Genomic DNA, 248,250 nt, shown 5'->3' with positions numbered 1-248,250 from the left:
AAAACTAGATACCATTAGTAACTTGCTACCGCACCTGTACTACACACACAAACTGCTGCTTTTCATTCTGCTGGATCCACCACCGCGGAAGCAGACCCCGCCATGCTGAACATTCAAATCATTTACCGCATTTAGCCACTTAAGCAAAGAAAGAAACACACCACCATTACGTTTGATACTTTCTAACATATTCTGAAGTGAAGTGTGTACTTTGACTCTTAACATGAGTTCCTCCCTGTTTGCTATGGTCTTGGACCCTGCAGTGTCCACTAACACTCCTCTTGTCTTTCCGTGTCTGATTCCCTCAGTCTTTCCTGTGGTGAGTGAGCGGTGTCCCGAACCAAACAGCCCCGCTAGGATACACTTGGGGAAATTCTCGTTAGGAAAAAGACGGTTCTCTCTCCTCTGTGACCCGGAAACCGCTAAGTGGTCGAAGAGTGTTTCATTTCGTCAGTATCCAAACGGAGGGGTCCCCACCTCGACAGCCACCTTTCATCGAGCATACTCCTGTGTGTCCTACAGCGGAAATGTTTTGAAATCTGCCACACCCCCTTTGAATCAGCTTTTGTTTTGTCAGAGGAGGAAAAACATGCACACGTTAAAAACAATATGCAACTTATTGTTTTATCTATCAAATGTATTGCACAACTAACTTTGTTTTGAGCACTTTACACTATTTGGGATCCACCCATGTAAACGTAATTTGCCTAATGACGCTTGAGTGGAGAAGGACCTTCTCATTTCAAGCAAGCGCATTTCCATACACGTTCACTCTCCTCGCTGACTGAGAGGACGAGGAGAGATGACGGAGGTGAACAATGTATTTGATAAAAGGCCCATGTGGCTATATACACTATATATACAAAAGTATGTTAACATCCATTCAAATTAGTCGATTTGGCTATTTCAGCCACACCCGTTGCTGACAGTGTATACAATTTAACACACATCCATGCAATCTCCATAGACAAGCATTTGCAGTAGAATGGAGAGCTGTAATGAAGAGCTCAGTGACTTTCAACGTGTCACCGTCATAAGACGCCACCTTTCCAGCAAGTCAGTTCGTCAAATTTCTGCCCCGCTTGAGCTGCCTAGGTCAACTGTAAGTGCTGTTATTGTGAAGTGGAAACTTCTAGGAGCAACAACAGCTCAGCTGAGAAGTGGTTGGCCACACAAGCTCACAGAACGGGACAGCCGAGTGCTGAAGCGTGTAAAACGTAAAAAACATCTTGCAACACTCGCTACTGAGTTCCAAAATACCTTTGAAAGCAACGTCAGCACAACTGTTTGTCGGGAGCTTCATGAAATGTGTTTCCATGGCTGAGCAGTTGCACACAAGCCCAAGATCACCATGCTCAATGCCAAGCATCGGCTGAAGTGGTGTAAAGCTCACCGCCATTGGACTCTGGAGCAGTGGAAACACGTTCTCTGGAGTGATGAATCACGCCTCACCATCTGGCATTCCGACAGACAAATCTCGCTTTGGCGGATGTCAGGAGAACGCTACCTGCCCCAATGCTGTAGGGATGGTCCCAGGATTCCCCCAGATGTGACGCTTGACATTCAGGCCAAAGAGTTCAATCTTGGTTTCATCAGACCAGAGAATCTTTTAGGTGCCTTTTGGCAAACTCCAAGCGGGCTGTCGTGCCTTTTACTGAGGATCTGGCCACTACCATAAAGGCCTGATTGGTGTAGTGCTGCAGAGATGGTTGTCTTTCTGGAAAATTCTCACATCTCCACAGAGGAACTCTAGAGAGCTGTCAGAGTGACCATTGGGTTCTTGGTCACCTCCCTGACCAAGACCCTTCTCCCCCGATTGCTCAGTTTGGCCGAGAGGCCAGCTCTAGGACATGCACTGTGATCTGTGGGACCTTACATAGACAGGTGTGTGCCTTTCCAAATCATATCCAGGCTGTATCACATCTGGCCGTGATTGGGTGTCCCATAGGGCGGCGAACAATTTGACCCAGCATCATCCGGGTTTGGCCGGGGTAGGCCGTCATTGTAAATAAGAATTTGTCCTTAACTGGCTTGTCTAGTTAAATTTTAAAAAAGTCCAGTAAATTGAATTTACCACAGGTGGGCTGCAATCAAGTTGTAGGAACATCTCAAGGATGATCAATGGAAACAGGATGCACCTGAGCTCAATTTCGAGTCTCATAGCAAAGGGTCTGAATACTTATGTAAATAAGGTATTTCTGTTTTTAATTTTTAATACATTTGCAAATAAATATATAACTGTTTTCACTTCGTCATTATGGGGTATTCTTTGTAGATTGATGAGGAATTGTTTTTATTTAATCCGTTTTAGAATAAGGCTGTAATGTAACAAAATTTGGAAAAAGTCAAGTGGTCTGAATACTTTGCGAATGCATCGTATGCATCCTAGCCTCAGCTCGTGATTTAATACTGTAGGAACATGTCCAAATTTCCACTTATTCTTCATCTTCATTGAGATAACATCTATTTGGGATTTTTGAGTATAATGATAGTGTTTTTCAGGAATGCTTGAAGCTAACATAATCTATATTAAACAAAACATGATGAATGGAGAACACTCATAGTACATTACACTAAAACCCATGCGTGAATACATTGAAGTGCAGAATGTCTTTAGGCTTGACACGATTCTAATTCCCACTTTTGAGTCTTGGCATGGGGAGACGTAGGGGGGTGGAGGGAGAGAGACAGTCAACATTTTACTTCCGAGTATTTCAATCTGTCTGTCAAGCTTGGACGCTAAAAACTCTGTCCTATTCCGAAAACTTGTTTTCCTTAACAATGGCCATCAGTGTCTGTTGGAAGAAGCTATACGGGGATAGGTGGTTTTGGAGATTTGCACTTTTGGCAACAAAAATATATTGTATGAGACCACTACAAATCCATATAATTTAAAGTCTAAACCATATAATTCCATTTGTTTCAGTTTTTGTTCTGTTTTCTTTTTTTAATATATATATATCCCAAAATGTCTGGCGTCTTGGTTTAAAGAAAATACGATATTTCTAATATCTAAATTTAGTCTAAATCTGCTTCACTTTAAAATCATCCCACTGAAAATACAGAATCATCCAACATGTTTGTGAATTTTAAATAATTCAGATTATTATAAATTACACATGTACCTAATCTCTTAATGTAGTATCATCGAAATTATTACTATATTTTATTCTGGTGTGAAGAGCTCTCACCTCAACTAGTTTCCAAATGCAGTACGCGGGGCATCAGTCCCGCCACAAGATGGCAGTATACTTTCTATAATGACACACATGAGTACCAAAACTATCTCTAGATCCCAGTACTTGCTACTGCATACACAAACATGCTGCTTTTCATTCTGCTGGATCCACCAAAACGGAAGGAGGTCCAGCCATGCTGAACATTCAAATACAGTACTGTATTTTTACCCACTTAAGCAAATAAATAAACACACTACCATTATGTTTTTGGATGCTTTGTATTGTTACATTCTGAAGTGTGTGCACTTTGACTCTTGTTTAACATTCATTCCTCCCTGTTTGCTAATGTCTCGGACTCCGCCATGTCCGATTACACATTCCTTCTGTCTGTCTGTCCTGTCTGTCTGTCTGTCTGTCTGTCTGTGATTCCCTCAGGCTGTGGTGTGAGCGGGTTACGTGACAGCTCATTAACCCCACCCTAACAGCCCCAATCCAGTCCCCAGGCCCAGCTAAGCCCGGCCCCTCCCACACACACACACACACACACACACTAACACACATCTAATATTCCATTAATGACAGTTAAGCAGACTAAAGCCTTGTTCACACTTCAGGCCTTACTGCTCAAATCAGTTTTGTTTTTCAAATCCGTTTTGGAATACTGACTGTCCAAACTGCAAGTTACAAGTGACCAAATCAGATTTGTGTGTGTTCAGACAGCAGTCATTTGCTGGCATGGCTTCACAAGTTGTCGTAGCTACGAAGGGTGTGTGCACAGTGGTGTAGGCTGATTGGTGGTGATGCTCATGGTTCCTACCACTCCGAAGTTATGCAGCAAGCTAAGGTGACAACAATACCTGCCATGGATGTTTCCCAGTTGCTTTGAATGTTCAAAATCATAGTGTCAGAACACCTTTTAAAGCCTTCAAGGATAAGGTGAGTTTCAAATTGAGTCATTTTTGGCTAGCCTCAGCAATCAACTGGGTACGTAGCTGTTCAGCTTTCTAGCACATTCACTCATTTGTTTGTAAACAATTATCAAGCTAGTTAGCTACCACATGTTCTTGTCAAACTGTCAACAGAGTAGCAAGCAACAAGATATGCCAAGTAACAGTCTTAAAACCACTTCAGGGCAAATAAATCAGATTTGACCGTTCAGACACAAGTTGCACGGCCAGAAATCAGATTTGTATCAGAAATCAAACCACCTTCGAAGGTGGTTTGAAATGTAGCTTCAAATATCCGATTCCATGTGCTTTTTGGCTGTTCAGACTGCAGGAAAAAGAACATACTCCCCAAAAATTGGATTGGAATCATTCAAACCAATGTGAACATGGCTTAAGAGCCCACTGTGCGAATGTGTGAGTGTGAGTGTGTTTGCATTCTCTTGTGTTATTCATGTGGATATACAGTATATGCTTCCTAGCTTTAGCCCATGATGTCATACACTATGTAGGAAATCAAATAAAAATGTATTGGTCGTGTACACAGAATTGTAGACGTTAGCAGGTAGCCTAGTGGTTAGGGCATTGGGCCAGTAACTGAAAGGTTGCTGGATCGAATCCCTGAGCTGACAAGGTAAAAATCTGTCGTTCTGCCCCTGAGCAAGGCAGTTAACCCACTGTTCCCTGGGTGCCGAAAACGAGGATGTCGATTATGGCAGCCCCCGCACCTCTCTGATGCCCTTTTCCCTATCACACGTGCAGCATAATTCTTGTGTTTTCTAGCTCCAACAGTGCAGTAATATCTAGCATTACAAAACAATACACACTTCATCCAAAAAGTAACAAAATATAAGTTAAGAAATATCAGAACGAGCAATATCAGAATGAGCAATGTCAGAGTATGTTATATAAATGTATATATGGGGTGTATGGACAGTTTAAAAGTAGAAAAGGTATGTGCAGCAGTAGTTATATTGGATGAGCCAAGACTAGAATACAATATAAACATATTATGTTGGCAAAACAGTATGTAAACATTTTATTAAAGTGACCAGTGTTCAATGACTATGTACATAGAGCAGCAGTCTCTAAAGTGCTGGCTAGTGACAGTGTCTAAGTTTCAGGGCACGGTACTGTGCGGAGGCCGGCTAGTGATGACTGTTTACCAGTCTGATGGCCTGGAGATTGAAGCTGTTTAACAGTCGATAAGTGCATCGACGACGTCGTCCCCTCAGTGACCGTATGTACATATCCCAACCAGAAACCATGGATTACAGGCAACATCCGCACCAAGCTAAAGGCTAGAGCTGCCGCTTTCAAGGCAGTGGGACACTAATCCAGACACTATGCCCTCAGACAAACCATCAAACAGGCAAAGCGTCAATACAGAGCTAAGATTGAATCCTACCACACCGGCACTGACGCTCGTCGGATGTGGCAGGGCTTGCAAACTGTTCCGCAGTACAAAGGGAAACTCAGCCGCGAGCTGCCCAGTGACGCAAGCCTACCAGATGGGCTAAATGCCTTTTATGCTCACTTCGAGGGAAGCAACACTGAGGCATGCATGAGAGCTCTAGCTGTTCCAGATGACTGTGTGACCGTGCTCTCTGTTGCCGATGTAAGCAAGACCTTTAAACAGGTCAACATTCACAAGGCCGCAGGGCCAGACGGATTACCATGACATGTACTCAGAGCATGCAAGGACCAACTGGCAAGTGTCTTCACTGACATTTTCAACCTCTCCCTAAGAGTCTGTAATACCTACATGTTTCAAGCAGACCACCATAGTCCCTGTGCCCAAGAAAGCAAAGGTAACCTGCCTAAATGACTACCGATCCGTAGCACTCACGTCAGTAGCCATGAAGTGCATTGAAAGGCTGGTCATGGCTTACATCAACACCATCATCCCGGGAAAACCCTAAACCCACTCCAATTTGCATACCGCCCCAACAGATCCACAGGTGACGCAATCTCAATCGCACTCAACACTGCCCTTTCCCACCTGGACAAAAGGAACACCTATGTGAGAATGCTATTCATTGGCTACAGCTCAGTGTTCAACACCAAGGTGCCAACAAAGCTTATCACTAAGCTAAAAACCCTGGGACTAAACACCTCCCTCTGCAACTGGATCCCCATGAGGGGCCCCCAGGTAAGGGTAGGCAACAACACACCTGCCACGCTGATCCTCAACATGGGGGCCCCTCATGGGTGCGTGCTTAGTTCCCACCTGTATTCCCTGTTCACCCACGACTGCGTGGCCAACACCATCATTAAGTTTGCTGATGACACAACGGTGGTAGGCCTGATCACCGACAACGGTGAGACAGCCTATAGGGAGGAGGTCAGAGACCTGGCAGTGTGGTGCCAGGACAACAATCGCTCCCTCAACGTAAGCAAGACAAAGGTGATGATCATGGACTACAGGAAAAGGAGGGCTGAGTTCCACATCACCAACAAACTATCATGGTCCAAACACACCAGGAAAGTTGTGAAGAGGGCACGACAACGCCTTTTCCCCCTCAGGAGACTGAGAAGATTTGGCTTGGTTCCCCAGATCCTTGAAAAGTTATACAGCTGCACCATCGAGAGTATCCTGATCAGTTGCATCACCGCCTGGTATGGCAACTGCTCGGCATCCAACCGAAAGGCGCTACAGAGGGTAGTGCGTACGGCCCAGTACATCACTGGGGCCAAGTTTCCTGACATCCAGGACCTATATACTAGGTGGTGTCAGAGGAAGGCCCAAAAAATGGTCAAAGACTCCAGTCATCCAAGTCATAGACTGTTCTCTCTGCTACCGCACAGGAAGCGTTACTGGAGCGCTAAGTCTAGGTCCAAAAGGCTCCATAACAGCTTCTACCCCCAAGCCAAAAGACTGTTTAACAATTAATCAAATGGCCACCCGGACTATTTGCATTGACACACCCCCCTCCTTTGCATTTACACTGCTGCTACTCACTGTTTATTATCTATGCATAGAAACTTTACCCCTACCTACATGTACAAATTACCTTGACTATCCTGTACTCCCGCACATTGACTCGGTACCAACTTTATATAGCCTAATTAATGTTATTTTATTGTGTTGCTTTATATTATACTTTTTTTATTACATTTTTGACTTTAGTTAATTTAATAAACATTTTCTTAACTCTATTTTCTTAACTGCATTACTGGTTAAGGGCTTGTAATTAAGCATTTCACAGTAAGTTCTACACCTGTTTTATTCGGCGCATGTGATCAAGTGCACGGTCTGGATGCTCTATATTATTGACATTAGACCAACAAATATTTTTTGTATCTTCAACATAACAATTTGTACCAAAAGTTTTGTATTATCTCTTAAACTCTATTTTAGGCCCAGCCTTTGGAACTATATTATGGTTAGTACATCCAATTGGTATGGATACAGCTTCAGAGCAGAGTTCTGCAGCATTGGTAAAATTGTGATCAATACATGTGGATGATATATTTCCTGTACTGTTTGTAAACACCCTGATAGGTTGATTAATAACCTGAACCAGAATACAGGCACTGGTTACAGTGAGCAGCTTCCTCTTGAGCGGATAGCTTGAGGAAAACCAGCAACCTAGCATATAGACCTCTCTGTTAACATCACACACATTATCAAGCATTGCATACATATTATCCAGATAATGAATGTTAGCACTTGGTGGCCTATAACAGCACCCCCAAAGAAGAGGCTTTAGATGAGGTAGGTGAACCTGCAACCATAACACTTCAATAGCATTAGACATGAGATCCTCTCTAAGCTTTACAGGAACATGGCTCTGAACATGTACAGCAACACCCCCACCTTAGGCATTCCTGTTTCTTCTGTAGATTTTATATATAGTGTTGGTCCCCCCCCTTTGCTGCTACAACAGCCTCCACTCTTCTGGGAAGGCTTTCCACTAGATGTTAGAACATTGCTGCCGGGACTTGCTTTCATTCAGCCATAAGAGCATTAGTGAGGTCGGGCGCTGAGGTTGGGCGATTAGGCCTGGTTCGCAGTCGGTGTTCCAATTCATCCCAAAGGTGTTCGATAGGGTTGAGGTCAGGGCTCTGTGCTGGCCAGTCAAGTTCTTCCACACCAATCTCAACAAACCATTTCTGTACGGACCTCGCTTTGTGCACAAGGGCATTGTCATGCTGAAACAGGAAAGGGCCTTCCCCAAACTGTTGCCACAAAGTTGGAAGCACAGAATCGTTTAGAATGTCATTGGATGCTGTAGCATTGAGATTTCCCTTCACTGGAACTAAGGAGCCTAGCCCAAACTATGGAAAACAGCCCCAGACCATTATTCCTCCTCCACCAAACATTACAGTTGGCACTATGCATTTTGGCAGGTAGCGTTCTTCTGGCATCCGCCAAACCCAGATTCGTCCGTCAAGCCGACGCTTGGCATTGCGCATGGTGATCTTAGGCTTGTTTGCGGCTGCTCAGCCATGGAAACCCATTTCATGAAGCTCCCTACGAGCAATTATTGTGTTGACGTTGCTTCCAGAGGCAGCTTGGAACTCGGTAGTGAGTGTTGAAACCGAGGACAGACGATTTTTACGCACTACACGCTTCAGCACTCAGCTGTCCTGTTATGTGAGGTTGTGTGGCCTACCACTTCGCGGCTGAGCTGTTGTTGCTCCTAGACTTTTCCCCTCACAATAACACCCCTTACAGTTGACCGGGATAGCTCTAGCAGGGCAGAAATGTGACGAACTGACTTCTTGGAAAGGTGGCATCCTATGACGGTACCATGTTGAAAGTCACTGAGCTCTTCATTACAGGTCATTCTACTGTGAATATTTGTTTATGGAGATTGCATGGCTGTGTTCTCAATTTTATACACCTGTCAGCAACAGGTGTGGCTGAAATATCCGAATCCACTTATTTGAAGGGATGTCCACATAATGTTGGCCATGTCCCCACTCTCTCTGGCAATCTAAGTGAGTCTCAGAGATGGCAAATATATTGTTATCTAATGTTAGGAAGTTATTGATTTCTTAAACCTAATTTCTGAGGTTACATATATTACTATGGGCTATTTTTCCTGGGTAACTTATTGGAGATAGACATAATATGAAGAAAAATAAAAAAAAAACACACAAAGCATGACAAGAACATTTTCCAGGTAATAGTCAGTCAATCAGGCACTTGTGAGTGTCAGTTGGTGTATGTCTGTGTGTGTGATGTGGGGCTGAAGCTACTGACCCGGAAGCTAGGCTCTTTCACTCCTCCCTGTCTTTTGTGAGGGAGGGTGGACAATGAGCCTGTCTTACTGGATGTAAGCAATGTCCCCACTCTCTCTGGCAGCCTTTATGGCTGGGATAAGTTATTTCCGCTTCTGGCTCACAGAAGTCTTCTTTAATAAGGAAGATGGTTCCTCTGAAGTTCTTGGCTCTCTCCAGAACAGCCATCTTGTCCTTAAACTTTTGGAACTTGACCCCTATCAGCCTGAGTCTGTCACCGTTTCAGTGATCCTTTTTTAAATTTTATCCTCAGACTTGCTCAGTTCTCATGTGAGGACTCTGGTATGCCATCCACAATGATGTTATTCCTCCTGCATTGCCCCTCTAGATAGTCTATTTTCCAAGTAATCTGTAATAATAATTCACAGATAGTGCTGATGTCATCTCGCGTGGACTTATAGTTTCTTGTCATCTTGCTGAAGGTCTCTTTCAGGACATCCACCTCCCTCTGGGAGAATTGCAAACTGTTCTTAACAACCTCTTAAGGATCCGCCCCTTTTTTTTCAATTATCGCCTAAAATGACATATCCAAATCTAAATGCCTGTAGCTCAGGTCCTGAAGCAAGGATATGTATATTCTTGATACCATTTGAAAGGAAACACTGAAGTTTGTGTAAATGTGAAATGAATGTAGGAGAATATAGCACATTAGATCTGGTCAGATTGTCCGTTCTTTTATTAGTTTAGTCCATCAGTATTTGGACAAAGCTCTTGAAGCTATTTAGCTGTTGTTGTAACAACTGGTTGTGGAACCCTTTTTGTTCATTTAAAAGATCCTTCACCTGTGATAGAGAAACACTTTACTCCCACCGGCTTTGACTTTGGATTACATGGTAGCAACGTAGGCTAACACTGGTTAGTCCAGACCTGTTGTTTATGAAGCATGTGACGAATACCATTTTATTTCATTCTACTCCATGCAGTTCCAGACAGGGCAGGTCACAGCCCAGATGGAAACAGCAACAAACAGCAGGGATTTAAACAGCCACAAGCACGGGACAAGGGCTAATTGCGTTGTGGGCTGTGTTCAAGCTTTCAAGAAAACCTTGCTAGCTTGATAACTAGTTAGCAGCTAGGCTAGCTGCAATGCCAAGCAGATCTTCAGACTTTTGGTTGGCAGGATCCCTGGACAGATCGTAGCGATCCCAGCAACTGATGCTAACCGTGTCATGGGATCCAAATTTAAAAGCTAATAAGCTAGCTAGTAACTAAACTTTGTCAATGGAACACTTTTAGAGTGTTCTATTGAGACTTTCAATAGAGACTTTCAATACTTTCCAAAACAACAAACTGAGCTCTCCCTCACATCTGTGGAGAGCCCTGTGGTTGTGTGCGGTGCAATTGCCGTACCAAGTAGTGATACAGCCCGACAGAATGCGCTCAATGGTGCATTTGTAGAAGTTTGTGGTCTTAGGGGACAAGGACAATTTCTTCCGATTTAGAAAAGATTACATCGACAGTATCTGGGATTTTTTAGGTATAGTTTTTTATTTTACCTTTATTTAGCTAGGCAAGTCAGTTAAGAACAAATGATTATTTTCAATGATGGCCTAGGAACAGTGGGTTAACTACCTTGTCCAGGGGCAGAACGACAGATTTTTTTACCTTGTCAGCTCGGGGATTCAATCTTGCAACCTTCCAGTAACTAGTCCAACGCTCTAACCACTAGGCTACCTGCCAGCCCATAATGAATCTAGTATTTTTCAGGAATACTTGAAGCTTACATAATCTATATTAAAATAACAAAACATGAATGCAGTACACTATACTAAATCCAATTCATGACTACAACGAAGTGCAGAATGTCTTTAGGCTTGACACGATTAAGAAATGAGCAAGGTATCTCTGACACAGTAGGATATGGTGTTATTTTCCATGTTCAGGCCTGTGTGTTATAGTCTAAACATATTGGATAAGAAGCACAGCAACACTGGGGGGTAAGAAATGCCTGGGAGCTGTTGTCTAGCGTCTCTGGTGACACCACTTTGAGTGTGCGCATGTGTACATGCATATGTGTGTGTGCGCTGGTGTGCGTTTGTGTTTCGTCTTCGTTATGACCCGAGGTAGTTGGGCTCCCTGGTGTTTTTACAATGAACACTTAGAAATGTTGTTCATTTACAGAGAAACAGGGAAACCTGCTATCTTCATTTTCCTCATAGACACTTTGTTCTGTGGGCATACAAATTCCCCGTCCTTTACATGTGGTTGAACATGATACATTCAGGACTGTTCTAAGTCCTTTCAGATATGTATCTCTGTGATATACATGCCCAGACAGTTTTCCTCTCAGGGTATACTTTTTTCAGATCAGGTGCCTAACTCCTCAATATAACAATAATTAGGCGCTGCAGAAGACATATGTTCTTTCTTATGTTGATCAGGGACATTGATCCTTAACCCCTGCACCCTGCCGCCCAGCTCCACGTCCACCCCCACTCTGCCCAACTCCCACCAGGAAGCATTCTGGGGGACGGGAGAGGCTTGGAGCCTCGCCTCTGGCCATTCCCTTCCCTAGAGGAGAGGACTGAGGTGCCTTTAAACCACTGCGGCAAAAACCCCACCAAAACTCTGCAGTCATTAATATGCAAAAATGCAAATGAGGAGGTAATTAAGAGCCTGAGCTCTCTGGAGGCTCTTTGATTGCTAATTAATTCTAATCTGCAAAGAAAGGGGGGAGGGGATACAAAAAGTATGAACTAATATAGAGAACCAACGAAAAGAGGGCCCAATACCTGAATTACTTACATTCATTTAACTTTATAAATCAGTTATTACCTGGGGTCATACACTTGAGAATTATTTCAGATATTTTATCCAATAACACAATGGTACATAGAGGTTACAACATTTTTGGGAGAATAGCAAAATGTACTTGATCAAAGAAAGATAAGACTAAGGGCTCTATTCAATCCATATCGCAGAAGTTCAGCATTACAGAGTGATTGAAATTTAAAGGCAATGTTCCCATGTTAGCGGAGACTGGATTCACAGTAAATGCTGAATGTGTTGGCTCGATCGAAAATTACCTTTACATTTCTATTGCGCAATCTGTAATGCTTCAGTGATAGACTAAACATAGCCCTAAGCATTTTTGTTATATTTTGCTGATGTCATTTTAACCTAAACAAAGGTCATGTTTTGAACTGAAACGGTTGTGTTCAACAATAGAGTATCAGTATGGTGTGTTTGTAATGGGAGAACATTAGACATAGTTAAGTGGATCCGAATACACTGGCAAACACAGTTATGACCTGACGTGTGTCAGGGAGAAAAGAAAAAAAGGTCAGGTATCTTGTCAGAATGTGTTCTACTGCTGCAGCAGCTGTGTTGTGGAGTAGAGGAGATGTCATTTCATCACTTTTGTGAGAAACAATACCCCCCACTTCCACTCTCTCGCTTTAATACACACACACACACACACACACACACACACACACACACACACACACACACACTGCTGTTATTGTTGTCCCTGTGCTCCCACGACACCAACAATCTCTGTCTCCCTCCCCCACTCGCTCCCACCCATCTCTCCTTCTTTTCCTCCTCCTGTCCTCTCCCTGACATGCCTGTTCCAATTGATTTTAAGTCAATTCAAACCTTGATCTGATTGTAATTATATGACTTTGCCTTCCTACACCTCCTACTCAGTATCTGACTATTTATTACATTATATTTACAAAATGTCAAGAGACCAAAGATTGGGCAGTGTTGATATTGCCAGGGACCTCTCTTTCTCTCTCAACCTAGTTATATTTATCCCTCTTTCATTACACTGCCACATTTTTGCTCTCCTTCTTGCTCTTGCTCATGCGACTGCAAGTCTGCTCCGTGGTGGGGTTCTGATGTGCCTGCCTGGTTTTGTAAACAGGAAGCCAGTGTTCTGTTAACTGTACCTGAAGGCGTGGGTGGCAGAACAGGGGCTACCCTAGGAACTACTGCGCAATAATGGGATTCCAAGATGGCAGAAGGGGTGACATAAATCACAAGAGAAATACAGTGGTCAGGAAACCACCTCATCTGAAAACGGGGAGGGCAATGGGGTTTGTGTTTTTTGCAAATACACTGTTGATTTGTTTTTGTCTGTGACATTCAACATTGTGTTCAATTTAGCTCTGGGATGTCTGTGAGATACATTTTAAGGTCAATCCACAAAACAAATGTTCTGCTCTATGGAGCTCTGCCCCAGTATTTTATTAGAAATATAATATATAACACATTTGTGTTCACATGAGGGTTCTTTGTGAACCATGAGGTTACATTATGTCCCAACTATTTTAATTTGAGGTGTCTTCACATCACATTCAATGTTAACCTTGTGTGTTTCCCCATAGCTAGCTGACCTTGTAGCTTTTTAAACACTTGCGCTTCTCTGTGCACCTTGCTGGTATTACACAGGTGGGAGTCTGAGTTTGGACAGTTTCGGCTCTGTGGGGTTCTGTTTGCCATGAGCACAGAGAGCACAACAGATAGGTCCCTCTCTCCTCCCCCTCCTTCTGCAGAGATAGACTCAGAACACGGGCACCCAGCCAACGCTATCAATCTATATAACCTGCTACCATCCGCCCTTTCATTGGAGCATGGGGTACCAAATTATGAATCATCCCTAAAATAGGTACGGTTTATTCTCTAAACACACGTGTTGTGGATCAAATACTTTTTTATGTCTGGTTAATTACATTTTTGCAAGTGATTGTCATGAGACTGTAATAAGTTGCAGTGATGGGAGGAGCTAGAGTTTGAGGGATTGTCGCCCTTGGCCTAGTTTCTTGTGTGATCAGAACCCTATGCACCTCTGCCCTTCCCCCACACCCAAACCAAAGCCTCTACCATTACGCAGCCATTGGCTGTGAGGCACTCCGTGTGTAAGGTAGTGAGCAGCTTGTCTCACTGCTGTGTGATATAACCTGGTGATGTGGTTTGCATGAGTGGCTTCCTATAGACTGAACAGAGAGGATGCTGGGGAAGAGGGCTGGATGTGACAAAAGATGTAAGAGACTGTTGAGACAGGTAGCACCAAACCACAGAACATAAAAAGGAAAGGTAAATGCTACCATTTGTTCAGTGTAAAATGGAACAAAGAACAGTGGCATCCTAATATTTATATATTTCTTAATTCCATTATTTTACTTTTAGATATGTGTGTATTATTGTGAATGGTTAGATATTACTCCACTGCTGGTGCTAGGAACACAAGCATTTCACTACACCCGCAATAACATCTGCTAAATATGTGTATGTGACCAATAAAATTTGATTTGATACAGTGCTTCATTCCATGTTGTCCCAGGAGGGGATAGTTCCCCTTTCTTTATTTGTTTCTGTACTGTAATACATCTAAAATTGCATAATTAGTACACTTAGTACACACTTATTACTTACATGAATTGATCAATATTCAAAGATTCATACACGTATTAATATTTGATACATGTGCACAAATATATGACCGATTAGCACCAATGTGCTAGACATATGCAAATGTTCCATGTGCATCTGTCGTTAATTACAGAGAGGAGGCGGGGAATGGCTTGAAGGAAGTTATGGGGGCAGATATGGCAGTCTCCCTCTCCAAATACATTCTATGTGGTTGTACTATTAATGTATTTTAAAATGGTATATTATATAGTGGATATTTTGGTATCCATTTTTTCGTACAGTGACAATGATATAATGATGATAATCTGGGACTGTCGTGATACCATTATATAACCTATTACTAATAAACAACTCACTGCAATATGAGTGATGGTTAAATTATGTGATTTAAAATCATGCTGCTCTATTTCTCTGCAACACACAGTATTGATAAAACATTTATAGGTACTCGACAAAAATGTCTACTCCATTTACAATTCTATGCAATGCCCCTTCCATTCCACCTATAATTCTTGGAGTTCACTATCCACTCTCAATATTATATGAATTCACGTATATTATCCGTTAGTTAACGGTTCTCAGATATGATTTTTTTTATTCCACCCCTCCCTCTTCACTCTGGCTGCCCTTGTACATGCTCTCCGTGTCAGGCCCAGCTGTTACTACAAACTACTTGGAGGGCTTACAAATCTCATTGTTAACACTGACAACAGCACTATTCTTACCCAGGGCCCAATACTGGAAAAATATATTTTTTTCTGGCAATTCATTTTCAAACAGATGTTTCCATCTGTTAGAATTTTTCTTTTTGATTAATAGATACCTTAAGACAGGATTGTTCAAGTGGTTGTCAGATAAGTGAGTCAGATGTTCTTTGACAGCGGGATTTAAAAAAATTCCTGTCTTCTGTCAATGTGTTCAGTGTGTTAGTAAAGGTATTTATGACCCATATGTGCATTTTTTCTAGGCAATAACCCTACTACATTCCACAGACTGTCTCTGGGACTAATTAATGCAGACTGTGCTGCCGAGGCTCTCCTACCCAGGGGACACACATGATTATTTACCTATATCTCCTATTGGCAGCCCATCCCTCTTTCTCTGAATGGAGAGTTAGATATTTGGTTAACGCCTTTAATAATTTCCATACAAACTCTTTGCTTTCTAACTGTCCTGTTTGGTCACAACTTATACCATAAACACAGATAGTCATCATCAGTTATGGCCATCCATATGATACCCAGCCTGAATTCATTAATACAAGTGCTATGCCAAGGTTTAAGGCAGAGGCTCTCACATATACTGAACAAAAATATGAATTCAACAATTTCAACGATTTTACTGAGTTACAGTTCATATAAGGAAATCAGTCAATTGAAATAAATGTATTAGGCCCTAATCTATGGATTTCACATGACTGGGCAGGGGCACAGCCGTGGGTGGGCCTGGGAGGGCATAGGCCCACACACTTGGGAGCCAGGCCCAGCCAATCAGAATGAGTTTTTCCACACAAAAGGGCTTTATTACAGACAGAAATATTCCTCAGTTTCATCAGCTGTCCGGGTGGCTGGTTTCAAACGATCCCGCAGGTGAAGAAGCCGGATGTGAAGGTCCTGGGCAGGCGTGACTACACGTGGTCTGCGGTTGTGAGGCAGGTTGGATGTACTGCCAAATTTTCTAAAATGACGTTGGAAGCAGCTTATGGTAGAGAAATTAACATTCAATTCTCTGGCAACAACTCTGGCGGACATTCCTGCAGTCAGCATGCCAATTGCACGCTCCCTCAAAACTTGATACATCTGTGGCATTGTGTTGTGTGACAAAACTGCACATTTTAGAGTGTCCTTGTGTGCACAAAATTGGAGAGAAATAAGCTTTTTGTACGTACAGAACATTTCTGGGATCTTTTATTTCAGCTCATGAAACATGGGACCAACACTTTACATGTTGTGTTTTATGTATTTGTTCAGTAGAAATTATAAAACGGACATTAGAATAACCTAAAACCTGCCTCCCAAGTGGTACAATGGTCTAAGGCACTGCATCATAGTGCTATCTGTGCCACTAGAGATCCTGGTTTGAGTCCAGGCTCTGTTGCAGCCGGCCGCGACCAGGAGACCAATGGGGCGGTGCACAATTGGCCTAGCATCATCCGGGTTAGGGGAGGGTTTGGCCGGCCGGGATGTTCTTGTCCCATTGCGCTCTAGCGACTCCTGTGATGGGCTGGGTGCAATGCACGCTGACACGGTCACCAGGTGTACGGTGTTTCCTCCGACACATTGGTGCGGCTGGCTTCCGGGTTAAGCGGGCATTGTGTTAAGAAGCAGTGCAGCTTGGTTGGTTTGTGTTTCGACCTGCGCCTCTCCCGAGTCCGTACGGGAATTGCAGTGATAAGACAAGACTGTAACTACCAATTGGATACCACGAAAAAGGGGTAAAAGTAAAAAAACGAATAACAGAAGACCAGCTGTCAGAAAGACATACTATATGAAGAATATAAGCTGTCTATAACATATGTGCGGTCCACTTAGTTTGCAAATATTTTTCCCTTTGTCAGGTGAAGATTATTAAAACCACTGAATTAATCATTCCAAGGATGTGTATCTTCATGGTAATTTATGGAAAATACAAACTATCAAGCTATTACCTCATATAGTTTTTCTTAAGATCTTAATCAGTCAATTGAATGGGACCACTATGTCCCACTATGTCCCCCGACCCACCCCTGACTCAGTCTCCAGTATCTATGCTGCATTAGTCTATGTGCCGGGAGGCTAGGGTCAGTCTGTTATTTCTGGTGTAATTCTCCTGTCTTATCTGGTGTTCTGTGTGAATTTAAGTATGCTTCCTCTAATACTCTCTCCCTTCCCTCCCGGAGGACATGAGCCTTAGGATCATGCCTCAGGACTACCTGGCCTGATGACTCCTGGATGTAACCAGTCCACCTGGTCGTGCTGCTGCTCCATTTTCAACTGTTCTGCCTGCGGCTAGGGAACCCTGACCTGTTCACCGGACGTGCTACCTTGTCCAGGACCTGCTGTTTTCGGCTCTCTCTCTCTACCGCACCTGCTGTCTCAACCTCTGAATGCTTGACTATGAAAAGCCAACTGACATTTACTCCTGAGGTACTGACCTGTTGCACTCTCTACAACCACTGTGATCATCTTGAAGAACAATCTGACCTTAAATGGCCATGTACTTTTATCATCTCCACCCGGCACAGCCAGAAGATAACTGGCTACCCCTCAGAGCCTGGTTCCTCTCTAGGTTTCTTCCTAGGTTCCTGCCTTTATAGGGAGTTTTTCCTAGCCACCGTGCTTTTACATCTGCGTTGCTTGCTGTTTGGGGTTTTAGGCTGGGTTTCTGTACAGCACTTTATGTCATCTGCTGATGTAAAAAGGGCTTTATAAATACATTTGATTGATTGATTGATTAATCACTATGGATATCGTCATCAAACAAACTTAGACCTCGCTATGCGCTCTCTCTCAACACATGTTCTCTCTCTCTCTCTCTCTCTCTCTCTCTGCAGCCAGACCTCTCCCCTCCCCCCACATTCATGCTCTGTTATGATCCCATACTATACTCTTTCCTTTCCCTTCTCTCTCCACCCCAGGTCTATGTATCAGGCGCAGAAAGACAGAGGACGCTTTAGTTTTATGTCCAAGTGAAAATAGCATTGAACATAACCAATCAACCTAGCCTCGAGGTTTCCCTGGTCATATCACCTGGTCTAAAAAACTCAGGCCCCGAATAATAAAATAGTTATTGATTATCTATTATCTATTTCTTAGAAAATATTTTTGCCAAAATGAGATACACTCAACGGTGTGACCAGTTTTAAGGTGAACATTTTGATTATCAAGAAATTGTAAAAGTCTAACTGGCAAAAACAGCCTATTCCTAGGCTAGATCTTATGGCTAGTCTGAATTAACAATTTAGTGATGCCCACTCTGTTGGCACTACAGTACACATAGTTGTAGCCAAGCCTTGTACAACTAGTAGTGTGATATAGTTAGGCAATGAATGTTATTTATTTGACAATTTCACCCTTCTGCTTGGAGTAGCCTAGGCTACGCTTACAAAATGTAGACCGAGCAAAATGTTAACCACAGCATTAAAATGATGTCAGAGGCTACACTGTAGCCCCCTCACAGCCTCCCTGAGCACACAGCAAACCAGGCGTCAAGAAGAGGGAGGTTCAAATATGTATTTGCGGTCGGCTATTGGCTTCCGTGTCTGCTTGTCACTCATATATGTTTTTCTATTGGCTAAGCTTTTACGGATTTATCATTCCATCTCGTGAAGCTGCTGTGTAATCGCAGCTAACTTTCCTACTATAACCTTCCGCTAAAAGGCGTAGTCCTTTAGATCTCCTTTATTTTGAAGAGTACACATTAACTGTTGACCAACGATTTAACATATGCGGCGGTTACATCAATTTAAGTCGTTACAACTTATAGTTGTTCTTTTCCGAGGAGCAAATAGGTTGTCTCTATATAGGCGTTTGAAATTGGACACCGCTGCTTTGAGGCCCTCTTTTTATGCGGAAGGATACGTTGTTGCTTTTGACAATGTGGACGGAGGTGGTTAAGATGTCTTCTAGAAGAATGAAATCATCTCAATTGTAACAACAAAAAGGAAGACGTGAGATTAATAACTAGATATTGATTGGATACAAACTGGTTACATTGTACTAATGACGTGGACAGTGTAACGAAGCAAGGTTCAGGAGGAATAAGGAAGACCTACAGCGATCCAATGCGTTTCACGCGCTGAGGTTGAAATTCTCTTGAAGTTTTATGTTTTTTCCCCCTGCGAGAGACAGCCTTTCTTTTTACTGTTGGATGCCAGACATTTGAAGATTAAAGGTAAAAAATGCTTCTGTTTCAGACTGACATATAGTCGGGGAAATTGCACGAATTCATTAGGTGTGATGTGGCCAATTGTAGAACGTCTGACTTCTACAATTATCAAAAGTTTTGGGAATGTGTGGTTGGAGCGGGGGGATGCAAGTTTTTGTCTGGTTTCTAGTAAGGTGGCGAGTTCAGCCCTCAAGTCTGTGATGGTCTCCGCACCAACCGTGTAGTGGGGGAAATTAGTCCTTTGTTCACCATAAAGATATAGGTTATTCTGAATTTGACTCACTTTGATGTGTTTACTAGTCTCAATTTTCCCATAAAGAAGCCTATGTTTGATCAGTGGGAATGACGACTAAATCTAATTGGCTATATAGCCTAAGTAATGTTGAGGGGCATTATAAACTTGTACTTTCATTGGTTCACCCTGCCACTGCAAGAGTTCATCAGAAATGTAAAGCAACTAACGCAGACGTTTCTATAACCACTAATACACAAACAACGACCCCTTTATGAAAGTGGTTAAGCGGCTAGTCACAGGCTAGACTTACATTTATTTTATTCCACATTTGGCAGGAAATTCCTTATTCCCCCCCACCCCCCACCATCTCCTTTTTGGACTAACTGAAATGCAAACTTCAACCTTGAGTTTGTTGTCATATTTCAAAAGAAATAACGTATGTATAACCTTATTTCAATTACTTTCACAGTTATTCAAAGAGGACACATAATTTGTTTTCAGTGTCTTTTAGATGTTTTTTTCTTTTCCTCAAGGTTAATGGAATTATTTTACATTTTGTGTGGAGAGAGATCCCATTCTTAATTCCACAATATAGAGCCCTTGGAAACTGACAATATCTTCCGGCTGGAAAGCATCCCTTTTCAGTAGGCTATAGGACCTAGACGTGGCCTATTATCTTTGGAAACGGCTAGAGAGCGGAGTAGAATGAATTTGCAACCAGGAATAAATATTTACGTTGTTTCAGTTAGGGAAACTACGGGAAACGATATGGAAACATTTCATTGGAACGAAAATATCGTTGAACCCAGCAGATTTCTGAGTACATTTGATCATGGACATATTCCCGACAATAATGTAAAGTTTTAGTTGGATTCATTGTAGCCAGACACATTATATTCCCTTGCTGAGAAGCAACAGTTGTATTTTAGTTTTTTCAACTCAAAACATATATTTACATTTTCTGTTCATGTCTATTCAAAGTAAAAACACAATTGTCCAAAGCTCACATTCTACTATTAGTTTTTTTGGTGGTGGTTGAATATGTTCGAAGGTTTTGGGAAGTTCATGATCACAATGGATTTTGTATTGATGTCAGCTATCAGAAACAGAGGTCTGTATATGCAAGGTGTGGGTAGAGTAGCCCACTTGTCAAAATGTGTTTTGTTTAATTAAAATAACATAAAAATTGTGTTAAAAATATGTTCCTTTTAGGAATACAGGCTATAGTTTTGCACATGCAGGACGTCATGCCTTGTCTGGCTCACGTGCACAAGGCGACCATAGCCCTAATCTATTGCTTCCGAATATTGTTCTAACTGGGTAGCAAAATATACAATTCTGTACAATAAAATGTGTGTATCCACAGTGCCAGCGTCTTTTGAAATATCCAGATGTACCCACAACATTTTGGAACAGTAATTGTTTTTGTGGTTTATGTTTGGCAAGGTTTGTGTATCCTTGGCCTACCACCTTATCCAAAAGTGTGGCAAGACAACATAGGCATATTTACAATTGGGCCTATTGTTATATTGGGGGGTGGGAGTATTGTTTCAAGGTTAGGTCATGTAGGCCTAACCTGCCTTCACTTTCAATACCAAGGCCTGATCCTGATGGCTCCTTTGCATGGTTTATAGGCATTTTTTAAAGTATTTAAAAAAAAAATGTACACGTCTTCTCCAAGGAATTTATTAAACGTTGAAGATACTAAAGCGTAAATTGTAAAAAAAAGAAAATAATTAAAAGACCTCAATTCCTTGATTCCACTCTAGGCTCAAAGGAACTACTAGCCCTATGTGTGTGTGTGTGTGTGACAAATATGAAGACAGTAAGAATAGCTTAAATTTTGCAATTGATGTATTGTTACAAATTTGGTGTTTACATTTACACCTGACAAGTTGCATTTAGTTTGTGGTTCAAACCTTCAAATGGTTGTTTACAACAAATTGCACAAGAAATGGACTACAAAGGAGGTTGTAAAAGTACACCACCTGTTGGCGCCCTAGTGCTTCTTCTCTGTTGCACTGGCAGTTTATTCTGAGGCATGTAGTGCTGCTGAGCATCCGAGCTCTGCCTCTTTGCCTCGGGCTCCCGTTGGAATGCAAAACACAGGGTAAATCCAGTATTCATGCCTTTTGTGCCATTTGACAAGGTTCCTCTGTGCTGACATATGGTAATTTCGTAATGACATGTTTGCATACGTCCATTAGCTCTGCCTTTCACCCCTATTGCCTTGGTCTAACAATAGCTCCAATTATGTCTAATTGTAAACCTAATATACTTTACTTTCATGTAGAAATGGATGATCAACGTGCATGTGATTTGTTGTGGAAGACATGGCCTGAGAGAAGTGATTAGCCTTGGTAAAGGTTGAATAAGGGATACATTAACTAGGTAGGCCTATATTCTTCACATGGAGTGTCCGATTCCCTTCCTTGCAGCCTGTGTAGTGATGCCTCACTATTAGTAACCTATGTGGTCATGCCCAAAGGAGTTAATGACCATCTCTGGTCTTTCTTTATGTTGTATTTGCTCATATGTGATTATTCCCAATGAATTATTGCAATGGCCTATATGTGACAAGGGAAATGGTGCTACCCATTTTAACTCGGTTACAACAAAATAGTGTTGCCCATTTTTTTTCCCGGTATATTGTTTGAATATCCATGTCCCATATGCCAAAATACCCATGTCTGGCAACTATTATTACCATGAAGAAGTCCTAGGTGGGCAGGCGGCAGTGTTAAGGTTGTAGGGCCTCTGGGAAATCATCTAGACAACAATAAGAGGGGAAGGATCTTGAACTTTTAGTCTGGGTACTCAACTTTCGCCAACTTTCTACGCATCCGTGTCCATAGTGAGTGGTAGGTAAGGGTGAATTACATGGCCAGAAAAAAGCAGTATGTTCATTCATTTTCTCAAGTGATAGAACTCAGAAATTCCTCAGGCATATCAGCCAGTAATATCTAGCCTGATTTTTTTATTTATTTATTTTTTTCAGTCACATTCAATGTGTTTGTGCTCTAGTCTGGTTCCACTAAAAGTCAGTCTATCTTATTTGCGAATCTCTCTCGTAGGGTTGTTAGTGACTGAGGGGCATGAACGAGCAGCAGCAGCAGAGAATGACTGCAGTGGGAACACAAGACAAGGAACTCAACGACCTCCTGGATTTCAGTGCGGTAAGAGAGAGTGGGCTAGGGGTCTGGGACCAGGACATAGACTGCTGGACCGGGAGGGTGGGAGAGAGAGAGAGAGCGGCTGAATGGGGAGGGACGGGCCCGTTACATATCCAATATAATGACAGCAAAACCGTTAAACTGTTCTCGTTGTTCTCGATTCATTAGCAGGTTATAATTTTTCCACATTGCTTACCCCATGTTCTTTTCCATCCTTGAACTCCAGCATGGCAGAAGTAGCTTCATCCCTCCCAGAAGTTATTTGATTTGAATATTTTTGTTTTGTTTTACCCCATCTTCAATAAGTCTAAGCAAGGTCACCTGAATGTACCACAGGTCCTAGGTGTTTATTCATTGGTTTTAAACCAGTGTTTGAACATGAAAAAAATCAGTAAGGTTGATTTATGGTTTGGGCTCACCTGAATCGTGAAGATTTATTCAAGCGAGATGTATTTGATTCCTATTTTGCCGTAGTGTTTATTTTTGCTCTGAGTTTGTTTTTTCTTATTTTGTGCACAACCTTTCAATATTTCAATGGCTGCTGATAACTTATGGGAAGCGTTTGAAGGGACGCTCCATACTTTTGAGTGGTTCTGGCGCTGAAACACCCCAGATCGTATATTCAACTCAATACATGCTGTGTGTAATGGGGTAACCCTGTCATTTATGTCTCTTGAATAGCAGGTCTTTATGAATGGTCAGATTAATAGATTTTGGGTTTGATTTTCATCTACTTGCTGGCATCAGCCTGTGTGTTCATACATTTTTACTGTATGATTTCTGTTGGGCTTTTAAGTTGACATTCATGTCTGTTTTTTTTTTCTCTGGATAAATTGAATAGCTGAGCCTGTGTAAATTGATTGTTATGGATAATTACTATACGTGGAAAAATATCTTTGAATTCAAGACCAGGAACCCTAATTAAGTAAACGCTTGTCATCGGACTTGATGTCCCACACATCGATATTCCTCCACTAACCACAGCTTACTAATATAAGATCTGCCCAGGTATTTGATTTCCTCTCTGTGTTATTGAAGCCTTATGTGTAGGGAAATTCCATTGGTTTTATTCCCTCTCTTACTTAATGGGCCACTAGTGTGTGTGGAGCATCAAATATCATGCCCTCAATCAAGACTTAGGTTTGCTATGCACATCCATTTGTGTAGCCACCCACTCAAATCAGAAATGTGTCCATGGTCCTGTAAGCAGTAGCTATGTATGGAATATAAACCCATTGGACACAAAGGTGTGTGTGTGTGTGTGTGTGTGTGTGTGTGTGTGTGTGTGTGTGTGTGTGTGTGTGTGTGTGTGTGTGTGTGTTTTTTGTGCCAGGATTGGCTGATAATGTTACAGTATGGCTGTTGCTGGCCCAGATGCCAAGAGGCAGAAGCACACACAGTGGCTCATGAGGGTGGCATGTTAAGCAAGCACCTGTGACCAGGGATTAGGCTAGATCACTCCTAACATCCGTGTCCAGCCCACATTTCACATCACAGACGATGATCTAGCTTCACTGTATGTTCAGTGAAGGTGTGGCCTATGTGAATATTCACGTCAGTATTTATTTCCCACCTCTTCTCTATTCTAGATGTTTGCACCACCTGTGGCTAATGGAAAGAACAGACCGACGACACTCGCTAGCAGTCAGTTTGGCGGATCAGGTAAGATTCTGTTCTGAATGCAGAATACTGTAAAACTGTCTTTCTGAGCCTTAAATACCCTGCAGGGCAGTACCTAAATTCTATTGTATCGACTTTTAGTAAGGTCAGTAAGTAATGGATAATGGCTGTTTATATGTAGCTGCAACATTGCTAATTGTCCTTATATAATACGTTTAAAGTACTAGAGCAGTGGTGCAGTAGTGGTGTTGTTCTATTGCATTATGCCTTCACCCATTCACTTGGCAATAGAATTTAAAGATACTGTATATATTTTTGATTGACCTCCTACTTCCGCTGTGTGGGACGGTATTTCATCACCTTTTATTGCTGGTAGTAAGTTGTCCAGAGCTGGTTAGTTTGATCCTAGTTCTCCTGTGGAAATATTCAAGCCTGCTCTGTGTGCACATTTCCCCCTTTTAACCCCCGCTCTTTTTATCTAACCAAGATGATTCATCTGTGCTAAAGCTTCAGAACGTTGTTGGTGCCTTTGAACGCTGTGTGTTGGATGACAAAATCTCTCTAATTCAGAAGAATGTCTTCTTTATTTTTGGTTGTTGAATGAGACCCAACGTGTTTTTTGGTGGGGTGATGAAGAAAACTATCTTGGTGACCATTTAGATTTACAATATGTCTCTATTTAGCGAATTCAAATAAATATTTTTTTTAACTTCCAAAGCATCTTTTTCTACCACCATCATGGCTTGTATTTTCCCACCTCGGAACACCTGAAACCCCTGTGTGCGAGTAGCTTTTGCTGAATGTTATTAGTAAGTCATGTTCCTTCCCTCTGTCACCCTGCCAACCTGCAGTGTGAAATGGAGTCACACTCTGTGCGGCCCCCAGAGTAAGAACTCAGCCGCAGAGGAACAAAGGCAGAAAAGGGCTTATGGACTTGAAACGACTCCCCCACCCTGAAGTATAAAACACTCCTCCCCCAACTCGGCACAAGGCTCTTCCCCCCACTTGGTTCACAGGAAATGGCTTCAGCCGGAGACAATGCCCCTCACCCCGAGCTCTGGAACACTTAACTGGCCCAGCATGGAGTGTTGGCCAGAGTGGGAACCCTCTGAATGGGGATCAGTGGCAGGACTCAGTTTGTTTCTATTACAGCAGGCAATTACTTAGCAGTGAGAAGTTAATTCCTGCCCCTGTCCTAAGTGTGCCCCTTGGTCATTGACACCATTCGAATGTGATACTTCAAGATGTCACATTTAACTTTCAGAGAACTCCAGGTAGCTCGTAATAGCACGAGTGCCACACCGCCAACCTCTAGAGATTCTGTTCGAGGTTATGACACAAGCCTATCAATCCAGTGAGAGATTAGGGCATCCGTAAGCTACAATTCAGGCTTGTTGGATACGTTTCTTCCTGTTTTCCACTCTGAAGCTGCACCAAATCCCTTGTTATAACTAGATATACAATCAACAGGGAGTAGCATCGGCACAGGTCTAAATTACACACTTTAGCAGTTTTACGTCAGTTTTTCACCTGAGGAGAATGGACTTCTATTGAAGTAGGCAATGTATGTGAAAAATGTGTGTTTCGTACCTCTTCCACTTTTTCCTGAAATGACAACTTGACTTCAGTCCTCCATTATAAGATCGCATGGCCATAACAAAGAGCAGCCTGTTTGTTCTGTATTGTTCTCCTGCAAACAGGTCAACTTCCTGTTTGACTGGCCCAACTGTAGCCTGTGACATCACCGCTTCTGTTCTACTAGTAGGTGACTCAGCGCGGGAAAGGCAGCGGTGGAGTTGTGGCCTACCAGTCCGCCTCTATTCACCAACACAAAAGTACTCAGAGGGGTGCTAATTGCATTGGGCGTCCTCCCCTCCTCGTCAGAGCCCATAGCCCAGAGCGTGTGGAGAGGGGAGCTGGAGCTGGAGCTGGGGCTGTGGGAGCAGTAACACCCGCAGGGCTCCACCAGGCATCGCCTCACTCACCTCTGCAGCTGCTGGCCCCGTCACCCACCCACCCAGGACAGGCCACATTTCCCCCCAACAACAACAAACAACCCTCTCTCACAGGCAGAGACACATGCTTGTGCACACACACTCCCACACAAATATTATTTCAGATGATTGTCATAGGATGTTTGTCACCTTATGATCTGAACAGCCAACTTCTATCTAATATGTCCTATACTGGTGGCACTAGAAAATGGCTGGTCTACTAGACCTAGCCTATAGCTTGTGGTTTTAAGACGTACGCAAAAAATGATCCAGGCTGCCTTTTCAGAGGCATATTCGATTTTGCCCAGTGAGACGATTTTGTGCCTCAAAATCAGATTATTTGTTCAGCGGCCGGCTGCCCTGTACAGTGTTAATATTGCCCTCATGGCCTTCACTAGATTCTCATCTACTGAATCAGGTTAGACGTTGGAGCGCAACGTTTCAACAGGTAGAAAGTGGGAGAAGAGAATGGAACCACACTTATAACATCATTACACGAAAACAATGAAATTGAAGATCTTCTGTAAAAGCATGAAGAATGAACATGAAACAATTATTGCAGCATGAAGTCTGTCTCCTTTAGTCCCCCAGACCTGTCCTTCTCCAGTCCCTCAGCCCTGTCCTTCTCCAGTCCCTCAGCCCTGTCCTTCTCCAGTCCCTCAGCCCTGTCCTTCTCCAGTCCCTCAGCCCTGTCCTTCTCCAGTCCCTCAGCCCTGTCCTTCTCCAGTCCCTCAGCCCTGTCCTTCTCCAGTCCCTCAGCCCTGTCCTTCTCCAGTCCCTCAGCCCTGTCCTTCTCCAGTCCCTCAGCCCTGTCCTTCTCCCCTCTTATCGCCCATGCCTTTTCCTCTTTCCTTCAGTCCTTCACCCCTGTCCTCCCATCCTCCCTCTCTCCTCCCCTCTTCCATTGTGGCAGTAGGCTCCTCAGTGTTTGGCTCTCACTTCTCAATATAGCTGGCTGTGCGTCGGTGTCACCTCAGCAGCTCCCCACCTTGTTTAATTGCCTCCAAGTTAATTACTCCACAAAGTGTGAAACAATGTTGTCAGAGTTTCTCTGCAAGGCGATGCTCTCTCTATCTCATGTAGTACCCGCTCGCCAAATGGAGGCCTTTTATTAAGTGCCGTAGGTCTATGTGGGCACCAAATACTACTATTGACTGGCTGTTGGAACAAAGCCATGGTAGACACTGGATAATGGAGAAGGTTTTTAAAAAGCCTTATTTTATGGCCCTGGGGTGCCACTTATGTGGATTTGATCGTGTCTCCGTATTGAGTGGACGAACTCTGCCAGCAGGGCTGTTGAAGTGGTGTCCATGCAAAGCCTGTCGCTCATATTTAGTTGTGTCCATCAGTCCTTGTGACTAAATGTGACTGTCTTAGCAGTGTGACCTTTCAGCTCACTGACAGTGACTGAGTAAGGCTGATATTTGGAGGTGCCTCTCTCTCTGCTCCCCTGCTTCTCCATGCCAGTGGCATCAGCTCCATAGATCATAGCTGTCATGGCGTGTGTAGGTGCTTGCACCGCTCTGTTAGCCTCATCACTCATTCTGAGTCGTCAGCCGCTCATCTCGCCCAGACCCTCACTCCCCCCCTCACTCTCTCTCACACATTTTTTTAATTAGGCAGAATTCAAAGGAGAAATATGAATATTCATAAGGAAACTGCATTAATATGCACAATTATGCAAATCAGTATGCAATTAAGCCCTGTGTCTCCAGAGAGGCTTGGTAGCATTAACGGATAAGACAAGGAGAAAGGGGTGATGGGGGTATTTTGGAATTTCTGCTCCACCAATCTTTAGAATGCTTGTTTTTCCTCAGCCACACAGCCGCCACTCGTGAAATGATTTAACATATTCATATATGATTTGTGTATTGAATATGTATGTTATTTGGCAATTTATGGCTTACCATATTATGGCATCTGCACAACTGCTGTGAAAAAAATGGCAATGAGAAGCTGGACAATGACACATATTCTGTTATCGTCTGGTTTCTTAGTCAACTACGACAGGATCATTGCCCACTGTAGAATCAGTGAAATGCCCTGTTTCAGACTGGTGATTTAAAACAGCAGTTCCCGTCACTGCTTCTTCAGTTTTAGGTTTTCACATGGACATATGGAACGGTCCCTCCTTAATGCGACATTGACAGATTCTCTTAAAGGTGCTGTGTTGTCCCAATGGTGTTGCCATTTAAGACCTGTGAATGACATGCATTGGCTCAGGGACCCTGCAGTGCTGACAAGTTCAGCTGAGTGATGGGTGCTAGCATTATGGCTACATTCCTACACATATACCCCTACATATTTATTTGGACAGTGAAGCTAAAACAGAATTTTGCTCTATACTCCACCATTTGGGATTTGAGATCAAATGTTTCATATGAGGTGACAGTATGTGACAGTACCTTTTATTTGACTGTATTTTCATACGTATATGTTTTACCATTTTAGAAATGAAAGCACTTGATGTATCTAGTCCCCTCATTTGAAGGTGTCCATAGGTATTTGGACAAATTCACTTGTATATTAAAGTAGTCAAATTTGTAGTATTTGGTTTTATATTCCTAGCAAATGGGGGCCTAAATGCAGAAAGTGCTTTCATTTCTAAAAGGTAAAACAGATAAGTATAAAATAGCCTACCCTCATATAAATGGTGACGTTCTGTACTTTCGCCAGTCAGTGCGAGTCTAACCCTTTCATGTCTCTCTCTTCCAGCTTTGGATGAGCGCAATGGCTCTGGATCCTGGGGCCCAGGAGAACAAAACAGCCCCCCCTTCAACCAGGGAAGGGTAAGCACTACCAGGGGCTCATCACAGGCTCACATACACTACACACTCACTTCACAACAGCTCAGTGCATTGGCAAACTATGCATTTGATTCAGACTGGTAGTTTTACTTTGTACCTAATAGCCTGGCTCAGAGTCGGGCGTTGGCAGGCTCTGCGCTAGTCTTTACCTCTGTGGAAGCCCAACGGTAATTTGCGGCTTCACATCCACGGTAACTGTCTTGGCTCGTCTCATTGTAAATATAAGGAACGGTGTACAGGGGGTGAAGATTGGCTGCAGCAAACTGTTATTACCACAACTTGATGATTAAGAAATTGCTAGAGACTGGATCCCGTACACATTTCCTGAGCTCACATGGTAGTTTACAGACAGGGATGAACCAGTGCGCTGGCCATGGCATGGAAGGACTCATTACTGATCAGTGAACTCTGCTCACTAACTCTTTACCATGTTGTCTTCCCCTCTGTTTTTCCCCACAGGGCTACGGAGATGGCTCCCACTACAATGAGCACGAGGGCCTGTCATCCCCCTTCCTCAGCTCAGGAATCGGAGGTAGGCTACGCTCAGGTCTCTGCTGGCTTGTCTCTGTGTCTTTCAGTGTTGTAATTGGGATAGGTTGTAAATAAGTAGTGGAGTTACTGTTGGTGTGCACGTGTTTTGTTATAACCATGAAATGATCTGAGTGACATAGTGCCAGGAAGCGTGTGTGCGTTGGGCATGTTAAGAGCACTGGAGCAGAAATGCTCCCTTGGGTTTTGTCTGGCCAGCAGCTGAGCGCTCTGAAAGGGGGTGGGGGGGGGGGGGCACTTTTATCACTACTTTGTATTTTAAACAGCTACTGATTTTGACTTTGTCATTGTTAAAGTATACTCCAAATACCCGATGTTTAACTACCATTCCATAAGGAAACCGCTAATTGTCAATTTCTTCTTACAGGTAAAAATGAAAGGATACCATACTCTTCCTTTGGTGGCCAGGTAAGAGTGCTTCTGACCCCTTTGCTTATTAAACCTAGTTAAGATCATAGTTTAGGTTTCCTATGTCACCAATTCTAACTTGATTTGAGCTAAAGTCTGGCTTCAGTATAAAGACGACCCAGTTTTCTCACTTCTCCTTTCATCCGAAACGCATTGAATTAGAGCATTCTGGATTTCCCAGAACTGTGCATTCATGTGTGCTTTGTATGCATTCCTGCATGTGTTGTTTGTTAACCCCTTGTTCTTTGTGTTGTTCTGCCAGCCTGGCTTCCTACCCAGTGACATCGCCATGCCCAGTCCAGATGCCATGTCCCCCTCTGGGCTAAAGTCTACCTCTCAGTTCTACTCCGGATCGTACCCCAACAACCCCAGGAGGAGGCCTCCCGATGGCCAGCTAGGTACGGTGGTTCGGGGAGAAGCCCACTTTAGTTCTTTAATGTTTTCCAGGCTTTTGCCTTCTCTGTCGGATGATTTGAGCAAGAGTATTAGTAATAGGCGTAGCATGATTCTCTAACTGTGAAAACGCTAGCAATACACAGTCATTAGGATGTTATTTTCAAACTAGACACAACAGTCGACCTTGATGAAGCGAGCCATGTGATTTACCTTCTCTCTGTCTCCCTGTAGACACCCAACCCAAGAAGATCCGCAAGCCCCCTGGCCTGCCGTCCTCAGTGAGTGTTCATTCTGCTCCCTTTCACAGCCCACAGACAGACACAGTCTCCCCACGCTAATGCTCACACACTCACCACCCTGTCTGTCTGCTCCAGCAGCTCTCTGACTGACTGACTGACTGACTGACTGACTGACTGACTGACTGACAGACAGACACAAAGGGCCTCTGCTCACACAGGCAAACTGACAGCCCAGGCTAGTGAGAGAGCCTCCAAACAAGCAACTATAGTCTCTAGTCTACAACACTGCTCGGGCTACTGATAATACTTCCAAATAACCAACAGTGGTAAATAACACTAGACTTGTTTGTGTTGAACTACTGCTTGAGAATGCATGCCGGGGGTATTTCCTTGCCTTGTAAGATGTTCCAGATATTTCTGGTGTGTTCAGGCTGCCTGATGCCTTATTAGTGGAAGACTGGAAGGCCCTCTGCCAAGGATCATAAAAAATAAATATTGCCATTAGACAAAAAATGTTCTGTAACTGAAACCATTGCCACATGCACTCTCCAATATGACAGTCATATTGAAACCTCTGTGGTCATCATCTATGAAACATAGATGATGTTAAACACCGGTTTTAGTGTAAATTCATTTCAACTCCCAGCTGCCCCCCCGCTTCTCTCCCCCTCCCTCCGTCTGCCTACGCTTCGCCACATGATGGTCTGGGTGGCCTCCCCCTGTGAGTGACCCAGTTGTGAGGCGCGCTGCTCGCGAGGCCTCTTAGCCCGTGTCTGAGCCCAGATTAATGACTGCTGATGATCCTGTGTCCCTCTCCCCTCCCTTCGCACCCTCAGCTCTGTGTTGTAACCTAGTCCGGCAAAGCTCTCAAGTCCTCCCACTCGTCCAACCCAACCGACAGACCCCTCCACTAATCCTCCAATACCTGTACACTAGGGTCCAGCCCTGACCCCTAACCTAAATGTCACATACAACACATCCTATTTCCCTTATTGTGGCCCCTTGTTACTGAGACATCTACACTGGTTGTATTATTTATGTAGACACTTGTCTCTCTAAATTGATATGAATCTGTTTTCTATTCTATCATATTACATCGCTTGTTTTGCCATTGACTATAGGACCTCACACACGGTCATAACCTGAATTACATGAAACCCCCATTAGTGAGGATTTTCACCAGAAATCCTCTTTCTTTCCTTCTTAAGAACAGAATTATCCACCCGCAATCGTTGTTTCATTCCCCCACATCTATCTAGAGCAGAGGATTCGCTCAACATTGCTTTCCCGTGAAAGACAAAGCCTAATGTTCAATGAAGTCATCTCTGGCTTGTTCTCTCGAATTATCTGTGATGGTAGTAAATCCCCTATTACCTCACACTCCCCTCGCCATATCATGCTTTAAGTCATTCAGATTTCCTTATTCTGTCCCCCCAGCCTTATCTCTCTGCCTATTTCATAAATCATCAGCGCCTTAATACCCTCCCTCGCTCCCTCTCCATTGCAACCTCTCTCTCTCTCTCTCTCTCTCTCTCCCCATGCCTCCCTCTCTCGCTGACTGGCTCCCAGCCCCCACCTCTCTCAGCCCAGCTGCCTGTGGAGTTGGACCGGGTCCAGGAACAGGCAGATGGCTCTGTAATTAGAAGTGCATCTCTCCATTCCCTTTCCACTTCTCCCTGTTAAATCAAATTACAGAAAAAAAAAACAGTTTTCTGGATTAGCATTCTTTGCAGCATATCCTCTCCCCCCTCTTCTCTCTCTCATCCCTCTTTCTCCTCATACATGCCAGAAAGCGTGAGTGATGGGTTATGGTGTCAGAAAGCTGGGATCTTTGTGTCCGTATGAATTTTATGGGAGTGATTCGACGTTCTCGACACATGCGGCAAGAAGGCTCGGGAATGGCATGGCATTTTGAATGTAGCATTCATTGTGGTTCGGAATAACTTGAATGGCCCATTGAAGCATTGAAGGGCCATTTAACAAAAATGTCTATTTGAGTATTCAAACCCATGGTTGGGACACACTCATATCACCCCCTCCCCCCAATTAAATGTTAAAAATGTCAATACAATACATTTATATGATCAAATATATAGTAATAATATATGCCAAAACCCACGGTCTGGGTACTATAGAAATCAGAGAAACCATTAAATGTGATCCTCTTGCTTATTTGAGGTCATGGACTCAACAATTGTGCGTGTGTGTGTTTGTGTGTGTGTGAGCTACCGGTGAGAGGTGAGCTTCAGGCGGTAACCCTGCTATGTCACTAGGCTCCTGGGAAAGAGGAAGCGCTGGCTGGGCTGTGGGATTGGATCTGTCGCCGTGACCAGCATGGCATGACCACTGTGCTGCTCTCTCACACAGCACAAGCAGGGGTAGCATGCCAGCTTCACCCTCGCCACCTCCTGGCTGCTTAGTGCAACAACCGTTACACATTAACACCATTTATTATTGGCAGTTACATTATGCATTTGTCGTCGTCTTGGCAATAGTGATACCTGCCAGTTTAGATGTAAGGAGCAGACGACTTTATTCTAGGGCGGGCTAAATGTAGGCATATGACGTGTGTGTGTGTTTGAAATGGCGCTTAACGTGAACTGTGGTTGACCCTTTAGGTGTATGCCTCTTCCTCTGGGGATGAATATGCACGTGACAATGGAGGATATCCTGGCACCAAACCTGGCTCTGTCTACCCAGGCTCTTTCTACATGCAAGGTAACTACTTGCAAGGTAACCATTTTAAGCACTTTCATAAACTGTCGTTGGAGTGAGTACACTGTCTAACTTTTCTTTGTTATTTTAACTTTATGTTAAAGGTACCGTAAAACTTCAATTAAACTCGGTCTCAAATAGCCACCTGTCTCTTTTTTAATAGCCAGGCAACGGCACACATTTCAGCACATAAACGCCTGTTTCAAATAAACGCTGGGTATAATCTAATTGTTTTACGAGGTTACCGTGAATTACCATTCATTCTTTACAAGGTTTAATGTTTGACTTGTTACGTTAAATAATTCAGTAATGACTCAAAACAAGGATGGCAATCATCCATTTTTCTTGCCAGTAAGAGACTGCTAGCCATTGGCTGCTAACAACAGAGAACTGCTAGCCATTGGCTGCTAACAACAGAGAACTGCTAGCCATTGGCTGCTAACAACAGAGAACTGCTAGCCATTGGCTGCTAACAACAGAGAACTGCTAGCCATTGGCTGCTAACAACAGAGAACTGCTAGCCATTGGCTGCTAACAACAGAGAACTGCTAGCCATTGGCTGCTAACAACAGAGAACTGCTAGCCATTGGCTGCTAACAACAGAGAACTGCTAGCCATTGGCTGCTAACAACAGAGAACTGCTAGCCATTGGCTGCTAACAACAGAGAACTGCTAGCCATTGGCTGCTAACAACAGAGAACTGCTAGCCATTGGCTGCTAACAACAGAGAACTGCTAGCCATTGGCTGCTAACAACAGAGAACTGCTAGCCATTGGCTGCTAACAGAGAACTGCTAGCTAAGCACAAAAACAGTCAACAACTTTGCGAGTACAATACCCAAGAAACTGTCCAACCGCCCTCTAGTAGCAAAAGTAAGAACTGACAAATGCACAGTCAAAGAAGTATTTCAATTTTTGTATGTATTTTGTATCAAGGCATGCTAAGACAAAAGAAACGTGACACAGTGTGTAGGTAACACATTAGTGCAGGAAATTAAGAAATGTATTAAAATGCTGGAAGTCAGCAATTAGCTATGCAAATTAGCAAAAGCTATGTGCTTTAAGGAAATACACGCCTCTCTTAAATAGAAACCTGTCTCTCTAATAAGCACCTGTTGTGGTCAGAGATTTTAAGCAAATAAACACAGTAAATGAAAATGTGTTGAGTTAAAATGCCCTGGAGTTGGTCATGTTTCAGTGAGTAATAAGTCCATTTCCTAACCCTCGTTGTTGTTGTTGACAGAGGGCCTCCACCCCTCCTCTGACCCCTGGGCCTCCTCAGGACCTCTGGGTCAGTCTGGCTACTCTGCCATGCTGGGGAACTCCCCCCACATTGGCCAGCCAGGCTCCTTCTCTGCCATCAACCCACAGGACAGGATGGTGAGGACAGCCCCTCAATATGTAATATTTCATATCGTTTATATTCAAATTCCTAATTGTTTTACTTTTTAAGTAACTGTTGTATTGAATTGGTACATGCAACAAGATTTTTTTTGTAATCTGTATTCTGTTTATGCCATTTCTCCTCTATGACGAATCCAACTTCCATGCAAGTGGCTCTAACCCAAGCTGTTCTGTCCTCCCTCCAGAAGCGTCAACCCCTACCTCTGTCCCCACAGAACTACCCTCTCCATGGCAGTGAGGTGAACGGCAGCCTCCCACCCGGCTTCCACTCTGGCTCTGGGAGCTACAACCACACGCCCTCCATTAATGGAGCAGACGGCATCATGGGTACAACTAACGCTCACATGACAACCGCTCGCTTTTTTTTTAACCAATTACCTTGTCTTTCTCCTGTGAAACATGTTGCGCTGCCCCTCGGTTTAACAGTGTCTTTAAAGCGGTCTCACTAGCTTACTGGAGACCTTTTTATAGTAGTCTCTGCCTTGTAATAATGTGAGATCAATAAGCTGTTTTTTCTCCACAGCCAACAGAGGCGCCACTGCAGGGAGCTCAGGGGATGAGATTGGGAAGGCTCTCGCATCGGTGAGTAATCCTCTCCAAAGAAATCCTACTGTCTTTTTGTTTGTACCGTCTTCTTTGTGTGTGTGCTGTTGTTCAGTGGCTGAAGGTACTCTTTCCTGAGGGTTGTAGATCTACCCCTCGGACCACAACAGTAACAACTTCTCCTCCACACCCTCCACCCCAGTGGGCTCGCCCCAGGGAATTGCAGGTATACATACTGGATTGTTATATCTGCTGCATTTGGTAGCTTATATTAGTTAAGAGTTTTAAGGGCAGACAATTGGATGAAATAGTGATGAAAAGCTGTAATGGAAATGATCTCCTATTAGCACACGGGCTTGACTGGAGCTCTGGATCGCCATCTACTGGTAGAAATCAGAGCTGTCATTTTGTCGGTCACGCTTTTCCGTGTAAATGTGGCATCTTATCTAATCTCTCTGCAGGAGCTGCATCTCAATGGCCAAGACCTTCAGGGCAGTCTGCCCTGTCACCCAACTACGAAGGGCAACTGCACGCCCTGGTACGCACTTCACTCTTTACTACAAATAATAATGAGGGAGAAAAAAAAACTATTCTTTTATGTGATCGTATTATAATCAATGTAGTGACTGAGATTTGCCCTGTGTCTCCTTGCAGCAGAACAAAATGGAGGACCGTCTGGAAGAGGCCATACACGTGCTGCGTAGCCACGCTGTCCAGGGCCCGCCCAGCTTGGGGGGAGGAGCCCACTCTGACATGCACAGCCTGCTGAGCGCTGTGTCGTCTGCGCACAACGGTGGCCTGGGAGGCCTCTCTCAGGCCTTCTCCAACGCTGGCCTGGCTCTCAGCAACAGACACCCTGCCATGGTGAGCACGCCCTCTGACCTCTGGTTCCAACACTAACCCCCTGTTGTCTTACATCACTGACATTGTGATGATGCTTTTGTTGTGTTTTATCTCATGCTTTGTTCCCATTCTCCAGGGAGGAAACCATCACGAGGAGCCCACAGGCCTTCCTCCCAGCAGTACCCTGCTGCACGGTCACCACGCCTCCGGACCCCCTCAGTCCACTGGACAACCAGATGGCTTCACCAGTGAGTCACACGCACCTCTCACACACACTCATTTGCTACTCTCATCCTCCACATGATCTGTGAGCTGTGCTCCTTTTCCCTAATGTAATGTGTCAACCATGCCAAACAGATAAGATAATAGGCTACTTAATTGTTCTTTAAATCGGAAATACTGACGGGGAGGTTCCGTTCTCCTCCACAGGTCTGCCAGGAAGCGTGGCCCGCTCCACACACTCGTCCAGCGGCTCGGACATCAAGAGAGAGGACAAGGAGGACGAAGAGAACTCCTCCATCGCTGACAAGTCTGAGGACGAGAAGAAGGAAACCAAACGCATCAGAGCAAGGTAGGTGATCACCAACCATCTCATCCTGACTATTGATACTGGTAACTGTGATACAGAATGTATGCCTGTGTGTAGGGATGGGCCGTTGGTATTCGATTGACTTTTTTGAGAGAACAAATAATCTAGGCCTATTGTAATGAAAAGGTTTTGTCAAATGGTCTATGTGACATTGATACATACAAGAATAGACCATGATATTAGAAATGTGAATAAAGCAACAGTTTATATGTGTACCCCTTAAAAAGATGTACCGGCAGCCTAAACTTTTCACGCATGTAACTTATTGTCGGTCATTCAAAGCAGCACTACAGTCAGAGGCTCCACGTGTAGCAAGTGAAGTGGGAGATTTGTAGTCAATGCAAAATGGAATAACAGTTACAGGATTCAGTTGGCTAAATGAGAAGGAATAGGCTACAATAATCAACCAATAGGTTGGCTGTTGTTTCATATGAATGGAGTTGTTGTGGAGAAGGATGCGGGGAGAGCAGCGAAAGAGCCAGCTAGCAAGGCTAATTGAGGCTAACTAACTTGGTGGCTAGTGTAGCTAGCTTCTTTACATCGATTTGATGCAGTAAAGACAGACACTACCAGATGAGATGATAGACCCATTTGTTGCTGCGGTAGATTATCTATTTTGCGCAAGTTGGTTTGGCTACTTTCTCTCTCTCCCTCTGTATCGGACACAGCGGTCCGTGCTCCTCTCACGCCACTCCCCCTGTCTGTGCTTAAACAACAAGCCGAGTGCACCGCACAATCAAGTCCCCATTTGAAGTTGACATTTTTTCTTTAAAACACATGTATTTCAACTATCTGGATATCCACTTTTTCATTTATATTTATTAGTGGAAGGCAAGTCAGAGGTAACGCAGTGTTATGGCCATATTTCTTTGTGTGCTGTAGACTATTTTATCCCACATAGGTGGAAATTTTGTTAAATTCTGTTACGCAAACAAATACAAGGATAAACACATGACATTAGCCCCCATTTTATATGCTCAATTACCACTGTTAGTTAGCTGTATTCGTTGAGTTGGTCACTTCATTTCCAGCTAGTTGTGTAATGCCCTCCCCTCATGTCCCATTGTTTTCAGAAAGGAGGCGCTGACCCTCCAGATCCTCTCTGGCCTCTCAGGCCTGTCAGACCCGGGAGATGAGTAAGTCTCGCCATCCATAGACTGTAAAGCTTTGTGTGCTGAAGCCACACAATTGGGGAGCCAACATTGTATAGCGACGTCCACTGTTCTGCAAAGCTCCCCACATACATTTTAATTTGGTTTGATGGTATAGACGTAGTGGTTGACAAAGTGACATTGAATAGCATAATGGTAAAAGTTAACATTTCCAATCTATGTGGGATAAAAGTCATTATTGTTTATCTATTTACCAAATGGAATAGTCCTTATTATCCATTACACTGAAACTGTTAACTTATTTTTCTAGTCTTGAGTGAATTAATGTTTTCTATTCGGATCAATTGTATGCCTATTAACCTGTTTAATAATATATCTGGAGCTTCCTTTTTAATACATTTACTTTCAGAACTACATAACTTCCTGGTGCTACCCAGGATTCTTTTAGAATGACAGCTAAATGCTTAGGCATCTATGCTTTGCATGTTTTGCTGAGGTGCAGCTGGCACATGCGGCCCAACTCTTTGAAAGTCTAGTTGCTTGGTTTGTGAGTGTCGCCCTCCCGTGGCTTCATTCCTCTCCGTGTCTTCCGCCTTCTAGTCCAGAGGATGAGGATGACGAGGACCTTCCTCCTGAGGTAAAGGTAGAGCGTGAGAAAGAGCGGCGAGTGGCCAACAACGCCCGCGAGCGGCTGCGAGTGCGAGACATCAACGAGGCTTTCAAGGAGCTGGGCCGCATGTGCCAGCTGCACCTCAGCAACGACAAACCTCAGACCAAACTGCTCATCCTGCATCAAGCCGTCAACGTCATTCTCAACCTGGAGCAGCAAGTCAGAGGTAACGCGGTGTGACCATATTTGTTTGTGCATTTGTTTTAATGCGTTGACCTCGGTATTACTTTGTCCCCTGTCTTTCCTCAGGGACCGAAGGACCCAACAGAATATTTCATCCAGCTGTTTTTCAGACCAGAAAAATCCGTTTTATGCATATTTTTTAAAGGATTAAATAGGTTTGGAGCACAATGGAAAGTTGGATAACTAACTTGTATGCAATGTAAACTCATCTTCTCTCCTTTCACCTCTTCAGAACGCAACCTGAACCCTAAAGCAGCGTGTCTGAAGCGGCGGGAGGAGGAGAAGGTGTCTGGGGGGGTGGGGGACTCCCCCATGCAGCTCTCAGGAGGCCACCCCGGCATGGGGGGAGACGGCCATAACCCAGTCAGTCATATGTAATACCAGGTAGGTACCTCTTCATCCGTCAATAATTGTAGTACTTTTGAGTTGATCACTTCACCAAAATTCAAGTTTGGAAGACTAACACTGTTGTATTTTCTTTTGCAGATCTATTGGAATTCCCTTGGCTCTCGGAAGATGTGGTCTTAATCTCTTCTTCCACCCATTCTTCTCAGTGTGTGTGTGTGTGTGTGTGTGTGTGTGTGTGTGTGTGTGTGTGTGTGTGTGTGTGTGTGTACACACGTATACTGATGTTTTTGTGTATTGTCAAATTCAGTTTCAAGACGCACATTCACATACCCTTATCCACACATGCATACTGCCAAAACTGACACAGCCAATTTGCCGCACTCATGACCATGACTACCAGCGCAAATGTGAACTTTTTTTTTTAGACATATTTTTTGCTTCTATAACATGATGGAACACCAGAGTAATAGTGTCCTGCCACTAATGGGACTCAACACACTGCCGAGAGGTGCTCTGTGAACGATAGAAGCCTAACAAATGACAAATTTAATCAAGGATTTGTGCCTAATTGTTACATGTTTTATGAGACATTTAAGCAAACTGCTTACAGTTGCGGAACATTTTGTTTAGGGGTTTCTTATATGTATGAGCGCACTTTTTTTCAGGTGTAGTTTTGTCATTCCCAACTTAATGGTACAGTCTTACATATGTTATGTAACCACACCCATGCAATAGAGAGGGGACATGACCTGCATGGGGGGGGGGGGCAGCAGAGTTGCAGGCCCCACCCCAGCTCTGTGGGCCCTGGGCCCGGCATGAGATGAGGGAGAAGGGAGAGGCACCTCCGCTGCCCAGTTGTCATGTTCTCAGAGTTGTAGAAAATTATTCTCCAAGGCTGTTCTTTCCATCCATAAAGAAAATAATGGTATTTCAGACTCCAGTATTGTTCCCCTCAGTGTAGGTTATTATGGAGATGCCGGTTTAACTGGCCAGGGGTAGAGGAGGGCAAAGTGCAGTTTTACAGCACAAAAAGAAGAGTAGGTTTCATCCTGCATCTCACCCCCACTCATAGGCTACTATTGAGTCCATCAAAAACTACAGAAAAGGCTTGTGGAGCTAACCAGTCACTCTGTCACATTTTCTCATGAGACTGGAGGCTTGGTTTGATGGGCAACTTATGGCTGTATTGTGTAGTGCCACCCTTTTGAGTTTTTCAAATCAATTGACCCAGTACCAACACACACCACCTATGCCCCCTAAGACACCAAACTAAATGTGGTGCTTCACCCCCTGCATTGTCATTGTTAAAAGGCTAATACTAGGTGCACATTTGCAGATGCAGGACCAACCATTGATGCCCATAATTAAATACAATCTTAATATTTGTTATAAGTTAAGTTGTCTATTCTTAAAATTGAAGCTTTGAGCATTCCCAATGAACTATCAAGCCCTCACCCTTCTGCTGTGAAGTCCTGACTATATTATTAAGATGGCTACTTAATGAGGCAAAATCTCATTTGTAAATCCACCTCATTCATTCAAAAATCCAAGGATATTATTTCAAGTGGGGCAAAATGAAATATATATATATATATATAAATAAATATATATTTTTTGTTAGTCTATACATTGTAGATTTTTTTTATAAATGACAATGTTAGTTTGAAGTTTAGAGTGTATCGTAGTTGAGCAGAAGGAAGAGATGATATTAAATGTATTTTCAAAATGAACTCCAATTGCACCGTCAACTTGCCATTGGAGAGGAAAGTTGAACAAAAACACAGGCTCAGAATATAAACAAAGACAGATGGGGTCAGTTGTAGGCTTAATTATCATGATGTATTTAGTGACTATTAAGCTGTCAGTCTTTGGTGCATACCTTTTTGATGCGATTGCTAAATTTGATAAAGGTACAGTGGCCTAAGATATTGTTCCTGTGTAAAAAAAAAAAAAAATTGTGTAAGGAAGTGTGTTTTGTCTGTTACCCAGATGAATTATTTATTTTCAAATGGGAATGTGTGGATGGAGTTGACGCCTCTTGACTGTCCTATTGAAGTGTTCTTACTGAATGGTAGTGTCACTTCACAAGTAAACATCTACGGAGACAGGCTCTGTCTCGAACAGTAATTATGCAACTGGTTTTGAATGTACCATTCAAATGTGGATTGCCTTCATTTTCAAGTATGTATCCAGGTTTTGTCAGTCGGTTCAATGTTATTTTATCTTCATTTCAAACGTTCCGTTCTACTCTCTGCACTCATCCATGTGGTCATCAATGTGCAGCTATGCTAGAGTGACCTGACATGTTATTTTGGAGGCAGGAGTTTGTGTTTGTGTGTAAGATGTAGGATGGTCTGAAAATACAACAGTGTTAATTCCTGTGATAAGTTATTATCATGGCCTCAGACATGGTATAGCAGCACCATCTAACCACAGGGGCAGAAATGTGCATTGTTACCTGTTGGTCATAGTATTGAGAAGGATTTAAGTTTACTTTGTAAAAAAAGAGGGGAAAAGAAAAATACAGTTTCAAATCAATAGTGTGGCCTTTTCATTCTCAAGACTAAAGATGTCATTATTGGAGAGTGATGCCTTATCAGTGCCTGAACTTGTATTTTCATAACTATAAAGACAGTTTTCTCTTTTTAACCATAACATTTCATGTATCGCCAGGAGTAGAGGTACATCGGATGACCCCCGCCCCCCCTTCAATTTTCAGGAAGAAGTTGGGAATGGGAGAAGAAAAAAAATATGGGCGCTTTTTCAGTGTATCTAGTTAAATAAACATTAAAACGTTATGTATATCGCTTAGTTACTTTTTATATTTTTTTACTGATTTGACCATCTGTCCAAACTACTGTTAAGTTGTGGCCGTGGGGTCAGGTTCCTGGTTTTGTTTGTTTCTGTTTGCCCCCCCCCCCAATATTGATAAACCACTCAACACTACTGGGTTCTAAGATGCTGGTTTCTGCCCTTGTGATTTGCTTTTTGAAGCACCTCAATGTCAATATATGGCTTCAGCTTTGAAGTGGGGGGGATGTGTTATTTTGAGCCTTGATAACTGGAGCTTCTTGTCATATTACAACTTACAAAATTTGTCTGTGTAAAAAAAGGGGCGCGCAGCAGTGATGCTATATTTAGTCATTTATGACCATTTCCTTTGCTTTGAGACTTCTTTCTTATTTCTGATTGCCAGCTCATTATTGACTTTGACAGAGACTTCTTGTAAGAGGTATTTATGTACCTCTTCAAAGAGTTGATTTGAAGACTTGTTTCTCTACTATTACAAGGTTAAATGTGTACTAAATATACAAGATTTGTTCTGAGGGGGAAAAAATGGACTGATCTGATTTGTCATTGCTTATTCTGTGAACATCCCAAAATGACAATTCACAACCTGTATTCTGAGTTGTTGGATGGGGGGGGAAAGATGGAGGGTCTATTTTCTGTGTCTCTTGACCTGAATATTGACACTGGCCCTGTTTGAATACTTATAAGTGCATCCACCCCTCCTTGCTCAATGACATGACTGGATAGTGTGAAGTGTATTGTCAACCTGTTAAAATGTGCTATATGAATAACTTTTTGATTTCATTTGGTATATGACAGCAAACCTTTCTTTTCCTAACCACTTCTTTCAGATCAAATCAAATGTATTTATAAAGCCCTTTTTATTATTTTTTTTATTTTTTTTACATCCGATCATAGATCAATTCAAGGAGGAGGGAAATACTTTTTATGTATTCAAATGGGGCTACTCACTCACTGCTACAGAGCCTGGCATCTTACACTTGCAGTGAGGACACAATCAAGATTGAGCAGTGTCTTCAGAGTGCCTCCAGTCCGTCTCCTTTATTATTTTTTATATATATAAAGTAGTTATTGAGAACTGTCCTGTATATAACAGTAATGTAGCAATAAATGTGCCATTTTTAATAACAGAATTATACCTTTTTCAATGTCTGGCTTTTGAATCTTGTATACATAAAAAAGAAAATAAAGGAAAACATTGTAATAAAGGGTTGATTTATAGCTTGGAAAATGAATGGTTTCTATCAATCTCCCATTGGTGCAGAAAGGTCTGAGAAAGTATAGCCCACAATCCCTTACTAAAGTTTTCCAAATGGTTGAATTTTGATCTTTTTGACCTCTGAAAGTAAACCTTTGATAATGATTTGGTTTACTTACCATTGGAAAGGTAGCTAAATGATGCCATCATAATAAAAACTGATGGCATTGTCAGTTTGAACCACAAATAGACAGACATAGGCCTATGATTTATAATTTATAGCCTTATCTGTAAACCAATTAAGTTAATAATAAAATACACGATTTGATGTTTAAATAATCAGGGGGGAACTAAATTGTGGTGTAACTAGCTGATGATAGAGGATTGTACAGGTAAACTCAGGCAGGTTTAGCTCTCAAACCGTGTAAGCTTGTAAATAAGATGGCCTTGATGCATAGACAAACAATATTCTGCATCCTTTTCTGCTATGAGAACATTATTTTATCCTATTTGGAAATAGTGATTTTCAGTTTTGTAGCTTTTTTAAAAAACCGGCATTACAACGGACAGTCCTGAGGAGGTCCTGAGACTTTCTGGGGGGTTCCACTAGTTACTACAGCCACAAAGTCAAAATTGGCGTTATCGTAAAAGTTCATGAAAACAAACGTTTGCTTTTTGGTCTTAATTTAATGTTAGCAGTGTAGTCAAGGTTAGGATCAGGTTTAGGATTAAAATCAGATTTTAAGAAAATACATTTTAGCAATGTTCGGGGTTTACAACTTTTGTGGCTGTGGTAATTAGTGACGACCGTGCTTGAGGGGGAAGGTCAGAATCTTCTTATAGCTCAATCAGTGTTCAGAATGGTGCAAGTGCTAAACAAGTTGATTGGGGCTAAGTACATTGCCATCGCCAGGACGTGGTAAGTTCAAGTCTGTTTATCGTTTTGTGAAAATGTATTTTGACTTTTCTAAATAAATGCTGACAGGTCCATCGTGTTTTTCCACGACCCATCACTCCGTTAGCTAGCTAACAAGGCAGTGAGCTAGCAAGCTAACGTTAGCTACTGTTCTTTGCCGATCTATGATCCAAAATAGTTAGCTAACAATATCAGGCCTTTGTGTTAATTATGGCCTTATATTTACAAAATCCACCTTGTTGGAGTGTGTTTACTTTACCCCCATCCAAATCTTTGGTTTGTGTTCGTGTTGCCAGTTGTTTACAACTTGAGCCATACGTCTTATCTAGCTGGCTTACCCTTAGGGCCCAATCTCCACTTCCTTCACCATGGAGTGGAATTTAGTTAGCTACCTTACCCTTGGCCTTGATGTGTGACCGTGTGAGACTGACCCCTTTTTTCGATTTGGTAGGAATTTAGATACATTGTTGTATTGATATGCCAACCAAAATAGCCTACACCATCTCAAGTGATCTCTAGGTTGAGTGGTCAACGGGTTAAATACTGAGGGGTGGGGGGGGACTGACTTGACAGCTGTAGTGCAAACTCCTGTAGTAGATACTGGACTTCAAATATTTATCTCCCCCCCCCATGTTATCATTTGTCCAGGGTTCCCACAATGGCTGGTTGGGGGTCGGTGGGCGGAGTTGCCCTTGTCTACTTTACAGACTGGAGGCTGATCCTGGACTGGGTGCCCTATATCAACGGCAAGTTCAAGGACGACTAGAGTCAACTCTATTGCTCAGAATGGTAAGTGAACATAAAGTGAGAAAATAATTCTGGGGTGCTGTGTGTTTATTTCCAAAGCAATTTAACAATCCTTTCAAGCCTGTAGTTGTAGGCTATTGAGTGGCCAACAGATGGCACTGTCCTTAAAACTACAACTGCCATGTCCATTGGCAATCTTACAACAAAGTTACTACAAAGAACACCGTTCCCCCCCCCCCCCCCCCCCTCGGACATCACTGCATGCTTGATAGAACATCATTAATGTGGTGCACTTTTTTTTGTGGATGTGCGACGCTCCCCACCTCATTCGTCAAGAAAACAAAGGACAAATCAACGTTTATTGGTTGCGTAGACAAGTTATAAGATGTTTTTTTTTAAATGTTTTTATTCATCCTTAATTTTAACAGGGAAGACATTGAGACCTCGGTTTCTTTTACAAATGTGCCCTATACAACATTTAAAAAAATATATGTATACAGTTGAAGTCGGCAGTTTACATACACTTAGGTTGGAGTAATTAAAACTCGTTTTTCAACCACTCCACAAATTTCTTGTTAAACAAACTATAGTTTTGGCAAGTCGGTTAGGACATCTACTTTGTCCATGACACAAGTAATTTTTCCAACAATTGTTTACAGACAGATTATTTCACTTATAATTCACTGTATCACAATTCCAGTGGGTAAGAAGTTTACATGCACTAAGTTGACTGTGCCTTTAAACAGATTACCTGTAGTTCTATATCAAGGCCTGCCTTCAAACTCAGTGTCTCTTTGCTTGACATGGGAAAATCAAAAGAAATCAGCCAAGACCGCACAAAAAATATTGTAGACCTCCACAAGTTTGGTACATCCTTGGGAGCAATTCCCAAAAGCCTGAAGGTACCACGTTCATCTGTACAAACAATAGTACGCAAGTATAAACACCATGGGACCACGCAGCCATCATACTGCTCAGGAAGGAGACGCATTCTGTCTCCTAGAGATGAACGTACCTTGATGCAAAAAGTGCAAATCAATCCCAGAACAAAAGCAAAGGACCTTGTGAAGATGCTGGAGGAAACGGGTACAAAAGTATCTATATCCACAGGAAAACAAGTCCTATATCTACATAACCTGAAAGGCCGCTCAGCAAGGAAGAAGCCACTGCTCCAAAACCGCCATAAAAAAGCCAGACTATGGTTTGCAACTGCACATGGGGGCAAATATCATACTTTTTGGAGCAATGTCCTTTGGTCTGATGAAACAAAAATAGAACTGTTTGGCCATAATGACCATCGTTATGTTTGGAGGAAAAGGGGGGTGGCTTGCAAGCCGAAGAACACCATCCCAACTGTGAAGCACGGGGATGGCAGCATCATGTTGTGGGGGTGCTTTGCTGCAGGAGGGACTGGTGCACTTCACAAAATAGATGGCATCATGAGGGAGGAAAATGATGTGTATATATTGAAGCAACATCTCAAGACATCAGTCAGGAAGTTAAAGCTTGGTCACAAATGGGTCTTCCAAATGGACAATGACACCAAGCATACTTCCAAAGGTGTGGCAAAATGGCTTAAGGACAACAAAATCAAGGTATTGGAGTGGCCATCACAAAGCCCTGACCTCAATCCTATAGAAAATGAGTGGGCAGAACTGAAAAAGCTTGTGCGGCGAGCAAGGAGGCCTACAAACCTGACTCAGTTACACCAGCTCTGTCAGGAGGAATGGGCCAAAATTCACCCAACTTATTGTGGGACGCTTGTGGAAGGCTACCCAAAACGTTTGACCCAAGTTAAACAATTTAAAGGCAATGCTACCAAATATTAATTGAGTGTATGTAAACTTCTGACCCATTAGCAATGTGATGAAAGAAATAAAAGCTGAAATAAATCTCTCTACTATTATTCTGACATTTCACATTCATAAAATAAAGTGGTGATCCTAACTGACCTAAGACGGGGCATTTTTACTAGGATTAAATGTCAGGAATTGTGAAAAACTGAGTTTAAATGTATTTGGCTAAGGTGTATGTAAACTTCCCACTTCAACTGTATATACATACAGTACCAGTCAAAAGTTGACATACCTACTCATTCCATTTTTAATTTTACTATTTTCTACATTGTACAATAATAGTGAAGACATCAAAACTTTGAAATAACACGCATGGAATCATATTTTATATTTGAGATTCTTCAAAGTAGGCACCCTTTGCCTTGACAGCTTTGCACACTCTTGGCATTCTCTCAACCAGCTTCATGAGGTAGTCCCCTGGAATGCAATTCAATTAACAGCTGTGCCTTGTTAATTTGTGGAATTTCTTTCCTAATTGCATTTGAGCCAAGCAGTTAACCCACTGTTCCTAGGCTGTCATTGAAAATAAGAATTTGTTCTTAACTGACTTGCCTAGTTAAATAAAGATAAAATAAAACAATATTAACCTAATTGACACAGAGTAAAAAGGGAGCCGGTGCAGAATAAAAACATTCATCCCGTTTGCAACAAGGCACTAAAGTAATACTGCAAAAAATGTGGTAAAGCAATTCACTTTTTGTCCTAAATACAAGGTGCTATGTTTGGGACAAATCCAATACAACACATTACTGAGTACCACTCTCCATATTTTCAAGCAAAGTGGTGTCTGCATTATGTTATGAGTACGCTTGTAATTGTTAAGAACTGGGGAGTTTTTCAGAATGGGAAAGAAACAGAATGAAGCTAAGCACAGGCAAAGTCTTTGAACCTTTCAGCAGGACAACAACCTAAAACACAAGGCCAAACCTACACTGGAGTTGCTTACCAAGAAGACAGTGAATGTTCTTGAGTGGCCGAGTTAGTTTTGACTTACAGTGCATTCGGAAAGTATTCAGACCCCTTTTTCCACATTTTGTTACATTTACAGCCTTATTCTAAAATTGATGAGGAAAAAAATAATTTAATCCATCTGCACACAATACCTCATAATGATGGGGTGAAAACAACAGGTTTTTAGAAATGTTTGCTAATTTATTAAAAATAAAAACCAGTTACCTTATTTACATCAGTATTCAGATCCTTTGCTATAAGACTCAAAATTGAGCTCCGGTGCATCCTGTTTCCATTGATCATCCTTGAGATGTTTCTACAACTTGATTGGAGTCTACGTGTGGTACATTTAAATTGATTGGACATCATTTGGAAAGGCACACACCTGTCTACAGTGCATTCGGAAAGTATTCAGACCCCTTGATATTTTCCACATTACAGGTCCCACAGTTGACCAGTACAGGAATTGTCCGTAGAGCTCCGAAACAGGATTGTGTCGAGGCACAGATCTGGGGAAGGGTACCAAAACATTTCTGCAGCATTGAAGGTCCCCAAGAACACAGTGGCCTCCATCAATCAAATGTATTTATAAAGCCCTTTTTACATCAGCTGATGTCAGTGCTATACAGAAACCCAGCCTAAAACCCCAAACAGCAATCAATGCAGATGCACAGTGGCTAGGAAAAATTCCCTAGAAAAGGCAGGAACCTAGGATGAAACATAGAGAGGAACCAGGCTCTTAGGGGTGGTCAGTCCTCTTCTGGCTGTGCTAGGTGGAGATTATAAGAGTACATGGCCATTAAGGCCAGATTGTTCTTCAAGATGTTCAAACGTTCATAGATGACCAGCAGGGTTGTAGAGGGTGCAACTGGTCAGTACCTCGAGTAAATGTCAGTTGGCTTTTTATAGCCAAGCATTCAGAGGTCAAGACAGCAGGTGCGGTAGAGAGTCGAAAACAGCAGGTCCGGGACAAGGTAGCACGTCCGGTGAACAGGTCAGGGTTCCATAGGCAGAACAGTTGAAACTGGAGCAGCAGCACGACCAGGTGTTCTGGGGACAGCCAGGAGTCCTCAGGCCAGGTAGTTGTGCTAGGGCTCAGGTCCTCTGGGAGGGTGAGAGGGAAGAAGTTTGGAACCACTAAGACTTTTCCTAGAGCTGGCCGCCTGGGCCAAACTGAGCAATCGGGGGAGAAAGGCCTTGGTCAGGGAGGTGACCAAGAACCCGATGGGCACTCTGACACAGCTCCAGAGTTCCTCTGTGGAGATGGGAGAACATTCAGGAAAGAAAATCATCTCTGCAGCACTCCACCAATCAGGGCTTTATGGTATAGTGGCCAAACGGAAGCCACTCCTCAGTAAAAGCCACATGACAGCCCACTTGGTGTTTGGGAAAAAAGGCACCTAAAGACTCTGACCATGAGAAACAAGGTTCTCTGGTCTCATGAAACCAAGATTGAACTATTTGGCCTGAATGCCAAGTGTCACATCTGGAGGAAACCTGGCAGAATCCTTACGGTGAAGCATGGTGGTGGCAGCATCATGCTATGGGGATGTTTTTCAGTGGCAGGGACTAGGAGACTTGTCAGGATCGAGGGAAAGATGAATGGATCGAAGTACAGAAAGATCCCTGATGAAAACCTGCTCCAGCCAAGACAATGCAGGAGTGGCTTCGGGCCAAGTCTTTGAATGTCCTTGAGTGGCCCAGCCAGAGCCCGGACTTGAACCCGATCGAACATCTCTGGAGAGACCTGAAAATAGCTGTGCAGCGATGCTCCTCATCCAACCTGACAGAGTTTAAGAGGATCTGCAGAGAAGAATGGGAGAAACTCTCCAAATACAGATGTGCCAAGCTTGTAGTGTCATACCCAAGAAGACTCGAGGCTGTAATCGCTGCCAAAGGTGCTTCAACAAAGTACTGAGTAAAGGGTCTGAATACTTGTGATATTTCAGTTTTTTTTAAAATACATTTTGCAAAAAATAAAATTGTTTTTGCTTTGTCTTTATCGGGTATTGTGTGTAGATAGATGAGGGGGGGGAATTATTTAATCCATTTTAGATTAAGGCTGTAATGTAATTTTTTTTAAGTCAAGGGGTCAGACTACTTTCCAATTGCAAAGTAAATCTACTTGAAAATGTATGGCAAGACCTGAAAATGGTGCAATGGTCAACAACCAATTTGACAGAGCTTGAAGAATTTTGGAAAGAATACTGGGCAAATGTTGCACAATCCTGGTGTGGACAATTCTTAGACTTACCCAGAAGAGTCACAGTTGTAATCACTGACAAATGCATTTCTACAAAGTATTGACTCACGGGTGTCATTTTCAATAAATTGTGCTAAATTTTCAAAAAATATGTTTTCACTTTGTCATTATAGGGTAATGTGTGTGTAGATGGGTGAGGGGGGGGAAAAATATATATAATTCATCCATAAAAATATTTAATCCATTTTGAATTCAGGTTGTAACACAACAAGATGTGGAATATGTCAATGAGTATGCATACTTGCTGAATGCACTTTATATACACAAGATGGATTTACACAAGCTGTACTAGGAATGGTATGTACAGTGGTATATAAATAAATATACGTTGTGTAACTAAAATGCAATGTACAGTAGTAGAAATATTAGAATGAGCTGTTTACAATACAGTATTTAAATACATAGTATAAAACCCCAGTAACAATGCCCATGGGGCAACAGTAGCGCGGTTTCTGCTGTGGATTCCAACTTTAACAACAACTTACAATTTTCAGTCGTCCCCTAAGGATATGCTAGCGAATGAATGAATAAAGAATTATATTTGTGTAATATTACTGCTAATGACTGAGTGTTTGTCTGTCTGCAGGACTACGACTTGGAGATGGGCATGGGTGGAGTGCTTGCGCTTTCTGCGTTGGCTAAAGTGGGATGACCCGACACAGGGCTTGTAGGGGTTTGCACAAAAGGATGTCATCTTAGCTTGAATGCTGTTTTGTTATTTAATGTGAATAAATGTCATTTACTTACTGTCTTTGTCATTATTCTACACATTGACAATCATTCAAAATATGTTAATGCAGCGTTTGAGTGGCTAACTCGTTGATACGATTGTGTGAAAGTTATTTTGAGAACTTCCCAAAATATTTATTAATGCGTAAAGTATTTTACCAATAGATTCAATTGGTTGAAAAATGCTTGTAAATATGTTTTTATTTTGTTTAACATTACTGAAGTGAAGTTAACATTCATACCGCATCAAATAAGAGTAGGCATTATATCCTCCAAATAAGGACATGCTACAACCATTTCAATGGAATTGCAAATAATTGGTTAGCCAGTCACTGAGAGAAACTGGTCATTTGTAAAATATTGTCTATAAAAATGTATTTGACACTCTACGTTGTCCAACTGAAATACAAAGTGGTATTAATTAACAACCACTAGCAACCACTGTTACAGTTTAATGACTCATTTTACGCTTCCTTGCTACATAATACACATGTGGGCTGGTCTGAAGAGTCAGAAATATAGTAACTGAAATGTCACATGCAACTATCATAAAGGATACATTGTCTTGCGTTTCTTGTTGGATACATTGACTATTTGAAACACACAGGGCGACTTTGTTTCAAACCCCCATTGATATCCATTATTAACAATCAGGTTTAATCTGGGGGCGATTCTGTTTTTGCGCGGATGTCTTTCATTTTTCTCATTGAAGGGGGAGGGGAGTGAAAGGAGGGGAGAAGGGATTTAACACAGACCGAAAGGGAGAAACCTAGATATTATGCGAGATGGACAAAAACGAGTAAGTACCCTACACAAAGTAATACCCATCTATATTTCTGATATTGCTGTCTTTGGCATTAAATGTGTTGTTTTAGGAATGCATTGTTGCAAAATACTATTTTGTCATCGATGAAAGGTTTCGTGTGGGAGGCGTTTCGGTGGTCTCGAGTGTATCCGCAAACCATTGAACTGTAGGTAGTGTTCAGGGATTCCAAATGTAGTTACACACTTCTTATTGGTGTTGCAGTTTAACTTTTCTTAATAGCGATGCATTTCTTTTTTCAAAATAGGACGAGCAATTCGTTTGGTAAGGAATTCGTGAGATAGATTAGTAATTAGTTCTCTAAATAGAGAATTGTTTTATACCGAATATTTCAAACAAGTAATGTAATTAATGTAGCCATCTCAACCTATGAAGCGCCTGCCTACTTTGTCCATTCATAGAAAGCATTATGTAAACGACTGAATGACAAGTGAGTTTTGCCGTGATAAAAAGGACTCACGGCGTTCTCGAATTTCACCTATGTGAAACTTTGCCTGAATAATCTCCTTTGTTGATGTTGATTGGTAATCTATACATATTTTGGGGATAGGCTATATTATAATGCACTACTTTTGGAGCGTTCGCGTCGGCTACCGCGCGCGTCAAACCAATGATTTATCGGATCAGGATTCAATAATGCGATGTTGGCGACGGTCCAATGTGTTGCGGATGCAGCCCTCATTGCCCTGTTGAGGTAGGCAGTGATATGGCTAAAGGTTACGGCGGAGCGATATGCTGCCGTCTACGACAAAGAGCTGCGATACATCGGGAGGGAGATCCCATGAGTAGTGTTGGAGCCCTCTGTCACTAATGGACGGAGTCATTGTATAAAACACGAAATGTTACCCCAAATATAAAAACGCCAGCTAAGAGAATCACTGAACACTTCACAGGAGAACATGGAGAAGAAAAGGTGGGAATGCTTGGCTCTCCCCAAGGGCTGGCAGATCGAAGAAGTGACCAGAAAGTCGGGTTTGTCTGCGGGAAAAAGCGATGTCTATTATTTTAGGTAACGTTACTGAGAAAGAGGAGGGTGTGCTCAGGCGAATGTGGTCTACGGGCGGTATTACAAGGGGGTTGGGGCTCTGGGTTTACTTGGAGGGGGGTGACCTGGAGACAGAAAGTCGGGGAGGGGAGTAGCCGATATTACTCTTCTATTTGTGGCATCAGGGTAACTAGGCCACCTCTCAGCGTAGTTCTACATAATTGTTGGATAAGGATCTCGGTAACCAATGTTTAGCGGATGTAGGCCTAAGAACCTGTCAACCTAATTATGGTTAGTTACAAATAGCCTAGCCTCATTGAAAGTCCTTACAATAGCTTTATCATTTTTATTTGACCAGAGGAACTAACTATTAAATAGTCGACTAGCCGATTGTTTAATAGCCACAGAGGAAGAAACATCAAACCACAATTTGTTATTTTTTAGGCTAGGTGAGGGGAAGCGGGTCGGTTGTATAGTTTGTGGCAGGCTACCATATACCGCATTTTGATTCTGTGGTGTGATGCACGCACCGTATTTTCAAGTGAATTGTGTCAATTTATGATGTTGAAAGCAAGTGCAAGATTTTTTTTGTTGCATTAATTATCAGAAAGCACGGATGTTTCCATAGTTTGGTCAATCATACAAAGTTTGAAATGTTTTAGAAAATCCTAATTCATCACAAATAAACAGTGCATCAATAGGCTACGTATCTGAGATATAACTGGTTATTATAGCAGAGTATGCATTTCTATTGCTGATTTATCAACGCCTTTGTCCACGGATTAAGATCTAGGTGAAATGGGCCCTGCCGTTATGCTGACAACTAACTAGGCAGTAGAAGGCGACCAGCCGCTACAATTCATTCTGAAACAATGTTTCCAATCGAACGTTCGAAATGTTGCAACATTTATTGCTCTTGATTGCCCATGTTATATTGTATCCCAGTAGTTTATCCCTACACTACCACTTCGGGAACATGTTAGTAAGGTCATTTATCTGAAACTATTGTATACGTTTAATGGCGAATTGGTTATACATTTGGGAATATACAATACATTAACATGTATTCTACTGCTTAAATAGTTTATTATACAATTGGTAAATTGTTTTGTTGTTAAATAAATAAAATGCTTATGCAAAGACTCATTGTTTACACATGAATTCCATATGAATAGTAAATCCTTGGCTGTGTTGGTTCTTGCATGATATCTTGTTTAACATCTACTCTGTCACCGTTTTTTTTTCCAGCTTAAAACTTGTTTGTTGCAGAGTTTGCCTGTCTGTCTCTGTCTGTTTGCAGCTTTCCTGATCTACAGAAAACTGCCAAAATAAAGGAAACCGGAACATAAATTGTCGTAATAGGGCGTAGGGCCACCATGAGCCAGAACCACTTCGATGCACTATGGCACAGATTCTAAGTGTCTGGAAGTCTATTGGAGGGACGTGACACCATTCTTCCACAATAAATAACACATTTGGTGTTTTGTTGACGGTGGTGGAAAATGCTGTCTCAGGTGTTGCTCTAGAATCTCCCATAAGTGTTCAATTGGGTTCAGTTCTGGTGACTGAGACAGCCATAGCATATGGCTTAAATCGTTTTTATGCTCATCAAACCATTGAGTGACCACTCGTGCCCTGTGGATGGGGGCATTGTCATCCTATGGGGGCATAACCATGGTAGTCGAAATAATGGCCTGTCCAACCTTTTTACACATGACCCTAAGCATTATGGGATGTTAATTGCTTAATTAACTCAGGAACCACACCTGTGTAGAAGCACCCGCTTTCAATATACTTTGTATCCCTAATTTACTCAAGTATTTCCATTATTTTGTCAGTTACCTTACCTGTATCTATCTCTCTACTTTTCCCTTCTTGCTATCCCCTGGTCAGTTGTCCATAGCCTAACACTGTGGTCTGTTGTCGTCCCCCCACACCTAGTCCAACCGGGAAAAAGTTTCGGAGCAAGCCTCAGCTGGCTCGTTACCTTGGCAACCAGATGGACCTCAGCTCCTTCGACTTCCGCACGGGGAAGATGCTCATGAGTAAACTGAACAAGAACAGGCAGAGACTGCGCTATGACAACAACAATCAGACCAAGGTGAGAGGGTTGTCTTCTGAAGTAATATTTCTAGACACTTTGGACAAACTCTTCTCAATGACTGCACCCTTATTTGCTGTCAAACCAGCCGTTAGAAGAAAAAAGAATGCAGAATAACGTGTTTGAAGACTTTTCTCCCAGGTGCTAAGGATAACCCACATATCTAATATTATCTAGTATTTCAGGAACAGCACTGTGGCAACATAATGTTGGTTGTCACTGTCGGCTGTTTCTTTGTGCGTCTTCAAGGGCAAGCCAGACCTGAACACATCGCTCCCCGTCAGACAGACTGCTTCCATCTTTAAGCAACCTGTCACCAAGGTTACCAACCACCCTAGCAACAAAGTCAAGACAGATCCACAGAAAGCCGTCGACCAGCCGAGACAGGTGAACACAGCCATTAGCCTGTCTGCTGTGTAATGTAAACTACAGTTACATTGAGTTATATGCTTTTATTCCTGAAGCTAATTTTGACTAATGAGACCAAATCTAAATGAATTTGTATTTGTTTTTTGTTTTGTCCACAGCTTTTCTGGGAGAAGAAGCTTGGTGGTCTCGATGCCTTTGACATCGCAGAGGAGCTAGTGAAGACAATGGACCTGCCTAAAGGTCTTCAAGGTAAGAGTCCCGTGTGGCTATGCTCTACCAACTGGGGTCCCGTGTGGCTCAGTTGGTAGAGCAAGGCACTTGATACCCCAGGTTTGTGGGTTTGATTCCCACAGGGCACCAGTACGGGGGGAAAAAGTATGAAAATGTATGCACTCTCTACTGTAAGTCGGATAAGAGCGTCTGCTAAATGAATGAAATATAAGAGAGAGAGAGACAAGTATGATCCCCATTTCCTGTTATTTTTTAATGTCTTCTCACTACTGGGATTGTGAACACCTGTCTGTCTTCCAGGTGTTGGACCTGGATGTACAGACAAGACTCTACTGTCAGCGATAGCCAGCGCCCTGCACACCAGTGCAGCCCCCATCACCGGTCAGCTGTCTGCAGCCGTGGAGAAGAACCCAGGGGTGTGGCTCAACACATCGCAGCCCCTTTGCAAGGCCTTCATTGTCACTGACGAGGACATCAGGTAGGCTACACACAGGAGTGTACACTAGATCTGTGGAGTCCTATCAGTGCCGAAAGTATTGACATCTGTGAATTTCTGACGTCATTTAATGAATATATAAATTGAATAACTGAATACATTAATGGAATTGTATTTTGAACATTATGACACAATGCTGATTTTTCCCTTGCTATTTTCATCTCAGTCCATATCTCTAAATGTTTTGGTGTGTTATCGGCTCATGGTGAGTGCAGGAAGCAGGAGGAGCTGGTGTACAGTGTGAGGAAGAAGCTGGAGGAGGCTCTAATGGCAGACATGTTGGCTCATGTGGAGGAAGCAGCCAGCGAGGGCGACTCACTCGAGGAGGACAACGACGACATGGAGACTGTATAGCAGAGGTAGGCTACTGTTCAAAGGTGTCAGTATTGTTGGGAGAGATGGAGACCCGCACACTGTCAAAAGAGGAATAAATCCAAAACTGAGGATTCAATATAGATGTTTGTCACTGATGATGGCTTGATGCCGAAACGTTTTAATTTCTGCACTTTTCTGCACAATGAACAATCATGATGCCCAATAAAACCTCTGTATTTAAGCCTCCGTTTTGGATGTATTCCTCTTTTTATTTTGTTTTACAGTGTCTGTCTCTTCCAGTATTCTCGTTTTGATACCTACGCCCCTGGAACAGACACTGTTTGGTTTAAAGGACCTTTAAAGAGTGCTGACGGCCTCCTTTTGTTGAAAATAAAATTGTTCAGGCTTGTGCAGCATTTATGGATTTCCCACAGTTTCTCAATAGATGTCAGTATTTTAATTTCAGAGCTGCAAAGCATGCCACCCAAGGGATGACACATTTTTAATATGATTTACTGTCTCCATTTGTTTTGCCATATCAACAAATCTCTTCCTCTCTCTCCTCTCTTCCAGGGTGATGGGGAGTTAGAGTAGTCTGGATGGGTTTTTCAACACCTTATCACAGGACCATGAAACCAGGGGAACCCTGTACCAATCCAACCAAAGAACTGCCCACTTTCCTCCTCCTACCCCTCTGAAGCTTTACGTACCTACCTACTGCCCAACTCGCCCGCTGGTTGGGCTCTTCTGGCTCCAGCACTAAGAAAGGACTTGGACTGAGCCATTCTGAATCAAATCATTTAGCTAATAATCAATCTTTCTTTTGAAAAAGAGAGCATCAAATAACTTTGACAGCACAGAGTGAAAGGAGAGCGATTTACATACAGTATGACAAATTCAGTGTTCAATGATGTAGTTTTATTTTTTACAAGACATTGTATGGATTTTCTGAATGTGAGTTATGTTGTGACAATCATGTCAACCCCCCCCCCCCAAAAAACCAACTACTTTTTAAATCTATTTGGAGATTTTCAATTAGTAGTGAATGCTGTTTTTCTTTCTGGGTTTCTAATGCACTCCATGGGGATCGATGGACCATAGTGTAAGGGTACTTTGGTTCAGTTTACAGGGCTATGTGAGAGAGGCTTTGATGAGCGGGAACAATATACTTGCCCAAATGATGCACTCCAAAGCATGTGTTATAGTCACAGGACGGAGTATTAGTGAAAAATGATTGAATCGTTTCTCAAGGAAATGTTCTTGTCATTGTAATGTAGTCCATTCAAACCCCTTACCAAGTATTGACCAAAGATGGTTCATGTGATTTTGGAAAGTCTTGCAGTATTCTACTGTAGTTCTTTTGTTATAGCCTCATATCCAGCTTCTCAATAGCTAGTGATGTTTCCACATGACACTGAGTTATGAGTGAAGTCATACTGAACATGGTTAAAATGGGTACAATGGTGTAGAAGTGACTTCGACCCTTCTCTCCTGCATTGTGTAGATTTTATTCATTTTAACACTCATTGTGATCACTGAAGTTGTTGGCTAGAAACAGCAACGCTATACCAATGCATGTTTGTCCCCATGGCCATGCTTCAGTCAACATGTTTTTAAAATGTTTCCAATAATGGGTCAAAGCCATCACAACACTTGCTGCCTCCATGTTATCTAGTGCACTGGGTGCCAGACAGAGTAAACTAAGCAGATTTTGTTTTAATAAAAATTAAGTGCTGGACTCAATCCGCATCGTGGAAGATCTGTGTTGAATTTAAAGGTAATTTTTTTGACATTCCGTCGACATATGCAGCGTTTACCATGAATGCAGTCTTTTAAATGCCTTTTTGGGGCAGCAGGTAGCCTAGTGGTTAGAGCGTTGGGCCAGTAACCGAAAGGTTGCTGGATCGAATCCCCGAGCTGACAAGGTAAAAATCTGTCGTTCTGCCCCTGAACAAGGCAGTTAACCCACCGTTCCCCAGTAGGCCTTGCCTACTTAAATAAAGATTCCTTTTTTTTTAAGTCAAAAGAAATTATCGAGCTATAGTGCGGATTTTCCACGATGTAGATTAAATCCAGCCCAATGATTCTCAGTGTTGAGAAAACGAATTGCGCTTTCTACATATACCCACATTTCTCAAAGTTTGTATGAATTGTCAAGCTCAATAAGATCCCTATCCCACATCAGCAGGCTGAACTGAATTTTATGTTACTGAATAAAATGTATCGGTATATCAACAGTAATGCGGTTTCATTTTTCCTTTGTCAGTTTTTGTCTCTTTTGATGAGCCATACTTGATACTGCCATGTCTTGTATCTTCTGACTACTACAGGTGTTCAACAGTGCTGAGAAGGCCACCACAGCTTGGGGTTAACTGCTGCTGTGAATGAGACCGTAGAAGAGAAGTGCTTGTAAATCCTTCCATCTCAATCACCTCGAGATTAACAGTTAACCTGACTGCTGCCTCTCAGGGGTTTTCATGTCAGCCTGTCAAGCAGAACAAAGTGCAAAGGGACAGAGCGGTGCTTGAACACTCATAGGGGAAGAGGACACCAACTATCTCGGAGAGGATACCCTTGTTGCCTTTTTGAGTAATTTAGGAGACCCCTTCTGAAATTGGTCAGGGTTTTTGCAGGCAGAGGGTTCATATCTGGAAAATATTATGATTGGAACTATGGAGTTGTACGCCAAGGTAAGTGAATGAGCCAGTATGTCTGAATAGCTGAGTAGACTTCCTTATTTTTTGACAGTTTATTTTCAATGAAGTCATCTTTTATCCAGAGGGTTAAGTACCTTGCTCAAAGGCACATTGACAGATTTTTCTAGTTGGCTCTGGGATTTTGTCTTCTAGTTGGCTCTGGGATTCAAACAGCAACCTTTCAGTTACTGGCCTAACGCTCTGAACCGCTAGGCTACCTGCTGGCTACCTTATGTATGTATCATGAGGGCATAATCTAGTAATAGAGATGTATTAATTGGAAATGCTTTAAATGCCCATGCTCAAGGAACTAGACTCTTCTAGCAATGACACACACATATCATATTGCACAGGAAGTATTGTGTGTTGAGCCAAGAGGTTGCCATTACTGGGATAGATCTGTGAGAACATAATGAGTAATCCAAGATGAGACAGAGAGGGATGACGGACGTTAATTCTTAACGACATTTAGGGTGTTTTATGCTGATGGACGACAAATGTCTTGCTTGGGTGGGACCTGGCAGTGTAACAGGAAAAGGCACACAGAGTAATAACAGACTGTAGAACAGATCGTGTCCTGTGTGATGTAATACTATCCTCTACAGCTGTGTTTTGGGCAACTGGCAGTTGGGCCTGTCCACCTGGTGTGACAGTGATACAGCAAAGGGTGTTGGTCATTAGTACAGGAAATCCCCTTCAATGCATGCTCACTTTTTCACTGGGTTTCTTCAATAAGCTCAACTTTTGTGATAACGTTTATTTCTGTAACAGGGTGCCAGTGTGTGGGTACCTGACCCAGAGGCAGTGTGGGTATCAGCCAAGCTCCTCAAGGACTACAACCTTGGTGATGAGAATGTGGTGCTGCAGATCAGCGATGGCAGGGTGAGACACAGTCAACAGCTGGCATACCGCAGATGTATCGTTAGTCGCTCTGGATAAGCATTTGATAATGACAAATATTTAATGTGCCACCCCTCTAGGAGGTGCAGTACCCAGTGGTGCCACCCTCTGGCCTCCCCCCTCTGGCGAACCCTGATATTCTGGAGGGGGAGAATGACCTCACTGCTCTCAGCTTCCTACACGAGCCTGCTGTTCTACACAACCTGAGAGTCCGATTCCTGGACTACAGCAGCATCTACACCTACTGTGGTAAGGAGCAGAGAGAGGGGGAGAGAGAGGAATAGGTTGAGGGAGAGAATGAGAGAGATGGAGAGAGAGACAGAAAGAGATCGGGGGTGGAGGTCTTTCTTCAGATGCTGTTTTGCCAGTGGACAGATATATGCAGCTCCTGTGTGCTCCTGCTTTTATGATTATGGCCTCATGGCCACAATCTTTACTAGGTGTAAAGTTCACAGGGACATGGCCTCCTCTCTTTGGCTTCATACAAATTGGTTCTCCATAAGATGCTAAATAAACATTAACCTAAGAACACATGCATCTTATGTGATTGCTGTGATATGTTGCAGACATAAACAATAATCGAAACAGTTTTGATATACACTGCTCAAAAAAATAAAAGGAACACTTAAACAACACAATGTAACTCCAAGTCAATCACACTTCTGTGAAATCAAACTGTCCACTTAGGAAGCAACACTGATTGACAATACATTTCACATGCTGTTGTGCAAATGGAATAGACAACAGGTGGAAATTCTAGGCAATTACCAAGACACCCCCAATAAAGGAGTGGTTCTGCAGGTGGTGACCACAGACCACTTCTCAGTTTCTATGCTTCCTGGCTGATGTTTTGGTTACTTTTGAATGCTGGCGGTGCCTTCACTCTTGTGGTAGCATGAGACGGAGTCTACAACCCACACAAGTGGCTCAGGTAGTGCAGCTCATCCAGGATGGCACATCAATGCGAGCTGTGGCAAGAAGGTTTGCTGTGTCTGTCAGCGTAGTGTCCAGAGCATGGAGGCGCTACCAGGAGACAGGCCAGTACCTCAGGAGACGTGGAGGAGGCCGTAGGAGGGCAACAACCCAGCAGCAGGACCGTTACCTCCGCCTTTGTGCAAGGAGGAGCAGGAGGAGCATAGCCAGAGCCCTGCAAAATGACCTCCAGCAGGCCACAAATGTGCATGTGTCTGCTCAAACGGTCAGAAACAGACTCCATGAGGGTGGTATGAGGGCCCGACGTCCACAGGTGGGGGTTGTGCTTACAGCCCAACACCGTGCAGGACGTTTGGCATTTGCCAGAGAACACCAAGATTGGCAAATTCGCCACTGGCGCCCTGTGCTCTTCACAGATGAAAGCAGGTTCACACTGAGCACGTGACAGAGTCTGGAGACGCCGTGGAGAACGCTCTGCTGCCTGCAACATCCTCCAGCATGACCGGTTTGGCGGTGGGTCAGTCATGGTGTGGGGTGGCATTTCTTTGGGGGGCCGCACAGACCTCCATGTGCTCGCCAGAGGTAGCCTGACTGCCATTAGGTACCGAGATGAGATCCTCAGACCCCTTGTGAGACCATATGCTGGTGCGGTTGGCCCTGGGTTCCTCCTAATGCAAGACAATGCTAGACCTCATGTGGCTGGAGTGTGTCAGCAGTTCCTGCAAGAGGAAGGCATTGATGCTATGGACTGGCCCGCCCGTTCCCCAGACCTGAATCCAATTGAGCACATCTGGGACATCATGTCTCGCTCCATCCACCAACGCCACGTTGCGTCACAGACTGTCCAGGAGTTGGCGGATGCTTTAGTCCAGGTTTGGGAGGAGATCCCTCAGGAGACCATCCGCCACCTCATCATGAGCATGCCCAGGCGTTGTAGGGAGGTCATACAGGCACGTGGAGGCCACACACACTACTAAGCCTCATTTTGACTTGTTTTAAGGACATTACATCAAAGTTGGATCAGCCTGTAGTGTGGTTTTCCACTTTAATTTTAAGTGTGACTCCAAATCCAGACCTCCATGGGTTGATAAATTGGATTTCCATTGATTTTTGTGTGATTTTGTTGTCAGCACATTCAACTATGTAAAGAAAAAAGTATTTAATAAGATTATTTCTTTCATTCAGATCTAGAATGTGTTGTTTAAGTGTTCCCTTTATTTTTTTGAGCAGTATATAAAAAGTCACAGGAAAAAAAAGAATAAGCCAGTAGGGATGACCAGGGATGTTCTCTTGATAAGTGTGTGAATTGGACAATTTTCCTGTTCTGCTAAGCATTCACAATGTAATGAGTACTTTTGGTTGTCAGGGAAATGTCTGGAGTTAAAATTACATTATACAATGTAGTGGACTAAATGTAAAAGTTGTCAGAAATATAGATAGTAAAGTCCAGATACCCCGAAAAACTACTTAAATAATACTTTAATGTATTTTTACTTAAGTACTTGGCCATTGGTCATTCACACCAACTGCTCATTCCAGGGATTGTGTTGGTGGCCCTCAACCCGTATGACCAGCTGCCCATCTATGGAGAGGAAGTGATTGATGCCTACAGTGGGCAGGACATGGCTGACATGGAGCCTCACATCTTCTCTGTGGCAGAAGAGGCCTACCGCACCATGACCAGGTCAGGGGTTAAAGGTTAAGGGCCAGGGGTCACCCTACTCTTTGGTCTCCATTTTATATGCCCTTTGTTACCTCAAAACACTGTCATTTTGCCTGCTCCTTGGGGGGTTGGGCCAGGGTTGCTGTTCTTTGTAAAGAGCTCTATACAGATAAAATAGCAGTGACACGAGAGAGCCTTTGATCAGATCTCTTTAGTTGCCCTGTGTGACAAATAGCTCTGTAAATGACAAGATTATTCAGAGGGTAGTTGTCTATGTATGCAGGGAGGAGAAGAACCAGTCCATTATAATCAGTGGGGAATCTGGAGCAGGGAAAACAGTCTCTGCTAAGTTCACCATGCGCTACTTTGCTGTGGTGGGGGGAGCATCCCAGCAGACCAGTGTGGAGGAGAGAGTACTGGCCTCCAACCCCATCATGGAGGTACTGACATGTGGGTGAATGAGTTCCCTTAACCTGCAATGCGGTTCACACACATTTTTTTTGTTGAAGAGTGTGATTTTGGAAAAAGCATGTATTTTGCATATAAAAAATGAGTACTGTATTATATCAGTATCAGTTGTAAAGGTAATAGCTAAAACAGTGTAATGTATCGTATTTATAATTCTTTCCTTTAGTCCATTGGGAATGCTAAGACTACACGCAATGACAACAGTAGCCGGTTTGGGAAGTACATTGAGATCGGCTTCGGACGGAAGGGGGATATCATTGGGGCCAACATGAGGACGTACCTGCTGGAGAAGTCTCGAGTCGTCTTCCAGGCGTCACAGGAGAGAAACTACCACATCTTCTACCAGCTGTGTGCTTCTAGAGACCTGCCAGAGATGAGAGTCCTCAAACTCGGTGAGACTGGACCACATTCAGGAACTTATTACAACGTCAACAGCAGGGAACAAATTAATGTCAATGGTTCTAGCAGTGTATTTCAGAACGTGTTCATTATGTGTTCTGATGTGTGTTTCTGTAGGTGGTGCTGAAACGTTCCGCTACACCAACCAAGGAGGGGAAGATTCCATTCAGATCCCAGGCACTGATGATGTAGTAGATCTGGAGCGCACTCGCAATGCTTTCACCATTCTGGGTATACAGCTTCTATATTAAACACGTCTATGCTAACATGTTTACTCTGACTGTAGTGGTATGCAGTTTGAACATGCTGGTGTTGTGTGTACTCTTCCAGGTGTGCCTCCTGACCAGCAGATGGAGCTCTTCAGGATCCTTGCAGCTGTTCTGCACCTGGGCAATGTCAACATCCAGGCCAGTGGGAGAGGTGGTGATCGAAGTTACATTGATGTAAGATTTTTAGTTTTTTCTTACATTTTTGTCCAGTATTTCCCTAAAACTCTCTCACATAATTCGTTAAAATATTCCATAACCAGGGGGAGGAGCGTTCCCTGTCGGTGTTCTCCAAGCTACTGGGGGTGGAGCGGACCCAGATGGCCCATTGGCTGTGCCACCGCAGGCTGGCAGTAGGGGGAGAGATGCTGGTCAAGCCCATGCCTGGTCAGCAGTCCCTAGAGGCCCGGGATGCCCTGGCCAAGCATGTGTACGGTCAGCTGTTCACCTGGACAGTGACCCGGCTCAACTCAGCCCTCCGAGCCCAGAGCGAGCAGCCCAAGTCATTTATTGGGGTGCTGGACATCTATGGGTGAGTAGAAAGGGCAGGGGGTCACACTTTAGATGAAGTTGTTGTTATACCTGTAATAACGGTAATGACTGTAGTAACAATGTATTACTAACAGGTTCATTTCCCTTTTTGTCCATTTCTCTTTGGCAGGTTTGAGACGTTTGAAAGGAACAGTTTTGAACAGTTCTGTATAAATTATGCCAATGAGAAATTGCAGCAGCAATTCAACAGGGTGAGTCACCAAGTGTGTGTGTGGGGTTGGACATCGATATGAATGTGGGTCTGTGTCCTATGAACCTGTTATCCTCATGTCCCCTCGGTAACCCTTGGTCTCCCTCTCCTCCCCTCACCCATGCAGCACGTGTTCCAGTTGGAGCAAGAGGAGTATGTCCGTGAGGAGCTGCCGTGGAGCAGGATAGAGTTCAGTGATAACCAGCCGTGCATCGCTCTCATCGAGGGACAGCTGGGCCTGCTCGACCTGCTGGATGAGGAGTGCAGGGTCAGTCAGTCACAGCGCTGGTTTCTATCAACTCCACATTGTGTTGTGTCTGGTTTGTGTTCATGTGTCCAAACCGGTTTGAAATACAATAAGTACATGTACTCAGGATATGCTGTGCATCTAAATCATCACTGCGCGCACTGACAAGCCATGAGCGCCTTGTGATGGATTTGATCCCCCACAAGTTCAAAAAAGATGTATATATAAAACAAAAGCAAGTCCTGCCAGAAAAATAATTATCCTATTAAAACTTCAAAGTATTTCTATAAAAAAACAGAAGATTTATCATTGATCCAGAAAAACCTTACCTCCCATGGTGTCTGTTTCCTTGATCAGATGCCCAAAGGTTCAGAGGAGAGCTGGGCTAGGAAGCTGTATGATCAGCATCAGAGTAACAACCCCAGTCCACACTTCCGCAAACCTCGAATGTCCAACACTGCCTTCATCATCCTGCACTTTGCTGACATGGTGAGCTAGTTATATTAACCAGAGTATATTAGATGCCTCAGTTTGACCTGTTTACATAATGTGCTGGTTGCGGCAAAGTATTTGACTTAAACTTTCTTCTTTTGTTTGTCAGGTCCAATATGAATGTGATGGGTTTTTAGACAAGAACCGGGACACAGTCTTTGAGGAACCCATCAACATCCTAAGAGCCAGTCAGGTATCGCCTGTCAATGTTTTAAATTACAACTATGATGCATTCTATTCTATCTGCGTTCACACAGTGATGATCTGCAGCTTCCCCTGTCAGAAGTCTTGGCTCACTTTTCTTACCTCCCTGTCAGTTTTGAGTGCATCTGAAGAGTAGAGGAATTTGAGGGAGGGTCACTGAGGAACCAGATTTCAGCTGTCCACTTTTGTCGGACTGGGGTGAATTCTAGGCTGAGATCAAGATCCTAGGGTGAAATGGAGGACAGTAGAGGGAGAGATGAAGTCTTTTTAACCTACTGTAACCCGGTCTGTCTGTCCCTCCGTCAGTCTGAGCTGGTGTCTGAGCTGTTCCAGCAGAAGCCAGTAGGGGGCAGTCTGTCCCTCTCAGGGGGGAAGTCCTCTCTGCCCAATGGCAGTCTGCGCTCTGGCCCTGGGAAGAGAGCTCAGCGGGAACACAAACTCACTGTGGGATTCCAGGTACTATATGTCTCCCCCTGCTGTGGCCAAGCAACACCATTCATTTCCAGCTTTTAACAGTTGACAGAATGTATTTGTTTTCTTGCTGCCATATATTGTCTGTATTACTTCATCCATGGCTTGTTGTATGTTGTTGTATCTTCTATGGACTGTAGGACAGGAGTGTGAGTTTGTGTGTTCCTCCATGTTTCTTCAAACAGTTCCGTCAGTCTCTGCAGCTGCTGATGGACACTCTGAACAGCACCACCCCCCACTACATCCGCTGTATTAAGCCCAATGACCTCAAAGAGCCTTTTGTGTGAGTCAGACCCCTGTGCTCCAGCCGTGTGTGTGTGTGTGTGTGTGTGTGTTTGTGGTGGGGGAGGTGTGTGTGTGCTACAGGGCTCAGTTGGTAGAGCATGGTGTTTGCAACGCCAGGGTTGTGGGTTCGATTCCCACGGGGGGCCAGCACAGGAAAAAAAATGTATGAAATGTATGCATTCACTACTGTAAGTCGCTCTGGATAAGAGCGTCTGCTAAATGACTAAAATGTAAATGTAAATGTAAATGTAAATGTTAAACAGTGTGTATTATGTGGAGAGAGGTGTGTGTGTAGTATGATAAACAGTATGCTATCTGTGTTTGTTGGGTGCGCAGTGTGTATTATGTGTTGCGGTGTGTATAATTTCAATATTGTCAGTAGGGGTGTGTGTGTGTCCAGCGTGTTAAGCAGATTTCCCCTCTCAGGTTCGACCCTAAAAGGGCCGTCCAGCAGCTGCGCGCCTGTGGGGTGCTAGAGACCATACGCATCAGTGCTGCAGGCTACCCATCCAGGTACACAGCACATTTAACATCAGCTTCACCTTTGGAATATTCACAGATAAACTTATCACATACACAGAAAACTGATACATAGTTGCATAGTTATTTCACCGATGCAGAACACTGTACACCAACATTTATGAAAAACGCACAATTAAAGATCTCAAGAGTATTTGTACTCACTCTGTGAAAATGTGTCCCTCTCTTCCTTCCACCATCTTGGTCCCAGGTGGACCTATGCAGAGTTCTTCAGCCGGTACCGGGTGCTGCTGCGCGGGGGTGGGGTTCAGACCAAGGAACAGATCCAGGCGTTGTGCCAGAGGGCCCTGGCGGAGCTCATTCCAGACCCGGAGCAGTATTGCTTTGGGAAGACCAAGGTGTTCTTCCGTGCTGGGCAGGTGGCTCTGCTGGAGAGGCTGAGGGCAGAGAGACTGAGGGCGGCCGGGGTGATCATCCAGAGCTGGGTCAGAGGCTGGCTGGGCCGCAGGCGATACATCAAGACGCGCTGGGCAACACTCACCATCCAGAGATACACAAGAGGAGCCCTGGCTAGGCGGTGAGAGCAGAATGACTGACTATGTGGCACGTCAATCTGCTTTACACTTTATACTGTCATATAGTACAGTGTGTCTCAGCAGTAGGCTACCTACGTTTGTCCAACGATTTAAACGACTGTTCTGTTCTGTGTGATCCAGGCTGGCAGACGTTCTGCGCTACACCAAGGCAGCACTGGTCATCCAGAAGACATATCGTATGGTGGCGATAAGACAGATGTTTCTGATGATCCGCGAGGCCACCGTCACCATCCAGGCTTTCACCAGGGGCTCGCTGGCACGACGCCAATACAGACTGGTGAGGAAACACTGGCACAAAGGCCCCAGAATCTTTTTATCAATGAATCTAATGTTATTAATTTACAGCTTAAATATAAAATGCATTTCATACATGTAATAACTTAAACCTCCAGAGATAAGTCAAGGCAGGGCTCCAGCCCCAGGAACTATTCCTCAGTAATATCAGATCCGGATTCTAGACTATCCTGATACACTGAGTGTGCAGGAACACCTTCCTAATATTGAGTTGCGTCCCCTTTTGCCCTCAGAACAGCCTCAATTCGTCAGGGCATGGAGTCTACAAGGTGTCGAAAGCATTCCACAGGGATGCTGGCCCATGTTGACTCCAGTGCTTCCCACATTTGTGACAAGTTGGCTGGATGTCCTTTAGGTGGTGGACCATTCTTGATACACACGGGAAACTGTTGAGCATGAAAAACCCATCAGCATTGCAGTTCTTGACACACCTACTACCTACCTCTTGCCTGGCACCGACTACCATACCCTCTGAATGGCACACACACAATCCTTGTCTCAAGGCAAACAAATCCTTCTTTAACCTGTCTCCTCCCCTTCATCTACACTGATTGAAGTGGATTTAACAAGTGACATCAATAAGGGATCATAGTTTTCACCTGGAATCACCTGGTCAGTCTATGTCATGGAAAGAGCAGGTGTTCCTAATGTTTTGTACACTCAGTGTCTGTAATCATAACTGTAATCATAACTGTAATCATAACTGTGTGCAATAATATAATGCATCTCTTCTATCCTCTCCCTCCCAAGGTGGTGGCGGAGCGGGCTGCGGTGTTGCTCCAGTCTGCAGTGCGTGGCTGGCTGGCCCGACGGGCTTACAGGAGGGTGAGGGCAGCCATAGTGTTGATGCAGTGTTGTGTGAGGCGGCGGGCAGCCAGGAGGGAGCTGGTGAAGCTGAAGGCAGAGGCTCGCTCGGTGGAGAAGTTCCGAGAACTCAACAAGGGCATGGAGGTCAAACTGATGCAGCTGCAGCTCAGGGCCGACCAGAAGGTGAGATGCTGGGGTCATGGAAGGTGGTGAGAAAGGGATGGGTGGAGGTGTAGAAGGGTGGAGAAGCCTGAGAAGGGGATGGTGAGGGGGCTTAGAAGAAGATGGGTGGTTTTGGATGGGTAGATGAGACCAGGTGTTTCTAGGGGGCTGGTGAATTTTGATGAGCTGTTTAGAGGTTTTGGTACATCCAGAGTGGAAAAAAGAAATGTGCAAAATTAATAATACAGAAGTGAACATTTATGTGTGTGTTTATGTATGTGTGTGTTAATGTGTGTGTGTTTGTGTATGTTTATGTGTGTATGTGTGTTTTTATGTGTGTGTGTGTGTGTGTGTGTGTGTGTGTGTGTGTGTGTGTGTGTGTGTGTGTGTGTGTGTGTGTGTGTGTGTGTGTGTGTGTGTGTTTATGTGTGTGTGTCCAGGCCAGGGAGAGCAGTGCTCTGAGAGAGACCCTCCAGGTTGAGCGTAAGGCCCATAACACTGAGCTGGACTCCCTGCGGGGGGCGCTAGTTAAACTGGAGAACCAGTTAGAGACCCAGCTCCAGGCCCAGCAGTCTCAGCCCAGCACCGCCATCACAGAGGAGGAGACGGAGGAGAGGAGGAGGGCAGAAGAAAAAGCAGCCCAGGAGATCCTACGACTCACACAGGTAGGTCTTGTTGGTCCTAATGGATCTGAAACAGCTCTTGTGCTTTTCTGCAGAATAGTGGTATTTAAGGTCACTCCTCTTTCTCTGTTTACAGGAGGTGCAGGCCCTGCGGGTTGAGAGGGACTGTTTGGGGAAAGAGAAGGAGGATCTGACCACTCGATTACTGGAGCAGGAGACAGCTCAGGAGGGTAGGTCTATTCATAACAGGTATCTGTTTTCAGTGCATCTCTCTCAATTTTCTTTGTAATCCGATGTGTTATGTCTGTACATCCAGAGTGTGTAGTGCAGGCTGTGGCCCAGGAAGGTAAAGCTCTGACAGCAGAGCTGGATGAGGAGAGGAGGAAGTACCAGGGTCTGCTCAGAGAGTTCACCAGGCTGGAGCAGAGATACGAAAACCTACGGGAAATGAGCATGCTCACGGAGGTACTCACACATTATATTCAACTCCATATTCCACTAGCCTGGGTGCCGGCCTTTCTGTTTTGCCTATGTGACGTATCAATGTAGCATTGTTGAGAGGTACCCCCAGGTTATAATATTCAACCTCGCTGAAAAACATGATATTTCTCTGTGTTACCGCTGCAGCACTCTAAGGGCTACAGACGGACAGATTCAAACCAAAGCCTGATCATGGAGCCCCCATCTCCGTCCCTGATGTCGCCGCCCTTTTCCGGGCCCCCTACCTTCCCAGCCACACCTTCCTTCTTCGGCCTCCCTGCCTTCCCCTCGCCGGAGGAGGTGAGGACGGTTAGTGTGACGTCCCCCACCGCAGAGAGGAGAGCCTGGCTTAGCTCTGACACACCCATGGTGAGATGCCCTCCCTCTGGATGGCTCCCCAACGGGGAATCAGTAGGAAATGTGTGGTTCAGATCTACTTGTCAATCAATCAATATGGCTCCTGTGGCTGAGACTGTGCTCTGTTCTTTACCCAGGACACTTTGATGGAGAATATGGGTGTGGCTAAAGACTCAGCTGGGAAGATGAGCGGAGAAGACCTGTGGCACGCCTATGATGCTGTACGAGTGGCCAACAAGTCAGTCCCTATTCCTTGATCAATACGTTCACAGCAATATCATTATATTTTATCATTAAAAGAATACAGATATATTCTACCCCCTGTCTGTGTGCAACTGTCAGGTTCCTGGAGAACCAACTGCGTAGCCAGCGCTCTCAGGAGGAGGCGGAGCTGGAGGCTGTCCGGCTGCAGGCTAAACGGACGTGCTCTGATCCCTCCCCCTCTGCAGACCAGCAGGTAGGGTCTCGTATGAGCGGTCTGGCAGTGTCAGGTGGACTACAGTGCAGATTCTGTTACTTTGAGTATCATCGCTCTAAACGTGTCATAATGGCCCTGCATGTGTGCTCGCTGTTCAGTACCTGGTGGAACTGGTGGAAGCCAGGGAGCAGGAGGTCTGCAGACTGAGGAGAGAACTGAAGGAGCTGAGACACACAGTCACACTCAGAAGACTACTGGCACAGATAGGTCTGAACAACACACAACTACATACTTGAAAAATGTCTTGACTGAAATGTCTACAAAATAAATGTGTGGAGGGACACATCGATATCTATCATACTTGTTTGCTCGTCCCCCTAGGCCCAGTGCTGGCCCAGTCCACAGAGGATTCCTCTGCCCCCCATGCCAAGGCTGGGACTGTCACAGGGCTGCTGGAGTGTAGGAAGAGGGACGAGGCCAAGCTTATGAAGACCCTCATCACAGGTAGGACCCCTAACCCTAACTCCATCTGTACAATTAGTGAATGTGCCCTCTAACCTGTATGTTCCAGACATGAGGGTGGACAGTGCCCTCTCCCTGCCCCCTGGCCTGGCTGCCAGTGTGCTGTTCCTGTGTGTACGCCAGGCAGACTGCAGTGGAGACGAAACCCGTGCCCGCTCTCTCTGCACTGCTGCTGTCACTGCTATGAAGGGGGCTCTGAAGGTGCGCATACACACACACACACACACACACACACACACACACACACACACACACACACACACACACACACACACACACACACACACACACACACACACTTACCTTCTCTGCTTTTCAATCATGGTTCTCTTACAGGTTTGTTCTTATTCATTTGTTGTGCCTTTGTTTTCCCCTCCTACCAGAAACACTGTAATGATGTGGACATGACAGCACTGTGGCTGAAAAATGCCTGCCTTCTCACCGACCTACTGACCCAGCACTCCAAACAGGCAAGGCATCGACATCTCTCATCAAAATGTCACCAATGTCATATGTTATTATCACTAAATAATGTCAGGAGTTATTATCACTAAATAATGTCAGGAGTTATTATCACTAAATAATGTCAGGAGTTATTATCACTAAATCATGTCAGGAGTTATTATCACTAAATAATGTCAGGAGTTATTATCGCTAAATAATGTCAGGAGTTATTATCACTAAATAATGTCAGGAGTTATTATCACTAAATAATGTCAGGAGTTATTATCACTAAATAATGTCAGGAGTTATTATCGCTAAATAATGTCAGGATGTTATTATCGCTAAATAATGTCAGGAGTTATTATCACTAAATAATGTCAGGAGTTATTATCACTAAATAATGTCAGGAGTTATTATCGCTAAATAATGTTAGTATGTTATTATCGCTAAATAATGTCTGGATGTTATTATCGCTAAATAATGTCAGGAGTTATTATCACTAAATAATGTCAGGAGTTATTATCGCTAAATAATGTCAGGAGTTATTATCGCTAAATAATGTCAGGAGTTATTATCACTAAATAATGTCAGGAGTTATTATCGCTAAATAATGTCAGGAGTTATTATCGCTAAATAATGTCAGGAGTTATTATCGCTAAATAATGTCAGGAGTTATTATCGCTAAATAATGTCAGGAGTTATTATCGCTAAATAATGTCAGGAGTTATTATCACTAAATAATGTCAGGAGTTATTATCGCTAAATAATGTCAGGAGTTATTATCGCTAAATAATGTCAGGAGTTATTATCGCTAAATAATGTCAGGAGTTATTATCACTAAATAATGTCAGGAGTTATTATCGCTAAATAATGTCAGGAGTTATTATCGCTAAATAATGTCAGGAGTTATTATCGCTAAATAATGTCAGGAGTTATTATCGCTAAATAATGTCAGGAGTTATTATCGCTAAATAATGTCAGGAGTTATTATCGCTAAATAATGTCAGGAGTTATTATCGCTAAATAATGTCAGGAGTTATTCATAGCCATGTAAGCTGACCGGGGAAATACACCCCTAGTTATTGAGTTCATGGCAATAAAACCCATTACATGCATACTTCAACATGTGACTGACAGACAGTATTTGTGCTTGGTCTCTAGGATGAGGATTTGGTTCCGTTAACCTCTGACCTGAGTGAGTTAATCCGTGCTCTGAGTGACCTCTGTATCCAGGCCTATCAGCAGCTCCTGTCCATCTCAGAATCCCGCCTGCAGCCCATCATTGGTAGGTCTGACCAACTCCAGAACAATATCAAAACCAACCCACCCAGTCGACTAAACGTTTTATCATAGTTTGCTTTCATTCCACTACATAATCCTTCAACAGTAGCGCCTGTTCTCCTGACCCATTCAATTCCTCCACAGTTCCTGCCACGCTGGAGAGTGAGATGATCCCAGGACTGTCTGGGTCTGGGGTGAAGCTGGGGAACTTTAGGAAGCGTGCGGGGTCTGACCCCAGGGCCGTAGAGAGGAATGCAGGGGAGACCCCTAGTATGGCTGCAGTGCTGAGGGAGCTGGGTGCCCTCCACACGGCCCTGTCCCGCCAGGCCCTGCCACCCACCCTGATGGAGCAGGCCTTCCGTCAGCTCACCCACCTCCTCTCTGCCTCTGCCCTCAACAGCCTGCTGCTACGCAAGGACATGTGTAGCTGGAGCCGCGGCTTGCAGATACGGTCAGAGGACAGAAACACATATACACACACACACACACACACACACACACACACACACACACAATTATACACATACAGGGCCTGCGCAGGAACACGTTTCAGAGCCACTAAAGTTGGTTTATAAAGGGGACAGTTTGCATGTACAGTCGTGGCCAAAAGTTTTGAGAATGACACAAATATTAATTTCCACAAAGTCTGCTGCTTCAGTGTCTTTAGATATTTTTTGTCAGATGTTACTATGGAATACTGAAGTATAATTACAAGCATTTCATAAGTGTCAAAGGCTTTTATTGACAATTACATGAAGTTGATGCAAAGAGTCAATATTTGCAGTGTTGACCCTTCTTGTTCAAGACCTCTGCCATCTGCCCTGGCATGCTGTCAATTAACTTCTGGGCCACATCCTGACTGATGGCAGCCCATTCTTACATAATCAATGCTTGGAGTTTGTCAGAATTTGTCTGTTTTTGTTTTTCCACCCGCCTCTTGAGGATTGACCACAATTTCTCAATGGGATTAAGGTCTGGGGAGTTTCCTGGCCATGGACCCAAAATATCGATGTTTTGTTCCCTGAGCCACTTAGTTATCACTTTTGCCTTATGGCAAGGTGCTCCATCATGCTGGAAAAGGCATTGTTCGTCACCAAACTGTTCCTGGATGGTTGGGAGAAATTGCTCTCGGAGGATGTGTTGGTACCATTCTTTATTCATGGCTGTGTTCTTAGGCAAAATTGTGAGTGAGCCCACTCCCTTGGCTGAGAAGCAACCCCACACATGAATGGTCTCAGGATGCTTTACTGTTGGCATGACACAGGACTGATGGTAGCGCTCACCTTGTCTTCTCCGGACAAGCTTTTTTCCGGATGCCCCAAACAATCGGAAAGGGGATTCGTCAGAGAAAATGACTTTATCCCAGTCCTCAGCAGTCCAATCTCTGTACGTTTTGCAGAATATCAGTCTGTCCCTGATGTTTTTCCTGGAGAGAAGTGGCTTCTTTGCTGCCCTTCTTGACACCAGGCCATCCTCCAGAAGTCTTTGCCTCACTGTGCGTGCAGATGCACTCACACCTGCATGTTGCCATTCCTGAGCAAGCTCTGTACTGGTGTTGCCCCGATCCCGCAGCTGAATCAACTTTAGGAGACGGTCCTGGCGCTTGCTGGACTTTCTTGGGCACCCTGAAGCCTTCTTCACAACAATTGAACCGCTCTTCTTGTAGTTCTTGATGATCCAATAAATGGTTGATTTAGGTGCAATCTTACTGGCAGCAATATCCTTGCCGGTGAAGCCCTTTTTGTGCAAAGCAATGATGATGGCACGTGTTTCCGTGCAGGTAACCATGGTTGACAGAGGAAGAACAATGATTCCAAGCACCACCCTCCTTTTGAAGCTTCCAGTCTGTTATTCAAACTCAATCAGCATGACAGAGTGATCTCCAGCCTTGTCCTCATCAACACTCACACCTGTGTTAACGACAGAATCACTGACATGATGTCAGCTGGTACTTTTGTGGCAGGGCTGAAATGCAGTGGAAATTATTTTTGGGGGATTCAGTTAATTTGCATGGCAAAGAGGGACTTTGCAATTAATTGCAATTCATCTGATCACTCTTCAAAACATTCTGGATTATATGCAAATTGCCATCATACAAACTGAGGCAGCAGACTTTGTGAAAATTAATATTTGTGTCAGTCTCAAAACTTTTGGCCACAACTGTAGAGTACCAGGTGACTATTGGACCTGACTCCATTCTTTTTGTTCTGCTGGGTTCTGCCAGGTATAATGTGAGTCTGCTGGAGGAGTGGCTGCGAAGCCGTGGGCTGCAGGCAGGGGGAGCTGTGGCCCTGTTGGAGCCTCTCATCCAGGCCGCTCAGCTCCTGCAAGTGGGCAAGAAGACAGACGCTGACGCACAGGCCCTCGTTCACACCTGTACTGCCCTGTCTACCCAGCAGGTGGCGCCCTTATCACTATTACAACACTATTGCAACGGGTGGTTTTTAAGCTGGTATTGGCAGGGTGAAATGTTCAAAGTGTTGCAGTTATTATTTAAATAGAATAAACCCAATATGATTCTGTGAACATTATTCCCTTCACTAGAGAACCATGTTCTTTTTATACAGTATATGTCTATGTACAACCACACATCCTTGCAGGGCTAAGCTAACTGTCTCTGTTCCAGATTGTGAAGATTCTGACCCTGTACACCCCTCACAGTGACCTAGAGGAGAGGGTGACACTCAATTTTATCCGCACAGTGCAGGTACAGTACCTAATAATAATACACACAACAGTAATGTAAACTTCTCATAACATGGCATGTTAAATTTTCAACTGAATGAATGAATAAAATTTTATTTCCCTGTCAAATCGCCAGTTGGCAACCCATCCCTTATGGGATTAATTGACACATAAACAAACATTACAATCTGTGACAATTCAGTGATAATTATTGTGTGGCCGTTGTGACAGTCCTCTTTACACCCTCACAGGCTGTCTGAAGTCTATATACTGACTGTCTTCACTAGGGTTGTGGTGTGGTCTGGTTACCAGTAGTGTGGTCTGGTTACCAGTAGTGTGGTCTGGTTACCAGTAGTGTGGTCTGGTTACCAGTAGTGCGGTTGTGTTACCAGTAGTGTGGTCTGGTTACCAGTAGTGCGGTTGTGTTACCAGTAGTGTGGTCTGGTTACCAGTAGTGCGGTTGTGTTACCAGTAGTGTGGTCTGGTTACCAGTAGTGTGGTCTGGTTACCAGTAGTGTGGTCTGGTTACCAGTAGTGTGGTCTGGTTACCAGTAGTGCGGTTGTGTTACCAGTAGTGTGGTCTGGTTACCAGTAGTGCGGTTGTGTTACCAGTAGTGTGGTCTGGTTACCAGTAGTGCGGTTGTGTTACCAGTAGTGTGGTCTGGTTACCAGTAGTGTGGTCTGGTTACCAGTAGTGCGGTTGTGTTACCAGTAGTGTGGTCTGGTTACCAGTAGTGCGGTTGTGTTACCAGTAGTGTGGTCTGGTTACCAGTAGTGTGGTCTGGTTACCAGTAGTGTGGTCTGGTTACCAGTAGTGTGGTCTGGTTACCAGTAGTGCGGTTGTGTTACCAGTAGTGTGGTCTGGTTACCAGTAGTGTGGCCTGGTTACCAGTAGTGTGGTCTGGTTACCAGTAGTGTGTTCTGGTTACCAGTAGTGCGGTTGTGTTACCAGTAGTGTGGTCTGGTTACCAGTAGTGTGGTCTGGTTACCAGTAGTGCGGTTGTGTTACCAGTAGTGTGGTCTGGTTACCAGTAGTGCGGTCTGGTTACCAGTAGTGCGGTTGTGTTACCACTAGTGTGGTCTGGTTACCAGTAGTGTGGTCTGGTTACCAGTAGTGCGGTTGTGTTACCAGTAGTGTGGTCTGGTTACCAGTAGTGCGGTTGTGTTACCAGTAGTGTGGTCTGGTTACCAGTAGTGTGGTCTGGTTACCAGTAGTGTGGTCTGGTTACCAGTAGTGTGGTCTGGTTACCAGTAGTGCGGTTGTGTTACCAGTAGTGTGGTCTGGTTACCAGTAGTGTGGTCTGGTTACCAGTAGTGTGGTCTGGTTACCAGTAGTGTGGTCTGGTTACCAGTAGTGCGGTTGTGTTACCAGTAGTGTGGTCTGGTTACCAGTAGTGTGGTCTGGTTACCAGTAGTGTGGTCTGGTTACCAGTAGTGTGGTCTGGTTACCAGTAGTGTGGTTGTGTTACCAGTAGTGTGGTCTGGTTACCAGTAGTGCGGTTGTGTTACCAGTAGTGTGGTCTGGTTACCAGTAGTGCGGTTGTGTTACCAGTAGTGCGGTTGTGTTACCAGTAGTGTGGTCTGGTTACCAGTAGTGTGGTCTGGTTACCAGTAGTGTGGTCTGGTTACCAGTAGTGCGGTTTGGTTACCAGTAGTGTGGTCTGGTTACCAGTAGTGCGGTTGTGTTACCAGTAGTGTGGTCTGGTTACCAGTAGTGTGGTCTGGTTACCAGTAGTGCGGTTGTGTTACCAGTAGTGTGGTCTGGTTACCAGTAGTGTGGTCTGGTTACCAGTAGTGCGGTTGTGTTACCAGTAGTGTGGTCTGGTTACCAGTAGTGTGGTCTGGTTACCAGTAGTGTGGTCTGGTTACCAGTAGTGCGGTTGTGTTACCAGTAGTGTGGTCTGGTTACCAGTAGTGTGGTCTGGTTACCAGTAGTGCGGTTGTGTTACCAGTAGTGTGGTCTGGTTACCAGTAGTGTGGTCTGGTTACCAGTAGTGTGGTCTGGTTACCAGGTAGTGTGGTCTGGTTACCAGTAGTGTGGTCTGGTTACCAGTAGTGCGGTTGTGTTACCAGTAGTGTGGTCTGGTTACCAGTAGTGTGGTCTGGTTACCAGTAGTGTGGTCTGGTTACCAGTAGTGTGGTCTGGTTACCAGTAGTGCGGTTGTGTTACCAGTAGTGTGGTCTGGTTACCAGTAGTGCGGTTGTGTTACCAGTAGTGTGGTCTGGTTACCAGTAGTGTGGTCTGGTTACCAGTAGTGTGGTCTGGTTACCAGTAGTGCGGTTGTGTTACCAGTAGTGTGGTCTGGTTACCAGTAGTGCGGTTGTGTTACCAGTAGTGTGGTCTGGTTACCAGTAGTGTGGTCTGGTTACCAGTAGTGTGGTCTGGTTACCAGTAGTGCGGTTGTGTTACCAGTAGTGTGGTCTGGTTACCAGTAGTGTGGTCTGGTTACCAGTAGTGTGGTCTGGTTACCAGTAGTGCGGTTGTGTTACCAGTAGTGTGGTCTGGTTACCAGTAGTGCGGTTGTGTTACCAGTAGTGTGGTCTGGTTACCAGTAGTGTGGTCTGGTTACCAGTAGTGTGGTCTGGTTACCAGTAGTGTGGTCTGGTTACCAGTAGTGTGGTCTGGTTACCAGTAGTGCGGTTGTGTTACCAGTAGTGTGGTCTGGTTACCAGTAGTGCGGTTGTGTTACCAGTAGTGCGGTTGTGTTACCAGTAGTGTGGTCTGGTTACCAGTAGTGTGGTCTGGTTACCAGTAGTGTGGTCTGGTTACCAGTAGTGTGGTCTGGTTACCAGTAGTGTGGTCTGGTTACCAGTAGTGTGGTCTGGTTACCAGTAGTGTGGTCTGGTTACCAGTAGTGCGGTTGTGTTACCAGTAGTGTGGTCTGGTTACCAGTAGTGTGGTCTGGTTACCAGTAGTGCGGTTGTGTTACCAGTAGTGTGGTCTGGTTACCAGTAGTGTGGTCTGGTTACCAGTAGTGCGGTTGTGTTACCAGTAGTGTGGTCTGGTTACCAGTAGTGTGGTCTGGTTACCAGTAGTGTGGTCTGGTTACCAGTAGTGTGGTCTGGTTACCAGGTAGTGTGGTCTGGTTACCAGTAGTGTGGTCTGGTTACCAGTAGTGCGGTTGTGTTACCAGTAGTGTGGTCTGGTTACCAGTAGTGCGGTTGTGTTACCAGTAGTGTGGTCTGGTTACCAGTAGTGTGGTCTGGTTACCAGTAGTGCGGTTGTGTTACCAGTAGTGTGGTCTGGTTACCAGTAGTGCGGTTGTGTTACCAGTAGTGTGGTCTGGTTACCAGTAGTGTGGTCTGGTTACCAGTAGTGCAGTTGTGTTACCAGTAGTGCGGTCTGGTTACCAGTAGTGCGGTTGTGTTACCAGTAGTGTGGTCTGGTTACCAGTAGTGCGGTTGTGTTACGGTCGTTATTTCCTCTCTGTTCCATCAGGGTCTGCTGAAGGAGCGTTCAGGCGGTCAGCCTCCACAGCTGCTGATGGATGTACGGCGTGTGTTCCCCGTCACCTTCCCCTACCTGCCGCCCCCGCCTGTCCGCGCTGACCAGCTAGACATCCCAGATTCCCTCAAGATCTCCTTCCTACGACGGCCTTAGAGGAAGCAGTAGTTATTCACTGTGGATTACACTCTTTTTTTGAAGTTTTGGTATTGCTACCTCGGGTCTTTTTCCTGCAGGCTATACAGTATATCAAAGTAATTGTAAGTGAATAATACATGTCATTTTTGATTAGGCATTAGTATTCTGTATCAGGCATTCTTTCAGTAGAACAAGTATAGGACTCTTACTGCTACTCTTCCTGTGAGGGTTATTGTGCTGTTAGAATGGCCGTATGGATTCTTTCTCATCTGTTCCAGAGTATGGATTTTGGACACAAAGATTTCCTTATTTGTACTAAGATTACAGTATTGCCTGTCTGCTGATTGACATTTCCCTATTTGATGCATCCCACATACTTCAATCCCTACCCATGTGTAGTCTTCCACTGGGAAATGTTGTGCGTTGGAAGTGTGTGCTTAATATATTTTTTTAATTGGTAATAAGTTCCAGATATCAGAATTTATAATTGCATAATGGTAACTTAACATGTTTTTCACTCTGATCCATAATGAACACTATGAAAAAGAGTTCAGATTTTCTCTAACATTTTATTGGAAGCAGAAACACAGCAACGCTGCAGTCCCCCACCTCAACCCTCAATAAGAACAACCAGAATTAAAAAAAATTAGAAACATCTTCAGTATAAAAAAATTATCTCATGCGAGTACTTTGTACCACTACACATCATCAGTAATACATATTTATATATTCACAAACCTCTGAAAAATAGAAAATAATACTAAAATATCAAAATAAATGAAGACAACAATTGGAAAATATAACGTCAAATAAACGCGTGCTGGCACAAGAAATACTTTTTTTCCCATCATGCACTGCTTCCTATGTACAGGCTGGCATCACGGTGGGCTCGTGTTCAAGATTGACTACACTGCAGTCGGTGACTGCAGACTGACTGATCTACAAATCACCTCATCCTAATGAACTATTCATTATTACTTGTAGATCAATCGTTGCTCTTGAACACGACCGATGTGTTCTGCCTGTGTGGGCGTCAGTGACAGTACATGCGTGCCTGTCTGGTTGTCATTGTGCTTCTTCTATATCTCTGTATCATGCCTCTGTGCCTGTCTGTACTACATACATGCCAACCTGAAAGGGTGAGGTTTCCTTTTTACCTCAACGCACAGACACCAAACGTCTGTCTGAAAGAAAATGGCCTCGGTGACCGAATGTACTCAGTATCATTGTCAACAGCAATAAATAAGATATTGTGCCATTCGCATTCCTTGCTACAGCTGCTATACCTGTATGTTAACGTAGTGACAATACAATAGTCTGTGAGGCTGTGTATTCGAAGCCTATAGACTCCTATCCCATCTCCCATTGGAGTTCAAAGTTCAAATGGATGTCCATCCACTACCCAGCCACAGCAGGATTCAAGTTGACTAAGTAGCAGCAGCTTCACTTCATTCAGTGTATGTATTTCTATAGATATTGAACCATATATGTTTGGTACAGAAGTACTATTTACAATGACAATATACAGAGTCTGTTGTTGATCCTCTCTATGCTGAGTCTGTTGACACTGCTCTGCATGTTGTTTAGCCACTACTAGCTACTGGCCCAGAACCTGGCCCGTTTCAAAACAACATTTACACGTCTCGACAAAAACACTTTGTGCTGACAACTCACAATGTAAACATTATAGGACTGCTCTACATAGAAACGGTACTGATTAGATGCATAGAGTCAAGTTGTACACACGTTTAAATATGGGAGCCACATATAAAAATTGGTGATACTATATGCAGTGCTTTCTGGAGCTGGACCACCACAGTAAGGTGTAACTGGCAAGTGTAGCTACTTACACAGGTTCTGAGCAGAGTCACTGTCTGATACCTGGGGCAGATGGACCAGAACCCAGGGGAGGGGAGGCAGTGTAGTGGGCTGTAGAGGAGAGGCAGTGTAGTGGGCTGTAGAGGGGAGGCAGTGTAGTGGGCTGTAGAGGGGAGGCAGTGTAGTGGGCTGTGGAGGGGAGAGACGGGAGGCAGTGTAGTGGGCTGTGGAGGGGAGAGAGGGAAGGTAGTGCTGTGGAGGGGAGAGACGGGAGGCAGTGTAGTGGGCTGTGGAGGGGAGAGAGGGAAGGCAGTGCTGTGGAGGGGAGAGACGGGAGGCAGTGTAGTTGGCTTTAGAGGGGAGGGAGTGTAGAGGGCTGAACAGGGGAGGGAGGGGGGATCAGATGAGAGACCTGTCATTCCATTGACAGTCTTAATATAATCCAGTTTTGACATCGAAATACATACGATCCTACCCTGCAGGCTCAACCTCCTCCAGGAACTTTAATCAATGATAAAGGAGTGAAAGTCGGGACCTTTGGTCCTGGAATGGCACTAGATACAGTATGGTTACAGTCTGGGTACCATGCATGCACTATGAGCTACAACACCACCAATACCCTGTAAGTACCCTGTGCTTACTACCCTTCCCTGTGCTTACTATGTGCTTCTTCTATGTGAGAGCCTTGACATGGATGTTATGAGATTTTCCCCCCACATAGCTATCTCAGTCACATATCTATGGCAAGTTTCACTATTGAAGAGGGCAGGCAGGAGCAGTTCTGGTACTATAGCCCTTGTGGACAGACCCTGTGTGCTCAGAACCAGGACCAGACAGCCTGGCCATTCTAGGTAAAAGGTTATAGGTCATGTGTGCTTCCCCCAGCAGAGGGGAAGAAAGACAAAAAAGAGACCGTGGGGGTCACCCGTGGCCTGACATCTTCATTTGACAAGAGGTTGCTATGGCAACACACGCAGTAAGAAATGTCTCAGTGTTTTGTCTCTAAACTGCTCTCTTCCACGCTGACACATGTTGATCAGAGAGGTTAAAGGAGAGGAGGTGGCTGTTTTCCAAGGCAAACTAATGAAGCTCTGTTTACACTCTGTACTGTACAGCCCACTAAATGTTTCTGATCAAACAAGCAATAAACCTTCACCCCAAAAAATGTACTTGCATTCCCCCAAGTAAAAGACACTTAGGAAATTCTCAAAGAATCTAAATATACTATAGACTATGTGTTCTTCCACTAAATTGTGTTCTATGTTCTTGATGGCTTTCTGTGATTTACACATTTACACAAACAGGCAACACTGGTGTCTACACAAGGTCAACATTGTAACAATATAACACACGAACAGTATACAGATGTACTGTCTTAATTTGATCAATCTGTTGTCGCAGATTTTTTTTCCGGCGCTGCAGCAAATGCAAATTGTAATATATTCAAGGTTTAAAAATGCTTCTAAAGTTTGTAATTTCCACTTTAAAATGTCAGACTTGAATTATCCTAACTAAACATTTAGAAACCCCTACAAAAATGTCCATTAATTATAATCCACATAGTAATTCACATTTCCTGAGAAACTGTTCAAATTAAGATAGCACACCTGTATACACACTCACTCATCTCCTTCTCTTGAACATACACCCACACGCGTGCTGATGAACCACAGCGCTCCGAGGCTCGTCTTCATCAGGTTGCTCTCACTATGTACTGAAGACAGACAACAGGTTTGACAGGACAAGGCATCAGGCAGCAGGCTCTTTAACAGGGTAGACAAACAGCAAGACAGACAGGGATACTCTCAAGTGCAAAGTCTTCATATAGTCTTTAAATATACCATAAATCCACTGATAATATCTCTAATACTTATAAACATTTACATTTATCATTTGTCCAGACTGCTCTGCTATAGATACTTCATGTCGGAATGAGAGAAGATCCAGAATTCAGCCTACGGTGGACAACCCATGGGAATAGTATCATAAACCAGTGTGTGTAAACCTGACTCTTTGGAATGTATGAGGCCTAAAAGCCTGATGGTCTGCTGTTCACAGTTGGTCCTGTTAACTTGTGCTTAGGGCTTGACTTGGCATAACATTATGGATTGATCCATTGGCACTAGTCTAGTCTAGACAAAGGAAGGGAACGTGGAGTTAATGTAATAGAAGAGAGATCAAGACTTTCAAGACTACAAGTACTTCATCTCCCGGAGCTTTTAAATACCTATGCATGAAACTAGTCGAGATTGGCAGATTCTAGTTCAAATGTGTGATTGGGGAGCACTAAGACATGGCCTATGCTATGGGAAATAGGGAGAGGGAGAGAACAAGGAAGAAAATATACTCTATGACTTAAACTCTCTGTGTGTGTGTGTGTGTGTGTGTGGATGTGTTGTAGAATGTTGGTCAGTGTTGTGGGGTTTGCTGTGTTTACAATTATATCTATGCATTTTTACAAGATAATTAGTCATATTCATAATAAAGACATCGGTGCTTTCAAGACAATCAGGGCAATGCCTGTAGATGGTATCACGTCTTCTTCAATGAAATGTATGTACAGCACTGTAGTAAAGAACTGTTTCTCTGTGCTTGTCCAACATTACAACATCAGGGTAGTGGTTTAGCTTGCAGTCAGACCGCAGAAGGACTTCCTAGCCTGTAGGTGGCGCTGAGCGAATAAAGACTTCACCCTCTCAGCCTCGGCCTTCCTCGGGAGAACGCTGGTCTGACTTGAGCTTGACGAACTCCTTTGCCACGTCGTCGTTGTTGCGCTGGGACAGGATGCGGAGGACGGTGAGGCCCGTCTCGTCCATGTGCACGCGTTTCCCCAGGGGGAGCCAGCACGCCACGCTGCCCCTAGAGGACATGTCCTTCAACTGCATCACGGCCATGCCCACCGTACGGTCCTCCCGGGCGAAGCAATAGTCCTTCACACACACCTGCAGCTCATAACACTCTGTGCCCACCTCGTTACTGAGGGTGCTGCAAGGAGACGAGACAGAGGCACACCATTCAAATCAATACATCTACACTGATCCACCACTTGTATAATGGAGGTGGTCCTCTTTAGTTCAGCTGGTAGAGCATCGCTCTTACAATGCCAGGAGAGTGGGTTTTATTTCCGGGACCACCCATACACATGATAAAAGCATATGGGTGGTCTGCTAAATACAATATAATAATAATATTCATAATAACTGTAAATAGATGAAAAAATGACAGGATTCCCTATCCATATTCAACATGATAACTTCCACTATGACGCCACCACAATCGGCAGACGCTTTGTACCACTGAGGCTAGACTGTAGTACTCACTATGTGAACGTTTCATTGTATTTGGGGGCGTAGCTGTTGTTCTTGGACTTGGTGGCGTACTTCCTCTTCTTGTCAGCCAGGTGAGGACCGATGATGTAGATCTCCACGAAGGGACGGAACACCCCTGTGGTCTGCCACCTCAGGTCATTGGCTGCCACCACTGAGACAGAGAGGGAAAAAGAAAAGGGAGGGCATTTATAAACAATGTTTTAACACCCCGTCCATAGACATTTTTTGTGTCTATGGACGGTGTGTTACAACTTCTATTTAGACAGTGAAATGAAATCTCTTACAGAATTCAGTGGACACTGACCTTTGACGGTGACCTTGTGCTCTCCAGTGTTGGGGTGGGTGAAGATCTCCACGTGGATAGACACCTCTCCCACGGCGTCGTCCACTCCAGAGCCTGGCACAACGGGGGGGGGGGGGGGGGGGGGGGGGGGGCACAAGTCACTCCTCTTATCTCGTTTACTGCTACTGCAGACAGGCCAACACTATAGCCAGAATACTTTCCCTTCAGCTCATACTCCCTCAATGAAAGTACAATACAGACATTATAGGCTGTATGCTTAAGTATGGCAGATGTAATTGTGCCTGAGAGTTGTAAAACAAACAACATACACTACATGACCAAAAGTATGTGGACACCTGCTTGTCGAACATCTCATTCCAAAATCATGGGCATTAATAAGGAGTTGGTCCCTCTTTGCTACTATAATAGCCTCCACTCTTCTGGGAAGGCTTTCCACTAGATGTTGGAACATTTCTGCTGGAACTTGCTTCCATTCAGCCACAAGAGCATTAGTGAGGTCGGGCACTGATGTTGGGCGATTAGCTTTGGTTCGCAGTCGGTGTTCAATTCATCCCAAAGGTGTCCGATTGGGTTGAGGTCAGGGCTCTGTGCAGGCCAGTCAAGTTCTTCCACACCGATCTTGACAAACCATTTCTGTATGGACCTCGCTTTGTGCACGGGGGCATTGTCATGCTGAAACAGGAAAGGTCCTTTCCCAAACTGTTGCCACAAAGTTGGAAGCACAGAATCGTCTAGACTGTCATTGTATGATATAGCGTTAAGATTTCCCTTCACTGGAACTAAGGGGCCTAGCCCGAAGCATGAAAAACAGACCCAGACAATCATTCCTCCTCCACCAAACTTTACAAATGGCACTATGCATTGGGGCAGGTAGAGTTCTCCTGGCATCCGCCAAACACAGATTCGTCCGTCGGACTACCAGATGGTGAAGTGTGATTCATCACTCCAGATAACGTGTTTCCACTGCTCCAGAGTCCAATGGCGGTGAGCTTTACAGTACTCCAGCCGATGCTTGGTATTGCGCATGGTGATCTTAGGCTTGTTTGCGGCTGCTCAGCCATGGAAACCCATTTCATGAAGCTGCCGACGAACAGTTCTTGTGCTGACGTTGCTTCCAGAGGCAGTTTGGAACTTGGTAGTGAGTGTTGCAACTGAGGACAGATGATTTTTACACGCTTCAGCACTCTGCGGTCCCGTTCTGTGAGCTTGTGTGGCCTACCACTTCGCAGCTGAGCCGTGCTGTTTCCACTTCACAATAACAACACTTACAGTTGACCTGGTCAGCTCTAGCAGGGCAGAAATTTGACGAACTGACTTGTTGGAAAGGTGGCATCCTATGACGGTGCCACGTTGAAAGTCACTGAGCTCTTCAGTAAGACCATTCTACTGCCAATGTTTGTCTATGGAGATTGTGTGTTCGATTTTATACACCTGTCAGCAATGGGTGCGGCTGAAATAGCCAAATCTACAAATTTGAAGGGGTGTCCACATACTTTTGTATATATAGTGTACAGGAGGGTTTGAGAAATGCCTCTGGTGCTGAAGTGGGCCGTATGAGACAATCATGCAGCTAGGAGTGGTTTTGGGTTGTCAATGTTTTTTCACTCAACAGTTCCAGGCAAAATAAATACGAGAACCATCTGATGATATTTCAAGATCTTAGGGCGATCTTATGTAGCCACTCATAGCTGTCCTGTGACTCTGCCTGCCCGGCCCCGGGGGTAGGAGCCTGTCAGTCAGGATGCAGGGGGATGACAGTGGGATAGAGGAGACTGGTGGTAAGAGAGGAGAGGGTTATCTTGGTTCTCCTCTCCTGCTGCTGGGCAGAGCAGGCAAGTAACATGCTGAGATGGATCCAGTCAGACGGAGAGACCCATTCCTTGCTAAACCCTTTACCCAGAGCAAGCATGGCGACTAGAGGGACCTTGCGGTGAGAGCAGCCCATCGGCCCCAGCCCAGTCACAGGTTATCCTGAGGCAGGGTGCACACATGCCTATAGAGGGCTTGTTATCTGGTGACTTCTGGTGGGATTATGCCCAGAAAGCCAACAGGATTTGAGCTGCACACGACCAGGGTATGTGTATACCCCGCCACACAACACAGGATAACTCATACTTGGGTTTGGGGTCTTGGCCTGGGGGTCCTTCGATCCATGCTGCTAGGCCTGGGGGTGCGGAGGGGGTTAGGGAGATACATGCAGGACCCTGTAGAGGGCTCCCAGTCAGTTACAGACAGCTTGTCTGGGAGGGAAGAGGGGTGATGGGGAGTGGGTAGGTTGATTGACTTCCTTTGCCTAAAATGTGATCTCAGTTTGTAATGATTTACGTCTCTGTATGTTTTAATCAGTGGTGACTGAAAGCAGCCTGAGTGTCAGTGAGTGACAGGCTAGTGAAGCCAGAGTTCTATAGGAGGGAGACAACAGAGTTCTGGCAGCTCTGTCTGTTTCTCTCCAGGGGCATGATGTGACTGTCAGTCCTCCAGTCACTCAGAGAATGCAGCACTCAGCCATCTGGCCTCCCTTTCTGTTGAGGCTCACAAAAACAGGCTAAAGATACACTCTTCTGTGTGGAATAAGAGCAAGCTAAACTGCTATAATTAAAAGTCTGCACGATACAGCATGAATTAATACATAATACAGTAGGTATGAAGCCTGGCACTTCATCAAGGTTAAAAGTTCCCCTTTTGGAAACCGTCCTGCATTATCATAAATTATAAAGGGCGAGCTGTGTGTGTGTGTGTGTGTGGAGAAGACTCTTCCTTCCTCTTCTACTGCTGTAATCAACCTAATATCTCAAATCTCATTATTTGACCATAATGCACATCCTCCACTACTCAGCCTACATCCGGCTGCTGACAGGAACTAGCAGAATGGCATATTACAGAGTATTTCAGTGAGCTTCTGACGTAGACATGTGAGTCACGGTGAGTGATTGTAAGTCATGCTGGTGAAGAGAGCATGAACAAGTGTGACTCCCTGTGAGAGCAGTGAGGAGAGCAAATATTGGCTGTAGCCGATGTTATGCTCTGCATGTACCTGTGTCTCCTGGGCTCCCCGGTGTGTGTGTGTGTGTGTGTGTGTGTGTGTGTGTGTGTGTGTGTGTGTGTGTGTGTGTGTGTGTGTGTGTGTGTGTGTGTGTGTGTGTGTGTGTGTGTGTGTGTGTGTGTGTGTGTGTGTGTGTGCGTGTGCGTGTGCGTGTGTGTGTGTGTGTGTGTGTGTGTATACAGGCAGTGGGGAGCTATGTTTAGCAGTTTAGTGACTAAACCTCTGAAGAGGAGACGTGGAGTCAGCTCCCTCAGCTCTGATGCATACTGACAGAGAGCACATCACCTGACCCCAGGGACCACTGCTGATTGGACGATTCGGTGTTACGCCCAGGGGGAGGAGGGAACTTTCACCTCCTGTCACTGCTGGAGGGACCTGCCCTGGGGAGGGACGACTGGCCACTCTGTACATTTGAGGGACGATGGAGTGGGTGTGTTTAGATAAGGGTATGGGAGGGTGCTAACAAGGACAGGGAGCCCTTCCAGACAAACCGAGCCACACGTCATCATTCAGGAAGGAGGAGAAAAATACCTTGCAGGAGACAGACGATGCTCTCGCTCTCTCTCTCTCTCTCTCGCTCTCTCTCTCTCTCTCTCTCTCTCTCTCTCAGACAGAGCATGAGTCCTCACAGTCTTATAACGTGGTTCCCTTTGTCTGATGGCTACCATGCCTTAGTAGTTTCTGGTCATACATACTGGGTATGTATATGTAGTACATACATCATATGTGTGTACTGTATGTCATCATACACATGCATGTCGCTATGCACGTGTTAGGATGTTGTGCATGCTATTGGGCTGTCAGAGTGTGTGTGTTTGTGTGTGGGGATGAGATTAAGGTTAAGCAGGCAGGAGGGTAGTCTGAGGATGCGTATGTAAATGGAGGTCTGGTTCTTGGCAGCCTGGTGTTTCAGGCCCTTAGTGTCCACATACCCTTCTCTGGGTACACATCCTCACTAGCCGTGAACCTCACCCCCTTCCCGCCGAAAACTAGCGGATAGAGGGGGACGAGGAGGAGGAAGAAGGTGAGAGGAAGTAGAAGATACATGGAGAGTTATAAAGAGTGCAGAGATAGAGTCAGAGAGTCAAAAGGGGACTCAAATAGATTCAGACGTAGAACTGATGTTGTCCTTGATTAATATACTGTTATCAGTGACATCTATTGAAGTTACATCATTAACCATCCAACGTAACTCGATGCAGTCTATGGTGGTCCTCATTCAAGCCACATACACACACAGCTTCCTTCCCATTGTGCCGTCGCTATGAAGTGTGGTTTAACATTCTCCAAAAGCACCAAAGTCATTTGTTCTAATTACATTTCAAATGATCATTCATTAAGTGGGGTTTCCAGCCAGGGGCGTTCAGAGACAAAGTGTGTCAGTGTTTCCACCGTGTAACACACCATCACTGTTATATCATGATTGAGGGATGAGGAAAAGGGAGAAGGACAGGAGAATCTCTCATTCATTTTTCATCTGAAAATGCCTGTCCGATCACATTAGGCGTTTCTCTTTCTGCCCCCGGAGAGCCTGACTGGAGACCTGAATGTTTCATACCGCAGAGAGAGGAAGCACTCCTCCAAAGTGTTTGGTTCTGCTCTATAAAACCACAGAAATATTGAACAGGAAATAAAAACAATGGGTGTCTGGGAAACCCTGGAGTAAACACAACACAGGGATATGTTATAGAATGTCTCTGGAGCATACAAAGGGCAAACAAGGATACAGTTTCATGGCATCATACTACAATCAATAACTGGCCATATTATACACATCAATGTCCATAAAGATAAACGGACTGTACAGAGGTAGGTAAAGGAGAGAGGAAGGAAGTAAAGAAAGGGAAGACTTGAGAGTGAGAAAGAGAGAGAGAGAGAGAGAGAAACTGGGGGAAGAGATGGGGTGGATAGGCACCCTACCTTGTGCGTTCTGAGATGAAACAAAGGTCTTGATGAGTTTGTCTGTGGCCTGGGTGTAGAGGGACAGGGCGTAGTGTAGAGACAACAGGTCAGGACTCTTCTCCAGGAAGGTCTTTTTCAGCCCCACCCCTCCAGCATGGAAGTATTGCTACAGAACGGCAGAGAGAAGACAGAGTCAGACTATTGCTGTTTCCAAACTAGGCTGAAGTGTGTTGAGTATGCATCACAAGACCCACACCCGTATGTCACAGAAATAAACTACATGCAGACCAGTGGCGGTCAGTGCCGTTTATGATGAGGGAGGATATATTTTTCATGAGCATGGCCTTATTTCTATTAGCCCATGTTGGATGACATAAATAGTTTCAGGCTACTACATGATACTCAAATTTTCCCTATACCCATCATGAGGTTGCTACAACCAAGCCTATGAATGAACGTTTACAATGTAGGTGCACACAGGTCGATAGAAAATGTTTAGGTTACAGACAGTGACACATTCTATACTGCCTTGCACTCTTGCCTGCATCTAGCTGATCTAGGGTGTAATCAATAGTCCAACAGTTGCAAACAAGAGTTTCTATTGGACAAATTCAGGTATTTTTATCCCCGTTTCGTTTGCTTCCGTTTAAGAAACGTTTTTCAACAGAATCGACGGAATGAATACACCCATGATCACGCATAAACACAGTTCACTTTCATAGCAGCCACACTGTATTCATTCTAGCCTCTATGCACTCTCCTCTCACCTTTACTCTTTGTTTGTGGACTTCAATGAACAACACATCAGCTGTATGTGACCAGGTGAAAAAACCTTTCCAAGCCAAACCATTTCATAACCGCTACACAGAGCCTACATCATTGTCCCCATATTAGCTAAAGTAACGTCCTAGTCAACATAGCTAATAGAATGAATGCGTTAATAAACCTGCTACAATCATGCAGTAACTTTACAGTGTACAGTCAGTAAGAAGTTAGAATGGCGGACCCCGTTAGCAATAAATTAATAAAAGCAAAAGCTTACCTTGACTTGGAAGAGTTCCAGTGTTGTGTTGGATAGTCATAGCCAGCTAGCTAACATAGCATCCCTCTGTTTGAGCTGGGTTTTTTCGTTACTACAAACTAGCCAGCTGCATTTGCTACCTAAGTAAGTGAAACTGAAAGTGAAAAAAAATGACTAAATCTCTAACTCTCTCTTCATTTTTGAAGAAATTAATTTGTTGAAAACTGTCCAACTATTGTTTTTCTCTTTCTTTGAGTCAACTACTCACCACATTTTATGAACTGCAGTGCTAGCTAGCTGTACCTTATGTTTCAGTAGTAGATTCATTCTCTGATTCTTTAATTGGCTGGACAACATGTCAGTTCATGCTGCAAGAGCTCTGACAGGTTGGAGGACGTCCCCTGGAAGTTGTCATAATTACTGTGTAAGTCTATGGAAGGGGGTGAGAACTATGAGCCTCCTAGGTTTTGTATTGAAGTCAATGTACTCAGAGGAGGACGGAAGCTAGCTGTCCTCCGGCTACACCATGGTGCTACCCTACAGACTGCTGCTGAAGCTACTGTAGACCTTCAATGCAAAACAGTGTGTGTTTTAATCAATGATTTGGTGATGTGAATATATTTAGTATAGTTTTATTTAAAAAGGATAACTTTGTTTTCCAATTTAAATGTTATTAAATTCACTGAGGAGGATGGTCCTCCCCTTCCTCCTCTGAGGAGCCTCCACTGATGCATACCCATTTCAGACATTATACAGACATTCCATTCGTACTACTTCGTTTTTTTCTGGGATAATGACACATTGATGTTTCCTGAGGATGCACTACTCTGGTAACACACAGTGGTTTAGTATTCTACAACTATAGCACTCTTGGCATGAGGAAGAGCAGTAGTTGCCATTTGGCTCACTGACAAGTCCTTATTTAAATGACTATTACAAATTAGCCTCATTTACCTCAGCTTAATCTGCCTTAAATCAAACTACACAGGCTACGGAGGAATTCCTGCATCTTTAAAAGAGCCTTTCTAGATTAGGGTTGTTGAACTGCACTAGCCTGAGGCGTACACATTTACTGACCTTCAACAGAAGGCCTAAAATGTGCTGCTCTCTGTTCATAATATAATATGCTGTGCATTTTAAACAATGATCAAGTCAAAGTGTGTGTGTGTGTGTGTGTGTGTGTGTGTGTGTGTGTGTGTGTGTGTGTGTGTGTGTGTGTGTGTGTGTGTGTGTGTGTGTGTGTGTGTGTGTGTGTGTGTGTGTGTGTGTGTGTGTGTATGGGCACACGTGCGTGCACGACTGTAGCTGAGGTCCTGGGGAGAGAGAGGGGTGTTGGGTTGTACCTTGATGGTGTCCAGGGCCAGTTCTATCACAGCACACTGTTTAGGGGACAGTGCCTTGGCCTCCTCACGACCCATGTGCTCCTGAGAAACACACACATACAGATTAACAACACAAACAAATAACTCATTATCTGAAATACAGACAGTGCCAACGTGGCACGAGATACGATGTGTGGTACCTTTATCTTGGAGAGCTGTCCCAGCTGCTTGGCAGCGTTGGAGATGAGCTGAGTGCCCTAGAGGTGAGCAGAGGTATAAACAGAGGGGGAGAGAGAGAGAACAGAGAACAAGGGAAGAGGGCGTTATTATCGTCACGCCACAGGGTAGCTGTCACACAGACTAACGTCACATCACAAAGGACAGACACAGTTCTGAGTCATTCATATTCACACTCCAAAACTCACTTAACACATCAAAGGACTGACAGAAATATGATCATACTTGTCATTATCTCGCTCACGAACACGAGCACGCACACAAAGCAAGACAATGCAGTACAGGAAGAGAAGACAGGAGCATCAGCTTATTGCAAGAGCACACACACACACACACACACACACACACACACACACACACACACACACACACACACACACACACACACACACACACACACACACACACACACACACACACACACACACACACACACACCACACACACACACACACAGACACACACACAGACAGACAGACAGACAGACAATGCAGAGGTTCAACCAAGCCAGAACCCTACAGCCTGTGCAGTAGCACTGTGGTGATATATCCCGTATCTATGACGACTCTGTGATACTCTGTTAGCAGAATATATCACTAAGTGCTCCACACAGTACCCATCACCATGGTTACACCTTATCTGTAAGATAACACTCTTCAAATTAGAGCAAAAACAACAGAAAAACAGACAAAACAAACAAAAAGACCTGTACAAAGACTCAGAATCATTATCATCCTACAAAAGGATTATAACAAGAAGGGTTCCACTCTCATCTCATAAATGTGGCTGATCAAATCATTTATGCCATCATGGACGTTCAATGCCAGTCTGTTGAACAACAGTAAGACTGCAGCAGGGACATGGTCATGCAGCGGGCCAACAACAGTCCGGCCCTAAAGGCTGTTTGTTAGTGTGCTAATGTTGTGTAATGTTAACCCTCCATGTGTCCAGCACTACTGTGGGGGCTGGGGGGCAGGTAGCTACAGATAAGTTTACAGGGGGTGGCCCACAACAGACAGGACGGTAAACCGGCAAAGAGGAACGCCGTTTTAAAAACAAAGGTGAGAAACGATCGCTTCCACCACTTTGTTTCGGACGGAGAGGCGAGAAAACACAGAGAAAGAGACATAGAGAGGAGAGAAGACAGGACACATTGAGCTAAAGTGATTTTAGTCCTTACATCACTGTGACAAGCAAGCTTCACCCTCCCCTGTAAAGAGAGGACATTGGTTAATACTTCAGGAAGGATCCTGTCCCCACAGTCTGATTGGCTGACTGACTAATTGCGTGGACATCTCAGTAATTGTCCGTCTGATAGGCTAATAGATATGGTTCAAAGCCAATCCGTTCTATCTCTCATTTGTAAATGGGTCCGACAAGTAAAATCTACAGATCAAATTCTACAGATCAACATAAGGTATATTTGTGCCTTTATCATTGACCTTAAGAGTTTAACCTACAGCTGGCCAGTCAGGTCTAAATCAGTATGAGCAGTAGATCCAGCACGGTAATGAACCCATACTAGATGCCTATAAGGGGACAGGCCACTGACGACCAATAATACAATACAGTTGAAGTCGGAAGTTTACATACACCTTAGCCAAATACATTTAAACTCAGTTTTTCACAATTCCTGACATTTAATCCTAGTAAACCGTAGTCTGGCTTTTTTATTGCGGTTTTGGAGTAGTGGCTTCTTCCTTGCTGAGCGGCCTTTCAGGTTCTGTGGATATAGTACTTGTTTTACTGTGGATATAGATACTTTTGTACCCGTTTCCTCCAACATCTACACAAGGTCCTTTGCTGTTGTTCTGGGATTGATTTGCACTTTTCGCACCAAAGTACGTTCATCTCTAGGAGACAGAATGTGTCTCCTTCCTGAGCGGTATGACAGTTGCGTGGTCCCATGGTGTTTATACCTGCGTACTATTGTTTGTACAGATGAACGTGGTACCTTCAGGCGTTTGGAAATTGCTCTCAAGGATGAACCAGACTTGTGGAGGTCTACAATTCTTTTCTGAGGTCTTGGCTGATTTCTTTTGATTTTCCCATGATGTCAAGCAAAGAGGCACTGAGTTTGAAGGTAGGCCTTGACATACATCCACAGGTACACCTCCAATTGACCTATTAGAAGCTTCTAAAGCCATGACATCATTTTCTGGAATGTTCCAAGCTGTTTAAAGACACAGTCAACTTAGTGTATGTAAACTTCTGACCCACTGGAATTGTGATACAGTGAATTATAAGTGAAATAATTTGTCTGTAAACAATTGTTGGAAAAATTACTTGTGTCATGCACAAAGTAGATGTCCTAACCGACTTGCCAAAACTATAGTTTGTTAACAAGACATTTGTGGAGTTGTTGAAAAAACAAGTTTTAATAACTCCAACCTAAGTATATGTAAACTTCTGACTTTAACTGTACCTCCACCAGTCCGCAGATAGAGTCCATTCACACATCTCACAATGAAAAGCTATGTCTAACAGATAGTAAACCATTTCAAAATAAAACATTTTTCAAACAATATTAGAAAAATGACAAATATTCTACAAATATAAATAAATAAAAGTAAATCAACAGAAACCTTGATTTTCCAGACCAGGTACGATAACATTTCGGAAAAAGCTTAAAGGCAGAAAATTGCTTTTCTTTAAGCATTGAGAGTGTTTTTTGTGCGGTAAAGCAGAAGTGTGTTCTTAGACATAATGTCTACTGCGTGTGTATGTCACCAATCCTGAACTCCACAAGCGTTGAATACTACTTCTGGTATAGACCAGCCTTGGTGAAAGTATATACCTTAGAGTATCACTATGTTATTGTGACTATCATTCTACAACAACAGGACATGGAACCAAACCAGGACAGATCAACACAGCAGGCCTGCAGAGACATACTAGGAGACTTACTACAGTGGAGTTGGAGAAGATCAGACGCAAGCAACAGACCCACATAGGGCAGGGTGACACACTTCAAACAGGGAACACGTGGGGGGAGTGGGAGAGATAGGAGAGGGGGGGCAGAGAAGAGAGGGTGGGGGGGGGGGGGGGGCACCAGATATTAAACCATCACAACAACAGTCACCCATAGAAGGAGTAGAGTCCTGGAACACGATGCAAGAAGAACAAGGCAACAGCTAGAGAAGTGTCACTTCCTAAGGACAGGAGAGTGTGAAGGAGAGAGAGAGAGCACAGAGAGGGGGCAGGGCAGGGGTCAGTGGGAGGCAGGGGGTTTCCCGATTGGAGGGTTCGTAGGGGGGAGGGCGGCGCCCGCTCTGAGTCAGTCAGGAATGCACCATGCTGCTGTCACCTCAGAGAGAAAAGGACAGAGGTGGACAGGAGAAGAGAGGAGGACAGAGAGAGGAGGAGAGGAACAACAGAGCAGGTAGAAGACAGAGAGACAAATAGGAGGAGTGAGGATGTGGGGGGGGGATAGTTTGCAGCCACATATAGCAGAGGACCGACCACCTTGCACTAACGGACTGTGGGACAGACAGACACACTGACACGCAGGAGTGCCGTACTTACAATCATCTGTGGAGGAAGAGCAGTGGGAGCAGGATGTAATAACCAGAAAGAAGGGTCAGTGACGCTGCAAAGAGCCCCAGATCAATCCTCCAAGCAGCAGCAACACGCATATCAGATGGAAGGGCAGAGGGCCAGAGGGACCTACAGTACTGACTGAGACTAGTGCTGTGATGATACCATGTTCCATGGCAAAAATGAAAACACAAAGCAGCCCAAACTCTTTGGTCCTTTAAAACCCTGCTGTATGTAAATTATTGTGTGCTGTAGCTTTGAAAATAAGTAAATGTGACTCTGGATGACAACATAATGATGTTTGTTTCCAACATCAGGGCTGTTTTCCTAAAGAAGTTAAATCCGCTTTGTGTTTTGCTTCCTTGCCACGATACTAACGAGTATCGCGATACTGGTATCATCCTGGCCCTAACCTAGACTGGTACTGGTACTGTAACCCCCCCTCTGGACCCTGTCTCTGCACCCGTGGGAGAGCTGAGAGAGTGGCCGGGGACAACCCACCATACACTACTATAGAATGATGTGAGGCTCTTTTGTTACCAAATAAAAATGAGAACAGATATATCAAAAACAAAATAAATACCGGCTGCTTTCCAACATGAAAGGCTCAGAACTGAGGGCAAATCCTGGGTCCAAATTGCACTTTTTTTGTGTGTCTATTTTACTTTTGAGTTTGAAGTAGTTTAGATGTTAGTTTGTGACTAGGAGCACTATCCTGGAGAGCAGCCGTGAGCTGGGGTTAGAATGATATGATGCACTCCTTCCCACTTTTGAGTTTCACTTAAATCCATCGAGTGAATGGAAGAGTTGGGGTCTTTTTGTATGTGGACATGGGGGCTGGGGAGAGGGGCGTATCAGGATAATCTTAATCACTAATCGGATCTATTTATCCTTATAGTGTAAGCAGAGGAGCCATCTTATAATGTAGACAAAATGTCTGCCATCTCAACCCTACTCCTCATCCTGTCTAATAGCTGTCCAGGCAGCTCACTGTGGGAGAGTGTTCACTGTACCAAATGCTGAAGTCCTCCTCGGAACAGATCAAATATTCACATAGCACATATCAGAGCAGTGCCTTGACTAAAAATAACTCTGATCTGTCTTGGTTCCCATCCCATACTGAGAGGTGGCTTGTGCCTGTGTAGCAGTTGGCATTGTGGGTAGTGTTGGCAGTGTGGGCTGTGTGTGTGTGCATTGAAGTATGTGAGACGATGTGCATGTCAGTGTGTGTGTATGTGTAAGTGTGTGCATGTTAGTGTGTATGTGTGTGTGCATGTCAGTGTGTGTGTCTGTGTGAGTGTGTGCATGTTAGTGTGTGTGCATGTTAGTGTGTGTGTGTGTGTGTGTGTCTGTGTGTGTGTGTGTGTGTGTGTGTGTGTGTGTGTGTGTGTGTGTGTGTGTGTGTGTGTGTGTGTGTGTGTGTGTGTGTGTGTGTGTGTGTGTGTGTGTGTGTGTGTGTAGTGCATCGGTATGTGTGTGCTCAGAGGGGTGGGTGTTCGTACCGTCTGGTCGGTGAGAGGGGGCAGGACGATAGTCTTCTCCATGGTGTTCATCACCAGTTTCCACAGCTCCTTCAGAACACGCTTCAGCACCGTCTTCTCACAGATCTTAGCAAACAGCGTCAGGCTGACAGGAGAGAGAGAGAGAGAGAGAGAGAGAGAGGAGAGAGAGAGAGGAGGGAGGGAGAGAGAGAGAGAGGAGGGAGGGGGAGAGAGAGAGACAGAGAGAGAGGAGGGAGCGAGAGAGAGAGAGAGAGAGAGAGAGAGGAGGGAGGGAGAGAGAGAGAGAGAGGAGGGAGCGAGAGAGAGAGAGAGAGGAGGGAGGGAGAGAGAGAGAGAGAGGAGGGAGCGAGAGAGAGAGGGAGGGAGAGAGAGAGAGAGAGAGAGAGAGAGAGAGAGAGAGAGAGAGAGAGAGAGGAGGGAGCGTGGAGTAATGAACGACAGAAGGGAGTCCAACATAGAGCTCCACCCAAGATTTACAAGAACTGGAGCGAAAAATACAGAAACCGAAAGATCAGAGAGACAGCGAGAGAGATGAGACAGAGAGAGAGACTGAGATGGAGAGAGCGAGAAAAAGAGAGAACAAGATGCGAAGAGGAGAGATGAGTTGAAAGAGAGAGCGACAGACATAGGAAGAGAGAAAATAAGACAGACGGCAAAATAGAAAGAGACTGGAAAAAGAAAGACAACGGCAGAACGAGAGACTGCTGCCAAAAAGTGATTGGCAACATCTCTCTCACTCTCTCACTCACTTGCTGTCCAGGAAGTCCATGATGGGCTGCAGCACATTGTCAGCGTCCTGGGCCACGCTACTGCAGTTGTTAGCCCCCACGTTGGTCCCCTTCACCTGGCCAAGGATGTCTCCCATCTGTTTCACGTTGTCCTCAATCTGCGGCTGGAAACTACACACAAACAGACACACAGGAGACGTAACGTGGTTAAACGTAACCATTTTGACATATTCAGATGAGACCAAACATTTTCCCAGGAGAGAAAGGCACTGTGATATTAATGAAAGACATATTGGAGTAGGCATGTATGGGTAGTTGGCATGGCTGTCTGTTACCTGGCAGTGCCCAGCAGTGTGCCCAGCTCACCTGACAGAAAATATCCTGCTGAGATCATCCATCACAGTATTCAACTTCACCTGCAGGTCTTTCAGGAAGTCACTGGCCTCTTTACACAGCTGAAACACCACACACACACACACACACACACCGCACGCACGCACGCACGCACGCACGCACGCACGCACACGCACGCACGCGCACGCGCACGCGCACACGCACACGCACACACACACACACACACACACACACACACTAGGGAGAGGGAAAAAGTGACAGTGAGACTGGCAGAGCACCGAGGCTCTCACACAGAGCTCTCAGTGGGCACACGGAAACATTCCCCAACAAACAGACGGTCTAGGAGAATAGATGCCCTGAACAGAGAAACCTGGTCAGTGAGACAGGCTCCCCGCCCCCCCGCCTCTCAACACATACACAGTCAGATACAGCCTGGGCTGGGGGAAAACAGGGAAAAGAGAGCCACTCACATCCTTTCCTCCCATGGCCTCAAACATCCTCTCCAGTTGAACTCTGAGCTGCTGGATGTTGTTGATCAGGATGCATGGCTGCAAACAACACAAAGTCATTATCCACTACACTATCCAAATATCGCACATTTTCACTGCAATGCACAAGCACTGTGCTGTAGTGCATCCCCATACAACACGTGTCATGTCGAGTCATTGGCCACTCACCACTTTCTCCATGTTGACGTAGTTAGCAAAGCACTTGGAGATGATGTCAGCGTAGGACAGGAGAACGTTACCGATGGTCTGAGAGAGAAGGCGATAGGAGCATGTCAACTACTGTCTCTGTGACTGAGCATGCTGGCTCAGCTTATCACCATGCAGCCATTAAGGAAGTGGATATAGTGTGTAGAATACGGTAGTGTACCTTGGCAAATCGTTTCATATAGTTGCCTACGATCTGGGGGTCGGGACACTCCAGCTTGCGGATGATCTCGAAGCTCTGGTTGAGCTGAGAGAAGACGTCCACCACGGAGCAGGAGAACAGAGCATGTTCTGACGTTACCTGGAACTGTAGGGGGAGAGAGGACAGGAGAGACAGCATTAAGAGTGGAGAGAAGAGAGGAGAGAGAGACTGGGGAGGGAGGAGAGAGAGACTGGGGAGAGAGGGGAAGGAAGAGAGGAAGAGAAGAGAGTGGTCCTTAGAAGAGAAGGGGAGAGGAGTAGAGAGACATTTACGACTGAGGGACAGAGGCCACAGACTGTTAACATCAGGGGAGAGAGAGAGAGAGAGGGAGGCATAAAGGGAGAGGTTTGAGAGATGGAGTATATGAGAGAGGGAGGAGAAGAGAGATGTTGTGAGGGCTGCAGGATCACTGAGCTCTGAGAGCATAAATAAGCATGATTGTTGTGCTCTGGTTTGAGGATCTCTAGGGTTGTTTGAAGTCGGACAGCAGACCAGACAGGGTAGACAGCCGGGTCAACTGGGTCTGTCTGTCTGCCTCTAATTGGCCAGAGGTGAGTCTGTGGCGGTTCCCCAGGGGTTGCTGGGTAATGAGAACATGGCTCATTAATCCACAGGTTGGTACAGTCAAACGCTATCTCCCTACCTGAGAGCAGTCTGAGCAAATCTCTTTATAGTCTCTCTCTACACTATCTCAACTTTTTGTGCTTTGGATTCCATTGTCTCAGGGAAGTCTTTGATGAGTGCCGACAAGGCAGAGGATGAGAAGTCTGCCGGATAACTAGGATGGTAAATGAGTAAGCTACAAAGGAAGAGATTACTTTAATTCTGCCACAACCAATGTGACTCAGCATTTGCATTTGAGGAGATGAGGAGAAGAAGTGGAAAAGTTTACCCCGTCCTTTTTGTCCCTCTCCAGCGCACCGTGCAGGAAGTCTCGAGACACTTCCTCATTCTCGTCCAACCACTGGATGACAAACGGCTCAAACCACCTAGGAGACATCACACAGGTGGTTTGATATGAGTCGACCCCACTGGGAATTTTTATTTCAAACAACTTCTGTGGCTGTAGAGTCCATCTGGACTTGCTTATGGGCTGTGCTGTACAGTACCAGAGAGGTAGTGTGTGTGTGTATATGTGTGTGTGTGAGAGTGTGTGCGTGCATGTGTATGCCTGCATGCATGCATACGTGTGTGTTAATGTGAGTGTGTGTGTCATCATGGCACAGGGTGGCACTTACGCCGGGTACTCGGGCACACGGCTCTTGAAGAAGGGCAGGTCTTTACAGTACTCGTTGTAAAGCCACTTGACTTTAAAATGCAGGTTCATGTAATCCGCACTCTTACACAGCCGCTTCTTCTCATGCTCTGAGAGTTGAGAGAGAGAAGAACGAGAGAGAGAACGAGAGAGGGGAGAGAGAAAATGAGAGAAGGAGAGAGAGAGGAAAGACAAAGCTCTTAATTAAAGAGCAAATGAGCCCAGAGGGGTGATCTATTCTCCGCCACGTAGCGCTAACAGGCTAATCGAGAAAAGCCCTTATGCTCTGACGGACTGCCTCAGTGCCAATAGAGTGCCAATCTGCTTGTAAACGCACTATGACAGCCCCATAAAAACAGAAGAAGAGACTAACACTGCTAGGACAGAGCTAAACCACTGGTGAGGATGGTGCGACTTTATTCAGTGCTCACCCTCCATGGCGTACTTCATATCCTGAGCAAACAGGTTCCACATCACCTCGGCACTGATTTTACCCACGTTGAGCTCCTGAGGAAACCTACACGTCGCAGACGGTGAGAAACAGTTATGAATTGATGTAGAGGAGAGAGACAGAAAGCGAGAGAGACAGTGAGACAAAGAGACTCAGCGAAAGAGAGGGACAGACTCAGTGGTTGAGGCAGAGAGAGAGAGAGAGAGAAAGACAATGAAGTAGACAGCTAGAGCAAGAGAGTCACAGGCTCACTGGTTGAGGCAGGGTGTGTAGGAGTTCTTGTCCTCTTCTATGATGGACACAATGAGGGTGATGAGTTTGGACCAGAAGTCCAGGTTCTTGATGCTGGGACCCTGCTCCTCTGGGTGTTCCACTCCTGGCTTGGCCTGGACAAAACAAAAACACACTGAGTCACTGGGATACGTTCACATTGGCTACTATCGTAGGACATGCAGACATAACTCCGAGTTTCAAGTTAATCAAGAGTTTGAATTGTGCAGATATCAAGTCAGGATTCAACCCGATTCTGACTCTCCTCTATTTTGCTCAATAGTTTGTCCATTATCTCTCTCATCGCTACCGCTCAACTCTAATGAGCTGACAAACCCATCGAACCACATGTAGACAGTTTAGTCCTTTGAAAAGAGCTGACAGTCAGAAAGAAGTATTCCTACCACCGCAGGGGTTCAAACTGAAGAATAATCTAGCAAAGATTTCAACAAAATATGGGCCCCTCAGGATGGAAGGTTTTATTCAAAGGAAAAATGTGCTTTTGAAATTCATGAAGGGAGTCTGAATGAATCGCGCCACTTTAATGAGGCAAAAACAAGGCTTGTAAATCCCTATCTAAATCCTGTACAGGCTTGATGGAAACCAGCCTGAGGTGTTAACGACACGGACACACACCTTCACAGAGCACATATACACACACACACACACACACACACACCGTACACACACACACTCGCACACACAGCCTACCGGATCTGTCTGGTACTCCCGGCTGTAGAGCTCGTGACAGTTATTGAAGATGTATTCATAGGTGGAGTTGAGACAGGCCTTGACACAGTCCTTCACCACCTGACTGGCTCTGGGGGGACTCTGTAGCTCCTGGACCTGAGGACAGACACAGACAGAGAGAGGATCCTCAGACTAGGAAAGCCCCATACAACCACACAGTCAAAGGAACTCAGTGAAGATGGATGTCTGATAAGAGCACGTAGTGTAGCGATACTGTGCAGTGTAAACAAGAATAGAGACATGTGGTACCAACAGAGTAAAGAATACGAGTAGAGGAACATGTATTGACCAGAGCAAAGCAGAGGCGATCCAAGGTGAGGAAGATGTAAAGATAGAGTTACCTTCATCCTGAAGAAGGTGATGCTGGTGAGCAGGTCCACTGTAGACTTGAGGTCCTGCAGCCTCTCAGAACTGCTGGCTGGGAAGTTATTCTGTTACACACAGAGAAAAGAGCAAATCAGATCAAAAATCACATTTTATTAGTCACATGCGCCGAATACAACAGGTGTAGACCTTACAGTGAGATGCTTATTTACGAGCCCCTAACCAACAATGCAGTTCAAAAAAATACGGATAAGAATAAGAAATAAAAGTAACAAGTAATTAAAGAGCAGCAGTAAAATAACAATTGCGAGACTATATACAGGGGGGTACCGGTACAGAGTCAATGTGCGGGGGCACCGGTTAGTTGAGGTAATATGTACATGAAGGTAGAGTTATTAAAGTGACTATGCATAGATGATAACAACAGAGAGTAGCAGCGGTGTAAAAGAGGGGGGCAATGCAAATAGTCTGGGTAGACATTTGATTAGCTGTTCAGGAGTCTTATGGCTTGGGAGTAGAAGCTGTTTAGAAGCCTCTTGGACCTAGACTTGGCGCTCCAGTACCGCTTGCCGTGCGGTGGCAGAGAGAACAGTCTATGACTAGGGTGGCTGGAGTCTTTGACAATTTTTAGGGCCTTCCTCTGACACCGCCTGGTATAGAGGTCCTGGATGGCAGGAAGCTTGGCCCCAGTGATGTACTGGGCCGTTCGCACTACCCTCTGTAGTGCCTTGCGGTCGGAGGCCGAGCAGTTGCCATACCAGGCAGTGATGCAACCAGTCAGGATGCTCTCGATGGTGCAGCTGTAGAACCTTTTGAGGATCTGAGGGCCCATGCCAAATCTTTTAAGTCTCCTGAGGGGGAATAGGTTTTGTCGTGCCCTCTTCACAACTGTCTTGGTGTGCTTGGACCATGTTAGTTTGTTGGTTATGTGGACACCAAGGAACTTGAAGCTCTCAACCTGCTCAACTACAGCCCCGTCAATGAGAATGGGAGCGTGCTCGGTCCTCTTTTTCCTGCAGTCCACAATCATCTCCTTTGTCTTGATCACGTTGAGGGAGAGGTTGTTGTCCTGGTACCACACGGCCAGGTCTCTGACCTCCTCCCTATAGACTGTTTCGTTGTTGTCGGTGATTAGGCGCAGGCGTTGTGCCTGGCCGTGCAGTCATGAGTAAACAGGGAGTACAGGAGGGTCCTGAGCAAGCACCCCTGAGGGGCCCCTGAGTTGATGATCAGAGTGGCGGATGTGTTGTTACCTACCCTTACCACCTGGGGGCAGCCCATCAGGAAGTCCAAGATCCAGCTGCAGAGGGAGGTGTTTAGTCCCAGGGTCCTTAGCTTAGTGATGAGCTTTGAGGGCACTATGGTGTTGAACACTGAGCTGTAGTCAATGAATAGCATTCCCAAATAGGTGTTGCTTTTGTCCAGGTGGGAAAGGGCAGTGTGGAGTGCAATAGAGATTGCATCATCTGTGGATCTGTTGGGGCGGTATGCAAATTGGAGTGGGTCTAGGGTTTCTGGGATAATGGTGTTGATGTGAGCCATGACCAGCCTTTCAAAGCACTTCATGGCTACAGATGTGAGTGCTACGGGTCGGTAGTCATTTAGGCAGGTTACCTTAGTGTTCTTGGGAACAGGCACTATGTTGGTCTGCTTAAAACATGTTGGTATTACAGACTCGGACAGGGAGAGGTTGAAAATGTCAGTGAAGACACACACACACACACACACATACATACATACATACAGTTGAAATCGGAAGTTTACATACACCTTAGCCAAATACATTTAAACTCCGTTTTTCACAATTCCTGACATTTAATCCTAGTAAAAATTCCCTGTCTTAGGTCAGTTAGGATCACCACTTTATTTTAAGAATGTGAAATGTCAGAATAATAGTAGAGCGAATGATTTACTTCAGCTTTTATTTATTTCATCACATTCCCAGTGGGTCAGAAGTTCACATACACTCAATTAGTATTTGGTAGCATTGCCTTTAAATTGTTTAACTTGGGTCAAACATTTCGAGTAGCCTTCCACGAGCTTCCCACAATAAGTTGGGTGAATTTTGGCCCATTCCTCCTGACAGAGCTGGTGTAACTGAGTCAGGTTTGTAGGCCTCCTTGCTCCCACACGCTTTTTCAGTTCTGCCCACAAATTTTCTATGGGATTGAGGTCAGGGCTTTGTGATGGCCACTCCAATACCTTGACTTTGTTGTCCTTAAGCCATTTTGCCACAACTTTGGAAGTAGGCTTGGGGTCATTGTCCATTTGGAAGACCCATTTGCGACCAAGCTTTAACTTCCTGACTGATGTCTTGAGATGTTGCTTCAATATATCTACATAATTTTCCTCCCTCAAGATGCCATCTATTTTGTGAAGTGCACCAGTCCCTCCTGCAGCAAAGCATCCCCAGAACATGATGCTGCCACCCCCGTGCTTCACGGTTGAGATGGTGTTCTTCGGCTTGCAAGCATCCCCATTTTTCCTCCAAACATAACAATGGTCATTATGGCCAAACAGTTCTATTTTTGTTTCATCAGACCAGAGGACATTTCTCCAAAAAGTACGATCTTTGTCCTCATGTGCAGTTGCAAACCGTAGTCTGGCTTTTTTATGGCGGTTTTGGAGCAGTGGCTTCTTCCTTGCTAAGCGGCCTTTCAGGGTATGTCGATATAGGACTCGTTTTACTGTGGATATAAATACTTATGTTCCTGTTTCCTCCAGCATCTTCACAATGTCCTTTGCTGTTGTTCTGGGATTGATTTGCACTTTTCGCACCAAAGTACGTTCATCTCTAGGAGACAGAATGCGTCTCCTTCCTGAGCGGTATGACAGCTGCGTGGTCCCATGGTGTTTATACCTGCGTACTATTGTTTGTACAGATGAATGTGGTACCTTCAGGCGTTTGGAAATTGCTCCCAAGGATGAACCAGACTTGTGGAGGTCTACAATTCTTTTCTGAGGACTTGGCTGATTTCTTTTGATTTTCCCATGATGTCAAGCAAAGAGGCACTGAGTTTGAATGTAGGCCTTGACATACATCCACAGGTACACCTCCAATTGACTCAAATTATGTCAATTAGCCTATCAGAAGCTTCTAAAGCCATGACATCATTTTCTGGAATTTTCCAAGCTGTTTAAAGGCACAGTCAACTTAGTGTATGTAAACTTCTGAGCCACTGGAATTGTGATACAGTGAATTATAAGTGAAATAATCTGTCTGTAAACAATTGATGGAAAAATGACTTGTGTCATGCAGAAAGTAGATGCCCTAACTGACTTGCCAAAACTATAGTTTGTTAACAAGACATTTGTGGAGTGGTTGAAAAACGAGTTTCAATGACTCAACCTAAGTGTATGTAAACTTCCGACTTCAACTGTAGATCCACAGTGAGGTGTGTGTGTGTGGTGTGTGTGTGTGTATATGTGTGTGTGTGTGCAGACAATGTTGTATAAACTGGCCAACGCTGTAGTGCAGAAGCAGCAGTCTCAGTCTCTTCCACTGACTGCAGACTAGATTAAAACCCTCAGCTCTTCACCTCACTGACCCTGTGTGTACGAGGAGCTGCCAGCCCAATTAACACATCAGCCTCCTTTCTCACATCACACACAGAGATAGAGAGAGAGAGAGAGAGAGAGAGAGAGAGAGAGAGAGAGAGAGAGAGAGAGAGCGCAAGAGAGAGAGAGAGAGAGAGAGAGAGAGAGAGAGAGAGAGAGAGAGAGAGAGAGAGAGCGAGAGAGAGAGAGAGAGGAGGGAGAGAGAGAGAGAGAGAGAGAGAGAGAGAGAGAGGAGGGAGCGAGGAGAGAGAGAGAGAGAGAGAGAGAGAGAGAGGAGGGAGAGAGAGAGAGAGAGAGAGAGAGAGAGAGATAGATTGAATGAGAAAGAGGGAAATAAAGGTAGGTAAGGACACAGATAGAAAACCAGACAGAGTCCAATAGAAGAGTGAAAGTCAACAGTTGTACCCGGTACATGGACAGGTCAATCCTCAGAGAGTTGTGGAGTTGGTCCAGGAGCTTCACAAATCGTTCTTTCTGTAAAAAAGAAAAAAAGGTTAAAAACACACCACAACACATTAGCCTAACAGCTAGCATATCCATTGGCTCACCTTTAACACTGATTTGAGGCCTTGCATTATATTTTTTGTCTCCATCCACCCCTCATTAATTTGGGGCGACTCACCCCGAAGTTGGATGCGGCGAAGCGGTCGGAGGCCGACACGTTGTTGGTGGCCTGGGTGGTGTGGGCGTAGTAGGCATTGATGTTGGCCAGCAGGGTACTCATCACAGCGGGAACCCCCGGGCACATGTACTTAGACGACAGGCAGGCAAAGTGACTGTGGGAGAACACACACGGCATAAACATGATCACTGTGGTATATATGAAGCTGACTCCTATAAGGCCCGTGCATTCCCTTGTCATGTTATTCCACAATATCATCCTAAACACAACCGTACACCATGTGTCCTCTCAACACATTACAATCTGCCAACGTGTATGCTATTGCTAAGTGACAGGGTGGGTACATTTGAGCTCACGTCATAGCCTGGTAGATGGATTCCACTCCGTAGCGCATGGCAAACTCATCCACTATCTCCTGAGGAGTCTCATCAAAGTACACCTTCCACGCATCATCCCCTTTAGCATCAGGAATCTTCACAACGCCAGAGCTCTGCACATCTGTGACAAAGTGGAAGAGGTTCTGGGGAGAGGGAGAGAGGGAGAGAGAGCGAGGAAGAGAAATGCATGGGTTATTCAACCAGACTATGATTTCAAAGAGTTGAAGTGGCTGAGGTTGAATACAGGGAGATGTCATTACGATCTCAGTGTGAGTATGTCTGAGCAGGAGAGCAGAGAAGGGCACGTCACACTCTATAACTGACTGACTGCTCAGTGATCAGAGGGTTGTTCAATGAATTATTCATTCAGGCCTGGGCCGCCATTCATCACACGACTTTCATTAGAAATGGATCAGTTGATTTCATGTTCAAATTCTTAATGCAATTTAGACAAATTAAAAAGTCCTAGTCAACTGCTGCCTTTCAAAATTGCAGTTCATTTGCTCAAATGGTGTTTGTCCATTTTTGCTTAGAGAGTACAGAAGTTTCAGAATCATGCAGTGTGACAACTCACCATTACAATGTGTGTTAAGCCACTGTGTAGATTAAGATAATTAGCTACAGATCATCTATTTACAGTGCAATTCAATATTACTTGAAGCTATGTTTAGGTTCAGTTGTTTGCAAACTATGTCCTGAGTAATGGACCTAGTAATGACTCGATATAGGACAGGGATCATCCTCTAGATTCAGCCGTGGGACGATTTTTTCTTGAGCGGATGGTCAGGGGGCCAGAACATAATTGCAAATAATTTGCATACTGCAAATTGACCGCAAGAATCCCAAACATATATAATATTTGACTAAAACATAATAATTTCAAACCTTGTATACGATCACACATATCTCTATATTATGTGTGGGAATACTTTGGAACAGATTTCCAAAATTAAAATCACTTGCAGCTGATTTGCTGGTTTATTTTACAGTCTTTTATGTCCAACAATAACATACAAATAAAATGAAGTGGAAAAAACTATTGGGCTCACAAAACTTGGAGAACTCTGATACAGGGCAATGCTCATTTAGAATAACTACAGTGGGGGGAAAAGTATTTGATCCCCTGCTGATTTTGTACGTTTGCCCACTGACAAAGAAAGGATCAGTCTATAATTTTAATGGTAGGTTTATTTGAACAGTGAGAGACAGAATAACAACAAAAATATCCAGAAAAACGCATGTCAGAAATGTTATAAATTGATTTGCATTTTAATGAGGGAAATAAGTATTTGACCCCCTCTCAATCAGAAAGATTTCTGGCTCCCAGGTGTCTTTTATACAGGTAATGAGCTGAGATTAGGAGCACACTCTTAAAGGGAGCTTGTTACCTGTAAAAAAAGACACCTGTCCACAGAAACAATCAATCAATCAGATTCCAAACTCTCCACCATGGCCAAGACCAAAGAGCTCTCCAAGGATGTCAGGGACAAGATTGTAGACCTACACAAGGCTGGAATGGGCTACAAGACCATCGCCAAGCAGCTTGGTGAGAAGGTGACAACATTTGGTGCGATTATTCGCAAATGGAAGAAACACAAAAGAACTGTCAATATCCCTCGGCCTGGGGCTCCATGCAAGATCTCACCTCGTGGAGTTGCAATGATCATGAGAACGGTGAGGAATCAGCCCAGAACTACACGCGAGGATCTTGTCAATGATCTCAAGGCAGCTGGGACCATAGTCACCAAGAAAACAATTGTTAACACACTATGCCGTGAATCTGAAATCCTGCAGCGCCCGCAAGGTCCCCCTGCTCAAGAATACATTTACATGCCCGTCTGAAGTTTGCCAATGAACATCTGAATGACTCAGAGGACAACTGGTGAAAGTGTTGTGGTCAGATGAGACCAAAATGGAGCTCTTTGACATCAACTCAACTCGCCGTGTTTGGAGGAGGAGGAATGCTGCCTATGAACCCAAGAACACCATCTCCACTGTCAAACATGGAGGTGGAAACATTATGCTTTGGGGTGTTTTTCTGCTAAGGGGACAGGACAACTTCACCGCATCATTTGACGGGGCCATGTAATGTCAAATCTTGGGTGAGAACCTCCTTCCCTCAGCCAGGGCATTGAAAATGGGTCGTGGATGGGTATTCCAGCATGACAATGACCCAAAACACACGGCCAAGGCAACAAAGGAGTGGCTCAAGAAGAAGCACATTAAGGTCCTGGAGTGGCCTAGCCAGCCTCCAGACCTTAATCCCATAGAAAATCTGTAGAGGGAGCTGAAGGTTCGAGTTGCCAAACGTCAGCCTCGAAACCTTAATGACTTGGAGAAGATCTGCAAAGAGGAGTGAGATGTGTGCAAACCTGGTGGCCAACTACAAGAAACGTCTGACCTCTGTGATTGCCAACAAGGGTTTTGCCACCAAGTACTAAGTAATGTTTTGCAGAGGGGTCAAATACTTATTTCCCTCATTAAAATGCAAATCCTTTTATAACATTTTTTACATGCATTTTTCTGGATTTCTTTGTTGTTATTATGTCTCTCACTGTTCAAATAAACCTACCATTAAAATTATAGACTGATCATTTCTTTGTAAGTGGTCAAACGTACAAAATCAGCAGGGGATCAAATACTTTTTTCCCCCACTGTATAGTAGATAATTCCATATTTGAAGAAGGTCAGAGGGAGAAATAATATCTGTGGTATTTTATATCTGATGTGGTATTTATCTTGATTGAGCAATGCAGACGGTGACACTTTTATGGGATATTAACTTCTGATTCATCTGTAACGGCCACTTCAATGAACGACTGCTACATCAGTCAGCTAAATGAACCAAGATGACTGGGCTCATTAATCTCACTTGCCCCCTGAAAGCATGAGCACGCACACACACGCACACGCACACACAGACACAGACACACAGACACACACACACAGACACACACACAGAGCTTACCTCGTGCAGACAGGTGTATTGGACATGATATGGAGCGACTGTTTCCTCTCCTTTGATCTCTACATTGATGTGCATCCTGATGGCACCAGACACGGCTGATTTGTCTGTACGCTTGTCTGCAGAGAGGGACAAAAGACAAGAGTCTCAGTCAACACATATTACAGTCAACATAACAACAACTATCTTTAATAAAGACCTCAACCTTTCACCCAAATTAGTTCACCAAATGTGCCTCATCTAATGGATACCTAGAAAGTCATTTTATGGACTCAATGATTTGGTTTATTAGCTTAGAATGAATTCATTAATTAATTACATTTTATTTTCATGTTAAATCGCCAGTTGGCAACCGATCCCTTATGGGATTAACTGACACATAGTATTAGAATTACAAGTAGAACTTCAACAAAATGTATGTTTCCCCAGATCTTTCCCCTACCGACCCAGGTCATTCCCCTACTGACCCAGGTCTTTCCCCTACTGACCCAGGTCTTTCCCCTACTGACCCAGGTCTTTCCCCTACTGACCCAGGTCTTTCCCCTACTGACCCAGGTCTTTCCCCTACTGACCCAGGTCTTTCCCCTACCGACCCAGGTCTTTCCCCTACCGACCCAGGTCTTTCCCCTACTGACCCAGGTCTTTCCCCTACTGACCCAGGTCTTTCCCCTACTGACCCAGGTCTTTCCCCTACTGACCCAGGTCTTTCCCCTACCGACCCAGGTCTTTCCCCTACTGACCCAGGTCTTTCCCCTACTGACCCAGGTCTTTCCCCTACCGACCCAGGTCTTTCCCCTACAGACCCAGGTCTTTCCCCTACCGACCCAGGTCTTTCCCCTACCGACCCAGGTCTTTCCCCTACCGACCCAGGTCTTTCCCCTACTGACCCAGATCTTTCCCCTACTGACCCAGGTCTTTCCCCTACCGACCCAGGTCTTTCCCCTACTGACCCAGGTCTTTCCCCTACCGACCCAGGTCTTTCCCCTACTGACCCAGGTCTTTCCCCTACTGACCCAGGTCTTTCCCCTACTGACCCAGGTCTTTCCCCTACTGACCCAGGTCTTTCCCCTACTGACCCAGGTCTTTCCCTACTGACCCAGGTCTTTCCCCTACCGACCCAGGTCTTTCCCCTACTGACCCAGGTCTTTCCCCTACTGACCCAGATTGTACCAGACGTCCATCTCTCCGCTCAGTGTGCGGACCTCAATGATGGTCTGACCCAGGAAGTCATCTGACTCCCTCTTGAACTTCTGTTTCACCCGAGACTTGATGTCATCATCCTCGTCCCACACCCGCACCTTGATCCGGTCCGAGGAGTTGTGGCACTCACTACAGGGACAACGAGAGAGAGAAACAGGAAGACGCCACTATGTCATTTCCTGTTTGAGGGACCCACCAATCCCATCTATTCACATGGGTTCAGAGTTGGACATATGCATTAACTGTGACCCATTCATAACCTGTGAATACACAACCGTCAATGTTATTTCAGTCCAGTACTTTCTCTCTCTTATAGTACTCACAAGTGGAAGTTCTCCTCCCAGACAGGGTTGAGGTTGCCGTAGATAGTCTTGGTCCTCTTCTTGGTCTTGCCCACCTGGACAGTGACATAAGGGTCACTCGTGCCGGTTTTATCCTTGGCCTGAAGGCCCTGGGCACACAGCACTGTGGAGGGGACAGGGGGAGGGGACAGGCGACAGCATGGTCAGTCTGGCTGGAGCATAGCTTGTTTAAATAGACTGACCACTGCACAGTGGTCAGTCTAGTTTACGAGGCTAAGTGGAGAGAGTTCGCCATCCCACATACTCCCATTGACCTATTCAGATTTTTTGCCTTTCCTATCTACAGACGGATATCTCTAATCCCTCCTCATAATGCCGTTCAAGGGATTTATCTAATCTGTCTCCTTTGTGTCAGACAGTGGCTCAACGGTCTACAGCACAGTGTGACCTTTACAACCAATAGAACTGGAACGCAAACAAACAAGAGGAGACAGAGGCGGATGATGTGTGTCGGGACTCGTGATGGAGTCAGACTCCCAATGGCATCTGCCAGAGCTTTACAAATGGATGGTTCTGGACTCATACTATTCACAAAGTGTCTCAGAATAGGACTCTGCTTGTTTATCTTTTTACATCATAATGAATAAGATCATTTTTGTGATTCTGATTCAGACAGCGCGGACCTGATCCTAGATCAGCACTCCAACTCCGAAGCCCTGGTATCTTCCCCCTCTCTCTCTCACCTGTGATGCTGATCTTGGCCGACCACTTGGAGGTGCCGTCCAGTACGCTCTGCTTGATCTGCTTCATGTAGGTGACGTGAGTGGCTTTGACCATGGCAAACACCTCCTGGATCAGCTCAAAGATCTCCGGCTTGTTCCTCTCCCGGATCTTCATCCTGTCCTTCAGAACCATGATGATGTTCTGGGTTCTGTCCTCCGCCCCATGCTTAGAACTCTTCTCCGCTGCCCCTGAGGTAGACAAGAGCGATGAAGGTCCGATTTTATTTATTGAGTTACATTAGAAATTAGAAGGTTTTTGTGATGCTGCATGGAGGTCATGAAGCGTTTTCATTGGGTTGAATGGGATAAACATTGGATGAATGTATACAAAGGACGCATAACATAAACCGTGGTATCTATAAAAACAGATTTTACTGTTATTTTTGTTTTATTGTGCTTTCATTCATCTCTTTTATTGCCTTCTGTCGGTTTTTTACTTCTTCTGCATTTTTTTATTGTTTTTCTGTAAAGTACGTTGCAATTTTAAACGCAGTTCAAATAAATCTTGATTTAATCTATAAGAGCAAATGTGCCCCATCATCAGAACACTGTGAGACAGAGTATGCAGTGTGATTTATGGATGAGTACTCTGGCAGTATCTGCAGACCTGTGAAACGCCCATGAAGAGTTGGAAAGGTGGAGAGGATGTCAAGGAAAGACAAATGGCTTTTCATTTCCTTTCCAGAAAAACCAAACAAGATAGAGAGTGTCTGAGACAGCAGAGTGGGATGAGAGAATAAGAGGGAGGAGGACAAGCAGAGTGGGATGAGAGAACAAGAGGGAGGAACAAGCAGAGTGGGATGAGAGAACAAGAGGGAGGAACAAGCAGAGTGGGATGAGAGAACAAGAGGGTGGAGGACAAGCAGAGTGGGATGAGAGAACAAGAGGGTGGAGGACAAGCAGACTGGGATGAGAGAACAAGAGGGTGGAGGACAAGCAGAGTGGGATGAGAGAACAAGAGGGAGGAACAAGCAGAGTGGGATGAGAGAACAAGAGGGAGGAACAAGCAGAGTGGGACGAGAGAACAAGAGGGAGGAGGACAAGCAGAGTGGGATGAGAGAACAAGAGGGTGGAGGACAAGCAGAGTGGGATGAGAGAACAAGAGGGTGGAGGACAAGCAGAGTGGGATGAGAGAACAAGAGGGAGGAACAAGCAGAGTGGGATGAGAGAACAAGAGGGAGGAACAAGCAGAGTGGGACGAGAGAACAAGAGGGAGGAGGACAAGCAGAGTGGGATGAGAGAACAAGAGGGTGGAGGACAAGCAGAGTGGGATGAGAGAACAAGAGGGAGGAGGACAAGCAGAGTGGGATGAGAGAACAAGAGGGAGGAGGACAAGCAGAGTGGGATGAGAGAACAAGAGGGAGGAGGACAAGCAGAGTGGGATGAGAGAACAAGAGGGAGGAGGACAAGCAGAGTGGGATGAGAGAACAAGAGGGAGGAGGACAAGCAGAGTGGGATGAGAGAACAAGAGGGTGGAGGACAAGCAGAGTGGGATGAGAGAACAAGAGGGTGGAGGACAAGCAGAGTGGGATGAGAGAACAAGAGGGAGGAACAAGCAGAGTGGGATGAGAGAACAAGAGGGTGGAGGACAAGCAGACTGGGATGAGAGAACAAGAGGGAGGAACAAGCAGAGTGGGATGAGAGAACAAGAGGGTGGAGGACAAGCAGACTGGGATGAGAGAACAAGAGGGAGGAGGACAAGCAGAGTGGGATGAGAGAACAAGAGGGAGGAACAAGCAGAGTGGGATGAGAGAACAAGAGGGAGGAGGACAAGCAGAGTGGGATGAGAGAACAAGAGGGAGGAGGACAAGCAGAGTGGGATGAGAGAACAAGAGGGAGGAGGACAAGCAGAGTGGGATGAGAGAACAAGAGGGAGGAACAAGCAGAGTGGGATGAGAGAACAAGAGGGAGGAGGACAAGCAGAGTGGGATGAGAGAACAAGAGGGTGGAGGACAAGCAGAGTGGGATGAGAGAACAAGAGGGAGGAGGACAAGCAGAGTGGGATGAGAGAACAAGAGGGTGGAGGACAAGCAGAGTGGGATGAGAGAATAAGAGGGAGGAGGACAAGCAGAGTGGGATGAGAGAACAAGAGGGAGGAGGACAAGCAGAGTGGGATGAGAGAACAAGAGGGAGGAGGACAAGCAGAGTGGGATGAGAGAACAAGAGGGAGGAACAAGCAGAGTGGGATGAGAGAACAAGAGGGTGGAGGACAAGCAGAGTGGGATGAGAGAACAAGAGGGTGGAGGACAAGCAGAGTGGGATGAGAGAATAAGAGGGAGGAGGACAAGCAGAGTGGGATGAGAGAACAAGAGGGAGGAGGACAAGCAGAGTGGGATGAGAGAACAAGAGGGTGGAGGACAAGCAGAGTGGGATGAGAGAATAAGAGGGAGGAGGACAAGCAGAGTGGGATGAGAGAACAAGAGGGTGGAGGACAAGCAGAGTGGGATGAGAGAACAAGAGGGTGGAGGACAAGCAGAGTGGGATGAGAGAACAAGAGGGAGGAGGACAAGCAGAGTGGGATGAGAGAACAAGAGGGAGGAACAAGCAGAGTGGGATGAGAGAAGAGGGAGGAGGACAAGCAGAGTGGGATGAGAGAATAAGAGGGAGGAGGACAAGCAGAGTGGGATGAGAGAACAAGAGGGTGGAGGACAAGCAGAGTGGGATGAGAGAAGAGGGAGGAGGACAAGCAGAGTGGGATGAGAGAATAAGAGGGAGGAGGACAAGCAGACTGGGATGAGAGAACAAGAGGGAGGAGGACAGGCAGAGTGGGATGAGAGAACAAGAGGGAGGAGGACAAGCAGAGTGGGATGAGAGAACAAGAGGGTGGAGGACAAGCAGAGTGGGATGAGAGAACAAGAGGGAGGAGGACAAGCAGAGTGGGATGAGAGAATAAGAGGGAGGAGGACAAGCAGAGTGGGATGAGAGAACAAGAGGGTGGAGGACAAGCAGAGTGGGATGAGAGAAGAGGGAGGAGGACAAGCAGAGTGGGATGAGAGAATAAGAGGGAGGAGGACAAGCAGACTGGGATGAGAGAACAAGAGGGAGGAGGACAGGCAGAGTGGGATGAGAGAACAAGAGGGAGGAGGACAAGCAGAGTGGGATGAGAGAACAAGAGGGAGGAACAAGCAGAGTGGGATGAGAGAACAAGAGGGAGGAACAAGCAGAGTGGGATGAGAGAACAAGAGGGAGGAGGACAAGCAGAGTGGGATGAGAGAACAAGAGGGTGGAGGACAAGCAGAGTGGGATGAGAGAACAAGAGGGAGGAGGACAAGCAGAGTGGGATGAGAGAACAAGAAGGAGGAACAAGCAGAGTGGGATGAGAGAACAAGAGGGAGGAGGACAAGCAGAGTGGGATGAGAGAACAAGAAGGAGGAGGACAAGCAGAGTGGGATGAGAGAACAAGAGGGAGGAACAAGCAGAGTGGGATGAGAGAACAAGAGGGAGGAGGACAAGCAGAGTGGGATGAGAGAACAAGAGGGAGGAACAAGCAGAGTGGGATGAGAGAACAAGAGGGAGGAGGACAAGCAGAGTGGGATGAGAGAACAAGAGGGAGGAGGACAAGCAGAGTGGGATGAGAGAACAAGAGGGAGGAGGACAAGCAGAGTGGGATGAGAGAACAAGAGGGAGGAGGACAAGCAGAGTGGGATGAGAGAACAAGAGGGAGGAACAAGCAGAGTGGGATGAGAGAACAAGAGGGAGGAGGACAAGCAGAGTGGGATGAGAGAAGAGGGAGGAACAAGCAGAGTGGGATGAGAGAACAAGAGGGAGGAGGACAAGCAGAGTGGGATGAGAGAACAAGAGGGAGGAGGACAAGCAGAGTGGGATGAGAGAACAAGAGGGTGGAGGACAAGCAGAGTGGGATGAGAGAAGAGGGAGGAGGACAAGCAGAGTGGGATGAGAGAATAAGAGGGAGGAGGACAAGCAGAGTGGGATGAGAGAACAAGAGGGTGGAGGACAAGCAGAGTGGGATGAGAGAACAAGAGGGAGGAGGACAAGCAGAGTGGGATGAGAGAACAAGAGGGAGGAGGACAAGCAGACTGGGATGAGAGAACAAGAGGGAGGAACAAGCAGAGTGGGATGAGAGATGTAGGAGAACGGAGGGCAGAGCCTGAAGTATAACAGTCAAATGAGCCTTTTAGTTAATAACACTCTTATCCAAAGCAGCAGTCGGTAAGGTCCATTACAGAAGTAACCTCACACGTTTGGTGTTGCTAGTTACTACAAACCTCTAAACAATTTTTCCCCAACTTTATTTTTCATGTTTCACCGCTATATTATGTTTTAGCAGCAACTGAAGAAAACTTTACAGCTCACTGAGCAACATCAACATGATTCTACTTACTTTGCAGGCAGTCAGCATTGAGCAGGTCCTGGCACTTGTCGTGACATTTGACCCCACACTCGGTGCACCTCATGCCCTGGCGGGCGATGCCCCACAGCAGCCCCTCACACTCGTAGCAGTAGGTGGGCGTGGTGGCCGTCCACACCTCAAAGTTATGGGGCGTGGTGCAGGAGATGGGGTAGATCAGAGCCTGGAGGGTCTTCTTGTACACATGACTCTTCTACAAGAGAAGGAAACAGAAGAAGGGAGAGGAGTTATAGTCAGAGAGTTAGTGGAATCTATGAGTACATGGAGAGAGAGAGAAAACCGATCTGCATACAGTGTGAATAGAGAAAAGAAAGAGTCAGAGACGCACCAGTTCCTCGTTATTGAGAGTGCTGGAGGCCATGGCTGATGTAATCCCTGCCTTCCTGGAGTTCTGAGCCAGGGACTAAGGTAGGCCAGGAAGGGGAGTAAAATAAAGAATGGAGTGGATGACAATGAAAGAAGAGATATGTTTTAAATATAGTAGTTCAGTACATACCGTGATTGAAATACATTCAATAAGGGCTTTTAAAACAAAGTGACAACTTCGATTTCTCTTGATACATACTTTAATATCTTTCAACATAGTTTGGAACAGAATACATCTCAGTACAGAATCTAAGCCAATAGGGCATAATGCAATCCAGCTGTAATCTCCCCAAGTGTTTATATAAGAAACAAGGGGTCATTGTTATCTGAAAGTGCTTCAACATTCCCTTTTCATTTGGAACCCAGTGTTACTCACCATAGCCTGTAACAGTGCATGTGAATGAAGGAGGAAGCAGAACGAGAAACAAGTGTTAAAAGGGGCATGTCAAACAACTTTAGCTACAGTCACAAACATGGCCACAGTGGCATAGGGGTGATTTCAAAACAGATACAGGGTGATGGTGATAAATTAGCCAAGGGAAAGAAAAATAACTAGATTGGGGAGAGTTATTGATTTTGTTGATGAAATACTGGGTGGGAGGAAAGATCTAGACCTATAAATCACACAAGATGAAAACATGGCATGTAAACAACCTTGTACACGGGTAGGACAAAGGCCCTTAGGGACAGAGTGGAAAATGAATGTACTTCCTTAACAATGTTGAAGGATAGACACCAATAAAACACAGAGAGTTAGGACACTGTCTGAGAAAGAGAGAGGTAGTCAGCATTAGGAGAGAGAGCCATCGTCCTGCACATACTTCTGTGTCTGGGAACACTGGCTGAATATTAGTCTGGCTTTGTTGCACATTCAGATTCAGTTCCACTCAGCACATTACCTGGTCTGGATGAATCAGACTCAGGCAGTTAGTGTGTGTATGTGTGTGTGTGTGTGTGTGTGTGTGTGTGTGTGTGTGTGTGTGTGTGTGTGTGTGGGTGGGTGGGTGGGGGGGGGGGGGGGGGGGGGTACAGTTTGACAGTAAGCTGGATTCATAGAGACAAAGTGCTGAGCTATTTTGTCCGGTATGGTAATTGTTCATTACAGCTCACGTTGGAGCCGAGCCACCTGAGCGCTGAGCTGGCAGTATAGTCTGGCAAGCCTTCAGCTTATCAGAGCTATTCAACTCAAAACTTGGAAATCAGATCAATTGGCAAGGATGGATAGAACAAGGACTAGGCCATCTATTTGGTGTGAGTTTAATAGTCTAGTAAGCACCTGCTTTGACAGCTACTTACACACTCTGCTCTGGCATTACCCCAGCTGGAGCCCAATAATGGTACTATTCCTCTGTATGCTTCTCCAATTAAAAGAATCTACCCTATTCAATCTTTATTGGGACAGATAAAGAAGGCTACACTCTTAGAAAAAAGGTGCTATCTAGAACCTAAAATGGTTATTTGGCTGTTCCATAAGATAACCCTTTGAAGAACCCTTTTTGGCTCCAGGTAGAACCCTTTAAGTTCCAGGTTGAACCCTTCTGGGCTCCATGTATTACCCTTTCCACAGAGGGTTCTACCTGGAACCAAAAAGGGTTCTACCTGGAACCAAAAAGGATTCTACTTGGAACCAAAAAGGGTTCTCCTAGGGGACGGCCAAAGAACACTTTTTTTCTAAGAGTATATGAGTGTTCACGTACAGTACAGCAGGATATAGCTATCCAGGATGATTTTCTCCACTATCCTCTAGCATCCCATTGGTTAACATACCACACCCCCAGGGTGAGCAGTCAGAGAGAGGAGAGGACAGAGTGACGTTCCCTGGGAAGTGTGGAGGGCTAGAGTCTGACAGCCTCTCCAAGGCAGGCCTCAGTGGCCATCTGAGACCCCTGACTCTGGGTTCCTCATGCAGAGACAGAAGGGCAGGGTCATCCCCCTCAGGGCACAACAAGGAAAGAAGGGGCGGAAGAAAGAAAGAGAGTAGAGAGAGAGAGAGAGAGAGAGAGAGAGAGAGAGAGAGAGAGAGAGAGAGAGAGAGAAGGGATGAATGTCGAGTGACTATATTTAGTAAGTGGTCAGAACTTACACTGACCAGGTCCCTGACCAGAGGCATGGCTTTCCTCTTGCGGAGGTCCGGCATGCTGTCGATGCTATACAGCGCCCCACCCACCCTGCATGGGGAGAAACCACACAAACACAACACTCTTATTATCCCAACATCCACTTCCACCACTAACACATAAACACACTGTAAATTACAGGAACAAATACTTTAACCTGGTCCCAGATCTGTTTGTGCTATATAGCCATGTTTGTATGACAATGGCCATTTGCAACACAAACAGATCTGGGACCAACTACACTCCAATTATTTGCTCAAAATGTCATGCAGTTTTGCTATTATTTCATGTTGTGAAGCTTTATTAGCATACTTGTGGGTGTGATAGGGACAAACACTTACCCTGCTGATAGCAACAGGGAGCAAATCCCAACCGACTCCCCTCGAGCCTGTGGAGAGAGGGGGGAGAGATGGCTGAGACAGGGTGAGGAGTGATTGGCACATAGTATGCCTGGAAATGGTTTTATTAAGTCTTAGTACATCACATATCTGCCCCTAGCTGTCTGTCTCGCCACTATAACAAAGATGGAGTCTCTCCCAGTTTATTACTATAAAATCAAGAATGATGTGTTTAATTGGGCAGAAAACAGTCCATAATGTCAGCCATAAAACATGGAAGAGAGACAGGAGGGCGTTGCCTCGGGTGATTTCACTGTCCATTGACGTAAGTCGGGAGGCCTTTGTGTTTGAAGGCCATGGTTGAAAGTGGATTTGTGACAGATCCTTATCTGCAGTACCATTGCAGTAATTCTATCTGTGCTCTAACAGGAAGACGTGCTCCTTATCTCTCTGTGTGTTCAGAGCACGACACAACAACACTGACATTCACGTTATTGTCACCAGCAGCGCTCACAAGCAACCACGGACACACCCACCTGGCAGTCGGCTCCGGCCCTGGCCCATCAGAACGGACAACATGCATATCGCTATGGGGTGGCAAAAAAACTGAAAAGAAAACAAATGAAATGGCGCACAAACAGGGCTAAACAAATACAAATTATCTTAACAAAATAAAGCCTGGCTAAAACAACCACTGGATCACAACTTAAAGGGTCAAATAAACTGGAATGAATGATTAAGAAGTGAATGAAACAAAACTGAAGTGGGAACAGATTTCAGAAGATACATTTCAGGGCAGGGACATATGAAAGAGTGACAGCATTATGGTGAGAAACATAGCAGGTAGCCACATAGCAAGTCCATCCATACACACCCACCTGCACCAGCCTGGTCTCATAGACTAGACGTAACATAGTAAATGGAAATCTGGGGAACTAAAATGCGTATGATATGTTACGTTTGGTATGGTGACATAAGACAGAAGGTTAAAATGAAAGGAAGGCGGTTGGTCGGGGAGGATGGGTGAGCGCATAACGCAAATGTCTAGCAACCAAAAGGTTGCGTGTTTGAATCACATCACGGACAACTTTAGTATTTTGGCTAATTAGCAACCTTGCAACTATTTACTACTTTTTAGCTACTTTGCAACTACTTAGCATGTTAGCTAACCCTTCTCCTAACCTTAACCCTTAGCCTAGCTAACGTTAGCCACCTAGCCAATGTTAACACAATAAAGTGGAATTTGTAACATATCATACATATTGCAATTCGCAACATATAATACAAAATATAATTCATAACATATCATACAAAATGGATGACGGACATTCACAAATTAATATTATACGAAACATAACATATCATACTAAACGGAGGGAGAAAGATTTATGTTAACTGTTACTTACGTCTAACTCTGAACCATGTCGCCCGAGCACGCACACGCGCACGCACACACCCCACGCACACACATACACAGACTGTCTCACCTGCTGCAGCTGTAGTCGGACCTTGCTGCAGAGACGTTGCCAGTTGGCCCTGGCCCTGTCTGGCCCAGGCTCCATGATGGGCCTTTGATAGCTGGGAGAGAAATGTACAGGGGTATTCAGACTGGTGCGCATTAATTGTGAAGATACTTAGACGGTAGAAAATAATCGAACTTCACTCTGTTTTAAAGGCAGTAGTGGATAGTAATAAAAGTCTATTGTAGTACAACGTAACGTGTAGAGGGGAAAGTTGTAGTAAATAGTTGTGGTAATAGCGTAGCAGACAATGGTGTTCTGGCCAGCATTACTATATAACTACAGAAGTGGATGGTTGAGGGTTCACCTGACAACAGGAGTCTCGCTCTTCTCTGCTGGGACTTCTGCTGGGGGACTCTCCACCACAGGGACCTCCTGCTCTAAAGACAGAGGCTCTTCCTCTTGGAGGTCTAGGAGGATATCGTCCAGGGCATCAGACACTGGAGGCTGGGTCTCTGGAGCAGGGGGCTGGGCTGTGGGCACCGGGGGCTGGATGAGGGATGGATGGATCATGGGGGTAAATGGAGGCTTGGTGGAGGCTGTGGTGACAGGGGGCTGGACAGGGGGCATGGTCTGGGCCTGGGTGGTGGGGGCCAGGGTGGGGGGCTCGGGCTGCTGCTCTCTCAGAGAGGCTTGTTTCTCCAGAGGGGGCCTGGTGATGGAGGCCTCGGGGGCCAGCGTGGGGGCCGTGCTGGTGGGGGTGGGGGTGTAGGGTGGCTCCTGGTCCTCGCTGAGCGTGCCGTCCAGAGGGTAGAGATCTTCATCTTCGTAAATCATCTCCTCCTCTCCCTCATAGTTGTACTCCCCCTCTCCCTCCTCGGGCTCGTAGAGCTCGCCCTCCTCCTCAACGTAAATAGCCCCCTCCTCTCCGCCATCTTTGACATAGCCCCCTTCGTCACTGTACACCACCTCGGGCTCATCGGGGTCCCAGCCAGCCGATTCCTTGTCGTAGCTGACAGAGGAGTGGCAGGAGTGGTAAGAGTCGTTCTCATCGTAGAGCTCCACAGAGCCTCTCAGACTCCCCTCGTTCTCAGGGCCAAACTCCTCACTGAGCTGGGAGCTGCCTCGACTCAGCTCCCCAGAGGAGGCATAGCGACTGCTGCCTGTAGGACTGTAGACAGACAGACAAATGGACCACAGTCAGATACACAGACACATGGAGCAGACTGGGGACGAAAAACGAAGAAATGAACAACCAAATGGGCCCAGAGTGCATGTTAAGGGGACGTATTGGGGACTAAAGTGAGGGAGAACAGTTAACCTAGGATAAAGAGGAGAGGAACAAACCCAGGCATCCTGGACCAAGGGATAGGCTAGTAGTGTGTTCAGATGCATGAGTGTGGGGGTTATGTGATGTAGTAACAGGGAAGTCTTCATTTTTAGTATAGAGAGAGATTATTGGTGGATGCTCTGATCACACGCCACATACAAATCTGCATATTCAACAGAGCAGAGATTCACAAACACCCAGAGCCAACACAATAAACGGCGAAACAAGACGCGAGGTAAACAGCCTTGACAAGTAATGGCACCCACTCAGGTGAGGTGATGAGAGAGAGAGAGAGAGAGAGAGAGAGAGAGAGAGAGAGAGAGAGGGAGAGAAAGAGAGTGTGCGAGTGTAATATTTACTGTTCACTTTTTATTGTTTATTTCACATTTTGTTTATCCATTTCACTTGCTTTGGCAATGTAAATATATGTTTCCCATGCCAATAAAGCCCCTAGAATTGAATTGAATGTAACTGAGAGAGAGAAAGAGAGAGAGAGAGAGAGAAAAGAAGAGAGAGAGGGAGAAAGAGGGAGAGAGAGAGCAAGCAGATAGAGTGAAAGAGAGCAGAGGGAGAGGGGTGGAGAAAGAAAGTACGAGTGGAAAGAGAGAGAGGCAGGGGCCTACACTGGGCTGAAACAGACTCTTTTTAGCAGACAAATAAAAGAGCGGAACATTTATCGACTTTGATGAATGAGGCTATTAGTGAGAAGAGAAAGCGAATGAGACACCTCATGAGTCAGAGAGAGAGAGAGCAGACTGGAACAACACACATCCCAACACACAGACACAAGTCCACTCGCTTACACACAATCGATTAAAGCAGTGAAGGTTCAATAATGCATGAGGCGGTACTGGGGGACTAAAGAAAGAAGGAAGAGTTAAACAGCCCTGGGCTGAATGTGTGAGAGCTAGGAGACAGGGACCTGGGCTGAATGTGTCTGTGTGAGAGCTAGGAGACAGGGACCTGGGCTGTGTGTGTCTGTGTGAGAGCTAGGAGACAGGAACCTGGGCTGAATGTGTCTGTGAGAGAGCTAGGAGACAGGGACCTGGGCTGTGTGTGTCTGTGTGAGAGCTAGGAGACAGGAACCTGGGCTGTGTGTGTCTGTGTGAGAGCTAGGAGACAGGAACCTGGGCTGTGTGTGTCTGTGTGAGAGCTAGGAGACAGGGACCTGGGCTGTGTGTGTCTGTGTGAGAGCTAGGAGACAGGAACCTGGGCTGTGTGTGTCTGTGTGAGAGCTAGGAGACATGAACCTGGGCTGAATGTGTCTGTGTGAGAGCTAGGAGACAGGGACCTGGGCTGAATGTGTCTGTGTGAGAGCTAGGAGACAGGGACCTGGGCTGTGTGTGTCTGTGTGAGAGCTAGGAGACAGGAACCTGGGCTGTGTGTGTCTGTGTGAGAGCTAGGAGACAGGAACCTGGGCTGTGTGTGTCTGTGTGAGAGCTAGGAGACAGGGACCTGGGCTGTGTGTGTCTGTGTGAGAGCTAGGAGACAGGAACCTGGGCTGTGTGTGTCTGTGTGAGAGCTAGGAGACAGGAACCTGGGCTGAATGTGTCTGTGTGAGAGCTAGGAGACAGGGACCTGGGCTGTGTGTGTCTGTGTGAGAGCTAGGAGACAGGGACCTGGGCTGTGTGTGTCTGTGTGAGAGCTAGGAGACAGGAACCTGGGCTGTGTGTGTCTGTGTGAGAGCTAGGAGACAGGAACCTGGGCTGTGTGTGTCTGTGTGAGAGCTAGGAGACAGGAACCTGGGCTGTGTGTGTCTGTGTGAGAGCTAGGAGACAGGAACCTGGGCTGTGTGTGTCTGTGTGAGAGCTAGGAGACAGGAACCTGGGCTGTGTGTGTCTGTGTGAGAGCTAGGAGACAGGAACCTGGGCTGTGTGTGTCTGTGTGAGAGCTAGGAGACAGGAACCTGGGCTGTGTGTGTCTGTGTGAGAGCTAGGAGACAGGAACCTGGGCTGTGTGTGTCTGTGTGAGAGCTAGGAGACAGGAACCTGGGCTGTGTGTGTCTGTGTGAGAGCTAGGAGACAGGAACCTGGGCTGAATGTGTCTGTGTGAGAGCTAGGAGACAGGAACCTGGGCTGTGTGTGTCTGTGTGAGAGCTAGGAGACAGGAACCTGGGCTGTGTGTGTCTGTGTGAGAGCTAGGAGACAGGAACCTGGGCTGTGTGTGTCTGTGTGAGAGCTAGGAGACAGGAACCTGGGCTGTGTGTGTCTGTGTGAGAGCTAGGAGACAGGAACCTGGGCTGTGTGTCTGTGTGAAAGCTAGGAGACAGGAACCTGGGCTGAATGAAAACAGGAAAACAGAACACCTGAGGAAACCAACACACACATAGAAATACACACACGGCATACGTACAAAACCACATCCAGAATCCTGCTACTCAATCAAGAAGCGCACACGCATGCAAACTCTCTCTCTTTAGTACACCCACGAGGACACACACAGCTCTTTCACTGAGCTGTCTCACAGAAACCTGCATTTTCCTTCTCAAACACCAAACACAGCAGGAGAGAGGTACAGTGGCACATACAGGAGGACATGTGTCTTCCCCTCTCTGATAGGCTACTATTAATTCTGAACAGGCATGCCTCCTGCCACCCAAGAGCCGGGGCCGGGGTCCTCGGCCAACAGTATGGCTGGCTCTGGCTGGGGGAAGCCTGAGCTGCATAGTTAATCACAGAGAGGACTTGTCACTGAGGCACCATAGGAGGAGGAGGTAATAACAGGCTGCCACTGAGAGACCGAGGAGGCAGAGGAACCACACAGAACCCACTAACACTTCATCACTGCAACTCACATCAACTTAGCCAAACTGCTCCCCTATGGCTTCAACGTCTTACATAACAACACAAACACAACATAGGAACTCATTCACATTTCACCACAGACGTACGACAGAGAGAGGGGAGATCATGTGTGTGTGATACCGGTGTGTATACAGTAGTTATTATCAGGTAGATACAGGATCGGAACGTAGATAAGAAGTAGAGAGAGGGAGTTGAACAGCACATGCATGCAAGCACAGCGAGCGAGGAGGACAGGACTATTCCACCACTGACGTCACAGCGAGACCACGGACGGAGTCACAGGCTGGAGCAGGAGGAAGAGGAAGAGGAGGAAGAGGAGGTGCAGAGACCCACCTATCGGAGAGCGAGTGCCTACTGTCTAGAGAGTACTGGCGGCTGGTGTGCCGGCTCGAACCTGAGGCTGAATCGAGATCGCTGCGCCCGTTGGTGGCCGAGTCTAAACTATCATAGCGTCTGGCAGGAAGGAGGGAGAGGCAGTAGAGGAGGAGCATCAGTACAGTCTAGCCTGGGGGTTTTCAAAGACACACAGCAACATCCACAACACCAAACTGAACCACACACTGCCTGGCAAACCTACAGCATAAAGACCACTGGCACTGACCAGGGAGCCAGACAGAGCCAGTCAGACAGAGAAGAGAGTGATTGGTTTTAGCTATAGCGGACCTTGCAGGTCCATATGGCTAAAAACAGAATCACTGTCGAGAGAAGCCTTTATGCAATAATGTGGCTGCCCCAAGCAAGGCATGAGTTTGAGTGAACTTGTGCCTTTGAACAATAGATGTAAAGACAAAGAAACAACTTGATTTTTTTTTTTTGGGGGGGGGGGCAAAACAAGTTGCTAAATGATCACAGGGGGCTGTTTCAGCCACACACGCATGCACACTCACACACATGTACACACCCACACACACACACACACACACACACACACAGTGATGGTGCCGGTGAGGCTCTTCCCACACGGCCTGTAAAAAGGTAGGCATGGCTGCTCCTTTGGGCTTGTATAGTGAGGCCGCACCGCAGTATGCTCTGGAGAGTGAAGTCACAGTGGGACAACAGGTTACCATGTAACAACAGTGTGAACCAAAACAAGCTCACGGGGCTCTGTGGGCTCTGTATCAGTCTGATTTACTCTGTGGTGAATAGAGTGTTGATCTCTAGAGGAGACAAAGTCCATATGGATCCCTTGACTAAGAAGAGGTGTTGCGAGTGAGATCCATGCTGTGTCAATAGTCTAATGTAGGTTCCTTTCCTCGTCTCCTTTCCTTCACCCACACATATCTCAAAGAACTGGACAGGGAAAAGCTGCGACTTCCACCTACCCTGCATGTTTTTAGATTAGAACAACTGTAGGATAGCAGCTTGTGATAAAATAACTTAAAGGTAAGTTGCAAATGAAAGAGAGGAGACAACGAAAGGAAGCTTATTGGGACGAACCCCCTATTGAGACCCCGAGTAGTGAACCAGGTAATGAAGCAGGTAAGGATGACAGAACAGGACAGGAGAGAGGTTCGGTTACCTCATGGGTCTCTGGTTGTCGTAGTCCAGCTCTTGGATGGAGCCGTTGTAGGAGGTGTGCGAGGAGTAGCGCTGGTCTCTCTGGATGGGGTACTGGTGCATGGAGGCGTTGGGCTGAGATGTGGTGTAGAAGGGTGGAGGAATGCTGTTACTAGTCTCACTGCGGTAGTCACTGTCTCTATCGTCCACCGCACTGTCTGGGTCTTCATCTACACAGGAAATGGTTGAAATATGATGATGATGATAATCATGATGTGAGGCTGGGTTCATCTTTACCCATGATGCTAGTATGTGCTTGGTGACATACTTAAACCTAGCAATATAGGCCTGCAGTACAAGGTTCCATTTGAGTCAGCATACATTGTTTGCTAAACTGTGTGAAAAAAGCAAGAAAAACTTACTTTGCTGGTCTCCCCAAAGACTCCAGTTACCTACAAGGACAGAGGGTAAGTAGGTAATAACTTATCACAGAGAAATTTGATTTGGGCCTGAGCCATAAACTCCAATGCTAAAAAATGTGCACAGAGCAGTGGGTAGTCAGCCATAACTCTCAACCCAGCATCCCATAACTCAAAGCGCATTCGCAGACCCCATCCGTAAACACTCACTGAAACACAGCATGCAGACACGCATGCATGCGGACAAGCACTCACACACATATTGACCAACCTTTACGGCTGATCTCTCACAAATCGTCTCTCACAAATACCCACTGGCAGACTGAAACACCCACCGCAGCCCAGACTCATCCACAGTCGTTTCCACCCACCCACATGGGCCGTCATCATCAGACAGACAGGGCTGTGTCTGACAGGGCAGTGTTAGTATGCCAGCACACATCCATCACACGGCTAGCAGCCATAAATCACTGTGTGTGGAGCTGACTATGAGGCAGGCCTGCTGGCTCGATTCGTCATGTCAGCTTTCCTCCCTCCCTCCCTCCCTCCCTCCCCTCCCTCCCTCCCTCCCTCCCTCCCTCCCTCCCTCCCCCCTCCCTCCCTCCCTCCCTCCCTCCCTCCATCCATCCATCCGCCTGCCTGCCTGCCTTTCTGCCTGCTGCTTCCCCTCTAATCTGCATCCCAAAGACTCGGGAGGAGAGTGAAGAAGAGGGGGAGGAAGAGGAAGAAGAGGAGGAGGAGGAATAAAGTGAATATGAGGAGGATGAAAGGGAGGATAGTAAAGAGGGAGAAAAGGAGAGTGAAGAAGAGGAGGAGGAAGAGGAGACGGGGAAGACAAGGAGGAAGTGGGGGGGAGGGGCCAGGAACTAAGTGAAAAGGAGGAGGAAAGGGATGAGGGTATTAAAGAGGGTGTGAAGAGGCTACAGCCAGTATCAAGTGTCTACTACTCACAGCACTGTGTTGATGGCGCTTGCAGTGGTCTCTCCTCCTCCTCCTGGTATGTGTACTGCAACACACACACACAATAGATACAGCTGACTGACACGGTACATTGCACTGCAGCTAATCCAACATGGGGTAATCACCATCTTGGAGAGTTTTGGGTGTACCGAAAGGTCTACATCATATTTAATGCATAGAGTAAGTGATGACTTGTGTAATTACTGATAGCCCTGCCTTGTGGCGGGCGGGTAAGATGTAAACACAGAGGGAGGAGAGGAGGAGATGCCTTACGTCCTGGTCCCTCATGGCATTGAGTTGCTCCAGTTTCTTGGCCCAGTATCGAGCCTCATCCTCTGGAATGTCTGAAGCAGAAAGACCCATTCACTGGTCAGTCACTAATGACACATTCATGCACGCACGCACGCACGCACGCACACACACACTAACCTAATGGCAGTTCAAAGCGGGTGTCCAGCAGCACGCGGTGGAAGGTGGGGTCTTTGGTGCCGGTGATCTCATTCTCAGCCATGATGACCTGGGAGTCCAGGGTCAGCCACTGCCCCGGCCCGTCCTAGCACGAGCACACACACACGCAGAGACACACACACGCGTACTGTTACTGTACACGGTAACACTTTCCCTCTTACAGTCAAACAATTGGGAGGATGCTAAAAAGAGTCCTAGTTACAGTGTTTCGAAGCAGAGGAATTCACTCTCTGTAGGTTATCTTTACCATCCAAGAACACTCCCCTTAAACTCCTTTCATCCCTGATATGAAGTGTATTCCACCTTAAACACTTTGATGTAGCTTGACAACAAACAGTATCAGTCTATTGTTGTGATGAACTAGTGTCTGAGCCTCGGATGTGCTGCTGGTAAACCGCCTTGTGCTCTCAGGAGGGTGGAGTGTGGTGGGGAAGGAGAGGGCGCACCGTACCTCATTAGACTGGCGGATGTTTTGCAGGGGGATCCACAAGGTCCCCACCATGGTGTCCCAGATTAACCCTTTGTTCCACACCTCCACCGTCAGCCCCAGGTCCAGCCTGTTGATCTCACTGCACAGAGAGAGAGAGAGAGAGAGAGAGAGAGAGAGAGAGAGAGAGAGAAGGGGGGGTGAGAAGGTGTATAAAAAAGAGGGAGACAAGAAGATGAGGAGGGATAGAGAGGAGGTGAGAGAGAGAGAGAGAGAGAGAGAGAGAGAGAGAGAGAGAAAGAAAGAAGTGATGAGATGAGGAAATAAACTAAACAGATTGGGAGACCGAAATGACATAAACCCTGATTGAGCAACAGGGCCTGGAAATATAGAACCCATCTTATTGAGAGGTGAAATATATATACCATCAGATACCCATTGCTAATCTAATAGAACAAAGAGCCAATGTGATTCACCCTGTGGTGGATGTGAGTCACTGAGCCACAGAGAGCTGTCTGAGGGGGAGAGGTGAGGTCAATAAGGCAGAGTGAAGGAGACCAGTATTATTTCCATCAGGGAAAACAGGAGTGAATTCTAGCAGGAAAAAAAGCGTATAGAGCTGACTGTCCAGGACTGATTTGGTCAATAACATATATACACTGGGCACCTCCATTATCTCAAGTATCCACACAGCTATACTCAGGTTGCATCCCCATGGTACCTGACCCCTGACCCCTGGTCAAATGTAGTGCTGTATAGGGACAGCCAGGAATCCCCTTGTGACAGGGGGAATGGAAGATTGTTGTGTGCAAGCTTCACAAATGTTTTTAAATTGTTCAAACATTTCTACCCTGTCTATTTATGGGTAACAGGGTTGACGTGTTATGCTCGACCCGCTCAGTTTTGGACCACAAAACACCAGAAAATGTCCAAAAAGTATAGAACCAGATCACCTGCTTTTACACTATGATTTGACTATTAGATGTTCAATGTCTCTCTTGAAAAAAATATTTTAAAAGTAATAGTTTCACCAAATTAAAATGAGATCTCAGTTCACGTAACAGCCCCCCCCCCCCCCTTAAAATGAATCACTAATAACATGAAAGAAATTATAATCTTCAGAAATGACCGTGTCAAAGCAACAAAATAGCGAGGGCTTTACAGTGATGGTGAAAACTTCGAGAAATGTTGCTGAATTTTGAATGTGGTCTATATTAAAAGTGCACTTCATTTAATATAACAGGCTTTTAAAATGCAATATTTGTGCACAGATTCTACTTAAAATAAGAGGGGACGCAAAAGGTGCTCATTTCGTGGCAACTTCCTGTTCCTATTGTCAGTTCTGAAATCATTTTGACTCTGTGACAAGTGCCCTATCCAAGGCTTCATCTGAACTCCTGCCCAGTGAGTAGCACTCCAAACAATGAGAGTGTTGTTGGGCACCTTAAACGTCACTTGTTAAAACATTTATTCAGGAGTCCCTGCAGTCCGTGTTACACAACATGTGTACATTCTGGTGTTAACACATTAGTGTCACTGCCTGCCTGGCTGCATGGACGGCTGGCTGGCTGCCTGGCTGCATGGACGGCTGGCTGCCTGCCTGGCTGCATGGACGGCTGGCTGGCTGCCTGGCTGCATGGACGGCTGGCTGGCTGCCTGGCTGCATGGACGGCTGGCTGGCTGCCTGGACGGCTGGCTGGCTGCCCGGCTACATGGACGGCTGGCTGGCTGCCTGGACGGCTGGCTGGCTGCATGGACGGCTGGCTGGCTGCATGGACGGCTGGCTGGCTGCCCGGCTACATGGACGGCTGGCTGGCTGCCTGGACGGCTGGCTGCCTGCCTGGCTGCCTAGCTCAACAGTTGCATATCTCGTATCTGAGATCAGGCATCCAGAGCCTTGTAGTCTCATCACTGACAGAGCACTTAGGACCCAGGGCAGCTCAACGTGTGGAGAGAGAAACTAGTAAGTCTTTCCTATAGAGGGAGAGACGGAGGAGGAGGAAGAAGAAGAGTGGGATGGGAGAGAGGAAGAGGCGAACAAATGAGGGAGAGGAGGAGAGGGGGAAGAGGTCTTACAACATGAAGTCCTGCTCCCAGCATGGCTGGGCGCCCCGCACAGCGATGGTGGTGCTCTTGACATTCTGCACCTTCAGCGTCACGTAGGTGTTAAATTTCTCTGTGGAACAATGAGGAATATCAGTGTTACTATCAAACAAACCAGTGTTTAAGACTTTTTAAGACTAAGTCAAACGTGTCTCAACTCACCTTGGGGTCCATCGAGTTTGGCTTTCCTCACTGCAAAACAGACAGAAGACGAAAACACATGAGCCATACTGTAATAGGCTAAACAAAATGGGGTCAATCAATCTAGAGATTCAGGTTTCTAACAACAAAGCTATTAACAACCCACACCTTCCTGAGCTGAAAAGGTTTGCTGCGTAAGACAACGTCAAAACATATGTTCATTTTGCAATTTAGATCAGAAATCTTAGATATTCTTTTCATATCCCAATATGCATATCAGCCCATGTGGGGATCGTGGGTGATGACAAGACCCTGGCATTTCGTAGGAGGAGGAAGGAAGGACCTAATTCAGTCAGCCTGGGCACACTTCCTCTGATGGCAGAATGCCTGGGTCTTAATATCAAAGCCTGTATTCACTAACAGATGTCAAGAGCTCTATTTGAGTGGAAGGCTCTCAGCGGTATGCTCAGGTGAAAGGGGTTCAGAGAGAAGAGGAGCACACAGGATTCAGTGTGTGTGTGTGTGTGTGTGTGTGCGTGTCTGTACACTCGTAGTCTCACATATGATGACCAGTAAGGGTGACACAATGAAAGCAGGTTTGTTAAGGTAAAGGTACCACTGTCACCTTCTATAAATTGGGGATCACTTTAGGTAACCAATCCTTTTTTTTCTGACCCATTCATTATTCATTAATCCCGCACCTGCCCGCCCGCCCTGCCGATGCCAAGTAACCCCATGTTCAGGGCTTTAATATTCAAAGGCTTCCTTCTAATCCACAGCGAATGCCTCCCCTCATTTCATCTCTAAAAGCTGCAGTTAAGAAAAGGGACTTAGGGAAAAAGGCCTATTTGGAATCACAGAGTTGGATAAAATAACCTCCAATGCTTTTCTCTGAAGGCACAGTGGAATGTGGCACTGGGCTGCCACCCAGATGCCCGCATGGCTGGCACGACCAGTCCTAATGACCTACTGGCACGTTCTCTATCATTACGGGTCCAGCTGGAGCACTCCCACCTGTATGAATAATCCATATCATAACAACCATCACAAGAATGGCTTTTTTTATGAAGCCACTCAAGATTTCAGCTAAAGGAAAAGAAATGAAATAAAATGAAATTGTGTCTCCTGCTGTCTGACTTGACACGATAAGGTTAATATGTCAGAGTCAGTTAACGATGAAGCAGCGTGACAATAGTGGATGTATTTGTTTTCCTAAAATAGCTCATCCCCAACAGACCCTGAGGAGGATGTTTGTTTTATCTGAATATCAATCTGATTTTGCTAGTCTGCAGGGCAGGAGGAGGAGTTAGAGGATGCACTTAACCAACTTCAGCGCTAAGCCTTTCATGATTCACCATTACTCAATATAACAGACTACTTTATCCCCTGTAGGGTGATTCCATGGAACACTGTGAAATACAAAGAACAAAAGAGATGTCCAGCTCCATTACCACCGCCTCCCTTTGCAGAGCTGAAGCTAACAGGATTCTACCCAGTCATTCAGCCAGCCTCTTCAGCTGTCTATTCCTCAACACCTCCGCCATGTCTCTCTCACTTACCATCCCTCCCCTCCCCTCCAACGCAGTGCTTTCCCCATCAACAGCCTCAATCCACTGCCTACATTTTTTCTCTCTCCCCATCATCAACCTCAATTCACTGTCTGGTCTCTCGCTCTCTCTTCCCCTCTCTTCCCCTCGTTCCCTCTCTCTCTTCCTTTCGTTCTCTCTCTCCCTCTCTCCTCCTGCCATGTGGCGTGTGTGCTCCCTCTCTATCTCTTTGTCTCGGGCTCCATTAATCTCTCTGTTCAGCCAAGCGCAGGCAGAGCAGAACCCCCACTACTAAAAATAACCACTTCAGCGGGACAGTAGTGGATATGGGGTTAGGGGTGAGGGGTGGAGGGTAGAGGGGGACTCACACAGCTCAAACGCACAATGCTAAACCGGTTTAGCTATGATGGCAGGAGGGTTACAAAAAAAGGCCACATTTTAAAAAAGCCCACAAACTAGTGTCTCTTCGCTCTTTGCAGGAAATATAGTCACTCTCGCCCTACGGAAGATCTCCAGGGTTTTATTGACTGAGATTTTCCAGTCGAAAGCTTACAAGCACCTCATACTTCAGATCAGTTGTACTTGTACAAAGAGCAAGAAACAGCAATATAATTCAAACATGTAGCCTGCAGGAATTCTATAATGTCAGAGGAGTTGTCAGTTATGAAGAAACAGAGAAAGAAGCTACAAAATGAAACTTTCTGATTGGCAGGAATGAGACTACATAATTGCTTTCTTCTGTCATATTGTCTTATTCAATCTAATAGAGGGGAAATTAAGTTACTAGCACACAGTGAAACGAATCTTTCTTATCATTTGTAATAATTAACTATATCATGGAGGTCAATTATATTGTATTTTTAAGGATACATTGTAATGTGCCCTAATGAAGAACATAACTGTCTCCATGAAAAAAACAATGAATCCACAGAATATAAAACACAAAAATGAAATTAAAGCCAAGGGCTCGCTCTCTTTCAGGGAGCAGCCTGTCGAGAAACAGGCATCATGTATCCTGAACCTGAACAGAACATGAGATATTGTTATAGAGTGTCTGATTATATGGAACTGAACGGCCCTCGGCTGGCGCAAGCTAATTATCCTTCCGTTGGATTACAACATTATTCATGCTTGCTAGTTGAGCCACTGAACGCATGACATGCTGGGGAATACACGGAGAGCTTCAGTGGACATTCATGTGGGAAGAAGAAATGACTGGGGATTTGTCAACTAAAAACAAGCCCGGTCATTACTGCAAGGAAGTGTGTGTGTGTACTGTTTGATATTGTAATGTGACGCTAGAAATCTGCTCTCTTGCTGAACACTGGGCATTACTCTTCCTTATCACTAATGATCTGAAGATATGCAAATAGACCTATAGTTAGAATCATGCGTTTGTAAGAAACGGTAACAGTGGGGACACTTCTTCTCCACTGGGTTGCTGTCAATGCCATGTTCTCTCTGCCATTTCTACATGAAGGCCTAACAAAAAGTAGTCATATCCCCATTCTTCCTCCAGTCTCTCCATAGTGGGTGAAAATAGTGCCATATGTAAGAAAAGTCTCAGTCTCTCAATCTCACCTTGGCTATGGGATTTTATATAACCACTAATTTAGCTGTGCATTCATTACTAATGGGAAATTAAAGGAAAAGTCCCAAATGCCAGGGAAGAGGGTTGCTATGCCAACAAAATGTGAAGATCTCGCTGGTCCCTCTGGCAGTCTGTCTCAATCCTGACATCTGTGCAATCAGTTTGTTTATCCAACTATTGTGCCAAGACAATATCCTGTCTCCACTTTGGGGTTGCTGGCATTTTACTCTACCATTTTCATAGAAAAATCGTGACAGGCCAACGTTTTAGGGAAGTGACTGTGGGTGTGAATCGATGTGACAATAGCATAAAACCCGAAAGCAGCCCACTGTATGCCTAAATAATCTATAACAGGCAGGCAGCTAACAAATTAACTGGAAAACAAGTTACTGAGGGAGCAAAATAGGTCAACACAGCTAATATTCAAACAACCCGACCAAAAACGTGACTATTTTGCTGTTTTGATCTTAGGGCTACAAGACATCTGCTATTAGGTGTTTTTGTTGGGAGAGTAAATTGACTAAAGGACTCGCGCCAATGCCCCATTGCCCAGGGTAAAATCTCTTGGACCAACTGTTCTTATCCTCGGAGAAAATGCATTTCACACAAACAATCATTCTAGAAAGGGTATGGTCAACAACACTGATTCAACATATAGTAGGCTAGTGCTAGAGGCAATCTACTGTAGTCACGGCATAGAAAGGCTGCATTCAGGATATTTCCTTGGATATGTCACGATTTCTTAAGAGAAAGGCTGTCATAAGGAATGCAATCATCATTATGATAGACAACCAAAAGCGACAGTACACAAACTAAATGAACAATATTTGCTGTGCGAACCACCCCTACATCTTTAAAAATCTGAATAGAAACCAAAGATAACATGGATTTACAGTACACGCCTTTTTAGTGAGCTACTACACACAGAGACATAATCCAATACTGGACTCAGTTTCGGACAATCATATTCCATACACTCATATTTACTCTGTGTAGCCTGCTTTATGATAATATTCAAACATATTCTGAGCGTGATTTGTTGCGGTTAATAGACTAGAATAATGACAGTTCAGCTACCATTTTATGAACAAGACATCAAAGTGTTTATGATGACTGACAGTGTTCATTACGCTTCTCCATCATAAGGAGACAGTCATATAATAAAACAAGATTTAGACCAATTTAATAAATGCTGCAGGCTGTCTGGCCACCTAAAGAATACAAAAGAGTTTTCTGGTCAAAGGAATTTGACTACAGCCAATTTAAAACAAATGTAGTATTCAGCGCGTCGTTTAGGCCTATACGCCAACAATTAAGACATTTTAGAGCAGAATTAGCTGCAAATGAGATGAATTGAAGAAAACCGCCCGCGGAGCAACTGGTTACCCGTGTAAATAAGAGCATTTCTCTCGACAGTTAACAGTAGTTTGTTTGTCACTTACCGCCAACGCACAGCAATGACATCTCTTAGCTCTGGCTATGATCGCTCCCAGATGTCTTCCACCGGCACCAATATTTCAATTCGGAGTAGATGTCCGTCTCTATAGCCTGTATAAATAGGTGGATGGAGTCAGCTCCGTTTCTACTAGAAGCTATTATACGTCACTGCTTTGCAACAGTAAAAAAAAAATCTGATCTTTCGAGTCTTTTGTCGTGCGCTTTCCCTCTCATGTATGGCTCAATTTAGGGGGTTATATTTCAACCTCAGCTCTCCGCTCCCTGACGCACAGCCATCTTGTTCAGCACCACCACTGTAAGGACAGTTCCCGAGACTTACGTCACGGTAGTGATGACGGGATGAACCAAGGATGCTCGCAACACCTGACTGTCAGGCCTCCCTGAACGTTTCGTGGTCCCGCTGAAAATCCAAAATATAGTCTACAGCATCTTCTAGCCTCAGATTAGATAACTGGACAGAAGAGAGAGCATTAAACTTGTCTTCAAGTCCACTACCAAGAATGACAACGAGCAAGTAGACCCAAGTACTACAAGCAGTAAGCTAGTGTAATATGTAAAAAAGAACAAGAATACATTAAAGTATAATTCAGGAATCCATAGACTTATAGAAGAAACCCATTCAATAGCTTACATGACATCGGAACCTTGACTGACGGTTATGTTCTGGGCCTAGAATTAAACGGCCTCTCCTTGTTCTGATCCCAAAGCTTTCAGAAACACCAACTTTCATTTTTTTTAAACTAGGTAAGTCAGTTAAGAACAAATTCTTATTTACAATGACGGCCTACCCTGGTCAAACCCGGACGACGCTGGGCCAATTGTGCGCCGACCTATGGGCTACTAGGCATTTCAGGAGGCATGTTGGTTTGTTCTTAAGTGTAACCACAGCAAAAATACCTTGGGAAAGGCCTCCAGTGAATAAAGTGATCTAAACCACATCAATCTGTCAATTGAGACATTTAGTATAATTTAAAGAAACTGAGTACAACCCGATCAAGCTAACCACTGACAACGTTTCTAAGTGGAGCTATACCACCATCTGGTGGGGTGGGGGGTCTGGAAACTAAAGGTCAGACAAGTCGTTTGTTCTGTACTTCTGTCCATTATAAAGTGAGGGCAGCAGGTGCCACCAGCAGCCATTGAGTCATCATGCCATTTCAGACAACATCATCCATGTGTCACCATATGCTCTGTGTGAATCACGCTCATCCTTAATGACATCCGGGAAATTACACACATGTACTTTTATTGCAAATTGAAATAATGATTACAAAAGGAGACAAAACTTCCATTTCAAATTCATTCAAATAAACCATTACAAAAAAAACCTTCATCCAAACCTTCCCACCCCAAAACTAATGTCAATAGCAATACAAAAAACGATTCTGAAAATGTTGCTATGATCTTTTCCAGTTCATTTGAAGTACACTTCCTCAATCTCCTTATTTCAAGTGAAGACATATGGAAAAAGGGCATGTAAACTGCTTTTCCCATGATTCTTTTCCAGAAACCATAGGAACTATAAATGGAACAAGGTAAGGCAGTTGACATAATGACTGTTCACAACAAGCCTGAAAGGCTGACATTTGCCTCCAACGCTGAACAAGACCGTACACATGCAGATACAGTTCCTTCAGAAAGTATTCAGACCCCTTGACTTTTCCACATTTTGTTAGGATACAGCCTTACTCTAAAATTGATTAAATTGTCCCCCCCCCCCCCCCAATCTACACAAAATACCCCATAATGACAACGCAAAAATAGGCTTTCAGATATTTTAGCTCATTTAAAAATAAACATCACATTTACATAGGTATTCCGACCCTTTACTCAGTACTTTGTTGAAGCACCTTTGGCAGCGATTACAGTCTTCTTGGGTATAACGCTACAAGCTTGGCACACCAGTATTTGGGGAGTTTCTCCCATTTTTCTCTGCAGCAGATCCTCTCAAGCTCTGTCAAGTTGGATGGGGAGCGTTGCTGCACAGCTATTTTCAGGTCTCTCCAGAGATGTTGGATTGGGTTCCAGTCCGAGCTCTGGCTGGGCCACTCAAGGACACTCAGAGACTTGTCCTGAAGCCACTCTTGCATTGTCTTGTCTGTGTGCTTAAGGCCGTTGTCCTGTTGGAAGGTGAACCTTCGCCCCAGTCTGAGGTCCTGAGTGCTCTGGAGCAGGTTTTCATCAAGGATCTCTCTGTACTTTGCTCCGATCAGCTTTCCCCCGATCCTGACTAGTCTCCCATTCCCTGCCACTGAAAAACATCCCCACAAAATGATGCTGCCACCACCATGCTTCACCGTAGGGATGGTGCCAGGTTTCCTCCAGATGTGATACTTGGCATTCAGGCCAAAGAGTTCAATCTTGTCTCTAGGTGGCTTTTGGCAAACTCCAAGCAGGCTGTCATGTGCCTTTTACTGAGGAGTGGCTTCCGTCTGGCCACTCTACCATAAAGGCCTGATTGGTGGAGTGCTGCAGAGATCGTTGTCCTTCTGGAAGGTTCTCCCATCTCCACAAAGGAACTCTAGAGCGCTGTCAGAATGACCATTGGGTTCTTGGTCACTTCCCTGACCAAGGCCCTTCTTCCCTGATTGCTCAATTTGGCCAGGCAGCCAGCTCTAGGAAGTGTTGGTGGTTCCAAACTTCTTCCATTTAAGAATGATGGAGGACACTGTGTTCTTGGGGACCAATGCTGCAGACATTTTTGGTACCCTTCCCCAGATCTATTCCTCGACACAATCCTGTCACTGAGCTCTACAATTCCTTCGACCTCATGGCTTGGTTTTTGCTCTGACATGCACTGTCAACTGTGGGACCTTATATAGACAGGTGTGTGAATTCCAAATCATGTCCAACCAATTGAATTTACCACAGGCGGACTCCAATCAAGTTGTAGAAACATTTAAAAGGATGATCAATGGAAACAGGAGAAACCGGAGCTCAATTTCAAGTCTCATAGCAAAGGGTCTGAATACTTATTTACATAAGGTACATTTTTAATACATTTGCAAGAATTTCTAAAAACTCACCTTGCAATTAGGGGGTATTGTGTGGGGATTGCTGAGGAATTATCTTTATTTAATCCATTTATATATTACTCTGTATACCACAGAGTAATGCTATATACACTGAGCCTTGTGTTTCATCGGTTTGTAATTTGTCTGTTACATCAGAAAGACATCCCATCTATCCCTTGACTACACTGAAGGGCACCGATTTGACCTGTTGTTATACCATCCGGGATCCACATCAAGTCAGAATGGGTGTGGAGGTCCCATCATAGCTTCTCACTGAAAATAAGGGAGAAGACTGTTAGAACAGTGTGAACATCCATAAACAACAAGGTTAAGTTGTACTGTACGCATGCAGATCTAGCAAGTGTTTGAATTTGACAACATTATATGAATGCTCAATGCACAAGACTGTAGGTAATGTACACTCAGAGGCATAAATATCATACCTCCCCAAAAATGCTAACCTCCCGTAATGGTGAGAGGTTAGCATGTCTTGGGGGTATGATATAAAATGCTAACCTCCTATTATTTGTAATGGTGAGAGGTTAGCATGTCTTGGGGGTATGATATAAAATGCTAACCTCCTGTTATTTGTAATGGTGAGAGGTTAGCATGTCTTGGGGGTATGATCTTTGTGCCTCTAACTCATCATTATTCACAATTCATTCATGATTATCCGTAATCATGGTAGCATCCACATTAATGTAGAAGTGTTTCGAAACATGTTCTATTCTTATTTAGAATAAAAGTGACTCCAAAAGAACCATACATTATTTATGATGAATTTCTATTGGGCACAACATAATCTGAAACACAACCAAAGCAAACTGCAAATATGCATCCAACAAGTTTGTAGAGTTTAGTGTTTCCCCTATATACATTTAGCAGTGGTGGGCCTAATTTTCAGGATGGTAAAACATTTTCTGTGTAAAATTAAACAAAGTTGAAATAAAATCATCATTGAGAACTAACAACTACAAGAATAAAAACTAGACAGTCAGGGATAATCTAACATTCCAAAAATGTCATGGCATGGGGCCCTCATTGATTTTGTTATAACGCTTGTGTCACTCAGATAACATAACACAGCTAAGCCATGGCAAAATGTGTAGAATTGCAGGGAATTAGCTTTAAAAAGGCAATTTATTTTTCCAGCATCATGACAAAATGTGTACAATTGTATGGCAAAATGTGTAGAACTGCAGGAAATTAGCTTTAAAACAACATTTTAGGTCTACAGCCAAGAGGAGGGCCTCTAAAACTTTGCCACTGTTGCTGAACAAAAATCGTAGAGGAAACACTGGTGTCACAAGCTTGATGTAATCATTGAGTGCTAGGAATATGGTATCAAATACTACACGTTTGACTACTTTAATACATATAAAAGTGAATTTGTCCAAATACTTCAAAATGGGGATACCCTCAAAATCAGGGGACTAGGTATATCAAGTGCTTTCATTTCTAAAACGGTAAAACAGATATGTATGAAAATACCCTCAAATAAAAGGTGACATTCTATACTGTCGCCTGATATGAAACATTTAATCTTGAATCCAAAATACTGGAGTATAGAGACAAATTAAACATTTCAGCTTCACTGTCAAATAAATACGTAGGAGTTTGTTCCCTGACATAACTCAATACCTTTACATCAAGGTGTTAGATCCTCTCACAGGTGTGTTACCTGTCCAGGTGAGAAAGGACATCACGAAGCTGAGTCAGCAAGGCACGGTGCTCATGAGGGTTGCTCTCCAGAGTACCACTCAGGCGACTCAGGTACGAGTCCAGGGTACCAAGAGAGGGGGTCTCACCTGTGCCTGCAAAGAAAACACAATCAACTAGGGTGGACTCCAATCAAGTTGTAGAAACATCTCAAGGATGATCAATGGAAACAGGATGCACCTGAGCTCAATTTCAAGTCTCATAGCAAAAGGTATGAATACTTATGTAAATAAAGATATGTTTTTATTTGTAATATATTTGCTAACATAAAAAAAAACGTTTTGCTTTGTCATTATGGGGTATATTGTGTAGATTGATAAGGAAATGTGTTTATTTAATCCATTTTAGAATAAATGTGGAAAAGGGAAGGGGTCTGAATACTTTCTGAATGCACTAGAAGTAATTGCAGCCAAGTCATACAAAGAGATTAGGCTGAGTATCAGGGTCAGAGATGGATGGAAGGGCCTCCGTGATAAGATGCTGACCTGGCAGGGCCACGGTGGACAGACTGCTGACGAGGGTGTGTTTGATGGCCAGCAGGTGCCTGTGCAAGGCCTGAGTCCGGAGCTCATCCTGCCCCAGTTCAGCTTCCAGCCTCTCTTTGGCGCTGTACATGTCTGCTATGTGCTTCTGCAGCACGGCGTTCTGCTCCTCAAACTCAACGTTGGCTTTGCGTAGACGCCGCAGCTCTGCTTCCCGGGCTGGGAGCAGAGAAACAATCATTAGAAAGGAAACGGTTAGTACTTTCTTCACTGAAACAGTGTTTGTCCCAGAGACCCTCCTCTGCCCTTCTCTTACCCTTGTTCTGGTCCAGGAACTCCTCTGTGAATATTGGAACATCAAATCTGTTGGACAGGTAGTCTGAACCCTAGAGGACATAGTTCAAAACAAAATCAACCCTTTGACTTCCTGCTTTTGTTCCATGTGTTTTCTTAAAACCATGTGTTCATTTGACATAACACATTCAGAAACACAACATAAGCAAATAATGTAAGGCAAAGAGCGTACCTTCAGAGCAGCTGATCCAGAACTGTTGGCATTGATAATGACAGATGGAGACTCTTCTGAAAAGAAAAAAAAAAATACATTATATACAATGCTCAAAGAAAACAAATGAACAAAAGACAAATAAAAAAGCAACAGTTTTTACCACCCTGTCAAATGGATGAAATAGGAGCGTTGTATGTAACAACCCTCAATTAATAAGGTAGATGTGTCACAACTCTCACCTCTCTTGACCTTCTTGTCCTGGATCTTGGCACTGGTGATCTGATAGGCCTCACTCTGTTGGTATTCTCTCAGCTCCCGGGCATACTGCAGCTTTTCTCGCTCCGCCTCATCCAGAAAGCGCTGTCAGGTCAGCACACAAAAAAAAACTTCAGTCCACTCCAGATGTAACAGTATTACTTCTGTCCCTCTCCTTGCCCCACCCTGGACTTGAACCAGGCATCCTCTGCACACGTCGACAAGTCACTCATGAAGAATCATTACAAGAGGGACAACTACTTCTAAGTCTCAGAGTGAGCAACTTCATTGATTGAACGCTACTAGCGTGCACCGCTAACTTGCTAGCCAGTTCACATCAGTTACACTCGGCCCCCCTTTGACCTCCCTCCCTCGGCAGCAGCAACCCCAGCAGCTGGACAGAGCACAACTGAGTGACCCGGATCAACAGCATCAATGTAACCAACGTCATGTGCGCTACTCACAGTATATCTTCCTCCACATAACAGGCTCGAAACAGTTATGCTCGGCTTACAGACACACGCGACTGCCCGCCTTGACAACAGTTTGAGCTATACAAAAGGTACCAAATGGATAGCTCCATTGGAAACATTTCAAACTAGCTGTGGAGTGAGCTTACAGTACATTCTTAACTCCATTAGACACACACAGAAGATATCTCAATACACTGCGATGGTAGCTTCCAATCCCAGGCTTCTCCTCAAGAAACATGATAGCCTGTAGTTTTTAAATGAGGCCTACCTGGGCTTATCAAACAGACCATATCCTGGCAAGCCTATACCTATTCATATATCTACAACTACGCATAAATCTACTGAATGCACTGCCACTAAATACAAACCTGGGGCAAAATAATTAGTAATTGTTCATACATTCTACAACTACATTTCCCTAGCCAAGCCTGCAGGTACCTGTTTGTCATGAGGTACTAAGCAGCTCCACTCTGCGCCCAACCTCTTGGTAATTTCTGGAAAGGGCAGGTCAGGGTACTTAGCACGGATCTGCTCTCGTCGTTCATTCAGAAAGCGCACATATCCAGTCACTGGTGCCTTGGGACCGTTGGGCAAAACCTTCTTTCTCTTCTTACCCTTTGGCCAACCCCTCTTCTTCACAGGCTGTACAGAAAGAGAACGGATATGCTATCCAGGATGAAGAGATAAAACGATAACCATGTCAAAGTGTGCATCAAGAGTCAGGAAACATAGCATAACATCATCATAACAATGCTCTTGTCCCATTTAAGCTAGATCAGTTTATAGAATGGTAGCAACATGTGGGAAAGGATTGGATAACCAAACAGTGGGTAGTCTGTGTATACACAGCCAGTAATTGTACAGAATTTACTGCTATTCATGTCAGTATGTACGGGGTCCTTCCCCCTTCTCTTGCCTCTTCGTGTGCTGCATCAGAGGACGGCATGCCTCTTGGTGGTGGTCCATCATTCTGTTCCTGCTTCACACCTCCCATGATGTCCTTATCCCAGTGAATTATATGCAAGTGGGATACATAGGATTAGAAAAACACTAGTACTTTATACTCACTCATTGAGCTAGTCAGATGAAAATGGTTATGAGAGACAGGGACTATCACATATGTTTGTCATTATACATATATGCTAGCTAGTTAGCTAACGTTACAGGACACAGAGTAGCATGTACTCATGACGGACAAAAAGCATGTAAAAGCGAAAACTGTCATCTGAAATCCTCTTTCCAGCTGTTCGGGCATGATCATGACACGTTTCTGATAAACTAACGTTAGTGTTCGCTCTGATAACGCGAGCTAATGTAACGTTAACTAGCTAGCTAAATAAATAGTTAGCTAGCTAATTTTGGCTAGCAAACGTCGATGGGACGGACAACGGGAAAACGGTCTGTACAGTAGGGGCTAGTAATACACTTACTGAACATGACGTAAAATGCATCAGAGATGTGATTAAATATGCCAAAAGGAACATTTATCTGACAATAATACTAATTGTAATATAGCTACATTTTAATGTAATTCTCTAACTAGTCTAGCTAATATTGTATTACTTACCCCAAAGGTGTTCTGTTATATTGACAAGACAGTCGAGTGACCGCTCTAACAATGGAAATACATGTCCTCAAAGATGGAAGGCGGGCGGGAGGAGGCGAAATCAGTTGGAACATTCTAGCCAATAAGAGGGCAGATACGCGTGTGATCACCAGGCGCAATCCCCTCAGTCCGCGCAACTCCGATAAAAGTCGTTTTTGTCCCAAAAGTTGCCGGAATGCCATGTTCGTTCACTTATATCAGTGCATTTGTAACAAACTAACCATTGCTAAACTTCAATTCGATCAAATAAGCCTCACGTCCCAAATTAGCAATTACATTTTTTGTTGACCAAATTCGACACTCTCATTGACCTCCATACAAAAACTCCTCACTTCGTATGCTTATTTTCGTGGACAGATTTTGGGCGGAGTACACCGTCTTGCTTCGCCTCTTCCTCTCTGCTTACCCCTTGGGCCAATGACTGTCTTGGGCCTTTCAATCTAACGACAGGAAGAGCGCCTTCTCATAGCTGATTGGCTGACACAATAACTAGTTACTTCTAACTTTGTAATGAGGTTTTAGATTGTTACTGTAACATAATTTTTTACACTTCAGTAAAGTGTATCAGATTGGTTCATATTTGCTGAGTGAATCATATTTTTGCTCTCATTTTGGCATGTGTTTTGATAATGTACTCTTGGTTCTAAAGTGATATTACAACAATACTATTCGGCCTATCCCTGGGTGATTGTTTTTCTTCGAGGCTAATCATAATCAGTTATAAGTAATTGGACATACGATCTCTGTGATTAGTTTTACTTTGTCCCAAATAAACATCAATAGCCTATCCCATCTCATTATATTGGGTAAGTAAAATCATGTATCCTATACTGTTTAGAACAGTAGTTCAAACGTGCACATTTGGAAACTTAGATATAGACAGTCTTTATGAAGAATGTAAGATTGATGGTATGTATTTGTTGAAGTTGAGAACAGGTAGGCTAATACAAAACATAGCTTAAAATGTCTGAATTCAGAAAGAAAATATATCGACTAGGCCTTATCAACGGAGAGGAGAATAATTTTAATTCAATTTGAACTGAATGCATATTTATCTGCTAGGTCTAAGTAACATTAATCATGTATGTAGAGCTACATTATTCCATATTTGCATACCAGTGCATCAAATAAGTCAGCCTGCAGTTTTGAATTAATCAATACTAGCTCCGTTGTTGGGGAATATAATAGCTCATCATAAGCTCATTGATGTTCATTTGTCTAATAAACCATAGCAAATGAATATGATGACACCATGATACATATGCAGCCTTTGGTATTACTGACTGCTATTGAGTGTCCAGACAAATTAGGCCACCTTCGTCCTCAGTCTCCAGCCTCATGTGAGGTTCACTCATTCCGCCTGTGTTTCTGGGTATGCGCTGTTGTGCTTGTTTATCTCAGCAGCAAACCCTGCAGTGTTCTCCATCCAAAATGGCTGCGGAGGAGGAGAGCAATAGCAGAGCTCCATGTCTCAATTTCTCCAGTCCCGGACCGCTGGGTAATGCTCAGTCGAGCAACAACGCCCATTCCTCGCCCGCTACAAACGAGGGGTCAGCGGGTGCAACTGGAGGGGCACCACGGACAGCGGGACACTCAAACCCTCAACCAGGCCCTGACCGTGGCGGTGGCACCGATGTCAGAGTAGAGAATTCCCCGAATAGGCAACACACTACGCCACAGTCAGCGGGTCAGAGTGCCACGGCTGCCCGGGCACCGACAGTCGCAGGAGGAGCGTCAGGAGCTGCGACAAACATGACAGCATCCTCCGTGGAGTCCCCGAACATTCCATCCTCACTTCCCAGTAGCCCTGCATCTGCGGCCGTATTGGTTTATCGGGAGCCAGTGTACAACTGGCAGGCCACAAAAAACACCGTGAAAGAAAGGTTTGCGTTTCTGTTCAACAACGAGGTGCTGAGTGACGTGCATTTTCTGGTGGGGAAGGGAATGGGAGTGCAGCGGATACCAGCACACAGGTAAGCGATGCACGATTGTTAAAATATGCGTATTTCATATTTGCTTGTTTACAAATCATTAAATCTTTGCCTATTCATGCATATGTATTCGAAACACCACCAGTAGCCTACGTAGCAGAATACATGACCCAATATAAATGTTCTGCAGTGCCGAGGATGACCGTTGTGCTATAGTGGGTGAGGTCGAGTGTAGGCTAGGCTTCATCTGTTTGTAGTGATATATCCATGATATGCGCATGACCATTGTATGTTGGCAAATCATTGTAGAGGGTACGTACATTAATGCAACTCCTGGGCTAACGACTGACCAGGGAGGCTACAGTTATAAACACAATAAATTATCCAATACATTGATATATCCCTCCTAATAAACTCGACCCCCTTTTTTTCTCTGCAGATTTGCCCTTGCCGTAGGAAGTGCAGTATTCGATGCCATGTTCAATGGCGGTATGGCCACCACCTCTACTGAGATCGAGCTGCCTGACGTGGAGCCGGCTGCATTCCTTGCCCTGCTCAAGTAAGATTATAGAGAAGACATGTGTGGCACACCCATTTGACTGTAAAGTAGCAACTACCCAGTTTAATCCTTTTGATGTCCTTAAGAATGAGCCAATTTAGGGGGTCTGTTTGTGTCTTCAAGGTTCAATTCTAAATGTAGTGAAAATGCCTTTTTAAATTAACATACATACAATAGTATTGGCATTTTAATGTATTCAGATTGATACTGTAACTACACTACGAGGTATGTATGGGTTGTCTGACTGTCCAAACTGTTGCAAATCCAGGTTCCTGTACTCAGATGAGGTGCAGATAGGACCTGAGACTGTGATGACCACACTGTACACAGCCAAGAAGTATGCAGTGCCGGCCCTAGAGGCCCACTGTGTGGAGTTCCTCAAGAAGAATCTACGTGCTGACAATGCCTTCATGCTGCTCACTCAGGTAGCTAGCTAGCTTGCTTGTAATGTATGGCCAAATCTCAAATGAATATCTCTATTTCCTTATACAGTAACATGGGAAATAGGTTGTCATTGAGGGATTCCATGCCAGCATGACCCAATAATATTTGTTGTGTATTAGATTGTTCAGGCAATTCTCACAAACTTAATTGGGAGGAAGAATGTTTGATATGCTTTTTACATTTGTAACACAACCATTCTTTCTTTAGAGAATCATGATGAAAGTGGCAATTTTGGGGAATTTTTGGACACTTACTCATTGCAGGGTTTGTCTTTATTTGAACAGTTGTCTACATTGTAGAATAATAGGGAAGACATCAAAACTATGGAATCATGTAGTAACCAAAAAAGTGTTTCAAAATATATTGTATATTTGAGAATTTTCAAAGTAGCCAACCTTTGCCTTTAAAAAAAAAAGTAATAATTATAGGAGTGGATCAGCTTAATATTGCGGATAGATTGTTGCTTCCATCAATGTAATTGTCTGCATAATTTCCAACCCCCCAATATCTTTTTTTGTAAATATATATATATCCATATACATACACGTACATATACACATATATACACACCTATATTGATATACATACTTTTTTTAGAATATACCTTTATTATTCCCCGCAAACCCTACCACCCTTCCCCCAATTGGAGTAACCTAATAAACAATAACACTTAGGCTTCTACCTTCAGTTTATACACCCTATACACATTTTACAGACACAATCTATTTGACAATAGTTATATTTTGTTTGTTTTTAGTCCTTCCTCTATTTCTGATGTCCATCCAGTTTGATTTCTATTTGTAACTGTGCTATTTCACAACATTTCTGAACCTATATACATTTACAGACTCCGTATGTTTTACATTGGTTATCTTGTTATTAGTCCCACCCTTCAGCTCCATTCAACCCTACCCATCTATCTCTTAACACCATCCATTTTGGATTTCTATTTGACATATATTGTTCAACTGTGCTGTGATGCTTCACAAAAGTACTGAACCTTTCTATTCTCATAGCTTCTACAGATTGTAAATTAAAGATACATTTTTTGGCAAAAATAATTATTATATTATTGATTGATTGACAATGGCTTTTCAAATCACCCAGTATTGCTATCTGCAGCATTAGTTCTAGGCAAAAGTTGCAATTCTTCAGCCATTCCTGGACCTGTGACCAAAAACGAGCTCCATATGGACAATACCAAAATAAATGATCTGATGAGTCTGCCTCCTCACATCAAAATCTGCAGAGCTGGGAAGGTTGTATCCCCCATATATATAACATTCAATTGGTTGCAAGAATTTTGTATAGTAATTTAAATTGAAAAATTTGAAGTTTTGCGTATCAATTCATAAACCATGTGGAATGGGTACATCGAAAATCTCTTCCCAACTATTTTGCAAGTTATATGGCACAGCTGTCAGTTTTTTTGTCCTTAAATGAAATTGGTATATGTTTTTATTTCACACTTTAAGGGCCGACAGCCAAGTTCCTTACTTTTCCCCCTTCTACTTGCCACTTCCATTTTTTTGTGGTAATGCTACAAGTAATTGGTTGTAATTTTGGGTAGAGCAGACATTTCCCTATGTCTGTGTTAGTTGCATGTGTGACAACTCCACCAGTCCTATTTATGATATCATTCACTAAAATTATACCTTTTTAAAAAAAAATCTTCATTTTTTTTTTTTTTTTAATCAATTAGTATATTTGAGTTTAACCATAATATTTGTTGTATTATTTGTTCTGTCTTTTCAGGTGGATTAAACTGAAATTGCAACCAACTTTCTGAGGCTTGTTTAAAAAATAATGATATTTTGGAGATTATTTCCTTTTCAAACAACTGAAAGTGAGCAGTTGTAATCTGAATAAAGGGAAAAAGACCATTCTTGAACATGGGGTGAGACATTCCTACCAATTTACTAGAGAACCAGTTTGGATTTAAGTATAACTTTTGTAAGACTGATGCCTTTAGTGAGAGGTCTAATGCTTTAATCATTTCTGCTCTCCAAATTCATATTCGTTATATAAATAGGCCCTTTTAATTTTGTCTGGCTTGCCATTCCAAATAAAATTGAAGATTTTTTTTGTTCATATAATTTAAAAAGCAGGTCAATAGGTGTAGGCAAAACCATGAGCAAATAGGTAAACTGTGATATGAGCAAAGAGTTATTAAGGGTGATTTTTTTCCCCCCACATATAGGCAGGTATTTTTCTTTCCATGGTAGCAAGATCTTATCTATTTTTGCTAACTTTCTATAAAAATGTATTGGAGTGAGATTGTTTCTTTCTTTTGGGATTTGTATATCGAGCCACCCTTTACCTTGACATTTTTGCACACTCTTGGCATTCTCTCAACCAGCTTCATGAGGTAGTCACCTGGAATGCATTTCAATTAACAGGTGTGCCTTGTTAAAAGTTAATTTGTGGAATTTCTTTCCTTCTTAAGCCAATCCGTTGTGTTGTGACAAGGTAGGGGTGGTATACAGAAGATAGCCCTATTTGGTGAAAGACCAAGTCCATATTATGGCAAGAACAGCTCAAATAAGCAAAGTGAAATGACAGTCCATCATTACTTTAAGACAGGAAGGTCAGTCTATTGGGCAAATTTCAAGAACTTTGAACGTTTCTTCAAGTGCAGTAGCAAAAACCATCAGGCGCTATGATGAAACTGGCTCTCATGAGAACTGCCATAGGAATGGAAGACCCAGAATTACCTCTGCTGCCGAGGATGAGTTCATTAGAGTTACCAGCCTCAGAAATTGCAGCACAAATAAATGGTTCACAGAGTTCAAGTAACAGACACATCTCAACATCAACTGTTCAGAGGAGACTGAGTGAATCAGGCCTTCATGGTCGAATTGCTGCAAAGAAACCACTACTAAAGGACAACAATAAGATAAAGAAACTCGCTTTGGCCAAGAAACATGAGCAATGGACATTAGACCGGTGGAAATCTTAACTTTGGTCTGATGAGTCCAAATTTGAAACTTTTGGTTCCAACCGCCTTGTCTTTGTGAGATGCAGAGTAGGTGAACGGATGATCTCCGCATGTGTGGTTCCCACCGTGAAGCATGGACATGGTGCGGGGGTGCTTTGCTGGTGACACTGATTTATTTAGAATTCAAGGCACATTTAACCAGCATGGCTACCACAGAATTCTGCAGCGATACGCCATCCCATCTGGTTTGCGCTTAGTGGGACGATCATTTGTTTTTCAACAGGACAATTCTTAAACACACCTCCAGACTGTGTAAGGGATATTTTACCAAGAAGGAGAGTGATGGAGTGCTGCATCAGATGATCTGGCCTCCACAATTCCCCGACCTCAACCCATGAGTTGGACCGCAGAGTGAAGGAAAAGCAGCCAACAAGTGCTCAGCATATATGGGAACCCCTTCAAGATTGTTGGAAAAGCATTCCAGGTGAAGCTTGAATGAGAACCCTTGAATGAGTAGGTGTCCAACCTTTTGACTGGTTCTGTACATGTCCCCTGTAAGACCCAATGATCAGTGAACCTTAAATGATACAGACAACACCTTGGTGTCATTATACTGCTAATATAGTGTGCTCTAAAATATGGAGGTATGCTTTCATGGAATTGCCCCATAGGCTAGGATGTGATATAGGGTGTCATTGGAAATGGATATTAGAATAGAGAAAACGGTTGATCACAGTATGATCGCTGCCAGCTGTTTGCTAACACTGGTTGTTTGTTTCAGGCGCGGCTCTTTGACGAACCTCAGCTGGCCAGCCTTTGTCTGGAGAACATCGACAAGAACACTGTGGATGCACTCGCTGCCGAGGGCTTCACTGATATTGATCTAGGTAAAGTTAATTATGCTGCCTGTCTGTCTCTCTCTCTCACACACAATAAGGAAAGGGGCATAGGGGATTGTCTTCAGACAAAGGACACGTTCTGAGCATGATGTGAGATCTTGTCTCCTGTAGACACGCTGGTGGCGGTGCTGGAGAGGGACACACTGGGGGTGCGGGAGGTACGTCTGTTTGGGGCTGCGGTGCGCTGGGCGGAGGCAGAGACCCAGAGGCAGCAGTACCAGCCCACTCCGGAGAACAAACGCAAAGTGCTGGGCAAAGCCCTGGTCCTTATCCGCTTCCCTCTCATGACCATCGAGGAATTTGCTGCAGGTAGCTCACACCACGGTGGTTGTTTTCTGTCTTACGTCCTGACACCATCTGTCTATTGACAACCAAGTTACACGCTATGAAAGGCACTAAACATTCAGTAGCAACATACTTGCAACCAGACCCAGTGGAGACGAGCTAAACCGAACCGTGAAATTTAGTCACTTTTCCATATTGGGATTTGAGTATTTTGTGTGTATGTACGTATATATGCCTGTATTTCTACTTGATAGGTCCAGCCCAGTCTGGTATTCTTAGTGACCAGGAGGTGGTGAGCCTGTTCCTTCACTTCACGGTGAACCCCAAGCCTCACGTGGAGTTCATCGACCGACCTCGCTGCTGCCTGCGGGGGAAGGAGTGCAGCATCACACGCTTCGGACAGGTGGAGAGCCGCTGGGGCTACAGCGGAACCAGTGACTGCATCCGGTTAGTACACACATACTAATGACTACATACAGACAGTGGCTGACTTGGGCAGGAGCTCACCGGAGCTGAGTACCGGCACCTCAAATGTTCTACTGCTTCAGCTCCTGTTCCTCTTGTTAGAATATTAGCTCAAAAGTATTGTGGAGCTCCTGCACCTAAATAAAAACAGTACCAACACTAAAATTGAGTACCGGCCCCTATTACAGACCAAGTCGAGCACTGCATACAAAGTATCTCAATTCAGTAAAGGTTTACCTTCTATATCCTTTTCTGCCTCTGCTAGGTTTTCAGTGAATCGGAGGATATTTGTGGTTGGATTTGGCCTCTATGGTTCGATACATGGTCCTACAGACTACCAAGTCAATATACAGGTAAAGAGGAATAACACATACCAGCTAGTGGGTGCCGCGTAGAAAACAGAAGATAATTTATGATTTACCTGGTTATATACGAGTCTCGTGTGGCTCAGTTGGTAGAGCATGGTGTTTGCAACGCCAGGGTTGTGGGTTCGATTCCCACGGGGGGCCAGCACAGAAAATAACAAATGTATGAAATGTATGCATTCACTACTGTAAGTCGCTCTGGATAAGAGCATCTGCTAAATGACTAAAATGTAAAAATGAAGACTGACCGTTGGTCTCCCTCTTCAAGGTCATTCACACAGACAGCAACACTGTCCTGGGTCAGAACGACACAGGCTTCAGCTGCGACGGTTCCTCCAACACATTCCGGGTCATGTTTAAGGAACCAGTGGAGATCCTGCCCAGTGTCAACTACATCGCGTGTGCCACCCTCAAGGTACAGCAGAAGACAATTTCATCTACCACCACCATTTACATAACTTAATTTTTTTATACAAAAAATGCTGTACATTATAACCGCTCAGTTTTGAAGTACATATTGAATACAATAAGCATACAGCTACACCACAATTATCCATGTCTTTCAGGGACCAGACTCGCACTATGGCACCAAAGGAATGCGTAAAGTGACCCACGAAGCCCCTGCCACCGGCACCAAGACCTGCTTCACCTTCTGCTATGCTGCAGGAAACAACAACGGCACTTCAGTAGAGGACGGACAGATCCCTGAGGTCATCTTCTACACATAATGAATCTCCTCTGACCTCCCAACCAAGGACTGGGTCCCAAATGACACCTTATTGCCCATATAGTGCAAAATAATACTTCAGGCAATAATACAGCTCCTCTATTCCTCATTAGTCTTTACTACTACTACACTTCATCAAAGGGTTGTCATCTAAAGCTGGTTACACAGGCAGACTAAATCAATATTTTTGTCCACTAATTGGTCTTTTGACCAATCAGATCATCTTTGAAAAATATTGACCATTGTTCAAGAGAGCAATTAGTGGAAAATATCAGAATTGTGTAAACTCAGCCTATGAATGGTAAGCTGACATGGTAAATCTAACCAGGACCTGGTTGTTAAACTTCTGATATTCATGTTGGATCTTTGTGCATACAGTATTGAATGGGTCATTGTTTTGGAAGTGGACTTTAGTTCAGTGTTTCCACCAATAAGCACTTTTGTAGCCCTGGATAAGCACACCTGATTCAACTTGTCAACTAATCAAGCCCTGAGTTGAGGTTTTTGTCCAGGATACTCAAGGACGAGTTGGGAAACGCTGCTTTAGTGGTTAAGTGTCCACCTTTCCAGTCTAGACTGATGTGGACTTTTCTCTGAAGCAAATGAGCATGTCTTCTAAATAATGTATCTGTCAGATAATTACCAGGTGAGAAATCTGAAGAAATAAAGTCTACCCCTACCTCAATGAAAAATAAATCCCCAAATGGTCGCTAGGTTTAATCTTCCAATGGCTGTGTAGAATTGTGAATGAAAGCGCAGAAATTGAATTCCTTATAGTTGCACTGATGCACTTTGACAGGAAACTGACAATTAAACCCTGCCTGCAAGTTTATATAAAATTGAGTAATCCCTGAAATAAATTGTTGAAATTCAATACATTTCAGGAACCGTTGGCCTACCTGGTGAATCAAACATGTTACTCTACCAGTCTAATGATGAAAATGAACAATTGTCTGCTGATTTAATGTATGGTGAATTGAAATTCAAAAGTTGATTTTACCACTGCATTAGTTTGCTTAGACCTGTAAATATTAAAGAGTCTTGTTTTGGATGCCATTCTGAACAGCCAGTGGAGCCGTTGTGCCAGGAAGGCATGTTTGCTTTCATTTTTCATGCAAATTCAAGAGAAATGTGTACATACTCAATTGCATGCTTGCGAAATGCAACATAAGTTGGTTAACTTTTCTTGTCTAGGTATATCGCCTGTGTGGCAGGAGGCAATTGCCTGAGGTGCCATAAAATGGCACCAAACAATGCAATCTCAAATTAAAAACATGAGTCTGGCTAATGTACATTGTAAATAAAATGTTCAGATTAAACAAGTCTGTCACAATATAATGGGTTTGCCAAAGCATGCAAGTTAAGGATGTCAGGTCCACCAACAGGCTTTAAAGATGGCCAAAGCACGTTCAGAACCACTTCAATCTGAAATGAGGGACAGGGCATGCTGTATGAACAAAGCCCAATAAAATAAGCAAACTAGTATATGAAACAATATTGGTCCAGCTGTTCCACTGGATTGTTACAGGTCAGGACAAACTTCCCCCACCCTTTCCCAATGAAGGCCCAACCACAATAGTTTTTATTTCCCATTTTTAATTTAGTTTATGGTTTACAATTCATAAATTCTTGACAAGGTCTTGACTTCTCTTTTGGCAAATGTTAGTGCTCATGGTGATCTGTACAGTACTGTCCCTCAGTATTGGAGGGGGGGAAATAAGGCAGGGGAATGAGAGGGAAGCCTTTTATAATTTGTCCAGGTAGTTGTCCAATGCAGGAATGCCCTCCTTGAGCCCCTTACGTTTACGGGTGTCAGACACAATCTGAGCGATTTTGGTGGTAGAGTCCTGGGGATCTCCCTGGAGGATCTGCCAGTGGTCAAACACACACTGGGGGAAGGCCTGGCCACCAGTGTTGGAACGCAGGTCAGCTGTGAAACCTGGAGAAAGACCACGGGTATTAGCATATGAGGTTTTACACATACAGAAGGGCTGCAGACTTACTACAACAGGGAATCATATAGCCCTGGTAAATGCATATGGGAAGAAGGGCAAAGTGGACAGCAGTTGGCGAGTCCCTCACCGAAAGACTCGTTGACAGGTAGGTAAGCCTTGACGATGAACATGGGGGTCCCCATGACCTGGGACTCCTCGAACACGTGACCGCGCTTCCGGTTCAGCACACCGTAGATGCCTCCTACCACCTGCTCAGGACACTGCAGGGAGAAACAAGGTTAACATTGAAAACTATGGTTAACGCCTACAGGTATGCATGCAAAAGCTTTGCAGTTCAGGGTTCTAGAATTGTAGCATTTTCTAGTCAACTTCCATTAGCTTCTAGTTGCAAGCTCATGTGTACATTCAGGTCTCAGATATTGTGGTTTATGGGTTTATCCATCACTTGTTCAGCGTGGTGCATGATTTCTCATCATAGACCTAGTCCTTATTGAAAGCAAACATTCAGACATTTTGAATTGTAAGCCTACCTGAATCTCCACCAGGTAGACCGGCTCCATGAGTCTTGGCTGGGCTGTAAGCTGGCAGGCGTACAGCACTCGGCGGGCTGTGGGAATGATCTGACCACCACCACGGTGGATAGCATCTGTGTGGAGGGTCACGTCATGGACGTCAAAGCGGACAGCACGCATGTTCTCTTCACACAGGGCACCCTGGAAACAAAATAGTCATATTTAAGGTATTGAATCAAGTACTTTAGGTTGCTTGACAAATCAACATCCTCACATTGAAAACTACCCCTTGGTGTTTTCCAACACAATATAAAGCTGCATCTTCGAAAGTTGGTATGTTGGTTTAAAGTCACCGACAAATTCTGCCTAAGAGCAGGAAAAACATCCATAAATCTTGCTCACCTCCTTGACGGCCCACTGGAAGCCGGCCACCACGCTGTCCTTGATCTCGTTCAAGTACTGGACTCCCTTGGTCACGTCCATCAGCAGGTTGGGGCCGGTACCGTCGGGGCCGAAGCACCAGATCTTACGGGCCTCAGACACATCCCACTCGTACTTGTCGGCAAGGAAACGGGCACGGATCTTCAGCTCCTGTCTGGCGCTGACGTCGCCCTTCTCGATGTCCTCAGCCAGGCCGTCAGGGAAGGGCCGGGCCTTCATGTACAGACGGTTGTGTTTGTTTGGGGACTTGGATAGGCACATCTGGTCAGACTCCTCAGACACAGTCTCCCTGTAGGAAACCACCGGGTCTGATTTCTGTGGGGGAGAGGGGTGTTTATTAAATACTGCCTGTACCGTGACACCATTGTAGAAGGGATCATGTAAAGAGGCATGGAGGACGAGTGTACCTTCAGTGGAATGCAGGCATGGTCCTCCTCCAAATCCTTCAGACAGATCTCCAGATGCAGCTCTCCGGCTCCAGCGATGATGTGCTCTCCAGACTCCTCGATGATACACTGCACCATGGGGTCAGACTTGGCCAGACGCTTCAGCCCCTCCACCAGCTTGGGCAGGTCAGCAGGGTTCTTGGCCTCGACAGCCACTCTCACCACAGGGCTGACGCTGAACTTCATCACCCGCATGTTATGGGCCTGCTCAAAGGTAGTGATGGTACCGGTCTTCACCAGGTACTGGTCCACACCAACCAGACCAACAATGTTCCCGCATGGCACGTCCTCGATAGGCTCAATGTAACGTCCCATCATCAGAATGGTCCTAATGAGGAATGGGCAAGTCAGTCAACAGATCAATACTGGGTAAGAGTTTATACAGCATCTACGATGTTAGTCTAGAATGCACCTTGGGCTCACTGCATGGTCACATGTGCCTTCATAGATTGCGCAAGACAAACAAAGTATGGTCATTTGAAGCGCTGCTTTGAATGTACCAACCTCTGAATTGGTTTGAGGTAGAGGTCTTCCTTCTTTCCAGGGGTGAAGTTTGGTCCCATAATGCGCACCTTCTGGCCAGAGGACACGCAGCCGGAGAAGACACGGCCAAAGGCGTAGAAGCGACCCTTGTCGGTGGTGGGCACCATCTTGGAGATGTACATCATCAAAGGAGCCTTGGGGTCACAGTTCTTGATACCTAAGATGAAACAGTTGGGTTAACAGACCGGTATACAGTACCCTCCATGTTTCCAGATGAAGGAAAGGAGACCGAGGCAGTAGTCTTACCCATGGCAGCTTCATCGTCACCAGGTCCTTCATAAAGCAGCTCACAGCGGTACTTCTGGGCGGTGACGGGGGAGGGCAGGTGGATGGTGATCATCTGGAGCAGGGCCTCTCCGGCTGGCAGCCAGCGACGCATCACAGCCTTCAGCAGGGGCTTGCCCTCCTTCTCCTTGTCCTCATTGTCCAGCTTGATGTCCAGCTTCTCAATCAGCTTGGCCGTCTCCTCTTTCTTGAAGTTCATGATGGCATCGAACACCTATAACAGAAACAGCAGTAAAACTTAACGGGTGGACAACAAAATAGAGATGCAATCATATGGGGAGAGGTAACTATAGCCTTCACCATGCATGTCAGACTGAAGCTTATCGTCACTGGACAATCAGGTCAAAGTGAAGAATGTTTATGTCATCACTCATACGCATAAAGCTCTAAACGGCTTTCCTGGTCAGATAGATACTGAAAACATTGTGAAAGTCATGTCCCCACTCACCTTGAAGATGGGGTCCAGCACGAGCTGAGAAAACGTACGCGGGAGCTTCTTGCCATCAGGTCCGGTGGCTGACTTGCTGAACTTGCCAGTGGCAGGGTCAAAAAACCTGAAGGGGAAGAAAGTCTCACCATTTAACCACACTGCAAACTTGACATGTACCAGGCAATCTTAAAATCAGTAGCCAGTTCTGGAAAATGTGGCAGCTGATTACAAGGCGGACAGTAAGTGGTCCTCACCTTTCACCCCACAGCTTCTTCATCATGTCCTCCACCTTCTTGCAGCGCTCTGCTGGTCCTAGTTGGGCATCACCCTTGGCAGCAAACTTCATCACGTACATCTCAGCAAACTGCTTCAGGGTGAAGGCCCATCCGTGAAGTCCGGACCCAAAGCCAACAGTTCCAATGACTGGGTCAATCTGTGACAACAGTCATTAGTTTGACAGCGCTTTTGTTCACTACTTGGGGCAGGGTTGATACCAAGCAGCTAGTATTCTATTTACAGAGAAATGCTTTCAATATTCATGTAAATTGCAGTTTTGCCATTGGATGCAAAATAGAACTGGCGTAATGACAATTCACAACTGATATTAAACCATTTCTGGCAATGCATTACACAGCCAAAAGAAGTTGCTTACCATGATGGCGCCCATGGGACCACTCTCATCCTCTCCGTAGGTGGCGATGATGACGTTCACATTCTCCACGATGCGCTGGAAGGTCTGGAACAGATCTTCTGGCTCCAGCTGCAGCTCCAGCAGGGCCCGGTCCATCTTGTTCATCATCAGCACAGGCTTGATACGCTCAGCAATGGCCTGCCTGAGCACAGTCTCGGTCTGCACACACACACCTGGGCAGGGAAGGACAAGAGCAGATAATGAGTTCGGAAAATGTTGAAAACAAATGGATTGGTTTGTTTGGTTGACTGGCTCCAACTCCTTTTTGTAATATACCTCATAATCACGGAACCTAGCATCAATATGACATCCTGTATGACAGATGTCTGAAAATAAAGAAATACTTGTTCACAAATTATAGAACACGCCATATGTTTTTTCTATTACAGAAATTAAAGCATAATCGTGCCAGACATAAGTAGGGCACTAGTCCGCTTTCTTACCTGACACACAGTCCACAACGACCAGGGCCCCGTCAGTAACACGGAGAGCGGCTGTGACCTCAGAGGAGAAGTCAACGTGGCCTGGAGAGTCAATCAGGTTGATGAGAAACCCAACGCCATCTTTGCACTGCTTGATGAAGGCCATGTCGTTCTCCGAGAGCTCGTAGTACATTGAGATGGCGCTGCAGGGAAGGAAATTGCGTTCTTAGTCTACAATACACTCAGGCCACTCTCCTACCTCTGGGCAGTCAGGGAAACTGTGCACAAGTACGCTAGTGGACACTCACGTTGATTTGATGGTAATGCAGCGCTCCTGCTCGTCTTTTCGTGTGTCGGTGAAGCGGGTCTCTCCGGCGCGGGATCCTGCGATGATACCAGCCTTCGACACCAGTGAGTCTGTCAGGGTGGACTTACCATGGTCGACGTGCGCAATCACAGACATGTTACGGATGTTGGACTTCTTGTCCATGATGGCACGGATTTGGTCTACGGTAAAGTTCACCTATGGGAAAATGGTTTATTAGTCTAGTCTCCCTTGTCCTTCCACATTGTGAAAAGGTATAAGTTCCAAATATTGAGTATTCTAACCAGCCCAGTTCCACCTTACTTTTTTTTCTCCCTTCCACATGGCCACAAGGACATCAAACTCTTCTAGATTTGGGAATTTAAGGTATTATACTGTAACAATGTAGCGGGGGTAGGGGGTAATAACAAATGCATAATTGCTGATTCTCGTTATAGACTGTGTAATGCACAATGCAGTACCATTATGGCAGATGTGAGGCACTGAAAGCTGATGCAATTGAATTGCCAATGCGGACCTGGCTGACAAACAATCATGAGCATGCTCGCCCGTTAGCCGACAGGACTTTATTAGCTGGCGTCATGCTTTAGTATTTCAATGCCTGGCAATCAAAAACTGCCAAACTGAGGTAAATCGTGGTGCATATAGGATGGCATTGAGCCCACGATGGGACATGTGACTGGAACGCTATGCAACCTGACAAAGTACAAAGCTAGGCTAGGCCTCGATGCAGTTAACAGAAATATATAAACGTCAGCTAGCTAACTACACCTGCCATTTATTAGCACAAAGTAGGTAGTGCACCAACTAGATAACGTTAAAATATCAGCTGTTCCTTTACTGCAAACAGCAGACTTCAATTCGATCGCAACCATTATGGTCAAGACAAGCGCTTAGACAGCGCTGTCTGGCTGAATAGGCCACGTGTACAGCTAGTTACGCCCGCCGGTCAACATAACTTGTTAGTTGACCGGCTAACGTTAACACCGACAGCGTTTACGTCGCTGGATAAGGGACAAATAACTTTAACGTAACTAAAAGATAGGACAATTCGACGTGGCCAATATTGCAATGTAAGCAACATGACAATCTACCGCCAAGAGAACAATACGAGACTGGCCGGCATGGCATCGACACGTAATTTCACGTTAGTACCTAATTGGAAGGGCATGACAGCTACGGGTGCTCTCTTTGACATGGGGATTACAATTCGTGTTTCGGCACTGCTGTGCGGGAAGAGGTTTGTTCACATAAAAAAAAAAAAAAAAAAAAATGGGTGCCATTTTGTTCTAAACCCAAGTCACCGCATACTATCATCCTAGTTTCAACAATCTATATACTTAAAAGTGATATACTGAAGAATCAGATACCACGATTACACTATTCCCCAAAATATACTAACTAGCCAACTCACCATTTTGACGGATGGTTGTGGATTCGCTTTGTGGAAACGAAGACACACGATATGACACTGCCCACCTCACGAGGGCATAGGCAGGGAAGAGACTGGGTTACGTCAACAGGAACGGTTTTATACTGCTGGCGTGCTTCGTGACGACGTACGGTGACAAGCTCTGTACACAGCGAGGTATTTTGAGACAACTTCTCTGCTTAACATTTGTAGCTAGCATTTGACGCCGGTGGTCCTACAGGCTTTGACGAAATATTTATACTGCTACGAAATTAGGCCGAATCAACATCCAGAAATCAAACAAAGAGTAATCGCTTGTGCGCCACACCTAGGTGCAAAAATAGACTGCTGACTGTGGTATACATCCGCTTTTCTTCTTCGATGAGGTTTGACGGTGGTTGGCATCCAATAAATGTTGCATTACCGCCATCTACTAGACTGAAGTATAAAACTCCCTTATACTTTGCTTGAAAACACTCACTAACAAATAAAATAAATAACACCTCCATACTCTATTTTTATCTATTTACATTTATTTAGTCCTACTTCAGGCCAACAGCCTGAAAGAACAGGACACCACCACCCATAAGCTAGACACCTGTAACAACGTAATGTATTCGGCATAAAAGCTTGTACAGGATAACTTATTGGTCCTAACATCACTTTGTTGGGCAAGACTCAACATCAAAACAATGACTCTTCTGTTTCACCACTCTCATCACCCTGTCTGCGTCGCACCAAACGACAAGCATCACAAACACCGGGAATCTTCTCCTTCAGTTGGTCAACTTTCACATTTACCCCTACCCCAGTAATTACTCCTTTCAATGGCGCCCTTTTCTTGAGAGCAAAACAATTCACATCTCTTGCCCCCATTCGTTTAACATGGAGCACCTGCTCCCTCTGACTAGCAGAAACACAAACAATTATCACAAGACCACTTCTGGTTACCTTCACCGATTCCACAGCACCCTACTCTGTTTTCACCCACCCTGAAACCACAAATGGATCAGCCACAGACTCATCTTCATCCTGACCCTCATTGCAAGCCTCGGGCTCCGAGAACTTCACCACACCTACCAGCTCCGATATTTCACCCTCATTCACTTCCATTTCTCCTCCTGTCTTCAACTCACTCTGCTTACACTTTCTACCATTGTTCTTTAACAAACCATCTCCCTTTTTCCCGCCATTTTTAACCAACTCAAGCTCACCCTCTTCCTCCCTCTCTCCCTCTTAGACCTCCTCTGCCTCTCTTTTTCCCTCCATTCCTCCTCCGTATTCCTAATATATGTCTCCTTATGCTAATACTGCACTTCTCCTGACATACATTTTGTTCTTGCCTTCTCAAGGGACGGCATTTAACCAGTTGCCACAATCTCTGTACAATCAGCATGATCCCCTCGGGATGTAGTGCTCAACAGTGCATCCCACTTGTAAAGCAGCTGCTTCGTCTTGATGTTCTCTATCTGGGGTCCTTGGGACGTTCCGGATGTCCATGTCCGCTCTTACCCGACCTGACCTGACTTGGTAGGTCAGATATTATGTTCTTCTTTTTCTTCTTTAAAGTTTTATGACCGACTACACCTATTGGTGTATTGCCGCCACCTACTGTACGGTGTATTGAAACAAAAAATATTCCATTGTGGGAAGGGGGGGCAACATAATACACAATACGAAAATCAAACAACCATCCCACTCCTTCAGTCACATTCAAATCAAATTATACACAGGCTCTGGTGCCTGTGAGGAGGGAGCATTTATCGACAGGATTCCTTGTAATGCAAAAAAAATCCCTGAGTCCCCAAAAACGCTCAGCTGCACTCACAATAATGCCTATTTTCTCCTATTTCCTCTCCGTTTGCGTTGATAACCAAAGTAATAAACGCTACAAAGTCCACCTTCTTGACATGCAACATGTCAGGATCCCTCTGTTGACAGTGAATATAATTTTCTCTCTACCCCTACTACCTTTACTTCTTCAACTTCACACCTTTCTTCCACTCTTCTCAACACCTCTGGATTATTCTTGCCACCTCTGTCTCCTTCTCCCTAACAGGACACTTCAGAAATTCAGCTGCATGTTCACCACCACAATCGCAGCTTTTAGGCTCAGCTGGCATATAATACCCCTCCCATCTAAATACACTTGACACATGACCAAATCATTTACATTTATCACACTGTATGGGTTTGGGCACAAAGGCTCTCCCAGGGAATCTCATGTAACCCAAATACACGTGAGAAGGAAGAGACTCTTCATCAAAAAAACAATAGAATGGATGGAGGGGGCTTCCTTTGCATTTGCTTCTAGCGCCACTCCAAAGATAACACCCTTGATAGGCGCCCTGCTTCGAAGATCCACACGACACATTCCATTCTGACATCGTCTTGAGACACAGAGCACGCACCTTCTGTTCCATAGAAACACACAAAAAAATCTAAATAAGCTCACTTCTTGTTATTCTCTACGACGCCACCTCATCCAACACATCCACAATTTGAATAGAGACTTAAAACAGATCTCCCACGTAACAACATCGATCGAAAACCCTTACGATTTTGTAGTGGATTCAGTGTATCCACTCAAATTCGCATACCACCCCAACAGATCCACAGATGACGCAATCTCAATTACACTTCATACTTCCCTCTCCCTCCTCCAAAAGGGGAAATAACTGTGATAATTCTGTTCATAGACTACAGCTCAGTGTTCAATACCATAGTCCCCTCCAAACCAAGCTGGGGACCCTGGGACTGAACTCCTCCTTCTATAACTGGACTTCCTAACGGGACTGCCCCAGGTGGTGAGGGTAGGCAACAACACCTCCGCCACGCTGACCCTCAATAGGGGGGCCCCTCAATGGTGTGGGCTTAGTCCCCTCTTGTACTCCCTATTCACCCACAACTGTGTGATCACGCACAACTCCAACACCATCATCAAGTTTGTTGACAACATGAAGGTGGTAGGCCTGATCACCGACGGCGATGAGACAGCCTACAGGGAGGAGGTCAGAGACTTGGCAGTGTGGTGCCATGACAACAACCTCTCCTTCAACATCAGTAAGACCAAGGAGCTGATCGTGGACGACAGGAGAAAGAGGGGAGAGCACACCCCCATCCACATCAATAGGGCTGAAGTGGAGCGGGTTGAGAGCTTCAAGTTCCTAGGCGTCCACATCACTAAGGACTGAACAGGGTCCACACACACCAGCACAGTTGTGAAGAGAGCATGACAGCACCTCCTCCCCCTCAGAAGGCTGAAAAGATTTGGTATGGGCCCTCGGATTCTCAAAAAGTTCTACAGCTACGCCATCGAGAGAATCTTGACTGGCTGCATCACTGCTTGGTATGGCAAATGCACTGCCCTGGACCGCAAAACGCTACATTGGGTGGTGCGGATAGCCCAGTATATCACTGTGGCCGAGCTCCCTGCCATCCAGGACCTCTATATCAGGCGGTGTCAGAGGAATGCCTGGAAAATTGCAAAATCCTCCAGCCACCAAAGCCATAGATGTTCACACTGCTACCATCCGGCAAACGGTACCTGGGCATTGGCTCCCAGACCAACAGGCTCCGAGACAGCTTCTATCCCCAAGCCATACGACTAATAAATAGCCGAAAGAACTGATAAATAGTTCATTAATGGTTACCCGGACTATCTGCACTTATCTTGCACTGACTCTATGCACACTCACAAGACTATATATACTATACACACTCACACACACACTACACTGACACTCTCACACAATTCAGTCCCATTCAAAATCCTATTTTTTATCCTAAAATCCAACATTTTTAGGATCCTTTAATCCTAAATCCTAACCCTAAACCTAACCCGTACTTTTACCCTAACCCTAACCCGTACTCTTACCCTAACCTTAACCGTAACCCTAACCTTAACCCAAAAACCTAACCTTAACCCTTACACTAAACCTAACCCTAGCCCTAAAACTAACCCTAGCTCCTAACCCTTAACATAATTCTAACCTTAACCCCAGTTAGTAAAAAAAAAAAATCTGGTGCCCACAAGAATAGATAAACACGTCTACACACACACACGTCCACACACACACACGTCCACACACACACACACACACCACACACACACACACACACACACACACACACACACACACGTCCACACACACACACACACACACACACACACACACACACACACACACGTCCACACACACACACGTCCACACACACACACGTCCCCACACACACACACACACACACACACACACACACACACACACACACACACACACACACACACACACACACTGAACAGGGGAAAAACTGAGAATAGATTACTTACATACACTAAGTACACAAAACATTAAGAACATGACGAGGACTGACCAGGTGAATCCAGGTGAAAGCTATGATCCCTTATTGATGTCACTTGTTAAATCCACTTCAATCAGTGTAGATGAAGGGGAGGAGATTAGTAATCCTTTAGACAATTGAGACATGGATTGTGTATGTGTGCCATTCAGAGGGTGAATGGGCAAGACAATAGATTTAAGTGCCTTTGAACAGGGTATGGTAGCAGGTGCTAGGTTCACCGGTTTGTATCAAGAACTGCAATGCTGCTGGAATTTTCACGCTCAACAGTTTCCTCTGTGTCTCAAGAATGGTCCACCACCCAAAGGACATCCAGCCAACTTGACACAACTATGGGAAGCATTGGAGTCAACATGGGCCAGCATCCCTGTGGAACGCTTCCGACACCTAATAGAGTCCATGCCCAGACGAACTGAGGCTGTTCTGAGGGCAGTTCCATGCTACTTGTCAGATAGAGAACTGATACTATCTACTCGTTGTTGGGTTTAGATGGGTGTGGGGTTTTCGTGGGTGGGTTTTGACAATTTCTTTGGGTTCCTCATGTCTCACTCATTGTTAGAAAAAAGTTTGGTCCAAATCGGATGTTAGGTACTATAATTACTGAATATTATCGTATGAATTAAAATGGCCAATTTGGGTGCAATCAATTAGCTTAATTTCTCAGCGATCAAATGATATTTCAACAAAATAATATTGCCGGAATGCTTATTTTATCTGTTTCTAACTAGAGAAACAATTTTAGACAATCTGAGATGGTGGAGGTCTTGGTCTGCTGAAACGACATGGAACAACCCACTCATCATATCCTGCTGCTACTCTGTACTTTTATTTTACTCTTATTATGATCTATCCTGACGCCTAGTCACTTTACCCTGCCTTCATGTACATATCTACCTCAGATACCTTATTATGATCTATCCTGATGCCTAGTCACTTTACCCTGCCTTCATGTACATATCTACCTCAGATACCTTATTATGATCTATCCTGATGCCTAGTCACTTTACCCTGCCTTCATGTACATATCTACCTCAGATACCTTATTATGATCTATCCTGATGCCTAGTCACTTTACCCTGCCTTCATGTACATATCTACCTCAGATACCTTATTATGATCTATCCTGATGCCTAGTCACTTTACCCTGCCTTCATGTACATATCTACCTCAGATACCTTATTATGATCTATCCTGATGCCTAGTCACTTTACCCTGCCTTCATGTACATATCTACCTCAGATACCTTATTATGATCTATCCTGATGCCTAGTCACCTTACCCTGCCTTCATGTACATTATACATTTGTGCAGCTCTGCATCTTTGAGAAGGGTTCGTAAGCAAGCATTTCACTGTTAAGTCTACACTAGTTGTATTCGGCGCATGCGACAAATACAATTTCTTTTGAGTGTTCCTTTTAGAAGAATAAATTATACCCATAGAAAATGCACTTTTATGGGTGTGTTTACACAGGCAGCCCAATTGTGATCTTTTTATTTCTCACTAATTGGTCTGTTGACAAATCACATCAGATCTTTTCACGGCAGCTCTTTTTCAGAGCTGATCTGATTGGTCGACAGACCAATTAGTGAAAAAAGGATCAGAATTGGGCTACCTGTGTAAAAGCAGCCTATTTTAGGCTAGATGGGACAGTTCACCCCAAGTAAAAGTTGGACTGCATTTTTGCCATTCCTCAAAAACCCTATAAAATAAAACCTATTCCTGATTTCTTTCAACTCATTTGGCCTCAATCACATAAAAAACAAAAAACATGTTGTGCAAATCTTTCCTATTAATTCCAGCATATCAGGGTAGCTTTAATGCAGTGGTTAAGGGCTTGTAAGTAAGCATTTCACTGTAAGGTCTACACCTGTTGTATTCGGGGGCATGTGACAAATACAATTTGGTTTGATTTTGAAAAGGGAAGCGATAGATTAGAGTACACAATTTGAATTTGGTGATTTATCCCATGTATAGTGAAAGCTATGGAACATTTGCTTTTAAACTATTCATTGTTATTATTGCACTCCGACTGTGAATGACTGCCAGTTGCCACGTCTCTTTGTCAAGTCTTCCAGCAGGTGGTGCCTCTGCGAAGAGTTCAGACCTTTTTCTGCATCATTAGTACATTTCCACCGCATTCCAACTCTCTGTCTCTGAAGTGCCATACAATACTCTCTACTGGTCTGTGCTGTTACATAAGGTATTATCTAATGATAGTACGGTAAGACATGGGCTTATATAACAGAATGTCCTGTTCCATACCCAAAAGCCCATTACAGGGCAAAATGTCATATTTCATATTGTTTAGAGCTGTTTTTAACGGGCATGACATAGTTTTAAATAACTTTTGTGAGTCCTTAGACTTGTAGATTTTAATCAATAGGACTAAAGTCAGACAAACTTTTGAATAATTCTAGATTTACTTTCACTGAGATAAAGACATCTGGTCAATATGAAGGGATGTGCTTTATGCTGCTATTCAAAACATTGAATGTGATTGAAATCCCACAATGTGCATTGGACTCCGGCTGACTGAGCGAGGAATTGAACGCAGACTGATTATGATTGTGCAAAGACCGTTCAAAGCCATTTAAGCCCAAGATTACACCCAGAAATCTACTCTTACTCAGTCTGCTAAGTGCTTTACTTTTATTCAGTTATTATTCAGACCAAACACACGCTCAAGGTTATTTTTCATGATCTCTATTCAGGCTCCATTCACATTGTCGTTCAGTCCTTCACATTCAGCCAATTGAACACTCACTTGCTTTTGATTCACACTCACAGTTGCTTTTGACTCACACTCACAGTTGCTTTTGACTCACACTCACAGTTGCTTTTGACTCACACTCACAGTTGCTTTTGACTCACACTTGCAGATGCTTTTGACCCACAGTTACTTGTGTCAACATTTTAAGATGTCTATATTTTTTTTATCAAATAATATTTGCACAGACTGTATTGTACCCATTGGATGTATGCTTTAAACAGACAACATGTGAACGTTTGCTTGTAGGAGCAATGACCGGTTACATCAGGCCATATCCATAAGGGTAATCCCAAAGCCACAGAGCCTGAGAGTAGTGATATATTGTTTTTTCATTCTGTTGTAACAATGTACAAGCGCAACTTGCAGGCTAAGAACAAGGTTTTACCCTTTGGACCCATTCCCCATCAGATAGAGGAGCAATAATGATAACGTAATCCTGCCACAATATAAAGACCATCATGGTTATTGGCAGGGATCCTGTTGCAGACTGAACTGACGACACAGCTAGCAGGGCAGAGACAGACGAAAGGAAAGAGTAACAGATATTTTAAGTGATACAGTGAGCTAGGAGATAGGGAGAGAAAAAGGGTTAGGCTTTTTGGACATAATAGAACATTTAGAAGTTGACAACTCACATGAGAAGTTCACAACTCATAATTTCATGTAAACTGTCTATGAGAAAAATGAATAAATGGTGCATAGCTTCACTGCTGTGTGTGCTTTATGATCATATTCAGGGCCTTCAGAAGTATTCACACCCCTTGGCTTTTTCCATATTCTGTTGTTACAAAGTTGAATAAAAATGGATTTAATTGTAATATTTTTTTCAACGATCTACACAAAATACTCTGTAATGTCAAAGTGAAAAAAAAGATTACATTTGTAAAAATGGTATGAAAAATGAAACACTTATATATCTTGATTAGATAAGTATTCAACCGCCTGAGTCAATACATGTTAGAATCACCTTTGGCAGCGATTACAGTTGTGAGTCTTTCTGGGTAAGACTCTAAGAGCTTGCATACTTGAATTGTACAACATTTGCACATTATTATTTCCAAAATGATTCAAGCTCTGTCGAATTGGTTGTTGATCATTGCTAGACAACCACTTTCAGGTCTTGCCATAGATTTGTGTAGATTTGGCCTTTTGGTGTTTTAGGTTATTGTCTTGCTGAAAGGTGAATTAATCTCCCAGTGTCTGGTGGAAAGCAGACTGAACCAGGTTTTCCTCTAGGATTCTGTGTGTGCTTAGCCCCATTCTGTTTCTTTTTATCCTGAAAAACTCCAAAAGGTTTAATGATTACAAGCATACCCATAACATATGAAAACATGAAGAGTGGTACTCAGTAATGTGTTGTATTGGATTTGACCCAAACATAACACTTTTTATTCAGGACAAAAAGTTAATTGCTTTGCCACATTATTTGCAGTATTACTTTGTCTTGCTGCAAAAAGGATGCATGTTTTGGAATATTTTTTATTCTCTACAGGCTTCATTCTTTCCACTCTGTCAATTAGGTTAGTATTGTTGAATTACTACAATGTTGTTGATTCATCTACAGTTTCCTCCTATCACAGCCATTAAACTCTATAACTTTTTTAATGTCGCCATTGACCTCATGGTGAAATCTTTGAGCAGTTTCCTTCCTCTCCGGCAACTAAGTTAGGAAGGACGCCTGTATTTTTGGAGTGACTGGGTGTATTGATACACCATCCAAAGTGTAAATAATAACTTCACCATGCTGAAAGGGATATTTTTACCCATCTACCAATAGATGCCATTCTTTGCGAGGCATTGGAAAACCTCCCTGGTCTTTGTGGTTGAATCTGTTCTAAATTCACTGCTCCACTGAGGGGCCTTACAGATAATTGTATGTATGGGGTACAGAGGTGAGGTAGTCATTCAAAAATCATGTTAAACACTATATTGCGCACAGAATGTAAATGTAAACATTTTGAAAAACGTAATTCCACTTTGACATTATGGGGAGGCCAGTGACAACAAATCTGAATTTAATCCATTTTAAATTAAGGCTGTAACACAACAAAATGTGGAAAAAGACAAGGGGTATGAGTACTTTCTGAAGACACAGTAGACGTGAGAGAAATAGCTCTGTCACTATTGAGATGTATAGACTAATAGCCTTGCCAAAATAATCTTCCATCAACTTTCCAATACAATTCCTAAGGCTTTCTGATTTACATTTTGAGAACTGAAACAGCCAAATCACTATCAGCATTTGACAAAGTGAGATTTAAATAGATTTGTCTTGCGCATTAAAACACTGAGACTGGCAGTTCATGACTGCAATTCATGACGCAAATTGGTTTGGTGGATTTTTTTTCTTCTTCCCTGTAGAGCCCAGGGGTCTTTGCATGTGTCATAATTGCAGCTAAAATGGGAACAAGTTTGAACATACTTCAGAAAAGAGCAAACATAAACATGTGCCCATCTTTTGTTTTTGTTTAATTTATGCCTGTGCTGCAATTCTAGGCATTAGTCATAAGCACAACATAATCACAGTAATAACAACAGGTGGTGTCTTCTAAATGTATCTGTAAACGAATGCAGAAACCTCCAGGAGATCTACATCAAAATATTTTATGAATTGTGAGAGGATATAAGGGCATGCTTTTTTCTGTTCAGACTTGAAAGAATTGATTGATTTAAATTTAAAAAATAAAGATTTAATTATAAAAGCATTCTTTCATTTTTATGGGGATTGTATGAAATGGATAAACGGTATCATAGTGTGTTGGTTACTTTTATGAATTAACAAACAACACAGAAACGTGTGAAAGGTTAACCCTCATTCCTCCTAATGCTATCAAACACAACAAGAGGAAAGGAAAGTATAAACTTTCCATCCATCCACGTTCTTTCTTTTCTAGACAGTCAAACTTGCCTCAGTTGTCAGTCTTTCCCTGCCAATCAAATCTCCTCTTTACATGCTGGCCAATGGGGTGACGGACCTGGGGTTGATGACTGGATGTGCTTTGTTGGAGTTTAAACCTTGGACCTCAGAACACGAACAGTGACAAACAGTAGAGACACACGGTCATCTGGAACAGAGCTCCTTCACAACAAAGGAAACTGACCATTTTACTGGATTTATCTTGTTTTGGGGACTTCCTCCCTGTTCCACCCTAGTTCTGAAATGATGGACCACTATTCAGACCAGGTAACACGGCCTATGTGTTCGTTTCTGTGTTTTACTATGTCCTGGATAAGTAGGTTAGCAGTTTATGTTATTAGGGCACAAGGTTATATGTGCCGTCTAACAAAGTTCCTAAGACGCAGTAGATCTACCTGCCAGTGAGTGTGTAGGTGTGGGTGTTTTGTGTGGTCTACATAGACTGACAATCTTTTAAAGTCCAAACTAGATCAATTTAATTGAATTTAACTCAAGTTTACTGTGTTGAATGGCATGGTAAAACTGATTAAAAAGTCAGATAAGAGTGACATGAGATAATGTCAATAAAAAGCATTACTAGTCCTCGGTATGATTGCTTTTACAGCCTTCCTGTAAGGAATGTTATCTCTCATTTGTAAACACAGAGTAACATGATGTCATTGAGTGGCCTGTTCTGTTCCAGGGTTGCGACGGGATTGAGCTGCTTGATTTGCTGTTTGATCAGAACGATGGCATCCTCCGTCACGAGGAGATGGGACACCATGGGAACCATGCCTGGCCTATTCACAAGCCAAACGTGAGTGGAGTGAAAGCATTCACTCTTTGATGTTACCCTGCCGTGTTTTTACATTTTCACCTTGGCTGTGTCTACCACATGATCAGCATATCTAGCCTGCTTTTCTCAACCACTCTCTCCGTACGGCTGTACAGTAATTAGAACATTTGGTGTGTTATTTGGCAGATGCTGCGTCCAACAAAGCTACAGGGCGAGGACTTCTTGAACACCCTCCTGAGTGTCAGTGACTCGGTTTCGGGGTCGCCCCTATGGTCTCCCTCTCCCAGTGACAGTGGAATCAGTGAGGACCCCCACTCCGATCAGATGGACAGCCCCAAGCGCCCTGAGAGCCCTCCCACAGAGCCCCATTTCCTCCCCCCTCAGCCACACACCAGGGCCGCCCTGGACACCGACTTCTCCATTAATATCAGTAGGACATAGATGGCACACATTAGTACAGAAACTATACAAATATACAGAGCATTTCATGTTATTTATTATATAAGTGACATAGAGAAAAGTTGCTACGTTATGTTAGGCTAATCCTGCCTTTGTCTCAGTATCAACACAAACAGACAAATGATGGCCCTTACATCTGGTCACATCCTGTCTCTCTGTATGGTTACAGATGGCTGGGACTCAGGCTTTTACCCAGGAAGGACTGGTGGGACAAAGTGTTCTTCTGATGCACACAAAACCCAGCTGACCTCTAGCTTTCCCCTCACTGTCAAGGAGCTACTGCTCTCTGGTACATCTGAGCCGGTGAGTGATGATAAAGAGTATGTGTGTGTGTGTGTGTTTGGATGAGTGCGTCTGTAATGGCTTGTTCGTATGTTGGCGAGTGTGTTGGAGTGGAGAGGAATAGGTATGATGGATAAAGTCATTCCAAAACATTCAGAGGAGAACATGAAGAAACAGGTCAACTTAAAAGAGACAGTCGCAGCAGGGCATGAGTTCAGGACGGTAATGTAACTGCTGTGAGGAAAGCATGAGATGAGAGGAATGGGCTATGCTGCCTGCCTGACTCTCTGCACTCCTTCCACTCACACTGAAAAACACATTGCTGCTCAGGCCACTGGTTGTGATGCTTTACATATTATGTACTGTATTAACATTCCCGTCTCACTTCCAGCCCCCACAGCAGTCCCAGCAGTCCTTCCAAGAGTTGATTCTCAATGAGGACGAGAAAAAACTGCTGGCCAAGGAAGGGGTGACTCTGCCTAGCCAACTACCCCTCACCAAGGTAAAACTTTTTTGCAGTCTTTTGCAGCTTCACAGAACAACTTAAGGCTCTTGAGGATTTCAAATGCGCGTAAACATGCTAAATATTTAGTTCCTTTGTTGTTTTCCATTAGTATGAGGAGAGGATTCTGAAGAAAATTCGCAGAAAGATCCGGAACAAGCAGTCGGCCCAAGAGAGCAGGAAGAAGAAAAAGGAATATATTGATGGTCTGGAGAGCAGGTACTGACAACAGGCACTAAATAAATGAAAAAGATATGGACTCGTAGGCCTAAAGTCAAAGTAGAAGTGTCCAACTCTGACTACAACCGACAAAAATGTATAGTAATATTTATAATATAAAGATATTTGGAACACGTCACAGGCAATGTTCCCTCTAAGCTGCGCTCCTGTGCAGGCCGCGCAGAAGAAATATCAGCCCGTGCAGTGAAGCACGAGATTGAACGTCACTCAACTTTCTAGAGTTTTCCCTGTTAGTTAACACTATCAATGTTTCCCTTTACTGTGGGAATTGTGATTGAATCAATGCAATATTAGCCGCTTCCAATGCAACATCCTGAACAAAACGAACTATTAGATAAGCTTGTTTAGAGATCAAAGCGAGAGCTGCATGTAGCCACCTGTGCACATGTGTTCATATCCTTTGCTAGGCAGTGAGTTATTAGCCCAGTTATGGATAATTTGTAGTCAGCAATGGGGGAGTGATTGTTTCCGACCAGAGCATAAAATGTGTACATTTCTAGACGTCTTTGAAAAGCAAGTCATGAAAATTGCTTTTTTTTGTCTTAAAGGGGCAGTGTTATATTTTGAGAAAGGCTTGAATAAGCTAAGTTACCAACAAGCAGAGAGTAGCATAATTTGTTTAATTCTCTGTAATAATGCTATGGGACTAATAATGCATTTTATTTTGTAAAGTGGTTTCTTGCATCAAACAACACAACAACATTTTTAGTCACCTTATCTGAAGGACAAGTGGATAAACAGGTTAATGTCAAGCTCTGCATGTTTTTTTCAAAAGTCTCATGAACACCACACATTGGCTGCTACTGTAGGCTGAACGATAGAACAGCTATTTCCATGTAAAAAATGTTAGAGTGACTTACCATTGTTTTTGATGGTAAGTCACTCTGTTAGGCCTATGTTATGATCAAATAGCCACAGTAGCCTACTTGGCCACTGTTAAAACTGTAACTTAAGTGGGTAGAGCCTCATTGTTCACAGTAAACGCACGTTGGAATTTTCACAACTTTCAAGTTTGCCCTCAGCAGACATGAAATTTGCCCAGTGCTGGTCACAGGGTGCTGAGCACAAAACGTTTAAGAAACAGTGTGTGAGTTTTGTGGTGCAAAGAAACTGCATAGGGCCCATTGTGTAATTCAGTGTCCTTGAGTGTCACAGTATGATTTAGTTATACCAAAGTGTTTCTCGGCATGCTTGTGAGTGATGCTGTATCAGGATGGTGTTTTTCTTGGACTGATCGAGCAGCAACAGCTTGTCAGTCTCATCTGGGAAATTCCCTTGTTGTTCCTCTTCCAGGATGACTGCCTGCAACACACACAACCAGGAACTGCAGAGGAAGGTGTTCCAGTTGGAGAAATGCAACACGTGAGGAACCTCCACACTAATCTGCTCTCCCTGCTCTGTTTCTGCCTCCGTACACCCGGTGGCAAAGTTTGCTAATTGAGCCTCTGTGTCTCCCAGGTCTCTGATGGAGCAGCTGCGTAGGATGCAGACTCTGGTAATGAACGGCTCCAAAAAGGCCGCCCAGGCTGGGACCTGTGTCCTGGTAAGCAGAAGTGTCACTTTTAGAAACAGTTCACTAGATCAGCTCATACACCAGCTCATACACCATATGGGATTAGAGAGAGACAGACAGGTGGAGAGGTGGAAATATGCAACCACCTCACTCTTTCCCATTTAACCAGGGGATACAGTTACTGTTAGAAGTTATACCATTACAATTATCAACAGTGAGAATGAATGGTGCTAGTCATGGAACAATTGAGGCCTGGACAAATATACCTGACTCTGATAAGAACAATCTCGCTAAAGCCCCACACATACAAACCAATATATATTCTGTATATATTTAGAGGGAAGGGGTGGTACTGGTGGGTTGGGAGGATGTGAGCGTTGGGTTGGGGCTATCTTTGTATACATTTATTTGATTGTTTTGTACCTGTAACCCCCCCCCCCCCCCCCCCCTGAAAGAAATGACAAAACTAAATAAAAAGGTGTATGCCAGACATATAGAGTGAAATATACACAGAGAGATACACTCCAGAGAGACACACCATTGATTCATATAATTAATATAATTGGACAGATCAATTAAAACCACATCAGTGCCAACAGAAATTAGACTTTGTAAATCCAAATATGAATATGAATGAGTTTGTGTCTCTTCTAATGCCTTGTACATTAAAACTTCTTACGGCTTGGGGGCAGTATTTCGACGTCTGGATGAGAAGTGTGCCCAAAGTAAACTGCCTGTTACTCAGGCCCAGAAGCTAGGATATGCATATAAATTGGTAGATTTGGATAGAAAACACTCAAAAGTTTCCAAAACTGTTAAAATAATGTCTGTGGATATAACAGAACTGATATGGCAGGCAAAAACTTGAGTAAAATCCATCCAGGAAGTGGGATTTTTTTGATGTGGGTATTTTAACTTGAATGCCTATTGAGTATCTAATGGGTTAGGACCCAGATTGCAGTTCCTATGGCTTCCACTAGATGACAACAGTCTTTAGACATTGTTTCAGGCTTGTTTTCTGAAAAATGAAGAAGAATGAGACCTTTCTGTCAGTGGACTGTAGAATCATGCAGTGCTGGTTTGCGTGCGTGACCGAGTGCGCGCCTTTCGTTCTTTTTCCTTTCTATTGAATACGCTATTGTCCGGTTGAAATATTATTGATTATTTAGACAACTGACAACCTGAAGATTAATTATAAACATCGATTGACATGTTTCAACAAACTTTACTGGAACTATTAGGATGTATTTGTCTGCATGTTTCGATGCTTCAATGCTTTTGTAAGCAGGGCGCTGTCCTCAGATAATCGCATGGTATGCTTTCGCCGTAAAGCCTTTTTGAAATCTGACAAAGCAGCTGGATGAACAAAAAGTTCATCTTTAAACCGATGTATAACACTTGTATTTTTTATGAATGTTTATCATGACTATTTCTGTATTTTGAATTTGGCGCTCTGCAATTTCACCGGATGTTGTCGAGGTGGGTCGCTAGCGGAACGCCTGCACCAGAAAGGTTAAGAAAATGCACAAATGTAAATAATACAGATTGTGTGTTCACACCTGTTGACTTTGATGCACTGTACTGGGATTAGCTGAACAACTTTGAACAAAAGTTACTGAAGAGTGTGTCTTTAACTCTGGAGCTCTACTGGGGATTGGAAGCTCCCCTAAACTGCTAAACCTTGTTGGCTGTGGCAAAGTACAAATTATCACTTTTTCACATTTCCTTTTTCCCCAGGTGCTGCTCCTGTCCTTCTCCCTCATCCTCTTCCCAGACCTGAAACCCTTCTCCGAGCCCAAGGTCAGCCAAGGAGGGGACTTCAGCCCAGTGAGAGGTGAGTCAGCCTTCCGTACTGCCCGGCCAAACCTCGCCCCGCCACCCCGTACCTCCTGCCTCACATCACAGCTGGAGAGCTGATTAGACTAGAGCTCCTCTCATAGTGCCAGACGCTGCTACGGCGCTGCTGCTATAACAACTCACCTGCAGAGCACGACGGTCCACCAGGACCCCACATTTCAGATCAAGAGCTGAGCTGGCAACCCTCAGCACAGAGAACATGTATTACTAATCCCTATTCTCGTCAGCTTGTCTGACTAACAGTCTCCTTTCAACAGTTGTACACTCTTAGAAAAAAAGGTGCTGGCCTCCCGAGTGGCGCAGCGGTCTAAGGCATTGCATTGCAGTTTTTGATCGGGTTCAATCTCAGGCTGTGTCACAGCCGGCCGTGACCAGGAGACCCATGAGGCGGCGCACAATTGGCCCAGCATTGTCCGGGTTAGGGGAAGGTTTGGCCGGCCGGGATTTCCTTATCCCATCGTGCTTTAGCGACTCCTTGTGGCGCCTGCAAGCTGACTCGGGTCGCCAGCTGTACGGTGTTTCCTCTGACACATTGTTGTGGCTGGCTTCCGGGTTAAGCAAGCAGTGTGTCAAGAAGCAGTGCTTGGCAGGGTCGTGTTTCGGAGGACGCACGGCTCGAGACCTTCGCCTCTTCCGAGTCCATACAGGAGTTGCAGCGATGGGAGAAGACTGTAACTACCAATTGGATATCACAAAACTGGGTAGAAAAAGGGTAAAAAATTAAATTAAATTAAAAAATAAAGGTGCGATCTAGAACCTTAAAGGGTTCTTCGGCTGTCCCCATAGGATAACCCTTTGAAGAACCCTTTTTGGTTGCAGGTAGAACCGTTTTGGGTTCCATGTTGAACCCTTTCTACAGAGGGTTCTAAATGGAACCCAAAAGGGTTCTGCCTGCAACCAAAAAGGGTTCTCCTAAGGGGACAGCTGAAGTTTTTTCTAAGAGTATAGGAATTGTTGGATACAATATGAAAGGGACTTCAAAGATATCTAATGGTCTCATAATGTTTTAAGATAGTGAATGACTTAAATGTAATTACTCATCTTAACTGATGGTCTGTCAGCTCTGTGAGTGGAATCTATTCTTACAGTAGATGTCTTTGGTTAATTGTACAACCAAAAGCCAAGGTACACATTTTTTAAAAGGTGGCTTACAGTCTAACAACTTAAATTTGGACTGGGGATGTAGTATGTGTGACATTAGTTCACCATTTAATGACTGGAATCGATATGTGTTGAGCTGCTTACTCACCTGTAACCTGTGTCCCTCTCCGTCCTGCAGTACAGTCACGATCCCTGCACAACCTCCAGTCTTCCAGAGTGCTGCATGTCATTGACCAGCCGTACCATACCGCAGACGACGAGCCCAAGTCTCCGCACCACCATTTCCCAGGAGACCAGGGGGTAAATGAGATGACCTCTCTGCTGGGTAAGCTGGGCACCGGTCACGGCAGCCAGGGGCTGTCCAATCTCGACCCCATGTCTCCCAACAATAGCCTGGATGAGCAAGCCCATTTCCACGGGGACCCCATTACCGGCCACATAGCTACAGTGACCTTGAATCCACACCGCAGAGCCACACTACGCCCACATGCTGATGACATGTGATTGGATAGAGTATTCCCAGCAGGATTCTTCTGCTCTGCTCCCATCTCCACACAATTCATATGATGAAACATAGAGTAGCACACACCTTAGTCTCTTTTTTACACTGTTAGGGTAATAAGAAATAAATCATTCCTGCTTTTGCCTCTTATATTTTATGTATATGCTTTTTTCTTGTTTGTTACTGTTTTGTATTGTTTTCAAGATGAATTGAGCATCTCTTGCCCCTCCATGACTGTTTTAACATTGACAGTGTAGATTTGTGTATTTTGAGAAAGGCAATAATTCTTGTTTTTCATAACTGTGATGGTGTGTACAACTTTGAGCTTTACAAACAATTTTGAGATTCATTTTGCATGTATACTATGAAGCAATAACTTTATTGACAATCTTGCTACACATTAATAAAACTGTCTCAAACTTTAGAATGTTTAAGTGCTGTCTGCATGTCTGAGTAGTTTCATTAGATTCAGTAGCTCGTGCCTTTAGCATCTAAAAGTCTAAGCTGTTGGGCGGAAAGGGGGGAGGGGTACTAAGCTAACATATGGAATTGTTAGCTTAGTTGGTCATACCATGGATCCTTTAGCTATTTGATTTTGAATTTTAGGACCCCTTTAGGTATCAAAACATGTTATTTTGAATTATTTCATCCAATATGGAATTTGGCCTTTACTACTATAGCCCATAGAAATGCATTCAATAACACATTCATAAATGGCAAAAAAGACAGTCAAAAAATAAATCATAAGGGTTTGTAGTGTTGGTCCTATATCTAGGAGATATAAGAAAGCTCAGGATATATATATATATTTAGTTTTTACACATATTTCACCCCTTCTTTTTGAAATAATTTTATAAAACTACCTCCATATCTCCATCCGATTGTATGGGTTACCTTCAGACGAGTCCCATGACACTTGTGGTGGTCATAGAGCAAAATGGAGAACACAGTTGTGTTCGTGAGAGTGGTCATCATAGTTTGTTGGCCAAACCATTCGGACACTACAGACGTTTTCGTGAGAAGGACGATTTTCGGGATGTCTCATGGTCTGACAAACACAACATATACAGTGGATAGAGAAGCAGCCCATGCAAAAAAAATTATATCTCTAGCTTAAACTGACAGATTCTGATGGGGATTTGTATTATTATGTTACTTAGATTGATGCATGGGTGCGTCAATAAACTCTTAAGGATATAATATTTAAAAAGTGGTTCAAGAGAAAAAGTACAAGATTTCCCAAGATGGTGCCTGAAAAGCTGACACAATCTAAATATCTCAGTGGCATATTTACAGTGGGTTTGATGTCTGAAACGACAGGGATTTACACAGAAAGAATGAGACAAAGTTAACTTGGTCAAAGGTATTGCAGAGTTACGATAACCTTCCACTGACAAAATACACGAATCAATGCTCTTGCTCAATGCTCTATCAAACCATGACATCCCCACAGCCAGTTTGTTTACTTGTCTGTGAGTGTGACACTCCTAGTCCACCCCCGCCTCATTGGCTTGTCAATAGAACCGCAAAACCCCAATAGTACCCCATCAGCTAGTGAGTGAATAAAAGTGTTCTCGCTCCAGTGCTTCTTGGTCCCCAATTTGATCTAACATTTCATATCAAATTCTGACAGTCTGGCTAGTCTGCCAATTTCTGACACACTCAACATCACAGGGTTTGGGGATAGGCTGGAGAGGTGGAGGTGCTGTTCTGTTTCAAGTGTATTGTGGCTAGCTGACGAATAGCTAGTGAATCAGCATAAATGACAAAGGCACTATACCAACCTTCATAACAATGGTGCTCATTTAACCGAGGTTGACATAAATGAAGGTGTCTGGAGACTCTGGACATTGTCTGTGTGTATGAGTATGCGTGCATATATGTGGGTATTTGGAAGGGAGTGTTATGAGGTACTGTAGGAGTTTGTGTGTTATGAGGTGAGAGTTTGTGTGTGTGTGTGTGTGTGTGTGTGTGCGTCTGCTTGTCTGTCTGTACGACTCAGTTTCTGTGTGGGAGGGGGTGTTATGAGGTGAGCGTTTGTGTGTGTGTGTGTGTGTGTGTGTGTGTGTGTGTATCTGCTTGTCTGTCTGTACGACTCTCTTTCTGTGTGGGAGGGGGTGTTATGAGGTAAGCGTGTGTGTGTGTGTGTGTGTGTGTGTGTGTGTGTGTGTGTGTGTGTGTGTGTGTGTGTGTGTGTGTGTGTGTGTGTGTGTGTGTGTGTGTGTGTGTGTGTCTGTTTGTCTCTCTGTACAACTCTCTGTGTGGGAGGGGGTGTTATGAGGTGAGAGTTTGTGTGTGTGTGTGTGTGTGTGTGTGTGTGTGTGTGTGTGTGTGTGTGTGTGTGTGTGTGTGTCTGCTTGTCTGTCTGTACGACTCTCTTTCTGTGTGGGAGGGGGTGTTATGAGGTTAGTTTATCCACAGTGGTCTTTCATCCCAACCCACTGAGGAAGGTGGCTTGTTTGTGTCGATCCTCATCTGCCATTGTGCCTCTGGCCTCTCAGTCTTTAACCATGGGGAGAGTAGCACAGCGACCAGTGTCTTTAATCAGCTTCTCTGTGCTCCACTTTGATTGTGTCCCACTGGCCCCGAGTTCTCCACCCATGGGTTGAATCCCACTAAGTCAGACCCTGAGAGAAGGACACGAAAAGATGAAGGACACAGTCAAAGAGTTGTCCTTGTTTTCACTTGTTTAAAGGGCCAATCCGGGATTGGGACATCCATTTTTGGAATGATGATACCATAGATGAATGATACCATAGATTATTGAGGAATATAACTTATAAATGCCTTATGAGTTTATTTCAACTGTCTTACTCCATCAGGACCCAAAATAGAAGCTCCATCTTAACACTGTGTTGCTTGAAAACATGATTTTTATCTCATGGATGGTCAGTCCTTGCATGAATACTGTAGCTCCTTACATCTATAGCTCTATCTATGAAAACAGCTGTTTAGCAAAACAACTGACTTAGATTTTTTTCAAATCCCGGATTGCTCCTTTAATCCTGTTTATGGCGTTTCTGTTTTGAAGTGCCACGCTGACCCAGATAAACTCATGAAAAACGTTAAACTTTCTCTTTGATAATTCGTTTTTGAATGAGAGTCACAAAAACAAATGAAACCAAACCAACCATGATCAATATCTTATTGTCCGTTGGGTGAGTGGAGTAAATGTTCATTCTTTCCATCAGCAAAAGGGACAACAGAAATAATGGTTCCATTTGTGATTGCATGCCATATTGTGTTTCTGGTATTTTCTATTTGAAGTGTACGATATGATCAACACAATGTACATAAAATAGCTAATACCTGAAGCGATGGACAGTTCGAGATATACAATAAAGAGATTAAACCCGTCTGCAGGTTTGTTCAACCTCACAGGTGAGTTAGGACTAACCTGTGCCGTGGCCTTAGTGTGATGTTATCCTTTGCCTACTGACGTAATCTCTTATAAAATGTAAATGTCTGGTCATCTGTGCAATACTATAGGCTGTGCAAATGCAACCACTAGGTACCGGCTTTCTATTTCTAGAAGTTCCTACCTATTCGAGGGTAAGACATTTTCAATTTGGCTCTGACATGACTCATGATTAGCTTTTTACATGATAATTCAAACCAATTTAGTTTCATTCATTTGAATGAAAGACGGCCGACTCATAATAAATGGCTGGCAATGCTGTGCTGTCACTATATGCTGTCACTATATGCTGTCACTATATTTAAAAAAAAGAAAAAATTATTTCACCTTTATTTAACCAGGTAGGCTAGTTGAGAACAAGTTCTCATTTGCAACTGCGACCTGGCCAAGATAAAGCGTAGCAATTCGACACATACAACAACACAGAGCTACACATGGAATAAACAAAACATACAATCAATAATACAGTAGAACAAAAGAAAACAGAAAGTCTATCTACAGTGAGTGCAAATGAGGTAAGTTAAGGCAATAAATAGGCCATGGTGGCGAAGTAATTACAATATAGCAATTAAACACTGGAATGGTAGATGTGCAGAAGATGAATGTGCAAGTAGAGATACTGGGGTGCAAAGGAGCAAGATAAATAAATAAATACAGTATGGGGATGAGGTAGGTAGATAGATGGGCTGTTTACAGATGGGCTATGTACAGGTGCAGTGATCTGTGAGCTGCTCTGACAGCTGGTGCTTAAAGCTAGTGAGGGAGATATGAGTCTCCAGCTTCAGAGATTTTTGCAGTTCGTTCCAGTCATTGGCAGCAGAGAACTGGAAGGATAGGCGGCCAAAGGAGGAATTGGCTTTGGGGGTGACCAGTGAGATATACCTGCTGGAGCGCATGCTACGAGCGGGTGCTGCTATGGTGACCAGTGAGCTGAGATAAGGCGGGGCTTTACCTAGCAGAGACTTGTAGATAACCTGTAGCCAGTGGGTTTGGCGACGAGTATGAAGCGAGGGCCAACCAACGAGAGCGTACAGGTCGTAATGGTGGGTAGTGTATGGGGCTTTGGTGACAAAACGGATGGCACTGTGATAGACTGCATCCAGTTTGTTGAGTAGAGTGTTGGAGGCTATTTTATAGATGACATCACCGAAGTCGAGGATCGGTAGGATGGTCAGTTTTACGAAGGTGTGTTTGGCAGCATGAGTGAAGGATGCTTTGTTGCGATATAGGAAGCCGATTCTAGATTTAATTTTGGATTGGAGATGCTTAATGTGAGTCTGGAAGGAGAGTTTACAGCCTAACCAGACACCCAGGTATTTGTAGTTGTCCACGTATTCTAAGTCAGAGCCGTCCAGAGTAGTGATGCTGTACGGGCGAGCAGGTGCGGGCAGTGATCGATTGAATAGCATGCATTTAGTTTTACCTGCGTTTAAGAGCAGTTGGAGGCCACGGAAGGAGAGTTGTATGGCATTGAAGCTCGTCTGGAGGTTAGTTAACACAGTGTCCAAAGAGGGGCCAGAAGTATACAGAATGGTGTCGTCTGTGTAGAGGTGGATCAGAGAATCACCAGCAGCAAGAGCAACATCATTGATGTATACAGAGAAGAGAGTCGGCCCGAGAATTTAACCCTGTGGCACACCCATAGAGACTGCCAGAGGTCCGGACAACAGGCCCTCCGATTTGACACACTGAACTCTATCAGAGAAGTAGTTGGTAAACCAGGTGAGGCAATCATTTGAGAAACCAAGGCTGTCGAGTCTGCCAATAAGAATGTGGTGATTGACAGAGTCGAAAGCCTTGGCCAGGTCGATGAATACGGCTGCACAGTAATGTCTCTTATCGATGGCGGTTATGATGTCGTTTAGGACCTTGAGCGTGGCTGAGGTGCACCCATGACCAGCTCTGAAACCAGATTGCATAGCGGAGAAGGTACGGTGGCATTTGAAATGGTCCGTAATCTGTTTGTTAACTTGGCTTTCGAAGACCTTAGAAAGACAGGGTAGGGGGCTATACTCGGCCTTGTCTTAGGACGGTAAGTTGGTGGTTGGAGACATCCCTCTAGTGGTGTGGGGGCTGTGCTTTGGCAAAGTGGGTGGCGTTATATCCTGCCTGTTTGGCCCTGTCCGGGGGTATCATCGGATGGGGCCACAGTGTCTTCTGATCCCTCCTGTCTCAGCCTCCAGTATTTATGCTGCAGTAGTTTATGTGTCGGGGGGCTAGGGTCAGTCTGTTACATCTGGAGTATTTCTCTTGTCTTATCCGGTGTCCTGTGTGAATTTAAATATGCTCTCTCTAATTCTCTCTCTCTTTCTCTCTTTCTTTCTTTCTTTCTCTCGGAGGACCTGAGCCCTAGGACCATGCCTCAGGACTACCTGGCATGATGACTCCTTGCTGTCCCCAGTCCACCTGGCCGTGCTGCTGCTCCAGTTTCAACTGTTCTGCCTGCGGCTATGGAACCCTGACCTGTTCACCGGACGTGCTTGTTGCACCTTCGACAACTACTATGATTATTATTATTTGACCATGCTGGTCATTTATGAACATTTTAACATCTTGACCATGTTCTGTTATAATATCCACCCGGCACAACCAGAAGAGGACTGGCCACCCGTCATAGCCTGGTTCCTCTCTAGGTTTCTTCCTAGGTTTTTGGCCTTTCTAGGGAGTTTTTCCTAGCCACCGTGCTTCTTTCACATGCATTGCTTGCTGTTTGGGGTTTTAGGCTGGGTTTCTGTACAGCACTTTGAGATATCAGCTGATGTACGAAGGGCTATATAAATAAATTTGATTTGATATAGCTCTGTAGCAGTTTGGGTCTAGAGTATCACCCCCTTTGAAGAGGGGGATGACCGCGGCAGCTTTCCAATCTTTGGGAATCTCAGACGATACGAAAGAGAGGTTGAACAGGCTAGTAATAGGGGTTGCAACAATTTCGGCAGATACTTTTAGAAAGAGAGAGTCCAGATTGTCTAGCCCGGCTGATTTGTATGGGTCCAGGTTTTGCAGCTCTTTTAGAACATCAGCTATCTGGATTTGGGTGAAGGAGAAATGGTGGGGGGTTTGGCGGGTTGCTGTGGAGGGTGCCGGGCAGTTGACCGGGGTAGGGGTAGCCAGGTGGAAAGCATGGCCAGCTGTAGAGAAATGCTTATTGAAATGATCAATTATAGTGGATTTATCGGTGGTAACAGTGTTTCCTAGCCTCAGAGCAGTGGGCAGCTGGGAGGAGGTGCTCTTATTCTCCATGGACTTTACAGTGTCCCAGAACTTTTTTGAGTTAGTACTACAGGATGCACATTTATGTTTGAAAAAGCTAGCCTTAGCTTTTATAACTGCCTGTGTATGTTTGTTCCTAACTTCCCTGAAAAGTTGCATATCACGGGGGCTATTTGATGCTAATGCAAAACGCCACAGGATGTTTTTGTGCTGGTCAAGGGCAGACAGGTCTGGAGTGAACCAAGGACTATATCTATTCCTAGTTCAATTTTTTTTGAGTGGGGCATGCTTATTTAAGATGGTGAGGAAGGCACTTTTAAAGAATAGCCAGGCATCATCTTCTGACGGGATGAGGTTAATGTCATTCCAGGATACCCCGGCCAGGTCGATTAGAAAGGCCTGCTCACAGAAGTGTTTTAGGGAGCGTTTGACAGTGATGAGGGGTGGTCGTTTGGTCGCAGACCCATTACGGATGCAGGCAATGAGGCAGTGATCGCTGAGGTCGCAGTTGTAAATGAGAACTTGTTCTCAACTGGCCTACCTAGTTAAATAAAGGTGAAATATATTTTTTTAAATAATAATAAAAACTCAACACTATACACGTCAGCTACTACAGCGACTGAAATGACTGCAACACTTAACAAATAGTTGCAGTTAGTTTCAGAGTGGGTGGCAAGGAATATGTTAGCCCAAAATATTTCTAAAACTAAAATTATTGTATTTGGGACAAATCATTCACTAAACCCTAAACCTCAACTAAATCTTGTAATAAACTGCTTGGAGTAACCCTGGATTGTAAACTGTCATGGTCAAAACATATTGATACAACAGTAGCTAAGATGGGGAGAAGTATGTTCATAATAAAGCGTTGCTCTGCCTTCTTAACAATAATATAAACAAGACAGGTCCTAGGTTTGTCGCACCTTAACTACTGTTCAGTCATGTGGTCAGGTGCCACAAAAAAAGGACTTAGGAAAATTGCAATTGATTGCAGCACGGCTGGCCCTTGGATGTACACAGAGAGCTAATATTAATAATGTGCATGTCAATCTCTCCTTGCTCAAAGTGGAGGAGCAATTGCCTTCATCACTACTTGTATTTATGAAAGGTATTGACATGAATGCACGGAGCTGTCTGTTTGAACTACTGGCACACAGCTGAGACACAAGAGGTCTCTTCACAGTCCCCAAGTCCAGAACAAACTATGGGAGGTGCACAGTACCACATAGAGCCATGGCTACATGGAACTCTATTCCACATCAAGTAACTGATGCAAGCAGTAAAATGCGATTTAAAAAACAGATTAAAAAACACCTTATGAAACAGTGGGGACTGTGAAGCAAAACAAAACAAAACATCGCGTTTTAGGGAAGACCCAGATGCAGACAGTGTCGAAATAACAACATTTTATTACAAAACAGGGGGCAGGCAAAACGACAGGTCAATGGCAGGCAGAGGTCAGTAATCCAGATCAGAGTCCAATATGTACAGAATGGCAGGCAGGCACAGGGTCAGGGCAGGCAGACTGGTCAAAACCTGGAAACCAGGAACTAGAAACAGACCGGCACAAGGGGAAAAACGCTGGTAGGCTTGATGAACAAAAACTGGCAACAGACAGAGAACACAGGTATAAATACACAGGGGATAATGAGGTGAGATGGGAGACACCTGGTGGGGGGTGGAGACAAGCACAAAGACAGGTGAAACAGATCAGGGTGTGACACACAGACAGATGCATACACACACACACACACCACACACACACGATAACATACGCACTATACACACACATACACATGGAAGTAGTACTGTAGAGATGTGGTAGTGGTGGAGTAGGGGCCTGAGGGCACACAGTGTGTTGTGAAATCTGTGAATGCATTGTAATGTTTTTTAAATTGTATAAACTGCCTTAATTTTGCTGGACCCCAGGAAGAGTACCTGCTGCCTTGTTAACATCGCATAAATCATGACAAAATGTGTAGGATTGCAGGAAATTAGCTGTAAAACTGCAAATGATTCTCTCTGCCCCATGGTAAAATTAGTAGAATTGTATGAAATTAGTTACAAAATTACAAAATCTTATTTATGCCCTATGGCAAAATGTGGAGAATTGTAGCAAATTAAATAAAAAACTATTCCGTCAAGAGGTGGGGTGGCCCCCAACCATATTTTTCTTACATTCATTTAGAAAATAATGATTTGCTTTGTGTGTATTTGGTGTGTAGTTGGTTGGCAAGCTGAGATCTCCACTTAAGTTGGCTACCTAGATTGCTAGTAATATTTTGAGGATAACAGGCTATCTCCCTGTAAAATCAAGAGAAGACGGGATGGGAAAGAAGATTATATGTGCAGCTGCTTCGATCTGGCTGTTGCAGTGCCCAGACGAGATGAGAGCAAACCGCTACATTACAGAGATAAAAAGGTGAAAATATAATATAGTTTGATTAGTTAAGTACTCATGTTAGAAACAGCTTTGGCAGCGATTACAGCTGTGAGTCTTTTGGGGTAAGTCTCTAAGAGCTTTGCAAACCTGCATTATACAATATTTGCACATTATTCTTTTAAAAATGATTTAAGCTCTGTCAAGTTGGCCATATATTTTCAAGCCGATTTAAGTCAAAACTGTAACTCGGCCTCTCAGGAACTTGGTAAGTAACTCCAGTGTATATTTGGTTATTGTCCTGTTGAAAGGTGGACTTGTCTCCCAGTGTCTGTTGGAAAGCAGACTGAAGCAGGTTTTATTTTAGGACTTTGCCTGTGCTCTATTCCTTTTCTTTTTATCCTAAAAAACTCCCTAGTCCTTGCCGATTACAAGCATACTCATAACATGATTTAGCCACCACTATGCTTGATAATATGAATAGTGGTACTCAGTGATGTGTTGTGTTGGATTTGACCCAAACATTGCTTTGTATTCAGGACAATGGAAAACCTCCCCGGTCTTTGTGGTTGAATCTGTGCTTGATTCACTGCTCGACTGCGGGACCTTACAGATAATTATTATCTGACTTGAAAAAGCTAATTTATACTCCTGAACTTGTTTAGGCTTGCCATAACAAAGGGGTTGAATACTTATTGACTCAACATTTCAGCTTTCCATATTCTTTTTTATTGTATTTTTGTATTTAAAAAAAAATGTTATGCCTAAAAACATAGTTCCACTTTGACATTATGTGGTATTGTGTGTAGATAAACTCAGACTGTGGTCTCCTGAGTGGCGCAGTGGTTTAAGGTACTGCATCACAGTGCTAGAGGTGTCACTACAGACCCAGGTTCAATTTCAGGCTATGACACAAACAGCCATAACCAGGAGTCCGATAGGGTGGTGCACAATTGGCCTAGCATTGTCTGGGTTAGGGGAGTGTTGTCAAGGGAATCCAGTTTGGATTTGGCTTCACTCCACTCTCATTGCATATGTCATTGACAGAAACAACTTGAATTGTTGTAACTCTTTGTGCTGTTGTCCTAGCAAGCTAGCTAAAATGGGCCTTGCCTAAAATGTATTAATTGAACTAAATTAAATGACCTTTTATTCTTAGTCAATGTTTTGGTGAAGCCTGGTATCCCTTGGCATCCATAAATACACTGCATGCCGAATAGCCACCACTACATCCTACCCGTGATATCAGATATGAATGAATAGTGTGTCAAAAGAACCATCGTAGAAAAGTCTGAAAGAACGCTCCGATTCTATTACCACGTGTGACTTAAGGCTATAACACATTTATTTTAGTAATGTATGTGTGCATGATCTGGGGGGTTTAGTAGCTGAAAAGATCTGGCTACATCATTCAAGTGGGGAATGTAAAATCATCTTCCAGATGACTTTTATTGAGATTTGAATGTGTTGACTTTTAACAAGATTTGAATGTGTTGACTTAGGATTGTTCTGTATCCCCCAGGTTGGAATATTAATAATTTACAATTCATTTATATTCTTGGAATGCGTTCGCAGTTGATGACCTCATTTATCACTGGGGAGAATCTGCCAAGGTGCCCCAGGGAAACATCTCAGATGAATTAACATGACAGCTTTATCCTTCTAAGACGTGTCAAGCTCATTCCACGGAGGGCCAAGTGTCTGCAGGTTTTTGCTCCTCCCTTGTACCTGATTGATGAATTAAGGTTACTGGTTAGTAAGGAACTCCTCTCACCTGGTTGTCTAGGTCTTAATTAAAAGAAAAAAGAAAAACCAGCAGACACTAGGCCCTCCATGGAATGAGTTCGACACCCCTGTTCTAACATTTTCTATTAATCCCTAGTCCCATGACTGTCTGATTTGCAAGTGGTTCAGTGAACCATGCTCATGTGCCCTACGACCAGAAAACGTGGGTTAGCTCCCCAAGCGAATGCCTAGGCTTTAGCTCAGCAGGCTAACAGTATTGTGGCGCACAGATGACCTGAGTTCAAACTCAGTCAATCACATTGGTGCTGTGACACGTCAATTGATGCCTATCAGCTGCAGGAGTCGTTGCGGAGAGGTCAAAGGGGCTTAAAGAAGAGGTGATTATGTCAACCATGCTCTTATGATGAATACACTTGCCTGAGAGTTAAAGCTAGAATCCTTAGTTATTAAAGGAATGATTTATACCCAATTATTCTTGAAGAATATAATTTATACAAGCCTAATGAGCTTAGTTCAACTGTTGTACCCCATGCATCAGAAACCAACATATAAGCTTGTTTTACTCTGTAAACAATGTAAATGTAAACAAACACTGTGAAGCCTCAAAAACGGGTTAACGTGACACTTTTGGTCAGTCTTTTCATTCATAGCTCTGTCTATGAATTTCTCCAGGCCCATCCCTCAGTTTTTTACCAAAACTGAGGCGGGGACATGTGGTGGCCACTTTATTATTGTTTCAATTAAGGATTCTAGCTTTAAAGAATTGTGTTAGGCCTCCTGATACATTCTTGTCCCACTGGGCACACCATGTCATTTCAACATGGATACAGTAATTGGGAATATTTGGTTGAGACGTTGATCAATGAGATTACAACCTATATAGACCCACTCAAAAGAGAGCCAAAAGTTTGTTGAATTTCCAATGTGTTATCACTATTCTTTCAACCATCTAAAAACACAGCGAAATTCCAATGGACAAACAACGTCGGATTGTTGGTTTAGTTCTCACCCAAATGTCTATCACCGCGCTTTCAACCATTTAAAAGCACAGCAAAGTTCAAAAGGGGATAACATTTCAGATATTTTATTTATTTATACAACAGATGAATGTGCTATCACTGTGTTTCATTGAATCAGAACCAAATTACCAGGTCAACGCAACATGTAAAGTGTTGCTCCCATTGAGCTGAAATAAAAGATCTCAGAAATGTTCCATACCTACAAAAAGTTTATTTCTCTCAAATTCTGTGCACACATTTCTTTACATCCCTGTTAGTGAGCATTTGTCCTTTGCCAAGATAATCCATCCACCTGACAGGTGTGGCATATCAAGAAGTTGATTAAACAGCATGATCATTACATAGGTGCACCTTGTGCCAGGACAACAAAAGGCCACTCTAAAATGTGCAGTTTTGTCACACAACACAATGCCACAGATGTCTCGTGTTTTGAGGGAGTGTGTAATTGGCATGCTGACTGCAGGAATGTCCACCAGGGTTGTTGCCAGAGAATTTTATGTTAAGTTCTCTACCATAATCCGCCTCCAACTACATTTAAGAGAATTTGGCAGTACGTCCAACCGGCCTCACAACCGCAGACCACGTGTAACCACTCCAGCCCAGGACCTCCACATCTGGCTTCTACACCTGCAGGATCGTCTGAGACCAGCCACCCGGACAGCGGATGAAACTGTGGGTTTGCACAACGAAACTATTTCTGCATAAACTGTCAGAAATCGTCCCAGGGAAGGTCATCTGTGTGCTTCCCTCATCTGTGTTCTCATCATTCTCATCTGGACCTGACTGCAGTTTGGCGTCATAACCAACATCAGTGGGCAAATGCTCTCCTTCAATGGCCACTGGCACGTTAGAGAAGTGTGCTCTTCACAGACTAATCCTGGTTTCAACTGTACTGGGCAGATGGCAGTATGGTGTCGTGTGGGCGAGCGGTTTGCTGATGTCAAAGTTGTGAACAGAGTGCCCCATGGTGGCAGTGGGGTTATGGTACGGGCAGGCATAAGCTACGGATAACGACCACAATTGCATTTTATCGATGGCAATTTGAATGCACAGAGATACCGTGACAAGATACTGAGGCTCATTGTAGTGCTTTCATCCGCCGCCATCACCTCATGTTTCAGCATGATAATGCACGGCCTCATGTTGTGAGAACCTACAAAATTCCTGGAAGTTGAAAATGTCCCAGTTCTCCCACTGCATACTCATCAGACATGTCACCACTTGATCTTGCTTGGGATGCTATGGATCGTTGTGTACGACAGCGTGTTCCAGTTCCCGCCAATATCCATTAACTTCGTACAGCCATTGAAGAGGAGTGGGTCAACATTCCACAGACCACAATTAACAGCCTTATCAACTCTATCTGAAGGAGATGTGGCAAATAGTGGTCACACCAGATACTGACTGGTTTTCTGATCCACGCTCCTACTTTTCTTTAATGTATCTGTGACCAACAGATGTGTATTAGTCAAATCAAATCAAATGTTATTTGTCACATACACATGGTTATTGTAAAGTGGTTGTTCCACTGGATATCATAAGGTGAATGCACCAATTTGTAAGTCGCTCTGGATAAGAGCGTCTGCTAAATGACGTAAATGTAAATGTGAGCAGATGTTAATGCGAGTGTAGCGAAATGCTTGTGCTTCTAGTTCCAACAATGCAGTAATATCCAACGAGTAATCTAACCTAACAATTTCACAACAATTACCTTATACACACACAAGTGTAAAGGAATGAATAAGAATATGTACATAAAAAAATATATATGAATGAGTGATGGTATAGAACGGCATAGGCAAGATGCAGTGGATGGTATAGAGTACATTATATACATATGAGATGAGTAATGTAGGATATGTAAAAATATAAAAGTGGCATTGTTTAAAGTGGCTAGTGATACATTACATCAAGATGGCAAGATGCAGTAGATGGTATAGAGTACAGTATAGATATATATGAGATGAGTAATGTAGGGTATGTAAACATATAAAAATGGCATTGTATTCCCAGTCATGTGAAATCCATAGAGTTCGAATGAATTTATTTCAATTGACTGATTTCCTTACATGAACTGTAACTCAGTAAAACCTTTCAAATTATTGCATGTTGCGTTTATATTTTTGTTCAGTTCATGCCTTTCCAGATTCTGCACAGTTTACAGCAATTGTGAAGATCTCCACAGACCTGCGATGGCCTATGATTGCTATCTTGATCATGCGTGCTTTATAGGATATCATTAGACATGTACTGCTACAGTAACCTCAAAATGTGGCCATGGATGTGTTACTCATTTTAAGGTTGAATGTTACATTAGTTTGTAAAATAGCCTTAACTTTAGGCTATTTACTGTATTGCAAAAATAATATTGAATTGTGTTTGGTTGACAATGCTATCAAATATCAACATTTAACATTGGATAGTTCGATTTTTGGTTTAGCTGGAGACCTGAATCCAACACATCAATTATTAATTTGTAGACAAACTGGAATTAAAGCCAGACTAAGTCAGTAGTCAGGGTTCCATCCAATTGGTGACAGATTTTCATGCGAATAAAAAAATAATCTGCATAAAACAATATGCAGATTTTCCCACCAGAGATTTTTCCATTAAATTGACTTGTTGCAGATAAAATGGTCTGCGTGATGACAGGGTAAATTATGTACCGAGTAAAAAATACAAGGTAAATGGGTTTCCATCGCATTTTCAACTCTGCTGATAGGGAATGTGACAACACTGGCATTTGCACGTGCGCTCTACCCAACAGCACAATCTGCATGCAGTTGGCTAGATCGCGCATAATAGCCTATATGAGATTATTATGGACAAAAGACCGAGATTATTTTTAATTGTAAAACGGCAGCCAGGCGCCGATTATCATGTCACCATTAGAAGACCCTCAATATTTATTGGAAAGTAGCATCAAGCTCATCACCTTGCACTTTCACCACCCTGTGAAGCAAAAAAAATATATATTTATCTGTAGCCTAATAAACTGCATGCTCTCCCGATGAGTCATAGTGGGAGGACCACACACTACAGTGCATTCGGGAAAGTATTCAGACTCCTTCCCTTTTTCCACATTTTGTTATGTTGCAGCCTTATTCTAAAATTGATACAATTATTTTTTCCCCTCATCAATCTAGAAACAATATCCCATAATGACAAAGCGAAAACAGGTTTTTATACATTTTTGCAAATGTATAAATATAAAAAACAGAAATACCTTATTTACAGAAGTATTCAGACCCTTTGCTATGAGTCTCGAAATTGAGCTCAGGTGCATCCTGTTTCCATTGATCATCCTTGAGATGTTTCTACGACTTGATTGGAGTCCACCTGTGGTAAATTCAATTGTTTGGACATGATTTGGAAAGGCACACACCTGGCTATATAAGGTCCCACAGTGGACAGTGCATGTCAGAGCAAAAACCAAGCCATGATATTGAAGGAATTGTCCGTAGAGCTCAGAGACAGGATTGTGTCGAGGCACACATCTGGGAAAGGGTACCAAAACAATTCTGCAGCATTGAAGGTCCCCAAGGACACAGTGGTCTCCATCATTCTTAAACGGAAGATGTTTGGAACTACCAAGACTCTTCCTAGAGCTGTCCGCCTGGCCAAACTGAGCAATCGGGGGAGATCTGTCACTCTGACAGATCTCCAGTGTTCCTCTGTGGAGATGGGAGAACCTTCCAGAAGGACAACCATCTTTGCAGCACTCCACCAATCAGGCCTTCATGGTAGAGTGGCTAGGCGGAAGCCACTCCTCAGTAAAAGCACATGACAGCCCACTTGGAGTTTGCCAAAAGGCACCTAAAGGACTCAGACATGAGAAACAAGATTCTCTGGTCTGATAAATTCAAGATTGAACTCATTGGCCTGAATGCCAAGTGTCACATTTGTAGGAAACCTGGCACCATCCCTACAGTGAAGCATGGTGGTGACAGCATCATGCTGTGGGTATGTTTTTCATTGGCAGGGACTGGGAGACTAGTCAGGATCGAGGGAAGATGAACGGAGCAAAGTACAGAGAGATCCTTTATGAAAACCTGCTCCAGAGTGCTCAGGACCTCAGACTGGGGCGAAGGTTCACCTTCCAACAGGACAACAACCCTAAGCACATAGCCAAGACAACGCAGGCGTGGATTTGGGACAAGTCTCTGAGTGTCCTTGAGTGTCCCAGATAGAGCCCGGACTTGAAACAGATCAAACATCTCTGGAGAGACCTGAAAATATCTGTGTAGCGACGCTCCCCATCCAACCTGACAGAGCTTGAGAGGATCTGCAGAGAAGAATGGGAGAAACTCCCCAAATACAGGTGTGCCAAGCTTGTAGTGTCATACCCAATAAGACTCGAGGCTGTATTCACTGCCAAAGGTGCTTCAACAAAGTACTGAGTAAATTGTGTGAATTCTAATGTAAATGTGGTATTTCAGTTTTTATTTTGCAAAAATTTCTAAACCTGTTTTTGCTTTGTCATTATGGGGTATTGTGTGTAGATTGATGAGGGGAAAAAAACAATTTAATACATTTTAGAATAAGGCTGTAACGTAACAAAATATGGAAAAAGTCAAGGGGTCTGAATACTTTCCGAAGGCACTGTAGGTGTGATTCCTGAGTTAATTAAGCAATTAACATCCCATCATCCTTAGAATCATGTATGAAAATGCTGTGCAGGCCATTATTTTGGCTACCATGGCTATGCCACTATAGGATTGAAACAATAGCTGTTGATGACTTTGCAAATGCTATACACTGGGTATACAAAACATTAAGAACACCTGCTCTTCTATGACAGACTGACCTGGTGAATCCAGGTGAAAACTATGATCCCTTATTGATGTCACTTGTTAAATACACTTCAATTAGTGTAGATGAAGGGGAGGAGACAGGTTAAAGAATAATTTTTAAGCCTTGAGACAATTGCGATATGGATTGTGCATTTGTGCTGTTCAGAGGGTGAATGGTTCAGACAGAAGATTGAAGTGCCTTGGAACAGGGTAGTAGGTGCCAGGCCCACCTGTTTGTGTCAAAAGCGACAACACGGCTGGGCTTTTCACGCTCAACAACTTCCCGTGTTTATCAAGAATGGTACACCACCCGAGGACATCCGACCAACTTCACACAACTGTGGGAAGCATTGGAATCAACATGGGCCAGCATCCCTGAGGAATGCTTTCGACACCTTGTAGAGTCCATGCCCTGATGAATTGAGGATCTTCTGAGGGGTGTGCCTAATGTTTGGTATACTCAGCGTATACTGTAGGCCTAAATAACATCATCGATGATATATGAGTGATTAAATAGATTCACTATCGCCATCGAAGTCATTCCAAAGGGTAGGTTTAACAGAGAAAATAAAATGTGACCATACTTTGTTTTTAACCTCTACGGGCTCGGTGTCCCTAAACCAGGACGGTTGTTGCTATCGTGCGCTAATGTGACTAGAATGACGTTGTAAGTAGCAGCTAACTTTCCAGGACATAGACATGTCTTATATGGGCAGAAAGCTTAAATTCTTGTTAATCTAATTGCACTGTCCAATTTACAGTAGCTATTACAGTGAAAAAAATACCATGCTATTGTTTGAGGAGAGTGCACAAGAACAAAACACTTTTATCAGGGCAACTGGTTTGATATATTCACCTCTGAAAGTAAAAAATGTACTTACATTCAGTAATCTTGCTCTGATTTGTCATCCTGAGGGTCCCAGACATAAAATGCAGCATTGTTTTGCTTGATAAAATCCATTTTTATATTCAAATGTTGGAACTGGGTTCTATAGTTTGAAGCCCTGCTGAATGACAGATTTTTTACACACTGCTCCCATCTGGTGGCCATCATCTAAATTGTGCCTAAACTCATATTTGATTATATTACATTTCTCTTGCATTTCAAAGATTATGAAAAAATTAAAATTAGAAAACGCATGTTTTTTGTTTGTATTATCTTTTACCAGATCTAATGTGTTATATTCTCTTACATTCATTTCAGATTTCCACAAACTTCAAAGTGTTTTCTTTCAAATGGTAGTCATTGGCAAATATCAAGGCTAAGCAGGGCTTGGTTAAAACCCTGGATGAGAGACTAAAGGGTAACTGTAGATAGATCAATTCTCCAGTAGGTGCTACCCAGCCTATACATTTTTTCTGATAGTGGCTATAAGTTAAAGATCTGACGTTGTTTTAAAGGTACAAATTCAACACATTTTATACAAGGTTTGTCTATGTTGAAAATTGGTTACCATGATGACATAATCCTGTTTTTGACATTTCCACATCAATTCACCATCAAAACCAAAAATGTTAAAGACTTTTTTCAAATCTAATATATTTTCCGTGTAGATTCCATGTCACAACAATTTGACAAACTTTGTTGAAACAACCTTTTTGAAAACATCCATAAAGAGATGATAGATTATATCTGTTATTTTCCAATTGTCCAATTTGATCCCGAGCAGTAACATGACCATAGTGAGCACGTTGCCTCTTTTCTGTCCCCATACTCTCTGTTCCAACATGTTTCCCAGTCAGAGTAATCAGAAACCAGTAGTAAAAGTGAAAACACCTCTTGATTCAAGGCTGCTGTCTCTTTGTTTATTCTGAGGGTGAGTCATAATCGAGGGCAAGATGAACAACTGTGATGTTCGAATAGAACAAACTGCCCATTTGAAGTGTTTTAAGAGTGGTGGACATAACCGACCATTCAGGTGAATTAATGTGTTGTTTGTTTTGTTTAATCCAAAATTAATTCCATAACACCTTTACACACACACCAAAGAAATTGAAGACACACAGCAAACAGGATTTAAATGAAATGTCAGTAAGTATTGAGCTTTATTTATGACAAATAGGATATGTGTACAGACATTGCAGGACGACCATGTCATTATCTGGGCTGTTTAAGGAGACAGGCTAGAAGCTGTGGTGATGATTACAAGCCTGAGCCTGAGCCTTGCGCGCGCCCGCGGAATCTATAAAAGAATGTGAGATGCACCCACTGAGCTGAGTGAAGTGAATGAGAGGTGATACGCGTGGCAGAGGAGGAGAGACACCTATACAGAGGAGGAAAGATTTGGATTTAGCTAAAACTCAGCTAGGACGGGTATGTTCAAAATGACATTTAGGCAACTTTTTCCCTCATCATGAATATCTCATCTCCTCCTACTGGTTTCTATTCCTGAGCATAACACGTCTCCAACATGCCATGCAGAGGGATTTGCGAATGAATGACTCAGCCATGCAACAGAATGACAGTGCACAGACCCTGGCACCAGAGGTTTGTGAGCAGGTGCTGGAGGATAATGCAGGACTGGGTTACGGTGGCTCTACTGGTAACCTGTCGCTGCGGTGCTGGCTGTACTTCTTAAGCAAGGAATCTATCCTGGAACTACAGGGCGATGGCTCCAGCATCACAGTGCGTGTGATGATAGCTCTGGTGTACTCCGTCGTGTGTGCACTGGGGCTAGTGGGGAACTCTCTGGCACTCTACCTGCTTCACTCACGCCACAGTCAGAAGCAGTCTTCCATCAACTGCTTTGTAATGGGCTTGGCTCTCACAGACCTACAGTTTGTTCTCACGCTCCCTTTTTGGGCTATTGACACGGCTCTGGACTTCCGCTGGCCCTTCGGCAAAGTAATGTGTAAGATCATCAGCTCCGTGACCGTCATGAACATGTACGCCAGCGTCTTCTTCCTGACTGCCATGAGTGTGGCACGGTACTACGCGGTGACCACGGCCCTCAAGATGCACAGCAGGCGGGCAGCGGCGGCTGGTGCCAAGTGGATCAGCCTGGGCATCTGGGTAGTGTCGCTGCTGGCCACCCTGCCCCATGCCATATATTCCACCAGTGCCCAGCTGTATGACGAGGAGCTGTGTTTGGTGCGATTCTCTGAGTCGGGCAGCTGGGACCCTCAGCTGCTCCTGGGGCTGTACCAGCTACAGAAGGTACTGCTGGGCTTTGTCATCCCCTTGGTGGTCATCACTGTGTGTTACCTGCTGCTGCTGCGCTTCGTGCTGAGCCAACGCATCAGCGGAGCGACCTGCTCGGAGGGCTCGGAAGGCCGCCACAAGCACCGCTCCAAAGTCACCAAGTCGGTGGCCATCGTGGTGCTGTCCTTTTTTCTGTGCTGGCTGCCCAACCAGGCGCTGACGCTGTGGGGCGCGCTGATTAAGTTTGACCTGGTGCACTTCAGCAACGCATATTACAACGTCCAGAACTACACCTTCCCTCTGACTGTATGTCTGGCTCACACCAACAGCTGCCTCAACCCCGTGTTGTACTGCATAATTCGCCGTGAGTACCGCGCAGGCCTCAAAGAGCTGCTGCTGCGCGCCACACCCTCCCCAAGGAGCCTGGCCAACCTGCTGCCCCACAAGGCCAAGGTGGCAGAGGCTCCCCCTGACATGGTGCTGGTCCAGATGGATGTTATAGGCATTTCATGAAATTTGTTTGTTGTGATTGACGGAACAGCACCATCACAAGGAATGCCCATTGGGATGTGCCCTATTTTCTTTCCCCCTACTCAGATTCTCTTTGCCAGATGTGTTTTTCATCTGTCTCCTCCGGTGCTTCTCTGCCTCTTAAGAACTTGTGCTGCCTTCCCGTAATTTGTCATGAATATGTAACACGTAGCACTCATGTCAGCGGTCTCAATGAGTTCAAACCATAATGCTTCACCTTCTGCTTTGTACCTGCCAGATAACAGACACAAGTCGCCATTCCACCTATGATCTCCATCAATTATCCATTTGTTTTCACTCATTTGAATTGGGGAATTTGCACTCAATAGAACAGACTTTCTGCTGCTTATTCTATTCACGAGATGATGAATAGATGGGAGACTGTCCCGTACGACGCAAGAGTTTATTCAGATACCACACACTATCGTCTGTGCAGGGTGTTATTGTCATGCAGTTTAGTACCTTGTTATTGCATTTGGTCATGCCCTCCTATGCTATAACTGTTCTTGGTAGGTGTATAGATCCTTTAATTCATCAAACTAAACATGAACTCAATTATAATCTATTGATATGGTTCATTTTATATCATTTTGATTGGTGTTATTGTTATTACCACAGCCATGTTGGCAAATGTCTCTCTCCAGGAAGCTTTGTTGTGTGTGCAAGCAACCGATTAGTAGAGTATTTTTTACTCCAAATAATATATATACACTGCTCAAAAAAATAAAGGGAACACTTAAATAACACAATGTAACTCCAAGTCAATCACACTTCTGTGACATCAAACTGTCCACTTAGGAAGCAACACTGATTGACAATACATTTCACATGCTGTTGTGCAAATGGAATAGACATCAGGTGGAAATTATAGGCAATTAGCAAGACACCTCCAATAAAGGAGTGGTTCTGCAGGTGGGGACCATAGACCACTTCTCAGTTCCTATGCTTCCAGGCTGATGTTTTGGTCAGTTTTGAATGCTGGCGGTGCTTTCACTCTAGTGGTAGCATGAGACGGAGTCTACAACCCACACAAGTGGCTCAGGTAGTGCAGCTCATCCAGGATGGCACATCAATGCGAGCTGTGGCAAGAAGGTTTGCTGTGTCTGTCAGCGTAGTGTCCAGAGCATGGAGGCGCTACCAGGAGACAGACCAGTACATATGGAGACGTGGAGGAGGCCGTAGGAGGGCAACAACCCAGCAGCAGGACCGCTACCTCTGCCTTTGTGCAAGGAGGAGCAGGAGAAGCACTGCCAGAGCCCTGCAAAATGACCTCCAGCAGGCCACAAATGTGCATGTGTCTGCTCAAACGGTCAGAAACAGACTCCATGAGGGTGGTATGAGGGCCCGACGTCCACAGGTGGGGTTTGTGCTTACAGCCCAACACCGTGCAGGACGTTTGGCATTTGCCAGAGAACACCAAGATTGGCAAATTCGCCACTGGCGCCCTGTGCTCTTCACAGATGAAAGCAGGTTCACACTGAGCACATGTGACAGACGTGACAGAGTCTGGAGACGCCGTGGAGAACGTTCTGCTGCCTGCAACATCCTCCAGCATGACCGGTTTGGCGGTGGGTCAGTCATGGTGTGGGGTGGCATTTCTTTGGGGGGCCGCACAGCCCACCATGTGCTCGCCAGAGGTAGCCTGACTGCTGTTAGGTACCGAGATGAGATCCTCAGACCCCTTGTGAGACCATATGCTGGTGCGGTTGGCCCTGGGTTCCTCCTAATGCAAGACAATGCTAGACCTCATGTGGCTTGTGTCAGCAGTTCCTGCAAGAGGAAGGCATTGATGCTATGGACTGGCCCGCCCGTTCCCCAGACCTGAATCCAATTGAGCACATCTGGGACATCATGTCTCGCTCCATCAACCAACGCCACGTTGCACCACAGACTGTCCAGGAGTTGGCGGATGCTTTAGTCCAGGTCTGGGAGGAGATCCCTCAGGAGACCATCCGCCACCTCATCAGGAGCATGCCCAGGCGTTGTATGGAGGTCATACAGGCACGTGGAGGCCACACACACTGCTGAGCCTCATTTTGACTTGTTTTAAGGACATTACATCAAAGTTGGATCAGCCTGTAGTGTGGTTTTCCACTTTAATTTTGAGTGTGACTCCAAATCCAGACCTCCATGGGTTGATAAATTGGATTTCCATTGATTATTTTTGTGTGATTTTGTTGTCAGCACATTCAACTATGTAAAGAAAAAAGTATTTAATAAGATTATTTCTTTCATTCAGATCTAGGATGTGTTGTTTAAGTGTTCCCTTTATTTTTTTGAGCAGTATATTTTCTGATATAGAAAAATAAAGGAGTGCGGTGGGAACATATTGTATATGTGATAGAGCTGAATAGTTTATCAGAGGAACATACAGAGAGCAAGTTGTACATCACTGCCTTACACCACATTAGCTGATCATGAAAGGAAAACATTTCTCACAAATGTTAACTGTAGTTGTACGCAAGGTCAGGGTCTCTTAGTGTGTCCACTAGAATGTAAGAAAACAATTTAGATTTGAAGGAATGGAAAAGTTGCATTACATTGCAACAAAAAGACGACCTTGCTTTCAGTCTTTGCTTTCTCTGTCTGTTAAACGTGAGCTGCTGTGCCGCTGCTTGCTTTGAGCCACGCAAAGGGAATTTATTATGGGATATCATCTTCCTACCCATTCATATATCTATATTAATAATTCAGTTTGAAGGAAATATATTTAAAAAAGTATGAAATAGTCAAAACCTTTAATGGAATGTGAACAAGTCTGTGAAATCATGTACTGTAAAGGTTATATTGCAAAAGCTACATTATTAAAAATGTGATTCACCATTCTCTGTAATTGTGCTGCCTCATCTCATTAGCTATATAAACTGTTAAATATTGAAATATGATTTTAGTAAAATTGCAAGTGCATTATGTAGAACTAAGAAATAAACTTGTCAACTAGAACATCCTCTTTTGATGAATTGGGTCGTGTTTGAAATCAGAGCATATGGATGCGGATGGGGTATACATATGCATGATCTTAATTTGAGCCAGTTCTCTACAGCAGGAAAATAATCCTGCAGCAACAGGAAATGTGAATTATTATCTGGATTATAATTAATGGACATTTTGTATGGGTTAATACATTTTACGTAAGGGAAAATTAAGTCTGAAAATTCAAAGTGGAAATTACAAACTTCAGAAGCCTTTTTTAACCTCAAATGCACTACAAGTTTAAAATGTCCTGCATTGCAGGAAAGTTATCCTGCAACAGTGTGATCAAATTCAGATCCTACAGCTTAGGGCTCCAGTGAGGAAGTGGCTCTAATTGTGCTGTTAAGTACCTTAGAATAAGGGTTCACCAATAGGCGGCCCGATATTATTTGCCCCCCCCACAAGTTTTCAGAGCAAAAATATACCAAGTATTCCCATGCATGAACAAAGAGGCATGTGCGATCGTATCACAATATAATTAAGGTTTGAAAATATTCTGTTTTTGTCAATTACTATATCTGTTTTTGGATTATTGCGGTCAATTTGCAGTGTACAAATGATTTATACCTATGTTCTGGCACCCCAACGATCCACTCAAGGAAAGATCGGCCTGTGGCTGAATGTATTTGGGGACCCCTGCCTTTCATTGACATTCTCAACATGCAGACAGGAATGTGGCTTTCTTTCTCATGTAGCGTTAATTCTGAATTCACCAGGCTACTCGTCTTCTGCACTGAAAGACAAACTCTGGTGCTTACATCTGTCAAACCCTACCAAACATTCAGCCTGAGAAATGAGGATTATTTATTTTGTCAACCCCTAACAAATAAAATTCTTTGACACCACCTAGCCATCAAGGGCTGCAGTGTCTGCTTGTTAACTCCTCTCCCAGGCACTTACAGCAATTTAGCAATGAATCATTGATGGACCAGGGACCAATGCATATCCATAGGAAAATGTGTTTGCTATAATTCTGTTACGTTCCACTTGACTTTTAGCACTCTTTCTACTTATACTGACATTGCCTTATAGCAATGCTTAGCAAAACATTCAGATTCATGATGAGCAAACTATTTTCAAACCATCTAAGAAATATAAATTGGTAATATCGTGATTGAAAGTGCAAAAGGAACGAGTGGATGGTAAACTACAGTCTAGACGTGTGCAGTATCTCTCCACTAATGATGTTACATACTGAGGCTCATGAATAATATAAGAAGTACAATGGGTCACGGAGACAGCCTATGAATACCAAAGCACATTGCCATAACCTTTATTTCAAATGAAGAGAGTTTTATTAAGTTCTCCCCAGTACTTGAAGGAGCGAGTGGAGATGGAGTTGAGAGGCACTTCCTGAGGTAATAAGCCAACTCATAAAACCTGTTCTAGTAAGGTACTTATCTCTTTTATCAGGGGGGATTGGGACGGGGAAGAGGACGGGGGACGGGACAATGATTTTAGAGCGCGAAGAAAGACAGAACACTTGATTTACCATACAGGGAGACTGTCTAAAGAGGAATCCTATTGAGATGCATTCAGCAGCTCACTAAGGAAGGGAGGATTCATATTTATCTCCCCGAGGTGAATGACTGATTCATATTGACTGATTGCCATAAATGGCATGGAGGACTGCAGATGAATTACTTTATTGTTGAAATGTAGATCCATTCAAAAGCTTCCTAGGATTAATTGATTGCCTGGTTAAATGTATACAGTAGATAGCATCTGCCGTGATTCCTCTCATCAGAGAATTGTTTTTTGTTTTTCCACATCATCATTTCCTCTGATGGAAATTTTCCAGATACCTGTCAAATTATTCCACCTCTTCTGACCATTCCAACAACACACACATTCCAATCTTCAAGTTCATGATGGAATTAAATGTACTCTCATGTTGCTCACAGCACCAGAAGGTGCTTATCTTTGAGTCCATTAAGAGCTGGGCCAAAACGAACTCTCACATTCCTAAAGCCTACTACTAATCCCTGACAGTCTCCTCCAAACTTCGCATTTCCATCAACAACAACCCGCTCTGTATCTTACTTCCTCCCTCTCCTGGTGAATCTCACCTCTACCGCAGCTTTGATCCAACTAAATATGAAATCTCGACAGTTTTCAAAGTGCAAACTTCAGGCAAACTTCTCAAGCCTACGCAGATTCATGACAACAAAGTGTGTCAGCGGCAGGAATGCTCCCCTTTGACATCAAGGTCACTTTGAAGTGACTCAGAGTACCATTGCGGCAGAAATGTACGCACACCCTTGATAGTGTGTGACTTTATTTAAAGAAGTTCAATACACAGCATGTTACTCGCCTCATTTCACTTCCAACTAGACAGGAGAGGAGATAATGACTCCTACTTATAACGGCATCGCTGTCTACTGATATGAGTAGAAATGGTTGCAGTAAACAATCATTTGAAGGGCTATTTGTAATGATTGTGATATGTGGCTGTTTCATCGACTTCAGTTGAGTGCATGTGGCCTGGGGAGAGCTAGGAGGGATCTCATGGTACAGAGACTCAGGGAGGCAGGTTCAATTCAAAACGTATGCTTCTATTTAATGTTACATCAACACAATCACTCCATGAGGATAGGCCTAAACTAGATCTTCAGTAATAAAACGTCTTCACAATGAAAAGTCTCTATGCTCTACCATGTTGTCGGCTGTCTTTCAAGTCCGTCGTCATTTGGGGCAGCGTGTTTTGAGTCAGTCTGGATAACCAATCTGCTACTTTTGTTGAATGCATCACAAACACACGGCATCTTCCTCATCCCATTTCCATTCAACAACAGGGAAGTGGAGATAATGACTAATACCCAGGGGTGTAATCGGGTGTTAGTCATTATCTGTGAATATCTCACAGGGGAACACTTTGACAAGTAAAAAACATTAAGGTTGTTGCATGTCGTTTCAGCAGGCCATGACCTCCATCTCAGATTGTTCTGAAATTGTTTCTGTAGTTAGAAACAGATAAGATAAGCAACATTATTTTGTTGAAATGTAGTTTGATCTCTGAGAAATGAAGCTAATTGATTGCACCCAAATTCACCACTGTAATTTATCGGATTCATATTATATTCAATAATTATAGTACCTAACGTCTGATTTGGACCAAACTTTTTTTGAACAATGAGTTAGACATGAGGAATCCAAAGAAATTGTCAACAGCCACCCATGGACACCCCACGCCATTCCCACCCCAACAACGAGTATGTAGTATCAGTTCTCTATGTCTGACAAGTATTGTCGATTTGAATTGATTTATTTTATTATTATAGTGCCATGCATCTTCAGGATGCCCAAATGGGCTTATAAAACACTGCATTTACTGTAGCAAAATACAATAATCATGTCTATATATCTACACATACATACATGTATATAAACATACATTCATAGGGCAGTGAAAGACTTGAGAAAACCAAACAAACATTTCAAGTATAAAATGTATGTATTTTCCAAGCTTTGGAGGAAAGATTTGCAAACAGGAATACTTATTTCCTAAATATCCATTCAAGTTTTTCTTCATCCCTAATCCAGAATAGTTCCTGTTTTCTTTGCAACATTTTATCATACAGTATAGCGCTCAAATCATCATATGAAGTATAATAAAATAAAATGTGCAGTTCCTTCTCGGCCTCCCTAAATCACAGACAGTACATAGTCACTCTTCTTCATCTATGTCATTGAACCTTCCTACTTCAATTGCCAGAGGCAGCATCCCGGCTCTCAACTGGGCACACAAGGACCTTTGGGGTTTTATCCCAGTTAAAAACCTTTTTTCTTTTTCTGTCCTCTGGCATATTGATAAGGCGGTTCCATAACCTAATAATTTCACCCCTCGGTCTTATTTCACAGGACTCCAAACATATGTCTCCTTGAATAGCAAGGCTTGGGGCCAAGCTTATGCACTCCCAGACAACATTGTATGGCTCTATTCATGAATAGAGTTCGCTGTTTGGTTTCTTTAAAACCCCAGATTCCAGCAGCATAGTTCAAGGTCTTCACATATTTTCTGTGTACTTACAACAGACCCCAACCCTTTATCTGCAGAATCTGATAAACACTTTATACCTTCTTCAAAGGTCATACATTCATCAAAAAGGAAACCAATGTACAGTATTTATATGAGTTAGTGTAGTTTAGGGTCATTGCTCCAAAAGAGAAGTCATGAATACTTCTTATTGTACCCTTATCTGGGTGCATTATCTGGGTTTTATCTTGGTTAATCATTCATCTCCATTTGGTAAAACAGAGATTGACACTGTTCAACATACTGTACATTGCAAATCAAACTCACTCTCTTCAAGGAGGACAATATCATCTTCGTACAATAGCTTCCCCAAAAGTCGTGACCTCCTAGGTTAGCATGCATGATTTGCTGTGCAAAGTAATTTTCAAAAAGTGCAAACGCTGTTGGGGAAGGGACGTCGCCTCGTTTGACTCCAAAACAGTGGGAAACCATCCAGTCTTCAACTCATGTACCTGTACACAGGAGACTGGACCTCTATGTAGAGCTTTAGTTGCATTATAACATTTACCATCCACTCGGCATTTATACGTCTGAAAGCACGAATACAGCTATTTACCCACTCAAAAGCCTTTTGGAAATCAATAAAACATACTTAAATTGCATTCAGAAAGTATTCAGATCCCTTCCCTTTTTCCACATGTTCTTATTTTACAGCCTTATTCTAAAATTGATTAAATAAAACAATGTCCTCATCAATCTACACACAATTTTTGCAAATGTATTAAAAATACAGAACAGAAATACCTTATTTGCATAAGTATTCAGACCCTTTGCTATGAGACTCGAAATTGAGCTCAGGTTCATCCTGTTTCCATTGATCATCACCCTTGATATGTTTCTACAACTTGATGGGAGTCCACATGTGGTAAATTCAATTGATTGGACATGATTTGGGAAGGCACACACCTGTCTATATAAGGTCCCACAGTTGACAGCGGATGTCAGAGCAAAAACAAAGCCATGACGTCAAAGAATTGTCCGTAGAGCTTCGGGACAGGATTGTGTCGAGGCACAGACCTGGGGAAGGGTACCAAATTTTCTGCAGCATTGAAGGTCCCCAAGAACACAGTGGCCTCCATCACTTGTAAATGTAAGAAGTTTGGAACCCAATGGTCACTCTGACAGAGCTCTAGAGTTCCTTTGTGGAGATGGGAGAACCTTCAAGAAGGACAACCATCTCTGCAGCACTCCACCAATCAGGCCTTTGTGGTAGGCTGGCCAGATGGAAGCCACTCCTCAGTAAAAGGCACATGACAGTGTAACGACCGTCGTCGCAATGAGACCAAGGTGCATCGGAGGAGGTGTTCATCATTAGGAATTTTAATAAATGAATGAACACTACAAACGAAACACGAAAAGAAACGACAGCCAAACAGTCCTGTCAGGATTAACACTAAACAGAAAACAATCACCCACAAACCCCAAAGAAAAAACAGGCTGCCTATGTATGACTCTCAATCAGCAACAACAATCTACAGCTGTTCCTGATTGACAGCCACACACGGCCAAACCAAAGAAACAAACCAACATAGAAAAATAAACATAGAACGCCCACCCATGTAACACCCTGGCCTAACCAAAATAGAGAACAAAAAAAAACCTCTCTATGGCCATGGCGTTACAGACAGCCAACTTGGAGTTTGCCAAAAGGCAGCTAAAGGACTCACAGACCATGAAAAACAAGATTCTCTGGTCTGATGAAACCAAGATTGAACTCTTTGGCCTGAATGCCAAGCGTCACATCTTGAGAAAACCTGGCACAATCCCTACGGTGTAGCATGGTGGTGGCAACATCATGCTGTGGGGATGTTTTTCTGCCGCAGGCAGTGAGAGACTAGTCAGGATCTAAGGGAAGAGGAACGGAAAGATGAACGGAGCAAAGTACAGAGAGATCCTTGATGAAAACTTGCTCCAGAGCGCTCAGGACCTCAGACTGGGGCGAAGGTTCACCTTCCAACAGGACAACGACCCTAAGCATACAGCCAAGACCTCACAGGAGTGGCTTCGGGACAGGTCTCTGAATGTCCTTGAGTGGCCCAGCCAGAGCCCGGACTTGAACCCGATCGAACATCCATGGAGAGACCTGAAAATAGCTGTGTAGCGATGCTCCCCATCCAACCTGACAGTGCTTGAGAGGATCTGCAGAGAAGAATGGGAGAAACCCAAAATAATTCTCCCAGTTATCCAAAACATACTGTAATTCTTCTTATGTTGAAGTTCACCGTTTTCCAGAATGATTTCCATCTGAATTTTCATAACTCTTTTTGGACCAAGTTTATTGATTTAATTCCAAAATTGCTGAGTGTTGTTACTTCGCTGTTGTTCAAGATGCAGTGCTTGGTCCTTTCTGAATCTCCTCTTACAGAACCTTAGCTTGTTGTCAAAGATGTGTTGAGACTGTTTAAACTCTTCTCTTAAACCTATTCTCATTGATTGTCTTTACATTTTAGGAACTTATTTTCTTAACCTCTCATTACAGACTGTAAATTACTTAACTCTTTATTCCAATATGGTTTATTCTCACCTCATAGCAGTAATAGCACCATCTAGTGGTCAGAACCTGGTAATATCAGGATGTTGGATGGGACATAAACTTAACAACTTCAATGACTAATTTCTCTGAACAGGGGAAAAAAAACATAACCAAATTCACTGAGAACACATTACATAGGATGAAGAAACAATACTCAGAGCCCCAGTTCCATACTACTTGTCAGAAATAGATAACTGATACTACATACTCGTTGTTGGGGTGGGAATGGCATGGAATGTGGGGGTCCGTGTGTGGCTTTCGACAATTTCTTTGGGTTCCATGTCTAACTCATTGTTAGAAAACAATTGGTCCAAATTGGATGTTAGGTACTGTATTTATTGAATATTATATGAATCCTATAAATTGGGTGTAAACAATTAGCTTAAGAGATCAAATGAAATTTCAGCAAACTAAAGTTGCAGAAATGCTAATCTTATCTGTGTCTAACAACAAGAACAATTTCAGAACAATCTGATATGGTGGGTGTCGAAATCTTCTTTCTTGTGCTTTTTGAGGTGGAACGACCCATTAGTCAAGCTGAATGTCCGGTCATGTGAGTTAACAAATTTACTTTCCAATTACATCCCTGCTAGTACTTACAGATGACATCCCTCCCATCAACATTATTTCATGTCTGTAACTGAAAATATGATTTTTGGAATGTAGATTTCAAACCAACTTGGTTCCCAGTTGTAACATCTGGGTTCTCGCTATGGTAAAAGCCTGCTCCTGTCATAATAATGAGCAGGTCAAATACGGCAACCAAAGTGTAGCACATCTCAACCAGGTCACCCCTATGTGAACCTATAAGGTCAGAGCGCAGAGAGCTCTAATCCCTCTTACACGCTGCCATAATGGACACGGTGGTCAGGTTATCAAATCTCACCAATTCTTCTAATCAAATCCCCCCTAGAGATCACAGGTAGAGCAGTTTAGATGGTGACAGCCAGTCTGATAGCCTTTCAGCTCCCCAGGCCATTCAGCACTAGAGAGCTTTAAATCCATGCAGTGCAAAGATCAATGAAAAATGGCTTGAGAGATGTGATGACTATGTAATTGCGTGAATCACTGCACGAATGCTAAATGTTCGGCCCATATGTCCCCTACGTATTGAAAATGACAGAGCGCTAGTAATTCCATAACTGCGTGATAATAATTGAGAGCTCGACATTCGGAGACCTTTTCCAGCTGCCCGGCTTGGATAAGGATCGTGACCAGCTCAGGGACAACGGAGCAGCTGAAATACCAGCCCAGTCATTGTTTCAAGCCTTATCGCTCTGTCTCACATTGTAGTAAACCTCTCTCTCTCTTTGCACCAGGAAGCATCAGGGGAAGCTCAGCAGACGCCGTCAGCCTGTCCCTTGCCATCATTATCACCTGCGTCAGGACAAGCAGCCAAGACAAAACAATTTTACAAGAAGCTCACTCCAGGTGTGCTGTCAAGGCCCATAAAGGTTGATTTGTGACACTGTGTCACAACTTGACCTTATCATGTTTTATGGCTTGAAGAAATGTGCATCTATAATTTGCACATGACAAGTGTTAAAAATCAATCCCATTGCAGTACATAGTTGGGTATTTATATAAGACATCAACATAACCCTAGGCTACCACATGAAGAAAATGTATTAGAAATGAATAGAAAACCTCTCATCCAATAAGATTGATTAATTGATTGATTAATTGATTAGGTTTAAATGGAAATATTCCAGATGCTCAAAGCACTTTACAATATAAAGGAGGGTGCAGGATGGGCGGTAATACAAAACAAAATATCATTGAGTATAAGCAGATAGCACCAGTAATGCATACTGTATAATTCCATCCAAATCAAAATTCCATGATGACATGCAATATCCTGAATTACAGATGACTAAATGATTTAGCTGTGCTGTGAGACACAATGGAGTCATGTGGCTTGTTTCTTAGTTGACGGATGTATTTCAATTACTATTATAACTGCTGTTCTGTTATTGAAGAACTATTATTGAATCAACCACATGCAAATAATAAACGGTGTAGTGTCTTTGCTATTTGAATCACAGTCTATTGATATCACATTAATCCAGCTAGTTTTGAAGCGTGTTCACCCACTGATATTTATGAAAATCAGTGAGAGATTGAGTAACGTCTGCGACAACACCTCCCTCAAAACCAGGGCAGTGAGATTCACAGGATGTTCAGTTAAAATTGTAACAATGTCTTCTCTGTGAAATGATTTGACTTGTGAGCATGTAATTCAGCTTATTACAGTTTCTCAGCAAAACCAACATTTGTCCTATTTTCAAAATATGTTTTTCTGTTTCCAAATGTTGCTGTAGCCTATATTTGCGAAAGGGTCCCCCTGAGGAGGAATGAGGAATGGACTTTCTTTTGCAGAGTATTTTGTGAAAGTTCAAGGGGATAAAATAACCCACATACAGTGCCTTCAGAAAGTATTCACCCCCTTGACTTTTTCCACATTTTGTGTTAAAGTCTGAATTTAAAATGGATTAAATTGAGATGTTTTTGTCACTGGCCTACACACAATACCCCCATAATGTCAAAGTGGAATTATGTTTTTACAAATGTTGACAAATGAATAAAGAATGAAAGCTGAAACGTTTTGAGTCAATAAGTATTCGACCCCTTTGTTATGACAATGTAAGGAGTGCGCTGAGGGTCGCGAAGCAAGTACAGGGGGTGAGTGTTTTAATAAGTAAACAATAAACACGAAACAAACAACTCACTGACATGAAACAGAGTCAATAACACCTGAGGAAAGAAACAAGGGGAGTGACAGATATAGGGAAGATAATCAAGGAGGTGATGGAGTCCAGGTGAGTGTCATGAGGTGCAGGTGCGCGAGACGATGGTGACAGGTGTGCGGGATAATCAGCATCCTGATGACCTAGAGGCCGGAGAGAGAGTATATCTGACAGACAAGCTTAAATAAGTTCAGGAGTAAAAATTGCTCAACAAGTCACATAATAAGTTGCATGGACTCACTCTGTGTACAATAATTGTTTAACTTGATTTGTTTATGACTACCTCATCTCTGTACACCACCCATACAATTCTCTCTAAGGTCCCTCAGTCCAGCAGTGAATTTTAAATACAGATTCGACCACAGTGACCAGGGAGGTTTTCCAATGCTTCGCAAATAAGGTCACCTATTGGTAGATGGGTAAAAAAAGAGCAGACATTGAATAGCCCTTTGAGCATGGTGAAGTTATTAATTACACTTTGGGTGGTGTATCAATACACCCAGTCACTACAAAGATACAGGCGTCCTTCCTAACTCAGTTTCCAGAGAGAAGGGAAACCGTTCAGGGATTTCACCATGAGGCCAATTGTGACTTTAACACAGAGTTTAATGGATGGCTGTGATAGGAGAGAACTGGGGATGGATGAACAACATTTTAGTTACTCCACAATACTAATCTAAATGACAGAGTGAAAAGAAGGAAGCCTGGGGAGAATTAAAAGAATATTCCAAAACATGCATCCTGTTTGCAACAAGGTACTAAAGTAATACTGCAAAAAATTTGGCAAAGCAATTTACTTTTTGTCCTGAATACAAAGTGTTATGTTTGGGGCAAATCAAATACAACACATTACTGAGTATCACTATCAATATTTTCAAGCATAGTGGCGGCTGCATCACTTGTCATCTCCCGTCTGGATGACTGCAACTCGCTGCTGGCGGGGCTCCCTGCCTGTGCCATTAAACCCTTACAACTCATCCAGAACGCCGCAGCCTGTCTGGTGTTCAACCTTCCCAAGTTCTCGCACGTCACCCCGCTCCTCTGCACACTCCACTGGCTTCCAGTTAAAGCTCGCATCTGCTACAAGACCATGGTGCTTGCCTATGGAGCTGTGAGGGGAACGGCACCTCCGTACCTTCAGGCTCTGATCAGTCCCTACACCCAAACAAGGGCACTGCGTTCATCCACCTCTGGCCTGCTCGCCTCCCTACCTCTGCGGAAGCACAGTTCCCGCTCAGCCCAGTCAAAACTGTTCGCTGCTCTGGCACCCCAATGGTGGAACAAGCTCCCTCACGACGCCAGGACAGCGGAGTCAATCACCACCTTCCGGAGACACCTGAAACCCCACCTCTTTAAGGAATACCTGGGATAGGATAAAGTAATCCTTCTACCCCCCCCCCCCCCCCCCCCAAAAATATATAGATGTACTATTGTAAAGTGGTTGTTCCACTGGATACCATAAGGTGAATACACCAATTTGTAAGTCGCTCTGGATAAGAGCGTCTGCTAAATGACGTAAATGTAAATGTTATGGGTATGCTTGTAATTGTTAATGACTGGGGAGTTTTTCAGGATAATAAAGAACGTAATGGAGCTAAGCACAGGCAACATCCTAGAGGAAAACCTGGTTCAGTCTGCTTTCCACCAGACACTGTGGGATGAATTCACCTTTCAGCAGAACATCAACCTAAAACACAAGGTCAAATATACACTGGAGTTGTTTACCAAGAAGACAGTGAATGTTCCTGAGTGGCCTAGTTACAGTTTTGACTTAAATCTTCTTGAAAATCTATGGCAAGACCTGAAAATGGTTGTCTAGCAATGATCAACAATCAATTTGACCAAGTTGAAGAATTTTGAAAAGGATAATGGGCAAATGTGGCACAATCCAGGTCTGGAAAGCTCTTAGAGACTTACCCAGAAAGACCAACAGCTGTAATCGCTGCCAAAGGTGCTTCTGCAAAGTATTGACTCAGGGTTGTGAATACTTATTTAATCATGATATAGACTAAGTATACAAAACAGGTAAATCCAGGTGAAAGCTATGATCCCTTATTAATGTCACTTGTTAAATCCACTTGAATCAGTGTAGATGAAAGGGAGGAGACAGGATAAATCATTATTTTTAATCTTTGAGGCAACTGAGATGTGGATTGCGTATGTGTACCATTCAGAGGGTGAATGTGCAAGACAAAAGATTTAAGAGCCTTTGAACAAGGTATGGTAGTAGGTGCCAGAACTTTTTTCTTCCACTTTGATAGATTATATTGTGTAGAAGAAAATGACATTTAAATCAATTTTAATCCCAATTTGTAACACAACAAAATGTGGAAAAGGTCAAGGGGTGTGAATACTTTCTGAAGGCCCTGTACCTTATAGCTTATAACTTAAAACATCGAAAACTGGAACAGCATCCATATAAAGTAGCCTCTGCTTCCTGGAAATATGTCATTTTTTTGTGTTAAAGTAAACGTGTAAGACTTTAGCACTGCTGTTTGCACACCCGCTTGTGGCCTACATTCTTAATGTGTGATCAGAATCATGTGAATTTAGGACATGCAAATCATTCAGAGTTCTCAGATACATAATTCATTAAGGTTCATTACTGTGGATTGGAAATAACTGAAGGTACAAATTATGCAAATGAGCATTTCCCAGTGCCAGTTCCAGTGCCAGTTCCACCTCAACTCTCGATCCTGCAATTGCTGTGAAATTGTATTAATTGATCTAGATTATGCTCCTATCCATTATGTGATAGGGCCACTGTTCATATCTGCTCTCAGATGGTACAAGATTAGAGACTTTAGCATACATCAGTCCATGAAATGTAGCAGTTGATAATGTTTCAATATGTAACTCTTAGTGCAATGTACTACTTTCATTCAGTGATTGTGTGTGGTGTGCATTGGATTGTTGTTTGACCATTACTAATTACCATGTCTATGGTGGCGTCAGTGGCGGTATCGTCGGAAAAAATAAGACCATCGCCGAAACAAAGATGATTCTGCCGAGTTGTTCTGCCGAGTTCTTTGAGGAAGGAAAGAGAGGAATGCTCCACACCAGTCTCTCACTTGAGTATCTTAGCTAGTTATTTTCTGATGATATCATTTTGCTCTTTTGGAGCTTTGGCAACTATGTGTGTGTGTTCTATTCCTGTTTACTCCTCTCCCTCTAGGCTTTACTGACGCTTCCCACCCCTTGGCTACAACCCTTCTAATTTAGTGTAGCCTTCGCGCACAGCCCATGTGGAATTTCCGCGCGTCTGGCAGAGTTTGGAACTACCGATCTGCGGTCAAGAACCTTGAGATCATCTCAGCCTATGCTGCCCTTCAGTCCCTTGCCCTTTTGGCCTTGACGGAGACATGGATCACCCCAGAGAACACTGCTACTCCAGCTGCTCACTCTTCATCCGACTACGTTTTTTCTCATAGTCCAAGAGCATCTGGTCGTCGCGGTGGTGGCACAGGGCTACTCATTTCTCCTAACTGGAGATGTTCTCTTTTCTCCCTCTCTCACGTGTCCATCTCCTCATTTGAATTCCATGCTGTCACTGTCGCTTGTCCACACAATCTTAACACTGTTGTCATCTATTTGCACCAGGTGCCCTTGGAGAGTTCATCAATGAGCTTGTCACCTTGAGAAGCTCGTTTCCTGATGATGGCTCACCGCTCTTCGTACTTGGCGGCTTCAACCTCCCGACGTCTGCCTTCGATTAATTTCTTCCAACTCCCTCTTTCCCCTCCTTGCCTCTTTCGACCTCACCCTTTCCCAATCCCCTCCAACTCACAAGGCAGGCAATATGCTTGACCTCATCTTTACTAGAGGCTGTTCGCCTATTAATTTCACTGCAACCCCCCTCCAGGTCTCTGACCCCATCCCCTTCTCTTTTCTCCAAACCATCTCAGGGGACCTTCTCCTATTCCTCACTTCCCTCATCAACTGCTCCCTGACCAATGGCTGCTTACCCTCTGACTTCAAAATGGCCTGAGTCACTCCACTCCTCAAGAAATCAACACTCGACTCATCTGATGTCAAAAACTATATACCTGTATCCCTTCTTGCTTTTCTTTCCAAAACACTTGATTGTGCTGTATCTGATCAACTCTCTCATGACGTGGAGAGGATCTGAATCTGCACCACGTACTCTTACTACTGGTGTCCCCCAGGGCTCGGTTCAAGGCCCTCTCCTCTTCTCTCTATATACCAAGCCACTCGGCTCCATCATATCCTCACATGGTCTGTCCTATCATTGCTATGCGGATGACACTCAATTACTTTTCTCCTTCTCCCCCTTCTGACACCAAGGTGGCGACACGCATCTCTGCATGACTGGCAGATATCTCAGCTTGGATATCGGTCCACCACCTCAAGCTCAACAAGATGGAGCTGCTCTTCCTCCCGTTCAAAGACCTCTCCATCACAGTTGATAACTCCACAGTGTCGCCCTCCCAGAGTGCAAAGAACCTTGGCGTGATCCTGGACAAGACCCTGTTGTTCTCTGCAAACATTAAACCAGTGACTTGCTCCTGCAGGTTCATGCTCTACAACATATGTAGAGTACGACCCAACACACAGGAAGAGGCACAGGTCCTAATCTAGGCCCTTGTCCTCTCTCTTCTGAACTACTGCAACTCGCTGTTGACTGGGCTTACCGCTTATGCCAAAAAAACCCTGCAACTTATCCAGAATGCTGCAGCCCGCCTGGTTTTCAACCTTCCCAAGTTCTCCCATGTCACCTCGCTCCTCTGCACACTTCACTGGCTTCCAGCCAAAGCTTGCATCCACTACAAGACCATGGTGCTTGTCTTTGGGAGCAGAAAAAGGAACTGCTCCTCCCTACCTTCAGGCTGTGCTCAAACCCTACACCCCAACCTGAGCACTTCATTCTGCCACCTCTGGTCTCTTTTCCCTCCCACCCCCATGGGAAGGAAGCTCCCACTCAGTCCAGACCAAGCTCTTCTCTGTCCTGGCACCCCAATGGTAGAACCAGCTTCTCCCTGAAGCCAGGGCAGTAGAGTCTTGCACCTGAAACCCTGTCTCTTCAAAGAGTATCTTAAATAATCCGCCCCCTCACCTTGACTCCCACCCTCTTCTAGCGCTGACTTTACTTATTGCTGCTTTATTGAGAAAGTGTACTTACTATGCTTGAAATATGTGGTTGTCCCACCTAGCTATCTTAAGATGAATGCACTTAGTCGCTCTGGATAAGAGCATCTGCTAAATGACTAAAATGTAAAATGTGTACTGTTTAAATTTGTTAATGTCTCACCATCTGTTATGTAGGTCCAGCTACAGTATACAGTATAGGCTACCTGAATGCCAAATTAATGTGAGATATGACAGGATTTAAATTGATTAAATTAGATGGTGCCTATCTGTATATTCGGCATTGAGGTATTAAACGAGATCTACACAACACATGGCATGGGACATGGGCTCAGCATCAGCACACAAAGTTATATTTTGTAGTGATCGTCAGTTATAACTTGAAGTGAACAATCTCTTTAAGATAATTCATTCATTCAATTGTGTATCACTGACAAAGTCTGTTTGAGAGGAGGGTTGTTGCTGCGGTCTTTAAAGTCTTTAAAGGGATAGTTTGAGATTTTGGAAATGAAGAACTTTATCTACTTCTTCAGAGTCAGATGAACTCTGGAGAACATTTGTATCTCTGCGGCCAGTATGAAAGAAGTTAGAGGCCGTTTCACGCCAATGCAAACTAGTGTCTTCGGATATAGCTAAAGACTGGAAGTCTACAGGTACAGCTAGACATTCTTTGTGCTAAGCTAGCGAAACGTCCTATAATTTCCTTCATACTGGATGCAGAGACATAAAAATGCTTTATTATAAACTACAAGCACTACACTCAGCAGACCAGTGCAATCCCTCAGTCCAGGTGAATATAAAATCAATGCATAAAAATAATCTAATTAAGAGGAAACGACACAAGGTGTTTTGGTGTACACGCAAGAATGCATCGCTTTGCTCTGTCAAAGATGTGAGTGTCTTTGTAGATTAGAGTTCAGAGAGTGTAGAGACAGGCCTTGAGACTCCTCCGCTGTATGTTCAGGTATGGAAAGTGAAGCTTCATCCAAGCATGAACTGCCTCGCAGTACTCTGTGATCACTCTCACTTACTGTATGTTTACCCACCGCACTGCTGGTGGAAAGGTAAAACAAGATCAAAGAAGGTAACACAAGGTACTACGGGCTGAGAAATAAAAATGTAGGGATATAGGAATGGTCTGTGATAGTTTCTGTAAATGCAGCAAGCTACTGTATAATGAAGCCGTATTGTCATTAAAGTGTTTTGATGAAATATCTCCTGTTTTCCGACATCCATTTCTATTGAAAGAAGACTGATTATCAAAGACTTGCCTCAGATGACACAGATTGAAGTTTGTTGCTCTTATCTTGTAAGTGTGTAAAGGAACATAAAGATACAATGCATTCAGAATTGGTTCTGCCTTCTGTGGGTTTCAGTTTAAAAAAATTAATTAAATCAAACTGCTTGAAATTATACTGCATTCATAATTTCATTAACAGTAACACATTTAAGAGATTTTCCACCAAAAAAAATCACAAGAAAAACAATATGTAAGAGTTTGGCATGGGAGTGGACAGATGTCACTACGCCTGTTAGTCAACAGGTCCAGATTCCAACAGGTCCAGATTCCAACAGGTCCATATGCCCAATGCTTCACATGTTATACTGGTTACACATGTTGAAGCTTAATATACTAGAAGCTGGTTTCATAAAGGTAGATTTGCACCATATTCCAGTCAGACATTTACTAGTATTATTGATTATGTGCAATATTGTCAAAAGGTATTCCTCTGCAAAAGCAAAATAAAACAAGCCTTTTACAAAAAAACACAATGGCCTATTGTATAGCTGTATATGAACTAAGGCTTAAATGTTTTTTTTTTTAGCAATGGTTTATTTTTAAGTCTTATTTCAGTAGGCATTTACTCTGTATTTATGTATATACTGTATTTGACAGCAAATAATGACAGCCTTTCAGCAAACTATATTTACCTAAAGGCTCCACACTCAAAGTTGTATCAATACTTCTAGGGGGAGACATGTGTTCTTGACAAAGGAACTGATTTAAACCGAGGGGAAATTGATTGGACACTGATTTTCTTTAGCACTGATTACCCAAACAATAAGGGTGGTCATCGATGAAAGAAGAAAGCAATAGAGGAAAATAGAAAATAGAAAGAAAGGAAAAATAACAGGATGGTTGAGGGAAATGTGCAGGAATGAATGCACATAGACGTGCTCATGAGACGTGCTTACATGCAGTCGACCTATACAGTTATGTTTACTTCTAGGGCAATACAGACTTGACATCACCCTTGACATTTATTACCATTTACCATTTCAAGTGTTATTTACTCTACTGACACAGTGATGAAAATGATGGTCTTAGTTTGGGTCATCGACACAATCGACTCTGTACATTATCCTGTATGTGTTGCTCGCATCTCAGCATTGATTAATTTTAACTTTATGTCACTGAGTCAATCTCTAATCCTTTTTTATGTCAAATCCCATCCCCTACAATGGCCAATTGCACGTGTACAGCACTGAACCTTTCCTCAGCCTAACAGGTAGGCTCCTTTTCAAGCAATTCATACTGTACCGCAGTCTCATAACACCAAAACCCCCTCACAGCTACAGTACCTGGCCTTTCTCTGCAATTGTCTTGTATGATGTAGCTCCGCTTTTGTTTGGATACAAAGAAAAGACATGAAAATCTGAGGTAAGGAGAAAAAAGGAAGAAATGGGAGATAAGGACTCTTGGAGATGTGTAAAGAGAAAAGAGAATTAACGTTCGGGCAAACAGAGTCAACCCAGTCATTTTCTTAATGGTGCTGAGAGGCGAAGTGAGAGGGTCCACTCAGCGATAAGCGGACCAATAAGCAGACCGCCTGCCTTCCCACTTTTGGGACAACGGCTCCAATTGTTAGGGAGGAGACAAGACCATCGTGTCATTATATACAGTATCTCTACCTTTTACCTATTCATAGACGCTGCTGGGCGGGCTTTGCAGCTTGGGTGGGATGCAGATAGAAGACTTGAATTAAAGCCTGATTAAATTGAAGCCTTTAGACTTCAACAGTGTTTGCTTGTTGCTTTCTCAGCTTGGACATTTAATCAGTGCCTGTCATTGTGGCTGGAGATAAAATAAAAGGAATGTATCAATGGCAGCACAACACCCAGCAGGTGGACCACCGCGCAGTGACTCCTAGTGGCGTGTATTCATGGATGCCAAGGGAAGCCAGGCTTCCCCATTACATTTACCAAGAAAAAAAGAAGGAAAAAAAGCATAAAATAATAGCCGTGTTGAGCTAAACTGAGCGAGCTCAACTGTGAATGGTCCCAGCGTACCAAAAAAAGTGTCAAGGGAAGCCAGTTTGGATTGGGTTTCATTCCTATCACATTGCATCGAGAGCATATGTCGTTGACAGAAACAACTTGAATTGATGCATCTCATTGTGTTGTTGTCCTCTGGTGGCTAGCTAGCTAAAATTGTCCCTTTCTGAAAATAGCCATAGATGGAGATAGGGATTTGGACTTTAACTTAATTCTCTGTACTGGCCAATGATTATAATGACGATTCTGATCCAACCATTAATTCATACATTGTTGTGCCCCTGGCCTGAGAGGATGGAAGTTCAATATGTAGCTAGATGTAGAAGGCTAATATTAACTAGCTAACGTTGCCTATGAAAGGAATTTAGGCTAGCGAGCAAGCATTTTAGCCAGGTAGCCTAGGACAACAAAAAATAACTGTATGATACTGTACTCTATGATAGAGTGATAGAGTGATAAACCGTTTCGTCAACATGAAAGAGAGGAGGATGACATTGGCATTTCTCTACAACTAGGTTAGGTCTACATGTTTTTTCTACTTGCATGAAGTCCCACACACACACAAACACAAACACACACACACACACATCAGAACCATGGACAGCCACATCATATATTTTAGTTGTCATTGTATTAGACTAAGCAGAGGTGATTTGATAATGTTGAAATGGTGCTGGAATAGTGGAGACAGCTCCTGTTTTCTTTGCGACTTACGGTAAGTCTCTGTGGTTCTAAATCAATAGTTGTTTAGTGGTGCGAGAATGTCGGAAATATTAACTAGCTTGACCATGCTGTAGATTATGTAACTGTTTGTTACATGCAATATGCTTTCTGGACTTCAAAGCATATTGCACAAAGGTGTGGTTAAATTTATTCTGCCAATATCAACTGTCGGACCTTATATAGACAGGTGTGTGCTTTTCCAAATCATGTTCAATCAAAAGAATTTATCACAGGTGGACTCCAAGTTGTAGAAACATCTCAAGGATGATTAATGGAAACAGGATCCACCTGAGCTCAATTTCGAGTCTCATAGCAAATGTTTGTACAGTGGCAAGAAAAAGTATGTGAACCCTTCAGAATTACCTGGATTTCTGTATAAATTGCTCATAAAATTTGATCTGATCTTCATCTAAGTCACAACAATAGACAAACACAGTGTGCTTAAACTAATAACACACAAATTATTGTATTTGTCTTGTCTATATTGAATACATAATTTAAACATTCACATTGTATGTTGGAAAATGTATGTGAAACCCCTAGCTAATGACTTCTCCAAAAGCTAATTTGAGTCAGGAGTCAGCTAACCCAAAGTCCAATCAATGAGACAAGATTGGAGATGTTAGTTAAAGTTGCCTTGCCCTATAAAAAACACTCACAATTGGAGTTTGCTATTCACAAGAAGCATTGCCTGATGTGAACCATGGCTCGAACAAAAGATCTCAGAAGACCTAAGATTAAGAATTGTTGACTGCGATAAAGCTAGAAAGGGTTACAAAATTATCTCTAAAAGCCTTGATGTTCATCAGTCCACGGTAAGACAAATTGTCTATAAATGGAGAATGTTCAGCACTGGTTGTTACTCTCCCTAGGAGTGGCCGTCCTGCAAAGATGACTGCAAGAGCACAGCGCAAAATGCTCAATGAGGTTAAGAAGAATCCTAGTGTCAGCTAAATACGTACAGAAATCTCTGGAACATGCTAACATCTCTGTTGATGAGTCTACGATACGTAAAACACTAAACCAAAATGGTGTTCATGGGAGGACACCACAGAAGAAGCCACTGCTGTCCAAAAAAAACATTGCAGCACGTCTGAAGTTTGCAAAAGAGTACTTGGATATTCCACAGCGCTACTGGCAAAATATTCTGTGGACAGATGAAACTACAGTTGAGTTGTTTGGAAGGAACACACAACACTATGTGTGGAGAAAAAACAGCACAGTACACCAACATCAAAACCTCATCCCAACGGTAAAGTATGGTGGAGGGAGCATCATGGTTTGGGGCTGCTTTGTTGCCTCAGGGCCTGGACAGCTTGCTATTATCGACGGGAAAATGAATTCCTATGTTTATCAAGACATTTTGCCAGAGAATGTATGGTTATCTGTCCGCCAATTGAAGCTCAACAGAAGTTGGGTGACGCAACAGGACAACGACCCAAAACACAGAACTAAATAGGGCCTTCCCTGTGGCTCAGTTGGTAGAGCATGGTGTTTGCAATGTCAGGGTTGTGGGTTCAATTCCCACGGGGGCCAGTACAAAAAAAAAATGCATGCATGCATGAAATGAACCGCATGCATTCACTACTGTCAGTCGCTCTGGATAAGAGTGTCTGCTGAAAGGTTTTAAAAAAACCCTGTGTGCGGGTTTGGTAGCTCATTTGTTTATACGTTAGGTAAGTTGGAAGCTTGTGTAGTAGAGCATTGTAAACAAAAAGGGAGTAATGAATGGATCTATGGGACTTCAATGAGGACCAGCCAACCTTGAGAATTAAAACTATCACGTGTGATAAAGTGAAGGGGGCTATGGTAGATGGCATCCAAATGATTAAGAGTAGTGGCTGCTGCATTCTGATAAATGGTGTCACCGTAGTCAAGAACTGGCAGGAAAGTTGACTGTACAATCCTGAAAAACTCCCCAGTCCTTAACAATTACAGGCACGCCCATAACATGATGCAGTCACCATTATGCTTGAAAATATGGAGTGGTAGGTACTCAGTAATGTGTTGTATTGGATTTTCCCAAAACATAACACATTGTATTCAGGACAAAAAGGGAATTACCTTGCCAAATGTTTTGCAGTATTACTTTATTGCCTTGTTGCAAACAGGATGTCTTTTTTTTTTACCATATTTTTTCCCCCCTCAATTTCATGGTATCCAATTCTTGTCCCATTGCTGCAACTCCTATGGACTCGGGGGAGGAGAAGGTCAAGAGCCATGCGCCCCCAGAAACACGACCCTGCCAAGTTGCAGTGCTTCTTGACGCACTGCTCTCTTAACCCGGAAGCCAGACTCACCAATGTGTCGGAGGAAACACCATCCAGTTGATGACCAAAGTCATCTTGCAGGTGCCCAGCCCACCACAAGGAGTTTCTAGAGCGTAATGGGACAAGGAAATCGCAGCTGGCCAAACCCTCCCCTAACCCGGACGACACTGGGCCAATTGTGTGCCGCCTCATGAGTCTCCCGGGTTCGATCCCGGATCCTGTGACACAGACTGGGATCGAACCCGGGTTGTAGTGTTGCCTCATGCCTTAGACTGCTGCGATACAGTGCCTTAGACCACTGCAATACAGTGCGTTAGACCACTGAGCCACTCGGGAGGCCATAGAAGGCATGTTTTTGAATATTTGTATTCTGTTCAGGCTTCCTTCTTTTCACTCTGTCAAGTAGGTTAGTATTGTGGAGGAACTACAATATTGTTGATCCATCCTCAGTTTTCTCCTATCAGTTTTCTCTGCCATTTAACTGTTTTAAAGTCACAACAGTTAGGAAGGAGGCCTGTATCTTTGTAGTGACTGCGTGTATTGACACACCATCCAAAGTCTAATTAACAACTTTACCATTTTCAAAGGGATATTCAATGTCTGTTTTTTATTTTTACCCATCTACCAATAGGTTCCCTTCTTTGCAAGGCATTGGAAATCCTCCCTGGTCTTTGTGGTTGAATCTGTTAAAAATCATTGCTCGACTGAGGGACCTTACAGATAATTGTATCTGTGGGGAACAGAGATGAGGTAGCCATTCAAAGATCATGTTAAACACTATTATTGCACACAGAGTGAGTCCATTCAACTTATTATGTGACTTGTTAAGCAAATGTTTAATCCTAAACTTATTTAGGCTTGCCATAACAAAGGGTTTGAATACTTGTTGACTCAAGACATTTCACCTTTCGGAAAGCATTCAGACCCCTTGACACTTTGTTACGTTACAGCCATATTCTAAAATGGATGTAATTATTTTTTCCCCCTCATTAATCTACACACAGTACCCAATACGACATTTTTAGAATGCAAAAAAAAATGTATATATTTTTTATATATCTGAAATATCACATTGACATAAGTATTCAGACCCTTTACTCAGTACTTTGTTGAAGCACCGTTGGCAGTAATTACAGCCTCGAGTCCTCTTGGGTATGACACTACAAGCTTGACACACCTGTATTTGGGGAGTTTCTCCCATTCTCCTCTGCAGATCCTCTCAAGCTCTGTCAGGTTGGATGGGGAGTGTTGCTGCACAGCTATTTTCAGATTACTCAGGTTCGATCAGGTTCAAGTCCGGGCTCTGGCTGGCCCACTCAAGGACATTCAGAGACTTGTCCTGACGCCACTCCTGCGTTGTCTTGGCTGTGTGCTTAGGGTTGTTGTCCTGTTGGAAGGTGAACCTTCGCCCAAGTCTGAGGTCCTGAGCGCTCTGGAGCAGGTTTTCATCAAGGATCTCTCTGCACTTAAATCCGTTCATCTTTCCTTGGATCCTGACTAGGCTCCCAGTCCCTGCCGCTGAAAAACATCCCCATAGCATGATGCTGCCACCACCATGCTTCACTGTGGGGATGGTGCAAGGTTTCTTCCGGACATTACATTTGGCATTCAGGCCAAAGAGTTCAATCTTGGTTTCATCAGAGCAGAGAATCTTGTTTCTCGTGGTCTGAGACATCTTTATGTGCCTTTTGGCAAACTCCAAGCGGGCTTTCATGTGCCTTTTAAACCTCTCTAGGCTAGGCGGGACGAATTCGTCCCACCTACGTAACAGCCACTGCTATCCTGTGGCGCGATTTTCAAAATCTTCAAAATCCTATTACTTCAATTTCTCAAACATATGACTATTTTACAGCCATTTAAAGATAAGACTCTCGTTAATCTAACCACACTGTCCGATTTCAAAAAGGCTTTACAACGAAAGCAAAACATTAGATTATGTCAGCAGAGTACCAAGCCAGAAATAATCAGACACCCATTTTTCAAGCCAGCATATAATGTCACCAAAACCCAGAAGACAGCTAAATGCAGCACTCACCTTTGATGATCTTCATCAGATGACAACCCTAGGACATTATGTTATACAATACATGCATGTTTTGTTCAATCAAGTTCATATTTATATCAAAAACCAGCTTTTTACATTAGCATGTGACGTTCAGAACTAGCATACCCCCGCAAACTTACGGGGAATTCGCTAACATTTTACTAAATTACTCACGATAAACGTTCACAAAAAGCATAACAATTATTTTAAGAATTATAGATACAGACCTCCTCTATGCACTCGATATGTCCGATTTTAAAATAGCTTTTTGGTGAAAGCACATTTTGCAATATTCTAAGTACATAACCCAGGCATCACGGGCTCGCTATTTAGACACCCGGCAAGTTTAGCACTCACCATAATCATATTTACTATTATAAAAATGTCATTACCTTTTGTTGTCTTCGTCAGAATGCACACCCAGGACGTCTACTTCAATAACAAATGTTGGTTTGGTCCAAAATAATCCATCGTTATATCCGAATAGCGGCGTTTTGTTCGTGCGTTCCAGACACTATCCGAAATAGTAAAGAAGTGTCGCGCGCTTGGCGCAATTCCTGACAATAAAATGCAAAGTATTCCATTGCCGTACGTCGAAGCATGTCAACCGCTGTTTAAAATCAATTTTTACGTCATTTTTCTCGTAGAAAAGCGATAAAATTCCGACAGGGAATCTCCTTTTCGGCAAACAGAGGAAAAAATCCCAAAGGCGGGGGCGGTCGGGGTCACGCGCATAAGCTAGTGTCTCTTGATGGGCCACTTGAGAAAGGCGATAATGTGTTTCAGCCTGGGGCTGGAATGACGACATTCTCTTTTTTCCCGGGCTCTGAGAGCCTATGGACGACGTGGGAAGTGTCACGTTAGAGCAGAGATCCTTAGTAAATGATAGAGATGGCAAAGAAGTTCCAGAAATGGTCAGACAGGCCACTTCCTGTAAAGGAATCTCTCAGGTTTTGACCTGCCATTTGAGTTCTGTTATACTCACAGACACCATTCAAACAGTTTTAGAAAATTTAGGGTGTTTTCTATCCATATGTAATAAGTATATGCATATTCTAGTTACTGAGTAGGAGTGGTAACCAGATTAAATCGGGTATGTTTTTTATCCAGCCGTGTCAATGCTGCCCCCTAGCCCTAACAGAGGAGTGGCTTCCGTCTGGCCACTCTACCATAAACGCCTGATTGGTGGAGTGCTGCAGAGATGGTGGTCCTTCTGGAAGGTTCTCCAATCTCCACAGAGGAACTGGAGCTATGTCAGAGTGATAATTAGGTTCTTGGTCACCACCCTGACCAAAACCCTGACCCCCGATTGCTCAGTTTGGCTGGGCGGCAAGCTCTAGGAAGAGTCTTGGTGGTTCCAAACTTCTTCCATTTAAGAATGATGGAGGCCACTGTGTTCTTAGGGACCTTCAATGCTGCATAAATGTTTTGATACCCTTCCCCAGATCTGTGCCTCGACACAATCCTGTCTGGAAGGTCTACGGACAATTCCTTCGACCTCATGGCTTGGTTTTTGCTCTGACATGCACTGTCAACTGTGACATATACTGTAGACAGCTGTGGGCCTTTTCAAACCATGTCCAATCAATTGAATTTGCCATAGGTGGACTCCAATCAAGTTGTAGAAAGATCTCAAGGATGATAATTGGAAACAGGATGCACCTGAGCTCGATTTCGAGTCTCATAGTAAAGGGTCTGAATACCTATGTAAATAAGGTATTTCTGTTTTCTATTTTTAAAACATTTGCCAAAATTGTTTTCGCTTTGCCTTCATGGGTTTGTTTGTAGATTGATGAGTAGATATTTTATTTAATACATTTTAGAATAAGACTAACGTAACAAAATGTGGAAAAAGTCAAGGGGTCTGAATACTTTCCGAATGCACTGTATACTGGGTCAGGATTATCATTGCAAAGGGGCTGCTCTAAAATCCATATAGTATAATATTAAATGCCATTAAGCAGATGCTTATCCAAAGTGACTTACAATAGTGCATGCATACATGTTCATGTTGGTGACCACAGCGGGATATGGATTTGGGTATATATACACCCACAATAACAATTATATATTCTGTAAACAATCTGATGAATTGCATTGTTATTGCTCAACAAATGGATTGGCAAGGTCAAAACAATAAACGCAGACCTTAATGTTAAAAAAGGACAAAAACAAATCAAAATAATTATGATAATGAGGCCTAATTACAGTAAATTGACAAGCAACAACGACTAGATGAGATTTACATAATAATCTTAGTCTAGTCTACTCAATGTATAAACATCTTTTAGTTTGATTACTGTCATTGATGATGCCATTATTAAGTCATTAGTATGTGTGTGTACTCTGTGTGTGTGAGTAGATAATAATATGTTCAATAGTATGTCACAGCTACATCATTTTTGCAACAATTACAAATTCTAAATATTGAACACAGGACCCATCAAAAGAAAAAGCAAGTATTGTGGAAGTTGAAACATATTAACTTGTTAAAGCGCAGACAAGCCTGCCCAAAGATTGACATCCTAATTTCAGTCTACTCAATACATAAACAGCTTCTCGCTCTTTGAGACCCTTCATTATTTATGCTAATGACGATACTGGAGTATTATTTCAAATAGGGCATTTACTGACAAAAGGCTTTCTGAATTACCATCCATAAGTCTAAGAGCATGCAATAATCTGATAACCAGAATTTGTAAGAATTTTTGAAAACATTATTATACTGCAACCATATATGCCATGTTTATATGTACTCATCTCATCCTCTACAGACCAACTCATCATGTTTCAATGTTGTAATTGTCTGACATTCTACATCCCCGGGCCTTTTTCTCTACAACATACCCATGGATACAAAAACATTAGCTTACATTCACTGGCAATTATATCATTTTGCAATGACATTTTCAGAATAACCTCGTAATATACACTTTCACACTACCTCTCAATATACAGGGATGTCACTCGCAGTTCTGCTTCATACTGTAAACAAGTAAATGAAAAGAGATGATGATTTAATGGCTATTTCAGAACTAGATATTAGACAATAACACAATGGGCCACATATCAGCCATATCCTGTTCAGTGGACTGAATCTATAGATGTCTCTCAAGGAAAACGGAATCATCATGGCTGTAGTGACTGATAACCGTGTTATTAATAGTGTGTCCTCAATCATCCTCACCATCGAACTGATCTATCATTGTTTAGGATGTTAAAAGACAGGAACAATTTGCAGGACTTTTTGGTCCATAACCATCAACTGCAAATGACCTATGATGGTAGATAGGCACTTCCAGCTCTATTGAGGTAGGCTATGAAGTGCCTATGAAGTATCTGAATAAAGTCGCTTTTCACTCGATTATCATTTTGCTTTTGGGGGAATTTGAATATCTTGCTTTTACATCTGGAAAACGAGGTCACTTAATAAATGGATGAACTCAACTAATTTGGCAACAACATGGACAGTCACAGAGGAGTATCAGTGACATATGCAAGTAAGATTGCTCCCATAAATAGATGTGCTAGTTGCTGATGGAACAACAGTGTGGGAGCAAATCTCTATGTGAAGTGATGGGCAGATAATTAAGAATGAATGAGTGGAGTTGTGTTGAAGGGTCACTTGGTCACACTGAGACACTTCCCTTATGGAAAAAGATTGCCGTCAAAGTGCAGTATAGCTGCAGTACACTGTAGTATAACTCCAGTCAGAGTGCAGTATAACTGCAGTATGCTGCAATTACTGCGTCCAAAATACCACAGTCGACTGCAGTTACTGCGCTTTTAACGCAGTTTCAAGAGTGGGGTCAAAAGGAAAAACAGGGAAGCTTGTTGAAACAACAGTAAGAGTGGTTGGGAGTGTGTGGGCTGCAATGAAAGCCTGAGTCACAAACCTTGTCTGATTCTCCTCTTCATTAAATCATGAAACACACAGAGAATCTCACTGCCGATAGACTGCCATTAGGTACTTATCACAGTTCCTTTTCTTGCTAGAACAAAAACGGTACCTGCTGCATGCCGACCCGATAGCGACCAACCTGCCGTTTCTACTTGTAGAATCGCAATGCTCGTCAGTTGCCAACAACTTGACTTAGAGCCAATCAAAGAACACAAACCCCCACGTGTGGGAGCCAACAGGAGTGACAACAAAAAGGAAAAAAATGGGAATTTTCTCCATACAGTACTGTTAAATGTCATGGGCCAGTCACACTTCATATGCAATGTAGGCTATGGGATAGTAGCTAGCTTAGTACACAAATGCAATGCACACAACATTAAATACTTCCTCCAAGCTAGCTAAACACTGTAGCTACACTCTTAGAAAAAAAGTTGCTATCTAGAACCTAAAAGAGTTCTTTAACTGTCCCCATAGGAGAACCTTTTGAAGAACCATTTTTGGTTCCAGATAGAACCCTTTTTCCACAGAGGGTTCAACATGGAACCCAAAAGGGTTCTACTTGGAACCAAAAGTGTTATTCCTGGAACCAAAATGGGTGCTAATATGGGGACAGCCAAATAACCCCTTTTGAACCCATCTTCTAAGATTGTAGTATTGACAATATAATTACATTTCAATGGTTTAGTTTCCATGAAACAGCTGCCTGTATTAGCTGCCGAGTTAGTGCAGTGTCTTTAGCTAGCTAGCTATGTTGTGCTAGCTAGGATATATGCTAATGTTAGCTAGCTAGCTAAACATTTGGCTATGGGCTGGCACTGGCAGAATGGAATTATGGAGTGTGAATTCAATTGTTTGTTCGTCATCTTGCTTGGTAGTTATCTAGCTGTGGCCAGTATCAAGATCTTTCTACAAAATAGCTAAATTATTGCAGCTAGCTAGCTAGCAAATATCGGAATCTAGACCATAAACCAAGCAACACACACGGATTCGCATTACCAAACAACGCTACTGCCACCTTCTGGTTCTAAGTATTTTAGGCTCAGTGGCTGACGACTTCAAGATTTTTGCTGTGTGAACACAAAAGAGATTGACTGCGACACTCTGTTCAGAGGGGCTAAGTACTGTCGGCAGGCAAACGTTTGATTTTTGTGTCTGAGCTATAAGACAGCAGCTGTGAAATGGACACATACACAAACCCACGCAGGCACGCGTACCTGCACACGCAAACACTACATTTTCACTCTAAATATACACATCAGGCTAATGCATGCTAGCTCCTCCGAGTCCCCCAAGCTATAAGACTGTTCACTGTAGCAGTCTCTCAGACCGGTACATTGATATAAACTGTGCAGCAGCAGTAGCTCCATTCTGAAAGGGCCAGGAAGTCAATAAAATGTCTTAGACCTCATCTTAGCCATGACGTCACAATTTCCATTGCTCTGAGCTAGTATCAAACCCAGCAGCGCTGTTTCCTCTTCTCTTGAAAGTGGCGTCTGCCGTTTGAAGATACAATTGTGCCAGGACGTATTAGGCCATGCAGGACTTTATGCCAATAAAAATGACCTCTGCTGTAAAATCATGATTTGAGCAGCACTTCCAGACATCGCTAAACCCCTCCACCACACCCCTTCACTCCACACACGCACGCATGCACTTACACAGACACACATCCTCCACACACCCCTCAAACAGGCATACCAGCACAGTGTTATCACCATGACAGCGCCAGCCTCCAGTTATGTGTATTGATCCTCTGTCAGCAGACTGACAAAATCACTTCCATATTGCATTAGTCTCCTTTAACATCCCATTTCATACCAGCACAGGGGCATACCAATATTAAACAGGCCACTTGAACATCAGAAAGCTCATAGAGCTCCTGGTGCTGATTAGGCCTTTGAAAACAAACAACAACAGTAAATCCATAACCAGGGGGGAATGGTTTATACCATAATTCCTCTCACTTGTGGGCTTCAAAAAGGTTGACATGCCTGTCACTGGGGTGTCCTCTTTCTGTCCACAATGCCATAACAACTGACCGTTGATTAGTTCCTAAACTGTGCTGTGATCCATATAATGCCTTTCCCATTTGCTTTTCAGTATAAAAACTATTTAGCCATACCCTAGTATACAGCCATGAGCCATGGTCTAGGAAGATAGAGTTGGAATCAACCAAACAAGTGGTCCTTTGTAGTTCAGTTGGCAAAGCATGGCGCTTGTAACGCCAGGATAGTGGGTTTGATTCCCGGGACCACCCATATGTAAAATGTATGCATGCATGACTGTAAGTTGCTTTGGAGAAAAGTGTCTGCTAAATGGCTGTCACGACTTCCGCCGAAGTCAGTTCCTCTCCTTGTTCAGGGGGGCGGTCAACGTCACCGGTCTTCTAGCCATCGCCGATCCACTTTTCATTTTCCATTTGTTTTGTCTTGTTTTCCCACACACCTGGTTTACATTTCCCTCATTACTTGTCGTGTATTTAACCCTCTGTTCCCCCCATGTCTGTGTGTGAAATTGTTTATTGTAAGTGCTTGTGCATGTCTGTCCTGGTGTGTGTTGGTGTCACGTCCTGACCAGCAGAGGGCGTGATTGTGTTAGTCTTGGTCAGGATGTGGCAGGTGGTTTGTGTTTGTTAAATGTTGTGTTGGTGATTGGGACTTCCAATTGAAGGCAGGTGTGTTGAGTTGCCTTTGATTGGAAGTCCTATATAGGTGTGTGTGTTTTTCTTTGGGGTTGTGGGTGGTTGTCCTTGCCCTGTGTTGTATGTGCCTGCAAGACTGTTGCAAGTACTGTTTATTGGTTTTTTCAAGTGGATGCTTTACGTGTTTTATTTAATAAACATGAGTGTCCACAATCCCGCTGCGCCTTGGTCCTCTTCTCTCCATGACAACTTTTATGACCGTTGGGTTATGTACCCATTTATTTTATTATTCTGTTTTCCGGTGGGTTTTGTTAATAAACTGCGCCGTTGGAAACAGTTATTTCTCTGCCACCAGTTCGCACCCCTTACAATGGCATATATTATATTGTAAAAAACACCCACAAATATTGTTTCAACTAATTATTATTAAGTAACTGGTTCCACTGCCTTTTTCTTAGTTTACTCAACTTTACAGTCAAGGTGTTACCTGAACAAAAAAACTATTGTTGGCCCAAACTTACAGAAGCTCCAACTTGAATAAACGTTGGGAAAAAAATCTGTCAGTGTTTGCTCAACTTGTCTCATATGTTCTGTCACGGATGTCGTAGGGTAGAGACCAAGACGCAGCGGGAAAATGTATACTCATCTTCTTTTATTATGGTGAAGAAGGGAAACACATACAAAGTATACAAAACAAACTTGTCATGCAAAACAGCGAAACAAGAACAATCTCCCACAAAATCCCATGAAAAACAAACTCCTAATTATAGGACCCTCAATCAGAGGCAACAATAACCAGCTGCCTCCAATTGAAGGTCCAACCCCAATTAACTAAACATAGAACTACAAAAGACTAGATAGAACATAGAAATATACTAACATAGAACAATGACTAACAAACCCCGGACTAATAAGTCAAATACCCCTCTACCTAAACACATAGACAAAACACACCCTGAACCACATAAAACAAACACCCCCTGCCACGTCCTGACCAAACTACAATAACAAATAATCCCTATACTGGTCAGGACGTGACATGTTCATTGAACTAAAAATTATAATTTGGGCATCTTAAAGGGATACTTTGGGATTTTGGCAATGAGACACTTTATCTTCTTCCCCAGAGTCAGATGAACTCATGGAGACCATTTTTATGTGTCTGTGTCAAGTATGAAGGAAGAGGTAGTTTTCCCGAGCCAATGTTAACTAGCATGCTAGCAGAAACCCATAGACTTCCAGGCATTGCACTAACGCTAGTTAGCAATTGGGCTGGCGCTAGTTTACAACTTCCTTCAAACCGCACTGTCACATCCTGACTAGTAATAGGGGTTATTTGTTATTGTAGTTTGGTCAGGACGTGGCAAAGGGTATTTGTTTTATGTGGTTCGGTGTGGTAGTTTGTTTAGAAGGGTGTTTGATTTATTATTTCCGGGTTATGTTCTATGTTCTCTCTAGTTTAGTATTTCTATGTCTAGGTATTGGGTGTTGGACTCTCAATTGGAGGCAGGTGTTTTTAGTTGCCTCTGATTGAGAGTCCTATATATAGGTATGTGTTTTGTTTGTGTTTGGTGGGAGATTGTTCTGTGTATAGCCTTGTGCCTTACCAGACTGGTATTCGTCGTTGTGTACGTGTTTATTTTGGTTTTTCCTTCTTTGCCAATTCAATAAAAGAAGATGAGTGCACATTTCCCCGCTGCGTCTTGGTCCGACAATGATTTCTCTTTATCGTCTGACGAAGAGGAATGTGACAGAATCTCCCACCAAGCAGCGGGGTAAGGAGCAACGGGAGAATAATATGGACTATCGGGAAAAGTGGACATGGGAGGAGATTATGGCCGGAGAGGGCCCATGGAGAAAGTGGAGCGAAGACCGGGAACGCTACAGGGGAACACGACTGGCGCTTAAGCCGGAGAGGCACCCCCAATAATTTTTTGGGGGGGGCACACGGGTAGTTTGGCTGGGCCAGGCAGTAGACCTAAGCCAGCTCCCCGTGCTTTTTATGGGAAGCGTTTGGAATGGAGAGCGCCGAGGTATGCGGAAGTACGCACAATCTCACCCATACGCACGCACAGTGCGGTGCGAGTGATCCCAGCCTCTCGCAAGTGCCGTGCTAGAGTGGGCATCCAGCCTGGTAGGAGGATGTCTGCGCAGCGCATCTGGTCACCGGTGCGCCTCCTAGGTCCAGGCTACCCTACGCCCGCTCTACGCACGGCAACCATCAGGCCCCTGCACAGCCCAGTTCGCCCTGTACTAGCACTCCACTCGTACAGGGCTACTAGTTCCATCCAGCCAGGACGGGTTGCGCAGGAGGTGCGATCGAGACCGCCAGTGTGCCTCCACGGCCCGATACCTCCAGTGCCAGCACCACGCATCAGGCTTCCAGTACATCAGCCCAGTCCAACTCAGCCCGTTCCTGCTCTCCGCACTAGCCCTGAAGTGCGTGTCCCCAAACTGGCACATCCAGCACCACGCATCAGGCTTCCAGTGCGTCAGTCCAGTCCAGAGTATCCGGCAACAGTGTCCAGTCCAGAGTATCCTGCAACAGTGTCCAGTCCAGAGTATCCTGCAACAGTGTCCAGTCCAGAGTATCCTGCAACAGTGTCCAGTCCAGAGTATCCGGCAACAGTGTCCAGTCCGGAACCGAGTGAGTCGGCCTGCAGTCCGGAACCGAGTGAGTTGGCCTGCAGTCCGGAGCCCCCAGAGACATTATACAGCCCTGGACATTATGCAGGGGTGGACAGGTTGGGTGGGGGTTGTAGACCGGAACCTGAGCCACCTCCAGTATTAGGTGGGTTGGGGAGGGGGGGGGGTGTTGCACGAGTGCCGTCGGTGATGGCAGCCACCCTCCCTTCCCTCCCTTTAGTTTAGGGGGATTGTTTTGTTTTGGGGGTGTTTTGTTTATTCATGTGAGGTGCATCCGGGGTCTGCACCTTTGGGGGGGGGGGGGGGGGGGGGGGGTACTGTCACGTCCTGACTAGTAATAGGGGTTATTTGTTATTGTAGTTTGGTCAGGACGTGGCAGAGGGTATTTGTTTTATGTGGTTCGGGGTGGTGGTTTGTTTAGAAGGGTGTTTGATTTATTATTTCCGGGTTTTGGGTTATGTTCTGTTCTCTCTAGTATTTCTAGGTATTGGGTATTGGACTCTCAATTGGAGGCAGGTGTTTTTAGTTGCCTCTGATTGAGAGTCCTATATATAGGTATGTGTTTTGTTTGTGTTTGCTGGGAGATTGTTCTGTGTATAGCCTTGTGCCTTACCAGACTGTTATTTGTCGTTGTGTCTTTTGTGTACGTGTTTATTTTGGTTTTTCCTTCTTTGCCAATTCAATAAAAGATGAGTGCACATTTCCCCGCTGCGTCTTGGTCCGACAATGATTTCTCTTTATCGTCTGACGAAGAGGAATGTGACACGCACGCAGAGACATAAAAATGGTATCCCTGTGTCAACTGACTGAGATCTGAGATCTTCACACTTGGTTGGAATTGTGTCATTATAAAACCAATTAGAACATGAAAGGAGGTATTCATTCAGAAGTCATTGGGAAATGACACTACGTTGCAAAATAACAGAGCTCGACACAAAAACAAAGCGGCTATTTTCTCTGTTATAGACGCCTGGACACACATGATGACCATCAACACTTAAAATGGGGACTAGGATACGCCGGATGTCACAGCCCTGTCTCTCTCCATTGTCTAAATGCTACTCGGGGCTGTGGCGAAAGATCACCGAGCTCTGGAAAGATACAACATCAAAGCAGGTCTTTTACATGGCGCTGAACTATTCTAAGGTCTTCTAAGGACAGGGAACGAGGTCTTCTGACCTTAGTGGAACTTCCTTGTTAACTAAAGGTTAAATAAAATAAATACATAAACGTTGGGTAGCATGACAGTGAAGGACCTCATACACTCAGTCCTCAAAGTGTGGTGTCAGGTCAATCTGTAACCAATTACACACCCTCTGACTCTCTTGCCAATTCTGCCTGTCAATCATGTCCCTGAGCAGCTTGAGGGCCTGACAAAAGTTGGAGGATATGGGCACGGACAGACAAATCAGGTGTCCTCAGGTGAATTGGCACATTTCACATTGTTTATCTGATTGTTCAACATAATTCCACATGTCAGAATAAATTATAATTTCCGTTTACTCCTCAGTTTAATCATTTTCTAATTTAATTACATCCAAACTGAAACATGAAATGCAATATGAGAGATGTTTTGTGAATACTGAGCAGAGTAGCACAGCCATGTATAGACAGATACTTCCATGTTGAAATGGATGGAATGTTACTCAACTCATATGGACTTTTCATTAGGCTTTTGTCAACTGAAGATATGTTCACTAATTAATTATCTGACAAGGGAGGGAAATTAGATTTGCTGGAAGAAAATAATTGTAGGAGAGTTAAGGCCTCATAACCTCTATTCATAAATGTGTACATTTTCCATAGAAATGAGGCTGTCAGCACTAATAATATGAATAACAAACTCCATACAGGATCTCATGGCCAAGCCTTAAATCTCACGTTCAATCAAAACTAAGGGAAACTGAGTGATTTTTAGTCTGTTCTAGTATCATCTGTCTCAGGCCGGGCCAGGGTTGGGGCTAGTATCATAGCAATAGCCGGCTGAGGCTAGAAGTACGGTTCGTGATCAGAATAAACATCACAATCTAATTTTGATATAAAACATGTAGTAATATGTCATTTGACACGACAACATTTAGCCTATCATATTCTGTTTCTCATCTTTGTATCATTGATTCCTATCCTGATATAATAGATTTTTTGAGTTCTCACCCTGTGTGTTTTGCTTTTCACTTTGTTCTCCTCATCTTCTTCCATATGTAGTTGGTGCTGTACTGCACCACCGTAGCTCTAAGTTGTGTGTGTGATTGATTGAGTCTCAGAACTGGCGCCAGGATAAAGTGACTAAGGGGACAGTTGAAATTGGTGAGAGGGCACAATTTGATGTTTTTTTTGCATTACAATTATATTGAATTCTGCTTGTAATACACTATACAAAAAATAAACATAAAGTTCAAATGCAGAGAATCCGAGACCATTGGTTATGCTTTTGAAGTGACAGGTTGGAGCAAAATGTGTAGCCTATGTCCACTGCACTGTATCAGCACAATGGACAGCGTCCTACACACTAAAGCAAAGCCGTTTTGGTAATGAATATAGGCTACAAGATACAGTGCCTTAAGAAAGTATTCACACCCCTTGAGTTTTTCCACATTTTGTTGTGTTACAGTCGGAATTTAAAATTGATTAAACATACACTACCGGTCAAAAGTTTTAGAGCACCTACTCATTCAAGGGTTTTTCTTTATTTTTACTATTTTCTACATTGTAGAATAATAGAGAAGACATCAAAACTATGAAATAACACATATGGTATCATGTAGTAACCAAATAAGTCTTAAACCAATCTAAATGTATTTTATATTTGAGATTCTTCAAATAGCCACCGTTTGCCTTGATGAAAGCTTTGCACTCTCTTGGCATTCTCTCAACCAGCTTCTTGAGGTAGTCACCTGGAATGCATTTCAATTAACAGGTGTGACTTCTTAAAAGTTAATTTGTGGAATTTCTTTCCTTCTTAATGCGTTTGAGCCAAACAGTTGTGTTGTAACAAGGTAGGGGTATACAGAAGATAGCCCTATTTGGTAAAAGACCAAGTCCATATTATGGCAAAACAGCTAGCAACGAGAAACGACAGTCCATCTCTTGTAGCGTAAGGTTTAATAGTTGCCAGCTATAATAGTCTGTTGTATCACATTACTCAGCATGCTAAGATGAGCAGTGTACTCTGCCATTTGTTGAGTTGTCCCAGCAAGTTAACACAAAGATTTAGGTAAACACAAATTCTCTGAAAAGGAACATTGGTGATTAAAAGCTCTTCTGTCCCTGACCATCATGATCTTAAAATTATGCTCTCTATTGTACCTAATTATTTGTAGACAAATCTAATTGAAATTATGTAATGGTGATTAGAAAAAAATCCAGCCATTTAGCAATTTAACCATTGCTGACGCCCTTCACAACCCTCAGTGGCCACCAACCAATGCATATTTCAGTAGGCCCATACTGCAATATTTTTTTTCTCCATAAATAGTGTAACTAGACACCATCTATAAAGGCTGTAAACGCAAGGCTTTAATACTTCACCAACTACTGCAAGTTGATGACCTCATCCTCATGCGGTTATAAGAATGTTGTTGGAATGCAATGTATGACAGGATTCAAGACAGATTTTATATTTAGCAATATGGCATAATATTGGATATCATTATAATGACAACAAAGCAGTGAAAGATTGTCAAAGACTCCAGCCACCCTAGTCATCGACTGTTCTCTCTGCTACCGCACAGCAAGCAGTACCGAAGCGCCAAGTCTAGGTCCAAGAGGCTTCTAAACAGCTTCTACCCCCAAGCCATAAGACTCCTGAACATCTAGTCAAATGGCTACCCAGACTATTTGCATTGCCCCCCTCTTTTACACCGCTGCTACTCTTTGTTGTTATCATCTATGTATAGTCACTTTAATAACTCTACCTTCATGTAGGCAAATGTGCAAAGAAAAATACATATCTCAAACTGGCCAATAATAAGAAAAGATTAAGATGGGCAAAAGAACACAGACACTGGACAGAGAATCTCTGCCTAGAAGGCCAGCATCCCGGAGTCGCCTCTTCACTGTTGACGTTGGGACTGGTGTTTTGCCAGTACTATTTAATGAAGCTGCCAGTTGAGGACTTGTGAGGCGTCTGTTTCTCAAACTAGACACTCTAATGTACTTGTCCTTTTGCTCAGTTGTGCACCGGGGCCTCCCACTCTTTCTATTCTGGTTAGAGACAGTTTGCGCTGCTCTGTGAAGGGAGTAGTATACAGCGTTGTACGAGATCTTCAGTTTCTTGCCAATTTCTTGCATGGAATAGCATTAATTTCTCAGAACAAGAATGGACTGACGAGTTTCAGAAGAAAGTTCTTTGTTTCTAGCCATTTTGAGCCTGTAATCGAACCCACAAATGCCGATGCACCAGATACTCAAATAGTCTAAAGAAGACCAGTTTTATTGCTTCTTTAATCAGTACAACAGTTTCCAGCTGTGCTAACATAATTGCAAAAGGGTTTTCTAATGATCAATTAGCCTTTTAAAATGATAAACTTGGATTAGCTAACACAACGAAACATTGGAACACGAGTGATTGTTGCTGATAATGGGCCTCTGTACGCCTATGTAGATATTCCATAAAAAAAATCTGCCGTTTCCAGCTACAATAGTCATTTACAACATTATCAATGTCTACACTGTATTTCTGATCAATTTGATGTCATTTTAATGGACAAAAAATGTGCTTTTCTTTAAAAAAAACTGTAACGGTTGTCATCTGGAATGGAGGACCAAAACGCAGCAGGAATGTGGATGCTCATCTTGTATTTATTTTAAACCAAGAAAACACCAAAATAACAAAAGAAGACCTCACAAACAACAAAACAGTCTTGTCAGGCTCACACACGCAAAACAAGAAACAATCTCCCACAAACACTAAACCAAACACATACCCATATATAGGACTCCCAATCAGAGACAACGAGAAAACACCTGCCTCCAATTGAGAGTCCAAACCCAATAAACCAGACATAGAAATACAAAAAACCAGAGACCACATAGAAATACAAACATAGAACATTAGCCAAAAACCCGGAAATAATAAATCAAACGCCCTACTAAATAAACCACCACCCCGAACCACATAAAACAAATACCCTCTGCCACGTCCTGACCAAACTACAATAACAAATAACCCTTATACTGGTCAGGACGTGACAAAAACAGGACATTTCTAAGTGACCCCAAACTTTTGAACGGTAGTGTATAACTGACATACTTGATCATTTTGTGTAGTCCTCATTGTAAAACACATTGTAAGCCATTATTGGTCATATTACTCCAATTATTTATTCAGTTATGATCGTGCAAAATCAATGCAGTACCTCCCCATTGAAATGAATAGTGGCCATCTTGAAAATAGGCTGCTGGGACTGATTGTAGGCTAAATCTATGATGACTCTATAAAGCAAAAAAAAATGGGTCTCCTTGTTCTGTGTAAAAGTTTGTGTAGGTATCCTCTAGAGTAGCATGTGATAATAGAGCACATCCCAATACTGTCCATTCTCTCTCAATATACCCAAAAATGCTTATATGTATGACCTTTGAACCCTAAGGAGGGCCCATAATGTCATTTTTCAGCATGGACCTCATTTTTACCCCAAGAATATCTCACGACCCCACTCCAAATCTAATGACACAACTTTAAAATCGTGCCCCCGACTTTGAATACCACTGTTAATTGGTGTTGTATTATGAAGTTAATAACATATCAATTGCCTTAGTTTGAGAAGATTGTACCCTGGTAATACAAAATTACATTTCATACCCTCAATTCTGTTGGTCCAACTAACCACATAGGGGCCATAACTAGGGCCCTGTTTCAGACTATCACGTCACATGTTCTAGATTTTAACCTGTATTTTATGCCTTTTCCAGAAACGAGAATTACACCAAAAATGAAAGCAATTGTCTGATAATGGTGCTGGACCATCTGACATAAAAAGAAAAAGGGGACAGTTTGCTGAAAAATCTTTAAATAAATGTTCAAATCCAGGTCATGTGACATTATTGTACAAAACACAGGGCCCTAATAATAATATAGAATGCAGTGATAACCACATTAAGCTACCTCCGATACGTGGGTATCATACCAAAATATAACCCACAGACATGGACCTTAATGAAAATAATCATTAGACTTTGCTACCCCAAAGTGGACAAATATGTGAAATTTGGCACGCTGGCTGATTTACCCACATTTTGGTTACCGAACCCCTAAATCACATTTTACTCTGCACGAAATACCCTCTAAAGTACAATTGGTCATTATTACGGTATGTTCTTGTCCAGGGCCGGCCCTAGCTTTTTAGGGGCCCTAAGCGGTTTAGTGGTCCCCCTCTTGACTACGATGAGAAAAAAAAGTTTTAAAGTTACTTTCTTGCCATTTTACGCAGTTTGACATGGGGCGTAGAGAAAATGTTGTGGTTTTAAAGCACCTTTTTTGCACTTCTACACATTTTGCCATGGGCGAAGAGAAAATATTGCAGTTTAAAGCTATTTTCTTGCAATTCTAACACATTTTGCAATGACTTATGCCATGATGTTCATATGATGTCTGAGTGAGAGTGACAAACAAAATCAATAGGAGCACATGCCCTGCATGCCTGGTCGGAAATTCTGCCATGATTACTACAAAGCTAGACTAACTTAGCCATTTTTTTTAAATGTATTTGCTGACATGGGCTAATTGATTGACTGTCAGTGACAAACATTTCAAGATAAAAAATGCTGATGCACTATCAAATGTAGAAATTGCACCCAGTAAGTTGAGACCCAGACTGAGTTCCAAAAAAATATAAAATAAAAAAAAAGAATTTTGGTTGGGGCCCCCCTAGCGACCGTGGGCCCTAAGTGAATGCTTATGTTGCTTATGCCCTGGGCCGGCACATTTTTTCTCTTCCCAAGTAGCCCCTGTGGATAGGACAGCTATACTTCCAGGGTTATAGTACTCCAGGTTAGAACCACTGCTCTACTGTATAATTGCCCTCTTGCCCGTGTGATGGCTACAGGCCGCAGGTATGCATCACACTCACGCTCATATTCAAGTCTAGCCTACTTGTGCACTGTTTATGAAATTATGGCATGATGACTGCAACTGATATTAAATGTGTATGACTTGGAAATACTCCTGATATGGCTAGCAAGTTGCGCAACTATCTTTGTAACTACTGTAAAATTATTTTCCTTTAGTTTGCACATTTAATAGTGATGGTTCGTTTGCAAACGACCAGCTGTTTTTGAACATAGTTTTTGGTGAATTTTTGGTGAAACAACGATTATCTGTAGTTATGAACTGGGTGGTTCGAGCCTTAATAATGCTAATTGGCTGACAGCCATGGTATATCAGACTGTATACCACAGGTATGACAAAACATTTATTTTTACTAAATACGTTGGTAACCAGTTTATAATAGCAATAAGCCACCTCGGGAGTTTGTGGTATATGGCCAATATACCACGGCTAAGGGCTGCGTCCAGGCACTCCGCGTTGCATCATGCATAAGAACAGCCCTTAGCCGTGGTATATGGGCCATATACCACATCTCCTCGGGCCTTATTGCTTAATTATACAACGGGTGGGTCTAATCCTGGATGCTGATTAGTTCAAACAGCATTCCAGCAGGTGTCTATTCCACAAGTTACCACCGGCTAAAGCTATGAAGTTGAAATGCCTATTTACTCTATTTCATCTCACTGCCCAATCCAATATCTCATCAGCCCAGCCAGACAATTTATAAACTTGATCTCCACTATAAAAAGCATCTAGACATTATTTCCCATTTCTTTTAGACTAGCAATTGGTTTTCAACAGCGGAGATTTGTATAAACCTTGCTGTCTGTCTCTCCGACATTTGCAACAGATGTGCTATTTTTCAATACATTGTTAAGTACTACTGAACCACTCTTCTATGTGAACAGAGCCAAAAGAGCCTGCACACGGAAAAGACTTGGAATGCCCATCACTAGCATTTACTTCGAGGGCTCGCAGACGTTGCTGACGCATGCCAGATCTTATAAGCCTGGATAGGTATTTTACGCATCAGTTAACCACGTCATGTTATAGCAATCTGGTGCCCTAAGGCACAGTTGATGACGTGGCACGCAACTATTGGTTGATGCATGCTACGTCTGAGAGGGGAACACACTCCCTTGTGTTTGTCACATGCTTTTTGTAGCTACCCAAGGTCTGCTCGTTCACGTCGACTGCGTTCTACATGATGCACACCCACGGTGAGAGGCGTGCACCACTTTTTCCTGTGTGTTCTGCCATTTTGTATGTATTATTTTGTCTCTCGTGTTGAAAGTGTACACCAGTTTGTAATATTGTATGATGATTATTGGTCTGATTTAGACATTGTATGGCTTTCAGCCAATGAATTGTTTATGTGCACCCCTGCTTATTGCGGCAATGGTTTTGCCCAGGGTGCGGTTAAAGGTATTTCTACTGTACCTGGCCTTGCCAGTGGTCAGTACACCCTTAAGGTACACGTGTCAAACTCATTCCACGGAGGGCCGAGTGTCTTCGGGTTTTCGCTCCTCCTTTGTCCTTGACTGATGAATTAAGGTCGCTGATTGGTAAGGAACTCCCTTCACCTGGTTGTATACAGTAGGTCTCAATTGAAATGAAAAAATAAAAAACAGCAGACACTAGGCCCACCATGGAATGACTTTGACACCCCTGTCTAAGGAGAGAGTATCTGTGAATCCCAAACCAGCCCCTCACCCCTACCAACTCGCTTGGAGGGCCCTCCGTTATCAGGTGTTGCTAACAAAACTCAGAAGGTGACGAGGGCGATCAAATAAACCCATGAACTTCAGGACACACAGTGACTTGAATGATGCAATTCATGTTTCACATTTAAATAATAAAACAAGCATGAAATTCAAATATCCCCCTGTCGTTTTACAAGATATAAACCTCATTAACAGTTAAACATTTAATTTGGGAGGTATTTCATATGTTACATTTGACAAGCATCGAAGTCAGACACAAACAAATACAGGTAGCTCATAATTATGCACGCTTCTCCATTCTTTCGTGAGAAATTGCGCAAACTCAAAAGTAATGTGGCGTGTTATGGGATACCACTTCACCCTGAAGCTTGCAGCATAGCTAGCTTGGTACAAGTGGCTATCAGAGGGTCAAATTAGCCCCTATACCCTCCATAATTTCCACTCCTTTAGTTTGGGACACTTGTGCATACGGTGGAGGCGCACGTGAATGTGTAAATGGAGGGCAGAAGGGGCAGGCATGATTTGAGATTCAGCCTATGTGGGTAGGCTGTGGTCGCGTTCCCCTGCTCAGACGTCGCATGCATCAAGCAATGGTTGCGTGCCATGTCTTCGACTATGCAGTCGGGCGCCAGATTGCTCTAACATATGATGAGGTTAGCTGAAATGTAAACTACTTATCCAGGCATTGTAAGATCTGGCATGTGTTAGCAACGTCTAAGCAGGGGAACACAACCATTATTTTGTCTTCATAGTAGGCAAGGCCTACCCATAGCCTGTTTCCTAAGGGTTAGTCTTTGATTTTTGATTTCTTGGAGGAAATTAATTTTGTTTGTTTGTTTGTTTGTTCTGTAGCCATGTCATTTTTGCCTATTTTGTCAACATTATTATTTACCTCAACCTTTGCTACCATAAAGCTACCATTATTTTTTGGGATAAAATCAAAAAGAATGTTACCTTATCCTTAGCCTCTTGCCTGCCTGACCTTACGATCGCAAGAAACGTTTACCTTTTTGACGTCCACCAAAAATGAGCACTGAGAAAGAAGTATCAAATGGATTTAACCTATGATGAGCCATCATCATCATCATCATCATCATCATCATCTATCATCTTCACTACCCAACTACTGTCTTTACACAAGATTAACTCTACAGAACCCCCAAGAGATTTAACCCACCGGTATGCATAAAATGCTTTTCATCTTTTGACTTATTCTTGTAAGGCCTACTGTGTAGGTTTGTGTCAATACAATGTATTCATGGATCTGTTGCAATCCATTTCAGGGTGTCTGTGTCTATAGGTTTCTCTATGTGCATCTGCTAATCTCTTTTATGACAACCTCTGCCATGTTCACAAATAAGAATCGAAAATTGGAAAAGTGGGGAATAAGGCTGAGGCAAACATGGCCAAATTACAGAGTTGTGACTAGAAATTTGAATTATTAATTGTCAGCAACATTTAGTAGGGATGGAAAATTATTTTGACTGAGAATTCCTTCAGGTCACAGTAAATTGGTCTCAGATAATTTGGGATTGCAGTAGCCTGTGAAATCAAAGCAGTGTTCTGTTCCCCTCTGGTGGCAGGAAAGCACAGGTGCAACGCACTCAAGCGCAACATTGTCAAAATAGGCCTAGATAAGGCCCAATTCAAATAATTCATCTGCTTAACTTGTTGTTTACTTACTTTAAGCAAGAACTGACTGAACTAATATGACTGGATAGGCTTAGTGTAGGCAAGTGTTCCTTCCATAGGTTCACTTTGTTGTGTCAGTACATCAAGCATACAAGAAAAGATGCACATTTTAAATATACCTATTCATTTGAAAAGGGCCCATGACTCCTCAGCCCAGGTGTTTGCGGTCCCCTCTCAATTAGTTTGTCAATTGGTATGTGGAATCAAGTAGTGTTTGCTGCTTTACTCAATAGCAGAAGTGCATAAAGATGGCGGCCCCCACGAGCTTGAAAAATAAAAGGAGAGCCTCACACCCTAGAAGCTCAGATGCAATCATTTTATAACCATTGTTTCGACAGACAACTGAAATGACAAAAACCGCGGGTTACTAATTCATAAAACTTTGAAAGGACAGACACAGGTGTCTGTAATCATGGCCGGCTGTGGCTTGATTTAATTGGTTGATTTACAGATATATATAGAACATATGAAAAAGCATGAATGGATAACATACGATCATAGATACAATTTGGCTACATAGGCCAACAAACATTTGCAATGGATAGCAAAAACACAATAATCACAAGAACGGCTTCAGATCAAAGTCAACGTTGAGGCCGAATGGAGCAAGGGTCTTTAAATTAAAGACCCAGGCAGCCTCTCGTTTTAACAATAAACTGTCAAGGTCACCATGCACTTACCACAAATTCCTAATTTGTACATTGCTCTCGTATAAAAAAAGGTTGTATGGTCATTACGACAGTATACATCATGATCCCAATTTCAGCTTCAAGGCACCAGCAATTTGAACAACCGAAAAGGTCGATTGTGCTGATTTATTGGCACTTGGAACCATGTGGCACAACTAAGTTTACAAACTCAGTCGATACGGGGCCGGATTAATGCAGGGGCTTACCGGGACTGAAGCTCCTGGGCCCAGGGCGTTGGGGGCCCAAGAGGCAGCAAAAACAATAATAATAATAACAACAACTAAATAAATAAATACATATACAGTACATAGTTTTAACAGTACATACAGATGTGTAGTACATACAGTGCCTTGACTTTTTCCATTTTGTTATGTTACAGCCTTATTCAAAAATACATTAAATAAATACAAATCCTCAGCAATCTACACACAATACCCCATAATGACAAATATTTTGCAAATGTTTTAAAAATAAAAAAACAGAAATGCCTTATTTACATAAGTATTCAGGCCCTTTGCTATGAGACTCGAAATTGAGCTCAGGTGCATCCTGTTTCCATTGATCATCCTTGAGATGTTTCTCTAACTTGATTGGAGTCCACCTGTGGTAAATTCAATTGATTGGACAGGATTTGGAAAGGCACACACCTGTCTATGTAAGGTCCCACAGTTGACAGTGATGTCAGAGCAAATACCAAGCCATGAGGTCAAAAGAATTGTCTGTAGAGCTCCGAGACAGGATTGTGTCGAGGTACAGATCTGGGGAAGGGTACCAAAAAATGTCTGCAGCATTGAAGGTCCCCAAAAACACCTTCATAATTCTTAAATGGAAGAAGTTTGGAACCACCAAGACTCTGAGCAATCGGGGGAGAAGGGCCTTGGTCAGGGAGGTGACCAAGAACCCTATTGTCACTCTGACAGAGTTCCAGAGTTCCTCTGTGGAGACGGGAGAACCTTCCAGAAGGACAACCATCTCTGCAGCATTCCACCAATCAGGCCTTTGTGGTAGAGTGGCCAGAAGGAAGCCACTCCTCAGTAAAAGGCACATGACAGCCCACTTGGAGTTTGCCAAAAGGCACCTAAAGGACTCTGACCATGAGAAACAAGATTCTCTGGTCTGATGAAACCAAGATTGAACTCTTTGGCCTGAATACCAAGCGCCACGTCTGGAGAATCTAAGGGAAGATGAACAGAGCAAAGTACAGATAGATCATTGATGAAAACCTGCTCCAGAGCGGTCAGAACATCAGTCTGGGGCGAAGGTTCACCTTCCAACAGGACAATGACCATAAGCACACAGCCAAGACAATGCAGGTGTGGCTTTGGGACAAGTCTCTGAACGTCCTTGAGTGGCCCAGCAAGAGCCCGGACTTGAACCCGATCAAACACCTCTGGGGAGACCTGAAAATAGCTGTGCAGCGACGCTCCCCATCCAACCTGACAAGAATGGGAGAAACTCCCAATATACAGGTGTGCCAAGCTTGTAGCGTCATACCAAAGAAGACTCAAGGCTGTAATCGCTGCCAAAGGTGCTTCAGCAAAATACTGAGTAAAGTGTCTGAATACTTATGGAAATGTGATATTTCTGTTTTATTTTATATATTTGCAAAAATGTCTAAAAACCTGTTTTGGTTTTGTCATTATGGGTTATTGGGTGTAGATTGATGAGGAAAAATGTAATCAATTTTAGAATAAGGCTATGACGTAACACAACATGGAAAGAGTCAACCGGTCTGAATACTTTCAGAATGCAGTCAAAACGTTTGGACACACCTACTCATTCAAAGGTTTTTCTTTATTTTTACTGTTTTCTACATTGTAGAATAATAGTGAAGACATCAACACTATAAAATAACACATATGTTGACCGAAAAAAAGTGTTAAACAAATCAAATATATTTTATATTTCAGATTCTTCAAAGTAGCCACCCTTTGTCTTGATGACAGCTTTGCACACTCTTGGCATTCTCTCAACCAGCTTCACCTGGAATGCTTTTCCAAAAGTCTTGAAGGAGTTCCCACATATGCTGAGCACTTGTTGGCAGCTTTTCTTTCACTCTGTGGTCCAACTCATCCCAAACCATCTCAATTGGTTTGAGGTTGGGTGATTGTGGAGGCCAGGTCATCTGACGCTGCACTCCATCACCTTCCTTCTTGGTAAAATATCCCTTACACATCCTGGAGGTGTATTGGGTCATTGTCCTGCATAAAAACAAATGATAGTCCCACTAAGCACAAACCAGATGGGATGGCGTATCGCTGCAGAATGCTGTGGTAGCCATGCTGGTTAAGTGTGCCTTGAATTCTAATTAAAATCACTGACCAGCAAAGCTCCCACACACCATCACACTAACTCCTCCATGCTTCACGTTGGGAACCACACGTGCAGAGATCATCCGTTCCCGGCGGTTGGAACCTAAAATCTTCAATTTGGACTCCAGACCAAAGGACAGATTTCCACTGGTGTAATGTCCATTGCTCGTGTTTCTTGGCCCAAGCAAGTCTCTTCTTATTATTGGTGTCCTTTAGTAGTGGTTTCTCTGCAGAAATTCGACCATGAAGGCCTGATTCACGCAGTCTCCTCTGAACAGTTGATGTTGAGATGTGTCTGTTACTTGAACTCTATGAAGCATTTATTTGGGCTGCAATCGGAGGTGCAGTTAACTTTAATGAACTTATCCTCTGCAGCAGAAATTAATCTGGGTCTTCCATTCCTGTGGCAGCCCTCATGAGAGCCAGCCTAGCCAGTCTCCAGACCTTAATCCCATAGAACATCTGTGGAGGGAGCTGAAGGTTCGAGTTGCCAAACATCAGCCTCAAAACCTTAATGACTTGGAGAAGATCTGCAAAGAGGAGTGGGACAAAATCCCTCCTGAGATGTGTGCAAACCTGGTGGTCAACTACAAGAAACGTCTGACCTCTGTGATTGCCAACAAGGGTTTTGCCACCAAGTACTAAGTCATGTTTTGCAGAGGGGTCAAATACTTATTTCCCTCATTAAAATGCAAATCAATTTATAACATTTTTGACATGCGTTTTTCTGGATTTTTTTGTTGTTATTCTGTCTCTCAATGTTCAAATAAACCTACCATTAAAATGATAGACTGATCATTTCTTTGTCATTGGGCAAACGTACAAAATCAGCAGGGGATCAAATACTTTTTTCCCTCACTGTAGCTCTTGATGGTTTTTGTGACTGCACTTGAAGAAACTTTAAAAGTTCTTGAAATTTTCAGTATTGACTGACCATGTCTTAAAGTAATGATGGACTGTCATTTCTCTTTGCTTATTTGAGCTGTTCTTGCCATAATATGGACTTGGTCTTTTACCAAATAGGGCTATCTTCTGTAAACCACCCTACCTTGTCACAACACAACTGACTGGCTCAAACGCATTAGAAAGGAAAGAAATTCCACAAATGAACTTTTAAGAAGTCACACCTGTTAATTGAAATGCATTCCAGGTGACTACCTCATGAAGTTGGTTGAGAGAATGCCAAGAGTGTGCAAAGCTGTCATCAAGGCAAAAGGTGGCTATTTGAAGAATCTCAAATATAAAACAACAGACGATTTATGCTCACAGAAATAACTCTATGGTCAAGGCATTAGTTCTTACTGGGTTAAGGTTTGGGATAGGGTTTTAAAACAGAAACAACTCTAGGGTTAAATGCAGGCATTAATTCTGATTGGTTAACTGTTCAGGTATTAATTCCAATTAGTTACATTAAGGATTAAGGTTTGGGATATGGTTAAAACAGAAAAACAATGTAATGGGTAAATTTATCCATAGCTCTATCTGCGACATTTAAAGCAAGCTACTGTAGGTTATGGTATGGTACTTTTTTAACTCCATTACCCTAGCATCCTTGCAACTTTGAACATAAATGCAAACTTCATAAAATGTAATTGACTGAGAAATGCAACTCAGATCATTAAACCGCATATAAGGATATTAATAGAAACACTGCAATGAATGGAGAGTGCCATTCAACCTCATGGCCTACAGTTATCCATTCAGCAGTTGAAAAGGTAGGTTTGCTAATGATGCACAGCTCTCATTCCATTTCCCAAAGAAAGTGAGTGAGAGTTTGATGCGCTCGTGCTACTGAATACAGTTTAAAGAACTTCATTCCAACCTTGATGGCCTAGGTCTACTTAGCTGATACAAGTACGAAAGCTGTTAAATGAATAATACCACATTTCGTTTACTGCTGTTCATCTTATATATTTGAAAGAAACCTGTTCTGTTTCCCATTTGATGTAGAATTTTATTTGACAGAAACTCATAATTCCGTGAGTCGGGTAACTGCAGTTCAGATGGCAGCAGTGACAAGGAGGAGGTCAAAAACGTATGCCATCTCTATTCCTTATCTCTCAATACTAATGAATGTATTTGCCCTGTGTAGTGTCTTCAATTCCACTTTCACAAACCATTAATTTCTGTTGAACTGTACATTGATGCTGATTGTATTTCACTAGTTTTAGCATCTTATTAAAACATTATGTAATGTGAATTACAAAAAGGATGCTCTTTAAAACATGTTTCTATCCTGTATGTCTGTCCCCGAAGAAAAGAGCACCCACAGTGGGGTTGGGAAAAACCCGATGCATGAGACTTCCGCTTTTGGACGTTAAAACTTCTTATGGCTGGAATCCCGTTAGCGGGATCGATATGACAACAGCCAGTGAAAGTGCAATGTGACAACACAAATTCAAAACAACAAAAATCTCATAATTAAAATTCCTCAAACATACAAGTATTATACACCATTTTAAAGCTTTACATCTTGTTAATCCAGCCACAGTGTCTGATTTCAAAAAGTCTTTACGGCGAAAGCATACCATATGATTGTTAGGTCAGCGCCTATACACAAAAACACAGCCATTTTCCAGCCAAAGAGAGGAGTCACAAAAAGCAGAAATAGAGATAAAATTAATCACTAACCTTTGATGATCTTCATCTGATGACACTCATAGAACTTCATGTTACACAATACATGTATGTTTTGTTTGATAAAGTTCATATTTATATCCAAACATCTCAGTTTACATTGGTGCGTTATGTTCAGTAATGTTTTGCCTCCAAAACACCCGGTGATTTTGCAGAGCCACATCAATTTACAGAAATACTCATCATAAATGTTGATGAAAATACAAGTGTTATGCATGGAACTTTAGATAAACTTCTCCTTAATGCAACCGCTGTGTCAGATTTCAAAAAAGCTTTAGCGAAAAAGCACACCATGCAATAATCTGAGTACGGCGCTCAGACACAAAAACATGCCATACAATATATCCGCCATGTTGGAGTCAACAATAGTCAGAAATAGCATTATAAATATTCACTTAACTTTGATGATCTTCATCAGAATGCACTCCCAGGAAACCCAGTTCCACAATAAATGTTTGTTTTGTTTGATAAAGTCCATCCTTTATGTCCAAATACCTCCTTTTTGTTCGCGCCTTCAGTTCACAAATCCAAATTCACGACGCGCAGGTCAGACAAACTCCAAAGATTCCATTACAGTTCGTAGAAACATGTCAAACAATGTACAGAA

General features: G+C 43.7%; 9 protein-coding genes and 1 non-coding gene across 25 annotated transcripts; 6 read left to right on the top strand and 4 right to left on the bottom strand.

Annotated features, from left to right (window-relative positions):
* Positions 1-19,050: 19,050 nt before the first annotated feature.
* tcf3b (transcription factor 3b) lies at positions 19,051-50,934 on the top strand. Of its 9 annotated transcripts, none has more exons than XM_014216369.3 (23): positions 19,051-19,624; positions 22,928-23,029; positions 24,616-24,688; positions 29,356-29,429; positions 29,907-29,979; positions 30,364-30,404; positions 30,667-30,802; positions 31,032-31,078; positions 33,658-33,772; positions 34,997-35,154; positions 35,343-35,484; positions 35,681-35,739; positions 35,848-35,926; positions 36,162-36,238; positions 36,358-36,564; positions 36,680-36,791; positions 36,973-37,114; positions 38,206-38,268; positions 38,845-39,080; positions 39,330-39,481; positions 39,584-44,373; positions 45,019-45,159; positions 50,774-50,934. In XM_014216369.3, the coding sequence occupies exons 2-20, from the start codon at positions 22,949-22,951 to the stop codon at positions 39,473-39,475; spliced, it is 2,061 nt and encodes a 686-aa protein (XP_014071844.1). In that variant the 5' UTR covers positions 19,051-19,624; positions 22,928-22,948; the 3' UTR covers positions 39,476-39,481; positions 39,584-44,373; positions 45,019-45,159; positions 50,774-50,934. The 9 variants fall into 9 exon arrangements, with proteins under 9 accessions (XP_014071844.1, XP_014071845.1, XP_014071847.1 ...); XM_014216370.3 differs by having other exon boundaries at positions 19,053-19,624; positions 33,658-33,757; positions 36,355-36,564; XM_014216372.3 differs by having other exon boundaries at positions 19,053-19,624; positions 35,373-35,484; positions 36,355-36,564.
* A 622-nt stretch (positions 50,935-51,556) lies between these two features.
* Positions 51,557-58,477, top strand: LOC106613771 (methyl-CpG-binding domain protein 3). 2 transcript variants are annotated; one of them, XM_014216367.3, is made up of 7 exons: positions 51,557-51,715; positions 54,666-54,825; positions 55,075-55,212; positions 55,353-55,443; positions 55,726-55,903; positions 56,137-56,280; positions 56,810-58,477. In XM_014216367.3, exons 1-6 carry the CDS (start codon positions 51,702-51,704, stop codon positions 56,273-56,275), a joined length of 720 nt encoding a protein of 239 aa, XP_014071842.1. In that variant the 5' UTR covers positions 51,557-51,701; the 3' UTR covers positions 56,276-56,280; positions 56,810-58,477. The 2 variants fall into 2 exon arrangements, with proteins under 2 accessions (XP_014071842.1, XP_014071841.1); XM_014216366.3 differs by lacking the exon at positions 51,557-51,715 and adding an exon at positions 51,802-52,748.
* A 262-nt stretch (positions 58,478-58,739) lies between these two features.
* si:dkey-110c1.10 (unconventional myosin-Vb) lies at positions 58,740-79,998 on the top strand. Its single transcript, XM_014216364.3, has 34 exons — positions 58,740-58,926; positions 59,704-59,814; positions 59,913-60,081; positions 62,305-62,449; positions 62,712-62,868; positions 63,063-63,288; positions 63,413-63,526; positions 63,626-63,738; positions 63,825-64,093; positions 64,223-64,304; positions 64,431-64,571; positions 64,908-65,039; positions 65,152-65,235; positions 65,553-65,702; positions 65,903-66,000; positions 66,429-66,515; positions 66,733-67,059; positions 67,199-67,355; positions 68,123-68,362; positions 68,782-69,006; positions 69,101-69,194; positions 69,281-69,429; positions 69,592-69,813; positions 69,939-70,039; positions 70,144-70,258; positions 70,378-70,486; positions 70,601-70,723; positions 70,791-70,942; positions 71,125-71,211; positions 72,347-72,470; positions 72,611-72,917; positions 74,691-74,865; positions 75,093-75,173; positions 78,591-79,998. Exons 1-34 carry the CDS (start codon positions 58,897-58,899, stop codon positions 78,750-78,752), a joined length of 5,058 nt encoding a protein of 1,685 aa, XP_014071839.3. The 5' UTR covers positions 58,740-58,896; the 3' UTR covers positions 78,753-79,998.
* Positions 79,284-135,313, bottom strand: LOC106613770 (protein unc-13 homolog A). Its single transcript, XM_082956810.1, has 41 exons — positions 134,982-135,313; positions 130,423-130,452; positions 130,234-130,333; positions 128,182-128,299; positions 127,692-127,815; positions 127,536-127,606; positions 127,254-127,308; positions 126,306-126,335; positions 125,906-126,113; positions 120,620-121,423; positions 120,280-120,370; positions 118,796-118,842; positions 118,427-118,505; positions 116,300-116,374; positions 115,945-116,164; positions 111,564-111,791; positions 110,842-110,983; positions 110,478-110,647; positions 109,322-109,437; positions 106,333-106,496; positions 105,977-106,130; positions 105,760-105,828; positions 101,814-101,903; positions 101,434-101,568; positions 100,705-100,838; positions 100,433-100,518; positions 99,985-100,111; positions 99,639-99,735; positions 98,708-98,851; positions 98,509-98,586; positions 98,302-98,379; positions 97,844-97,932; positions 97,499-97,648; positions 96,750-96,873; positions 92,891-92,920; positions 91,674-91,730; positions 91,495-91,575; positions 89,149-89,296; positions 84,186-84,278; positions 83,873-84,032; positions 79,284-83,537 (listed from the first exon to the last, which is right to left on the bottom strand). The coding sequence occupies exons 1-41, from the start codon at positions 135,001-135,003 to the stop codon at positions 83,249-83,251; spliced, it is 5,307 nt and encodes a 1,768-aa protein (XP_082812936.1). The 5' UTR covers positions 135,004-135,313; the 3' UTR covers positions 79,284-83,248.
* Positions 135,314-137,969: 2,656 nt separating this feature from the next.
* LOC106613768 (SWI/SNF-related matrix-associated actin-dependent regulator of chromatin subfamily E member 1-related) lies at positions 137,970-143,133 on the bottom strand. Of its 5 annotated transcripts, none has more exons than XM_014216361.3 (9): positions 143,016-143,133; positions 142,365-142,448; positions 141,887-142,114; positions 140,960-141,080; positions 140,739-140,794; positions 140,529-140,598; positions 140,216-140,431; positions 139,693-139,825; positions 137,970-138,284 (listed from the first exon to the last, which is right to left on the bottom strand). In XM_014216361.3, the coding sequence occupies exons 2-9, from the start codon at positions 142,440-142,442 to the stop codon at positions 138,272-138,274; spliced, it is 915 nt and encodes a 304-aa protein (XP_014071836.1). In that variant the 5' UTR covers positions 142,443-142,448; positions 143,016-143,133; the 3' UTR covers positions 137,970-138,271. The 5 variants fall into 5 exon arrangements, with proteins under 5 accessions (XP_014071836.1, XP_014071838.1, XP_014071834.1 ...); XM_014216363.3 differs by having other exon boundaries at positions 141,887-142,090; positions 143,016-143,126; XM_014216359.3 differs by lacking the exon at positions 143,016-143,133 and adding an exon at positions 142,879-143,001 and having other exon boundaries at positions 139,653-139,825.
* A 591-nt stretch (positions 143,134-143,724) lies between these two features.
* On the top strand, positions 143,725-152,106 carry btbd2a (BTB (POZ) domain containing 2a). Of its 3 annotated transcripts, XM_014216356.3 has the most exons (10): positions 143,725-143,860; positions 144,456-145,027; positions 145,425-145,544; positions 145,813-145,969; positions 149,708-149,813; positions 149,937-150,134; positions 150,365-150,557; positions 150,841-150,928; positions 151,209-151,355; positions 151,507-152,106. In XM_014216356.3, the coding sequence occupies exons 2-10, from the start codon at positions 144,486-144,488 to the stop codon at positions 151,666-151,668; spliced, it is 1,713 nt and encodes a 570-aa protein (XP_014071831.2). In that variant the 5' UTR covers positions 143,725-143,860; positions 144,456-144,485; the 3' UTR covers positions 151,669-152,106. The 3 variants fall into 3 exon arrangements, with proteins under 3 accessions (XP_014071831.2, XP_082812935.1, XP_014071830.2); XM_014216355.3 differs by lacking the exon at positions 143,725-143,860 and having other exon boundaries at positions 144,308-145,027; XM_082956809.1 differs by lacking the exons at positions 143,725-143,860; positions 150,841-150,928 and having other exon boundaries at positions 144,306-145,027.
* Positions 152,107-153,246: 1,140 nt separating this feature from the next.
* On the bottom strand, positions 153,247-159,415 carry LOC106613766 (elongation factor 2b). Its single transcript, XM_014216353.3, has 13 exons — positions 159,132-159,415; positions 157,701-157,915; positions 157,414-157,595; positions 156,932-157,143; positions 156,534-156,712; positions 156,298-156,403; positions 155,811-156,063; positions 155,526-155,721; positions 154,983-155,349; positions 154,537-154,890; positions 154,153-154,335; positions 153,750-153,882; positions 153,247-153,606 (listed from the first exon to the last, which is right to left on the bottom strand). The coding sequence occupies exons 1-13, from the start codon at positions 159,132-159,134 to the stop codon at positions 153,413-153,415; spliced, it is 2,577 nt and encodes an 858-aa protein (XP_014071828.1). The 5' UTR covers positions 159,135-159,415; the 3' UTR covers positions 153,247-153,412.
* LOC123724994 (small nucleolar RNA SNORD37) lies at positions 156,156-156,222 on the bottom strand. Its single transcript, XR_006757471.1, has one exon. It is a non-coding gene; the product is annotated as a small nucleolar RNA SNORD37 (small nucleolar RNA).
* Positions 159,416-169,235: 9,820 nt separating the features above from the next.
* On the top strand, positions 169,236-176,833 carry creb3l3a (cAMP responsive element binding protein 3-like 3a). The gene is made up of 10 exons (XM_014216352.3): positions 169,236-169,442; positions 169,858-169,971; positions 170,137-170,380; positions 170,579-170,712; positions 171,083-171,193; positions 171,306-171,412; positions 172,727-172,795; positions 172,892-172,976; positions 174,684-174,780; positions 176,083-176,833. The coding sequence occupies exons 1-10, from the start codon at positions 169,419-169,421 to the stop codon at positions 176,406-176,408; spliced, it is 1,311 nt and encodes a 436-aa protein (XP_014071827.1). The 5' UTR covers positions 169,236-169,418; the 3' UTR covers positions 176,409-176,833.
* Positions 176,834-195,221: 18,388 nt separating this feature from the next.
* LOC106614004 (relaxin-3 receptor 1-like) lies at positions 195,222-197,277 on the top strand. Its single transcript, XM_045688777.2, has one exon. It carries the CDS (start codon positions 195,392-195,394, stop codon positions 196,628-196,630), a length of 1,239 nt encoding a protein of 412 aa, XP_045544733.1. The 5' UTR covers positions 195,222-195,391; the 3' UTR covers positions 196,631-197,277.
* Positions 197,278-248,250: the final 50,973 nt, after the last annotated feature.

This window comes from Salmo salar, chromosome 10 (genome assembly GCF_965601325.2).
Source record: "Salmo salar chromosome 10, fSalSal1, whole genome shotgun sequence".
NCBI classification, from domain to species: domain Eukaryota; kingdom Metazoa; phylum Chordata; class Actinopteri; order Salmoniformes; family Salmonidae; genus Salmo; species Salmo salar.
Note: the sequence above shows the minus strand (reverse complement) of the source record. Positions and strands in the feature narration are given on the sequence as shown.

What these genes read in the sequence shown, in the direction of transcription:
- btbd2a (XM_014216355.3), top strand. Translation starts at nt 144,429, where the DNA reads ATGCGCTGTTGTGCTTGTTTATCTCAGCAGCAAACCCTGCAGTGTTCT. An exon ending in CCTTCATGCTGCTCACTCAG is followed by an intron (nt 145,970 to 149,707) that starts GTAGCTAGCTAG and finishes TGTTTGTTTCAG; the next exon opens with GCGCGGCTCTTTGACGAACC. An exon ending in CATCGAGGAATTTGCTGCAG is followed by an intron (nt 150,135 to 150,364) that starts GTAGCTCACACC and finishes TCTACTTGATAG; the next exon opens with GTCCAGCCCAGTCTGGTATT.
- tcf3b (XM_014216368.3), top strand. Translation starts at nt 22,949, where the DNA reads ATGAACGAGCAGCAGCAGCAGAGAATGACTGCAGTGGGAACACAAGAC. An exon ending in ACCTCCTGGATTTCAGTGCG is followed by an intron (nt 23,030 to 24,615) that starts GTAAGAGAGAGT and finishes TCTCTATTCTAG; the next exon opens with ATGTTTGCACCACCTGTGGC. An exon ending in TGAGGACAGCCCCTCAATAT is followed by an intron (nt 35,155 to 35,342) that starts GTAATATTTCAT and finishes TCCTCCCTCCAG; the next exon opens with AAGCGTCAACCCCTACCTCT.
- LOC106613771 (XM_014216366.3), top strand. Translation starts at nt 52,639, where the DNA reads ATGGAGAAGAAAAGGTGGGAATGCTTGGCTCTCCCCAAGGGCTGGCAG. An exon ending in AGCGATGTCTATTATTTTAG is followed by an intron (nt 52,749 to 54,665) that starts GTAACGTTACTG and finishes CCCCACACCTAG; the next exon opens with TCCAACCGGGAAAAAGTTTC. An exon ending in GTCACTGACGAGGACATCAG is followed by an intron (nt 55,904 to 56,136) that starts GTAGGCTACACA and finishes TGGTGAGTGCAG; the next exon opens with GAAGCAGGAGGAGCTGGTGT.
- si:dkey-110c1.10 (XM_014216364.3), top strand. Translation starts at nt 58,897, where the DNA reads ATGATTGGAACTATGGAGTTGTACGCCAAG. An exon ending in GCCTACCGCACCATGACCAG is followed by an intron (nt 62,450 to 62,711) that starts GTCAGGGGTTAA and finishes CTATGTATGCAG; the next exon opens with GGAGGAGAAGAACCAGTCCA. An exon ending in CTATGAAGGGGGCTCTGAAG is followed by an intron (nt 70,943 to 71,124) that starts GTGCGCATACAC and finishes CCCTCCTACCAG; the next exon opens with AAACACTGTAATGATGTGGA.
- creb3l3a (XM_014216352.3), top strand. Translation starts at nt 169,419, where the DNA reads ATGATGGACCACTATTCAGACCAG. An exon ending in ATTGATGGTCTGGAGAGCAG is followed by an intron (nt 171,413 to 172,726) that starts GTACTGACAACA and finishes TTCCTCTTCCAG; the next exon opens with GATGACTGCCTGCAACACAC. An exon ending in GGACTTCAGCCCAGTGAGAG is followed by an intron (nt 174,781 to 176,082) that starts GTGAGTCAGCCT and finishes TCCGTCCTGCAG; the next exon opens with TACAGTCACGATCCCTGCAC.
- LOC106613766 (XM_014216353.3), bottom strand. An exon ending in TGACGATGAAGCTGCCATGG is followed by an intron (nt 155,722 to 155,810) that starts GTAAGACTACTG and finishes GTTTCATCTTAG; the next exon opens with GTATCAAGAACTGTGACCCC. An exon ending in TCCAGTGGGCCGTCAAGGAG is followed by an intron (nt 154,336 to 154,536) that starts GTGAGCAAGATT and finishes TTTTGTTTCCAG; the next exon opens with GGTGCCCTGTGTGAAGAGAA.
- LOC106614004 (XM_045688777.2), top strand. Translation starts at nt 195,392, where the DNA reads ATGCAGAGGGATTTGCGAATGAATGACTCAGCCATGCAACAGAATGAC.
- LOC106613768 (XM_014216358.3), bottom strand. Translation starts at nt 142,932, where the DNA reads ATGTTCCTTTTGGCATATTTAATCACATCTCTGATGCATTTTACGTCA. An exon ending in TAGTACCTCATGACAAACAG is followed by an intron (nt 141,081 to 141,886) that starts GTACCTGCAGGC and finishes CTGACCTGACAG; the next exon opens with CGCTTTCTGGATGAGGCGGA. An exon ending in GGACAAGAAGGTCAAGAGAG is followed by an intron (nt 140,795 to 140,959) that starts GTGAGAGTTGTG and finishes TTTTCTTTTCAG; the next exon opens with AAGAGTCTCCATCTGTCATT.
- LOC106613770 (XM_082956810.1), bottom strand. Translation starts at nt 135,003, where the DNA reads ATGTCATTGCTGTGCGTTGGCG. An exon ending in AGAGGGACAAAAAGGACGGG is followed by an intron (nt 98,852 to 99,638) that starts GTAAACTTTTCC and finishes CTCCCCCTACAG; the next exon opens with TTCCAGGTAACGTCAGAACA. An exon ending in TACAATGAAACGTTCACATA is followed by an intron (nt 83,538 to 83,872) that starts GTGAGTACTACA and finishes GTCTCCTTGCAG; the next exon opens with CACCCTCAGTAACGAGGTGG.